Genomic DNA, 235570 nt, shown 5'->3' on the forward strand with positions numbered 1-235570 from the left:
GAGCACCCCTGCCAAGAGCTTATCTGAGGCTCTTTGTGAACAAAGTGAACCCTGGAAGGTGGCGAGGCTCAGTGACAGGGAGCGGGGATGCCAGCCAAGATCCCTGCCTCTGGCCACGGGAGAAATTTCCATCTTAGAGAGGAGCCACCCCACTCTGATAACCCCGCTGTTCCCAGCACTGGGAAGGGCCTCGGGGGAGCAGGGACCTCATTCCCTGGGAGCTGCCAGTGCCAGCTCACGGCTCTGACTGCACAGATGGAAACCTTGGCTAAAAGGCATCCCAAGGCAGGTGTCCATCCTCCGAGCTCTGCCTTTCTGCGGGCTGCTGCACCTTCTAAACTGGGACAGAAAAGAGCCCTTTTCCCAGCCTTTAACCCCTGCAGGGACACGGTGTCCAGCTCCCGCAGAAACCAGGAATCACCAGACAGATACAATGAGCTTTTCAGCCCTTAAAACCTCTGGAAAAAAAAACCCAAAAAAACGAACTTGAATGAGCTGTAGGTCTGATGAAAATGTGGGAAAATCTCTGAGCAGCCGGAATTTCACAGAGGCCCCGGCTCGAACTTTCTGCTTCCCAAATCCTCCCGAGATTGGGAATCGAGAGTGACTCCAACCGAGCACTCTTTCCATCCCAAGGCCCAGCCAGGGCTGATAAAAATCAGCTGGGGCCGAGCAGGGCCCATCTATAGCTCTGTGTTTATTTTTAATCGGGTGGCTCAGAACTGAGTTGGGCCCCAGCAGTTCCCGGAAATTCAATCCACAGATCCCTTCTCTGGAGCTACCGTGCAGCAACTCCGTGACCCCGGAGCCGGAGCCCTCTCTGTGCAGCTGGGACACGGCCTCGGGATTTACTGCAGTAAACCTGCTGCAGTCCACGGGCAAAAACTAAGGGAAACCCCCTGCCCTTGCCAGGGAAGGGCAGAAAAAACCACACACCCAGGGTAGAGATACTGGGAAAGGATCACTGGGATGGACTGGAGATGTGAGAGCTGCATCCCAGTGCTCCAGGTGAAGACACAGCCCTTCTGTGAGGTCCAGGTGAGCACTGAGATGCTCCCAACTCCATGGGAACTGGAACCCGCTGTCCCAGGGCGGCTTTTCCCTCTGGAATCAGTGCAGGAGACTCACGACTCGTGTTTGGTGCTGCCTGGGGCACAAGGGAAGGAACAGGTCTGTGTGTTCCTGGAGAGACTCCAACAGAGGGGAGCTGGAGTGAGAAGATCCCAATTAGTCCTGGCAGGCAGCACGAGCGAAACTTCCTCTTATCCTCATGCCCTGCCGTGGGCAGAGCTCTCCTGCTGATCCTCTGGAGTGGCAGCAGGGTTTAATCTCCATGGAGATGGATCAAATACCTGTCCATGATCCGTCCCAGGGGGTGGCTTGGCTATTTCTTACCCCTGCTGCTCTCCATCCCTGGATGCCAGGAAGTGCCAGGATGTCCAGTCAGGAAGTTCAAGTGCTCTCGGAGCCTTCAGCCCGTGGGGATGAGAGGGGCAGAAGCAAAGCCCTGGGCAGGTGGGGGTAACCCACAGCTCAGGATTTGGCCAGCTTGGAGATGCTCCCCAAATCTCACAGCAGCTCTTGGAGCAGTGCTTGGCTTTCTCAAAGGATTCGCCATTAGGGATGGATTTATCTTGGATTTTCCTTCCCTTCCTTTGCAAAACCCTGTTTGGACAAGGCACAGCAACATCCTCACTCAGCACAGACAGGGATTACAGCAGTAGATGCTTCTCTGCCTGCACTGGCCGGGGAAATGGCCCTGAAACCTGCACCAGATCCCTGCAAACTGCCGGTGTCCCTGGGAGCAGGGACAGGGCAGGGATTTGCCATTCCCAGCCCCACCACAGCTGGCTCCAGGACAGGGCCTGGGGACACGTGGCCGTACCGGTGCCAGGCCAAGCTTCTCAGAGTGGCAGAGGCCGTGTCCAACCCATTGTGGTCCAGCTCTCTCTGGCTGAGCCTCCTCAGGAAGCGCTGGTGGGATAATGGTTGTGTCTGAAGGCATTATCCAAATTACTCGCTGCACTCTCTGTTTTCCCGGAGCCCCGGCCAGACCCCGGGAATATTTATCCTATTTATCTTGGCTGGGGAGCTCCCGCCCCTCTCGGAGCAGCAGGAGCTCGAAACCGCAGAGATTTGTTAATAGAAACCAAAGCAGGAACCAGCACTGAGCTCGCAGGCAAAGGGCCCTGCCATCGGTGTCATCTGCGGGATCTCCGGACCTGCCGCTCCGAGGGCTCAGGGTCTCCGTCACCTCCAGCCCCGGCGCCGTTTCCCTGCTCCTGCCTTGCAGAAATGGGAGTGCAGCCAGCCCAGCACACGGAGATCTCCTCTGTGCCCACTCCTGCCCAGGCTCTCCATGCTCTGCTCTCATTTCACAGCAGGACGGTCCCAACAGAGCTCAAATCGCAGCATGCAAAGTGCCGAACACAACTCCCCACAGGGATTTCGCTCCTAAAAGTCAGCCCAGGCTGATTTTCAGCAGCTCAGACACTGATGTTCCCTTTTTCCTGTGAGGAGACTCTCGAGCCACGTCTCCATGACAGATTTTACACAGCTTTTCCTCATCCTCTTGGACTTCGACCCAGCTGAGACCATCTGGTGTCGATGGCTGCTGCACTGAGGTTCCCATTTCAGCTGAAACGAGATCTGAGCTTTGCTCAGCCCCTACCAAACATCGAGGCTGCAGCACATTGAACAACAAACCAAGGGCAGGACTGGGCTGCACTGTGGGCCTTGAATATGGGGTTTTATCCAGGAGAGTCTTGTGCTGGTCGTGGAGACCACAGGGAGCAAAGTTTGTGGTGGTTCTCTCCACTGAGGGTTGGGCTTTGTCACCTGGCCAAAATCAGGGGCTACTTCATGGAGCCCTGGACTGGTTTGGGTTGGAAGGGACCTTAAAGCCCATCTGGTTCCACTCAGTTATAGGCAGGGAGATCTTCCACTGTCCCAGGCTGCTCCAAGCCCCATCTAGCCTGGCCTTGGACACTTCCAGGGATCCAGGGGCAGCCACAGCTTCTCTGGGAATTCCATCCCAGGGCTTCCCCACCCTCACAGGGAGGAGTTCTATCCCAATATCCCATTTCTCCCCACCCTCTGGCAGTGGGAAGCCACTTCCCCTTGTCCAACGTCCTTTTCCTTAGCTCTGCATTCCCTCCCCAGCTCTTCTGCCCTTCTCCCTTACCCAGGAACCACTCGAATCCAACAGATCCACATCCCAGCAGGTTTCTGGAGCAAGCAGCAGCCCAGCTGTTACGTGAGCAGCCAGGTGAGCTGGAGTCAGAGCTTCCTGCAGATCTGTGCATCCAGGGATGATTTCCCAGCAGGGCGAGGATCCAACGTTCGTTCCCCAGGAGTGAAGGAGATCTGCCTTGAATTTAAGTGCAATAATCCCAGCCCGAGCCCATAAACCACAATTGGAGCTCTGCAGTGAAAGCCAGCGTGGTTTGAATAATGAATCCCTGAAGGTTTCCCAGTCCAGAACATTCCCAAGCCAGTGCAAAAGGCAGAGGGATCCATGAGAGGGAGGCACTGGGGAAGTGCTGGGACTGTTTCTCATTTAGAGCCAGGCTGGAATCCCTGCAGAGCAGGGCTGGAACGGGCTCCATCAAATGATCATTTCCCAGGACAGCAGCCGAGATCCTCAGCAGGTGGAGCCCATTGGAATCACGGAATCATTAAGGCTGGAAAAGCCCTCTGAGCTCATCAAGTCCAACCATTAACCCAGCACTGCCAAGGCCACCACTAACCCATTCCCCAAGTACCAAACTCACACTTCTTTTTAACACTTGCAGGGATGGTGACTCCAAAGCCTTTCCCTGAAGGAATTTTCCTGATATCCAATCTAACTGTCCAGGGAAATCCTCTTTGATTCCAGCCTGTTCCCAGAGCAGGGCTGTGCTGCTGTCCCTGAGGTCAGTATTTTTCCCATCAGCCAGGATGAATCTTTCCTCAAATCTCACGTCCTGAGACCTCATGCCTGGAGTGGAATGGAGGAATTGTGTTAGATTTTCAGGAGAAAGGCAACGGGAATGCACGAAGGGAAGCAGAGAGCTCTGCACAGGCAAGCTCAGAGACCCTGCAATGGTCAAACTCAGCTCAGCACCCAGGAAAACACCTCTGGGCTGGCTGAAAAACAGCTCTGTTGGCTTTGTTACCCTCTGAGTTACATTTTGGATTATATTATCCATGAAAATATATCCTCCTGCTGTGCTGGGGCTCTGTACAAAATGTTTTTCTCCCATGAACTGAACCACCAGAGCAATGTGAAAGTCTCTCAGTGTGCTGGAGGGGTCCCTGAGATGCTCAGTACCTCGTCCAGGGCATCCCCATTGTGATCCCTGCTGGAAAGTGGCATCCAGGACCTTTGGAGCTGCCTTCTCCCACATATTCCTCACTTCCCAGCAGGGATGGAAGCTGGTGCCTGTCACCCTGCAACTCTCACAAGTGAGGTCATTTTGTTTCCTGAGCAAGAGAGTGGCCAAAGCCACCCCCACCCCCACCCTGCAGCAGCTCACAAACACCAATTTAATTAAAATTGTTATTCAAAATGTAAGTCAGAGCTCATATCTGGCACAAAATACTCCAAAGAGAATGTGCAGATCCCAGCCCTGAGCAATGGAATAGGAGCTCATTTCCTTTTAGTCTCTACACACATGTTCACATACATATAAAATGTAAATAATACAGATGTAGTCACACATCTTCTTACACACAGAGAGCTTCTACAAACCTGCTCAGACTCCTCAGATGTCCAAAAGTCATCAGGACAGTGGGAATTCATGGGAAAAAAACCTCACTTCAGCAATTTTCAGAGCTTCAAGAAGCTCCAAAGGGAAGCCCCTGGTGTTTGCCAGCCCCTCTGGAGAGAAGGGGCGAGGACATCAATCCTCATCCCAATTAGTGCTGGAAAAAATGTCCCAACTGCATTAATGGTGGGGAGCAGCATCTCACAAGTTACGGGTTGTTTCCTCGGCCATAAATCTGTCAGCACCATCCAACGTATCTGGGATGCTTGGTTTTCCTGAGCCGTGCTTAACAGAGCTTTTTGTAAGGCCAGACTTGGTTAATCCAAACAGAGGCATTTTCACTTGCTGCAGACAGGGCTGGGAGCAGATTTCAGCTTCCTAAAGGGGCATAAGAAAGGAGAAAATCAGCACAGGGTGTAGAGGAGAGGAGGATTAACTCTGTAGAGGCACCACCAGGGTGCTGAGCCCCTTTCCTTCCCCCTGGTGGGCCAGGGATCGAGGGGTGCTGGAGCCAGGGCCTGGGAACACCTCGTGGGGACACGCTGGTGTCAGTGCCACCCTGCCCTCCCCAGTGCCTGCTCCACAAATCCTCTCCCACGCCAGGACAGGGCTGTTTCACACGGTGCAGGGAGCTGGGAGCACGCTCTGCCCCTCAGCTCATTAAGCACATGACATTTCTGGCTGGAAAAAAAAAAAAATTAAAAATAATAATTCAGGGCTTGTTCCTAACCTTGGGTGGCTTCACTTTCTGCTTTTGCCATTCTCCTCTTAACGACTCCCAGAGCTGGGATGGCAGGAGAAGGATTGATATCCAGACTGGTTCGTTCAGGGATATTGGGCTGATTTTTTTATTGGAGCCAGGAGTAAAGATTTCTATTTTTCCAAGACTAAGGAAAGCATGTTCAGGCTGATAAATATCTGTCAGCAAAAGCCATTAGCTGATGGAGTGAACTAGAAGGGGAAAATAAAAGACAACAAAGCCCTGCCATTCCCAGCGGAACAGCTCAATGGCCTTTTCTTCCATGCAGGATTTCTAATGGATTTCTTGCAGTGCTTGCTGCAGGTCTGCACACATGGTCTGTTAAAATATGGACATCAGAACTTCTTTTTAATGAACCTCATCCTTAGGAATCACAATTAAGGAGCTTCCCAGCAGCAGTTTCTCCTTTGCTAGCAGTCCTAGCACCAGGACTGGGATCTCCAGCATGAGGAACTGTCAGCATCCTGCCCAGCACAGGTAGTGGGGCAGTGCAGGGAGATCTTCTGGGCCAAACATCACAGAAATCCCAGAAATCCTCACTTCCAGCAGTAAGGAATGCACTTGGTGCCTCAGCTTCCTCCTCTGTAAAACAAAAACGATGATAACTCTGTCCCAAGCATCATCCAAGTGATGGAAGCTTTAGCTGCTACCCATGAATTTCAGGACCAACCTCAAAACCTCCACTCCAAAGTGATCACGCACCTCTCGGTGTCAGAGAAAAGCCTCCGAAACATCACCCCAAAATCCTAAGAACTTTAAAAAAAAAAACCCCGGTGGGAAAGGCTGTTTGTTATTTCCTCTTTAACCTGGTTGGCTTTCCAGGCAGTGGAGCAGTTTATGGCAGACCAGGGACAGGTGGTGGTTTATCACCCCAAAATAATTGGGGTCAGCAGCGCTGCCACGGGAAACACCAGCTCCGCCGTCTCTCCTCCCCGCCTGGTTGGCAGCAGTGAAAAACGTGATTTACTGCAGCAGCAGAGGTTTATATCTAATCCTTTCTGTAATCCCTTACTCCAGGAAACTTTGGGATACAGCAGCTGGGAAGCTGGCTCGACCTGAACCTCGGGACTTGCTCGAGAGCAACAGGTTCCAGCAGGATGGATCCTCCACGGGTGTGGATCAAGCTCATGCAGGATCACACCTGGACCTGGATTCTCTACAGGCACCAGGAAGAAGAAGGATGGATGCAAAGCCTGGCTCGGCACCTCCTGCTTCCCTCCCTCCTTCCCAGATGTGGCTGGAGAACCGGCACGGCCCCAGCCATGCCACGTTCCATGAGAAAAGCCAGGATGTCATAAAACCAAGAACTAATTGCCCCCAGATGGCTCATTAAGGCCACATGAAAATTCTTCCAGGGTCAGGAAAGCACTTGTGGAAAGCACCAGGAGGTCACGCTGCCAAGCCTGCCTGGGGGCCACAGCTTGGTGACACCTGAGCACAGAATGGATCCACGAATCCACGGCTCACCGGGAGGAGCCTGGAAGCAGGAGCAGCTTCCCAACGAGCAAAGCAGCAGCTCTATTTGCTTCCTAGCAGGAATCCATTTATTTTCACAGAAAATCACAGACCTTATGGATGGCTTGGGATATTCCTGCTGACTTGTGCATTGCTGGAAGCATGGCAGGTATTCCAGAGGTCCAGAACCCTGCTCCCACTGCCAGCATCTTTCCAACAGCTTAAAATCCCTGCTAATCCTGCTGTCACCAAATCCAGGCCTCTCAATATCCCCCACCCCATGACATTAGGCAGGTTTCACTCCCCCCAAATATTCCTGCTAAACCAGAGGCTGCTGTAACCCCACAGTGACCGATATCCCACAGGACAACGGCCCCAGATCCTGCCTGGGCGCAGGAAGCCTTGGAGTTGCTCCTGGAGGCTGCTCCATCTGCAACTCGTCCTGTGCCAGAACGGCAGCAGGAGATAAGGAGTCTCAAAGGTCTCATGGAAAACTCTGACAAGCAGGCTATTTTCAGCTGGCCTGGCTCGCTGCTCCTGCTGGACGCTTCCCTGCTCCTCGTGTGTGCAGGCAGGGGATGAGCCCGACTTGGTGTCTCTGGAGGACAGGAGAGGGGACAGAGCTGTCCCCTTTGAGAGGAGGAGAGTGAGGGCAGCAGCAGTGGGCTCTGATGTCCGTGGGAACATTTGCACCATGGAAAAGGATCCTGAGCCAGTGAGCGGCCGAGCACCACAGGCTGAGTGGAGCTCCAGGTTCCCACTGCAACAACCAGTGGGAAAGACTTCAAATGGTGCAGGGTCCTGGGCTCCATCTGCAGAATGATTTCAGTTCAGATGCTTTGCCTGGGGAAGGGGAGGAGGAGGACTGAGCCATGGGCAGGAAAAGTGCAGCGGTGAGGAAATTTCAGCTCAGGAAAATAAAACTCTGGGTGTTCCTCTCCGGAGGGCCTGAGCTCACCCTGCCCACGCTGTGCCTCAGGGGCAGAGCTGTTCTCACGCAGAGCGTGTGGCACCAGGCTCCACCATTTGCTCTGTCTCAACCCAAAGCATCCCACATCCTCATCCTACATCCTCATCCCACTTGTTTTCTGCTCACTGTTTCTGTCCACTTGCTCTCCAACTGCTTCAGTCCCCACTGGCTCATGAACATCAGCGCCACTTCTCTTGCTGGGGCATAAAATGTGACTTGAAAATTCAGTTCAATACAAACAGCTAAAAAAAAATAAATTATATTAAAAACCCCACCCTGGTCCAGGAGCTCCTGGAGGGGAACGGAGCTGGGATGCAGCCAGCACTTGCTCCTCACCACACCCCTGGCGAGATGGGAATCAGGGCATTTGTGCTTTAGGCCTATTTTGGGAAGAGCCGAAGGGAAACCATGACCAAGGCTGATATGGAGAAGTGGATCCAAAGCAAGCTGATGGCATTTACTCGGTACCAGGGAGATAAGCCCAGTGCCAGCACGTGCCAGCCAGCACCTCCACAGCTCCCAGAGCAGGTGGGAATGCTCTGAGCACTGGGATGACCGCACCAGGAATATCCTGGGAATTGTGCAGGTGACAGGGACCTTCCTCAAGGCTGTGCTGAGCTCGGGAGGCTCGTGAGAGAGGCTGACTCCAGGGAAAGGAATTTTGAAGGGATGAGAAAGAGAGAATTTGCGACTGAGGCACTGCAGTGTCTGGGAACAGGATTCCTGGGATATGGGAACTATGCAGCAGACAGCTGGGGACAGGGACTGTGATTCATCCTGGATACTCTGGAAGCAGGGAAAGGGCACAGGGAGCCAAGGCGGTTAAGTAGGGATATAAGAAGGAGAATAAGCAATGGGCCTAAGGCTTTATGAACTATAAACACTGCGATGGAGGAGCTTTGTATTCAAAATAAGCAAAGGCAAATTAAAGGAGGGAATTAGGGGAAGGGAAAGACAGAAGTGAGGAGAGAGAGAATGAGCAGAGATTTGTGCCCAGGGCCAGGTGAAGAGAAAGTCCTTCCCAGGTTTTTACTGGGAAGGAGAAGCCCGAGAAAGCGTGTGGAGAAATGAGAGAAGGAGGGCAGAGGTGGTGTCAGAAAAGAGGGGTCCCCAGGAGAGTCCTGGGTGCTCTTCAGAGCTCCCAAGCAGAAGGGGAAGAGCTGGTTTAAAGGAAAACTGGGACCAAGCAGCCAACCTGAGCAGCTGGATCTTCACTCCTGGCTGGAAAGCTGCCATGCCACACGGAGTTACTCGGTGTCCACATGCACCACAGAGCCGTCACCATGCTGATCCCAGCAGGCTTGGGGGAAGGATGGAAATCCCCTTCCCATGGCTGGCAGCCTCAGGAATCCAGGCAGAGCAAGGCAGGGAGCAGCCCTGCAAGGGAAGGACCCTCCAGGCCTCTCCTGCTCCTGAGGACGGGCCCATTTTTGTGTCAGTGCCTGTGCCATGAGTAAAATTCCCAAAACCACACCAATGGCAGTGGATGGTTCTGTGCCCAGCAGCGACACTTCCTCCGTGCCCCCAGGAAGACAACGAGGTTGCCTCCAAACCCGACCCCGAGCACATCCTCCCCTTCTGCCTACAAGGATCAGGAAGAAGAAGGATGCATCCAGGGAAAAGGTCACTCTGCTGGGATTGCTCCAGGTGCAGAAAAACCTGCTCCCACAAGACCTGTTTTCCACTCCCTTGGCACAGACACTCCAGTGGCTCAGACAAGTTTCCAAACTTTGCATCCTGATTTCCAGACCAAACAACAGTGGCCCATTCCCCTCTTTCCTCCAGCTCCATCCTGAGCCCTCAGACAGTGCCCAACATGTCCCACACATCCCTGTTCACCTCAGGGAGGGGGACAGCACCGAGCAGCTCCTTTGGGTGCAGGAGGCACCGGCGAGTCCTCGTGAAGCCTGGGAAAGTTTCATCCAGCCGAGATATTCATCGGCACCACGGCGAGGAGCTGAGTCAGGACAAGTGATGGATGTGCAGGAAGCCAAGTGTCAGATGCCTCCACATGTGCTTGACTTTCACCCAACCCAACAGGTTCCATGACCGCTGTGACACATTCCTGTGTCCCTGAGCTCCCATTCCAGGGCAGCCTCCTTCCCCCCAGGCCTGGCTCCATCCAATTACTCCTCCCTGCAAGCTCTCCGTGATGGATCTGTATTGATCCACCCCAGCTCCACGGTTTCTATCTCCATTTATCAGGCCTGCACTTCTCTTAATCCCATCTCAGCCCTCCCCAAAGTAATGAGATAAGAGGCAGGCTGGAAAGGCCGATAAAAAGGAACTGAACAAATCCATTAATGCTGTTTCTGTGCCAGGAATTACAAATCCCAGCCCTTGGTAATTAGGGCTCTGCCAGCTAGAGTCCCAGCACAGCAAAGCCAGAGAGGAAAGTCAGGCTCACTAAAATGTATCCTGAGAAAAAAGGCAATACCTGGAGCAGCAGGACATTTTGGATCATTTGCCAGGTGTGGCACTGAGGTGCTGTTTGGGGACAGGGGTGGGACAAAGTGCTCAAATCAATGCAGGTACAGCCTAAACCAGTGTGACCAGTGGCTAGCCCTGCCCTCTGGCAGTGGGAAGCCATTCCCTGTGTCCTGGCCCTCCAGCCCTTGCCCCCAGTCCCTCTCCAGCTCTCCTGGAGCCCCTTTAGGCCCTGCAAGGGGCTCTGAGCTCTCTCCAGAGCCTTCTCCTCTCCAGGTGAGTGCCCCCAGCTCTCCCAGCCTGGCTCCAGAGAGGCTTCAGCCCTGGAGCAGCTTCGGGGCCTCCTCTGGACTCTCTCCAGCAGCTCCACATCCTCCTGCAGAGGCAGCTCTGCAGGTGGGGTCTCACCTGAGTGGGCAGAATCCCCCCCTCCCCTCCTGCCCACGTTGTGGGATCGGCCCAGGACACCACTGGCTTCTCCAGATCTCTCATATAAAACCCCAAATCAACCCAGCAAACCCCAAATCACAAGAAAAAGTCAAATTCAGGACATTTTGTCGAGGTACTAAACCAGAGAGTGAGGAACAACTGACCAGGATAACTGGGACACGTTTTGATTGTGACCTCTGGAAAAAACTTCCCTTGTTTTGGGGGAGATTAATGGACATTTCAAAAGACAGTTGCTTTAGCTTAACCCCTCCCCTCCATGTTTTCCTTGGGATGGGACCTAAGGGATGCATCACCAATGTAAAAACTAACAAATACTAATAAAATAAATAAATCGAGACACTCATCCAACCAACACCCTCCCTGGAACAGATTCAGATTCTATTTCAATTGACATCTTCTAAAAAACAAAGCCTTTCTCAGGAAAAATAAACCATGGCCACTTTAGAGAAAAACACGGGAAGAATTGCCCAGGATCTCCCAGTTTCTGGGAGGTAGAGGCAGGAAAACAGGTCAGGAGCAGAGCACTGAGCAGAGTCAGTCAGTGAGTACCCAATTTCACCTAAATCCAGGGATTTTCTGCTTTTTGAGCAGACTTTTTGGACTCCTGATGTTTGTTGGGATTTTCCAACCCACTTTGGAGCCAGCCCCAGCCCTGGGCATGGGGCTGTTGGTCCTTCTCCCTCCTGGAAGTGATGACAAGGTGCTCGGTCTTCCTCACAACTCCCACTTGAGCTGTCCAAAGGCTCGTTAGGAAATGGCCCTAATTAAGTTTGATGGATGGGGGCTGGGGATTATTCCTAATCTCCCTGCAGCAGCCAGACCAGAAAGGATATTTCACACAAGAATTCAACTGCAACTGCACAGCACATGCATGGTCTGACTCCACAGACCCAGAACCTGTTCCCAGGGTTTCAAATCCCGAGGAAAAAGCCATGGAATGAGCAGAGTTTGGATTCTGATCCCATGGATAGCCCCTCCCTGGAGTCAGCCTTGCTATAAGGTGGTTTGTTGGATCAAAAGAATTGGGTTTATAAAGGTACAAAACAGGCCTCAATCACAAAACTGAGTCCAAAATTTAAACTCCAGTGAACGTTAAGGATTTTCCCCTTCAAAAAAATAAGATGAAGGATTTCTTTTCTATATTTCCTTCCCTCCTCCTCTGATGTGGGAGGGAATATTCCACACAGGAGGATACTTGACCATCCAAGCCCTTCCTTGAGCATTTTAGTCTTTGCACGTGGGCACGAAACTGCGAAATAATGGAAGAAATCAACAGAGAAAACACATAAGCCAGAAACAACTCCACGTCTCTCCATTCCCAGTCCGAGTTCAAGCTGAAATCAAACAATTTCTCCAAGTTTTCTGTACATGGATCTGCCTTGATGACCTGGAGATCACCCAGCAGGAGAAATCCGGGCTTTTGATGTCACAGCAAAGTACAAGAGAATAGCTGGGATAATTTACAGACAGGCTTGCTCAGACCCCAGGACACAACATGCTCAAGCAACACCTGGGAAAGAAATGTTCCTGACCTGGGAAAGGGGGTAAAAAACCAATTAGGATGAGCCAGAACAGCTCCTCAAACCGGTTTTCTGCAATCACAATCACAAAGAGTTGCATCAGTGCAAAAGGGAGAATGACACGGGGCAGTGGGGGCAGCTCCTGGGGAAAACACAGACACATCCAAGGAAAACGATTTTACCAGAATTTACCAAGGAAAACGAACCAGCCCAGAGAGGAGCGGGGATGTGCACAGCATTCCCTGCCCAGCTTGCAGCCAGGAAAATCCCTTCTGCTTTAGCTCTCCCACAGCGGCTCATCCGGGAGCAAAATCCCCGTGGGCTGAGCTCCTCCCTGCCCAGGTGAGATCCCGAACAGCAGCACCGATCACACCCGAGCCATCCCTGGGAAGGCGGGATGGAGCCGTGGCAGTGCCCGCAGCACCCCGAGCCACCCCGGCACCCAGTGCCCGCCTGCCGCGGGCTCATACCCCCCTCTCGTGGCAAGCACTCGGCTCCCTGACCCCACACGGGAAAGGCTTTTCCAGCGCTGCATCCCGCTCGGGCTTTGCAGAGCTCTTTCCAGAGGCTCTGCTGATGGAGCACATGAATATTGATGATCTGCAGAGATGCAGCAGCAGCAAAAGCAGCTGCGGGGAGAGGCTCTCCCGAGTTCAGCAAATGCTGCCGGGTGCAGGAACCGCCGGGGCAGGGAAAGGAGAGGGAACAGGGAGATTTTGTGGAGGAGAACAGGTCAAGCTGTTCAGTCATGCTCAGGAGAGCAGGATCCTAAATTGAAGCAGGAAAGGGCAATGCCATTCCTTAAATGAAAGCTTTGGAAAAGTCTTCACCTGTTCTTAGAACCGAATGGCTCAGTGGAGCAGCAGTTTTACAGCTGGACAGCCCTGCATGGCTCCACCATGGAATATTCTGAGTGGGAAAGGATCCACATGGATCAGAGTCCAGCTCCTGGCCCTGCACAGACACCTCAACAATCCCCCCCTGTGCCTGGGAGCGTTTTCCAAAGGCTCCTGGAGCCCTGGCAGGGTTGTGTTGCCGTCTTGCCTTGCAGGTGAAAACCAGCACAGGCAGCTCTGGCTGCCCTTCCCTGGCCCAGTTTAGGGTGCTTTTTGGGCACACGGGTCTGTTGGAGCGAGTCTAGAGGAGGATTAGAGGGATGGAGCAGCTGGGAGAGTTGGGATTGCTCAGCCTGGAGAAGAGAAGCTCTGGGGTGAGCTCATAGTGGCCTTCCAGGGCCTGAAAGGGCCGACAAGAAACATGGGGAGAGACTTTGGCCAAGGGCCTGGAGCGACAGGACAAGTTGGAATATGGGACCTGTCCTCTGCTCTGCTGGGAGCAGGAAAACCCCTACAGGAGGATGACCTACAGCTCCCACAACATCCTCACACACCACTAATCACAGCTCCTTCCCAAGAACCCCCTCAGTGGGGACGCAAATTTGGGTACTCAATCAAATCACCACCCCCACGGATTCTGGAGGAATTCAATGGGTTTGAGACATTTCCTCTCTGTCAAACGCTGCTGGAACGAGCTGGGACTCAGCTGCCGTGAGCAGGGGGAGGGAGCTCATGTACCCACACACAGAGATGTAATCTCATGTCAGAATTAAGCCAGCCTAGAGAGCAAGTGCATTAGTCCCTGCTGAGAAGGGATCCAGGGACAGAGGGGGAGAAACAACTGGGAAGAGACTTTTCCAGCTCAGGAAAGGGAGTGACAGAACTCACTGCAGCCTCCTCACTTCCCTCCAGGACAGAGAGTCCTGGTGGAGCTGCTCACGTCCAGGCTCCGAGGCCCAGCCAAAGCCTGTTTGCTTTCCCTGCACTTCCCACATCCCAGGCACAGCCAAGGTCTCCTGGAAAAAGCTGCTCCTTCACCCTCCAAGAGCCCCAGCAGGGCTGCCAGAGCTGTGTGAGTGCAGCAGAGCCAGAGGGGATGGTTTGTCCTGCATTAACACCCCAAAGATCCCACGGGAGCTTTATCAGGGCTGATAAACCCGAGCTGGGTCGCTCCCTCCCTTGTGCCAAGTGACATCTTTCCATCTCCACAGCAACATGATTTTCCAGGGACAACACCACCTGTTTCCTTGCCTCTTTTCCCACTTACTTGCATGGAACCATGTCCACAGGAGAGGGACAGCTGCCTTTTTGTGGCTGAGTTAGGCTCAAAGTGATGGATCCTGGCCAGGCTGATGCTGTGCAGTGTTGCTGAATGCAGGTCACTGCACAACACAATCCCCTGAGGCACCAGGAGCAGCCTGGAGTGGCACAGGACACAAATTAAACCACCTGGGTACAAATCCCTAAGGAAAAGGGATCAGCAAGGTCCCAGCCCCAGGAGTGTCTCTCACTCGAGGCAGGGAAGGGCAAATCCTCAAGATCCATTTTTAAGGCAAGGGTGAGTCTTCCAGAACAAAGACAGGATGGAAAACTGGCACAGCCTCATCCAGGGGAAAACTGGGGATGGTTCTCATTTTGCAAAGCCTCCTCAGCTGCTGCAGCACGGGCTGCTCCAAGTTTAGATGACATTGCATCAGTCCTCTCCACCTCTCAGTCAGGAGGAGGAAGAAAAAAGCCATCTACCCTTAGTCTGCAAAAATCCGGTGTTAGGGAGGGCTCTGGATAAAAATAGCGCTGAGGTTTTTTTTCCAGAGCTAAATTAAAATGTGGGGGTTTTTTTCTTCTTGTGATTCTGCCCTGCTCAGGTGAGACCCCACCTGCCTCCAGTTCTGGGGTTCCTCAACACAGGAGGGACGTGGAGCTGCTGGAGAGAGTCCAGAGGAGGCACCAGGATGCTCAGAGGGATGGAGCAGCTCTGTAGGGAAAGGCTGGGAGAGCTGGGATTGTTCAGCCTGGAGAGGAGAAGCTTTGGGGTGACCTCAGTGTGGCCTTGCAAGGCCTGAAGGAGCCGACAAAGAAGATGGAGAGAGATGATTTCCAAGGGCCTGGAGGGACAGGACACGGGGAATGGCTTCCCACTGCCACGGGGCAGGGATAGATGGGATATTGGGAAGGAATTCTTCCCTGTGAGGGCGGTGAGGCCCTGGAATTGAATTCCCAGAGAAGCTGTGGCTGCCCCTGGATCCCTGGAAGTGTCCAAGGCCAGGTTGGAGCAGCCTGGGATAGCAGAAGGTGTCCCTGCCCATGGCACCGAAAGGGTGGCGCCAAGGCTCCATCCACCATAAGACACCCCAGAAAACACCTGGAATGAACAGGAATGCAGGGCAGGGATCCAACTTATTCATCAATAACAGGAAAAGTCCCCAAAATAGCAGTTTTGGAAGGTTCCAAAGCTATTTGAGAAGCCAGGCCAGATTTGACAAATAGCTCCAGCCAAAATGGAGAAAATAATTAGAAAAACATTGAAACGTGTCATTTTTAGTTGTTGTTCTTTTTTTTTTTTTTTTTTAAACTGAAACATTTTACTTCGGAAATGATGAAACATTTTAGTCCCAGCAGGATCTTGGAGCCTTTGTCCCAGCGAAACAGGAATGTTTATTCGGTTTGTCACCGACTGACTGAGTTAAATGTCAGGAGGAAATTTCAGTGTTGCTTTTTCGTGTAAAAATAAAAATTAAAAATGCACACCAGATTTTATCTGGTGGCACACAGGGCATTAGAAGAGGCCAGATAAAGGGTTGAAGGCAAGCACCTTTCCTGTCCAGATCCTCAACTCCCCTAATTCCCAACAGGCTGAGCCACGGGGGATTAGCCAACCTGCACGGAAAGGGGACGGGGTGACCTCAGGTGACAGCAGAGGCCAGAAGAGAAGGTCCCTTTTGGAAGCCTCCCATGGAGCTGCCCCAGAACGACCTTGGGAACAGCAGGGCTGAGGGTGATGAAGGCTGAGAGGGACAAAGGCTGGTGAGAGATGCCCCCCAGAGCTCCCAGAATGGAGAATTGGGACTTTCCTCCCGCTCCCGTGCCCAGGGCGCTGGGAAAAGCCACATCCTGCCTCTTCCATCAGCACAGCAGCCTCTGCCAAGGAATCCGCCTCTCCCACCACTGGGGCCTTGGCTGCCTCTAATTTTAGGGTCTGATGAAAAGACTTGGGGTCTCCTCCAGGCTTTCCTGACAAAGGGCTGAGTGCCCCAGCCAAGAGCCCTGGGGTCCCACAGTGCTCCCAGCCCTCCCACGCCAGCCCAGCTGTCCCGTGCCTCCCCCTGCCCCCGCAGCAGCACGGCACCGCCGATCCAAGCACTCGTCACCGCGGATCTTCACCCCAGCCCCGCTCCCGCTGATCCGACATGCACAACAGACCCCGAGCTCCAGCACACAGAGAGCTCATCCCAAAGCCATAGGCCTTGCCCAGATAATGACCTTTAGCTCCTCCAAACGCTAAGTCAGCTCTTAAACCAGCCAGGAGGGACCTGCAGCAGGAGGAGCTTTCCAAACTCCATGACACAAAGCCTGGAAGGGCTGCTTCCGAGCTTTTGAGGTGCACACCCCAATCCCAAATTGTCCCAGCACATGTTTTCTTGGAGCAGACAGAGCTCGCAGGGGCCTGGTGTGAGACCCCAGCGTGTCCAGATGGAGGGGATGGAGCTGGTGATTACGGCAGGGAGGGAATTGGGAGCTGGGACATGAAACCAGAGAGGGGAAACGTTTAAAGCTTTAATCTTGGAAACAGCTTCCTGATAGGAGATTTATGAGCAATGGGAATAGTCTCCTTTGCAGAAGGCTGGAAGCTGTGCTGCTAAAACGAGACCGGATAAAAGAGGAGACAATGCATGAGGGATGGATTTGGTTTGAGCAGAAGACAGGACCCGGAGGTTCCCTCCCAGCTCCAGCCAGCTTCCCACACATCCAACCCCACACCTGGGACATTCACCCCTCTGGCACCAGGAACCAACACTCAGCACTGCTCCAGATGAGTGTGACCAGCCCAAACCTCTCTCCCCATGGCAGCTGCTCCTGAGGCTGCTACAGAGCCTCATTTTTTGGCTAATTCCTGGTGTGGTAGCCAGACCCCAGGGCTTGACACATCCGACTTTTGTGTGGGAGCCTGTGGAAGGGGCAGGTTCATTAATACGTGTTTAACTTGGACCTTGAAGGAGCTGAACTTTTCCTGACTTAGTTCTCCCTGTATCTATATCCCACTTTCCTGTAATCAACCTTTCCCTTTTTCCTGCCTTGGCCTTTCCCAGTGAGTTCGTGGGTATTGGTTTTCTCTAAAGCTGCTTTAGTGCTGCTGCAGGATGTGGGACTGACAGCTGTGGCCTTCCAAGCTCTGTATTCACCCTGCATTTATCCAGCTCCTCATTCCCCTGGCTCCTCTTCCAACCTCAGCATGACCTGAAGGGGTGAGAAGATGTAAGAGACAAGAGCAGCACCTCTCCATACCTAGCAGAGAGTCATGGAATGGTTTGGGTTGGAAGAGACCTCAAAGCTCACCCAATCCCACCCCTGAATGGCCAAGGACATCTTCCAGTAGACCAGGTTGCTCCAAGCCCTGTCCAACCTGGGAAAGGGTTTGTTGGGACGCTCATCCAGGGCTCAGCCTCATAAAGCTGCCGAGCCAGTGCCCGGAGCAGGGATTAGATGCTGAAGTCTGACCTCAGCCGGGTGCAGCCAGCCCAAAGCACTCTGACTTCGGGCTTATTGCCCCACAAAAACAGCAGTGAAATCACTTCATTAATCCCCAGGGCCTCGTTTCCTTCCTTCCTTCCTTCCCCCAGCCAAGCTGAAGCTTAAAATAGTATTTCGCATTCCTCATATTTCACTCCAGAACTAATTAACACCCAACCAGCCCAAAGCTCTTCCCACAGCAGCCTGACCCCATCGTGCAACCTGCCCACCCTTGGCAGCAGCAGGAGCACCCACCAGGCTCCCAGCTCCTCCCAAAAGCCATTTCTGACGGAGCATCTGGAAAGAACTGTGCTAAAACAGGAAAACACCAGAATTCAAGCCCCACATGCACTTTTACCTCCACTCCACGTGCACACACAAGCCTGCAGTGCCCATAAACAATCTCAGCGCCATGGTAATTCTGCAACACCACGAGCAGTCCCTCTTCCAGAGGTTCCAGCAGCTCCTAAATTAGGACAAAACCCACGAGTTACCCTCTGTCTCCTTGTAGGTACCTCCACAGAGCAGGGCTGACCCCATGTCCAGCCTCATGAACACAAAGAGGACAGTTCTTACCCGGCTAAAAAAGCGCCTTGGATTCAACAGAGGGTGAGGGACGCAAAAGACGGAGCCCAGGTCTTGCTTCACTTGGATTTCACAGCCTTTTCTCGCCCTCTCAGCAGCCCAGGCCAAGCATGAGTCAAACGGGGCCGTGGAGATGATGGAGCTGGAAAGGAAACGTCATCCAGGAGGGCTCCAAATACATCACCCGTGAGACACCGGCCCCCTCACTACAGCATCGCTCTTGCTCACACGCATCAGGCTCGGAGGATCACGGAGGGGTTGTGGACCAGGAGAGGGTGTAAAGAGTAGCACAAACGCAGGGAAGACGTGGCAGCTACAGGGGAGGGAGAAAAGGTCAAACACACCACGCTTGATGTGTTTATTTGGTTTTCAGCCCAAACTCCCACCCGCAGGCCAAAGGCAAGGGCAGCTTGAGCACTCCAGGCAGCTCATGAGCAAGAGCTGCTTCAACCATTCAGCACTGTGCAGCCAGTGCTTGTGTTTACTGCTTAAAAATAACACTAAAAATACAAAAAACTCGTACCAAGTATCCCACGTCTCTGTAGAGCTCCATCCTCCCCCCCGACAGCAGTGAGGACCTAGGAGAGCCAGACGCTCACCCCAAAATCAGGGAATTGTTTAAGGAAGGACAATGGGGCACTTTGTGTGTCTGGCTGACATGGTGCTGTCCAGTCGTAAGTTGAACTCAGTGATCTCAGGGGTGAAGAACCCCTGTCCTTCCAGCCGTGCCCACCCTCAGGGGCCAGCAGCTGTGACCCCTCACACCCAGCTGTCCCCAAAGAGAAGCCTTAAGGAGCTGCCACAACGGACGACACCTCTCCCTGGTACAAGGGCTCCACACCGCCCTTCTCTCCCTACATGGGCAGCCCTGACAACCATGAGGGGCTGTGGGCAGCCCCCTAAACCGGCCTCGGAGAGCGCCCGAACCCGTCACACGAAGCTCCCGCTCCGCAGCCGCGGCTCCCGCCGTTGTGAGGAGGCCGCGCCTCGGTCAGCCTTTATATACCGCCCGCCGCGCGCGCGCCTGGTCACGTGCCCCCGCCGCCCCGCCCCTGACGTCATCGCCGCGCGCGGCAGCATGGCAGCGGTGGCGGCGCCCGGCGTGGCGCCGGTTCGAGCCCGGTGAGTGCGGGATCGGCGCCTCCTTAACCCCCCCGGGACGTGCCTGACCCCTCCATAACCCCCCCAGAACGGGCTCGGCCCCTTGATAATCTTCTCCGGTACGTGCCCGCTCCCTTCATAACCCCCCCCCCCGGTACGTTCCTGATCTCTCCATATCCCACTCTCACGACATTCCCAACTCCTCCATCCCCCAGTACGTCCCTGGTCCCTCCATAATCCTCCCAGTACATTCCCGACCTCTCCATACCCCCTCTCAGTCCATGCCCAGCCCCTCCTGCCCTTGGTACAGTCCCTGTGCCCCCATAACCCCCGCTCCTGACCCCTTTTCCACGGACACCCGCAGGTTCCTCACCTCCAAGGAGCAGTTCCACGCCTACCTGCGGGCAGGGGGCGAGGAGGAGGAGGAGGAGGAAAAGGAGGAGAAGAAGGAAGAGGAGCGGGTCAGCAGCTCCCAGAGCGAACCCCCAGCCAAGCGGGTGAAGGCAGAGGAGCTGAGCCAGGATGGGGAAAGCCAAGGGAATGCTGGAGAGGAGGAGAAGGAGCGCCCGGAGAAGAAGAGAGCCCGGGGGCAGAACAAGAGCCGCCCCTGCATGAAACCCAACTGCTACGAGCAGAGCAGGCTGTGCCCCTCGGTGACACAGGTGGGACACCGGGCCCTGCTCCCGCTGGGTTAGGTGGGATATTGGGAAGGAATTCCTGGCTGTGAGGGTGGGCAGGCCCTGGCACAGGGTGCCCAGAGCAGCTGGGGCTGCCCCTGGATCCCTGGCAGTGCCCAAGGCCAGGCTGGACATTGGGGCTTGGAGCAGCCTGGGACAGTGGGAGGTGTCCCTGCCATGGCAGGGGTGGCACTGGATGGGCTTTAAGGTCCCTGCAACCCAAAGCAGTCTGGGACTCCATAAAAACCATCTGGGAGAGGGTGACGTGGGATGAGTGGGACAAGTGAAGCATCCCCTCCCCTGAGGTGTATCCACCCCTCCCCTCCTGCAGCACATCCCTGGGAGCATTCCCGACCTCACCGGGGGCTCTCAGGTGCTCAGGGCACTTCTGGGCTGTGCTGGTCCATCCCCAGCTTGCCCTGCTCCGCGTTGCCCGCAGGGCTGTGCCGGGCAGTGCCACTTCGGGCCGCGCTGCCGCTTCCTGCACGACGTGTCCGAGTACCTGGCGGGGAAGCCGGCGGACCTGGGCCAGCGCTGTGTCCTCTTCGACACCTTTGGCCGCTGTCCCTACGGTGTCACCTGCCGCTTCGGCCAGGCCCACCTCGGCGACGGCCACCAGAACCTGGTCAACGCCGCCCTGGCCCAGCAGTGGGAAGGGAAGCTGCTGGTGAGGAACAGCCTCTCCAAGGACCTCCAGCAGCAGCTGCGCAAGAGGAAGTTCAGCTTCCAGAAGGCCGAGGAGTTTCTCCGTGGGCTGCACGGTGGGAAGGGAGGCAAAGCCACGGGGGGCTGCACAGAGGTGTCCAACTGCACAGCATCCCAGGAGGGCCTGGGAGACAGCCCTGTGCTGCAGGAGCAGGGAGAGGATCCCAAACCAGAGGCCCTGCAGAGCTCCCGAGGGGCTGAGGATGCTCCCTCCACCCCAACCCTGGGCCCGCTGACGGATGAAGACGTCACGAAGCTGCGGCCGTGTGAGAAGAAAAAGGTGAGAGTCCCTTGTGTCCTGATCCCGTGGTGCAGACTGTGCGTGGAAAGATGGCAGAGAAACCCCTTGGAGAGCCTTTAGCTGGGGGAGGCAGGCAGAGCACTCCTTATATATGGAAGGAATTCCTCCCTGTGAAGGTGGGGAGGGGCTGGGATGGAACTCCCAGAGCAGCTGTGGCTGCCCCTGGATCCTTAGCAGTGCCCAAGGCCAGGCTGGACATTGGGGCTTGGAGCAGCCTGGGACAGTGGGAGGTGTCCCTGCCATGGCAGGGGGTGGGACTGGATGATCCTTAAGGTCCTTTCCACCCCAGACCATTCTGTGATTCCATAAAAGCCACTGCAGCTCTGCTAACCTGCTCCTCCATCCCTGTTTTCCAGCTGGAAATCCAAGGCAAGCTCTACCTGGCTCCACTGACCACGGTAGGTGGATAACTCCATCCTCTTGCCAAAACTTGGCGCTGACACGGTTGGAACAGGGCAGATCTGACCATCCCTGTCCCTGCTGTCCCTGCCAGTGTGGCAACCTCCCTTTCCGACGGATCTGCAAACGTTTTGGGGCAGATGTCACCTGTGGGGAGATGGCCGTGTGCACCAACCTGCTGCAGGGCCAGTCCTCAGAGTGGGCTCTGCTCAAACGCCACCACACCGAGGACATTTTCGGGGTGCAGGTCAGTGTTGTCACCCCATAGCCCACCAATAACTCACTTCCCAGGGGAAAAGCTGCCTCTGGAACTCAGGGAAGCTGTTCCCCTTTGGCAGCTGGAGGGAGCCTTTCCAGACACCATGACCAAGTGTGCAGAGCTCCTGAACAGGACAATTGACGTGGATTTTGTTGACATCAACGTCGGGTGTCCCATTGACCTGGTCTACAAGAAGGTGAGAAATTCTGTCTTTGAATCCTTGTTTTCTCCCTCATTCCCCGCTGCCTGATTGCTCCTTCCAGTCTGATCCAGAGCTCCCAGTTCATTTGTGGGCAGTAGATCCCAATGAGAAGGGGGTTAAGGTGCTCAGGGACCAGGGAATTGCTGTCTCTGCAGGCAGGATTTGGGAGGGAAAAGCACTTTGGGGTTTATTTTTGGTTGAACGATCCACTTTCTCCAAGCTTTGAGATGCTCCAAGCCTTACCTGAGCAGCTCCAAGGACTCTCCACTGTGTGAGGAAGAGGAAAGTCCTGACTGTGCCGTGTTTTGTCCCTCAGGGAGGAGGCTGTGCTTTGATGACTCGCTCCAACAAGTTCGAGCAGATCGTCCGCGGGATGAACTCGGTGAGTCGGAGCACCTGGAGCTGAGCTGGGGGAGCCCAGCCTGGCCTGGCCTCATTCCCCCACCTCTGCAGGTGCTGGATGTCCCACTGACGGTGAAGATCCGGACTGGGGTGCAGGAAAAGGTTAACGTGGCTCACAAAATCATCCCTAAGATCCGGGAGTGGGGAGCGTCCCTGGTCACGGTACGGAGACAGATGTGTGGGGTTGGTGGCTGAGGAATTCAGCCTGGGGACGGGGTGGGGGTGACCTTCCCCTGCCTTTCAGTGCCCTCTGCTAATAAAAGAGGGAAATTCAGGTGCAGAGGGTGTTTTCCTACCTGCTCCTGAGCCTTGGGTCCGTGATCGTGGAATCCCACGGAACGGTTTGGGGAGGGACCTTAAAGCTGATCCCGTTCCACTGTCCCAGGTTGCCCCAAGCCCTGTCCAACCTGTCAGTGCCCCTGGCTGTAAATTCAGAGGCAGATCCCAAGGGATCCCTTACTGAGCTCTGCTCACCCCGCTCTGTCGGCACCCATTGAGCCCGAGGTCGATCCCGAGGTCGATCCTGAGGCCGATCCCGAGGCTGATCCCAAGGTCGATCCCGAGGCTCCCTTTCCCCATCCCGCTGTCAGTGCCCCCCCTCCCTCCCTGCCTGTCCAGTGAGGTGTCCCTGGCTCTCTCCCACAGCTGCATGGCCGATCCCGAGGCCGATCCCGAGGTCGATCCCAAGGTCGATCCCGAGGCTGATCCCAAGGTCGATCCCGAGGCTGATCCCAAGGTCGATCCCGAGGCTCCCTTTCCCCATCCCGCTGTCAGTGCCCCCCATCCCTCCCTGCCTGTCCAGTGAGGTGTCCCTGGCTCTCTCCCACAGCTGCATGGCCGATCCCGAGGCCGATCCCGAGGCCAATCCCAAGGCTGATCCCAAGGCTGATCCCGAGGCTCCCTTTCCCCATCCCGCTGTCAGTGCCCCCCATCCCTCCCTGCCTGTCCAGTGAGGTGTCCCTGGCTCTCTCCCACAGCTGCACGGCCGATCCCGGGAGCAGAGGTACACCCGGAGCGCAGACTGGGAATACATCGCCGAGTGCGCCCGCATCGCCAGCCCCATGCCTCTCTTTGGTACGTGGGGCTTCCTTTGTCACTCCTTTCATTTCAAATTCCTTTAAAAGTGGGGAAAAAACCCAGCTTCCCGAGGATGCTTAGCACAGAGGAAAGGTTGGAGCATCCCTGGTGTTGCTGATGTGGTGCCAGAGGGAAGGGACAGGGAAAATGGACAGGGAAAATGGGCAGGGAAAAGGGACAGGTAGGACACGAATCACTTGGGTTTTTCCAGGTGTTTTCTTGCCCCTGTGGCACAGAATCCCTAAACCCTCAGGGAAAGGAGCTGGGAGTGAAGGAGGAGAGAGGTGACAGCTCTTTTTTCCCTTGTAAGGAAACATCCATCAGAAACATCCCTGGGAATCCAAACCAGGAGCCCCAGAGCCTCTTTGGAGCATCTGGACACTGTATCCATTTTGAATTTTATCCCATGCCTGGATTAGCTCACTTTGACTTGTCCTCACGGATCACTTTGACCTCTGGCTTCTCCCTCCTTTCTGGGCAGGAAACGGGGATATTTTGTCCTATGAAGATGCAAATCAAGCCATGCAGATGGGAGTTTCTGGAATCATGATTGCAAGGCAAGTGCCTGTGTTTCCCTTTGCTCCTGAGCTCTGGTGGTTCAAGAGTAAAAAAAAAAAAAAAAAAAAAAAAGGGGATTATTAAAAAAATCCCTAAACAAACCCAAATTGGTAAAATCCATTTGTATCGTTGGGAGCTTCTTGCTGGAATGGAAAAGGAGGTTTAAAGCAGAGTTGGCTGGGAAATCAGTGCTGGAAAGTGTCTCAAATCTTCAGGAGCATCAGTGATGGGAATAACAATCCCTTTTTTTTTTTTTATTTTTTTGCTGCAGAGGGGCACTCATCAAACCTTGGCTTTTCACGGAAATCAAGGAGCAGAGACACTGGGATATCTCCTCCAGCGAGAGATTTGACATCCTCAAGGACTTCACCAACTACGGCCTCGAGCACTGGGGGTCGGATACTCAGGGAGTGGAGAAAACCAGGAAATTCCTGCTGGAGTGGCTCTCCTTCCTGTGCAGGTAACTCTGCCCAGCCAGGAGGATCTTTAAAAAAGAACTCATTCAACCCCAGCACTCACTGCTGTTCCATTTCATTTCATTCCAGGTACATTCCTGTTGGATTATTGGAACATCTACCTCAGAGAATCAACGAGCGGCCGCCCTATTACCTGGGGAGGGACTACCTGGAGACACTCATGGCCAGCCAAAACGTGGATGATTGGATCAAAATAAGGTAATAAAGCATCGAATTTCATTTCAATTGCTAAAAAGCGACGTGGCAGAGCCCCTGTAGAGCCACAGGGTCGTGTGACAGCTGGGGACTGAGCACTGACCCCTCCTTGGGTTTGGTTTTGTTGTTGTCCTTGTGTCCTTCCTCCCTGTCCAAGGCCAGGCTGGACGGGGCTTGGGGCACCCTGGGACAGTGGGAGGTGTCCCTGCCCATGGCAGGGGTGGCACTGGATGAGCTTTAAGGTCTGGATTAATTCTGTAATTGCTTCTTTCTCCCAGTGAGCTGCTCCTGGGCCCCGTCCCACCCAGCTTCACCTTCCTGCCAAAACACAAGGCCAATTCCTACAGATAGGGCTGGCCAGGCCCTGTCCCACGTCAGGAGGCCTTTGGATGGGGTGTGAGGAGGAGCAGGGCTCCTCAGCTGTGCTGGGAGTTGGAATAAAGCTGATGTTTTTAGAAGCTGGTGAGTTTTTTGCCTTCCTGCCGCACATCAATCCTGGCAGACAAACACCCGTTAGTGAGGGGATCTTTGCCTCCAGGTCACAGCCAGAGCTGTCCCAGCTGCCCCACATCGCTGAGAAAGAGGCCTCAGTTCCCACCAGGATGTCCTTGGGAGTGATGAACTCCCAGGATGAGGAGCAGCAATGTCCCCCCAGCCCTTCTGCTGCCCCCACAACCAAGGGGACACAGAGTTGACGTTCAAGCTCCAAAGAGAAGCTTCTCAAAGAATTCTGAAGGCTCTGGGGACAGCCTGGAGGGTCTTAGCAGCTTCCCCACACCTAAAGGGACCCCAGTGGCACCATCAGAGTGGGAAGAGTGGTGGTCCCAGACCCCCCAGCGCTGTTGATGCCCATCACAGCCACCTCCGGGGGACATCCCCAGGCAGCAGCGGCCCCCCCCAGCTGCTCTGCTGCCCCAAAACCAAGGTGGCAGGGATAGCGCGGGGCTGTGGCACCGCGGGGACCCCCTGGACCATCCCCATCTCCCCCCACCACAAGCACCCGGACGAGCTGCTGCCTCGGTAGCTGTCATGGCGGCCTCCTGTGCCTCGGTAGGTGTCATGGCGGCCTCCTGTGCCTCGGTAGGTGTCATGGCGGCCTCCTGTGCCACAGTAGCTGTCATGGCGGCCCCCTGTGCCACAGTAGCTGTCATGGCCGAGCCAGGAAGCGGAAGCCGTTTTTGTCACGTGACACTCGCCCCGTTCCGCGTGCGGGCGGCGGTAACGCCCGGTAGTGGCGGGGGGGGGGCACGGGGGGCACCGGGAGGCACCGGGAACCGGGGTGGTGCCCAGGAAGGGGCGCTGGGCACCCAGCGGGGTAAGTGGAGGGGTACAGAGAGAACGGGGGTGGGTGGGGAGCACCCAGTGGGTGGGGCTGGGGGCACTGGGGGGCACTGGGGGGGTGTCAGAGGGGTCGAGGAGGGGGCGAGGGGGCACAGCAGGAGTAATGGGGGGACTGGGAGGTGCGGCGGAGGTAACTGGGACAACTGGGAGACGCAGAGGGGAGAACTGGGGGGCACAGGGGAACTGGGAGGGCACAGGAGCACTAACTGGGGGGAACTGGGAGGGCACAGGAGCACTAACTGGGGGAACTGGGGAACTGGGGGGGTACAGGAGCACTGACTGGGGGGAACTGGGGAACTGGGAGGGCACAGGAGCACTAACTGGGGGAACTGGGAGGGTACAGGAGCACTGACTGGGGGGAACTGGGGAACTGGGAGGGCACAGGAGCACTGACTGGGGGGAACTGGGAGGGCACAGGAGCACTGACTGGGGGGAACTGGGGAACTGGGAGGGCACAGGAGCACTGACTGGGGGGAACTGGGGAACTGGGAGGGCACAGGAGCACTGACTGGGGGGGTACAGGGGAACTGGGGGGTACAGGAGCACTGACTGGGGGGAACTGGGGAACTGGGGGGGTACAGGAGCACTGACTGGGGGGAACTGGGAGGGCACAGGAGCACTAACTGGGGGGAACTGGGGAACTGGGAGGGTACAGGAGCACTGACTGGGGGGAACTGGGGAACTGGGAGGGCACAGGAGCACTGACTGGGGGGGTACAGGGGAACTGGGGGGTACAGGAGCACTAACTGGGGGGAACTGGGGAACTGGGGGGGTACAGGAGCACTGACTGGGGGGAACTGGGAGGGCACAGGAGCACTGACTGGGGGGAACTGGGGAACTGGGAGGGCACAGGAGCACTGACTGGAGGGTACAGGAGCACTAACTGGGGGGCACAGAGGAACTGGGAGGGCACAGGAGCACTGACTGGGGGGAACTGGGAGGGCACAGGAGCACTGACTGGGGGGCACAGGGGAACTGGGAGGCACAGGGTGCCCAGGTGGGGGCACGCAGCAGCGACTGACCCCGCTGTGCCCACAGGGATGCTGCTGCGCTCCTGGAAGTCGCTGTTCACGGGGCGGCTGCTGCTCCTGACCAACACCCTGAGCTGCGGGGGCCTCCTGGCAGCCGGGGACTCCCTGCAGCAGGAATGGCACCGCCGCAAGCACCCGGAGAGCCAGCACCAACTGGGACGCACTGGTGAGGACTGGGATGGGCTGGTTAAATCCCACTGCCTCAGGGCAGGGAGAGGTGGACACCTCCCACTGTCCCAGGGTGCCCCAACCTGGCCTTGGGCCACTGCCAGGGATCCAGGGGCAGCCCCAGCTGCTCTGGGCACCCTGTGCCAGGGCCTGCCCACCCTCCCAGGGAACAATTCCTGCCCAATATCCCGTCCAGCCTTGCCCTCTCCATGGAAACCCTCCATCCCTGCCCCGGGATGTTCTTCCCAGGCCGGATGTTTGCCGTGGGCTGCAGCCTGGGGCCGCTGATGCACTACTGGTACCTCTGGCTGGACTCGGCGTTCCCGGCCCGGGGCGTGCGGAGCCTCAGGACGGTCCTGAAGAAAGTCCTGATTGACCAACTGGTGGCATCGCCCAGCATGGGAGCCTGGTACTTCATGGGTACGTGGGACCCCCCAGGGATCGCCCAGCCCACCCCCCCAGCCCCTGCACCAACACCCCAACAACCCCACCCTGTCCCAGAGCGGGGTCCCAGCACTCCTGGAGCTCTGGCAGGGTTGGGAATGTGCCCATTCATTCCCCGGGGAGCCTGGGCAGTGCCCAGCACCCTCTGGGGGAAGAACCTTTCCCTGATCTCCATCCCAAATCCCCTGGCACAGCTCCAGACGCTCCCTGGGCTCTGTCCCAGCTCTCCAAGACAGCTCCCTGCCTTCCCTTTCACTTTCCCTTCCACTCCCTGCCTCTGGCTGGTGCTGGCGCTGCCCTCCCCGCCCACACTGGGAGGGGTTTGGGGCATTTCCCGGCAATTCCCATCCCCACTGACCCCGCCTGTCCCCGCAGCCATCGGCACCCTGGAGGGCCAATCCCTCCAGGAGAGCTTGGACGAGCTGAAGGAGAAATTCTGGGAATTCTACAAGGTAACCCCCATCCCAGGCTCTCCCCTTTTCCCTCGTGGGTCCCGTGGGAAGCATCCAGCTGCTGCCTGCTCCTTTCCAGGCTGACTGGTGCGTGTGGCCGGCGGCGCAGATCCTGAACTTCCTCTTCGTGCCGCCCGCGTTCCGCGTGGTTTATGTCAACGTGGTGACGCTGGGCTGGGACACCTACCTGTCCTACCTCAAACACCGGGTGAGCCACACGCCTCGGCCCCCTCCCGGCCCTGGTAGTGCCCAGCTCATCCCGTTATCCCTGTTTTCCAGCCCTGGGAATGCCCAGTTCATCCCACTATCCCTGTTTTCCAGCCCCGGGAATGCCCAGCTCATCCCACTCTCCCTGTTTTCCAGTCCGGGAATGCCCAGCTCATCCCGTTATCCCTGTTTTCCAGCCCTGGGAATACCCAGCTCATCCCACTATCCCTGTTTTCCAGTCCAGCAATGCCCAGCTCATCCCGTTATCCCTGTTTTCCAGCCCCAGGAATGCCCAGCTCATCCCGTTATCCCTGTTTTCCAGCCCTGGGAGTTCCCAGCTCATCCCACTATCGCTGTTTTCCAGCCCTGGGAATGCCCAGCTCATCCCACTATCCCTGTTTTCCAGCCCTGGCAATGCCCAGCTCATCCCACTATCCCTGTTTTCCAGTCCGGGAATGCCCAGCTCATCCCACTCTCCCTGTTTTCCAACCCTGGGAATGCCCAGCTCATCCCACTATCCCTGTTTTCCAGTCCGGGAATGCCCAGCTCATCCCACTCTCCCTGTTTTCCAGCCCTGGGAATGCCCAGCTCATCCTGCTATCCCTGTTTTCCAGCCCTGGGAATGCCCAGCTCATCCCACTCTCCCTGTTTTCCAGCCCTGGGAATGCCCAGCTCATCCCACTCTCCCTGTTTTCCAGCCCTGGGAATGCCCAGCTCATCCTGCTATCCCTGTTTTCCAGCCCTGGGAATACCCAGCTCATCCCACTATCCCTGTTTTCCAGCCCTGGGAATACCCAGCTCATCCCACTATCCCTGTTTTCCAGTCCGGGAATGCCCAGCTCATCCCACTATCCCTGTTTTCCAGCTCTGGGAATGCCCAGCTCATCCCGTTATCCCTGTTTTCCAGTCCAGCAATGCCCAGCTCATCCCACTATCCCTGTTTTCCAGCCCTGGGAATACCCAGCTCATCCCACTATCCCTGTTTTCCAGTCCAGCAATGCCCAGCTCATCCCGTTATCCCTGTTTTCCAGCCCCAGGAATGCCCAGCTCATCCCGTTATCCCTGTTTTCCAGCCCTGGGAGTTCCCAGCTCATCCCACTATCGCTGTTTTCCAGCCCTGGGAATGCCCAGCTCATCCCACTATCCCTGTTTTCCAGCCCTGGCAATGCCCAGCTCATCCCACTATCCCTGTTTTCCAGTCCGGGAATGCCCAGCTCATCCCACTATCCCTGTTTTCCAGCCCTGGGAATGCCCAGCTCATCCCACTCTCCCTGTTTTCCAACCCTGGGAATGCCCAGCTCATCCCACTATCCCTGTTTTCCAGTCCGGGAATGCCCAGCTCATCCCACTATCCCTGTTTTCCAGTCTGGGAATGCCCAGCTCATCCCACTCTCCCTGTTTTCCAGCCCTGGCAATGCCCAGCTCATCCTGCTATCCCTGTTTTCCAGCCCTGGGAATGCCCAGCTCATCCCACTATCCCTGTTTTCCAGCCCCAGGAATGCCCAGCTCATCCCGTTATCCCTGTTTTCCAGCCCTGGGAATACCCAGCTCATCCCACTATCCCTGTTTTCCAGCCCTGGGAATACCCAGCTCATCCCACTATCCCTGTTTTCCAGTCCGGGAATGCCCAGCTCATCCCACTATCCCTGTTTTCCAGCTCTGGGAATGCCCAGCTCATCCCGTTATCCCTGTTTTCCAGTCCAGCAATGCCCAGCTCATCCCACTATCCCTGTTTTCCAGCCCTGGGAATGCCCAGCTCATCCCACTATCGCTGTTTTCCAGCCCTGGGAGTTCCCAGCTCATCCCACTATCGCTGTTTTCCAGCCCTGGGAATGCCCAGCTCATCCCACTATCCCTGTTTTCCAGTCTGGGAATGCCCAGCTCATCCCGTTATCCCTGTTTTCCAGCCCTGGGAATGCCCAGCTCATCCCACTATCCCTGTTTTCCAGCCCCAGGAATACCCAGCTCATCCCACTATCCCTGTTTTCCAGTCCAGCAATGCCCAGCTCATCCCACTATCCCTGTTTTCCAGCCCTGGGAATGCCCAGCTCATCCCGTTATCCCTGTTTTCCAGTCCTGGAATGCCCAGCTCATCCCGTTATCCCTGTTTTCCAGTCCAGCAATGCCCAGCTCATCCCGTTATCCCTGTTTTCCAGCCCTGGGAATGCCCAGCTCATCCCGTTATCCCTGTTTTCCAGTCCTGGAATGCCCAGCTCATCCCGTTATCCCTGTTTTCCAGTCCAGCAATGCCCAGCTCATCCCGTTATCCCTGTTTTCCAGCCCTGGGAATGCCCAGCTCATCCCGTTATCCCTGTTTTCCAGTCCAGCAATGCCCAGCTCATCCCACTATCCCTGTTTTCCAGCCCTGGGAGTTCCCAGCTCATCCCACTATCCCTGTTTTCCAGCCCTGGGAATGCCCAGCTCATCCCACTCTCCCTGTTTTCCAGCCCCGTGGTGCCCACCCCGCGGAGCCGCCGCGGCAGAGCCAGCGCAGCGCCGGGGCCTAGAGAGGGGCCAGGGCCTTTCCAGAGGCTCCCACCTGCCCCAGCCGGATCTCTGGGCGCTGCGGCAGCGCGGATGGAGGCGGCCGAGGGAGGGGATGGCCGGAGCCAGCCCCCCGCGTGCCTGCTGCTGATTAACTCCTCTGCTGGCTGGGGCCACGGGCTGGGCTTGTAACAATCTCTTGTTGCAGGATAATCTGTAAAGTGATTTCTTCTGGGCTTCGGCCACGGAGCCGGGGTGAGGAGGAGCTGCTGCAGCCCCTCCCGCTGCTCCAGGCTGGATCTGTTCCATCTCCAGAGCAAACCGGCCCCTCGCTCCTCCTCCAGCACCTTCCGGCCTCTTGGATCCCCGCTAATTAGATACTGGGAAGGAATTCTTCCCCGTGAGGGTGGGGAGGCCCTGGAATGGAATTCCCAGAGCGGCTGTGGCTGCCCCTGGATCCCTGGAAGTGTCCAAGGCCAAGTTGGAGCAGCCTGGGATCAGGGAAGGTGTCCCTGCCCATGGCAGGGGTGGCACTGGATGGGATTTAAGGTCATTCCAACCCAAAGGATTCGCTCCGGCTGCCCCCCTGCTCTCCTTGCAGCTCCTCACTCCTTCCCCTCCTGCTTTTTCTCTTCCAGCTCAAGGATAAAATCACTCCACTCCCCCCTTGCTGCCTCAGCTCCCATTTCCCCCCCCGGCTCCGGGCGGGGGCTGCAGCCACCTGGATCCTCTATAAATAGGGATGTGATTGCACCCAGCGGCTCTGCGGCGCTCGGGAGGCGGAGTGGTGGGGGGGGGGGGAGTGTTGGAGCCAAATTTTGGCAGAGTTTGGGCCATCACATCCCTCTGCTCCCAGCCCTGGGCGAGTTGGACACTCCCTGATAACCCAAGAACTGAATTATTTCCAGTGTCAATGAAAACTGCCTCAGTGGGATCTTTTTCTTTGTCCTGGTTTTTAAAGCTGTGCCTTAATGCTCTGCCCTGGTGCCTGCAGGACACGACCCCTTCCCTCTGCAGCAGCAGGAGCCATTTGGGGGATGATAATTTAAAAAAAAATCAGATTAATTTTGCTCCTCTCTGGCAACTCAGGGACACTGAGGTCATGGACACGGAGCAGAGGGACCACCCCGCTGTCCCCTCTGTGCCCACAAGGACCCCCGAGGAACTTCTGATCAGCATCGGTTTATTTCTTCACAACATTTCTTTTAATACAGTGATTTTTAGGAAATTGTACTCTTTTTGACACTTTTGACATTTGTACAGTACAGTGTAACTCTTCCATAAGTAAACTTCACAAAAAAGGGGAGGGCAGGGGGGGAAGGGGAGAGGGAAGGAGATGGAATCATGGTGGGGGGAGGGAAAATAGAGGGAAATCTGTAAAATGAAGACACAGCGCTCCAGGGGAAATAAATAAAGGGCAGCTCTGTCATGGCTACGGGAATATCCACTTATTCACAGTCTCCACAGAAGCACGGAACTACAGGAACACGAGATCCCAAATCCCTGGAGCAAACCAGCCACGCTCCCAGCCCTGCTCAACCCCCTCCACGAGCCCAACCCAGGCTCCCCCAAACCGGGGCCGATTCGCTCCAGGTGGCTCGGCCTCGCTGATGAATTAATTTTCTTTTTAAATCTTATTTAAATAATAAGAGTTTTGGTGGTGGGGGTTGGGTTTTTTTTTGTTGTTGTTGTTGTCATCGTTGGGTTTTTTTTTTTAAAAGTGATATTCACAAGCAAGGTTACCACACTGAGAGAGAGAGAGAGAGAGAGAAAAACAAAACAGAAGAAAAAAAAAATTCAGAATATATATATATATATATAAATGCACCACCACGGCCACAGCACAGCAGGTCACGCGCACAGCGTCACTTCCTACGCCTATTTACAAGGAATTTCTGTATGTACAAGGAAGAAGACGGCGGGAGCATAAATTAGCATCTATTTATACAAATAAACAAGAGTCAGGAAATATCCATCCAGCTGGAGGGGCAGGGAAGCCGGGCACAAAGAGCCCCCTCCACCAGGAGCTCTCGGGGTAAAGGGGGGCTGAGGGTGGGGGGGAGGAGAGGGGGGAATTGGGGGTCCTGTCACAGCACCCACACGCTGGGAAGGGGGTCCCAGGGTAGGGGGATCCCCAGGACAGGGGGTTCCAGAGCAGGGCAGGGGAATCCCCAGAGCAGGGGGTCCCAGAACAGGAAAAAGGGCAGGGGGTACCAGGGCAGGGGGGGGGGTCTCCAGGGTAGGGAGTGCCAGGACGAGGCGGGGGACACCAGGGAGGGATGGAGCTGGGGGTGATGGTTTCTTGACAGTGATTAAAAGCAGAATGGGGGGGGACTTTTCTACCAGCCCAGGCTTAAAAATAAATTAAGGGGTGGGGGGCACAGCCTAATGAATTGGGGGGGGGGGGGGGGGGGGGGCTCCTAGAGGGGCCGCAGCCCTTTCGGAGGTATCAGCAGCAAAAGCCCCCGTGGGACCCCCAAGAGGAGGAACTTGGGGGGGGGGGGATTGGGGTGCACTGACCGGTTTTTGGGGGGTTTTGGGGGGGGGGGGGGGCTGGCCCCTAGCAGGCACAGTCCTGGTGGGGAGGGGCCTGCTGGTCCGTGAGCTGGGGGCCCTGCTTGGCCCCGGTGACCGCGGGGTCGGCCGTGTCCAGCGACTCCGACATCTTCTCGCAGATGATGTCCACCAGCCGCTCGAAGGTCTGCTTCACGTTGATGTTGTCCTTGGCGCTGGCCTCGAAAAACTCAAACCCTGCGGTGGGGGGGACACCGTGGTGGGGGGCACAGAGGGACGAGGGACGCGCGCACGTCGAAGCGCCAGCCCCGCGTCCGACCTCGCGCAGCTGCTCCTCCTCTCGTTAAATATTTAAAGGGTTTGCAACCCGCCCCCACCATCCACAAAATCCCGTTTTTCCCACCCAAATCCTCCCCCCAGCGTCTCTCAGAGGGTTTGAGGTGTGTAATAAACCCCCCCCCCCACCCGTGGCTCGGTGACTCCGTGGTTTTTCACCGGGTGCCAAGTCACCGCCGGTGTTGGAGCGGAGCAATTACAGCGAGGGAATTGAGCCCTTAATTAAATTAATTGTGGGCTGGCAGCCGTGGCCGGGGGGTTCCCCCTCCCCAACTCACCCAGGTGCTCGGCGAGCTGGCGGCCCTTCTCCGAGGAGACCACACGCTCGTCCTCCATGTCACACTTGTTCCCCACCAGCAGCACCTGGGCGTTGTCCCAGGAGTAGGTCTTGATCTGGGTGGACCTTGGGGAAGGAAGAGAAGGATGAGAGGTGTGGGGAGGGGGTGGCTGGGGAGGTTTGGGGCGCCCAGAGCCCCTCCTGGCGCTCACCAGTCCTGCACGGCGTTGAAGGACTCCTCGTTGGTGATGTCGTACATGAGGATGAAGCCCATGGCCCCGCGGTAGTAGGCGGTGGTGATGGTGCGGTACCGCTCCTGCCCGGCCGTGTCCTGGGCGGGGACAGGGGACAGCAGAATGTCACCCCCGGCGATGCAGCGACACCCCTCCAGGGCCACCAGCTCCACGGAGGCAGATCTACCCCCACCCTGGCATCGCCCCGCTGGGGCAGCTCCACACTGACCATCGCCCAACCAAACACTGCCCCACACCAAAGTGACCATCACCCCCCACACCACCGACCCATCATCCCCACACCACCACCCCTCGCTGACCATCGCCCCACACCAGCCTTCACCCCACCAGCCATCTCCCCACACTGACCATCACCCCCTCACCAACCACCAGCTGCTCCGTCCATCTCCCCACACCAACCATCACCCCCTCAGCATCACCCCACCCCGGCACAGGGGTCTGGGGGCTCCCCAAGGGTCTCTCTCCTCACCCAGATCTGCAGCTTGATGCGTTTGTCGTTCCGGTAGATGGTCTTGACCTTGAAGTCGATGCCGACGGTGCTGACGAAGGCGGGCGTGAAGGAGTCGTCGGCGTACCGGAACAGGAAGGAGGTTTTCCCAACGCTGCTGTTGCCGATGATCAGGATCTTGAACATGTAATCGAAGTTCTGGTCCGAGGATTCCTTCTGCCCATAGCGGGAGTCGGTAGCGGACGCCATCTGCAAGGTGGGGGAGAGGCCGTGACGGGGCCGGTGGCCGCAGCCCCGGCAGTGCCAGGTCCCGGTTTGCAGCCGTTTCCCGGTGCCACGGGCACGGATCAGAAGTATTTTGGTTCAGGATGGGCGATGGTGTGGCCGTCAATGGGTCACTCAGCCCTGAGGGGCTAGGAGAGGCCACGAGCGCAGGGACCCTGCAGCGTGTCCACAGTACATGTGGGGCACGTGGCCCCCGGGGTTTGCCACAGCTCCAGAGATTTGCCGTGGCTCTCAGGATTTGCCGTGGCTCCCGGGATTTGCCGTGGCTCCCGGGATTTGCCGTGGCGTTGGGGATGCGGCCGGGGCGCCGCAGCCTCTCCCGCATCTTCCTGACAAAATGGCACCGGCGGTGGGGCCCCCGCATGCCATGGCCAGCGCGGTGACACGGAGCTGTGGGGTGTCACACGGACCCGTGGGGCGTCACACGGAGCTGTGGGGTGTCACACGGAGCCATGGGGTGTCACACAGACCCGTGGGGTGTCACACAGACCCGTGGGGAGGGAGGGTGATGCCAGGCAGGGGGGCACAGAGGTGGGTGCTCGCCCAGGCGGGAGGGTGGAGCAGGGGGATGCGGGATGGAGCACAGGGATGCTGGGCAGAGGGGGATGCGGGGGGCTCGTGGAGGGGGGCACAGGGCGCTGCAGGGAGGGGGCGCAGGGTGCTGATGGGGATTTCGAGGTGCTGATGGACGGGGGGTTCACAGGAGGGCTCATGAGGGGGTTGCAGGGCGCTGCAGGGAGGGGGGTGCAGGGTGCTGATGGGGGGCTCAGGGTGCTGCTGTTTGGGGGGGTGCAGAGTGTCGCAAGGAAGGGGTTCAGGGTGCTGATGGGGGGCTCAGGGTGCTGCTGTTTGGGGGGGTGCAGAGTGTCGCAAGGAAGGGGTTCAGGGTGCTGATGGGGGGTGCGCAAGGCGCTGACTGCGGGCTGGGGGGTGCAGATTGCTGCGAGGAGGGGGTCGCGGCGCTGATGGGGGGGTCAGGGCGCTGATGGGGGGTGCGCACGGTGCTGATGCGGAGGGGGTCACCCCCTACTCCTCCCCGCAGGCCCGACCCCGCTGCACCCACTCGGTCCCCGCCGCACCGAGACCCCCCCCCCCGGGCCCTGCGCAGCCCCCACCGCGCCGCATCCATCATCATCATCATCGCCCCCCCGCCTCCCGCCTCCTCCGCTGCAGCCGGCCCTCCCCTCCCGGGGCCGGGGGGGGGTAGAGAGGGGGTTCCGGGGGGGTCCCTGCGGGGGTGTCACTGTGGGGGGGTCCCGGTGGGGGTCCCGGTGGGGGGGGGGGGTCTCACCTCTGCCGCGCTCGCGCCGCCGCCTCCTCCCCGCAGCGACTGCAGCAGATGCGGAGCTCGGGTGACGTCGGCTGAGGGGCGGGGCCCGCTATGCAAATTAGGTTGTACGTCACGGGCGCGCCCCTGAGCGCAGCGCTGATTGGCTCGGCGGCGCGCTCTGATGGACAGCGGGCGGACTGGGGGGAGGAGAGCCCCCCTCCCGGCGCGGTGGTGGGCGCCGCCCCCTCCTCCGGCAACGCGCAGTGGTGCGGTCCGGCCGCGCTCCGCGGGGCGCGGGACGAACCACCCCCTGCTCCGGCGGGGGTGTAGACCGAACCATTCCCCCTCAACGGGGGTCGAGGTTTGACATCGCCTGTCGCGACATGGCGCCCTATTGCGACGCCTCCCTGAGGCCTGCAGTCGCGGGCAGCCTAATCCTTCCCGTGGCAGGGCGGCTGGCGCTGAGGCGGGGCTGCTGCGCAGGTGGGCGGCCATGTCCTCCCTCGCCCTGAGGCTCCAGCGAGGCTTAGGGCCGGCAACATATGGCGGCCTCAGGGCAGCGGCCCCGCCCTGCCCGGGCCTGCCCTGCCCTGCCCGGGACCCCGGGTGCCTCCCGGGCCCTGCCCTGCCCCGCTCGGGGGGCACAGGGGGGCTCCGTGGTTTCTGTCCCGGTGCAGCTCTTCGCTCCTGGCCAGGCTCATCCCACACCCACAGCCCTGGGAGGACGGAGGCGCACACGGTGGGCACGGGGTGGGCAGTGGGGAGATTGACCACAGCCCCCAGTGGCAGCGGGATGGCACGGACAGTCCAGCATGGGATGGACGCAGCCGTGGGGATGGACACAGGCTCAGGGATGGATGCAGGCTCAGGGATTGACCTGGCTGCTGTGGGCATTTTCCATCACCTTCCCCAGGCAACAGCCCCACCACCCTCCTCATGCTGCAGCCCCTGGGCCAGGAAAGGGGGGAAAAATGGGCTTTTCCCACCAGCTCCTGCCCCGCTCCAGCCCAGCAGAGTCTGGCATGGATCTGGGTTCAAGGAATTCTGAGAGCACAAAGCCTTGGCTGATCCTCTCCAAAAGGAAGAGACCAGGAGATAATCCAGCACCCACCAGGGATGGCACGGAGCCACCACCACCCTGTGCAGCACCCGGCACTCCCGGCCAAGCCCTGGAAAACCTCTGGGCTGGGCTGGGAAAGAACCATCGAGCTCCCGAGGCCCAGCAAGGGGAGCGCAGGGCGGGCAGGGGGCGAGGGCCCCACGTGCCAGGGCAGTGCCACGGGTGGGGACGTGTTTGTGGAGATAAATCAGCGCTGGGAGCAATGCGGAAGAGCCGGGAACGGGCTCCGCACCGCGCCAAGCCGGCGATTAAATATTTACCTTAGCAGGTCGTGTTTGCCAGTGATGGATCGGCGTTTCCAGGGAGGAGCTCGCTTTTGTTCCAGCACGGAGCCAGGCCCTGCCCGGTGCCCGGCGGGAGACGGGGCCACCAACCACGCCAGTCCCTGGGGACATTGGCTTCGGCTCCCGTGACACAAAGAGGAGCTTACAAGGCTCATGTTTAGGGTGGAACAAACCGGGTTTAATCTCTGGAAGGTGAAGGAAGAATCCCGAAGGACCCTGCCCCAGGCAGGACACCGGAGACGTGGGGGGGGTCCGAAATGTGCAATACAAATGGCATTTTGAGTGATCGCAGAGCAGAAATGCAACTTTCTTCCCCAAAAATGCGCCTTTCCGCCCCAAAAATGTGTGCGAGCCTCGGGGAGGCTCGTAGTAAAAAGTGAGCTACAAAAGGCTTTAAAAAGTGAACCTGTCCCCAAATAAATAAACCACTGAGTCGTGCCCGTGTCGTGCGCCGGTGCCTGGGGGTGCCACCAGCACCCTTCGCCCACCTCATCCCACCATGGGGCTGCTGTCCTGCAGAGGCACACCTGGAAAGGTGCTGGAATGCTCCTTCCTGGAGCCTTGCAGGGCGTGATGTCCCCAGGGCTGGGCTGGGGCCGGAGGTGTCCCCACACCCTGTCTGTAGGGGACAGGGACCTTTCCCAGCAGCTGGTGGGAGCAGGGAGAAGGCCGGCATGGTCCTCGTGCCTGTCAGGACCTGCCCAGCTCCCGAACGGGGACACAACCTGGGTGCCTCTGTGTCCCTCCAGTGACAGTGCCCAGTCCCACGTACCCTGGCAGCGAGGGGACCCACGGGCCGATGCCGCTACGTGCCCAGGGACAGGAATGTGACGTTGCCCTCTGTGTCCAGGCACAGCCCCTGGCTGCCCTCAGGCCCGGAGCACCCGCTGCCACCGTCCTTCGGCAGCGTCCCCTCCAGCGCCCGCCGGTTGTCCACGTCCCTGGGGCGGGGCACAGGCGAGTCCCGGTCCCCGGTGCCGGGGGACAGGCGCTTGGTGTCGGCCGACTCCGAGTCATCCGTGCCCGGCGTCTTGGAGCCGCTGTTGTCCTCGTCCAGGGGGCTCTCGGCGCCCTCCAGCTCCGTGTCCGACTCACCCTCCTCCTCCTCCTCCAGCGTCAGCTCGAACTGGAACTTGTCGGTGGTGGCGGGGGACACTGCGGCTCCCTCGGGCGGAGGGGAGGGGCTGCGCGGGATCATGCTCTGGTACCACTCCCGGTTGTCCTCCAGCGTGTCCAGCAGCTCCTGGGCGTCGGGGTGCACGAGGTCGGCCCACGTCTCCCACAGCGGGTGGGCGATGAAGTCGATGAATCCCACCTGGGGAGAGGCAGAGCTGAGCCCCCTGCCCAGCCCTGCGCCCCCCGCCCTGTCCCCAGGCTGCCGTCCCACCTGGGACTTCTCCACGGAGGCCGTGTGCTTGTCGCACATGGGGCTGATCTCCATGCCCTTCTCCCGCTCCCGGTCTCCTTGGTGGAAGAACTCCACCATGATGCGGTCGGTCCACTGCCGGTACAGCTCCAGCGGCTTCGTGGGGTTGCTGAGGTCGGCGCAGTGCACCATGTTCTGCAGCACCTGCAGGCACGGACACCGTGTCCTCTGTCCCCCAGGGCCACCCACACTGTGCCACGAACTCGCTTGGCCCCCCAGTTGGGGTTGGGAGAGTGGTGGCACCAAACGGGACATCCCGGCAGGCCAGAGCCAGGACGGACACCTGCAGTGCCGTGTCCCCACCTGGATCCGGTCGGAGTAGTTGTCCAGCAGCAGCACCCCCAGGCTGGTCACCTTCTTGGTCTCCACCATGGTCTTCAGATCCGCCAGCAGGTTCATGTGCTTGGACATGTCCGTGGCCAACACCTGGGCAGGGTGAGGTGGGAATGGGGCTCAGGCTGACCCCCCAGCCCAGACCCCCACCCTGGAGTGGTCCAGCTCCCCCGTACCATGTCGATGACCATTTTACGGAGCGTCTGCCTCTGCTTCCTGCTCAGGTTCTGGAAGATGTCGCAGTTCTCCTCCTGGAGGAGCTTGAAGCCCACGGCCAGGTGGTGATTCTCCAGCACCGAGGCATCGTTGTACATCAGGGCGAGCTCTGAGTCTGTGAGATGGCACTGGTCACCCCAGGGTCACTCCTGGGGTCCCCCATTATCCCCCAGCTCCATCCCTGTGCCCCAGCTCACTGGTGTTGATGAGGAACTGGTTGGAGACCCCGGGGTGGTCAACATCATGGATGGCGCTGGCAAAGATGGCAGCCATGATCTCCAGGTCCGTGAAGACAGCCTGGGAATGGTGGGAAAAGGCGTTGGGGACGCTTGACGGCCCCACCAGGCACACCTGGGTGGCCTTGGGCGAGCAGGAATCACCTCCAGCGCAGGCGTGGAGAGGAGGACGTGCGTGGACTGCGCCACGTCGGCGGCGTGCAGGTTGTTGTGGTAGGCCACGTCGGCGTGGTAGTGGTCCTCCAGCGTCAGCATGTAGGTGATGAAGGTGTTGACGGGGATGCGGAAGGTCTTCATCAGGTCACGCTCCTGCGGGAGACGGGAGGTGGCTCGTCCCCATCCGGGCACGGGGACAGGGACATCCCGGTGGGATGCTCACCTGGAAGATGCTGTACATGATGACGGTCAGCGGGCGGTTCCCCGAGTACTCGGCCACTTTGAACACGTTGAGCCCCCACTTGTTGGTGTCCTCCAGCTCCTGGGGACCAGAGGGACAGAGATCCATGGGGGGCTGGCGCTGGGGACCCCACGGTCGGGTGGGTCACCCCTGCCAGGGCCCACCTTGGCCAGCAGCGCCTCGTGGTCCGTGCGCACCCCGAAGCGGGGGATGCCGGCGGCGGCCAGGCTGGAGCTGTGCGTGAGCTTCCTGACGCCGCTGATCTGGGACATGGGGCGCTTCCTCCGCTCCTTCTCCTTGTCCTTGGCCAGTGCTGAGGGGATCTCCACCTCGTGCTGCTTGTCTAGGGTGACACGGGGGGCCGTGAGCAGGGCAGGAGCACAAATTCCTCTGCCAGCATCCCCCTGGGTCACGCTGAGGACAGGCACAGGTCGCACCGTGACAATTTGGGGGGCTGCAGCACTTTCCCTCACCCCCATCCACAGGCCTGGACACTCCTCCAGGGACACCAGAACGGCCCCAACAGCCCCAGTGCACCAGTATACACCAGTGTGCACCAGCACCCCCAGCCAGGACAAAAGCTGTGACACCTCTGAGGCAGCAAATCCCACTGGGACACCTGGGAAACCCCCCCTTGTTCCCCCCATTCCGTTCATCCACAAGAAACAAGTGGGACCCTCCACTTGCATCACTCCAGTGGACACCCCAAGACCCCGGGGACACAAAGCCCACCCTGCTGCCAGCAGAAAGGTGACCCCGGGGCAGGGGGGCTCCTCACCCAGGAAGGTGCTGGAGATGTACTCGGAGACCTGGTTCCCGGAGCGGCTGGTCTCCGAGAGGTGCGTCAGCTCCCGGTTCAGCATCCGCTTGAACTGTGGGTGGTTGGCAGGGTCAGCGGCGTGGGGGGCTGGCAGGACATGCTGGGGGGCTCTGGGGTCCCCATGCCCGCCAGGGTGACCGTGACAGGGACCCTTACCTTGTTAGAGGCCATCTCGCTGACCGAGTGCCTGGTCTGCAGCGTCTCCAGCTGGTCCAAGCACCAATCCAGCTCCTCCAGGGTCTCCCGCGAGAGCTTCTGGTGAGCATCTTCTGCTGGGGGCACCCGCCAGCTTGGCAAGGGACCTGCCAGCGGCGCGGCCACCCGGCACAGGGCGGCCGGTGCCACACCAAACCCGGGGGCTCGCGGGCACGGGGGGTCACACCAGCCCCCGAGGGGGGCGGCGGGGGGCACGGGGGGACGCGGGGGTCGGGGTCGAGCATCCCTGGGCAGCGGGGCTCAGCCCCGTCGCGCTGTCCCCATGGCGTGGCAGCCCCGGCACGCGGCGTGCCACGCTGTCCCGTGGGGTGACAGCCAGCCCCGGGGGCAGCCGGGCTCCCGCGGGGCCCCGCTCGCCGCCGGGCTTTTATTAATGGAAGGTTTGACGTCAACCGGAGCTTTTCCACCGCCGCGAAGGGCGGCCGGGCGGGAGGAGCTGCCGAAAACCAGACATGGATCCCAAAGGGCAAAGCCGCAGCTCTGCCTTGGCTTGGGGGGGGGGGGTTGCTGCACCCCCCCGGGGCACGGCGGGACACACCCTGGGGACACAGGGACAGCCAGCTCGCCCCAAAATGTCCCCACCACCGTCCCCCCGGCACTCACCGGAGAGGCTGGCCTTGCTCCCCGAGGGCAGGCTGCTGCTCGATCCTCTCCTGTGAAACACGGGGGGCTGAGTGGCCGGGACCCCCACAGCGGTGCCCCCCGCTTGCCATGGGTTGGTGTCCCCACTCAGGTGACATCCTCGCCCTCCCACCCCCCGGCCGACTCACTTGATGCCGGCGCGGTCCTGGAGGTGGGTCAGGTTGCTGCGGACGGTGCGGAGGCTGGCCAGGACCTGGGGGGCGAGAGGGGGCTGGGCTCGGGCGGACCCCCCCGGGACACCCAGCCCGGTGCTGGGTGCGGGCCGCGTCCCCTCCTGGGCAGGGCACAGCGGTGGCACCTACCTGGGCAAAGGGTGTGACGATCATGTCTTCTCCATGCCTGAGGGAGCAGAGGGAGCGTGAGGCTCGGGGAAGGGAGGGGGGTCCCAGGGGATGTGGGCTGGGGGACACTCACAGGTCGCTGGCGATGGAGGAGTTGCGGGACATGGCTTTTGGGGACAGGTCGTAGTCGCTGTCGGAGCGGTACAGGAAGGACTCGCGGCGCTGGCCGTGGGAGAAGGTGCCCTGCAGGACCAGCCCCGCGCCCGGGCTGGCCTGGGGGTCCAGCGCGCCCCGGCCGGGGGGGCCATTCTCCAGGTCAAAGCTGTGAGGGGAAAGGGGACAAGGCTGGCACGGGGTGGGTGGCACAGGGACCTCAGCCCAGGGGATGCTGCCAGGTTTGTCGGGTTCTCTGTGTCACCATCCCTGCACACTCTGGCTTGGTGACCCCTGTGGTGACTACTGGTGCCCAGTCTGGCCCTGCTGGCCTTTTCACCTGCTACTGAGAACGGGCACAGCTCGGTGCACATGGACCCTCTCAGCTCCCTGCTGGCACAGTGGGATCTGGGACTTGGGACACTGACTAGCAGAGCCGGGCTGTCCCATGTCAGCCAGGTGGGACAGGACCTGCTGCCCTGAAGTTCCTAGCTCCAGAGACCCCAGGAAGGGCTGGCTCCTGCCTGTCCCTCCCCCTACCTGTCACCAGCACCATGGTCCCAAGTCCTCCAAAGCCCCAAAGCCTCCATCAGCCCCGTCTCGAGGTGCCGTGTCCCATGGAGGGGACAATATCCCAGCCACGGCACAGAGCCAGGGGACATCGAAGGACAGAAACCGATGCAGAAGCCAAGCCCTGGCCCTTGGGGACATACTGGCAGCAGCCCAGGGGCACCCCAACCGGAGTCACCTGGCAGCCGTGTGCATCCACAGGGGGCACAGGGGACAGGGATGGTGACCCTCCAGTGTCCCCAAGCTGGCCGCGGCCTCCTCGGCCCCCCTCCTACTCTGCTGGCCCCGGGGTCATGGGAAAGACTGCACGCAACAGGGACTCAGCGAGGGCCATCCAGCGCCTGTCCCCTCCCGCCGCCGCCACCGCCGTGGGGACGGGGACAAGCCACCCCAGAGCACTGGGAAAGCGCGGATGCCACGGGGGCCACCGTGTCCCCTCGGGAGCCCAGCACCTACCCGATGCAGGAGTGCCTCCGGGACGGGCACCGGCTGCCCGGCAGCATCGTCCCGCTCCGGCGGCCTCGGTGGCTGTGGCGCGGCCGTCCCCGGCAGTGGCAGTGCCAGCCGGCACCGCGTCATGCCATCCCGCAGCCCCTTGTTTTCCTGCCTCGGCTTCCCATCCCCGATGGTACCGGCGACACAAAGCCGCATTGTCCGTCCGACGGCCCCGCGGGGTGATGCCCGCGTCTGTTCCCGGCCCCGTGCCACCACCCCTGACCCCGCTGCCACCGCAGGGGACAGCCCCGGGGGACACGAGCCCCTGCCACGGGGCTGGTGCCCAATTAACCCCCCTCGCTTCAGCGTTAATGACCTCCGAGCGGTGTCCGTGGCCGGCGGGGGGGGGGGCCGGGGCCGCTATAAATAGATGCTGTCGCTGCTGAGGACGGATGTGCTGAGCCCCACGGCGCCCCAAAAACAACCCCACAGAGCTCCGAGGTGGGGAGGGCAGGGAGGAGCCGCGGTGGGTGTGTTGGTGCCTTGATTTGGAGGGCAAAGCTCCCCTCCGTCCCCACCGGGCCAGCCCCCCCGCGGGTCTCTGCCCGGCCATGGCTGCGATGAGCGTGTCCGTGCTCAGCCCTGCTCGTCCGGCGGCTCCCCCCTGCCCGGCTCAGCCCCCGGCCATGTGGGGACGGACACCCACTGTCCCCTCCTCGTCCCCCGCGTCCCCGTGGGCCCACAGCCCTGAGGACGTGCCACAGCTCCGGGGGAGCCACTGCCGCCGTCCCGGCAGCACAGCCCCGGGGCCACCCCGCCCGCGGGGACCCGCCAGCGTCCCCCCCTTACCAGAGGGGATGCGCCACGGTGAAGCGCCGCTGCAGGCGGATGCTCTGGTTCATCAGGAGCTTCCTGAAGAGGACGGGGGAATTGCGGGGGGAACTGCGGGGGGACGCGGCCGGAGAAGCCCCCGGCGAGCAGTGCGTGGTGGGCAGCATGGCCCGGCTCAGGGACCCCCGGGCGGGCGGCGAGGCCCCGCTGCCCCCGGTGCGGAGCAGGAAGCGTGCGGCTGTCCCGGCCCCGGCAGCCCCGGGAAACTTTCCATCCCCCTCCCGCCCTGCGCCTGGGAAATTAAACAACTGTCTGGCTCCGGCAGCCGGCGCAGGGAGCGGGTCCCCCCCCGGTGTGCCTGGCGGCCCGGGCACGTGGCCCCTCGCTGGCCCGGTGCCACCGGCCACCCTGCTGTCCCCGAGGCGGCAGCTGCTCCTGAAAGGGCAGGGGTGCTCTGCCTGGACACGCAGAAAAATGCCCCACGGAGCCCCCGAGGGACCCAGACGCACGGAGCAGACGTGCCACGGTGCCACTGAGGGACACGGCTGAGCACGGAGCATCCCGGACAGGCAGTGTGGACATGCCACGGTGCCGCTGAGGGACACGGCTGAGCACGGAGCATCCCGGACAGGCAGTGTGGACATGCCACGGTGCCGCTGAGGGACACGGCTGAGCATGGAGCACCCCGGACAGGCAGTGTGGACATGCCACGGTGCCACTGAGGGACACGGCTGAGCATGGAGCATCCCGGACACCCAGTGTGGACATGCCACGGTGCCGCTGAGGGACACGGCTGAGCATGGAGCACCCCGGACACGCAGTGTGGACATGCCACGGTGTTGCTGAGGGACACGGCTGAGCATGGAGCACCCCGGACACACGGTGCGGCTGTGCCATGGTGCCACCGAGGGACACAGCTGAGCACGGAGCATCCCAGACACGTGGTGTGGACATGCCACGGTGCCACTGAGCGGCCTGTGAAAGCCAAACCCACCCCACGTGGTGCCCCAGCCCCTCCCTGGTGCTGTCCCCTCCTGGAGCCACTCCCGAATGGAGCAGGGAGCAGCAGGGTGAGGTCCAGCTGGTGGCAGTGACACTGTGGGCGACCCACCGGCCTGGCCATGGGAGCTGGCACCTGCCCAGGCTGATGTAGCAGGATGTGGATACCTGCTGTTCCTGATGGCCACAAAAATATCCAGCAGCCGGCAGGGAGCCAGGAGGGACGCAGCAACAGGCCCCCCCCGCCACGACAGCACCGGCGGGGACCCCAAAACCCACCGGATGGGGGTCCTGGGGGGCTGCAAGCACGACCGTGGGGACATCAGGGCAGAGGGATGCGGGGACAGAGGGACATCAGGGGATGTGGGAGAGAGGGAAGAGCCCCCTGCGCTGGCTGGCAGCCAGCAGCCTCGGACAGCAAGGGCTGGACTGGCCGCAGGACAGCCAGTCCCCGTCCCCAGGACGGCCAGTCCTTATCGGAGTGTCACTGTGCCCACGTGTCTGTGCAGGGGTGGATGACAAGTGACACCAGAGCCACGTCCCTCGGCTGTGCCAGCTCCTTGCTGTCCCCACAAGCCGGGCTGGGAGAGGCACAGGACAGGGGGAATGGCCCAAAAATAGCCCTGCAGCAGCACAGCCGGGGCCCGGCCACCGCGGGAGGGACCGAGGTCACCTCGGGCAGGGCGTGAAGAGGATGAGGAGAGGGAATGGGGATGGGTGGTGGGAACAAGGGGGGTGAGGACGGGGGTGACAGGGATGGGGGTGATGGGGACAGCGTGGTGGGGACAGTGGGGGACAGGAGTGTTGGGGGGTGACAGGGACAGACAGAGGGGTTTGTCCCCAGCCCACCGGGTGCTCTGCCCCGGTGCCGCTGTCCGGCCGCCGGTGCTGAACCCGGGAGCGTCCCCGCCAGCCGTGCCCTGCCCGGTGACCCGTTCCCGGTGCCACCGGGGCCGGCATCGCCACCCCGCTCCCCGACCCGCCCTTACCGGGGGGGCTCGGACTCATCGCCGCTGCTCGGGCCGCTCTCCTCGATGGTGAACACCACCCGGGCAGCCTCGGGCTCGGGGGCGCGGGCCGCCTCGGCCAACCGGCAGCCCAGCGGCGGCAGCAACGGGGTCCCGGAGAAACGCCGGCGTACGGCGCCCACCGCCGCTCCCGGGCCCGGGCCCGACGGGGCGGCCTCGGCGGGGTCGCGGCAGCGCTGCCGGGAAACAGAGCAGCGGTGAGGGGCGCGGGGAGCGGTCCCGGGGAGGTCCCGGTCCGGGGGTCCCGCCCGGGCAGCGCCCCCCGCCCGCCCCCGCCGGTACCGAGCGCCGGTAGCGCGCTGGCGCCCCCTGCCGGACACGGTGCGGCGCTGCACCCGGGGGTACCGGGGTGTTACCGAGGCGAGGGGGGCACGGGGGAAGGTACAGCCGGTGCACCGGGAGCGGCTCCGCCCGCAGCGCACGGAGCCGCCGGGAGTCCCCTCGTCCTCCTCCTCCTCCTTCTCGTCCCGCCGCCACCGGACGGGACCCCCCCGACTTCCCCCGGGACCCCGCCGGAAAAACCCCCGGAGCCGGCGCGCAATTACGCAGAGGTGAATAATAATTAACCGCCCATTAAGGGGATAATTAACTCCCGCTCAGCGCCGCCAGCCCGGTTATTGCTGCCTGGGGGCCCGGCGCTGGGACGCTCATACCGGGGACACCCCTGGACCCCGGGGACACCCCTTGACCCCCCCGGTGGCCCCCGGTGCCGGTCTCACCTCCGTGCCGAGGAAGGGCAGCGCTGTCCGGCTCCGTCTCATCGCCGTCCCTGCGGGGGGAACTCCGGCAGCCGCGGCCGGGGGGGCTCGCCGGCGGGGTCCCCCCTCCCGCAGCCGGGGACACCCCAGGGCCGGGACACGCCGGCTCCTCCCCCCGTTGCTTTATGGGCACCGGGACTCGGCCGGGCTCAGCCCCTACCTCGGGTTTCGGGGCCCCCCCCGCCCCACTCCCGGTGCTCCCGTGGGCTGGATGGGGACAGGGACGTGGATCTGAGGCCACGGGGATGGCCCCCAGCCCGCAGCACCCACCAAGTCCTGAACGCAACAGTGCCACGTTAACGATCCACCCCGGACACCGCTGCCCACCGTCCCCGAGAACCGGGGCACACCGGGTGCACGGCTACGCCCGCAGAGCCCCCCAGGACCGAGCCCCCCGGGGTTTGCCAGCACTGGGAGCGGCCTCATCCCAATCCCAGGAGCTGCCGATGCCCGGCACGGGGGTCCCCGCCGGCGCCAGCCCCCCGGCCTCGCCCGCAGCCCCTTACCGGTGCCCGGTCCTCGCGGAGAGCGCGGCCTCGGCCGAGTGCAGCGGAGCAGAAGGAAGGCGATGTGCGTGCCTGGCCGCTCGCTCCCTCCCATCCCACCTCGCCGGGGGGGCTGCGCGGCTCCCCCCACCCCGGGCACCATCGCCGCGCACCCCGCACCCACCCCGCCGGCCCGGGAACACCCCGGGGCCGCCAGCCCGAAGCAGGGGGACCCCGAAAGCGGTTGGGGCCTCCCCCGGGAGCGGGGGTTTTCCCCGGGCAGGCTGCAGAGCACATGGCAGACGGGAAACCAGAGCCAGGGCAGCAGCGCCTTTATTCAGCAGCGTGGGGAGCCCGGGGGGCTGCGGCGGGGGCGTCACCTGGGGGCGGGGGGAGTGACGGGGGACCCCTCCATCACTTTGCTCTGGGGAAGAAGAGAGAGAGAGAGCGGGGTGAGCGCCCGCACCCTGGACCCGCTGCCCCCCCAAAACCTCCTCCCTCACCACCCCCGGCCCCCCCACGCACCATGGGCACCTCATCCAGGTGCTGGAAGGGGAGGGTCCTGCGCTGGGACAGCCGCACCAGCAGCACGGCCACCCCCGCCAGCAGCAGGCAGACGGACAGGGAGATGATGACGACCACACCAGGGCTCAGCTCAGTGGGGTGCTGCTCTGTGGGGGCGAGACGGGCACCCCGTTATTCCCCCTGGCACTGCTGAGACTCGTGCCCAGCCTTCAAGCACCACGGAGAAAGATGAGGCTCCAGACCGGCTTCAGTCACCCCAGTGCCACCACCCCACCCACCAGAGACCTGGCACCCAGCTCCTGTGTCACCTCCACCCCTGGGGGACCAGCCCAGGGCCCTCCCTGGCAGAGGCAGAAAAGAGGAGCCCTCAACAGCCCCCCAAAGAGGAGGGAGCAGCCAGGGGGGCTCTGGCATCACCTTGGGACCTGCACCCTGAGCCCTGCTGTGGGTGCAGCCCCAAGTGAGGGGTCTAGGGGGGACCCGTGCTCAAACCCAGGTCCCCCATCTGCCCAGTGCCCCCCAGCATGGCTCTCACCGGAGTTACCAGCTGTGCTGCCAACAGCTGCTCTCGTTCTGGAGCTGGTGGTGACAGTGCTGGTGCTGTTGGGAGCCGGGCTCACGGTGGGTGTGGGGGAAGCAGGCCCAGAGGGCCTGGGTGAGGATGGGGCTGGTGTTGCTGTTGAGTTGGATGGATGCTCTGTGGATCTGGACACGCTCGTGTGGGATGGAGTTGGTGCTGTGGTGGCATTGGATGAGGGTGTCAAAGGTGTTGTTGATCCTGCTGTCCTGGCTGAAGATGGTGCCGTGGTGGTGCTGGATGAAGATGCTGGAGGTGCTGTTGATCCCGAAGACTTGGATGGAGTTGGTGCTGTGGTGGTGTTGGATGAAGATGCTGGAGGTGCTGTTGATCCCGAAGACTTGGATGGAGTTGGTGCTGTGGTGATGTTGGATGAAGATGCTGGAGGTGCTGTTGATCCCGAAGACTTGGATGGAGTTGGTGCCGTGGGTGGGTTGGATGGAGCTGCACTGACCCCTCCCGAGTCAGAGCTGGCTGGAGTCCCACTGTGAGTCCCCTGGCTGGTGGCTGCAGCTGAGCTGGGTGGAGATGGCGACACGGCTGTCCCTGAGCTGTTCCGAGACACTCTGGTGGCAGAATCAGGGCCACCAGGCTGGGGTGGACCTCCAGGTCCTGGCTCTGGACCTTGGAGGAGACAGCTGGTCAGCAAGCACATGGCAGGGTCCTGGCAGGGCAGCAGCACCTGCCCCAGCTCCCGGCCTCACAGGGATCATTTCCCAGATGGTTTTTATCACACACACAGAAAACTGGGATTTAGCCAATATCAGACCCCACAAATCCGGAGTCAGAAGCGCTTCCCAAGCTGTCATGGCATGGGCACAGCACTGCTGGGAACGAGCAGAGCAGCGTGGCAGCAGCGGGCAGTGCCATGGCACAGGAACACGTGTCAACCCAGCCCTTGTGGCACCCACTGGACATTCTCAGGGCCAGGCGTGGTGGGGACTCCGCGGTGGCCACGTGGAACAGAGCGGGTTTCCCAGGCAGTGCTGGCAGTGCCCCTTATCTGCCCAAATCCTGTGTACACAAGAGGAGGAGCAAGTCCAGCCTAGCCCCAGGGGGACACCAGAGAGAAACGTCCCATGGCAGAGCCAGCACCCTGGCGTGGCTGGGGGTCCCCACATCCGCCAGGCTCCCTGGGATGGGCTGTCCCCACCCAGCTGCCACCCTTTGCCAGGATGGCTTTGAACACAGGCCCAAGCACCCAGCGTGCCAGGACGGGTGAACCGAGGCCCCTCGGGGTGCAGGGAGGATGCGGGGGCCCACGCTGGAGACCGGGAGCCCGCATTGGCGCGGGTTACCAGGGAGCCCTTAGCACCGGGAGTGCCGAGACGGTGCCAGGGTTCCAGCACCAGCCGGTTTGGCAGCACCGCAGCCGCATCGTCTGGGAGGGGCAGGGTGCTCAGGTCCAGCTGGCACTCCCGGAGAGCAGGTGCAGCCCCCCCGCTGACCCCAGCCCCGGAAAGGACACGGGACCCCGGCAGTGCAGAGCGTGGGGCAACAGGTGGTCACCTCCCGGAACTTCCCCGGTGCCCCGCAGCAGCTGGACACCCCTCCCGGTACCCAGAACTGGGCGGGGGGAGGCCACAGACCCACCTGCCGGTGGCAGCGGGAAGCACCCAGCACCCCGGTGCTGCAGATCCCACGTGCCCCCGGGACCCCGCGGACCCCCCGGTGCTCGGTACCTGCAGCAGCGAGCAGGGCAGCGGCGCAGCAGAGCAGGGGGAGCGCGCCCCGGGCCATCCCGCCCGGTGCCGGTGCCGATCCCGCCGCCTTTATCCGCCCCTGGGGAGGCGGGGGCACCCCCGCCCGCGGCGCCCCCTGTCGGTACCGGGCGGCACCGCAGCGCCGGGACGCGGCGGGCGCCGGGAGGACCCCCTCCCTCCCCCCCAAAATTCCCCCAGCCCGGGGCCGTGAGATTTTCCCCCCCCCCGGCACCGGGAGCCAGCCCTGCCGGCAGCAGCCCGCGGTCTCCGGGGACACGTGGGGACACAAGGACCTGGGGACATCGGGCACAAAGGAATCGGGGAATGTGGGGACTTAAGGACAAAGGGATCTGGGGAAGCAGAGACGTCGGGATACAGGGACGTTGGACCGCGGGGATTTGGGGACAAAGGGACCTGGGGCCATCAAGATGCAGAGACAATGGGATCTGGGGACATGAGGATGCGGGGACTTGGGGACACAGGGATCTGGTGACACCGAGGCCACGGGGCCGGACAGGTGGCTGCCCCGTCCATCTTTTGTGCCCGGAGCGGCACATCCGGGGCGCAGCACAACCGCGCCGGGACGGCGCTTCCTCCGGCAAACCGCAGCCGGCTGGCCCCGCGTCCCCGGGGAGCCACCCACGGCAGGGCCCGGCGCCGAGCGTGGGGTCCCCGGGGAGCTACCCACGGCAGGGCTCCAAGGGACCCCACGCTCCCCCCACAGCCGGCTCCCCGCCAGCCCCCGGGAGCGCGGCGATCCCGCTGCTGCAACGGGCTGGAACTGCCGCCAGCAGCGGCCCCAAACGCTCCAGGGACACAGGGTCGGTCTCTCGGGTACTGCTCCCCGGGATGGAGCAGGGATGGGGCCCCGCAGGTGGCGGACACGGAGGAGGAGCCGTGGCGCTGCCGGGAAGCCCAAGGCTGTTGCCGAAGTCTGGGAGGAGCAGAGGAGGCCCGGCCTCGCTGGGTGCCTTGGGGCGACCCCGGGGAGGCCAGGACAGGGGGGTGCTGGTGAACCCCCCGACACGGAGAGGGTCTGGCAGAGCAGAGCCACAGCCAGGACCAGCAGTGGGGTCCCCTCACCCACCTCCTCCCACATAGGGACCCCTCAGCCCCAGGGGAGCCCAAACATACCCATATTGCCCCCAAGAGAGCCCAAATAACCCCAAAACCCCCTCAAAACCTCAACCTTTCACTACCCCCCCCTTCCCACAACATCCTCCATCCTTCCCAGCTACCCCAAAGCCCCCTCCCCCCATAACAACAACCCCATGGACCCCCTCGCCCTCCACCCTCTCCAGTGATTCCCAGAGCCCCTTTGCCAGCCCCGGGGGGGAACTCACTCCCCGCTCCCCGACCTCCATCGCCCCCTAAAACTCCCCAAACCCCCCCGGTCCCCGCTTCCCCCCCCCCCCGCCCCAAGATGGCACCCGGCCGCGCCGCTTCCTGCCCGCGCCGCCCCTTCCCTTCCCGTCCCGTCCCGTCCCTCCCCGGCGCAGCAAACAGCGAGAGGCCAATTCTCCGTGTCGCGGGGTTTTACTGGGACCTGACTGGAATGTGTGGGGCGCGGAGGGGCCGGGAGGGAAGGCCCCGGCCCCCCTCAGTCCGTGCGCGGGGAGCGGGGCGTGCTCAGTGCCCACCATCCGGAGCCGGTCCCGGTCCTCCCCTCAAACCCCTCAGTCCGTGTCCGGGGAGATGGGAGCGGGGGCGATCATCGCTCTTCTTCCTCCCCTCGGGACCCCCTCAGTCCGCGCCTGGGGCGGGCAGGACGCTACCCCCGCTCCCTTCAGTCCATGCCCGGGACCCCTCGGTTCGTTCCCGGGGCGGGGCGGGCGCTCCCCCCGTTCCCCTCGGTCCATGCCCGGGGCAGGGCGGGCGCTCCCCCAGCGCTTCCCTGGGTCCTTGCCCGGGCTCGGGCGCCCCCGGCCCGCCCGGGGTCAGTACGCCGGCACCTGGTGCTGGTGCTGGGGCAGGAGTTGGCAGCCGCTGTTGACGTGGCTGAGCACCTTCTGCTTGAGCTGGGCGACCTGCTCGCGGAGCAGGCTGGCGGTGGAGGCGAGCTCCGTGTTCTGGCTCTTGAGGCTCTTCACCTTCTCCTCCAGCCGGGAGATCCGCTCCAGCTTCCTCTTGCGGCACTTGGAGGCGGCGATGCGGTTCCTCAGCCGCTTCCGTTCCGCCTTGATGCGCTCCTGCGTGTCCATGTCGATGGGGGACAGCGGCGGGCTCTCCCCGAAGCTCGGCACCTCCGGCACGATCTGCGGCTCGTCCTTTAGCGGCGGCGGGGGCGGCGGCAGCCGCGGCGGCGGCGCCGCGAACGGGCCGGGGTCGGCGGCGTAGCTGACGGCCGGGTAGGTGCTGAGGTTGGCGTACACCGGCGGCTCCGGGGCCATCCCGGCGGCGGGCAGCTCGCCCGCGCCGCCGCTTCCTCCCCCACCGCCGCCGCCCGCGCCGCCGCCGCTGCCCGCCGCGCCGCCGCCCAGCTGGTTCTGCTTGTGCAAGTCCTCCAGCGCCTTCACGAAACCCTCGGCGAACTCCTGCTCCTCGGAGGCGGCCGCTTTAGGGTAGAGGAACTGGCCGCTGGTCGGGGTCGTGGTGACCAGCCCGTTGGACTGGATGATGAGCCGCTCCAGCTCCGGGGACGCCAGCTTGAGCAGCCCCAGGTCGGCCGAGCCCAGCAGCCCCGCCGCCTCGCCGCTGGCCGCGCCGGGGGCTTTCAGCGCCGCCGCCACCTGTTCCGGTAAGGCCATCCCGAGCGCGTCCTTCTTCATCATGCTGCCGCCGGGGAAAGGCAGGAGAAGCCCGCTGCTGCCGGAGGACGGGGCGAAGCCGCTGCCGAGGCCGCTCAACACATCATCATGGTAGAAGGGTGTTTCCATCCTCCTCCCCCGCCCGGCTGCGGGGGAAACGGCGCCGGGGCGGGGGGAGGACCGGGGCGAGCGCGGGGCGGGGGGAGGGCGGGGGGGAGGCGCCCGGTGCGCACCGGCCGCGGCCCCGCTCCTGCGCGCGCGCACACGCGTCTGCCGCCGCCGCGCGCCCCGCGCCGCGTTAAATAGGCGGCGCCGTCGCGGTGACCTCACCGCGTCGAGTCCTCATTGGCTGCAGATGACGTCCTCGCCCGCCCTCGTTTGCATACGGGGCGTGGCCTCCGCCCCGCGGAGGCGGCGCCCCGCCCCCTGCCGGCCACGCCCCGCCCCCGTCGCCGCGGCGACCGGCGGGTAAACGGGACAACAGCGCGCGGGGCCCTGGGATGACGTCAGCGCGGGGGAGGGGCGATCACGTGGCCCCGCGGCGCGCGCGCCCCGCCGGGGATGATGGGCACAAAGGGAGGGGCGGGAACCGGGCACGGGAACGGCACCGGGAACCGGGCACCGGGCACCGGGAACGGGAACTGGCCACTGGGAATCGGGAACCGGGCACGGGAACCAGACACCGGGAATGGGAACTGGCCATTGGGAATCGGGAACCGGGCACCGGGAACGGGAACCGGGCACCGGGAACGGGAACTGGCCACAGGGGATCGGGAACTGGGCACGGGAATCAGACACCGGGAATGGGGACCGGGCACGGGAATTGGCTACTGAGAATCGGGACTGGGAACCGGGATCGGGCACAGGGTACCGGTAACTGGCCACAGGGCACAGGAACCGGCCCCCTGGCACTGGACTCCGGGTACCGGCACCAGAACTGGCCCTGGCATGGGCACCGGGCACCAGCACTGGGCACTGGTAGTGGCATGGCCACTGGCCACCGGGCACTGACTCGGGCACTGGTAGCGGGCACTGGGCACTATCCCTGAGCCGGACCCCGGTTGTAAAAGGGTACGACAAAGAAATAAATAAACACACCGGGCCAGGCACCGCCACGGGGCCTCACGGGAACCTCTGGGGACAGCCAGGCCACCACCCGTGTGGGTCAGACCGGGACAGGCCACCGGCTCCACCGGCAGCGTGGCCGGACAGTGCCCGGGCACAGCAGGGTTTGTCCGGCCCGTGCCCTGCTGGGCCAGAGCCGCCGTTCCTGCATGTCCGCACACGTCCCTTGTCCCAGCCTGTCCCGTGTCACCGCCCCGACGTTTGTCCCCGGTGTGTCCGGTGTTTGCCCAGGGAACGGCCGCTCCCTCCGGCCACCCACGGTCCCCCGGCGGGGGGGGGGGGGTAGAGGAGGGTCACACCGTCACTGGACGGTCGCTCCGGCAGGACCCAGCAGCGTGGGTCAGGCGGGGGCACGATGAGCCCGGTTCAGGCGGCACCGGGGAAGGAGTTAACGGCGGTGGCGGTGGCGGTGGCGGTGGCAGACGTCACGGCCGGCCAAGCCCGCGGGCGGCTGAGGGGGCGGATCGGCGTCAGCGCTTGACGTCACCGGCGCGGGGGGAGGCAGCGCCGGTGGCCGCCGATAACCCCCCCCCCCCACCACCACGGGCAGGATGCGGCCCCCGCGCCGCCGAGACCCCGGGCACACGCGGGGCCCCGGGGACACCGGGGCGGGTGACGCTGAGCCGGCCCTAATTGCGGCCAGATGCTTCCCGGGCTGCGCTAACGAGGGCGATAAATCAGCGGTGTCAGCGCTGGGGGCTGACAGTGGGGGGACTCGGGGGACCCTGTGCCGGTGCCGTGCTGACCCCGCGGCCCCCGCGGCTCTCCCGGTGCGAGGAGCTCCTGCCCCGGCGTGTCCGTCCTGCCGGCTGCCCACAGACAGCGGGGACGGCGTGGGGCACGGTATGGGGTGTGGGGACAGCGTGGCGCAGGGCACAGCGCAGCCCTGGCTTCAGGGGACACGGATGACACCCAGGACAGGGCTGGGGCAGCGCTCGGGGCCGGCACACGCAGTGCTGGCACAGGGGAAACTGAGGCACGGGGAAACAACTGGGATCTACCCTCCCCCCACAGCTGCTGTTAATTAAATCCCCAATAAACGCAGTTTATTAAATCTCAGCTAAAGCAGAGCGGGCCCAGGCCTGTGTCCCCTGCTGTCCCCGGTGTCCTGACCCAGGGTGGGCGGCAGTGGCAGTGCCAGGACCGGTGTCCCCGGGGCCTTGGCTGGGGAGCAGCTCCCAGGTGAAGCCACCGTCCGAGTTTCCACTCCAAACCTGTCATTACGGGCGCGGCCGTGGCTGGACCGGCAGGTTCAGACTTTCCATCCTGACCAAACCCGGCCGGCGAGGGACAGGGACCAGGGCAGGGGGTAAAAAGGCTCCCCTTCCTCCTTCCCCCTGCCCCAACCCCGCTTGGGGACCCAAGCCGGGGACACACCTTGGGCACAGCCACCAGCGCCCCATGGGCACTGGGGTACCCACGCGTGCTCCCCCACCGAAATCGGGGCAAGCAGAACCAGCTTTGGCTGGAGGTGCTGTCGGCAGTTCCAGGGAGGAACCAGCCGGCCCTGGGGCCTCCCGGGAAGAGCAGCTGGCCAGTGGCCAGGGATGTGAGCCACAAGCTGCGCTCCGGCTGGGCCCCACCAGCACAGCCCCGCCACCCCTCCCTGCAAGGGTCACAGCACCCCCAGACTCGTCCTGCAGTGTCCCCCCCAACCTGCTCCCAGCCTGTCACCACTGCTGCTCATCCCGCATGTCCCTTGTCCCTAAACCAAGAACCCAATGCCCGCAGCGAGCCAGCAGCTTCATTTTCTTAATGAGCGTTTAATGAGGGGCATGAATCAGTGGCTCCTTCCGCCTCCCGCGAGGGCAGACCCGTGGGGAGGTCCCCGTGCAGGGAGCTGGTGGCAGTGCCACTGTCCCCACGGCGGGGTGGCTGGAGCTGCTATTCTCGGAGGCGTTGGAGCCCGGCTCGGCCCCACGAGCACCCACTGAGTCAGTGTCCTGCCACCTGCCAGCCGGGCTATATTTACCCCGGAGCAGGCGGCGAGGATTTGGGATGAGCCCACACCACCGCCAGACCTTGGCGAGGCACGATGAGCCTCGAGCAAGGCCACGGCCACCAGAGCATCCTCACGGCTCCTGCTGTCCCCACTTCCCTGGCTCCACCAGGACCATTCCCTTGTGTGCCCCACGACACTGGAGGTGCCTGACCCCGCTCCGGCCAGGAGCTGAGACAAAGCTCTGGACACTGAGAACGTGGGCTGGACACAAGGTGCCCATGAGATGCATCCACGTGCCAAGCCCCCCCTGGAAAAGGGAACAAGCAGGGTTTGCACCCCAGGATTTGCACGGCAGGGGAAGCTGCCTCTTAGTCATTGCCACAAGCAATGGGAGAGAGGAACCGAGCCGGGAAAACAAGAAGTCACAGCTGCCAGTGCCTGTCCCCAAACCTGCCCCTGTCCCCGAGGAACCCCCAGGGGCCTCCGACAATCAAAAACGAGAATTAAGGAAAAAAAAAAAAAAACAAGAAAAAAAAAAAACAGAAAGAAAGAGAAAGAAAACAGATTTTAAAAGGAAAAAAGGAGGAGGAGGAGGGTTTGACGTGTATTTTTAGTTGCTTAGCACAGCCCTGAAGTATTCTGGCAGCCACTCCCTCCGCGTCGCTGGTGTGTAACTATTCCTGTGCTGCCTCCTCGGCGAGGCTCAGGAGTTATGAGTCACCGTGGGGCGGCCAGAGAGACACAGCCCCGTGGCTGCCGGGGCTGCCACCAGCTCAAAGTGCCACCGAAATATCCCGGGAGGGCAGTGGGGAGGGTTTCCAGGGTGGCCTTTGCTGGGTCGTTCCGTGCGGGACGCGCTGGCCCTGCCACGCTCTGCACCCACCCACGCCGGCAGCCAGGCTCAGACCTTTTTTTTCCTCCTCTCTGGTTGTTGCTTTTATCTCACTCCTCCCTGTTTTGTTTAATTTTTTTTTTTTTTTTAAGTTTTTCAGCCTCCCTGCGCTGCCACGGGGCAGTGATGGCCCCAGACTCCCATTTTTGGGGTAGAAAAAGCCCAAAATGACAGCTGAGCGTTACATCGATGCCCTTCCACACAGCCATCTGCCACCCAGCTGCCCTTTGAGGGGGGACAAAAATATTCCTGCAGAGGTGGAAAAAGGAAGGGGGGAAGCAGGCAGGGAATGCTGCTAAAGCCCGTGGTGTAATTAAGCAAATGCAGAACTTAATGAGCTCCATCACCTGACCCCAGAGCTTGGCCAGGAGATAAGGAGCACTTGGAGGACTCTACCCTGAGCTGGAGCCAAAGGTCCCATTGTTGCAGGCAGGATTGATCCTGCCAGAACAGACCTTAAATCCCAGCAGTGTTTCCCTTTCCAGCAGGGAAGCTGCAGCACACGGAGCCTCTGAGGCTGCAGGGATCCGAAGGGAGGGAGCAGGTTGGGAAGGGAAAGTCTGACACAGCCTGGGCTTTGTTAAAATGCCACACGAGTTTTCCAGCAGGGAGGACACATCACCCCACTCCCTGGAACTGGTTCCCTGGGAGAAGCCTGGGATGAGCACGGAGTGCTGGTCGTGGCCTCAACAAGGAACAGCTCCACGGAGAACACGTGGCTGGTGCTGGAAACTGAATGTTTAGGGATTTATCCCTGATTCCAGGGCTCAGGGAAGGGTTCTGGGTTGGGCAGGGCCCGGCAGCATCACAGACACACAGAGGGAGGCGGCTGGAAGAGGCTGGAGATTTATTCCCACTCACCACTGTGCCCGGTTCTATAAACATTAAAAAAATAAGTCTATAAAAGCATGTTCTTCACTCCTTTTCAGTACAGTGGTGATGGCAGAGGCTCTGATCTGAGAACCAGTTGTATAAACCCAAAACCTGTTCAAAACGAGTCACAACATCCGTTTTCCCCCCCAAATTCAGCTGTTTCCTCCATCCAGGGGAGGTTGAGGCACACCCAGAGCTGTTTCTTCCCCCCGTGCAGGTGGCTGAATTCGGATCAGCCAGGATATTCTGAGGGTGTATTTTGCTTATGGGATGGAAGACTGGAGCCACCTGACCTGGGAATTCCCAGGAGTTTTCTGAACCTACAGGAGGGACACGTTCACACGCTGGCCTGTGTCCCCAAGGGAGGATAATTGGTGGCTGGGGAAGGAAGTGACAGGTACAGCCAGTGAGGTCAATCACCAGGTACTGGAAGAAATTAGGTTGAGAAATATTGTCAGAGTTCAGGACTTGGTGTCTCAGCAGAAGGGAGAGAGTTTTGAAAGCGGGGGCGGGAAATAAATCCATGTAAATCAACTCAAGTTACTTTTCAGAAGAAATTTTAAAAATCCCCCATGAGGAAAAAGGGGCACACCAGCCTCATGCAAAAAAAAAAAAAAAAAAAAAAACCAAACACACAGAAAAAAACCCTGTTCCTTTGAAGGAAACTTCTAATCTGAAGTCAAATTAGCAATGAACTAATTGGGAAATGCTCATTTGTCACAAAGCTCCCTTGGGAACAAGGCTTGAAGGCCAATGTCCATCCCAAGTTCTCCTTTAAGCCACTGGAGAAACAGAACCCACTGGCCAGGAGAAGAAAAGCAATAGCTTAAAAGTTTGTTGGTTTTAAAAAAACCCCAAACCTTTAGGATTATTCACGTACAGGAACAACATCCTCAAGTTCAGCATTTCTAAACCAAAACACATCTGTTACAAACAAAACAAGTTTCCCGAGTTTCAAGTATAAAAAAAAAAAAAAACCCACATCCAAACAATCCAGAAAGTGTTTGTTTGCCTTCCTTCTGGTACCTCTGAACAGGAAAATATTTTAAATTAAACCTGGTGAGCCTGAAAAGTTCACTCTCAGGAGAAAGCAGAACCTCGGTCCTTAACCATGAATGAATTTTTAAAAAATATTTCCAATGATTTCCTGACTACAATGAGTGAAAACTCCACCAGATCAAAGCATGAGGGCCTTCCAAAGGAACACGATTTGGGCTCTGACTCTGATGGAAGAGTGGGAAAGGGAATGTTTTTGGACACTTGGCAACCCTGAGGTGACAAAACCCAAACTGTCCCCGGCCCGGGTGCAGACATCTCACTGCTTGGCTGATTGCCTGCCTGGCTTTTTTTCCTGCTGGCCTCTTCCACTGCCTGGAATTCCTCGGCCACGGCCACCGAACACACCTGTGGAGCAGAAAGGAAGAGGTAACAGCATCCCTGTGAGCCAGCAATGACGCAGAGCTGCAGTTATTCGTGTTTTACCCCAAAACTTGCTTATTTTTGGGTCTTAGAAGCAGAAATGTGACTTTTTGACTGCTCCTTTTCCAGTGCATTATTTCAGAGGTGCATAAACTCACCCCCCCCAATCAGCAAGTTCAGCATTATCTCCCTGGTGTGTAAATCTCATGGGATATCGAAGTTTCTTCCCAAAAAATTGAACCAGCGAAGTGACAAATTTAAAATCCAGGTTGTAACGTGTCCCCTGAGAGCCGTGGGGGCAACTCAAAAGCTGGACAGAGCAATCCTTGGCTCTGGAGAGGGCACTGAGCACAGGACAGCAGGGATTTGGGAGGCTACGGTGAGCTGAGCATCCTCAGACCCTGCCACGGGAGCTGCTGAGCCCACCCCTCAGATTTATCCCCAAAAATCCATCCGAGGGATAAAGGGATGCAGATCCACACAAAAGGCAGAACCCAAAGGAGACCCAATCCAAGCACCGGGCCCAAGAGCTTCTCTAGAGGAGGAGGAGACGTGCCCCAACCAGAGGGAAAACAGAAATTATTCCCAACCCCGCAGTGCTTGGGATGCTCCGGCTGCTCCTGGGGCAAAGGCTGGCGACTTCTGAGTTTGGCAAGCAAGAAGTCAGAGGAGGAGGATTACCAGTGTCAGAAACAATAATCCTTTCAACTGTGAGCACAATTACAGCTTCCCTCCTGCCTGCTGGCCTCCCAACAAAATTGTCCTGCCTTTATTTCTTTTTTTTTTTTTTTTTCTTTTTTTCCTCTCCCTCCTCCCTTCGTGTCTCAGTAAGGAGAGCCAAACCTTTGAGCTAATTAGCAAATGCCGAAGCTTCCCTTGAAAATATTCCATCAGCAAATCGAGGCTGCCCATGGAAGCAGCAGGAGCTCCACCTCGGAGCCCAGCCCTGCTCCCTACAAGGTGGGTATGGCCAGAGCAGGGAAAACAGCGCTTTGTCCAAGTAACCCAACAAAACTGCTGTGCTGGACACGGTGAAGGCAAGGAGGGGAACAAAAATAAAGATTTGGAAAGGTCACTTCTGCGTGCTGGGAGCTCCCAGGGGCAGCAGGAACGGCGGGGATTTGGGGAAAAGGAATGGGAATCGCGGGGCGCCGCACGCCGATGGCCCCGGGTTCATCCCACCTGTCCTGCCAGGATTCCTGGCATAGCCAAAGCACAGGTAGCTCCTTAAGGAGCCTCCAGAGAGGCTTCACACGTCCCTGTCCCAGTCCCCAGGGCTCCTTCTAAAATGTAACTCGGGATTTTTAAGCTCCGACTGGGCCAAGAGCAGCCCTGGGGTTCTGACGTGACCACAAATCCCAAAGACGTGGCATTAGGGGTGAGCAGGAGAGCAGAGGAGCAGCTCCCAGGCTTCCAGCGGGATAATCTGGGGAAAAAGGAGCAGCATATCCCCCAGCTGAAGTGCCCTGGGATCACCTAACCCCGTGAAATGGGAAGGGCTGTTTTGGTGACCTATTTCTTCTGAAGTGGCAACCTCCCCTTTATCAGAAATATGAATTATTCATGCTGCAGGAGGAACTCAAACCCTCAGATAGTTGGGTTTTTTTTAATATAAATACATCAACAGGTCAGGAAATCCAAAGCCCCATTTTAATGGGGGTGAAGATGATTTTTTTCTCTCACTGCCATGGGCACAGCCCGGTCTGTTTGCACTATTTTCACCCAGAACAGCCATTTGTTTTCCCCCCCGCGCTTGCTAAGCTACAGTTCTGCAGGGCCACGCTCCCAAACGAGCCAGGAGGAGCCGAAACAGTCAAGTTCAGACTCTCTTAAGCTCCTGCCCAACCCCAGAAACGAGGGAGGCCCATCCCTGGCACGAATCCTCCCTGTTCCTTGGCAGGGGCTGCCTCATGCGCTCGCTCGACTGGATCCTGCACAGGAGCGGCTCCAGCTTCTCCCAGACACAGCCCTGGGTTTAAAACAGAGCAGCAGGAGCTGTTCCTTGCACAAGAGGGGAAATTTTAAAGGCAGGGATCCCACTCCCCCCTTTCCAAGCTGGGATAAAAAACCAGGATTTTTACCTCGTCCAGCTCCTCCAACCCCACGGCCCTTCTGCTGCTTCTGCTGCTGCATCCCACCGCGGCCTCTGCCCTTGGACACCACCTCCTCCTTCACCATGTCAATGATTTCATCGGGGATCCGCAGGTATTTGATGGTGCTGCCGCGGATGTAGCACTCTGGCATCCTCCAGAACTTGTCCCCGTCCTGTTGGGGAGCAACACGTGAGGCCACGAGCAAAACCTGGTGGTTTTGGGTCACGTTTAAGGCATCTGAGTGTTTCTGGAGAGGGCGAGAGCTCCAGCAGTCTCTGCTGGGAGCATTATCTGTAACCAGCTGTGGAAAAGGGGGTGTTTAACTCCCCAAAAACACCCAGCTCCACAGACAACTGAGGTTTCAATTTGTTCCACAGCTACCTCAAACACTGGCAGAAAATGTCAGAAGAAGAGGGTGAGGAAACGAGGCCCCTTCTTCTTCCCTTCTTCGTACGAGAAGGGAATTGAAAGTGGGACAGGAGACACGAGTTAAAATCGTGGTGAACAACCATTTCTGGTAAGAAAAACGCAGCTGTGGCTGGGATTCTTCTCTAGCTGGGAGTCACCCCACTGCTTCACTCCTCTGGGGGGTGTGGAGGGAGCAGCGAGGCAGCTCTGGAGCCAGCTGGCTGAGGGATGTGAGCCTCCAGAGCAGCTGAGGGAAATAAGGAGCTCACACATCATATATTTATTAAAAAAAAAAAAAAAAAAATCTTCAGGTGCCCAGTTTCGGAGCAGCCACCTCCCTGCGTTGCTTTAAGGCAGTTTCAGGGTTTTCCTGGGATGCCATGGGCTTCCCTAGGACTCAGCCCAGCAGGGTTTCAGCGAGTGGTTGTGGCAATGAGAACCCGGAGCCGAACAACAACTCTCTGGCCATGATGTAACTGGGAGGAGGGACTGGGACCCGCCTCGTCCCGGCTCCAGCAGGGCCTGGCTGCAGCTGGGATGGCTCCAGCCCAGCGATCCTCATGCAGCCGAGGCGCCTGCTGTGTCCCGGGAGAGGAGGTGAAACCAGCACGCCCCGTTCCTCCTCTCCCGGGATACAGCAGCCGCTTCCCCCCCACACCCCAGAGTTATTTGGGGCAGCTCTGCCTGCACGGGCAAGCCCAGGACGAGGCAGAGGAGCAACAATTCCCTTCCAACAGACGCCCGGCAAACCCCACCCTGCCTTGGATGTGCCTGGCTGCTCCTTGGCTCGGGATGCAGGAAGGGATGGAGCTCCAAACTCCGTCGCTTCCTCGTTCCGGCCTCCCCCGAGTAAACAAGCGGCTCCCGGCTCGTTGTCCCGTGCCATCTAGTGGCCAGTGCCACCAGTCCCACCAGTCCAGCCCAGCAGATCCACGTTCACCCGGGATTTGGGGCCGTTTGAAGGCAGCTGAGGCCGCTCTCCTGTGTGCCAGGTCGCAGAATCGTGGAATCGTGGAGGGGTTTGGGTTGGGAGGGACTAAAAGATGGTCCAATTCCACCCCTTCCACTATCCCAGGGTGCTCCAAGCCCTGTCCGACCTGGCCTGGGACACTTCCAGGGATCCAGGGGTAGACACAGCTTCTCTGGGAATTTCATCCCAAACCCTCGCCACCTTCACAGGGAGGAATTTCTGCCCAATATCCCATCTATCCCTACCCTCTCGGCCAGCTGGAAGCCATTCCCTGTGTCCTCTCACTCCATCCCTTGTCCAAAGTCTCTCCTCATGTTTCCTGTCGGCCCCTTCAGCCACTGGACGGCCACGATGAGGTGACCCCAAAACTTCTCCAGGCTGAGCAATCCCAACCCTCCCAGCCTTTTCCCACGGGAGAGCTGCTCCACTTCTCTGAGCATCTTGGGCTTGCTCCAACAGCTCCACGTCCTTCTGGATGACCATTGCAGATCACCCAGAGGGAACAAAACCTGAGCTGCTGCTCTTCCCAGGCAGAGCACAGAGCCTTTGGAGGCAAATTCCCAAGGAGAAGGGCAGCACCACCTGTGTCCTGGGTAAGGCTTTGCTGTCACCTCCTCTCACTTCCCCTCCTGCTAAATTCAACAGTGGTTCCTTGTCCCACCACGACCCAAGACGCAGCCACCGATCCCAAACCCCCCTGTTCCACCCCAAAATTCCCTCCCAAGCCTCACTCGGGGCATCTCCTCTGTCCCACTGATGTGCCCCAACATCACTCCAACCTCCTGTCGTGGAGACAACGGGAACTGGGGGTTTGCAGAGAGATTTTTGGAAGAACAAGGATCCTGCCAGCCTCTCCCGTGGAGCTCTGACATTCCAGGGCTGGGAAAGCACTCGATTTCCATCTGTCTGCGCTTCCCACAGGGACGAGACCAGACATTTATGATGGAGGTCAGAGCCCAAAACACAGATCCCAATCTCCTGGAGCACTGTTGGCCAAGGGCTAAAGTCCCAGACAGCCTCAGTGGGTGAACCTCGCTTGGATGTGGAGAGGGGAGACAGGCAAGGAATAAAAGGGATTGCGGTGTTTGAGGCCACCTGGGACAGGTGAAGGCTCTGATTTTTGGGAAACCTGGATCAGCATCACAGCACGTGGCCCCCAGCCCCTCACTCTGGGGGATGAGGGACCCCAGCCCTGATCCCGTGCTGTGCCAAAAGTCACCTGCACACACACACAAGGCTGCTCCTTCATTATGAACATTATCAATAATTAGATTAAATTTGCATTTCAGGCGGAGGTCGAGCGATGCGAGCTACAGCAGAGCCAGCCTGGCTGCAGCGACAGAGCTTGGGAACCCTTGGGTGACCCCTGTCCGGGCCTGGCTGTTCCCTGTGGACACAATGGGTGAGTGACCACTGCCCGGTGCCGGTTGTTCCCCGTGGACACTGCCGTGGGTGACCCCTGCCCGGTGCCCGGTGCCGGTGCTCCGGCCTTACCCGCGATGTGCAGATGACCTCCCGCAGGTTGATGTTCATCCAGTTGTCGCAGCTCACCAGGTGCCCGTTGTACGTCTCCCCGTTCTTCAGCTCCACCAGCTGCGAGAGAACAGGAGTCACGGGGCGCCGGCCCAGCGCCGGTACCGGGACGTGCCCGGTGTCACCCGCACGGCACCGGCGAGGGGAGCGGGGCTGGGCCGCGCAGCCGGTACTCACCATGGGGTGGTTCTGCGCCGTCTTCAGCAAGGACAGGGGCAGCTGCGAGGGGAAGAGAGGAGAGAGGCCTCAGGCACCGACCGACAACGGGACACCGGCCGGGGCACCGACCCGAGCACCAAGCGGGGCACCGGGCACGCCATCCCTGGCGTGGGGGGAGAGACGAGCTAGGCCCTCCCCACCGCTCCAGCCTCCCCCCGACCCCGTTCCCGGTTCCGGTGCCGCCGCTCACCATCGTGCCGGACCCGGAGCCGCCGCCGCGCCGGGCGCTGCCGCTCAAACCGCCCCCGGCTCCGCGCGGGGCCAATCAGAGCGCGGCGCGGTCCGCACGCAGCCAATCAGAGCGCGGCGCGGTCCCGCCGCAGCCAATCAGAGCGCGGATCACGGCCTGGCCGCACCGCGCCGCCCGGTCCGCGCCTTTGCGGTGGCACCGCCCGGGACGGGACGCGCCGGGACGGAACGAGACGCGCTCCGGACCTCCCGGTACCGCGGTCCCGGTTCGTGCTCCCCCACAGCCGGGCGGGGAACGCCCGGGAGGCTCAGGGTGAGCGTTTTGTTTAACCACCCCCGCCCCGGGTCCCGCGCTGAGGCGGGCGAGCGGCAGCCCCTCGGGCTGCGCCGCGCACGGAGGGCGCCGGTGAACGGGAACGGGTGAAGGGCTCCAGGCCGTCCCGCTGCGGGACTTCCGCCGCGGCGGCGGAAGCGGCGGGTCCGGGCGGCGCGGGGCGGGGCGGGCGGCGCGGGGCGGGGCCGCGCTCAGTGCGGGGCGGCGGCGGCAGCGGGACGGGACGGGACGGGACGGGACGGGACGGGACGGAGCCGCGATGGAGAAGCCGCGGCGGGCGGTGGTGGTGACGGGTACGGGGCGGCTTTGGGGGGGCGGTGAGAGGGGAAATGGGGGGGGACGAGACGGGGGACCCCGTGCCTGAGGGGGGATTGGAGAGGGGCTGTCTGAGGGACCCTTCCCTGAGGTGAGCGGGGGCTTCGAGGGGAGGGTAGATCTGGGGGGTGAAGGGGTCTGGGGGTGTAGGTGGGGGTCCCCTTCTCTGTCGTGGGGAGCTTGGTGGGAGAGCAGGTTTGGGGATGCTTTTCCTGCCCTAAAGGGGTCGGGGATAGGTGGAAGACCCCTCCCCGAGGTGATGGGGGGCTTGAAGGGGGTAGGTGGGGGACCCTTTCTCTCTTGGTGAGGGATCTGGGGGAGAGGGGTAATTTTGGGGATCCCTTCACCACAGGGCTTGGAGGGGGCAGTGGGGAACCCCTTCCCTCAGGTCGTGGGGGAATAAGTGGGGGACCCCTTCCCTGAGATGAGAGGGGGTCTGCTGTCCCATCAGAGTGTGGCTGAGGGAATGGAGAGCGGGGACTGTCCCCTTGGGGGGCTGTTTGGGGGGGCTGTCCCCTGTGTGGGGTGATAAATGGGGTGAAGCACAGCATCTGGGGGGCTTTGGGGCTGGTCTGCTGTGTGTCAGGGGTGTCAGGAGCCGGGGGGGGGGGGTACAGTGATGAGGGGCTTTGCTGCAGCTTTCCTAACACTTACCCAGCCAGTGGGCACTCAGATCCCCTTTTTCCATCCCTGACCCCATCCCAAAGGTTTGCTAGTCGCAGAAAGAAGGGAACCGAGCCTCCCAAGGAGCAGGCAACCCAATTTGGGGCACAGGGAGGGGGGAATTGCCCGCTGACCACCCCACCCTGAGCCGCCAAGGTGTGGGAGCCGCTCCCCAAAGCACCCCCTCGGCGCGGCAGCGGCGCCTCGGGGAAGAATGAGCGGAGGGAACGAGAGGCCCTGGCGTTGTCAGGCTCTTCCCGGGGTACAAAGGCCGCTCGGGGTGATTTGTGGGTGAGGCCGTTCTGTGACAAATGGGGAACTCGCCGAAACTATTCAGGTCTCCCCCAGCAGCTGAAGTTGAGGCCGCTTGAATAGCGGGGGCTCGGCGGCGACGCGCTGGAGCGGCCGTAATCGCGGGCAGAAGTGCCTTTTCCAGGGAGCAGTTGCGGGGAGCCAAGGAGCAGGTGGCAAATCCTGCCTTTCCCAACCCCAAATCCAGCGCGGAGCGGCCGCGCTCGGCAGTGACTAAACAGAAAACTTGCGTCAGGAAACGTTCTGCTGCTCGCGAGGCTCCTCCACGCTCTTTTTTTCCCTTTTTTTTTTTTTTTATCCCTCCCAGGGAAGTCTGGTTGCAAAATGCAGTGGTTGCCTTGTCAGCTCTGCCCCTGTTTGATAATGTCATCGATGTCACGCTGAATTTCGTTTAAAACCGGGGATGGTGTCGTGTTCCCATTGGGTTCCCAGCCTGTGCTGGCCGAGGATAAGCGTTATTTGTGCACAATTTCTTTTTTAGAACTCGTTAAGGAGATAATCCCATCACGATCCCTGCAGCTGGTTTACTGCTAATGAGCCTTGGAGGGCCCCGTGGTGGATGTGCTGCTCTCCGTGGGGTCGGGTGCTGCCGACAAAGTTCCTTATGTTCCCGGGAAGGGATAACACGAGGGATCTGGGCAGGAGATGAGTCAGAGCAGCGATAACCCCGGCTGTGTTTGTGCCAGTTTGCCTTGGGATTCAGAGCAAGGGAATCATGCCCTGTGCCTGGGCACCTGTAGAATTTCAGCCTTTCCGTGGCTGGGTTGTTAAAACGTGGATTTCAGTTCTTTTATAGGATTATCACGCTTTATTTAGGAATTAAACTTAGCAGGTTGGCTTCCAGAGAGCCGTGTGGGACTTGCAGAAGCGGCTGGAAAGGCATTAATTTGCCTCGTTCCCCTGTCATAGATTGTCTCACACCCCTGCAGTTCTGCTCGCAGGAAAACACCCCCAACATTTTGGGTTTTGTGGGAATATTTATTTTGGCGCGACGGCAGCGCTGGGTTGAGATCCACGGGCGTGGACGAGCCCACGCTTGGGAAATTCCTCCTGTGCAGCATCACCTCAGCCTGGCTGGGGAGGGCAAACACAACATTTCCATTAAGGTGTCATCTGATATTTGTGGTCCCTCTCGGATCCTTTCAGGGGCTGGGCAGAATTTATGTCTCCTAATTGCAGGAGGCTCGGAGGGCAACGCTGACATTTTAAATTAAAGCATATTGACGTTACGCCCAGATAAATTGCCCAACCTTTGTGTGCTTGCTCAGGAAAAAAAAAAAAAAAGATGTTATGGATTACCAGTTAACTCCCAAGTTATTCATTAGGGATTTAGAGGTGCTGGAGGAAGTATTTTTGATAAAACCTCGGTAGCCTTTGCTATGGTGTGGGGGGGTTGTCAACAGCTCTGTTTATTTCCTTGTGAGGTGTAATTAATGCTAACGAAGATCTTGGGGAAGACCCTGAGCGGAGAAGGAACTATTTGAGGCAGGCTTGTGGAAGCATCTGCTGAGGGCTAAAGCAATCAGGAATAGAAAATCCAATCATGGTTCTAATTCTGTGACATCGGGCAAGTTAGCTGTTAGTGACAAGTTTTTCTGACCTGGGCAGGAAGGAAAAAAAAATCTTCTCCCCCAGAAAAAAACAAGTTTCTTTTCAAGCAAATTATTGTTTTCCTTCATTGTAGTTAAAATATTCCAGTGCAGGTGCCTTGTTTGATACTCGGATGTCAAGAAATAAGGATTGAGTGGTAGAAGTGGGGCTTTTTTTTTCAGGAGAACTAAACCAGGAAAGCCCAAACCTCTTTGCAACTTGAAGTTGAGTCAAATCTGTGAATTTTTCTTCTCTTACAGGGTTTGGGCCGTTTGGAGAACACGCTGTGAACGCCAGCTGGATTGCAGTGCAGGTAACCCCTGAATTTTCCTCTTAGGAAGTCAAAATAGAGCACAAATCCCCACAAATTCGGGGTTTCAGCTCTTTTTTTTTAAAACTTACAACTTCTTCCCGAGTTTATTAACCGAGCTCACTGCAGATATCCAGATGGTCAGCTGGATAATGTTTGATTCCCTGCTCAGGAAACAATCCCTTAGCTGGTGGAGTTTAATGAGATTGAGTTAATGTAGCTGAGGCAAGCAAGGAGTTCCTAGCTTTGGATGATTTTAAGTGGGGCAGGGAGCTTGGAATCTTCCTCTGCCCTGGAGAATTCAAAATAAACAAACCAACCGACCAACCCAGAGGAATTTGGTTGTTTTTTTCTCTCAGTTCTAACTTGAAGCTGGGCCAGTTGCTTCACCTTTAAACTGAGTCTCATCCCCGAGAGGAGACTCCCAGCCAGTGGTTTTGTGGAGTTGCCTGAGTGTCAGGAATCTGATTCCAAGGCAGAGCTGCCTCTTTCCTCCCCCTGGATCAGCCCTCTCTGCTTGGCTGATGGGACAGGAGAGTTTCTGGGGAAATGCTTTTCCTGCAGGTCCTCCCTGCTCAAACAAATCCATGCCACTTGTAGCTCTGTGTCTGCCTGAGCACGTTCCTAAAATCCTGGAAAATCCTAAGGGACCCACAAGGATCATCCAGTCCAACTCCTGGCCCTGCACAGGACACCCCAAAAACCCCACCCTGTGCCCAGGAGTTCATCTGTGTGAGGCTGATACTCCACAAATGAGGCAAGAAGAAGGAATTAAGCTCTTTCCGATGGAATTAAGGGGGTTTTTTTCTGTAAAAACACTTTTTACGGGGATGGTGCTGCCACATTGTCCCACTTCTTCCTTCTTTGTCACTTCTGGATGGGGTTTGTGGCAAAGCTACTGGGAATTCCACAGTACCTTTTAGTACACTTGCCCAGGGAATTAAATCTATTTTTCTCCCCAACACGTCTCTCTCCCCTTCAGAGCTCTGAGATTAATATCTTCTTTCGAATGCTTTTAAATTAAATCACAAACTCTAATCAATTACAGCCAACTGATGTCCAGCTGTCTAATGTGTTGGCTGGTAGGAGAAGACAAAACCTTTGCCTCCCAGAGCTTTTTGGGAATGAATATGTTTAACTTTGGGTCACTTTGGAGGAATATGCAGGTCATGGATTGGGGGGGAGAGGAAAATACAGGACATTCCTAAAAATCAGAAGTGAGGCTCCTGTATTTGGTTTGTTCTTGCTGGTGTAGTGTCAGCTATTGTAAATAGCTGCTTTTATTTTAGAGGAGACAGACAAAAGGGTGTTTTTGCAGCAGGAGGAGTGGTGGGTGTTGTGATGTTGCTTAAAAAATAAAAACAAACCCAAAGAGAATCAGCTCCTTCAGCCCGACAGCTCGAGGCACTGGTGGCTGCTCAGCTGTGTGGCTGATGGATGAAGTCATCACCTCCATTTAAAATCCATTTTTAGGGGCTTGGGGGATGTTTTGAGTGGACAAAACTCAGAGTTGGGGGTGTTTTGAGTACAAACCCGAGCCGCGCTGGAGGCTCCGGGTCCTGCTCGGTGGCTGGCAGATTATTGTGACTGAAAACGTCAGCTCGGAGGCAGCGGGGAGGATTTGCCTTTCCTTCCCCTGTCTCAGCCCCCAGAGGCCCAGACAAAAAGGAACAGCATGTCTTTGAGCCCAGGCGAGGTGGGCATTGTGCAAGTTTCAGACGGGGACTTCATGGAGCGGAGTGGACACAAAGGCGTGTCTGAGTTCCCGAATCCCAGACGGTGTGATCTGCATTTTAATAGAAGAAAAATCAATTAAACAATCTTTGGAAATCCTTCCTAGCTCTAGGGCTAAGCTAGTTCTGGTTTATTGCATCTTTTATTATGCCGCATCCCGAGGATAAAATTCACTTCTTGGTGGTTTTTTTTTGTTTTCTCCCCCGGTTTTATTTGGGTTCTCCCGCAGAACACGGACACACGGAGTGAGTTTTCCCTGGAACTGCAGTGAATTTCTGTCTGGTTTTGCAAGCTGACTGATTTTTACACATGGGTACCTTAAATAGTGGCAGCAGCAATCTAATAATGCTGCTGAAATGAAACGTTTCCAAATTGCATCCAGAAAAACCCAGTGAAATGTTTGGGCTTTCACTCACGGGGGAGAGCTTTCCTATGAATTCAGAGGGAAGAATAACTCCTTTCTGCTTTATTTCAAGGCTCGCAGCAAAAATACTCCGTGTTGACGTGGGTTTGCAGTTTTGTGTTTTCAGTATTTCAGTTCAGGATTTCTTTTTTTTTTTTTTTTTACCAAAGATTTTTTGCTGGGGAGGGACTTCCAAGAAGAAATTACTCAAATGGGCTTTTCTCAGCGTGTTTTCTGCCCTCCCTGCTGTGACTTAGGTGTGGGCACAGGTGTGACCTGTGGACTGTGAAGCTGCTGGGCTCCTTCATCCCCCCAGAGTGCTTCTGGCTGAGGAGGAGGAGGAGGAGAGAGGTCAGAGTGCATTTTGACATTAGGAAGGACAATTGCTGTCAGGGTGTCTAGACAGACCTGATAAGGATATTAGAGGCTCACAAAGAGCAGCATTGTGGAGGGGTCAGGGAATCGGTCACACATGTTCAGTGGGCTGTGTTTGTCAGGTAGACAGGGCTGGGGGGGAGAAGTTGTGGGGCTGGGGGGGTGGTGGGTTACAAACATCTTCATTATGGAGCGCCAGGCTTGGTTAAGAGAAAGTTGTGGCTTGGTAAAGTTAAGGTTTAAGTGGCTGGAGGAGGTGGTTGTCACTGGGGAGGTTTCTCTTTTCATCCAGCAAAACTTCCTGCTGTCAAATCCATCTCTAGGAGCTGTTTCCTTCCTAATCCTTCATCTTCAGGAGCATCACTTCTCATTAGAGAAGCGGTGATGAATTCCAGCCAATTAACACTCCTAAAGAGTGTTTATCCTCCTCCTGAAGAGCCTGACTGCTGTTTGAATACTCTCATTTGTAAACTCCTTTGCTTTATTAGGGCTCCACGTAAAGCAGGGGAGGTTTTGAAGGCAGGTTTGTGTAAAGGAGCTGTGATGAACCATCCCTTGCATCCATCTCTGGTAATGAATGTCTGAGTGTGCCAGACACTAATCAATACAGCAAGGCTTTAATATCAGCCTTGCCCTGGGAGCCAGAGCCAGTGATTTATCATTGTTGCTCATATCTGCCGCTCTGGGAAAGTCTCACTCTTGCCTTTCTGGGTGTTTTAGTTCTCTTAAATCCTGTTACATGGCCGTGGTTTGGCCCTACAAGTGTAAAAGGTGTTTTTATCCTCAGTGGAAAACCACTCATGCTGATAAAAACACAGAAAAACGAAAGCAAGACGTTGCTCACGTTTGTGTGGGGGAGGCCTAAAACCTCAGCTTGTCTTCTCCTCTCAAGTGTCTTTAATTTTTAATTTTTAACCTGGGGGAATACAAGTTTTGAGAGTGGAAACAGCTGATCTGCACTGCTTGGCCTGAAGCTTGCAAGGAGGAAAATAAAGCCTGAGAATTGCTTCAAAGAGCAGCTCTGATCACCAAATCCAAACGTGGGACAGAGGTAACTTAGTTTTTTCTGGGGTGTTTGGAAATGTCCTTTGATAGTTTGATGGCTCTTGCCTGTTCCTACCTCAGATCCATAAGAACAGCTACTTTGGGCGTTTGGTGACAAGAGGAAAGCTTGATGCCACTTAGATGCCCCAGGAATTCCTTCAACATGATGGCCAAGGTCTCTTCTCCCACTGGAAAAACGCTTCCTGGTGTCACCTAGCTCCAAAGTTTGGGCTCAGCTGATGGTTTTGTTTAAAAACCCTTTTTTTTCAGAGGTTTCAGACTATCCTTGAGTTCCTGGAAGTTTTGGGTTGATGGCTCTGAGAGGTTTTACTGCTGAAGTACCAGATGAGCTAAAGCCTTACTGGTGGGACTGGAGAGACCAAAGCAGAGCCAGAACCATGGGCTGTGTGAAAGGGGGAGCTCCCAGTTTTGGGATCAAACAGTGCTTTCCAGTCAGGAATACTGGGGAGAAAAAAAACCCAAACAAACACTCTTTCCTCTTGTTTTAAAGTCTTTGCAAGGTGTTTAACTGGCACTTAGTGTTTGAAAAGGTTTGGAGGAAATTGGCTCCGTTTATTGCCAGGATATTTGGGATGTTTTCATGTCAGAGAGGGAGAAATAATTTACTGGGTTAGTTGAATCACCAGTGCTGTCACCCAGCCCTGAGAGCTCTTTATCTGGAAATAAATGTGAAATTACTCTCCAGGCCAGCAGTCCTGGATGATGGATAAAATCCTCCCAGTCCCACCTTCTCCACGCTGTCACTCCTTGGAAGAAGTAGGGACTGTGAGTCTCTCCCTCTATAAATAACAGAGCCAAGATTTCCTTGGGAGTGTGGGTGTTGCTGATAACTGTTGTCAGTTAAATGTGGATTTCTTTGTTACACACGCATCAGAGCCAGACAAACGGCTCTGTGAGTGAGACTGAGCACAGGTGGAGAGATGCCTTTGTTGTTCCCATTATGGGTTTGCTTTTTTCATGGTGGTTGCTGTAAACTCACTCCAGGTGCTGTTTACGAGGTTATACAACCTGGTGTAAACTGGTATTGAGTCCCTCACTCTGCCATTAAACCTTCCAGGAGTAAATCCTCTGCTCACCTCGTGTCTGACCATCTTGGCTTTGCTTTCCTGGTGTTTTTAGGAGCTGGAGAAGCTGGGGCTGCGGGATGACGTGGATCTGCACGTCTACGAGGTCCCTGTTGAGTACCAGACCGTGCAGAGACTCATTCCTGCCTTGTGGAAGAAGCACAGTCCCCAGGTGAGTGAGCAAAGGGAGGAGAAAAAACCACCCAGCAAAGGGTCGGAATCTGCAGTGGGCAGCATGTGAAGTCTCCCTTTTAATGATTCCTTCAGCCTGGTAGTCCCTGGCTGGATCTTTTCCTGTTTTGTGGTGAGAACATGTGAATTTGTAGGATTTTACAGCTCGGAGTGCTCCAGTTCACAGAGCAGTGGGTGTGAAGGGGCCACAGCAGAGGGCTGTCTAGACAGCTCGTGGTTTGTCTGTGCCACCTGGGCTCCTCCAGCAGCTGTGAAGGTGCCAACGTTCCTTTTTACCCTGATTAAATCACAATTTAGGTCAGGAGGGGGGGGAAATGAGAAGAATTGTGCTGTGCAGAACCCATGATAAAAATGCCTCGTTCCTCTGATACTCACGGGACAACCCCTGTAACACCTCCATGGTTCACTGGGAATGGAATCATGGAAGCCCAGAGTGGCTTGGGATGGAGAAGGACCTTCAAATCATCTCACAGAATCATTTAGGCTGGAAAATGATCCAAGAGCCTCGAGTCCAACCTTTGACCGATCACCATTGAGTGCCACGTCCAGTCCCTAAACACACAGGATTCCGTGGCAGAGTGGTGTTAAGGGGTCACCAGGCTTTCAGTGCCTGAAGGGAGCTGGGCTGGGAGTTTGGACAAGGGAACAGAGTGGCAGAGCAGGCACAGACCCCAGAGATAACACAGATATCCCGAGCTGCAAGGGTCCCACGCGGATCTCCCACGCTCTAACCCGTCCCTTTTCCCCGGCAGCTGGTGGTCCACGTGGGGGTTTCGGGCATGGCCACCACTGTCACCCTGGAGAAGTGTGGCCACAACGTGGGCTACAAGGGGCTGGACAACTGTCGCTTCTGCCCGGGCTCCCAGTGCTGCGTGGAGGGCGGCCCCGAGTGCATCGACTCCATCATCGACATGGACACCGTGTGCAGGAGGGTCTCGGCGCTGGGGCTGGATGTCACCGTCACCATCTCCAAGGACGCTGGCAGGTGATCCCTGGGCACGTGGGGTCAGGGAATCCTGGAATGGCTTGGGTTGGGAGGGACCTTAAAGGTCTGCCAGTTGTATGCCAGGGTGCTGCAAGCCCCATCCAACCCGGCCCTGGGCACTGCCAGGGATCCAGGGGCAGCCACAGCTGCTCTGGGAATTCCAGCCCAGCCCCTCCCCACCCTCCCAGCCAGGAATTGCTTCCCAATATCCAGTCCAGCCCTGCCCTCTGGCAGTGGGAAGCCATTCCCTGTGTCCTGTCCCTCCATCCCTTGTCCAAAGTCCGTCTCCAGCTCCCTTGGAGCCCCTTAGGGACTGGAAGCCTGGTGACATCTTAACAGCATCTTGTCACCCTGTTCATGGAATCAGGGAATCCCAGACTGGTTTGGGTTGGAAGGACCTTAAAGCCCATCCCATCCCACCCCCTGCCACGGGCAGAGACACCTCCCACTGTCCCAGGCTGCTCCAAGCCCCATCCAAGCTGTCCTTGGACACTGCCAGGGTTCCAGGGACAGCCACAGCGTGTTCCATGCCACACCCGCTCCCTTTGTGCTCGGCTCTTGAGGCCCCTGCACCCCGTACCCTTCCCATGGAATCACTGAGGTTGGAAAAGCCCTCTCAGATCATCGGGTCCAGCCATTCCCCAGCGCTGCCAAGGCCACCCCACGTCCCCGAGTGCCACATCCACGTGGCCTTTGAAGCCTCCCACACCTTTCACTTCTCAGGGCTGGCAGCACCACCTGGTTTTCAGTGGCCAGGAGAACAAAAAAAAAAAAGAAGAAAGACATCCACGGTTTTCATCCTAAATTTAATTAGAGCAACCCCAGACTCACAACTGCTGCCTTACATTCCGCATCGCTCCCCGAAATCCCAGCGCGACGCTGAGCGATGGGAGCCTACAGCTCGCTTTACCCTTTTTTTTGGGGTTTTTTTTGCTGAATAATCTCTGTTTTTGTGTTCCAGGTACCTCTGTGACTTCACCTACTACACCTCCTTGTACCAGAGCCGTGGGAGGTCGGCGTTCGTCCACGTGCCTCCTCTGGGAAAACCTTACTCTGCAGAACAGCTGGGCCGGGCCCTGCAGGCCATCATAGAGGAAATGCTGGATGTTTTGGAGCATTCTGAAGACAAAATCAATTGTCAACATGAACACTGAGCCTGGCCAGGAGCTCTCCTAGTATTGCACTTCCAAAATTTTCCCTGCTGCCGAAGTATTTGGGGGGGGAAAAAAAAAAAAACAACAAAAACAGAACAAAACAAAAAAAAGCGGTTCCGGACCCAGAATTGGAGACTTCAAGGGAAGAAAAAAAAAAAAAAACAAGAAAAAACAAAAGGAAAATTCCACTTCTAGAAATTAACTTTTTTTTTCTGTCGAATCTGTGAGTTTCAGCCCAAGCAACAAAGGATTCGAGGTCTCTTCTCTAAAACACCTGCAGCTCCTCATTCCCGAAGGGGGTGTGCTGGGAGCTTCCAGGGAATGAATGGATCCTCACCTGCTCGATCCCATGGGAAGTTTCTCACCTGGATTTGGCCTTCAGCTGCAGGACATTGCTCACCCAGTCCTCTCTCATGACTAATTCTTGAGTTGAAAGGTTTGCTTTCAGTTGGTTTTAGGTTTGTTTTCCCCCTGTCGACCCAAACTCAAGGTGATAATATGGAAGGACAACGGGAAGGAGTTGGGATGGTGTGAGATTCTCCTGGAAAGCAGAGTTTGGTGGGGATGAGGAGCCTGAAATTGCTTTGCTGAAATGGAAAATGGTTTTAGGCACTGATTCTTCACCCCATGTCCTCCAGACATCCATAGGATCTCTGTAGCTGGAGTAGAAGGGGTGTGTCTGGGGTTCCTTTTGGAACCCAAATCCAGCTGGAGTTTTTTTTTTCTTGGAGCCTGACTCCTAAATCTTTCCAAATGTCTTTTTCCTGCCTCTCCCTCCCTGAAGTTGACCGTGCACCTCCTGTACCAAACACCTCGGTTCAAGTGTGTCTAAAACCAATCATTAGTGGGTAAAGAGCTTTACTGAGGGCCACTTTCCCCACGGGAGATCTTTATCCTGGGCCCTTGGTGCTTGCTGTTGTTTTTAAGGTGAAGGTTGAGTAATTTATAACTCCCTTAGCTGCAAATTTTCCCTCTCGTTCCAGGTTAGGAGAGTAATGTTTAACTGAGATCCCAATTCCGCCTCGACTGAGTGGGGGCATAAAAATGCAGACAGAAAGACATCCTGCCAAATCAAATGTCAGCCCTTCGGCCCAACCCCACCGCCTGGAAGCCAGAGGCAGTGGTTTGAAATCAAGGAATTTTGCTTAGAGTGAGGATTCCGGGCTCTTTCCTTGGTGTCCCTCTCCCAGTGGGAGGGTGCAGAAGGGCTGCTGCTCCTGGGAGCTCCCCCAGGAGTTGTTCTGGGGAAGGGTGCACGCAGGGTCTCAGCAGGTGGGTGGTGCTGGTCGTGCGTGGAGATTCGCTGGCAAATTTTGAGATTCTGACAAAACCCAGCTGAAGCTGGGGCAGGAGCAGACACAAAACCGGTGGCTGAGGTCTCGTGGGGAGGCCGCTTGAATGAAGAAGTCTATGGTTGGAATGGATGCTTTTACAGATATATAGATATAAATGTATATGAAACCAACGTTCTGAAAGGTTTTTAAACCCCACGATTTGAATTTCTCTGGTGCTGACTGGCTCTGCTATTGTAACTCTCAGTGAGAGCTGCCCCGAGCTTGCCAGGAGAAGTCTGGTGGCAAAGGACAAAACCACTCCTGGCAACCCTTGAGACAGGACAAAGACTCTGCAGCTGCAAGGACTCTGCTGAGGGCACCTGAGCAGGAGGATTTTTTTTGATAGACCCAAGGAAATTCCTTCTCTGTTCACTATCCAGGCTTTCCTGCTCAGAGGAATTTGCCTTCGAGTGAAACATTGTTGTTCCCATCGAATCCGAGGTAGCACTTGTCAGATTTCCTGATTAGTAATTTATTCTATTTAATATTTTGTTGAAATCTTCGTGCTTTGACACAGGTTTGGGGTTTTCTTTGTGATTAGTTGAGCTCCTTATCCCATAGGGTTGTTCCTTTGTTGGTTGGAAGTTTCTGTCCTGCGTGTTTCGTAGCTGCTAAACTTGGGGAAGAGGAATATCCGCGTGTCCCGCGGGGTTTGGTGATGGAGCAATTCCCAGGAAAGCTGATTAATTCACCTGTAATGTAGCTGGGGATGAAATGGAAGTGGGAAATCAAGAGATTGGTGAGGCCACACCCAAAAAATTCCCAGTGTGGAATCTCAGCAGGGGTGGGAAGAGCTGGTGGGACCCACAGAGGGGTTGGAGCAGGACCCCGGTGGGCTCCGCGAGGGATCAGCGTCTCCAAGTGAGATATTCCCTGTCCATCCCTGTCTCTGCAGCCTCTGGAGCCTCAGAGATCCCCCTGGATGTGGCTGGTGGCTCCGGCTCCATCAGCAGGGAGCGCAGACAGCAGCAGTTCCGTGGGCAGAGCGTTTCCCACGCGGGTTTGTTCAGCCTGGGGAGTTATATCCTGTTCAGCACCTAAAAATATTCCTTGCCTGGGTGCTCTCTGCTGTTCCAGGGGAAAATCCGGAGCCAGTTTCCGTGCCTGCTGGAGTTTGAGGGCTGCAGTGCTTGGCCTTGGGTGTGTCAGCGTGAAAAATCCCATTTTTTTTGGGAATACTTTGGGCGTTGCTTCGAGCTGTGCTTTTCCTCCCAGTCTGCTTTTGGGAAGCTCCACGTGATCAGTTCCTTAGAAAACATAATTTATTTTATCCTCTTTTTTGGGGAAGGGGGGTTTTGGGGAAATTAGTCCTGAGGCTGTGTTTATAAAAGGTGTCTTGGTGGTAGAAAAATTTCCTGTAGCCCAGCTTGGGAAAAACGGCATTAAACTAATTTTATTTAATATGACCTAAATTAAATACTTTGGGGTCGGGTTGTTGGTTTTTTTTTTTAAAGCTTTTTGTTCAATTCACAAAGCTTTTCCTACAGATCCATATTTTTTGGGGGGACTAGGACACCAAACTGATGCGGAGCTTCAAAAAGCTGATGTTTTGCTAAATCCTATTCCCTTTCCACATCATCCATTAATAGAATTTGCTAATTTGCACTGACTGGGAGACCTGTTGCCCAAAACCTTTGTGCCAATGAGTACAAGTGTAGGAGGTTCAGGTGGAGTGTTCATTCCTGTGCCTGCAGTGTGGGAAAACGTAAAAAACCCGGGACATTTTAGGATGCCGTGACTGCAAAATTGTCTCTGGGGATAAAGGTTCAGGGGGAGACGGGGCTGAGGATTTTTGGTGTGGAAGAGAGGATTAGGGAGGTTGTGCTGGATCGGGTCTGGTGTCATTTATCTGCCTGGAGCGGGGTCTGGCCCACGTGTGGGGGAGTGTTTGGGATGACAGTTTAATTGTTCCAGTCCTAAAGTGCTGCAGAGGATTTTGAGGAGCTCCAGAGACTCATAAATGTCTTGATTTGGTGCTGCTGCTGTCGGGAGGTGAATTAAACTTGGGAATCTGCTTCATAACCCCAGGAAAAAGGAGCTGGGAGCTTGGAAGGCTCTTGACCTCAAGGATTCCTGTGGGATTTGATGATCCTGAGGGATCCCTCCCAACCTGAGGGATTCTGTGGTGGGGTTGAAGGGTGCTGTTCGGAATTTTTGGGGGGAGAACAGCAGAGTCTGTGGGCTCCTGCAGAGCAGTTCCCCTTACCTGGAGCATTCCCCAACCTCCCAAACAGTGGGAGAGGTGGGAAAGGACGGAAAGGTCGGGAAGAGGGTTCGAGGTGTGGAGTGTGGTTGTGACGTGAGACTGCAGCCGAGAGCTGCTGAGCTTCATTCCAGGAGGGGCCTGGCTGGGGCTGGCAGAGTTGGAGACATCATAAAAAACAAAAAAACAAACCCCAAAAAGTCGCTCTGCTTTGGGATAAATTTGGGATCGATGCTTCCTTGGAGCCACGGGGATGGTGATGCCCGTGGCAGGAAAGCATCCCTGGAGCCAGGGATGAGTTCGTTATCACCTCCACAGGGTTTGTGCTGTGGAAAATCCCGTAGGAAAAGGGATTTTGTGTCTGAACTCACCTGGGGCTGGGTGTAGCTGTAGCATCCAACCCCCTCCCATATGTCCCAAGCAGGCAAAATTGAACCTTTCAGTGCCTCAGCAGCTGGCAAAGGGGATTATTCCAGGAATTCCACTGGAATAAAAACCCAGGAGCTTCCAGGCCTGCTCGGACAGCACAGGCTCCCAGTGTTGGTGGTTTTGGGAAGGAAAAGTCTAAACAAAATTAAAAATCCACCGAAGTTTCTTCTGATGCTCAAATAATCCTGAGTTGAATTGGAACTGGGGGGTTCTTTAAGGTCCCTTCCAACCCCAGCCATCCTGGGATTCTCTGACTTGCTGCCCTGGCGGGTGGATTCTTTTAGGAATTTTTTTAGGAATTGCAGCAGCAGGAGGAGGAGGAGGAGCTTCTTCAAACCAAAAAGTGGGAAAACCCTGGAAAGGAGGGAATTTGGTGAATCCCTACTCCCACGGGAGCTGCAGCAGCGATGACAGTCTGGCCGTGGGGGGTTGTGGTTTTAATTCCTTGTGACTCCCGGATCTTTTTTAGCTTCTCCTGGATTTCTCCTGGATTTCTCACTCCAGCCAAGGCTCAGACACGGAGCTGCTGCAGGAGGGAGTGGTGGTGGCTGAAATCTGCCTGAAAATCAGGATCTTTAGGCATAAAAAGTATTTCGTGTGGGGCTTTTTCTTCGTTCTGATTTCCAGATTTCACCCCACAGCGCAGATGAAATTGTCAGCAAGGAATTTGTACAGATCCTTTCCCAAAGTAACTTCCCCCTTCTTGTCTCCTTTACTTTAATACTTTACCCAATGATATTTTAATGGCTTAATTTTATTTTAATGATAGGAACTTCAGAGTTGCAAAGGCTCTTTCTAACTTGATTGACTTGGAGGAAACCCCCCCCCCCTTGTTGATACCATACTCACCTTGATGTAGATGGATTTGTTATTTTTGCACCAGAATCCCTAACTTTTTGCAGTATAAAGTGCACTTTTTCATAAAAAAAGAAAAAAAACCAACAAAAAACCTTGTATTCCTGTCTGATGAGTGTCTTATGTGCTGAAAGGGATGTTCTGCCAAAGCTCCAGAGCTGAGGACGTCGTTAATTCCTCGAGGTGGTCACTGAAACCTGGGACCTGCTCAGTCTATTTTAAGACAAAGTAGGGAAGGAAATGCCTCCCCATGAATAGGAATTAAGAGATGGGAAATGAAACTTCTCACTGCCCTTTACAGAAAACTCCGTGGTACTTCAAAATCCACCTTCAGGTTTTCTATTGCACCAGCCTCTTAAATCACAAATGTTTACCTTGATGATCAGGGAGTGCCTTGTCCCGTGCTGGGCTCACGCTTGGGAAGCAGAATGGTGGGGATGGGGATGGATTTTGCCTGATGTGAGGGTGAAAAAGTTGGGCTGGAAACCCCTGAATTGGTGGGAATCCCCAATTTTATCCGTGGACGCTCCTCAGAGACTGCACTGAGTTCCCCAGGTTTGCTCACAGGCGCACACACGGACCTGCCAGAGGGAGCAAACAGAATTTGCTGCTTCATCCCCCACTTTTGGTCGGGTTGGCCCAATTCCGGAGGGTTTTGCTGTCTCCTCTTGGAGTGAGGTGTTTGTCCAGACCCTTTCCCGGCGTCACTCAGGCCCTCCGTGTGTCCCTCGTGAAGCCACCCCGTGTCTGCGTGGGCATCTCGGGTGCCGCTCTCGTGCTTGTCGGGACTCTTGGAGCACCAATCCCAACCCCTCGGGGCTTCTGTTCTCTCCGTGTTGTTCTTGCAGTGCCTTGTAAATCCCAACGATCCTGAGTGTCCCGGGAGGGCTGCGGTGTCAGGGGCCGGCGAGGCGCTCCCAGCTTGTGCTGCCGGCCTGGACTTTGTAACTGAGGATTTAAACCCCCGTTTCAAAGGAAATAAAAGAGTTTGACTCTGACTCCGCGTGTCCTGTCACCCTCGTTGCTTTTAAAGGTGGTGGGTGGTGCAAAGCCGTTCCCCCAGCACTGCCCTGTCCACCCTCGGTCGTGTCCCCAAGTGCCACATCCACGTGTCCTTTGCCCCCCTCCAGAGATGGAGACTCTGTGCTGGCGGCTTTGAGGCTTCTCTCTCCCTGCTCCTGCTGCTACTGGGACTGACTGGGAGCAAACTGGGCTGGCTGGGAGGGCTGGTGCCACCAGATGGTGCTGCCATCCAGGCGGGCTGTGCTCGGTGTCACCCCAGAGACGGCCGAGGTGCCACCCCTGCACAGCTCCAGCTTGACCCGGGACACGGGGAGGGTGCGACAGCTCCGGCGGCTCCAGGAAATGGGGAGGCTTTGACCCCTGCACAGATCCAGAGGGATGCAGGACATGGAGCAGGTGCAGCACCTGGACCGGCTCCACGTTGATCCAAGAGGGTGCAACACGGCAGAATTCCTGCTTGATCCAGGGCAGCCGGAGGCTACAACCCCTCCACAGCTCCAGCAAGGTCCTGGGGGCTTCTCCTGGTCCCCACTTTCCGGGTGTGGCGGAGGTGGCAGGACAGGGAGTGTCACCGGGAAGGGACAGCGGCACAACCCTGTGACGGCTGTTGGTGTCACCCGTCGGCAGCGGCTCCACGGGATCCAGGCGGAGCAGGATGGAGTTGGATTCATTACCCAAGGTAATTAAAACCCAAACCTAGGGTACCTCGTGGTTTGGGGCTCAGGGAGGTCGCGCCGTGGTCCATGTCCCTGCTCCAGGTGCTCTGTGTCTGGAGCAGGGATCAGAATGGAAAACCTCGCTGTTCCTCTGGAATCCCTGCTTTTCTTCCGTCTTCTTTATGCCCTAATTCTAAGAATGGTTTTGGGTTGTTTTTTTTCTTTTTTTTTTTTTCCCTGGGCTGCCATGGTGATCCTGCTGAGCTCTCCAGCCGTTTCTTGGAGATGGAGCTTTTATTCCACCCACCAACCAACACCCGGCACACGCCGGCACCGGGAGGTTGGGGTGTCCCTCGCAGGTGAGCCGGGATTTGAGCTCCTTGGAGCGGCCACTGAGCCAACCCTGATGATTTCACTCCCCTTTTAATTCCCTTTATAAGGTGAGAAGCTTTTCCCGCACGGTGTTCCCGGGGTGATGTCACACCTCGGGTAAGTCATGTGCTCGGTGAGGTCATTTTATAAACAGAACCCTCCGGAGGGACTGATCCAAGGTTTAGTCCATGTGAGGAGGCTCCTCATGGAGCATCCCGATGGATTCCTTGGTGGAGACGCGGAGATTCGTGGCGAAGATCCCTTTGGTGGCCTGACTCCTCGTAGATTTTAATCCTTTCTTCTTCTCCGCTCCCATTCTTTCCTCCTCCCCAGCTCCTTCCAGCCCCTTCCTGAACGAGGTGGGATTTTTGGGCAGCGTCCATCTGGCAGGCTGCTCCCTCTCCGTGTTTTCCCAGCTTGCAAATCAAAGCCGAGCTCCGGCAAAGGTGCTGCCCGAGGGCTCCCCAGAGCTTCCACCCAAACCTCGCAGCTGCGGCTCTGGGGCAGGGGAATGGCTGGAATTTCCTGCTCTGGCTGCCTTCGGTGAGGCGTGTGTGGACACGTCCCAGGGCATGTCCCAGGGCACATCCCAGGGCAGGATCCGCTGCCTCCCACCCCCTGGGATGGATGCCTGGGCATGGACACGCTCCCGGCGCGGCGCAGAACTCCCAGGATGAGCTTCCCGTGCCAGGGATGGTGCTCTGGCTGAGCGTTTCCCCATTCCACGGCTCCTCACGGTGCCTTTCCCTGCTGCCTGGCAGTGCCTGGGTCCGGGAGATGCAGATGGATATTCTCCAACAACCTCTGCTGCGGGACGGGATTTTCTTGGCCGGTTCCCAGCCGGCACCACGGCTCCAGCCTGGGGGAAGATCTCTCCGTGCTGCTTCTCTCCAGCTGCTTCCCGCTGCCGTGGATGCTCCGTGCGGGAGCGACGTGCCCTGTGTACACAGCCCTTTCCCGAGTCACGCTCCGGTGACTAATTCCCTCCTGATGGGCACGTGGAGCCTGATCCGTGTCCGGGTTCACAGATAAGTACATTTATTTCATCTGGAGGTCGGGCTGACAGCGACTTCCCCGATTTCTCCAGCAGCTTCCATCCTCATTCCTCCTCCAAAATTGCGCCTTGTGCTTCAAAAACCATCCGGGCGCTTAAAATCCTACATTTTTAAGGATGTTTTGGGGTTGGACTTCTCTTGTAGCATCTTCCTTGATAAAAGGGGTGCTGTTCTGGGATGTGCCAGGGTTGGATTTGGTTTATCTATTTCTCCCATCATTTAAAGCATCCACACTTAAAATCCTACAGTTTTAAGGAGCTTTCTGGGTCGTGCTTCCCTTTTATTATGTCCTGAGGCTTTCCCTGGTAAAAGAGATGCTGCTCTGGGATGTGCCCAGGTTGGGTTTGGTTCCCTCCATCCATTTTTTTCCCCCTGCTCAGTGCTGGAAAGCTTTCTGGAGGAAAGATTTAGAGCTCATCTGTCTCCCTTGTAGCCTTGGGCTTCATTGCTGTGCTCAGCACCACCATCCCAAGGGATCACAGGCCTGGGATTTCCTCCTGGATCTACACCAGAAATGGAGGGAAAGGGATGTTTTGGCACATTGGATGGGTGAGACTGGACAGGAAGATGCTCCCACTGTGGAAAAGCTGCTTTTGAACCATCACATCAATCCTGCCCAGGCTGAGCTTGTTCCCTGCTGATGATCCTGAATATCCTCATCCTGAGTATCCTGAGCTGGAAGGGACCCACAAGGGTCAGGAAGTCCAACTCCATGATGCTCTCAAGGGATTCTGTTTAATGTCTGCAAACTGAAAATCGCCCTCAGCCGAGCACAGACCCTCCCTGGAATTCCCTGTCCAGGGAGCCCATCCAGGAAAGATGCTCCCCTTGGGAAGCAGAGAACATCCTGGTGCTGAAAGCAGCAGCATCTCCGAGAGGAAGGTGATTGTGGGGTGAGTGAGGACTTCCCAAGCCAGATTTCCATTTTTGGTGGTTGGATCAGAGGCATTTCCTGCACTTCCCGGGCTGAGGGGGCTGGGAATCCGAGTTAATCGTTGACTGCGGGTGCAGCCGAGGCAGGAATGTCTTTGTCCAAGTGGAGCAGAAGTCTCATTTTTGGGAGATGCCGTAAACTCACAGCAAAGGGAGAAAAATGTGATTCCTGCTGTGATGGGGCACAAGCTGCTTTTTGCTCGCCTGACCCGTCCTGGTTGTCTTTGATTTAGAAACATCCAAAGGTCACCGCAGCGTCCACTCTGCCGATTCATCATGACAGCGGCCAGCGCTGGGAAAACACGGGATGCAGCTTCCCAAACATCCCACACTGGCAGCCGAGGGACAGCCCTGTCTCCCATCCCTCCGTGCCCCTTTCCAGACCTGAAAAGAGATGGGGTGGAGCAAACCCCACCTGCGGTTCTGCTTCACCAAGGGATTTCTCACCCCCAGTGATTCCTGGTCCAACTTCCCTCGAGGCCAAGCCCTAAGGGCTGCTTGGAGCTCCGTGTGGTGGCAGCAGCCGGGCTGCTCTTCCCTTCTTTGGTTGACAAAACGCCATGGGAAAGCACAAATTGCCATTTTTCCAGGGAATATCCTCCCTGCAGCATCCAACTTGCTCAGCCCGAGTGGTTTTGGGGAGCACTGAGGTCCTGTGGGATGTGGGAAGAACCTGATCCCTCTCTGCTGGCCCCAGGGTGATGCCACCAATTCCTAGGGGTCTCTGGGCACTTTTTTTGGGGATCCCTTGCTCAACAGCTGCGAGGAACTGATAGCCCCAAAATCTGGAAGGCAGCACTTCCCCTCTTGCCACTCGTGATAAGGAACTCTGCAAAAAACCCCGAACTTTCTGCCAGCTCGGGTTGCTGCGGGGAATTTCCTGCTTTTGGGTGAATTGAAGCCCTCTGGAGCCCCCTGCTCTGTGTCTTCACCATGCTCCTCACCAACCACCAGCATCTGGAGAAGGGAAAAATATCATTTATTTGGAATCACGGAATGGTTTTATTGGAAGGGACCTTAAAACCCATCCTGTTCCACCCCCTGCCATGGGCTGGGACACCTTCCACTGTCCCAGGTCGCTCCAAACCCCACCCAACCCGGCCTTGGACACTTCCACACCATTCCAGGCTCAGCCGTGCACAATCTGAGCTGTCCCAGAGTTGGATCCTCCTCACCCTCAGCCCATCCCAGCTGCTCTGAGGTCCCTGGGAACAGCAATCCCCTGGGCATCCCTGCTCTAGATCCCTGCCAGGAGAGCTGTGCCGAGATGAGGGATCCATGCGGGGTGTGTTAACTGGAGAGGAACCTTTGTCCTGCTGGGAAGAGGCACTGGATTAACCTGACCTTCCAATGAATGTGTCCAGGAAGAGCCGAGGAAACGTGGGATGCGGGGGCTGCGCAATCCCCTCTTGCAGGCTGGTGAGGACACGCTGGGACATTTCATCATCCTCGCTCAGGATTCAAACCACTGCTCCCAAAATCCCTCTTTTATGGCCCTTGCTGGACTGTAAATCTCTGGCTTCCACTGCTGGCGCCTTTCGGGGGAAAACATCCGGCTCCAGCAAACTTTGATGCTCTTGGAATGCGTCACTCCTGGATATGGGGCTCGCGCCCACGGGCAGAAAATCCATTGCAAAAGCAGAACTTTGGGATGCCGGGGTTTCTGCCGGGTGTTGCTCAATGTCACCGGAGAGGTCAGGGCCTCTTCCTGCACCCGGACATGCCGAGGGCTCCGGTTCAGCTCTGGATCAGCACATTTGGCACCGTGGGGATGGTGGAGGGGGCTGGTGGCTGGGCTGGTGCCCGCCGTGGGCACGGAGATGTCCAGAGGGGAGGGAATGGCGTGGTGGTTCTGCCCTTGTGTCCTCCTGGGGTGATGCTCCCTCTCCTTTTTTCCCTGGATTTGGGGGGCTGGAGGGCTGCAATCACCCCGGCTGATAAAATCCCTGGGAGAGGGATCACAGTGGGCTTGGGGCTCTGGGAATTCCTTGTGGGAAGGTGCTCCGGGAGGGGAGTTCATCCCTGCCCATCTGCTGGAGGGATGGGCGATGTCCCACTCATAGTGCCCAAATCCACATGGGATGAAGTTTCCCTGGGAGCCACACATGGGATTTCCCTCCAAGCTGGATGCTCTGGGAAGGGAAAAGCAGTGAAATGGGGAGGGGGTCTGGATGGGCTCCTGCTCCTCCTCACCCATCCTGCTGCAAGGACAGATCCGGAGCAGGGCAGCAGAGCCAGAGCCGGGGCAATCCCCTCAACGTGACCCTGCCATCCTGACAAACTTCTCCTTTCCCGTGTTTTAGGATGAAACCTAAAACCTAGACTCGGTCTGGGCTTTGCCTCAGGCAACCCCTTGTGAAACGGGGTGAGAGAAGCCGAGCGAGGCTGGAGCCGAGTCCCGCGGAGGAGCGGGGGATAAACAGCCGTGAATCACGGGATCACCGCACGTTCATCCCTGGCGGGAGCACGGCCAAACACCAGGCGCTTGGATCAACTTCAGCACATTTGGGAATGGCCTCGCCTGCCCCGGCCGGCACCGGGAGGACCTGCCCGTCTCCTCATCCCACCGGGAGCTGCTCATCCCTCTGCTCACGGTTTTTCGGTCCAAGCATCCCTGAGGAGGAGCTGGGAGAGGGGTGGTGCTGTGGTGGTCCCCGAGGCTTGTTCGCACTCTGCGTTTCCTCCTGCCCAGCCCCGCTCTGGCACGGCGCTGCCCGGCACACGTGGCCCCGCTGGATCGGTGCCACCCGGCGTGCCCGGCTCCGTCCCGACTGGCTCCGTTTGGGATGACGTAACCCCGGCCGCTGTTGCTTCAGAAGGATCCAGGCTCGGGATGAGCCCATCCCCCGGCCGCACCTGTCCGGTGGGACAAGGTCCGGTGCTGATCTTTTCCCGGCTCCGGCCACGCGCCCGGCACGAGCTGCAGCCTCCCTGCCCCATCCCCGCTCCGCTGGGATTTTGGGAAGGGGCGGATCAGCCCCGTGCGATAGCAGCGACCCGACCCGCGAGGTGGCGGCCAGGGGAGGTGGCTGAGGATGTGAGGATGGGAAATCCGCGCTTGGAATGCTGCCTGCAGCGCTCCTGCCTCGCACATCATCCCCTCTCCATCACCCCGCTCCGCCACCACCGGCTGCTGGAGGTGAGGGGGATTCCCCGAGCCGTGCGATCCGTAGGGAAAACGGGAGGTGGAAGGGAAGTGTTCGTGTCTGAGAAGGAATATTCCACAGTTTTTTATCTCCGCAGCTGTAAATCACCCGGCTCCAGCCCTGTCGGAGCTCCTGTTGGAAATCCCAGGAGGAGAGGAAAGATTCCTGCGGGGAGTTCGCTCCGGCGTCACCCTCCGGGAGGGGGGACAGAGGGCGGGCAAAGTTCGGCTCTATAAAGTCAGGTCCTGAGCTCTTCATTCATCCCCCTGGCAGCACCGCCGGCAGCAGCGCGTCCAGCCTTTGCAAGAGCCTTGGGAACAAATCCTGCCCTGGAGCCGCCGGTTTTCTGCAGGATGCTGAGGAGAGCGATGCCGAACGCGCTGCAGGGCGTCGGGGCCGCACTCACCTGCCTCCGGCTCCTGCTGCTCCTCTCCGCCGTGGATTCCCGGCCCCACACGTGGGACCAGGACAGGTTCCAGCTGGAAGCCGTCAAAAAGGAGATCCTGGAGCGGCTGGGAATGCCGGCTCCCCCCGTCATCCGGCGCCAGCTGGACCAGGAGAGCATCCAGAGAGCGCAGCGGCTCTACCAGCAGCAAGTGGCGGAGATGGCGCGGAACCGGAGCAGGGAGGAGGAGGAGGAGGAAGCCGCGTCCAGGACCCGGCGGCTGCACCGCCTGACCCCCACCTGTAAGTGGCCGTGGCTCCGTGTCATCCCACGACCCTCATCCCCCCGGGACACGCGTGTGTGCCAGCGTGTCCTGCACTCGGGACATGACCGGGCATGCAGCATGGTGGCCACGGTCATCCTTATCCCGCTGCTTCCTTTGCCCTGGAAGTGGGGAGGAGCCACCGCTGGAGCCGTTTTGCTTAAAAGCACAAAAAAATCAGGGGATTTGGGATGAAAACTTTGATCAGCGGCAGCTCGGGGGGCTCGGAGTGGCGCTCGAGGGGTTTGGGGGGTGAACGGAGGGGAAGAAGGGAGGTGCCATCCCTCGATCCCCAGCTTGAGCTCCAGTTTGGGGGTTTATCTGGATCTGGGGGGATTTAGGGAAATACTCCCCTCCTGCTGCTTGGGCTGGGAGGGGACAGTTGGGGCGTGGGGTGGGGATGTTCCAAAGAGTCCTGGCACACCTTCTCTGGCACCAGAGACCCTCCAGCCTGGGGGTCCCTGGAGATGGTGGCTCTGAGGACGAGCACAGCGAAGAATCTCCAGCATCCCTCAGGATGTGGGTGGTCCCTGAAGCAATAGCTCGGCTGCCTGGCAGGAGCTGGTCCCAAGCCTGGGCTGGTGGGGAATTGCTGGCTCTTACATCAGCTGTCCCCTCTGTCCCCTCAGTGCTGCGCTGGCCGGACATCCCCGAGGGCCATCAGGACTCCCAAGGACACCGGGACCCCCGCGGTCCCTACCGCTACCACCTCCTGCTGTCCCGCACCGAGGATTTCCACCGGCAGCTCCGGGTGGTGCAGGCGGAGCTGAAACTCTTCAGGCAGTCGCTGTCCCCGCCCGGCTCCTCGGTGCCAGCGCGGGTCACCATCTACACCCTGCGGGGGGCAGGCGGGACCCCCCAGCTCCTGCGCAGCCAAGAGCTGGACCGGGATTCCCGGAGCCTGGACCTGACAGGAGCCATCCAGCCCTGGGTGGCCGGGCCCGAGGCCACGCTGCGCCTGCAGCTGGACTTCACCGCCAACGTCTCAGCCGCCCTGGCCACCTCCGTCGGGGAAACGCTGGTGCTGGAGGTGGAAACCCAGGAGAACCCGGGTCGGGTGGCCAGGAGAGCCCGGGGGCTGGAGGAGGAGTGCGGGAAGAGCGATGGGAAGTGCTGCCTGAAGTCGCTGAAGGTCTCCTTCCAGGACATCGGCTGGTCGGACTGGGTCATCGCCCCCAACAGCTACTACATGAGGTTCTGCGAGGGCTCCTGTCCCCACAACTACAAACCGGCCAGCATGCACGCCCAGATCAAATCCCGAGTGCACTCCCTGTCCAAGGCCGCCCCCCCGCCCTGCTGCGTCCCCGCCGGCTACGACCCCATGGTGCTGATGCACTACAACAGCGAGGGCAGGCTGGTGTCCAGCCTCTTCGAGGACATGCTGGTCACCAGGTGCCACTGTGCCTGATGGCAGCGCTGGCAGTTCCAACCAGGATGTGTCACCATGCAGGTGGGGCAGAGCCACCCCGACTCCTGGCAGCTCCAGCGTCCCGAAATCCAGATCCTGTGGCACCAAATGACTCCGTGCCAACCCTGGATCCACCAATGAGCTCAGCCACGGGGTCTCCAGCATCGGCATCCCAAAATCCAGGTCCTGTGGCACCAAATGACTCCGTGCCAGACCTGGCTCTGCTGCCCAGTTCAGCCCCAGGGTCTCTTCCAGTTGTGAACTCTCCCCCACAACAACTTATTCCCCCATCTCTTCTCTTATTTAAATCCATATTTGATGGAGCAGGTGGATCCTTCCCACCCAAGAGACCCCAGATGGGCCATGGAGGGTCCGTGCCCGGGTGTCCACATCCCACTCCAAACCCTTTTCTCTGCTCAGAGACTTATTTATGCAACCCAGTTATTTATTTCTAACTTATTGTATTTTATAGCAAAATATCCTTTTTTGGAGGGGGAAAGAGGGAGTGGTTTTTTGAGTATTTCTGTTTTATATGTTTCTATAAAACCGGGAGGATGTAATAATAATGAATAAAGTGATTGGAACAGGGATTCTGGCTGCTCCTCCTGCACACCTGGGAGGGGGTCTCTGACTGGACCCCTGCTCCTCGGACACTCAGCTCCCCTGGGATCTGACTCCATATGGATTTGCTGGTAAATCCTCACGGCTTTCCAGAGCCAGTGTGTGAGTAATGCCTGGGCACTGCTCCCAGAGACCTTTGAGTTGTTTGTGTCCTTGGGAAGGGTGCTGGGCACAGCCCTGACCCCCCATGGGGGACAACCAGCTGGGATGTGGCCATTGCCCCACGTCCAGGTACCTCCAGCCCTGGGACTCCGTGGGCACCAAAGGGATGGGGGAACCCCCCAGGGAGGTTGGTGGCACACACCGTGTCCCAGGGGACTCCCCATGGCTCGATGGGGTGGCTCTGCTGGTCACAGCTCCTTTCTGTCCCCTCTCCCAGCGTGGTCTGGGGGTGTCCTGGGCTGCCTGGTCCCTCAGCAGCTCCTGGTGGGAACCTGGGCTTGGTGCACGTGGAATATGGGATCTCTGCTCTGGGGTGGAGCTTTGGGGACCAGGGATTGAGGGATGCAAGCTGCGGAGGTGACCTCTCTGGGGACAGGGACTTGAGGGACCTGGCTCTTGGTCCCTTGGGATCCCCACTTTGGGGACACAGGCTCTGGGGACCTGTCCCTGAGGGTCCTGGTCCCTTAGGACCCCCTGCTTTGGGAACCTGTCCTTGAGGGTGCTGGTCCCTTGAGACCCGTGCCCTGGGGACAAAGGTTTGGGGACATGTCCTTGAGGATCCTGGGCGCTTGGGACCCCCTGTTTTGGGGACACGTGCCCTGAAAACTCCAGGGACTTTCCCCAGGAAAAACTCCATGTCCTGCCCGGGACTCCCCACAGACCACAGCTATGCAGGTAATTAGAGATAATTAAACTATTTAATGGGGCACGGTGAAGCCTCCTAGGGGCTGGGGGGACACCCAGACAAGCCATGGTGTCCCCATGGTGCCCAACAGCTCGGGGTCTCACCAGGAGGATTAAAAGAAAGAGCTTTTTCTTTGTTCCCCGGAGTGGCGGATTCAGCAGGAAAAGAGGGCGCAGGTGGCACCGGATGTCCCCAACCGCCAGCACCCAGCTCTCCATCGGCCCCAAAAGGGGAAGAGGAACCCGAGGCCATGGCCAGCCCCAGCCCCAGCTCCTCCGGCCGGCCCCGGGGACTCCGTGCGGGTCCGGACTCCGGTGCCGGCTGCCGGCGGATGCGGCACGGGGCGTCCCTGAGGTCGGTGGCCGCAGCCCCGGGAGGAAATGTCAGCTCAGCCCTCGCCTCAGGGTGAGAACTGGGGCGAAGGAGGGGACCGGGGAAGGGGGTGTTAAAAAAATCCCCTGCAAAAGGCGTCCGCACAGGATGTGTCTGCGGGAACCACGCGTGGGCCCGGCTGTGGGGGAGGTCCGGCCCTGTCCCCTCCGGGCTGGGGGACAGCAGGGAAAGGGTGTCCAGTGGGGGACAGAGAGTGTCCCTCCGGCCCTCCCAGTGTCCCCCCGGCCCCTCACTGGTCAGGAATGATGTAGACGTCTTCGGTGGGGCCCGAGGTGTTGGCGTAGATGGGCTGGTCCCCAGGATCGGCCGTGCTCTCCAGGAAATAATCCTCATCCACCAGGACCTGAGGGCTGGGGGGCAGGAGGGGCTCAGTGAGGAGGGAATGCCATGGATGGGATGGGGTGGGGTGGGATGGGATGGAAAGGATGAACAGGATGGGGTGGCACAGCACAGGACGGGGATCAATGGGATGGCATGGGATGGACAGGATAGCACGGCATGGAAAGGGATGGATGGGATGGCAGGTGCAGGATGGAGAGGGATGAGGTGGGATGGGGCGGGACAACACATCAGGGCACAGCACAGCCGGGAGGGGATGGAACATTCCCGAATGTCCATTCCCGGTGCCGGAACCTCACCTGTAGCGCTGCTCCTGCCATCCCGGTGCCCATCCCTGCGCAGCAGCCGGAGCCGTGCCGGGGCTCACAAAGACGTTCTCGTAGTCGGGGGTGTCGGTGACATCGGCGGTGCCCGCGCCGCTGTCCCGGCTGATGTAGCGGGGCTGCCGGAGGTTTCCAGCGGGATCCGGCTTCCCCCATCCCACGCCGGCCACCGCGGCTCCCGCTCTCCTCCGCCGGTACCAAACCGCGGCAGCGCCCACGGCCACCAGCACGGCCACCGCGGCGGCCGCCACGGCCACCCCGGCCACCAGCCCCACGCTGAGCCCGCATTCCCGGCCGTGGAATTCCGTGACGTTGAAGGAAGCCCGGTGGGATGTGAAGCAGACGCACCGGATCCCCGCGCGGGCGCAGGGGGCCAGGACGGTGCCCAGAAGGTCGCAGCGGCAGGACACGGTCAGGGAGCTCAGGGTGGGCTGGAAGGCGGCGGGGGGCACGGCGGGGAGGGGGTTCCCCTCCAGGCGCAGGGTCCGCAGGGCCGTGGCGTTGGTGAAGAACCCATCGGGCAGCTCCCGCAGCCGGTTCTCCGCCAGGTCCAGCTCCTCCATGCCGGGCCCGAGGCGGGACCAGGGGCTCAGGGCCTCGATGCCGTTGTGTCTCAGCACCAGCCGGCGCTGCCGGTGGAACCGACTCCAGTCCAGCTCGGCACATCCACGGCTCCTGTTGGTCAGGTTCAGGTCTTCGGAAGTGTCCGGCAGCAAGGCCGAGCAGGGCGACACGGTGGACACGGGGGTCACGGTGGACACGGGGGTCACGGGGCGCAGCAGCAGCAGCAGCACGAGCGAGGCCGCGGGGAGCCCCATGGTCCCTCCACTGCACCGGGAGCCTGGTGGGAAACGGGAATCAGGACCCCCATTCCCACCGGATTCCCCCTCCCAGTGCAAACCAGTGAAGCCCAGTCTGGCCCCCGTCCCACTCCCGCTGTCCCAGGGCTGGGCAGCTCCTGGGGGTCCCAGCAGGGCATTTCCTGCCCCCCTTCCCCCCCCCCCCCCCCCCCCCAACCACAGCACCCTGACTCGCCTGCGCTCCGGCCGCTGCTGCCTGGTGTGGGGAAGAGGAACGGGCGGGTCTGGCTGTCCCGTGTCACCCTGTCAGGGCGTAGCCGGCCCCGGGGGGGGCAGGGGGGAAGCACCCCCAAATCAGCACCTCCTGACCCCTGACGGACCCCCTGGTCCTTTCCTGGGATGCTGAGCATCCGCCTGGCACTGGCTGAGTGTCCCGGTGACCCCGGTGCCGCAGGAGCAGCCGAGGGGTGGGGGACACACCGTGGGTACGCAGGGACCGCCGCACCTGCGGTGCTGCACGTTTGCACACGCGGGTGCTGGGGGTTCACACATCTCCCACGTGTGCTCACAGACCCACCCCGGCAGCACAGGAACCCCCCCCCCGAGTGTGAGGGGACCCCGGGGCTGGGGGGGGACGACGACTCTGCGTCTGTGTCCCCTGGCAGGGTGGGTGTCCCCCTCCCGGTGTGCCCCCCTCCGCGTCTGCAACTCGGTGTCCCACGTGCCCCGAGTGCATCATGTTCGTGTCCACTCCATGGCCCTCCATGTCCACCCCCCTGTGTCCCCCCCCCCGTGTCACACCGTGGCCGTGGCCGCCCCCTGGTGTCCGAGTCCCTCCGTGACCACCTGCTCACATCCCTGTCCGTGGGACCCCCTCGTGTCCGTGTCCATGTATGCCCAACCCCTTGCATGTGTCCATCCCCCCCGTTGTGTCCATGTCCCCGCTGTCACATCCGTGTCCCTCTGTTTCCCGTGTCTGTGTCCCTCGTGCCCCTCCATGTCCATCCTCTCAAATCCATGTCCCTCCATGACCATCCTGTCTCCATTCTCTCGTGTCACTGCCCCTTTAAGTCCACCCCCTCGCGTCCGTGTCCACCCTGTCACATCCGTGTTCCTCTGTGTCCCCCGTGTCCCCCTGTGTCCCCCCTCCCATGTCCACCCCTTCATGTCCGTGTCCACCCCTTCATGTCCGTGTCCACCCTTTCGTGTCCGTGTCCCTCCGTGCCCATCCCCTCGCGTCCGTGTCCACCCTGCCACATGTCCCCCCCCCTCGCATCCCCCATGTCCGTGTCCAGCCCCTCGTGTCCCTCCGTGACCACCGTGTCCGTGTCCCCTCGTGTCACTGCCCCTTTAATTCACCCCCTCGTGTCCACGATCCCCCGCGTGTCCCCGTCCCTGGATGCCCACCCCCCTGTGTCCTTGCCCCTCCGTGCCCACCCCCTCGCGCGCGTCCCCCGTGTCCGTGCCCACTCCTCGCCTCCGTGTCCCCGCGTCCCCCGCGTCCACCCTCTCGGATCCGCGTCCACCCTGTCACATCCACGTCCCTCTCAGCCCCCTGTGTCCACCCCGACCCTCCTCGCCCACTCCCCGCGTCCCCCCGTGTCCGCGTCCCCCTCTCCGCGACCACCGCCCCCCTCCCTCCTCAGCGCGGTCCCCACCGCCTCCCCCCGCCGCCATCGCCCCTTTAAGCGCGGCGCGCGGCGCGGGGGGGGTGGTGTCGGCGCTGCCGGAACAGCCGCGCGGGGGGGGCGCGGCGGTTTCAAGCTCCCCCTCGGGCGCGCGGCCGCAGCCGGCGGGGCCGGGCCGGGCCGGGCCGGGATGGCGGCGGGGGCGGCGGGGGCGGCGGGGGCCGCGCGGGGCCGGGCCCGGGGCCGCTGACAGCCGCCGCCGCGCCATGTACGCCAAGGGCAAGGGCTCCGGCGTGCCCTCGGACGGCCAGGCCCGCGAGAAGTGAGTGCGGCGCCGGGCGGCGGCGGGGGACGGCCGGGGCGCGGAAGTTTTTGCCGGGGCGGGCGCCGGGGGAGCGGGGACGGAGCGGGAAGGAAGGGGGGGGGGTGAAGATCGGGAAAAGGGGGGGGGGGGAGATCGGGGGGCGGGCGGACCCCCCGGCCCCGCCCCGCCGGGGAGCACCGGCAGCCGCGGGGCAGCGGGAGCTGGCGGGGGTCAGCCGGGCACCGGCAGCCGGGATGAGCCCCCCGGTTTGCGGCATCCCCCGGGGCACCGGGAGTCGGGATGATCCCCCTGGTCCGTGCTATCCCCCGGGGCACGGGGAGCTGCGGGGGCACCGGGAGCCGGATGGTTCCCCCCGATCTGTGCCATTCCCCGGCGTACCGGGAACCGGGATGATCCCCCCGGTCCGTGACATCTCGGGGTACCGGGACCCGGGATGATCCCCCCGGTCCGTGACATCCCCCGGGGCACGGGGAGCTGCGATGTGCCGGGGTCCGCGGCATCCCCCGGGGCACCGGGAGCCGCGATCACACCGGGACTAACGGGAGCCGGGGTGTGCCCCCCGGGCATTGCCACATCTCGGGGCACCGGGAGCTGCGGGAGCACCGGGAGCCGGGATGATCCCCCTGGTCTGCGGCATCCCTGGGGGCACCGGCGGCCGGGATGTCCCTTCCCCGGCCGTGCCATCCCCCAGGGTACCGGGACCCGGGATGATCCCCCCCGGTCCGTGCCATCCGCCGGGGTTCCGGGAACCGCGAGCGCGCCGTGATTACCGGGAACCGGGCTGTGCCTGCCTGTCTCTGCCATCCTCCGGGGCACCGGGAGCCGGGAGGATCCCCCCGGGCATTGCCATCCTCCGGGGCACCGTGACCCGCGATGGCACCGGGGCTACCGCGAGCCGGGATGTGCCCGGTCCGCAACATCCCTGAGGGCACCGGGAGCCCTCCGCGGCCGTGCCGTCCCCTGGGGCAGTGGGGACCGAAGCGGCACCGGGGCTCCTGATGCTCCCCGCTCCCTGCCACCCCCGGTCCCCGGGACCGTGCCGCGCCGTTCCCGGCTGTCCCTGTCCCGCCGTGTCCCAGTGCCCGAGGCCACCGCGCTCCCCGGGGCAGCTGCTGGGGCCGGGGGCTGCACCCACCGCGCTCCCCCCAGAGCAGGACCCCCGGGGGGGCCCCGCAGGTCCCGCTCTTGCTCCCGGGAGGGGATGTGGCACCCTGGGGTTCCCTGAGTGTCCTCCGCCAGGGGACACCCGTGGTGGCACTCGGCCCTGGGCCACATCCTGCGTGGGATGTGTCACCTGTCCTGGAGCCACCCCAGCGGTGGGAGGCGGTTGCCGTGGAGGGCGTGCGGTGTCACCGGTGGGAGTCACTCGGTGTCACCGGCGGGGTCCCTCGCAGGGAGGTGACATCGAGCCTCCTTTGTTAATTGTGCACTAATTGAACGCGGGACTCCGTCCTGGCCGTCCCCCGTGTCCCTCGGGGGCCGTTGGGTGGGGGTGTCACCGTGGGGGTGGCAGGTCGCTGACACCCCGTCCCCGTTCCCCTGCTGTCCCCCCAGGCTGGCGCTCTACGTCTACGAGTACCTGCTGCACGTGGGGGCCCAGAAATCCGCCCAGACCTTCCTGTCGGAGGTAAGGGGGGGGGCGGGCAGCGCCCCCAGACCCCCCCATCCCACCCGCCGGGGGTCCTGGAGCCCCATCCCTGGTGGGGGTTGCTGACCCCCCTCTCCCTTTGCCCCTCTCCACAGATCCGATGGGAGAAGAACATCACGCTGGGGGAGCCCCCCGGCTTCCTGCACTCCTGGTGGTGGTGAGTTGGGGTCCAGGGGGGGTTGGAAAGGGGGGAACCCCCCCATTCCCATGGCAGGGGGGCTGGGAGCTGCCCCCCCACCCCATTCTGCCAACACATCACCTCGTAGCCCATAAACCTGTCCCTCTGCTTTTCCCATCAGCGATTTGGGGGGCCCCCCCCTTTCCCTCCCATCCCGGCCCCCCGCCCAGCTCCTCCAGATGGATCCAATTTGGCACCAAACGTGGAGCTGGGGGGGGTTGGGGGCTCCCAGCCCCGGGGCTGGACCCCCGCACTGGGGGGGTGATGGGGAAGTGGGGGGCACCCCGCGGGTGGACATCACTTGGGGGGGGTCGGGGGGGCAGTGAGTGATCAGTTGGTGATTTGGGGGGGGGGACACAGACAGTGAGGGGGCATCGGTGCTTTCCCACTCCTAAACGGGGGGGTTAAGCTGGCACCCGGCCAGCACCCCCCAAACCTGGGGGGGCACCCAGAAACGGACCCGGCCCCTCTGCTGTCCCACGCCCAGGGCGGGGGGCTCGGGCAGGGGACCCCCCCCATCCCATCCCGCCCCGGGATGCTGCAGCCTGATGTAAAGTCCCAGGAATTTGGGCTCCGGCCGTAGCGACCGTTTCCAGGGAAAACAGGCGGCAGCGCCGGAGCCGGGAGGCCCCCGCCGAGGGGGGGACACGGCCGCGGCCCCCCCGCCCCATCGCTGACACGAGTGTGGCCGTGCTCAGCCGCGCCGTGGGGGTCGGTGGGGGATGGCCAGGGGTGCAGATTAGGGGGGGGTCCTCACCCGCTGTGTCCCCCCCCCCCCCTTTTCCCAGCGTCTTCTGGGATCTGTACTGCGCCGCCCCGGACCGCCGGGAGACCTGCGAGCATTCCAGCGAGGCCAAAGCCTTCCATGACTACGTGAGTGCCTCGGGATGGGGGGGTCCGTGCCCCCTGCTCCCCCCCCCCCACCGCCCACCCACCGCAGGACCCCCCCGCGGGGGTTCCCGTGCGCTGCCAGCCCCGGATCTGTGGGTGACCTATTTCACGGGGCGGCGGCGAGGGGGGGTTAATCCCTGGGGGCCTGGCTCAGTGCCCCCCCCCCACGGGGACCCCGGCGTGCCCTGGCGTGCCCATCCCCCACTGTCACCCCCCCCCAGGGCACAGGGACCCCCCCCATCCCCCCCCAGTCCCACACCATGGGCACAGTGACAGGCTCTCGCTGCCCAGCCAGGAGTGTCCCCCCCTCCCCACCCGGTGTCCTGGGGGTCACCGCGGGGCTCAGTGGGACCCCCCCCCCACTGAGGGGACCCCCCCAGAACAGCTCTGCTCCTTCCCAGCGCCAGCTCCGGCAAGTTAATCATTGGCACAGAGTCAACAGCCCCCGGTGTTCCCGGCATTCCCGGTGTTCCCGGCATGTCCCTGTGCCTGCTCCTGCCAGGACTGCGGGCACAGGGGGGCATGGGGGGGCCTGGGGTCCAGGGGGGGCTGCGGGGGGCACCGTGCTCTGGGGTGGAGAGTGGTCCCTGGGATGTAGGATGACGCAGGATGCTGTGGGATGCTGTGGGATGCTGTGGGATGCAGGATGATGCAGGGCCCATGGTCCCACAGGATGCAGGATGATGCAGGATGCCGTGGGATGCGGGAGGCTGTGGGATCCACGGTGCTGTGGGATGCGTGATGCTCTGGGATGTGGGATGCCACGGGATGCAGGAGGCCGTGGGATGGTGCAGGATGCTGTGGGATGGTGCAGGATGCTGTGGGATGGTGCAGGAGGCCGTGGGATAGTGCAGGGGGCCGTGGGATGGTGCAGGATGCTGTGGGATGGTGCAGGAGGCTGTGGGATGGTGCAGGATGCTGTGGGATGGTGCAGGGGGCCGTGGGATGGTGCAGGAGGCTGTGGGATGGTGCAGGGGGCCGTGGGATGGTGCAGGATGCTGTGGGATGGTGCAGGATGCTGCAGGGTCCACAGTGCCCCGGGATGTGGGATGCTGTGACGTGTAGGGTGGCAGGGTGGGATGCAGAGGGCCGCGGGATGCAGGACGCTGTGGGACACGCGGTGGCACGGGGGGGACGCCGTGGGCTGCCGGACAATCCGCGGCCCCGTGGATTCAGGACCCTGCGGGGCCCACGTGGAGCCGCTGCCCCCTGGGACACCCCTCACCCCCGTGGGGTCCCGTGGGGTCCCCTGGGGCCGCACCGGCGCCGCGGGGGCTGCAGCAGGACCCTCCCCCTCGCCGCCCCCGGCCCCCGGCGCTGCGCAGAGCTGATTTCCATGCTGGAATTAATGAGGCTGCCGGTGCGGTGACGGTGGCGCCGGGGACATGGCGCGGGTCAGGCCACGTTGCCATGGCACTGCTGCCTGGCAGAGCCGGGGAGCGCTGGGGGGGAGCCCCACGGCCCCCCCTGCGCCCACTGGGGTGCCCCACGCAGCCGTGGGCCCGTCCCCGTGCCCAGCTGGGCTGGACTGGGGGGCCCAGCATGGAGCCGGGGCCCCTCGCATTCCCATGGGTGCTGCTCCACCAGCCCCCCCTCCCCGGGCACATCGGGACCCCCCCCAGAGCATCCTGGTGACCCCATAAAATTGGGGGGTTCCAGGCTGTGCACAGCAGTTTTTGGGGGGTGTTGGCAGCAGCCGCCCCACAGCTGGGTCTGGGGTCCCCCCTGGGGTGAGCAGCCCCCAACCTGCCCCCCACGTGTCGCCCCCCCCCCCCCCCTCCAATTTTCTCTCTCCTGACCTTGAGCCCGCAGGAGGAGCCGCAGCTCCCCAACCTGTTGCCATGGCAACTCTGCTTTGCATCACCGAGTGATGGGGGGACGGGGGGGCCCCGTTTGGCCCCCCTTTGAGGGGGCAGCACTGTCACCCCCATGGGGCTGCACCAGCAGCGGCCCCGATCCGTCACTGCCGCTGTGTCGGGGGCAGGGGTGGGGGGGTCCCCTAGAGGGGACATGGCCTGGGGCCACCCCTGGGACCCCCACGGACCCCCGGTGCCCACCCCCATGGGGTACAGATCCCATCTGGGCTCCCCTGGGCTCCCGCTGTCACCAGCCCTGGGTGTCCCCCGTGTCCCAGCCGTGACCCGTGTGTCCCCACGGGGTGTCACCATCCCCACCCGTGTCCCCAGAGCTGCAGCAGCACCCTCCCGTCACCCGTCCGAGCACAGCGGGACCCCCGTCCCCGCAGGGCTGGCGGGGCTTTGGGGGGCGCGGGGCCCCCCGGGTGGAGGGGGCAGCGCGGGGTCCCCCCCCTTCTCCTCCTCCCCTCCAAATTGAAACCAGTTGTGGCGCAGAGGCCGAGCCGGAAAAGCGGCACATTCCTTCCCCTAACAGCTCCCCCCGGACGGGCCCGGCCGGCGAGTGGGGCCAGGGCCCCCTGCCCGCGCCCCCCCGGCCCCGGGGGTCCCCCCAGTTGGGCTGGGAGGGGAACGTGGGGCGAGCTGGGCCCCGGGCTCGGTGCTGCGGGGGGGACGCGGGGATGGGGAGGCCCTGAGGGTGGGGGGACAGTGGGGTCGGGGGGCGATGGGGACCCCCCCCAGCCCCGCCCTGAGCTCTCTCTCCCCGCAGAGCGCGGCGGCAGCGCCCAGCCCGGTGATGGGGAACCTGCCCCCCGGGGATGGCATGGCCGGGGGTCCCGTGCCCCCCGCCTTCTTCCAGGTACCGAGCCCCGCGTGTCCCCGGCGTGTGCCCACGCCTGAGCCTGGCGCTCCTGTGTCCCCAGCCAGTTTTGGATGGGGGGGGGGGTCACACCCTCACCATGGCACAGCCTCCCCTCGCCCAGGCCCTGTGCCCCCCACACCCTCACTGCCACCCCCCCCCCGACTGCCCCTGAGGTCACAGCCCCCCCCAGCCCCCTCCCAGGGGTCGCAGCCCCCTCAAAGCCCCCCGCCCGCCCATAACCCCCCCGTTGTGTTTCTCTCCAAGGCTCCTGCGGGTGCCCCCCTTTCCGCCCCCCACCCCCGGGGTGCCCCTGCTGGGCACAGCCCCCCCAGCCCCCCAGCACGGCCCCGGCCCCCCTCACGACCCCCCCAGGGTGACACCGATCCCCCCCCAGCCCTGGCTGACCCCCAGACCCCCCCTCTCTTGCAGCCCTTCATGTCCCCCCGCTACCCCGGCGGCCCCCGGCCCCCGCTCCGGATGCCCAACCAGGTGAGGCCGTCGCTGCCGGGACCCCCCCTCCCCAAAGAAAGGGGTGCAGCCCCCCCCTCCCCCCGCAGCACCCTGACCCTCTCCTGCCCCCCCTCTCCGCAGCCCCCCGTGGGTGTTCCCGGCTCCCAGCCGCTGCTGCCCAACGCCATGGACCCGGCTGCGCGCTCGCAGGGTGAGTCGGGGGTCCCTGTCCCCCCTCCCCGTGTCCCCCCCCAGACCCCGAGGTGGTTTTGGGGGGTGGGGGGGGCTGTGGGGGTCTCACACCTCCCCCTCCCCGATTTGTGCAGGGCATCCTGGCATGGGGGGCCCGATGCAGCGCATGAACCCCCCCCGAGGCATGGCCGGGATGGGGCCACAGGTACGGGATGGTGGCATACCGGGATAGTGGGATACCGGGATACCGGGATACCGGGATGGGGCAGGGACCCGGATGCAGGGTGGGAGCGGTTACAGGGCCATGGGGACATGGATTTGGGAATGGGGATGGGTACAAAGGGATAGAAGGATGCAGGGTTGGGATACAGGGATAAAGGGATGGGAATACAGGGATGGGGACAGTGCCAGGGATGTCCCAGCCCCACTGACCCCCCCTCTCCCGGCAGAGCTACGGCAGCGGGATGCGCCCCCCCCCCCAGCTCGCTGGCCGGCCCTGGAATGCCCACCATGAACATGTAAGACCCCCGTGCCCCCTCCCCGTGCCCCCCTCACTGTGGGGGTGGCCCCGGGACCGGCAGGACCCCCCCTCACTGTCCCCGTTGCCTTCCAGGGGTCCCGGTGGCCGCGGGCCCTGGCCCAACCCCAACGCCAACTCCGTAAGTTTTGGGGTTGGAGGGGGGGGGTAATACCTTTGGGGGGGGGGGGTCCTGTGGGGGTGCTGCCCCCGTGCCTACCCCTGTGCTGACCCCCCTTTGTCCCCCCCAGATCGCCTACTCCTCCTCATCCCCCGGCAATTACGTGGTGAGTACTGGGGTGCCCTGTTGGGGGTGGGGCTGCAGTGACCCCGTGACCCCCCCACAAACCACCCCCCCTTTTTCATTTTCCCTTCCAGGGCCCTCCTGGGGGCGGTGGCCCCCCCGGCACCCCCATCCTGCCCAGCCCCGGAGGTGAGTGAGGGCATGGGATGGGGCGTGAGTGGGATTTGAGGGGGCATGAGTGGGATTTGGGGGGGTATGAGTGGGATTTGAGGGGGTGTGAGTGGGATTTGGGGAGGTGTGAGTGGGATTTGAGGGGGTATGAGTGGGATTTGGGGGGGTGTGAGTGGGATTTGAGGGGGTGTGAGTGGGATTTGAGAGGGTATGAGTGGGATTTGGGGCGGTCTGAGTGGGATTTGGGGAGGTGTGAGTGGGATTTGAGGGGGTATGAGTGGGATTTGGGGGGGCTTGAGTGGGATTTGAGGGGGTATGAGTGGGATTTGAGGGGGTGTGAGTGGGATTTGGGGGGTATGAGTGGGATTTGGGGAGGTGTGAGTGGGATTTGGGGAGGTGTGAGTGGGATTTGAGAGGGTATGAGTGGGATTTGGGGGGTGTGAGTGGGATTTGAGGGGGTCTGAGTGGGATTTGAGAGGGTATGAGTGGGATTTGGGGGGGTGTGAGTGGGATTTGGGGCGGTCTGAGTGGGATTTGAGGGGGTGTGAGTGGGATTTGGGGGGGTGTGAGTGGGATTTGGGGGGGTGTGAGTGGGATTTGAGAGGGTATGAGTGGGATTTGGGGGGGTATGAGTGGGATTTGAGGGGGTCTGAGTGGGATTTGAGAGGATATGAGTGGGATTTGGGGGGGTGTGAGTGGGATTTGAGGGGGTATGAGTGGGATTTGGGGGGTGTGAGTGGGATTTGAGGGGGTCTGAGTGGGATTTGAGAGGGTATGAGTGGGATTTGGGGGGGTGTGAGTGGGATTTGGGGCGGTCTGAGTGGGATTTGAGGGGGTGTGAGTGGGATTTGGGGGGGTGTGAGTGGGATTTGGGGGGGTGTGAGTGGGATTTGAGAGGGTATGAGTGGGATTTGGGGGGGTATGAGTGGGATTTGAGGGGGTCTGAGTGGGATTTGAGAGGATATGAGTGGGATTTGGGGGGGTGTGAGTGGGATTTGAGGGGGTATGAGTGGGATTTGGGGGGGTGTGAGTGGGATTTGGGGAGGTCCACGCTCACCCCCCCCGTGTGCTGTCCCCCCCCAGACTCCACCAACTCCAGTGAGAACATGTACACCATGATGAACCCCATCGGACCCGCGGGGAACCGGCCCAACGTGAGTGACGGGATGGGGGACAGGGACTGGGGACAGGGACAGGGGACAGGGACTGGGATGAGGGGGGGAGTCCCCCCAACATTCCTCACCCCCCCCTTTCCCTTCCAGTTCCCGATGGGGCCCGGACCCGAGGGGCCCATGGGCGGGATGAGCGCGATGGAGCCGCACCACATGAACGGATCCTTAGGTGGGTGACACCCCCCTGGGGACAGGGGGGTCCGGTGTGTCCCCCCCCCCAGCACCCCCAAAATCCCAAATCCTGTGGGATATGAACTCCATCTGCGGCTGGAGGGGCTCGTGCAGCAGAGGGGGGACATGGATGGGAGGGGGGAATGGATTGAGGGGACAGACACGGATTTGGGGACACACGGATTGAAGGGACGTGGATGGACTGGGGGACACGTGGATTAGGGGCACACAAAGTTTGGGGGGACCCACGCATTGGGGGGGTCACTAACACCCCGCTGTCATCCTGGCAGGCTCCGGGGACATGGATGGGCTGCCAAAGGTGAGTTGGGGACCCTGGGACCCCCTTTTTTGGGACTCCCCCCCCATGCACTGGACCCTTCCCATAGACTGGGACCCCATTTATTGGGACCCCTCCCTCATTCACTGGGAGCCCCCACATATATTGGGATCGCATTTCTTGGGACCCCCCCATTTTCTGGGACCACGCCTCTTACTGGGACCCCATATATTGGGGCTCCCCCATTTCCAGGGACCACCCCACTTACTGGGACCCCATTTATTGGCACTCCTCCATTTCCAGGGACCACCCCACTTACTGGGACCCCATTTATTGGCACTCCCCCATTTCCAGGGACCACCCCACTTACTGGGACCCCATTTATTGGCACTCCTCCATTTCCAGGGACCACCCCACGTACTGGGACCCCATTTATTGGCACTCCCCCATTTCCAGGGACCACCCCACTTACTGGGACCCCATTTATTGGCACTCCTCCATTTCCAGGGACCACCCCACTTACTGGGACCCCATTTATTGGCACTCCTCCATTTCCAGGGACCACCCCACTTACTGGGACCCCATTTATTGGCACTCCTCCATTTCCAGGGACCACCCCACTTACTGGGACCCCATTTATTCCCCCCCCCCCCAGTACTGGCACTCTCCCACCCCAATGCACTGGGGACCCCCCCCATGAACCAAGACCCCCCCCCCATCTACTGGGACCCCATTTATTGCCCCAAACCCACCAGAACCTCCCCCCCATACCCCAAAACCCCCCCTGCTAACCCTTCTCTCCCCCTCCCCGCCTTTCCTCCAGAGCTCCCCCAGTAACTTGGGGGCCCTGAGCAACCCCCCCGGGACCCCTCGGGACGACGCCGAGCTGAGCAGCAATTTCCTAAATCCCTTCCAAAGCGACAGCGTAAGGGACCCGGCGGGGACCCCCGCGGACCCCCGGGGGGGCAGGCGGCGAGGGCGGGGGGCCCGGGGGGGGCGCGGCGGCCGGGGACGGGGGGGTTCAGCGAGCAAATCCCAGTGGCGACCCCCCGAAATTGTGTCACCACCACCGCCGCCACCGCCGCCACCGCCACCACCGCCACCACCGCCAGCGCCAGCGCCGGGGGGGTCACCTTGGCCGAGCGGCCGCGAGGCGTGAGGAGGGCGGCGCTGGGGGGGCTGCGGTGTGCGTGCCCCCCCCCGGACCCCCCCGCGGCCCCGCTAACGCTGTGGTGTCTCCGCTCTCTCTATAGTACTCGCCCAGCATGACAATGAGCGTGTGAGCCCCGCGCCGAGGCCAGCGACAGCCACAGACGCCCTCACCCACCACCACCACCACCACCACCACCACCACCGAAAAAAATTCATTAATTTTAATGATCAGACCCCCCCCCGCCCCGCCCCGTCACACCCCGCCCCACCCCCTCAGCGCCCCCCCCCCCCCTTCCAGCCCTGTCCCACTCCCACTCCCCACCCCCCTTTTTTTTTTTGTTCCAAACGAACACTAAAAACGAGCAGAGAAAGCGCGGGAGGAAAAACGGGAAAAAAAGAAGAAATAATAATGATGATTAGAAATAAGTCACGTGACTTATTTGCTGCCCCCCAACCCCCCCCCACCCCCTGTCCGCCCCCCTCCCCAGGACTGGGACCCCCCCTCCCGTTTTCCAGCCCTTCCCACTCTCCCTGAACTGGGACCCCACCCAGCACTGGGAGCCCCCCCCTCTGTACTGGGACCCCTCCCCCCCCTTCCCAACCACAGCCCCCCCTCCCCAGGACGGGGTCGGCGCTGGAAGGGGGGTCTGGCACTGTGGGGGTGCAGGGGGGGCTGTTTTGGGGTGTTTTGCCCCCCCTACATGGGGCGGTACCAACCCCAGGGAGGGGGATTTTTGGGGGGGGGGGGGGTCCATGGCATTGTGTCCCCCTCTCCCCCCCCCTCCATGGCAGGTGGTGCCAATCCCCCCCACCCCCCCAATTTGAGGGATCTGGGGGGCTTCACTGAGCTGTGCCCCCCCAGGCTGGGAGGGTGTGACCCCCCTCCCAATTCTCCCAGTGCCGCCCCCCCAAACCACACCCTGTGGGGGAGGGGGGTGGCAGAACCAGCACAGCCCCCCCAATGAGGGTGCAGATCCCCCCCCCCCTAAATCTGGGCTGTGCTGGGGGAGAGGGAAGGAGTGGGGGGGCTAAGCCATAACCCCCCCCATGGAGCCACCCCCCCTCCACCTCTCCGGGCTCTTTAGGGGGGTCCCAGTGCAGAGCAGCCCCCCCAGCCCCGGGGGGGTCCCAGCCCCCCCAGCCCCGTCTGTGTGCTCAGCCAGCACTGTGATCCCCGGCCCCCCCCGAGCGCCAGACCGGGGCCCCCCCCGACCCCCCCAGGGACCACTTTAATATGAAGGAATTTTTTTTTTTTTGGTGTGGTTTTGGGTTTTTTTGGGGTTTTTTGTTTTTTGGTGTTTTTTTTGTTTTGGTTTTTGGATTTTTTTTGGTTTTGCTGATTTTTTCCTCTTTTATAACAGAAAGGACCTCAAAGCCCCCCCTGACCTTCCCCCCCAAGAGCCCCCCCAAAATGCCGCCGCACACCCAGACCCCCCTTCCCCTGTACAGCCCCACACTGGGGGTCCCCCTCGTGCCCCCCCCAGGTGGGGGGCAGCCCCCAGCCCCCATAGGGGTGACCCCCCCCATAGGCGTAGTCGTTCTGTGTAGGGACCCCCCCTCATTTCTAAGCCTTTAGCCCCCCCCCCCCATTGCTTATCAAAACAAAATGGGAGAACCCCCCCCCCCAAAAAAAAAAGTACAAAAAGAAAAAAAAAAAGAAAAAATACAAAAAGAGCAAAAAAAAGAAAAAAAAGGCCTAAAATGACCAAAAAAAAAAAAAAAAAACCACCCCACGACCCCCCCAACACCCCCCCCCCCCGCATCAATAAATGTAATTTGATTTTTTTTCAGAAGGTGGCGATATTTGGGTCTCGTTGGGGGTGGGGGGACCCCAAAACCAGGTGAGGAAGACCTGAAGAGGAACGAGGTGAGGGGGACCCCAAAACCAGGTGAGGGTCTCAGGAACCATCTGGGGGACCCCAAAGACCAGATGAAGGCGACCCCAAGAACCAAGTGAGGGGACCCCAAAAGCCGTGGGGAGGGGTCACGCTGTGCTCCGGGTTTATTGGTGGGTACAAAGCTTCACAGTTTGGAGTCGCCATCAACATTTGGGGTGGGGGGGGGGGGGGGGAACAGTCCCCCCCCACCCAAACCCACCCTTCCCACCCCCCACCCCCCTAAAAAGCCGCTCCGGGCTGGCACGGGGCAGTCGGGGTTAGTCGGCGCCGTCGATGTGCAGGGGGGCTCGGGGCGGCCCCGGCCGGGGGGCACAGGGGTGCCCGTTGAGCTGGGCGGGCGCTGCCGGGCTCTTCTTGGGGACCAGGGGACAGGCGGCCCCCCCGGGACAGGCGCGCTTGGGGCTCGGCGCCGGCCGCTGCATCTTGTGCTCCAGCAGCATGTGGTTCTGGGGGGGCAGCCCCAGGCAGGCCCTGGGGGCACAGAGGGGGTCAGGGTGGGGCACCCCGGGGCTGGGGGAGGGTGGGGAGGTGGCACTGGGCACTCACGGGGTGGGGGACACGGAGTGTTGGGCACGGGGTGGGGAGTGGGATGGGTGTTCTGGGCATTGGGATGTGCTGGTGATGGGAACTGGGGGATACTGGAGTGGGGCACCTCCAGGTGTTAGGCACTGGGACCAGCTGGAATGGGGCACCCCAGGCACTGGGAACCCCAGGCTTTGGTTACCGGGACCCAATGGGAGCCACTGGTGCTGGGCACTGGGATCCGTCGTGTTGGGCACTGGGATCCATTTGTTTTGGGCTCCCCCTCTGGGCATCAGGGACTGGGACCCACTGGTGCAGGAGCCACGGGGCACTGGGTGCCAGGGTCTGTGTGTTGGGACACCCTGGGCATGGGGACCCTGCTCCCCTCGAGCACCCCAGGACTGAGAAACGGGGACCCATCCGTGCTGGGACCTTGGTCCTGGGCATCTCCAGGACCTCTGGGCACTGGCACCATCATTCACCAGGACATACCGGAACCCACTGGTGGCACTGGGACCCATCCCCAGCACTGGGCATCCCAGGCCTTGGCCTCCAGGACCCCCTGGATTTGGACACCCCACGATGGGCACTGGGCTATCCCACACTGGGACCTCCCACAAGCCTTTGGGTGCCACCACGGGCACTGGGGCGGTGGCACTTGGTGAACGGGGACCCCGGGTACCTCAGGATGTTCTCGATGCAGCTGCGCTGGCGGAAGAGCGCGTTGACCACGGGGGTGCCCTCGGGCACGAGCGGGGCCTTGCAGAGGAAGGCGAGGATGGAGAGGACGCTGTGGAAGCCCTGGAACTCGGGATCGGCCTCGGTGCAGAAGGTGATGCGCTGGCACAGCTCCGTCAGGATGGCCAGGTCCAGGATGATGGGGCTGGCCAGCAGCGAGTCCTGCGGGCAGCAAGGGGGTGAGGAGGTACCCAGGCACTGAGGGGACACCCTGGGGACACCCTGGGGACACCCTGGGGACACGCCGGTGGCCCCGCACGCACCTCGCAGGTGTTGTGGATGACGATGGTGTTGGTGCCACCCATCATGATCTCGGACGTGTACTCGTCCAGCGCCCGCTTGCTGTCCCCCACGTAGGGCACGTACTTGATCACCACCTGCCAAAGCCACGTCCCCGTCACCCCCATTGTCACCCCCCACGTGTGTGTGACCCCCCCCCCCCCCAGAGCCCCCCAACTCACGCAGTGGTCAGGCTTGTCCTGGGGGCCGTAGAGGATGGGGTTGGCCTGGACCGTGTCGTCCACCACGTTGCTCTTGGAGATCTCCTTGGAGCGGAACTGCTGCGGTGCCGAGAGGTTCTTGCCGTCGTTGTTCCCCAGGTGGTTGTAGCTCACGATGGACTTGGTCTGGCCAAGGGGGGCACGGGCAGGTCACCCCTTGTCCCCTGCAGCTGGGGACACCCCTCTGTCTGTCCCCACGTACCTTGAGCCCGGCGCCCACCAGGAAATCCACCAGCACCGACTTGAGCTTGGTCTGCCCCGACTTGAAGTCGTCGCCGCCGATGAAGACGCGGCGCTGGGCGGCCAATTCCACCGCCCCCGGCACGAACGTGTTCTGGGGGGACCCGTTGATGTAGGCGCAGCCCTCCAGGATGCTGGCCACGGCGAAGAGCGTGGACGGGGACACCTCCAGGCCTCGCTGCGGGGACACGGGGCAGCTCAGCGCCACCGCGGTGCTGCTGTCACCCTCCCGGCTCCCCTCGCCCGCCCCCTGACCTCGATGGCCCTCAGCAGGTTGTCGGCGGTGTCGTTGAGCCCCGGCACGATGTCACAGAACCTCTCCGTGTTGGCCGTCCACAGGACGATGACTTTGTCCACCCCGCTGCTCTCCTTGAAGTCTCGGATGTCCCTGCGGATCTGCTCCACCTGGGTCAGGGCCGGGACGCGTCAGAGCGGTGGCACTGCCCCCCATGGCCCTTGTCCCCTCCCCTGCCCCGCCCCGCCAGGACCTGCTCGGCCATGGAGCCCCGCAGGATGTTGTCCGCCCGCTCCTCCTGGTTGGCGGCGATGAATTCGGGGATGTAGATGGAAGGTCGGGGCTTCATCTTCTCCATGTGGGGCCAGAGCTGCTCCTGCAGCGGCCACTCCAGCACCTCCGCCCGCTTCATGGCCTCCGCCAGGTTCAGCGAGGAGATGTCCCAGCCTGGGGGACACGGGGTGACCCAAGCGCTCGGGGTGTCCCGTGCCGCTGTGGGGTCCCCCCCGTGTCCCACCTACCGTCGAAGACGATGTCGTTGGGGTGCACCATGGGCAGCAGGTCCCGGAAGGGCACGTAGACATCACCGGAGGGGCCGGTGCCCAGGCACACGGTGGAGGCTTGGAGCAGGGAGCCGTAGTAGTTGGCTTTCTGGGATGGCAAGGGCAAGGATGAGAGGATGGCAGGGAGAGGAGGGGTCCCAGCACCCCCAAATTGGGGGCTGGGGCTGCGGAGCCCCTCTGCAGGGGCAGGGAGGAGATCGGGGTGCAGGACACCGGTGCAGCCAAGCTTGGTGTCCCCATCCCTGTGGGATGACCCCGGGTCCCAGGGGTCATTCTGGGGACACTCACCCTGCTGGGATCCCACTGGGGTCCTTCTGGGGACACCCCGGGGACACGGCCCTTGCAGGGGTCACACTGAGGACACCCACTGCACTGAGGTCACACTGATGACACCCACCCCACTGAGGTCACTCCGGGGACACCCTCTTCACTGAGGTCACTCTGGGGACACACCTCTTGCAGGGACCCTGCTGGGGACACCCCCCTCGCTGGGATCTCACTGGGGACACCCACCTTGCAGGGGTCACACCGGGGGGGGGGGGAACCCCCTCACTGGGGTCACACTGGGGACACCTCCCCTTGCCGGGGACACCCACCTTGCGCCCCGTCTTGGTCATCCAGGACAGCCCCAGCTTGTTGGCCAGCACGGCCGCCGTCACCGTGGTGCCGTTGTTGCCCCCCCAGCCCACCAGCATCACCCCCAGGCGCGGCACCTGCCGGCCCGTGCGGAAGGTGAAGCGGGTGGAGCACGGCCGCACCTGGGGACAGAGAGAGGGGACAGCTGGGGACAGAGGGGACGAGCAGAGCCCCCCCGAGCCCCCCACCACCTGCCCACCTTGGTGACGCCGTTCTCCTTGCAGACGTGCACGGTGCTGTACGTGTACTTGGCCTCGATGAAGTCCTTGCTGTAGGTGACGTTGGGGCTCTCCACGAGGAACGGCTCTGCCATTGTTCCTGGAGCTGCAATAGGAGGAAATGGGTGTCAGCGCCGCTGGCCTGGCACGCCGGGCCACCCCCCCCCGGCCCTCCCCGGGCCCTCCGCCCTGCTGGGACGTGGCTGTGCCGCCCGTGGGGACCTTGGCTCCCTGCCCTCCCAGCCTGGTGGTGGCACTGGGACGCTCACTGCAGCCCCTTCCCACGCGTGTCCCGGGACAGGAGGGGGTTTGGGGGGGGACACCCTCACCCCAGGACCTCACGGAGGGCCCAGAGAGCCGAGGGGTGCGGGGCAGACAGGGACTGTCCCTGGTGTCCCCTCCCTGGGGGTGGCACAGGAAGGCGGGGGGGACTAGGGATGCTCCCAGGGGACATGGGGTGTCCCTGCACGCCGGGGGGCCGGGGGCTACAGGGGACGTGGGAACTGTGCCCTCGATCCCTGGGGGTGGCAGAAGGCACTTCCAGGTGACGTGGGGACAAACCCTGCACCCTGGGGTGGCACAGGGGACACGGGGACCAGGGGTGTCCCTGCTCCTGGGGATGTCAGAGCGTGCAGGGGACGTGGGGACAGAAGCTGTCGCTCCCAGGCATGCAGGGAATTCGGTGACAGGGGCTGTCCCTACACCCTGGGGTGACAGATGAGGCAGGGGACATGGGGACGAGGGCTGTTTCCACTCCCAGAGCTGTCCCAGGGGACATCGGAGCAAGACTGTCCCAGCAGCCCGGGGTGGCACAGGGGACATGGGAACAAGGGCTGCCCCTCTCCAGGGGAAAGGGGATTTGGGGACAGCGGGTGTCCCAGCACCCCGGGGTGGCGGGGGACACCGGGACGAGAGCTGACCCCGCCGAGGGCGCGGGGGGACACGGATCCGCAAACCCGAACCTCTCCGGGGGTCAGTCCCGCCCAGCCGCGGGCACTCACCGGGCCGGGCCGCGCCGGGCGCGCAGGAGCCGGAGCCGGTGTCTGTGTCTCTATCGGTGCCGGTGCCCGGTACCAGTGGTTGCGCCCGGTGCCCGTTGTCTGGTGGCGGTATCCTGTGCCCGGTGTGCGGTGCCCAGTGCCGGCAGCCGGTGTCCGGTGTTCAGTACCCGGTGTCCGGTGCCGCCCCGCGGGGACGATGCGATCGCGCTGCGGCCGCCCCGGCTCCCGCCGCTTAATCGGCTCCTCGGCCCCGCCCCGGCCCCGCCCCCGCCCGGCCGCGCCCCCCGCACGTGCCCAACGGCACCGGCAGCCCCGGACCCCCCGGACCCCCCCCGAGCCCCCGACCCCCGGTGCCGGGGCACGTGCGGGGCTCCCCGGACCACGCCGGCCGCTCGTACCGGGGGGAGCGGCGGGAGGTGACGGGCAGGAGGGGGAAGCGGCCGCTGACCCGGGAAGGGGAAGTGTCGCCGGAGCCGGTCCCGGGCCGGGACCGGGGGTCCCGCCGCCGCCTTCCGGCCATTGACAGCCCCGGGCCGGCGGCTTCCTGCGCCCGGGACTCGCGGGCGCCTTCCCACGGCGCCGCTCCCACAGGGCTGCCAGCCCCGCACCGGCACCGGCACCGCGCTGCCCCCGGCAGCCCCTGTTATCCTGCTGCTGCCCCCGGCGTGGGCACCCCAAAAGTCACGGCACCCCGGAGCCCCCGGCAGGGACACCCCGAAGGTCATGGCACCCCGCAGCCCCTGGCATGGACACCCCAGAGCCCCCCGGCGTGGGCACCCCGAAAGTCACGGCTCGCCGGAGCCCCCGCCGCCCCTCCAGCGCCCACCCCGGGTCCCCGCCGGCGCTGCCGGGGGGCACCGGCCCCCGTGTGAGGCCGCCCCCCCCCGTGTGGGCCCGGGGAGCGCGGGGGGTGCCCGGGGCCGGCGCAGAGAACGGGGCCGTGGCCGCCCCCCCGCTGGCGGCCCCCGGGGTCCCGCTGCCTTTCAATGGCCCGCCCCGCTTCAAAGGGGCCCCCGGAGCCGGAGCAACGCCCCGGGTCCCTCCCCACCCTCGCTCCCCGCAGACACGGCGAGGACAGCTCTGCCCTCCTCCGCCACCCACCCCGCTCCTCGGGGCTCGCTGCCATCGCCACCCACCCTCCGGCACGCAGCGGGACGGGACCCACCGGGACCGACCCCGGAGGGCACCTGCGGCCGGGCGGCCGCGGGGAGAGGCGGCGGTGAAGGGCACGGCGGTGCCGGGGGGCCGCGTCCGGCCCCTTGGCCATGGAGGAACAATGATCCCTTGGTGCCGGGCTGGAGGACAAAACGAGCCCCGCGCTGGAATGCCAGTGCCTCAGCAAATTATTGAAACAAAAATAACATTTCTTTGTACAATAATCCTGGGGCGGGGAGGGTCCGGGCAGCGCTGCCAGGGGCCCAGAACTGGTATTTTTCCACTGCTTTCCTCTTTTTTTTTTTTTTTTTCTTATTTTTTTACTTTTTTTTTTTTTCGCCCCCCTCCCATAACTCCCACCATTGTTCCTTCCCCCACTCCCTTCCCACTCCTCCCACGCTCGGCACCGCATGAGCGGGGCTCCCTTGTTCCCGCTCGCCCAACGCGTCCATGGGCCGGGAGCCCGGGCCGGCCGCCCAGTGCCTTCGCTCCCCAGCTGCCGGGGGCTGGCGGGGGGCCAGCGGAGCCGTAGCGGAGCCATAGCGACCGGCCCCGCTCCCCCAGCAATGGTGCCCACCCCCCGCTGCCAGCAGACCCCCCGCTCCAGCCCCGGGGTGGGTATCCAGGCCACGCAGCCCCCCCCCCGGGGGCTCCCAAACTCCGCAGAGCTTCATTATAAGCAGGTTCAGGGGCTGGTCCTGCAGCAGCCGGAGATGCTGGGAGTGCTGGGAAGGGCTCGGCTGGGGGGTTCCTGCTTCTGTCCCCCCCCACAACAGGTCGAGGCCAACCGCGCCAGCCCCAGATTTGTGCCTTGAAACAGCCTCAGCATTCCCTTGCCACGTTTTCCTTCCTCCACGGTTGGGTTTTTTCCCCTAGTGTAACATAATCCCAGGCTCTGGCCCTTCATTATCCATGCTGGCAGCTCCTCATCCTCCTCCCTCTCCCTGTGCCATCGCCCTCCGGGCGCTGCGTGCCCAAGGTCGGACCCATGCCTGGAAGGGAGGGAGCAGGGGGTGATTTTGGGGGTCGTGCCCGGCGCTGGAGGTGCAGCAGCTGCTCTGGGAGAGGGACCAGAGCCATCGGACCGTGGCAAGGACGAATTATTCTAATGAGCTTCCTCCTGTAAACGAGCCACGAGCAGAGAAGGGTGCCCAGGGGAAAAACCCACGAAGGAAAAATCCACAGGGGAAAAAAACCCATGTGGAAAAAACATCCACAGGGGAAAAAACGCCCACGATGCTGTCACCGTGTTTCCAGCATCCCTCAAACCTGGCCAGGGCCTTCCCACGCCTGCATGACCCCAAATTAGGGGCAGTTTGTGCAAGATGTGGTGCGAAGTGACTGTTCCCAGGTGTGACCCGAGTTATCAGTGAATTATCAGAGCCCAGGGCTCCTCCCGAGCCTGCACCCGGCTCGGTTTTGCCATCCGGGAGGACGCGGAGAGCGGGGATGCTCCCGGCGCGGCGGTCCCGGCTCCCGGCGGTGCCGATAAGGAGGCGGCGGCGGCAGGAGCCCGGCTGGCTCTGGCACAGCAAACGCAGCCAGTAAATTTCCACTGGGGCAGCTCCGAGTTAATGAGCTCAATGCGTGACCCCGGGCAGCGCCGGAGCTGCCAGCGGTTGGGAGGAATTCCCCAGGAAAGCTGGGAGGGGATGGGGACCCTTCCTGTGTGAGCGGCCCCGCGGGGCAGGAACCGGCCTTGGATCCGCTCAGCGCCCCGGGGGAAGCTCACAGAGGGTGAAGGGGGCCTGGGGTGCAGAGCTTGGCTCAGAAGCCACATCTGAAACTAAAACTGGAGGATTTGGGGATTTGCAAGAGCCTGGGCTCAGCTCTTGCTCCATGGCCGAGTCCCACCGGTGTCTCCTCGTGCGGGTGCTGGTGCTGCCGTGTCAGCTGCAAGGACAAGGACACCTTTAAAACAATAAACCAAGACTCCGTAAAACGTTATTTGATCCCTGGATTATTGTCACCTTCTCCATAGTCTGTTTTGGAGGGACAATCCCGAACCCAGCACTTAACCCAAGTGAACACGTTATGGACACAGGGAAGGCAGTGCCAGCACCTGTGGCCTCTGGCCCTTGAGTTGGTGCTGGTCACCCTCTGCTCCAGGAAGGGAGGCAGCAGGAAAGCAGCAGCGACTCCAAGGCTATTACACTCCTGAGTAGTTTTATCCTTGATTTTGTGTTGCTGCTCCATCCGGCCCCAGGGATGCAGCCGAAGGCAGGGCCAGAGCAATCCCTGGTGACAGCAAGAAAAGGGACAGTCCTGACACAGCCCAGCTTTCTGCAGGATGATTCAGCCGGGCGGGAGGGGGTGGGAGAGCTCCGGCAGGGTCCGTGCCAGGCTCATCCCCACCTCCTGCTCCAGCAGCATCCCCAGGACGAGACTCACTGCCCCAGCAGCCCCTCCGTGGATTCTGAGCATCCCAGAGCCTCCTGCTGCTCCGGGGCCACGGACCCTCCAGGCTGACACCAGCAGCATCCAGCGCCTCTTCCAAAGCAGCTTTTCCTCCAAAAACCCGGCCGGTGCTGCAGCGGGAAGCCCCCCCCAGCTCGTGCCAGTGCTGGAGGCCGATCCCAGCGCAGCGTTCCAAGGAGCTGGCCCGCTCCAAGCACCTCTTCCCTCTCCTCTTTCTTACCTACTCCCTGCTCTGACACTTCAGCTCACTCAAGTGACCCGGTTCCTTCCCGTTTCCTGCTTCCAAGCTCCACGCCAGCCATTTATCACCTTTCCCTTTTGAGTTTCCTTGCAGGGAGAAGCACTGAAAAGAAATCCACAACCTTATTGTCTGCTTGTTTTCCAATACAGTGAATTTATTATATGTTGCAAAATCAGCATTCAGCTTTTTTAGTGTACAAAAAAAGGACACTAGCTCTTAAGAAAAAAGATTAGGAAAGCTGAAGACTATGCTGCCTTGAAATTGTAACATTTTGGCAAAGTGAAAAGCTCTTTTGTAAACTCCAACTCCATGGCTCAATATAGTTTTTATCCACAGTACAATATTACAAAGTAAAACACAGTATCAATAAGTTAAGATCATACTTAATCACCTAGAACTGGTTTCTATTAACCCAAAAAGCACAAAATTTTGCCTAAGCTTCGTCGTCTCTAAAAAGAAAAAAAAAAAAAAAAGAAAAAAAAAAGAAAAAAAAAAAGGCAGATTCGACTACAATTCTTTAACACAGTCCAAAAGAAAAGTGAAGCAGGAAGTTGGTGGATGCTAATTGGGTCTCACAGTTTGGATAATTCATTAAATATTTTCAGGGTTTTTTTTTATATTCAAATTTTTTAGAAGTTCCAGAATATACATGTAAATGTACACAATACATCTTTGTATACAACTCTGTTTGCAAAAATATCTTATAGCAGATGTATAAAGATTGAGATCCATCTCTATCCCCCCTCCCTCCCAAGCAACAACAGAAAAAAAACCCCTCCTTTCAAAATATTAAGGATCAGGAGAAGTGTTTCCATGGAAGAATTTACTCATCCTGGGTTTGTAGCTGCTGCCTCTTCTGCCATCCCGAGTTCCGCCTCCGCCGCAGTCGGAACGAAGCCCCCACCAAGCCCCAGCACTGGGGAAATTCAGTTTTTCCACCCCAAAATCCCGGCATTGGGCAGGGCCGGCGATGCCGGGCTGTGCAGTGACAATCCCACAGCGGGGCTGGGGGTTTGTGACATCCCAGGTCCTCCTCATCCCCTCCCAGATCCCCACGGCTCCGGGCGCGCCCACCCCGCTGCCAGAATTCCCGGCTGGGATTCCCACGGCAAGGCCCCCCGGAGCAGGAGCACGAAATTTTCCAGACAAAAGCTCCTTGCCTCCAGAGCTCCCAGCGTTTTCCAGAAGCACCAGAGGCAGGTGGTGCTGCACCAACGCTCCCTGATTTGGTTTTGATTTGATCTGGGGAGGAAGGGACGGGAGCAAAGCAATCCTGACCCCCGAGATTCCCAGCAGGAACGCCCTGGGGGGGGTTCTGGGGTGCTCCCCCTGCGCTCCTTGGGCAGAGCATCTCTTCCCACCCTCCTTCTCCACAGGTTTGGGGCTGAGGACCAGTGGAAGACTGGTGGCATTCCAGTGGCATTCCAAGGGCCACGGCCACCGTGTCCCTCTGGCTGTCACCTTTCCCTTGGAGAAGGGGATGGCAAAGCCCTGCTGAGCGCTGGATGCACAGGGAGAGACCTCAGAATAAAGTGACAAAGCAAAAGCAGTGGCCCTGGCTGTGTGACAACAATGAAATAATAGTAATTATAATAATAATTAATAATTTTATCACCTATTTTTAATACAGCAGATGGACCCACGTTTTGTTTGGGGCAGGAAAAAACTCAAATAACTCCTTGTTGTAAGAAGTGTTTCCCTCCTTAACTCTGCCATTCCTCTCCTTCAAAGGGTGAAAGGCTCTTCAGTGCAACCTCCAAGGGAAGGAGACTCCACAGGGAAGGAATCCTTTACTTTGAGATAAACGGAAGCGGGAAGAAGTCAAATCCCACAGGCTGGCAGGATTAAAAAGGGGAGAGGGGAGAGAAAGAAAGGAACAGCAGAGTTAAAGGACACCTTTGTGCTTTTCGGAGTGTTTCTCACACCCTGGCCATACTCTAAAACGTTCCCTTCAATCCAAAGTAAAGAATTCAAAAAAAAAAAAAAAATCAGGAAGCAGGACTGCAGGGAGAAGCTGGCTGAGATAAAGCACACCAGTGGTGGAAGGGATCTGTGTGGGAAAACAGCACCTTACTGCTCCCACAAGGATTTGCTGCTGCCTTGGAAAGACACAAACACACAAAAAAAAATATCCCAGGAGAAAGCAGAGCACCCCCCCACCCCCTCCTCTCATGGATCAGAGAATAAAGTCACTCATCTGGGTGACTCTTGGGTAAGTTTTAGTAATACTGCATGGAAAGGGTCCCAAGCACTTGGCCTAAAAGGAAAAGGGAGGCACAGTTTTAGAAAAAAGATGCTTTTTTCTTTCCTCTTTTTTTTTTTTTTTTGATACAAAAATAGACCATAGTCTCATTAGCAATTAATAAAATTGGCTGCCTTGGTAGAAAATTAGAAAAGTCAAAGCCAGAGAGGTCTCCATCTTCCCAGCACTGGCAGCTGGAGGTGAACTGGGCAGACTGGGCAGAAGGTTTGCACCCAAACGCACAGAGCAGATTGAAAAAAAGGGGTTTTGGGAGGGGTTTTGTTTTTTTTGGGATCCACCTCTTCCCTGGCCAAGGTGCTGAGCCCCAGGGGAGCCCCTGTGCTGCCACAATTCCCTCCCCCCCGAGGATGACAAAGCAGGGACAGACAAGGAGAGCTCAGGGAACGTGGTGTATTTCCGCGGAGCCGGGAGCACACAGCTCTCATTCCGAACAGTCCTAGCAGCAATTCCAGTTCCTCACCATGTGCAGGACAATTTGTAACCCACGTGGAGCTGGGCCAGGGGGAATTACAACTTCATGCCAAACTTTTTACAGATTCTTAACCTCTGGGAGCTTCGGTCACTTTAGGCAAGTTTTCCCTTAAGTGTCAAACGCTGGCTTCAAATAAGCAGAATTTTTTTGTTTGGTTGGGTATTTTTTGTGATTTTTTTTTTTTTTTTTTTTTGTTATCCATTTGTTACATTCCAACATTCAGAGAGGCTTAAAAACTCGGGAGGAGCGTGCTGGACGTGGACATGACAGATCTGGCATCTTAAAGTCATCCCCAAGTTCTTCAACCGCGAGGAATTAATGCTCGTCTCTGAAAGGGATTTTGGGTGTATAAAAGGGAACGTAACGTCCAGGGTGACTGGATTTTGGTTTGCCCTACCCAGTCCAGGGGTGAGTGGCAGCTAAAACTGCTGCTGGTCATACTCTGCTATCAGTTTTTTGATGTGGGCCAGTTTGTTGTGGAGGTATTCGCAGCGGTTCTTCTCTTGGCTGTAGTTGGGGTTTGTCTGCAAAACAAACAAATGGAAATGCAGAGGTGGGAAAGGTTCTGGACAGATCAAAGCTGAGCCTCAGGTGGGCTCAACAGCACAGAGCAGATCATGGAATCAGGCATGGGATGGTTTGGGTTGGAGGGAAGGCAAAGATGATCTCATGCCATGGGCAGGGACACCTTCCACCATCCCAGGCTGCTCCAAGCCCCATCCAGCACTTCCAGGGATGGGGCAGCCACAGCTGCTCTGGGAATCCCATCCCAAACCCTCCCCACCTTTGCAGGGAGGAATTCCTCCCAGTATCCCATCCAGCCCTGCCCTCTGGCAGTGGGAAGCTGTTCCCTGTGTCCTGTCCCTCCAGCCCTTGTCCCAAGTTCCTCTGAGCTCTCCTGGAGCCCCTTTGGGCTCTGGAAGGAGCTTTAAGGTCTTCCCAGAACCCTCCTTTCTCCAGCCTGGCCATGGACACTGCCAGGGATGGGGCAGCCACAGCTTCCCTGGGAATTCCATTCCATTCCCTCCCTGCCCTCACAGGGAAGAATTTCCTCCTATCCCACCTAAACCTCCCCTCTTTCAGCTTAAAACCATGGATATGACCATGGAAAAAAGCTTTTTTAGACCCTTCTTTAAAACAGATCTGTTCTGATCAAACCCAGCCAAGAATAAAATCCCTTTTCAGATGATCCATCTCCGGGAGCCCCATCATAGGGAAGGAGCACACCTGAGTTAGGCTCAGCCTAACTGGGCTTTCAATCCCTACCTGCCCTCTGCCCCCACCTCACAGCCTCTGGAACAAAGATGAACTTCCAACATGCAGGGAAATCTCTTCAAAAAGCTCCTAAATCCCCCAGGATGACAGGGCTCAGCACCATATTCACTTATTTAAAGGAAAAACCCCCAATTCCCACTGGTGTGTGGATGCTTTGCAGAAAAATACTGAAATTTAAGGTATTTTATGTGCCCCAAACCCCAAATATCTGGGGACAGAGCTCCAGAGACTGATCCCAGCTCGGATCCCATGTCCCAGCAGCCCCCAGATCCCAGAGGATCCTGTTATCCCTCAGCCTGTGCATCTGAAACACGAACTGTTCCTTCCCTGGAGAGATAAAGGCCCTGGCTGAACACACCCATTGTGCCACGGCCACGGCTCAGCGATCCCTGGGATCCGTGGAGCACTCCCAGCTCCCCCCAAACCCTTTCTGATCTGCTTTTAGGGACAGGCTGGAGCTGAACAAAGATCTGCTGCAATTGCCTCAGAGCCTGGGTTTGCTCTTGGCAAGGGCCCATCTCTTTCAGTCACACCAGGGGCACCGCCCAAAAGCCTTCTGTGACCAAGGACATTCCCTTACCTTTTTAATTTTCCGATATTCCTGTAAAATTTGATCGTGGATGGTCTAAAAAAAAAAAAAAAGAGAGAGAAAAAAAAAAATAGGGCATGAATTTCAGTTCTGCAGCAGGTATTTACTGATGGCTCAATGTACACAATTCCTCCGAATTCCAACCAGAATCTGCTCCCTCCATGGCATCCCCGGGGAGACCCAATGGCTACAACCAGCTCTGATTCCATGGATATCCTGGAGCTGACACAGAAGGGTGAGGCCCCACTCCCCAGCCATGAGAACTACCTGTGACAAGCACCTGGATTCCAGGATAATTCACATTCCCAAAGCCCCAACTGATATTCTTTCCCCCCTCCCCAAAGATCTGAAAACAATCCAGTGAGGAATTCTGCAAGGAGAAGAAGGGCAGGAGGTTTGAGGGAGGAGAAGCTGTGCTGAGCACAATAGGTGCTCTGTAAAAATCTGTTTATTATCCTCGACGAGACTCACTTTTTCAAGCTAATGAATAGCTAAAACTCTTTAAAAATCACTCCGACAAGTCCAATAATGCTGCATTATTCAGATCAAAGGTTGCAGAGGAACAGATGACCCCGTGCTAACTCCCCTTCCAGCCCCGATACGCTCCCATATGTGCAAATATGAGTTTTTCTGGCTGGGATACACTAATAGCTTCCAGCAGCTTTTGGCTAAGGACACCAATTGTCTCACTGAGGCCTTTCCTTGTCAACAAGTCCCATGATGTGGCTCCAGCCTGAAAAAGGAGCAGCGCAGAGCTGGGCTAGGAGCGTTCCCCAAAGCTGTCAGCTGTGTGCACGTTCCCCAGCAGTTCTGAGGCTGGAATTTAAGACACCGACCCAGCCCCAAACAGAGCACATCAAAGAACCGCAGCTTTGCCACGTGCAGAACGAGCTTTTTCGGCTGTTTTGAGCTCTGTTTCTACCTTATATTCCTCAGAGCCCTGCAAAAGTTGCTTCAGCTTGGCGTCCAGCTGGGTGAACCGTCGGGTTATCCGCTCTATCCGGGCGTGCAAGTCCCTGTACTCGTTGTATTCCGCGTTGAAGTCGTTTTTGTAGCTCTGACGCTGCTCCGAGGAGGAAATGGCTGCGTATTTTCTGCAGGGAAAAAGGGTTTGGTGAATGGGTTTTTGAGGGGAATTGGTTTGGGGGGGGAATTCTCTCTGGGATGTGGCAGTGCTGAGCACGGTGGGGGGGGGGGGGATGAGCCTGCCAGGTGACTGGAAATAGAAGTTGTGGGTAATTCAGAATGATGGGATCATTTAGGGGGGGTATTGGGAAGGGATTCTTCACTGTGAAGGGTCTGGTATGGAATTCCCAGAGAAGCTGTGGTTGCCTCATCCCTGGAAGTGTTTGGAGCGACCTGGGACAGTGGAAGGTGTCCCTGCCCGTGGCAGGGGTGGCACTGGATGGGGCTTTAGCTCATTCCAGCCCAAACCATTCTGGGATTAAAGCTGGAAAAGCCCTCCAAGATCAAATCCCAGCACTGCCACATCCCAGCACTAACCCACATCTCCAGGTGCCACATCCACATGGCTTAAATCCCTCCAGGGACGGTGGTTCCCTGTCCCAGTGAAGAAATTCTCCCTAATATCCCATCCAAACCTCCCCTGGTGCAGCTTGAGGCCGTTTCCTCCCATCCTGACTTGCATTAAAGTAGCAAATTACGGAGGCAACCACCAGGGATTGTTGCCCTGACCTCCTGTAAAACAAACAATGCTTGCTCCCAAAACTTCCTATCTGTGCCAGATAGGGTGGAAGAGGCAGGTACAGCCAAGCCTGGGAGCAGCTGGGGGTGGAGGAGGACACTCAGATAGCTGCTACAGCTTCTCTAACTCCTGCTGGCCCGCAGAACATGGAGTTCTGCATCTGTGCCAGGCATTGGAACAGCAGGAATACGATGCTTCCAGTGTTAAGAGTCTTTAAAGGAACACAAAAAGCATTGAGCCATCGTTGCAAAACGCTCGCAGGGTGATTATGTGGCAAGAGCACGACAAGAAACCACGGTGAGGAGCTTTATTCAGTTGCTTTTTTTCCCCCACCAGCAACTCTATTTCCAGCACCTTCTAGAGACACTCGATGTGCCCTGAGCTCAGGTTGAACTGATGTGCCTTTGGGGGCCTTTTGGAAGTTATTCTGCTCAACAAAAAGCCATTAAAGTTGACATTTACAGCCCTCTCTGAAGGTAAAACTCATCTTTTGGTAGGTGATGGCTCTGATTTGCCTCCCTGCTCCGGCTGCAGCAGGGCCAGCTCGGTGCATGAACATGCAAAAGCTGATTTAGGCCTCAAATTCAAGGGGAACTTTCAGTGCTTTAACTTTTTAAGTGCTCTAAAACTTCTAGAACTGATTCCTTGCCAGGGGCTGGGCTAAAGAACCATCCACACAGGATAATGAAGCATCAAACAGCAGTGACAGCTCTTAGAATCTGAAGAGCTGGACACAAACCAGTCAGGTCACACCAGGTGAGAGCACAGAGCTCCCAGAGCTCAGAAACCTCCCCCAGTTCCTTTGCAGAGGGCCCAAGGAGCTGCAATATCCCTTTTTGGGAGGGATCAGCACATGGGTGAGAGAAAAAACACCTCCAGCCACCCAAATTCTTCGGAATGGCCCGAAAAATGTCACCTTGAAGGGGTTGCTTGTATGGCTGATCCAGCCCAGCAAAGCAGAAACCACACCAGCAGCCTTTATCTGTTCCAGAGCTTCCTCCTCCTCCTCCGTCCCTTCCCTCCCAGCAATCCCAGCACAGCCAAACCAGCTCTGATGGAAACAACCCCCAGGCTGGGACATGCACAGAGAATTCCCCCCCCTCCAGCTACAACTTTTTCCCCACCCCAAAGCTTTGTTTAGAACAGGTTTGGGTTTATGCAGATTTTGGGCTTCCTTCACAGGGATTTTTGGGCTTCAGTTGTTTAATTAACCCCAAGGGGATCTGATTAAAGAGTCGAGAGGTGAAACAACTCACATCCTAACCCAGGGGTTAGAGCCTCCCAGGAAAGAATATTTCACTGCTTTATGTAGATGATCTTGGCTCTGAAGAGGGGAAGAATTAGCAAACCACCCCAAATCCTTCCTTGCCCTGTCTTCCACAGCACAAAAGCAGATTATTCCCTCTCTGAGCTCCCAGCTGTTAACGTGGAGACATTTAAACCTTTCAAACCCCCCTAAGGTATGAAATGTTTCTCGAAGCACTTCAAGAATTTACAGGAGATCACCCTGAACTCCTTAAGGAGGTAAAAACCAGCTTTGATATCAAGTTTAGTCTCAACAACTGATCTGCAGAGCTGGGTTTGCTCTTTTTCTTACACCCACCTAATGAAGTTCTAGCAAATAACACAAAAAGTCCAACAAAAATCCCCAGCATGTTGTGATTTTTAGCTTGAAACATGATCCCAAAGTGATGAAGCAACCGATAAACATACTTACAATAAATAATCTGGCATTTCTGAAGTTGATGTTGGTACACTAGAATTATTGCATGTTCCATTTAAACCTGAAAAAATAAAGACTTGTTTATAGACGTTCTTAAACTTCAAAGCTCTTAGCAATTCAGCTTCAAACTCGTAAAACTCGCCTGCAATATACAGTTTATGGAATTCTAAAGGGTTTCTGTTTTGCTTGGAACTGACAGAGGCAGAGGAGTCACAATAAGGTGGTTGAAAGTTCAAGGCTCCTCCAGTATTTTGCCCGTCAGCAAAACACCACCAACATCAGCCAGTGCACCGAGCAGCAAAAAAAAATCTGCATTTAATTGGTGGATAAACAGTGCCTGGAGTGGGATAACATCAACAGCACCACTGGGAACGAGGAAAAACACAGCCCTGAGCCCAGAGAGCTGAGCTGGGCAAGGTGAACCTTCTGTTCTCCTGCTTCTACACCTGAGAGATTCCTCTGTGGGTACCCCAGGGGGAGATTCCTGAATGAATATCCCAGAGCCCTGCAGGGCACCACAGAGAGGTTTTTAGGGAATGCAGGTCCCCTCACACAGCTCCACCCACAAATCCAAGCAGAAGCTGCATTAGTGAAGGCTCAGCTAAGAATGTTCAGGAACTGAAGAACAGAATAAACCTAAGGCAGACTCATCCTCCACATCCCCCGAACACGGCAGGATAAATGTGGAGGAAGAAAGCAGTTGGATCCACATTTGGAAAGGGATATTTTCCACAAACTGTGTGCTACATTCCAAGCCCTCACCAGAATCAGCTGCACAACCTGAGTCAGCAGTACCCTGACTGCATCCTTAAGAAGATGGATTTTCCTCTGAATTTCCATAGAAAGGCTCTCCTGAGCAGGATGGGAGGATGGCACAAACCCAGCGTTTCTAAAACCATCCCAATCCCAAACTCCTGCTGCAGCTCCTCCCGATTTTCCTCCTTTCCTGACCACAGCGTGGAAGATGCAGGACAGGGTTTAAGGATGGTGGAAGGAAAGGGACACGGGGAAGTTTGTTTTGCCTGTGAGTGCCACCTACTGACTGAAAGGACCCCAAAGGTCCCTCCAGAGCCTCTGGAACAAAATTCCCGGGAGAAACTCCCACTTCTGGCAGAAGGTGTCCCTGCCCACGGCAGGGGGTGGAACCAGATGAGCTTTAAGGTCGTTCCAACCCAAACTTTTTGTGATTTTCTGCTTCCCTACAGCCCCAGGGGGAACTGGGGAAGGAGCAGGATGGGGCTGGTGCTACCCACAGCAAGGCACAGAAGGAAAACATCCCAGTTCTGGCTGTCCAGGATCCAAGCAGGACTGACCACATCCTGTTTGTGATTGCTCCCAGTCCAGCTTGGATTTGTCACCTCACTACAGCAGCAGGAAAAAAACCCAACTCCTATTAATTAACAAAAACCCAGGAATTAAACTGTAAAGTGAAGCAGAAAAGGTGGTGGAGGCTCAGCAGTTTCCCGAGAATTTGGGGTATTTGGGTATTTATAACACAAAAATATGTATTAAAGAGAGAACATGTGAGTGTGTCCCTCCAGAACCTCTGCAGGGGCTCACGGGGAACAGCAACAACATGGCAGAAACACAACATTCACAGAACAAACTGGGAGTGACACAAAAGTAGAAGAATTCTCACAGTTCTGCAGTGCCACATGACCATCAAACCCCACAGACTGTCCCCAGGAATCACTGCTGAGCCATCAAAGTGCATTTTGTCACTATTGCAAAGCCTGTGGGGAAGGGGAGGGCTGGGACCAGCTCAATCCTAATGCCCTGAGAAGCTCTCCCTTTCCAGGAATCCAACAGACGAGTCTCCATTTCAAGATATTGTCCTTTTGGAGCCAAAACTGGAGGGTTTTCATGCACCAAGCATGAAGGGGAATGTAGAAAACAGTAACAGGGTGAAGGAAAACACCAAGAGGAATTGAACAGATGTTCCCAGAGGCTGCAGAGAAAGTCCCAGCACCCTGGGGAGCTGTAACAAACAGCAGAAAATGTGGAAGCAGCAGGAAAAAGAATGGATGGGATCAGTCAGGAAATATTCTCTGCTCTGACTTATTCTAAGAGTGCATGGACTTGAATTTGAGAGTGGAAAATGTTTTCATCCCACCTCAATGGAGATTCACTGTTGTGTCAGTCCTTGAATAAATAAATTCCCAGCCCTAGTGGGATGGAAGGAAGCTTTTCCAGCCTGGAAGAGCTGGTTCTCCACTGCTTTAACAGCATTTATCACCAGGTTTATCTATCATTCCTTTTGTAGCCAATATTAAAAGCTTTTGTGAGTAACTTTTCATTAGAAATCCAAACAACAGTCATCACAACAGCCAACACAAGCGCTGCGCTGCTCTTCCCACTGCTCCCAGCCTTTCATCCCCATAGATTATCCCAGCTTTTAATTTAACCAGGAGAAACATGACACGCTCTGAGGCAGCTCCAAACAGCACGAAAGGTTAAACAGGAAAAACCTGATACCCTCTGTGGAGAGGAAGCACCTCTGGTGATTTGTAGGGAGGACAGCGCTGGCATTTGGGTCCCCACAGCGCCTGGGAGGGCCCAGGACGTGCTCATTCCTCCAGGCAATGCTGGGATCACGCCCAGCCAACACCAAAGCACCTCTCGGCCCCCACTCACCTGGGACCTGTTCCTGGGGAACACTAACTAAGTCAGCATTTTTTATTACTTCACAGTTCTGCTTCTCCTCTTTGCACTTCTCCTCGCTTTTCTTCTCCTTCCTCTCCTTCTCCTTGTCTTTGTGCTTTTTGGATTTTTTCTTGGATTTGACGTAGGAGCCGCAGTTGTGTTTGCTGCTCTGGGCACAGTCTGTGGGCAGGGGGTGACTCAGTCTGTCGGGAGGCTCCGTGCTCTCACAGTCTCTGCCGTTGTGAGTCAGGTCGTTGCTGACATCCGAGAGGGGATCGTGAGGCCTGGGCAGCTCCAGCGCCGGGAGGGTGGAGCTGGAGCTCACCGGCTCCGGCAGGGCCGGGGGCAGGGCAGGGGGGGCCGGGGTGTCCTTCCCGTTGGAGGAATTCAGCTTCCCGTTGAAAGTGGGTTGGGTTCTGTGAGCCAAATGCGAGATCCTGGGCTTTTTGTTGGCCAGGGGGTCGATGAACTCCAGAGGTTGGGATCGTTTCTGTTTAGAAGTGGGTGGGGGGGGGGGGAGAAAAAGGAGAAATAAATCGTGTTGAAGGTGCAGGAGTGGAGCTGGATGGTACCACTAGGTGGTGGTGCAATACAGGGGAGAAGGGAATATCCGCAGCTTCTCCATCCCAAGCTGCTTCCCAGAGCCCACAGTTTGGTGGGAGAGCTTAAAGAATCCCAGCACCCCATCAGCAATTCCTGACCTTCCTGATTATCCCCGCACAGGCCGTGCCACCCAGCCCGCTCTCACTGCAGCTTGTTTCAAACCCAGCCCTTTGGAACTCAAACCCTGCAGCCTCCCCCTGTCCCAGCCAATTAGAGAGTGGAAACATCCCTGCAAGTGTCCAAGGCCAGGCTGGACAGGGCTTGGAGCAACCTGGGACAGTGGAAGGTGTCCCTGGCCATGGCAGGGGGTGGAACAGGATGAGCTTTAAGGTCCCTCCCAGCCCAAACCATTCTGGGATTCTGTGATAAAAACATCTGTCCTGAGCACCCCAAAGTCCCTGCCAAGGAAAAATGTGCTCAGCCCTCTGGAGCACAGAGGGCTTCACCAGTTCTGCATTTTATTCCCAGCTCCGTGGCCAAGAGCTTCACCCCTTCCCTGTTCCTTCCTCTTCTCAAGAGCGAGGCATTGCCCGGAAGAGGGGAGGAAGTGACAACTGCTCAGTTCTCAGAATTTCAGGCAAAAGGGGACTTTTGCAGCACTTTTAAAAAGCCACGTCACAGGGGCCAACGTGACCTGAGCAACCCTTTTTTGAACAAGGGCAGAGAAGGAAGTGGCTCCCAGCTGTGCCCATACCTCGGAGACAGCTGCCTCCAGCCTGGAAAAGCTGCTCCATGGAAGGACCCATCCATCAGGCTCAGCCCAGCCCGTGCCAGCCACAACCACCTCAGCCAGCCCTCAGTGTGTGCCCACCTGGCAGCTCTGGGGCTGCAACAGCTCTGAGCCAAAGATTATTTAGTGCCCAGAGGAAAACAAGTGATAGCTCTGCATATTTCTTTTGGATAATCCATTATTTTCTTTCTGTCTCAGGCAGGACCGCGGCGTGTTTGCGAATGGAAACGTTGCTCCATCACTGAAATGCAGCTGGAAGATGGCTGGAGCAGCCCCTAATGCCCTCTTTTTCCCCTGGATTTTATATTTTATCTCTCTTTGCTAACTCAGGGGTCTTGAGGACACTGCTCAGTGCCAGGAATTCTTTCCACCTGTCAAGGTAATTAAGGAAGAGCTGCTGGTTCTGCCACTGAGCTCAAGGGGCAAGGACAGCACGTCCGACCGGCTTGGTGACATCGCTTCCCAGAACTCCCCGTGTCCATCTCCCCAAGGAGGGGCCATCTCCGACTGCAGCCTCTGAACAGGTGACAGAACTAAAAAACTGCCAGATTTTACAACCTCTTCTCTAAAACCGACAAATATCGGCTTCTCCAAACTCATCTTTCTGGTTTGGAGGCTTCCATACATCTGTTTTCTAGAATTACCAGACCAATCTTCTTTTTCACCTTCATTCCACAGCTGAGCTTTCCAAAAATATTCTGCATTCCATCCTACCAAATCCCAATCCTCTGCTGGCACTGCACCCATTAAAAACCATTTCTCTAAATAGAAACTGCAGCCAGAGAGTATTAAAAAAGTGACAGCTCACGATGCTGTGGTTTGCTGTCTGACACGACAGAATCACGCTGGAAACATTTATATTCTACATTGGATTGTCCCTGTTTCACCAGCCTTTCCTAAATCCAACCCAATCAACCAGCCAAAGTTTCAACTGGGTCATTCTGAGAGATCAAAACCTCACCCTAAAGACCTCTGAATCATTAAAATATGGACAGCCAGAGAAGCGAGACGACTTTTCAACCTTAAAAAAAAGACACTTTCCGAGCTAACTTGAAGGTGATCATTCTTCATCCACCAAGGAACATGCCCACAGCAGAGCAGGAGAGGATTTTGGAATCAGCTACCCGGCAAACAAGTTACACAGTCCTTGTTCTCAGCCAGAGAACTGCCTCCCTCTCAGCGCCAGAGAGCACATAATTTCTTTACCTGTTAATATTCTTTGCCACTAATCCCCGGTGCGTCTGTCCAGACAAGTAGGCATTACACATTCCATTGGCAGGAGAAGAATAAATACTCAACTTGTCTGGGCTGACCCACACTGCAAGAAGGGAAGGCAGCACACATTTCACAACGCCAGCAACGCCTGTGCTGGGAGATACTGGGAGAAGCGGGGACAAGGCTCTGCTTGACACGCGTCAAACGCGGCTCCTCCGTGGTTTATGGTCATGGAAAAAGCAGGCAAAATGTTCTTTTCACAGCTCTGTGCTCTGGCATCTCTGAGCCAGGAGCAGCCCAACCTGCCCCTGATCCGTCACAGCAATTAGGCTGCAAAAGGTCAAGGGTTTTAATAACTCAACCATGTTTGGGAGTTGCTTATTACAGCTTCGTTCCACTCAATTATTAGTAATGAGGAAAACACAAGCTTGTTCTCCCAGGAACTCCAGGAGGGATGGAGGCACTGCAAAAGGAATTTAGCCCTTAAAACTAAACCTGAGCCCCATTGTCAGAGATCCTCCCCACGTCCAAAGGAGAAACAGATGCTGAGGAAAAGCCAGAATTAGACTCCAACTTAATAAAACAGAAATAAAAACCCAAGGACCTCCTGACCCGGCAGCAGGTGATTACAGGGTGCAGACAGGCACAGCTCAGCCTGGACCCACGTCCAGCAGCCAAATCCATCAGGAGCACAAGGATCCTGGGCTGGAGCTGGGAGGGGGATCACCCACCTGAGGGGGAGAGCTGGAGTTGACGGTGTCCTTCGGAGGGCTCAGGGAAGGCGCTTCTCCCTGGAAACCGCCGCTGTTCTGGGGCTGGCAGAGCTTCCTGCAAAACACAACCGGGGGCTGCTGACATCCCGTGCCAAGGGGACAGCTGGCACTGCACACCTTGCAGCAAAGAGCCTTTCCAGGGCTCAAACTCTGCTTGAAGGTGCCACAAAGGAGCTCGTTCAGGCTCTGATCTCTGACAAAAGCTGGGAAGGAGAAACTCTTACAGGAAAATATCACTGACAAACCGGAATTCCTTATCTTTTTCTTGCTTTGTCATGATTTTTGTGGCTCTTTGGTAATGGAAGTCACGCCTTGGACCAACACGGCCAAGGCTGAGCTCTTGGGCACATGAAAGGATTCCCTGTTGAGGCTGGAACTTCTTTTTCAACAATTTTACCTTTTTTCCCCTTGAACTGCTGATGTAAGAATTAAAACAAATTAATTCCAGCCTCAGAAACATAATTCACACGGAGATGAGTAAAAGTGGCATTGAATTTCAAGGTGAAAAGGATATCATATATTATTCCTGCTGATTGAAATACAGCTCAAGAAGACATTAATTAAACAAATTTCTGCTGAGTTTTTGCTTTCTGAGACAACTTGGAAAGCAAAGCTCACTGAAGAGGGGCTGAAACTCAAGCTCAGATGTTGAGGAATAAGTTCTCCCACTCATTAGCATCATTAAAACAACATTTTATGGTAACAGCAGCCCTTTCAGCAGCGAGCTCCTCTGGGTCCAGGAAAAGCAGGATTATAACAGGAACTGCTGAGGTATTATTGGTCCACCAGGATTTACATTTCAGGCTTCCCAATAATACTTTTCAGTTGCATCACGTAAAACAGAGCTACTCTGGGCTGTATTTGTGGTATTGGACAAACAAAAAAAAAAAACCCTTTTGTAGCAACAAGAAGTACAATTAGAATCACTTGAGTGCCTGAATTCCCCTCCAGGCTGGGTCTCTGCTCCTCTCCAGATCTCAAGAGTATTTTCCCAGCCCACCAGCTTTGCCCAACAATTCTGACACCAGACTGCCCCTCCATTAATCACCCAGAAAAAAACCCACTCTTGCATCAGGTTGCAGCTGACAAACTGCAAAAAAAAAAAAAAAAATAGAATTCGGGGTTAAAGGTTTTAATAAAGTAGCTCTGCAGTCAGTTTGTCAGGAGCCTGGATAACCCACCTTGAAATTCCCCCACAAGAAACTGGAATCAGCATTGAAGCTCACTCATATCCTTTAAACATTGGGAAGATTATCTCAGAGATAACACCCATGACTTGACAAGATTTGGCTTTTAACCCCAGCTTGAACCTTGGGCTGTGTTGCAGCAACATTTAGACATCTGCAGTGTCACCACTGTCCTGACTTTGTTTAATTTTATTTCAAACAACCTCAGCAGCCACAGATCGACTCACGGAAAGGACTTGGGGATTGTGAAAACGGGAAGGAGACATTGATATTGCCTAAAAACCCCAGTGAAAGTGGTTTATGGGGGGCTGGTTGATCAGCCTGAGCAAGCTTATCACATCTAATTGTTACTTGTGGATTTTAAGGAGTCATGAAAGCACTGAGGTCAGCAGAGGAAAGACTGCAGAGAATCCTGGAATAGTTTGGGCTGGAAGGACCTTAAAGCTCATCCAGCTACAGGTTGGGACACCTTCCCCAGACCTCAGGGTCCCCAGCGAAGACAGAAAGATGGAAAACATAAAAAAGGAGGAAAACCGAGCTGGTTTAACCCTAACAGGAGGAAAACCGAGCTGGTTTAACCCCAGCACAGTTAGACCCAGCTTTAATATCTGCAGATGTGTTAATTACTGCAGCTGCTGAGGCACTGAGTGGCCACTGGCCCTGAAATGCAGGAGGACCTGGAACAATTGGTTGGCTCCAGGCAACGACGGCGCCCAGCGACGCAAACCCCAACGTCTGCTGCCTCCTGTGCCCTTTTTCTGGCACTGTTTTCCTCCTGTCTTCAACCCCACATGTTTTTTTTCCATTCTGGAGCCTCATTACCTGCACTGGCTGAGCAGGGCTTTGTTTGTACAGTTGAATACATCCTTTCCAAGGTCTATTTTTAGACCCTTGCCCAAGTGAATGCCACAATTCTAGAAAAAGCAGTAAACATGACTTTTCCACAGGGAGAAATTCACTTTGGGGGGTTTGGGTTTTTTTTTTTGAAAACCATAAAGATTGCATGGCAGGTGGATTTTTCCTTGTAATTTTAATTTTATAATTTTGCATCAAGGCCATTTAAACGAGTTCTAATTTTCTTTGAGCACACCAAAGCACTTGGAGTGCAAGTTTTCTGCTGGTTTAAAAAAGTCTCATCTCTAAGTCAATTGTGCTTTTGAATCGTGGGAAGTGCTCAAACAGAGCACGCTGTGCTTCAGCTTAACCAAAACTGCAATAAAATAAAGCACAAGTAAAAGCTCTGCCTGCATGACAAGACCTGTACCAAGGCACTGAAAAATATCAACACTCAGAGCAGAATTCGGGAGGAAACTGGGAGATTTGGTATCTTTCCCTGCCAGCCAGAAGCTTCCAAGCCTGGAGGCCTCACCTAAGGAAAGTATCTGTAGAGGGAACAAGTTTTCAGCAGCTAAGGATGAACTGAGTCTGTTAAGGGCTCTTTCAGGAGGGAACATGGGAACAGAGATCACACTCCAAGCAGGACAACCAGCACGAGTTTTAAGGGATTTATCCCACAAAACAGCCTCTTGCTTTTCCATGCATCCATGACTTCAATCAAATGTCAGATTCAGGGGTGAAACACTGCAACCTGCACAGGAAGATGTGGAAAAAAGGAAGGAGAGTTGAGCTGGACACATTAAATCCACTCATCTCCCAGGATTTCAGACCAGCAGTATTAACTCTACCGGCTCTGCTCCCATCCAGGTTTCCCCCCAAGTTTTGCCTTCATTGATTTGAAGACAGCCCAGGATGATGTGAGGAGTGGATCCACTTGGAAATATTCAAGTGTAGTCAACTCCTACAGGTCCCTGGGTGATGAACAGTTTCAAATGATGTCAAAATAAGTCACACACTCAGCTTATGGACCTTGGTCACCCTGATTTACAGTGCCTGCCCTGGCCCAGGATTCCCTGGATGATATCAGAGAGAAGATGATGGATAATTACCTAACGAGGATCCTCTTCAACAACTGCTGATCTCCTTCTGAGTAGCCAGGCCAGTCCTTCTGCACTTCTTTGTATACACAATCTTTCAGTGTGAAAGTGCTGTCCTTGGCACTCAGATTTGCCACCTGGAACAGAAGGAATTTGGAAAGCCATCGTTAAGGTTTAATTTTCTCACTTCCTCGACCAAACAAGAGCTAAGATGAAGGCAAAATCTGAGCAGACTTAGCAGCTGTTAGTAGTGTCAGAGAACAAGGAGAGACTTTAATATTTCATTTCCTTATTATTAAGATTATTTAATCAAACTGTGCCTTTCCTCTCGCCTTGTCACTGCAATAATTCATAATGAGTTTCTAAAGCACATCCAGTTGAGTGGGAAATAAGTCATATCTGAAACAGATCATTCAGCTTGGGGAGCCTGGACCAGTACACCACCACGTGATGTTAACACCTGGAAATAAAGCCTAATGGGAACAGGCAGGTCACTTATCACACTGGTCCCATAGCCAAAATGGGGCAGTTTATGGCCAAAGAGGAACTCTTGGGGCGATAACTTGGTTAACAATTGCCAGGAGATAATTTCTCACTAATGAGCCAACAAAAAAGGCCACAGAGAGCTGCTTTCTCAGGGAGCTCTGAGGAGAATGCCCTGGGATCACCTGGATTTTATGGAGAACTTTTCCAGGGCAAGAACAGAACCTGGGATTTCCAGCTTCAAGCCAGCAGAGCTCTGCAGGGAGCTCAGCACACTTGCACCAGCAGCCACCTGACATTTTATCCAACCCTGTCCCTGTGTAGTTTCCCCACAAAACCCTGCATGGAGAGGGAATGCTGCTGGAATGGGCAGAGCTGGATTAGAATGGAAACAACTTGTGAAAGAGTTATCCCACTTGGATCGGTCTTTCCACAGCCTGACTGAAAGTTTAACTTCTTGCTGCTGGTTAGACGCCTGAAAATCCAGAGCTGGCACAAAGCAAAGAGTCCCAGTGAGGCCTTCACTGATAATGAACCTCTCTTGGGTGATCCATAGTCATGGAATGGTTTGGTTCCATCTCATTCCATGGGCAGGGACACTTTCCACTATCCCAGGCTGCTCCAACCTGGCCTTGGACACACTCCCAGGGATGGGGCAGCTTCTCTGGGCAACCTCAGCTCGCAAAGCACTGCAAGTTTGAAATGAAAATAAAGCTTCCAATGTGTTTTTGAAGAGGGATGAGGAGGCCCAGGTGCCAAATGCTCTGCCCAGAGCCAGGCAAAGCCAGCAGCTGCATCCCAAATTCCCTGCTGGAGCCCCTCAGCTTGGAAACTGCTACCCTTGAGAGTGGAAAATGCTTTTATCCACTGCATGGAGATCTTGTGCATCTGTTTAGGGATTACTGTTCTCCATTGAGGATGTGGCTGTGTGCAGGGATTTCCATTATCCACGCAGCAGGAAAATGCCTCAAAAACAAGCAAAGGAGCGGGAAGTCTTGAATGAGCTGAAGATGCTGCTGATCCCTCTGCTTTTGCTTTAGGGAGGCTACAGCCTAATATTAAAAATATCAAAAATCTAGGAATTTCAGAGCAAAAAGCTGCACAACCAACACGGCAAACTGTCCTGATAAGCGAAAAATAGAAAGCCCAGTTATCGGTTTACATGACAAACACTTTGTTTTTCCTTTCAGTCCTGTCAGCTTTCCAAAATCCTGAGCCAAAATACAAGAAGAATTTGAGCCGTGTTTTACATCGAGGTATCCCTGTAAACACACCCAGGAGACAAAAGCGAATCCAGGTTCTCCTTTACCAAAAAAAAAACCAAACAAACAACCTCTCCCAGAATTTCTCTGCTCCCTGCCTGTTCCTGGAGCCCGGGAAGAACAACTCAGATTTTTCTCTGCACAGAGGCTGAGAGCTGCTACCTCCTTGTTTTGCTCGTGTGGGACTCTGCAAGCTCCACCCCAGCCCTCCCAAAAATAGAAACCTTGCAAAATGAGGCAAAAAGGCCGCCAGGAACACGGAGTCCTGCGAGAGATGCAAGAGCACAATGAAACCCACACCTAGACAGATTTAGATGTGTAGCTTTAACACAGCCTGTAATTTTTAGCTTATCTGTGTCTGCCTGTGCATGGGAGCCCTGGGAGGGCTGAGAGGGATTAACTTTACGAGCACCACGTTTACAGCCAAATCAGCATTTAGCCCAACGAGGGCGGCCCCGTGGGCAGCGCCGCACGCGCCGCTCGCCTGCCAGGGATGGGGCAGAGCATCCATCAAAAGAGAGTATCAGAAACACAGATTTCTACTCTGAAACTCAGTGACAGCGTTGAAAAAGTGCTCCAAGAAACTGCTGGGAAATTAAGGGCTCTGGGATTAAAATCTAAGGAAGGAACGAGTTGTGCCAGCTGTGACTCTGTTTTTAATACGACCTGCCCTGTGCCCTTGGGCAAACTGAACTCCTGTCTCACTCTTTATGGAAAGGAGTAAAAAAGAAAAAAAAAAAGAGTTTTTTCCAGAATATATTCCAGAACAGAAGAAGGCAGCTGCAGCATTTAAATAAATGGCCATGATGTGTTTAATAAAGCAGTGAAGGTGTTTACTGCGAGGCCTAAAATGGCACCTTTAATGTGACTCAAAGTGCTAGGAACTGATTCAGCTTGGAGACAGCTTTCACACTTGACACACAAATAATGTGCTTGGCAAGGAGCTGCATGATCTTCACACCTAACCAGTGGCACTTCCAAGCAGGAAAGGCTCTGAGGAGTACAAAAAAAAGTGGGGACATCTTTTCCTTCACATACAAAACTTGTGCCAATACAGAGCGTTGCTCCTTTACATCCATGAGAATAAAACAGGGATTTAGAGGTTATGACCAAATAACTTGTGGATCCTCTGTCAAGAGAATCCTCCCCATGACCAAGCAGAAGTGTCCCTGTAAAAGGGACTGATCTGGTGAGCCAAAATCATCTGGCTTGGTCGCACCCCCCTAACCTGAGGCGTAGCCACGGGAGGCTCCTGCTATCTCTGCACCAGCACGGGGAGCTGAGAACTGTGTCCCCCACAGCCTTTAGAGTCACATTCAGCTGCAGCCTGGAGATAACAGGTTCCACTGCCACGGGAGGGGGGGTCTGAGAAGACATTTCCCTTTACCTAAATCGTTGCCTTCATCAGAGTACAAACCTGTTGCAGAAGGTTATCCAGCAAATCCTTGTCCTGCTGAGAAAGTCCATCCTTCTGCAATCTGAGAATAAGTTCAGGTTTCTTATAAGGCTTTAGTGCCAGTAAGTGCACAACCCTATCTTTGAAGGGTCTCTGGGAAATCGCACTATTGCCTCTCTTTATTGCACTGGCAAGGTTGACTGGCGTTGGGCGCTTCCTGGAGGGAACAGCATCGGAAGCTCCTGGTGCAGGCTTACGCACCTGAACCTTTTTGCCTAAAATGAGATGAGAATAGTGAACTGCAGCAGTCACCTCGCAAAGGCCAGTGGGCTGTCAACACCAATACAGAGCTCGTCACATCCCTGTGAAGTGCCACGAGGCGACAAGGAAGGACAAACACCACCAGCACACCCCCTCCGTCCCGACGCGCCGTCGGAACGAGCATCCCGTGAGGTTTATGGTTCATGACAAGCTTGTAACAAGTAAACAGCAACACCAAGCTCTGGAAACCTGAGTATTATTGGCCACCAGCTTACATAAAGCTCCCTTTGTTTGCCAGCTTTTCATTTATCCCAAGTGCACGTATCCCCACGGTTAATCGAACTATTTCTGCCCTCCCTACGAGAAGAAAATTCTGCATTATTATGTAGAAGAGTGGAAATACGGAGTGGAAAGACCAGAACTGGTCAACGAGCGGCTCCCCGCTGCTGAGCTCAGCAAAAACGCTCCTCCAGCAGATGTTTCTGCTTTTAGAACAATAGGAACTTTATGGGGCTGGGTCCACCTCCCTTCCCCCTCCAAACACGGCCCCACGAATGGGGCTGACACTGGGTCATCAGCCTATTCATGAGGGTGCTGCCTGTGCTGATGGAATAACCCCTTCTCCACTGCGTTTGCAGATAAGTGACAACATAAAGCTGGCTCAGAAGTGCATCTCAGCTCCAGCCCCACTGTGGTTCTTGGTTGCTTGACAGCACGATCCAAGAATTCACTTTTCCCATTCCTATGGAAAAACAGAACCCTCACACCATCACTTAGTGGAGCCCAAATCAAGGGACTGGGACAATTTCGAATATAGGAGCAGGTCCCAGCTACCAAAGGCAAACCAAGCAAAGCTGAAAACAAAACGTGTAGGCTCCAAGGTCTAAAAACCTGGAGATCCAATCAATAATTACTTGGGTTGGAGAAAGTGACCTTCACTAGGACAAACAACATCCAAGCATTTACTGCAAGTGTTTGGGAGGTTTATTCCAGCAGGGCACTGCTCCATTGCTAGGAAGCGACGTTTTCAACTGAGTCATCTGAAGATACTGGGGATTGTCTGCACTGTTTGTTTTACTGAGCTGCACATTGCGTAACCCAGGCCCCATTTCCTGGCTTTTTATTATACACCACGGTGCTGGGAGAGGAAGCAGGACCCATCCTCGGCAGGGCTGAGGGGAGGTGAGAGGGGGAACGACACCAATTCGCACGTTAAACATCCCACAATCCAGAGGTCAACTGGATTTTGTTTCCAGAAATGGGACGAGAGAAGATTCGTCAGCTTTCTAGAGCTGCCTTAACTCTTGCCAGGTCATGAACAGTAAAAACATCACGTTGGGAGGTTTCCACTTAAGGGCTGGAGCCAAAATGTGCAGTGATAGGAAAAGAAAAAATGAAGTTAAGGCAGGACACAAAGGGTTTTCAAATATTTATACACGTGCACGTCTGTGGATGCATGCACACGTATTTAGTGTGGCTACAAGCACACATCCCCCTGCAGCTTTACCTGCAGCTATCTATTTACACATCTATTTATTCAAGTGTCAGCTCACATCTGTAAGTTCTGCTGCTCTCCAATTCCAACATTTCATATAATTTTTTCCACATCTGAGCTGCCTGGAACGACTCCACTGGCGCTGAAGTGCTGAGCTCTGTGTTCTCCTGGAAATGTGAGAGCCAGCCCTGTCCCTCCAGCCCAGCCTGCAGGGAATCAGCTGATGCTGCTGGCACACCAGGACCTGCAGATCCCACACGAGGACTGTCCTTCCACGCCCTTCCTTCTTGGACCAGAGCTCTCCTCCTCCAACACTGACATCTTATCTAGGAGCACTGGGAGCACACACTCTGCCCCTGCTGCTTTCACGTGGCTCTGCCTCCATTTCAGGGCAGTAAAAGGTTTTAGCAGGAGCATTTTTAATTTTAAAAAGTTTTGCTCCATCTTTCCGGGAAGCAAATTGCTTTGAGAATCTTCTCCCTCAGAAGCTTTAACTTCAGGCACTTACTGTAATGTTCTCAAAGAGGAGCTAAACAAAATAATCTTCTGGCCTACAGGAAATCAATGCATTTCCTTCCTGATTACTATCTTGCTTCTCAGCTTTGAGCACTTGGCTGCTGTGACAATGAGTCAGGGTCAGTTCTACATTTTGCAACTCAACCCTTCTCATCACAGATCCTCTGAGAAGAGACTGGCTGCAGATCACATGGGCTGCAGGAAAAGCAGTTGCCTCAGAAAAACAAAAAATAGCGAAACTCTGCATTCTGGTTACTGTTTGTGCCCTAAGTTTGTGAGCTGAGGTTAAGCAAGGTCCTGAGCCCAAGGCTGGCTGGCTGGCTGCAGGCTCCCTGTGTTATTTGCCATGGTTTTATTTCCTCTGCTAAGGCTTTCCTGCTGTTGTCACAGTGAGAAGGGCTGTTCAGGCTGCTTTGGTGTCTGTGTTTATTAACAGAGGGCACTGCTGACTGTGTCCCCTGCTGTGGTCTCGTGGGGCACAGCTGTGACACGGTGGTGGCAGTTTTAGCTGAGCTGGCCAGGAGCAGGGACACTGGGAGGGCTCAGCAGGGAGCCCCGGCACTGCCACGTGACAGACGTGACCTAATGCCAGAGCCACGTCCCTGCACACACACAACCCCACAGTGCTTTGGGACCTTAAAGATCACCCAGTGCCACCCCTTGCCACAGACAGGGACACCTTTGGGTTGCTCCAACCTGATCTTGGACACTTCCAGGGCTGGGGCAGCCACGGTTTCCTTGGGGTGACGATGGAAGTGAAGACAACACAACACAAGGAGAGCAGCCCCCCTAAATCAGACATCCATGAGGAACTACCAGGAACTTCTCACACTGCCACAATCAAGCCAACAACATCGGGATTTGCCTCCAGAACCTGCTGAGTCCCAAATGGAGTCCAGAGCCCCAAACTGAGTGGCTGCTTACCTACATATCTCCCCCCAGGTTTAATGACTATGGCGCTCCGGCTGCGAGTCTCCTCCTCTGCCTGTGCCATGCTCTGCCTCGCCTTCTGGTAGGAATCATCAGTAGCACACACGGTGATTTTATCCTGTATGCTTCCCAGGCAATCCAAATGGATATTGCCATTGCTGCAAGAGAAATGCAATGCAAAAGGTACTCCTGACACTGCAAAGGGACACCAGGCTGGCACTGGGGGACAGCTGGGGGGGGTGTTAGCTGAATAATAGTGGGGGACACACAGGGGAGCTGAGAGGGAATCAGATGCTTCCCAAAAAACCACATCAAAACAGATCAGAAAAACTCTAAAAAAGGAAGAAGGTGCATTAAGCTTTGTTAGGGAAAAGATGCTTCAGAAGAGAGGGTAAAAAAAAAAAAACACAAAAACCAAAAGGCTGGGTTTTCCTTGGATGTCCCACTCACCTGGATACATACTGCTGGATGCAGTCAAAGCTCCCCTGGGGACTGTCCTTGCCAATGTTGGAGAGATAAAACGTGAAGGTCCGCACTTCCGCCGGTCGATCGGGCCTCGGGATCGCGATGTGCTGCTCGGGACAGGAGGGGGAACATTGGTCACTTGGGCAACCCCAGGCCGAGGAGAGTTCAATTCTCCTGCAGCCAGGATGCTCTGAGGCACCTTACAACAAGGAAAGCACCTGGGTTACTGCACAGAGAGGCTGCAAGAAGAATTCAAGTTATCCCCCACTGTGTGCAGTGGGAAGGAAAGGAAACAGAGGGAAGAAAGAGCAGCTGAAGATGGATATGGCTGTGACAGAACAGAGCTGCCTCTCAGACAGAGCCCACAACCTCCTTGTTCTAGGAATCTGACCCAATTCCATCGATTCAGGCTCAAAACAGACTCGCTCCCACTGTTTAGATTCAATTTAAAACACTCGAGGCTCGTTTCCTCAGAATTAGTGATCCAGCACTAAACATAGCACACGCCAGGTCACTAGGTAGCATGCTTATTCTTTTTTAAGAAATTATAATTCCATAACAAGATTTCATGGCTCACAGTAGAGTGTGACGCTGCTTCTAAATTAAATATTTAATCGAGCATTGAGTGTGCTCCACAGACAACTCCTCAGCCATCCTGCATTGTTGTTCTCACCCCCCCCAGCCATTCATTTTTCAAAAGGGAAACTGTCTCCCCTCTGCATTCAGAATCCGACGTAAATGTCGCATCTGAGCTCTACTATCACATCAATATTTGATAATTAAGATGGCTTCCAGAAGATGAGACAGAAGGAACACCAGCTCCAGCTTATTTTAGGCCAGGTTTTCAGCACACGGATTTATATTTACCCAGATTGCCACATCTATGCAGAAAATACACACTCCCAGCAAGCCAGCCCGTGGCATCCACACATGACTGTGCTGGGACAGGAGGGGTTTTGGGTGGTTTCCTTCAGACCTCAGACGTCTCCAGCAGCCTGGAAAACCCAGGGATCTGTGTCCCTCTGCTAAACCACAGGGATGTTCTCAGAGGCAGCAAGAAGAGCCGAGCCCGTGTGTGGCGTTTCCCTGCCCTCAAACAGAGCTCCCTTCTTTCAAGCCCAGAAACCCAGACTTGAGCCTTGCTTCATACAGAAGGACAAGTCATCCCCAGGATCCGGGTCTGAAAACACTGGGAGCAGATTTTTTGGGTGCTGCTGGACCCTCCCTGAGCAGCCCCATTATCTCCCCTGCCAAACGTGCGCCACAGCCCTCGAGCCCTTTTAATCTTTCCTGGCATCCTCTGCCCCCACCCAGGCAGGGGGAAGACAATTCCCCTCTGCTTTACCAGAACAGGCACAAATGCATAGCTATATAAGCAGCAGACTGGGGGGATTTTGCAGCTGGAAATTTGATGGGAACAAGGAGAAAAGGAAAATCCAACAGGGCTGTTCCGCTTCCAGGGGGATCGAGCTGTGCTGCACCTGAGCCTGGAAAATAAAACCTGCAGGATGTCACCAAATCACATCTCCACACACTACAAGAACTTTCTCCTCGCTCCTGCTTTACCACTGGAAAAAAACAGCTGCTCCAAAAGCCCCAGTTTTGGATTTTTGCAGCGTTTCCAGAGGCTGTAAAATGAGGCAGAGTCACTTTAGTACTGAAAAGTGTCGCATGTGCAACCCGGCCGTTATCTAGGAATTATTTTTAGCTGAAAACAGAAGGTTTCTCAAGCCACCAAACCAGCATGGTGACTGCTTTGAGGGAGCCCTAATTTTGGTGCTGGGTATTGCACCAGTAACCAGAGACACTTAAAAATAGCTCGGTACAGATGTGACTTCTGTTTTCTTCTTTCAAGTAACATTCATCTGTGGACAGCTCGCTCCGAACAGAGATTTCGCCTCCCTCTATTAATACCAGAACTTCATCCCAAGAAATGGGGAAAACGTTGTATTTTCCAATCCCAAAGCGAGGAGGTTTTGCTCCCAACAGTCATATTAAAAATGCTGCAGAACACACGTGGGTTTGGCACCTGAAGGGTATTTTTCTCCACCCCCAGTTCAGTTCTGTCCCTGCTCTCACCACCCCACAAGCACCTGCAAATTTCACCCAGCTTCAGCTCTGATTGTGCATGTCTTTTTACCAGAAAAGGAGCATTTTCAGTATTTCTTGTACAGTTCTGCACACAATTTGTAATGCTGTGGTACTCCAGCTCTTCAATTCTAATTGATGTGCCCATTGAAACAAGCAAAATGCTCAAAACTCCATAAAAACTTGTAAAACTATCCAAGAAAATCCATGAGGAAAAGCTGACAGCCAGATGCTGCTCCTAAGGAATATCCATGGTCCCACTTTAGAAGAGCACTGATAAAAACAACCTGGTTATTACGACTGAAATTCTGATTATTACACAGAATAAAAGCCATTAACAAGAGCAGCACCACTACAGAGAAACACATCCCAAGGCAAAATCCCAGAAGTTTTTATCAGCTCCTGTGAGATTCGAGGCAGACCAGGATCCAGGCAGGAGGTTTTGTCCCTTGTCACTGGAACAGCTGTTTTATTTTGGGCTACAACCACTGACTTCCTCCTTTCTGCTGCTGGCCAGAGCTGCCACCTTGCTGACCTTGGGTTTTATTCCCAACAATTCCCTTCCCTGGTTAATTAGTGTCTCAAACATGGAAATTTCTTTTTCTGTGTATTAGAAACTGAAAGTATCCTTTGACAGCTTTCATTAGAGCAACACTGGAATAGGTGAAAACACAGGACACAGTCATTTAAAGGCTTCTAGAGAATTAAATTCAAGAAACAGCAGTTTGTTTAAATTCTTATTTTATGTCCTGCCTCCCTAAATCATCCAGTGAAGCATTTCCCTCTTGAGAGGGGGATATTTGCACAGAAAATTCCCACTGTTAAATCCTCACTGCTTTAAATCACACTGGCAGCTGTGCTGTGCACAAACTTCCCACCCTCAAAAGTTAATGGGATTCTCCATAGCTGCATTTTTGGGAAGCAAAATAGCAAGGCAGCAAATTGGGGAATGGAGGAAAAGTGGAAGAAATAATTAAAAAAAATAAAGCAGCTCAACAAATATGTTTTAATGTCATCATCTGGATGTGAGAGCCTGTTAAATTCCTGGAATTATCTCTCCAGTCCAACTGATGGAGGATCCCTCGAAAGCATTTAAAGCCTCAGCTCCTTAAAAAGCAGGAGAATCCTGACATGCACAGTCCTACCCTTAAAAGCAGATGGTTCCCCAGCTGCCAGCTCCTTGTCATACCCAGGAAAAATAATAATAAAGGGACAAAGAGCTCTTTCTGTGTGCTCCCATGGAGCTGCAGCTCTCTTCAAAGCTCTACCTTTGGCCTTTCCTCGTCAGTGCCATTAATTAACCAGTGAGGAGGAGCAGGCAGAGGTCAGCTCTGGCTGCCACATCCTCTCCCCAGCCCAGCCCTTCTGGCTCCTCTCCTTCTCCATGGAGTGACACTACAGGTGCCAGGCAGCTCTTCCACCAACGACTCATCCCTGGGAGTTCAGGGCTTAAATACAATGAACTCTTCTGGTTTTATTTTTTTAATTTCCAGAAGCAACTGCAGGATTTGAAAATATTCTTAATTACCCGCAGAAATTAGTATTTTTTGTTAATCCTCATCCATATCAGATCCAGGTGAAAGCCACCACAAGCAGAGAGCAGAGGCTCAGGGCAGAGGAACATTTTAAGCTGTTTTGATCCCTTTTGCTACCTTTCCTTCAAGGAAGAACATTCAGAGGAGGAATTTCCAAAACTTAAGCAGCTTCACAGGAAAAGTCAGGTGTGGGTGCTGCTTCCAGAAGGAAAGGAAAGCATTCCCAGTCTTTTCAGCTTCTTTATTCCATGCAAAGCTCATCCCATAAAGACAAATCACCACCCTTAAGTTTTCCTCCTCACTTCTGACTGTGCCCAACCTCAGTGGCAGATTTTGATCTCAACTTTCATGCTGAGCTTTCAGGGAAGTTTCAAGTCTAAACAAAGTAAAAAACCTGGAAATTGCTCCTTTCTTTATTTCCCAGGACAAGAAGGTTTGTATTTTTCTTCTTAACTTACAATAACAATCATGTCTTTCCTGCTACATTTTCTATGTACTGTTAGAGAGAATAATGTCACAAAGTAGGATGTGGGCAAGGACAATGTGCTGGGTTTAATGTCTACTCAATCCAAGCCTTTTTGAAAGCTTTAATGTGCCAGTGCATGAAAAACAATCAGAAGTTACAGCAGTGTTCAGATTCTTGGGAAAAAAAAATTTAAAAAATTTAATTCCCCTTCTTTATGCAGAGACTAAAGTTAAACACAGGCTTTTTTAGAAATAAAAGGTATCTAAATGACATTTTTCGAGTTCACTGAAGGGCTGCATTGCTTTACCAGAAACACCACCACGTAAATCTCAACGTTGTCAGCAACTGGCATGACAGACTGGTTCAAGGGGCTAAAAATACCCTGGAGTTCTGTCATCGGAACAGAACTTGGGGAAGTAAAACTCCTAAATCTAAAATAACTTCTGGTACTCACAGAACTGCAGTTATATTAAATAAACCTCCAGGACTCTCAGAGCAGCCTCCAAGCTCCGCTGCTGGAAGGAACTGGTACCCAAAAAGTCTTGGGCTCAGTTTAAGGCTTGGGATACAGGTGAGGTTTTCATGGATTTCTGCACCTTGTCCTTGTTTTACCCAACAGCACAGCCTTATAAATCTAAATTTCCCAAAGTTAGGAAATAAAGAGGAGGAAAAAAGGTTTTAAAGAGAGAGAATCCATGTGATCCATGGGCAAACACCTTCCTGGACCACACCTGAACCTCAATCCCTCACTTTCAGCAACCATAGCATCATTCCTTGAGCTGGAAGAGCCCAAATTCCTCACTCCCATTAAATGTATAACCCAGGAAAGAACTTTTCCAGGGACAAACTTACCCCTTGGCTTCCTTGAAACTGGATGACTGGTTTTGACGTCACAGCATCCTACAAAAACAAGTGGAAAAACAAAAATTACCTCAGAGAAATTCAAAGCTCCAACGTTCACTGCCAAACCACACTCAAGCTTAATTTTTCACCTGGATTTTTTTACTTTCCTTAATTCTTTTTTAAAGGGAAAAGGCTCAGGGAAATGTATATTTTAAATAAAAAACAAAAAAAAGTTCCTGAAACAGACATTTGTGTCCAGAAAAGGGATAAACTAAGGTCACCCTTAGTTCAGGAGAGGAGCAGCTCAGAGGTGACACATGGCTCCTCCCGACCCCTCCACCACATTTTGGGCACAGAACAGCTCAGCTTTGGTGCTTATGTAAGTTTTGAGTTAAAAAATGAAGACTTGAGAGGAAAATTTATTCCAGTTCTTGTCCTGAGAGGACGCAAAGGGAATTTTTTCCAAGAGAAAGCTGGCAATCCTTTGGAAAAGCAAACTTTTTGCAGCTCCGTTGCAAAATCGTGTTGTTACGTTGCCTGTTTCAACAATCGGCCTCTTCCTCCAGGCTCAGTTGCTTACATTTAAAAAAATCATATTCCTGGGACTCCAAAACTGCTCCAAAGTGCTCAATTGCAGCCTTTCTGCCTCGCTGTGATTTTACAGATCACAAAGACTTCCATTCCAAGCCTCACCTGAGGTTTCAACTCAAGAAAAAAATAACAGACCCAACCCAAGCCACGCAATTGGGGCCGTGGATGTTTTATTTCCTAAATCACACAAAGCATTCCATGATGGGAATTGAGCTCCATGAGGCCCGTGGGATCCCATTGCAAAGCTTTCCAAAGGGACAGAAGAATTTATAAATAGGTTGAAAGTGTCATTTATAAGTGAAAATGTTGCCATGTGTATGGGAGACACATTTCCATGGGAAAACCACCAGGAATTTGGGAGAGCAAGTAGAAAAGGGTGACTTGTATTGTCCTGTTTGTGTCACCCAGTTTCCAATGGATTACAGAAACAGATATTTACATTTTAGCAGCAAGAGAGTTAAACAGCTTGAAATTCATGAAGTTTATCATCTCTCCTAAAACTTTTCCAGCCCAGGAGTGAAGACACTCGGCCATGACATCAACAAAAAAATGGCTAAATTCACCAGCAAAAGAAAAAATCCTTTTAGCACAGATAAACCTAACAAAACTTGGCTGAACAGACCCAGCCCACAAGACAGAGTCTGAGGCTTTGCAGAGCCCACCCAACACAAATTCACAGATCTGCATCACACCCAGGATCATGATGGGACGTTTATGATGCTGAGGAAAGCAGGAACAGGCTCGGAACTGACAGCACTCCCTGAGCACTGGATAAGGAATTTTATAGACCCAGAACAACTTTTAGAAAGCACCAATAAACAACATCTTGCTCTTGGTACAGAGATCACTGAATTCCTCGAGTGCCACGACACTGCATTCCACAGGACACTGTTCATGGACAGCCTGGCCAGCTTTTTGTTCCCCGTGTCCAGAAATTCATAGGAACATACTTGAGCAAACAAGCATTTGAAACATGAAAAAAATCTGGATTTAAGGAAAAAAAAAAAAAAAACAACCAAAACCCGAAAAAAGCCAACCCATGTGGTTCTTGTACAGCAAATTACAGATTTGAGAAGTTCTGCTCTTGGGTCTGGAAAGTTGTTTAAGGGGAATAAAAAGGGGGTAAGGAGGATGGAATAAGGAGGCAGGAACAGAAGTCCTGATGCACAAATCAGACACAGTTTAATTACAGAACTTATAAATCCCACAGTCTACAAATAAACTGGTTTGAAGTTAAGTGGGTAATATCAGCTTTATGCAAGCTAAATGGCAAAGCTGAGATTTCTCTCCCAAAATTCAGCGTTTCTGTCTGTGCCTGTTTGTGATCCCCTCTGGAGGAACACTGGAGCTCCCTGCCACGCTCCACAGGAGGGATCACAGGGAAGAGACAGGTATGGGATGGACACTGCACCATCCCAGCTCCCTTTTTAGGCAGGGAAGGGGAAGGCTTTTGGCATCTCAGCAGCACCATCCCTCCACAGGCATCACTTCCCCGATGTCCAATTCCGTGGCAACAGGTCGTTCAGAACGTTCATGGAACAGGAGAACACACTGCACACCCTAAACTAATTAAGGATGTGACTCTAAGTACCTTTATTAGATGAAATTAAATGCCTGCATGGACACCTCCATTCAGAATAAAAGAGAACAGATGAATGACGTGAAACCAAATTAAACCCACGTTTCCATTTATATCTTCATTTGGATTAACTTCCTTGGATGTTCTCAGATGGACAACCCCAATTTTAAGGAGTTCTTGCTGCCCTTTCCAAAATCCCTCTGTCACTTTCTGAACAGTCATCTCAGAGTCACTTAATTCCTGTTCATTAGTGATGCCATGACTGAACTTCCTGTGTTGCAGTTCCTACAAGTGCCATTCCATCCCTTTTTAGTGGGAACAAGGTCTTTCCCTCTGTCTTTCCAATTAAACCAAGTCATCTCCTCAGCCCTGGGTGCAGTAAATCCTTGGCAAATCAAGGATGCTGATGAAACCTCACCTTTGTGTTCAGACAAGAAGAAAAACGAGATAGGTTTGTCCAAGCAAAGGGGCACAACCTCATCCAGTGAATTCCAGCTTTATCCCTCCAGGAGACTCTCTGTGTTTAAAAACAGCTCCTGGAAGCTGATTAAAGATAAAAAACTAAGGAAGAAAAGCACAGTTCAGGTACTTTGCAGCAGCCACCTGTCAGGTGAGCAGGTTTTATGCTGCTGCCAGCTAGCAGATGTTCATCCCTGCAGCTCATCCATGAGGGTGATAGCGCTGGAGAGGTCCAGAGGGAAGGAGCACCATTCCTGGGATCTGTGGGGAGCACCACACGAGAACCACCCGTTTCCAGAGGCAGCAAAGCCCCTTTAAACACACCTCAGACACAGGAATTCCACTCCTGGCCCGTGCTGTTGTTCCAGCTGAAGGCTTCCTGAGGCAGCTGGAAGGTTGGCAAAGCGTTCCCGCAGCTCCAGGGGCTGCCAGGTCCCACAAGGAGCTGCGTCAAACCTCCCCTGGAACGGCAGAGGAGCTGCTGGGCCAGAGCTGGGCCCATCCTGCAGGCCCAAAGCTCTGCAGGAGTAACTCCCAAAGGAGCATCCAAACCACAGCTGTGCCTCTGAGATCTACCCAAACTGGAATTACCAGCTTCACCCTCTCCACCTGACTGGAAAACAGACCCTCAGAAAGGGCCTGGATACACCTCGGTATTTATTCCATAAAATTTCATTTATTTGCCATCTGGAAAGAGAGCTTCCAACTTCCATGCCCCCCTGTTCCCTGCTTTTCACAGCTCCTGCTGTATTCCCTGGGAATGGTGGAGAAATAAAACCATTTAAAGCTCTGCTCTGGGATGCCAACATGAATAAAACCCCACAGACCCAAGTGCTTTTTGTCAGTCCTCCACATACCATAAGATTATTTCAGAAGTCATGAGATTAAACCAGAAAAACCCCAACACTCATCCCCCAAAGCTCCCACAGGATATTTAGCTTTTATTATCACTGGATTGTGCTCATCCTTTAGTTTCCCCAGGCTAGAAGAGAGCACAAAACCCTAAAGAGAGACTCTGAAAGCTCACAGAGGTGGTGGCAACACACAAACAGCTCCTCACACTTAAATATTCCAGCTCTGGCACACAGAAGCTGAGTAAAGAGTAAGAAGGAAGAACAAGAAAGTGTCAATAAAACACAGCAGAACTGAATGTAAAACTAATGAAGTGTTTTATCAGGGATGATTGAAGCTGGCAGAAGGTTTTTAACACCTTCAGCAGAAAAGCTGGATGGGATGTTCCTACCCAGGATCAGAAAGGACACTGGAAATCCTCAGGTCAAGTACCCAGCTGAAAGCCTCCCTGTTTCTTCAGGGAAATACAGATAATTAAAGAATATGTCGTTTTGGGAATTTCTGTCATGTATTTACTGGAATTTATACTGCAGCCTGGGTTCTATGGAAAATATTTGCCTGAACTTAGTATTGATGTGTTTGTCTGCTTTGTTCAATGTTCAGAGTCACCAATGCCCAGAGTGCAACTGAAAATTTACCCTTATTTGTGTTGGAACAAGGGGATTATTTTCAGAATTTAAAGCTTCTTACAAACAGTTAAAATTAGTAGCAAGAATTCCAATAAATATACAGAGAAGCTATAAAATCCTGCTAACCAAAGCTGGTATTAATGGGATGTTTTCAACCATCACACGCAATTCCAGGTAAAACCAGTGCTCAGGTAAAGCTGCTGCACCTCAGGAACCAGTTACAAAAATGGGAACAACCAGAAATCGCTTAAAAAGCACAAATTTCAGACTCTGTAATGCTCCAAACTCCAAGTTCCTCTTTAATTCTTTAGTTATGACTGGTTTATGTTTCTTTAGCCCACACAGAGAGGTCCAAATATAGGCAAGGCTCCCTCCCCTACTTCCTCTGGCTTCCCAGCACAACTGGGCAAAGGGTGGGATAAAAAGAGTCTGATCCCAATCCAGGAGGATCCTCAGTTTAAGCACACCTGGATATGTGGGAAAAGCTCCTGCAGAGCTACACAGATTTTACTTTCTGTTGATATTTTTGTTTTCAACCCCTCCCGGACCTTGCGAAGCAAACCAGAGCCCAAAAGCAAAGCAGATCCACCCCGTGCCTGGCTGTGACAGACTCCCAGGAGACAGCTCCGAGTCCCTGAGTTCATTAGCAGCAAGAAATACAAATCCCAAGGGACAGGAATACCCTGGAATAGACCCACAACTTCAAGTGGGTCTGTGTGAAGTTTGCTGGCAGTCAATTAGCCCAAGCTGGCCCAGGAGAGAGCTGCTGCATATTAGGGAGAGACAAAAGGCTGCTCCCAGGACATTCCACTATTCCAAGGCTTGTATTTACCTCCTCCCTGAAACACAGCAGCCAAAAAAGCCTCCTGAATATTCCCTTTTTCATGTCCCATCCATTACTTGCGGAATTAAAACACCATCTCCCTGCAACACAATTTCCATCTGCAATTTGGGGCCTCCCAAGGATCCCGTTTGAAGTTGAGAACAGATGGGATGGAGTCTACTGCGACTCGAAAATTACAGTTTTGCTATTCAAATCCAACATTCTCATGGAAAGAGCCTTGGAAATTCCACGTAAATCCACCACTACTGAGGCTTTCTACTCCAGAGAGGTGCCAGCTGCCCAGGTGAGCCACGGGGATGCTGCTGGAGGATTTAGGATTCACCCACATCCTTCCAGGGATGCAGATGGCATCTGCAAACCTCAGGGAGCAGGAGCAGAGCGGGGTGTGACAGGAGTTCCTCGGGCAGCAACCCCCAAATTATCCCATGGACACCTCTGCTCACTCCTCCTTCTCCAAGATAATCCCATTTATCACCTTGATAAGACAAGTGTTGTCACAGACCCCCCATTTTCCCCTCCCCAACATTTAAAAGAATTTTCTTTGGGCAGAAGCAAACACTCGAGCTTTTAACACAAATAATTTTTTAAAAGGTGCTTTTGATGAAGGTTTAAGAGCTGGACTCTCACCAATTACTCTGAACTGTAGTTTGTATTTATTATCATTTATCATTTGCCTAATAGGCATTAATGGCCACATTATCACCATAATATTAAAGCACCTACAAATCCTGCCCAGAAGTACAAGCAACAATAAAATGCTCAAAAGCTTTTATGTCAGCCAAAATGCTAAGCTGTACATTTGAAAGTTTTTAATTGCTAAACTGCTAAAGACACACTGGCTTCTTTGGTTATAATTGCATCATTTAAAGTGGGCTGTTGCAGCACAAATGTTGCTTCCTCAGTGGTTTAATTTTCCAGGGTTAAAAATTGACAGTGTTTCTGTAAGATAAAAAATAAAGGAGTTTAAAGTGTCAGCTCAAAAAAAACCCCTCAACTTGATTTGTTGAAACCTATGGTTATGTTAAAGAATTTTACCATTCCCAGCTCCTTAAAGTCACAGAATTTCATTCACCATTCCCAGCTCCAAAGTTACAGAATTTCACAATTCCCAGCTCCAAAGTTACAGAATTTCACCATTCCCAGTCCCTCAGAGTTACAGAATTTCACCATTCTAGTAAAATTACCAATTTTACCAGGAAGTATCATGAGCAGCCTTTGACATCACTACACATCTGAGCATCTCAGATATCATCCCACTTGAAATGCAGAAAAACTCTATTTTCGTGTAAAGTTTAGAGAGTAAGACACATGATTAAGTTAAAAACCAAACTGTAGCCTAATGGAAATGCTTTGTCCTGCCCTGTACAGCAGAAAGCCAGGCCCTAAATGGACAATAGCCTGTATCAGCAAAGCAGAGAGCAATTAAACTCCACTGTCATCAAGATGTCACCCCACAGGCACGAGAGCTGAGCCAGCCATGCAGCCGGTTCTCTCTCGCATGCCTGGAGCTTCTGATCTCAGCTAATCCAGGTTAAAAAGCTCCTCCTGAATAAAATGCAGTGTGTTTGTTGGGTCTCTGCTGCAGAATTTAGCTGGGGACTCAAACGGAGCCAACCGAGCTGTGCACGGGCGAGGCAACCCCATCCCTGCAGCTCCCTGCTCCAGCAGTGCCAGAGCCTCCTCCAGTCAGGAATTAAGGGAAGGAGATGGAGTGGGAGATAGGATACATGAACCCCATGGCTCCCCAAACACTCATCCCAAAAACTCAGGACAAGGGATGGAGGTGGAGGCTTGCCAGCCTCAGTGACGGGCTGTGGCACATGGTGATTTGTGCCAGATTCCCACTGTTTTTTTCATGGAATAATGGAATGGTTTGGGTGGGAAGGGACCTTAAAACCCATCCAGTTCCACCCCCAGCCATGGTCAGGGACACCTGCCGCTATCCCAGATTGCTCAAGCCCAGCAAAATCTTTTTGTTTCAATTTGGTAACTCCAATTAAAACTTTCCAGTGCTTCAAAGCAATCTTTGCTTCCCAGCACAGCATTAAGTGATGGTTTTTTCTGTATTTGCAAAGATAAAGCTTTGAACTCCCAAAGAACAGATGGCTCTGACACATTCTGCTACTCTGGTCATCCCCAGCACCAGAGCACAAACTTTGGGAAAGGTGGGTTTGGGAAGGGAGCTCCAGCTCCCTGCACACCCCTAAAAACCCCAGGATGAACCACTTTTGCTCCCAACCAAGCCAAGACGTTTGGACAGCACAATGTACAGTAGTTTTCCACTAGGAAGGAAAGCTGGGCACAGAGGCAATTTAGGCAATGCCTTTCAGGAAGAAAATTAAAAGGAGGCTCGAATCCTTGGAGAAATAATTAAAGTATTGTGAATTGGTATCGCGTTTACTCAGCCCGCTGTGGAGCAGGAGACTTTGTTTGGCTGGAGCAGAGCCTGGCTCTGGCAAACAGAGCAGCCCATCCACTGGGCTGAGCCCTTCCCAAGAGCAGGAACCACCAAATGACTTCCTGCAATCCCTGCTCCTACATTTCTATGGCAGTGCAGATACAAGAAGTGAGTAACCCTTTCATGAGCACGGACATGGATTTGCTCTGCAATAAATACCAACACACGCAGGGGCTGCCATGGCTGCAAGGAGGAAACGGTCTGTCTCCAAAGAAAATTCCAGCTTTGTTTATGCACAGCTGGCACTTCCAGAGGACACTGAAGAGTTAAATCCACCTGTCTGCAGGGAAAGGCTCCCCTGCCAGGGGATGGGGAGAGACACTGCAAGAGGACAAGAAGATAACAGGGTCATTTTAAGAGCTACAACATCTTTATTCCAAACAGCAGTTCCCTTTGGAATTGCCAGTCAATCACTGGATTAATTGCTGCTTCCTGAACACCCAACTTCACTGGTGGATGGGATCTGGGGGCTCTGCCTGGCTGAAGATGGAAAGCAGAGGAAATCCACCCCAAAACCAGAGGGGACTCCAAATCCAGCCCCAAAAACAAGAGGGCTCCAAACCCACCCCAAAACCCGAGTGGTCCAAGGTCAGGGGGGAACATGGACGGCAAGAAACAGGAAAAGATCAAAGTGGGTTTGTGGCACCATGGGCTCCCAATTAACTCAGCCACAGCTCCAGATCTCAGGAGCAGAGGCAGGAGTCAGCCTCCTCTGGGAATCCAAGTTTGGAGACTCCGGGCACGTTTCCCAATGGGACAGTGCTCCTTTTTTTAACTTAATGTTTTCTCTCTTCACTTTTCTGGGGAGTTAAGAGAGACCTGCTCATTAAGGCGAGCAATAATCATAAACTCTCATCACCGGGCTGCCACGAGGGCTGTAATGATGATTATCTGCAGTTTAATCATGACAAACTCCCACCAATTCCACTGTTAACAAGATGGGGCTGCTCAGGCAGGCTTTGTCAGAGGACCAGGAGCCAACTCCCACAACTTCCAAAGGCTTAGGGAGGAAAGGCTTTTGGAAGGAAAAAAGCTCCTTTGCATCCCTGTGCAGCTTCCAGTGTTTAGAACTGATCAAAGCAGTCACAATCAATTAAAAATGTCTATAATGGAAGAATTACTAAGTCACAGAACACAGTGCCCATTTTATAGTGTAATAACCCAGGAGTTTCCTTCCTCCAAGTAAAAAAAAAAAAAACCACCCAGTTTTGATACAATTACTGCATCTCCCTGAAAAGGAAGTTTCATTTTGTTTGAGTGGAATTTCTGTATCCGTTACTCACTCCAAAAGGGTGTTCCAGACCCTCCCTGACACCAAGAACCAGCAGCCCTCAGAGCTATTTTAATTTTATTAGTCAGTGTTGCATTCTTGAGTCCAAACTGTCCATTCAAACACCTGTACCTTTATTTCAGTCTTGTCCTGTTCTCCCCGAGGCAGAGGTTCAAGGATTCCTCTCCCTTTTCCACAAGCACACCAGAAATCAGCAAAATTCTGCACTAACTCTTCTTTTTATCACCTTTTGTCCTGAAGGGATTTTTCTCCTCTAACTCCAACTAAAAGCAATAAAAGGTAAAAGTGGGAAAACATAAAACAAGTTGCAACAACATTTCCCAAAGCTCTCCTACAAAGATAATGCTGTGCTGGCAAATTCATTGCAAAAAAAATTTAAAAATCAAGCACAAACCTAGAAATAAGTCCTATTGTTTTATGACTTGCAACTAATTTGGGGAAGAGCTAAATGAACAAATCCCAACGCTCACCCCCTTATTAAAAGTAGCAAATCTAGAATGGGTTGCTTATACAGGAGGAAAATAGTGGTTTAAATAAAATTAATTTTGAATTTAAGTCTGCTGCTATGGCCTGAGTCTGTCCCTCTCTTGCAGAGCAGCACTGCCTGGCTTTAGCAGTTACAGTAAATTAAAGACAGGGTAGAAAAAAGGAAGGTAAATATTGGTATTTCTAAAGTGCAGGCAAAGGAAAGCAAACCCTTAGATGTGTTTTTCAAACACGTGGATTTGCTTTGAAGCACAGTTTTCAACAAAAAAAACACTACTGCAGAATGAAGTTTCCTGTTCTGCCTCCCTATATTTGAAATACTAATAATATTAAATATAATATTAAATATTCCTCTAAGAGAAGTTCAGCAGTATCTGCAGCATCTGCACACATTTGCAACACAAGACAATTCAGAGAGACCTGAATCCCTTTAAGACATCCATGCCCAAAATTCCCTGGGTAATCATCTCTTGCATGCAACACTGCTTGTTTTTGCAGCAGCATTTTTATCGGAGTTATCAGATGATCCTGTTAAATTGGCAAAGGACTGAAGGGAAAAAAAAAAAACCACCATAACAACAAAACTGGCACAAGGAAATTGAATCATCCAAAATTCCCAACTCTGCTAAAGGTGACCAGCAGTGCTGGTTTTCCCTGAGGGATTCTCTCATTATGGGGGGTTAGATACTCTCAGATTAATATTTTAAGAGTCATTCCTGTTGAACAAGACACCTTGAATGAAGCCTTCTGTGCTTCCTCTGGCACAAGAGGGAAGTTTGTTCATGTCAAGGTGCTGGAGATGTGGCCACCTCTACAACAACTCCAAAACCTTGTGGAAATGACAAGGAAAACAAATTTCCATCGTGGAAATTGCTTGGCTCGCTGTTGTCCCTCTAGGAGAAGGCACTTTTCCCTGATTTTAGCCTTTCTGAAGCAATGCAGCAATACAGCTGTTTTGATAAGGAAATCAGCTCTGGGGAACATGAGGATGGGAGGCATTTGGGGTCTGACTGCCCAAAAAGAACCACGGCAGCTGCCCAGGGTTTCTATTCCTGACCATTCCCACCTCAACGGGTTCAGATTTGATACGTGGATGCAACTGAAAAATCATTATTTTTATAAATGTCACTGAAAAGATTGAGAATGCATTATTAAATCTCAGGAAGACCCAAGATTTCCTTTCCCTGGGGAATGGGAAGCAGAAATTGGCTGATGTGCACTGGCCTGGCCCAGATGCATCCAGACCCCCACAGAGAGGGGACCCAGCCCTGCAGGATGCAACCTCCCTGTTTCTGCTGCCCACAGCACAACATCCACCATGAGCACTCACCTGCTCTTCTGGCCAGTTATATTCTCTTTAAATCTCCTCTTGTCTCAAACTTCACACATTTCTCTGCTCTCCTGAACTGCTCTGTGGGTCAGAATTCAGGGAGATCTTGTACCACTGCACAAAACCACCTCCAGTTCTCATCTTGCTACAAAAACATAACACAAAGGTTTCCCAGCCAAGCATCTTTCAAGAAACAGAGTCATCAAATCATAATTCTTAGCCCAAGACAAGAGTTAATGTTTTTTTTTTCTGAACTGCTACCTTACAAAAGCTGCTTATGGACAATTCTTTCATGATTGTAAAGCACAAAAATTCTCACAGCGTTGGTCAGGCCCAAGATGTGGCTGAAAAACTCACCCTCATAGGGTAAAATAGTTAAAAGCTTTTCCAGGACCAGTTGTATCAAGTGTATCTACTACAAGTATTTTGCTTTTTGCACTGTACAAAACCCCCAACTGCCAGAAGAAAACGTTTCCCAAATTAATACAGAAAAGAGTGTCACGATAGCACATCTTAACTCCCCCTCATCCCCATCTTGTATAAATAAAGCTTCCAGAACTGATTAAAACACCCAAGCTCCTCCATCTGAAGCTGATGGCCACAAAAGTGATGGGAAGTGACAACAGAACCACATCTAGGGCTGAGATTTGTTCCACTGGCCCCTCCAGAAGTTTTCCTTAAATAAAGCATTTCACCTCTGGTTCCAACTCCTCCACCTGTCAAGCACAGCTCATGTTTCCCAGATGGAAAGCAAGAGCTGGATCACACTGGTACCTGCAAACCAGGGATCCTTAAATCCTAGAAAAGTCACAGAATCACTGAACATCCTGAGTTGGAAGGGATTCCTCACAAGGAACATCAAAGTCCAACTCCTGGCCCTGCACAGACACCCCAACAATCCCACCCTGTGCCTTGACTGAGATCCTTGGAAACAACCACAGAGCAGCAGGAGACACATGAAAGAAGAAAATTAAAGTGTATTAAGAATAGCTTACTAAACAACTTGGAAAACTTTTCAGAGACAACAGCTCAGGCAGAATTTTAAAACCACAACCTTTAAGTTAGACTGAAAAGTAAGGATTCATTTAAATCCCATTTATGCCAGAATGCCCAAGTATTCCAACACTGGCTGGCTCCAAGTCTGCCTAAGAGAAAGGAAGAAGGATACTCCTGAATTACACCAGGTGGATTACTGACCACTGAGGCACCTCAGCTCAGACTTCAAGCACCATTCCAAGAATAGTTTTATAAAAATGCTGAATGGGTCCAGTCAGCTACAACTCAGTTAAAAATCAATCTCTTAAATGCCTTCCAATATACCTGCATTGCTGTGTTCCTCACCAATCTGCGGGCTTCCAATTATTATTATTGTTTTTAAGCTATTTTTCTTTCACCCATCAGGTTAAAAAGCCACACAGGCACCAAGAGAAGCTGGCTAATTACAGCTCCAAAACTGCCAGCAAACGTACAGTTAAGAGAGAGCTGGTGGAAAAATCTGTCAGTTTGGCATCTCCAGCATTATATGTAACAAAAAAGATAATTCACCTTTTCAGCCCCAATCAAGGTAACACAGCTTTTACAGCCAAGATGTTATTTGGAGCAGTTTTACTGTGTCAGGCTGCTCCCGCAGAGCGAGCTGAGACATTTAATACGTGAAAATTAAAGCAAGCGATTAAACACAGCAACACTGGGTTACAACTTATAAAACAGGAATAGTGAAATATCAGAAGCTGACAGTTGTTTCTGACCTAGTTTTCACTGGGGAACAGTCAAAGAGCCGAAGAGACTGAGGCGAGGCTGAAGGTGCTGAAATTCCAGTAGTGCTGGGGAACAGGATTAGAGGAAAAGCCTTCAGACATTCAAAGGACTGAGGGAGCGTCACCAAGAACAGGGAGGTTCAAGAGCTTGGGTTCAATGGCAAGTGACATCCTGGGGAGGAGGAGGGACAGGAGGGTTTTAGCCAGGTGAGGATGAAGTCAGAGGTGTTGCAGGACCTCCTCAATGGGGCAGCAGGAAGCCAAGGTGAGGAGGAGAGAAAGCCTCAAGCACAGGAAGAAATCATTTTAAAGCCATCGTGCCTGGATTTCAGGAGGTATTTTCGTTGCTTTTCTTCTGAGAACACCAATGTGCTGTCAAACACCTGTGCTCATTTGAATAACAAGAGGAAAAATTAAACCCCTTTATGCAAGAGAACTGCAAGTACCCAGGGCTTCTGAGAGAAGCAGGGAGGGGGGGGCTGGTGCAAGGAAAGCCAGGTGATCCCATCCCAGTAAGCTGTTCACATGTCTCCCTCTATTCTGCAGCTCCAAATTTATTTCCACCAGGCAGCTCCACGCTGGTTTTAAGCCTCATTAAGAAGCAGTATGTTGCTGGGCTGACATGTCAGATTTTTAAATGACCTTTGTACCGACAACAGCGTTACCAAGCTGCTAAGAACATGAAGGGGGGAGAAAAAACCAAACAAGTGGCTTTCCATGATTAGGAGAGGTACATCGTGGCTGTTTGCATTTATTTGAGCTCCAAAAAAGCCCCCACCTGTCAGTAAAGCAAGCCATAAAAAAAAAAAAAGCAATTCTCTCTGAAGGGCAGCTGTGACGGCATCAGCACTGTTGGCCATTCTTAACATGGGACTTATCACACAAGGTAAACAGGAGTGACTATCAGTTAATGAACAACACAACCCCGAGGCTGAATTTTAAAGAGCGTTTTCTCCACTGCAATCTTTTAATGAAAATACAGCAGTTCAAACCCACCGAATTTGCTTACGAAAGTCTAATTTATTTTGGGACGTATTAAGACACCAGGGCTGATTCACTTGCCTATGTGCTCATAAGGTGGCTTAAATGAGCTGCTGAAACATCAGAACGATCCTTATCTTCCACAGGGCTTTACTCCTTTTCTTGCAAGAGAAAAATATAGAAAGACAATTGAGAGATCAGATTGACAAACTCGTTCAACCATCCCAGAGCAAATCTCACCTCACAGACACACTGCTGAGCCCAGGAAAACAAGCCTGGACCAGTTCTTTTTCCCTTGTGCCCAGCTATATCCTATTGACACTTGAAGGGAAAAGTAATTACTAGCCTGAGAAAGTTCTGCTGAAGATGATCTTCAGATGTTCCTGACGGAGTCACAGACAGCGCTGCTGGAAGAGGCTGTGATAAACCAAAATCTGAGCCTGGATCCTGAAAGAATCCCAGAGAAATCCGACCAGCAACACCTCACGAGCCAGACCAACCCCAAAAGCTAAAGCAAGATGCTCAGACAGATTCTTTTGGCCTCCAGGCAAGCAGAGGCTCTCCAGTGCCAACACAACCTGACAGACACTCAGAATTCAGCAGGGATGTCACCCAAATTTCCTACCATCTTCACAGGGGAGAAAGCAATAAAGTAGTCAAATACTCCATGGTTTTTTCTATCACTGAGGGAAGCTGCCTACGAAAAACCCACCTGAAAACACTGAGCAAGAGAACCTCTCTAATTTCTTACCATGATAGAACCTTGTGTTACATACCCTCTGCTAACAGCCTCCTCCAGCTTCCAGGGATGTATTCTCCAGGAGAAAAGCGAAGGCAGTTGCCCAAAGAAGTTAAATTAGGTGCTGCCTTTACTTCAGCAAGAAGCACAGAACCTGCACTGTTTCAGCTACTTCTCTATTTGCACTGCCAGGCTGGTTGGTAACAAACCTGCTCCAAAAATAAAGCGACAAACAGTAAAAGAAAGAACACACTCTTCTCAACTGGCAAAAATCTACCTAAAAAATAAGTCAGATGTTTCTTTGCTCTCCACAAGGACACCTGAGAAAGTTCAGGTTACAACGAATTCCAAAAATAAACATGAAAAATTTTCAGATAAGAAGAGGAAAAACATACCAGGGCTGCTGACTAAACAGAGAGCGACCACAGTGCTGTGAAAAGACTCCCCGGGTCTGAGCCCAAAAACCCCCAGAGAATTCAGACATTCAGACAGAGAATCTCTCTTGCCTGACAGAGGCAGCTCAGCCAATTCACACATGCAAAAGAAGTGGTGTGGCCACTGAGCCGGCACTTAATTGTCTGACCAGAATTTTTGGTCTAAATTTAACAATCAAGGCAAGTCGTAGTTAGCTGGAACGTTTTGCTCTCTTAGCCCATCTGAGTTAGGATAAATGTGCTTCTTCCTGCTGTCAACGTCAGTAAATTTAGGCTTAATGACAAGTAAAAGGCCTTTAGATGGAGTTAAATGGCTTTAATTGTATGAGAGAGCTCAAACTTATAGCCCAATGCAGGCAGCACCCACATTAGGTACAGCTCCAAGTGGTTGCAGGAAGGTTGTGGAAACATGCCTGGAACTATAACATCAAACCTTCCAGGTAGTAAATCTATTTCTTCTCCCCCTTCACATTAAGAAACACCAAAGTGTTCTAGATTTTAACGCATTAAGAACAAAGTCTGTAATTCATGACCAGAAAAACGTTTGCTGTTGGTTTTAATCACCACCACGATCCGCGTCAACCCGAGCGCCTGCTCCAAACAGATCCAAGATATCCCATTTACGTCCACAAAGGTTAAATATGTTTTACTTTATCCATTACTACCTCCCCCTTCCCATTTCCACATTTGCAAAGATTAAACACGAAGCCGCTTCCTTAGCGGAGCTGAGTGTTTTGGGACTCTCCACCAGCTCCAAGACTCCAGGCTGGGAGAACTGGTTTGTGACAGTGCACTCGCTCGGCTGCATCGTTCTCCTCTGGAAAACCACACTTTATTTCTGGAATAAAAACAAGGATGGGGAGCTGTCACATGTGTCAGGAACACAGGAGCTTTCAGACACTGTCCCTTAGCCGCCTCAATGGCGTTAGGGAATGGGGACCTCAACGAGGCAGGAAGCATTTGGGATTTGCAGCAGGAAAAGCACCAGCAGCTTCCCACAAATCCCACAGATAACCAAAGGTTCCCTTTAGTGCTGATTAAATGGGAAAGAAGGAAGCAGAGCTTGTGGCCAGGACCACCAGGCTCCCATCAAAACACAGCTGCCCTGCAAGGACACAGAGTGGGAACACGAGCAAGGTCACAGCCACAGGTGTCACTGAGAGCACTTTTCAAAAAGAAATTGGTCACAGAGCTCCTACGCACTTCTTAAGGGTCTATTTATGGGAGCAGAAGTTGTTCTTAATTCTGCGAGAAGCAAAAGCAGAGGTCACGATTGGGGCTCTGGCAGCTCTGAGGGCTGAACATCCCTGGATGTGGGAACAGGTGCCACCAGGCTTTTTAAAAATCTATTTTAATGCCACAGGAACTCTCGTTTCAGAGCAAAGTCCTGCTCAGCACTGCCTGCAGTCAGCAGGATCTGCCTCAGACACTGCTGAAGGAAATGAAGACACCCTGTGACAGAGGCTCCGACCTTCCCAGCTCCGTCATTTTACAGCAGTTTCACTCTGAATCACGAATTTCCGCCTCCGTTTGGGGCTGGGTGCTGGAGCCCCACAAGTCAGGGAGTTAATGAGCTGCTGCCACCTAATCAGGGCGGCCACACCGTCCCTCTGGCAAGTGTCAGACACACAGGGAACACTTCAAAGGCCCTGAAACTCTCCCTGGGAGCGAGGGCTGCTCCCTTCCCCAGCATCCTGGTGGAAAGGTGAGCCCAGCCAGAGCCGGCACGCTGGCCTTATATGGCTTCCAAGGCACAATTTCCACTTGCCCAAGCTCAGGCAGGGTGGAAAAATTTGCTTCCTTGCTACTCCGCCCAGGCCGGGCTCCGAAAAGCATCCACTGAATCCTGGATCGGAAAGGAACGGAAGAATTTACACTGCTCAGCTCCTTGGAAGAGGTGAAGCCACGGCTTTGGCAGCACCCTGGGTCACCTCAAACACCGGGGGAGCAGAGGGAGCCGACACGCAGGCAGGGCTGCAGAGAGAAGCTGGAACCACAGCTTTTATTCTTTCCGTTCCCTATGAAAATTTCAGATTTCTCTTGCTATTCAGCTGCACTTAAGCCTTTCACATTCGATGGCAGCAAGCTTTACAGGTTAATGACGAGTTGGGAACATTATTTCCTTTCACTGATTTAGCCATAATACACCTTATTATGTACCAGGAGCAGAGAAAACAGCCTTGGCTCAGGTTTCCACACTGTTTTCTGCACCAGGCAGTATTACTGTGAACAATTCTGAAGGCAGTTCTACCTCCGGGTCACAGTGAGGTCCATGTTATCCAGGTTTTGTGTCATTATCAACTCCTCTGAGCATCACAAACAGACCAGCCCTCCTATTCACTGAACTAACACAGCCACATCCATCATCCTCAATATCCACAAGTGCTGGCGAAAAATGAAGCCCAGTGCATGCAGGCAATTAAAAAGCTGCTTCACTTTCAATGAATGCTCTCCTTCTGTGGATTATAAAGTTGTTTCTTTACTAAAAATGTGTGCATAGTCACTTTTTTCCAGCCTTGCTGGCCTGTATCGAGATCATCCCTTTTTTCACAGCAGAGCTCTCTCAGTGCAAGAAGCAGGCAGAGATTTATCTCCAGCCATCAGTGGTTTCTCCTCGCTCTCACCTGCTGGTCACCAAATGGCAGAACCCGGCTCATCCACACACAGATTCCCTCAAAAGAGAGAAAAATGGTGGCAAAGGAGCTTATAAAACTAAGTTCTGCCCATTCCCTTGTTCCCTTCTTTTTTGGGGACTGGGAAAGGCAGAAACACAGCTCGTTTGATTTTCTCATAGAAACCAGGAGCCAAAACCAACTGAAATCAGTGCCGGAGCTGGAAAGGTACAACAAAACTCACACAAACATAAAGTCTAGACACTGAAATGTGGAAATATGATTCAAATAACCACAACTGGCACATAACGCACTGATTGCAGCCCATCGCAGAATGGGCCTCAGTGGGGAGGAATATAGAAGAAAGATTAAATTAGTTCTTCCACCTCAGTTGTAGAAAATATGGATCCTGTGGGCACAGTGATATGGATTGAGCTGGAGTTTCTTCCGTCCTGCTGGGATTTTTGTCAGGATTTTAAGTAACACACGTCTGCTCTTGCTAAGTAACAACAATCAGCTTAAAGTGTCATAGAATCACAAAATGGTTTGGGTTGGAAGGACTACAAAACTCAATTTATTCCACCCCATGCCATGGGCAGGGATACCTTCCACCATCCTGGGTTGCACCAACCTGGCCTTGGACACTTGCAGGGTTGGGGCAGCCCTAATTCCTTCAGGAAACCTGTTCCTGTCCTCTCATCATTGATCCCATATGAACCTGCCCTGGGTGTCACGTGGCTGCTCTTATCAAAGCATGGCTGAAGTCATATATACTCAAAATACAGGACTAAATAGCCAAGAGGATGTTTGTGCTGATGAAATCTAAATACCTACAAAGATTTAGGCAACTGTTGTTCTCAGGAAGTTTTGTGGTACCTGCTGAACTGCATCACGTGTGGACACGAACCTGAAGGACAAAGTCTGCGTCTACCATTAAACCCAACAGCACAGAATGGAGCCCAAACAGAAAAATACCTCAGTTTTCTACAAAAATTTGGGCTGACGCGCTCTCTCCTGCATAAAAGCCTGCACAGAGGGAGAGCAGAGGGTTAACCATGATCAGGCAGGACCAGACCAGGGAAGACTCCAGCTGGGTGGAGGTGGGCAGCTCAGTCAAGGCCTGCTCACCAGCAGTGACCTCTTTTTGAGTTAAACAAATGCTGGTTTCTTTAAATTAGAAAAAGGCACTAGTCCAATGTAAAGAAAGGAGAAACCAAGTGCACAGAGCAGTGTTTTTTCTAGACTGTAATGCAAAAAGGATTGGATTTTGGGAAGTCTGCTCTCCCAGTGCAGCAGGGATACACACACCACTCAGCAAACCAACTGCAACTCTCTTTAGTATATAAATGCTTGAAAAAAAAACCCCAAACCCACCAAAATCCCCAGTCAGAAAGCAGTACCGGGTTACCAGTGTGTGCAAAAGTTGCCTTATGTACATGGGATGTTTCTAAGCAACCCACGAGCTACTGTAGAAAACTCTTATCAGCAAATCCAAGCTCCTTTCCTGGATAATTCATCTAGGTCAAGCTAAGGCACGTTGAACGCCGAAGACCAGTTTTGGTGATGCCTCCTCTGTATCCACCCCAGATGAAATATTAGCACAGTTCAGGTTATTAGGCTGTGTTTTCACGGGCATTAAGTTCACTGCAGATAATGGTTCCTCCAGAAACAGCATTAACCTTAATTATTCAGAGGTAACTCGATCCCAACCTTCCTTATGTTATGACGCTAAGTGACGACCACTTTTCCTCCCCCCCTCGCTTCTCCTTCCCCAAAATCCAAACAAATCCAGGATATTACACAACTGTGATCCCAAACGAGGGTATCCAGCACAGGATCCCAGACACGGGGTATCCCTTCAAAGTCTACCTAAACCCGTGCAGCCACTCCATCCATTCAAACGCATTCTCTTGTGCATTAGCAGCAAAACCACTAAGTCAGCCAAAATGTATTCTTCTCCCATGGATTAGCTGGCACAAATTAGTACGGGAGTGACGCATGCAGTCTGTCCCTTCCCATTTTTCAACATGCACAAACACCAGGGATTTGGAGACGCTTCACAAGTTTCTGCTTACAAGTTACAGGCAGAGTTTAAATGTCTGAAATGTGCAAACTGTTCGGGAGATAACACGTCCATGTACCAACGAGACCTCAAATGCTCCCTCCAACAAAATCTCCCCTTCCTCGGCAGCAATCAAGGCGCTGCTGCTGTCCCAACGGAGCCGGCACGACGCAAGGGAACTGTTTCAACAGCCACCAGCCCTCTGCCAAGCTGCTCCATGACAAAATCCCACAGAACAGGACAGAGCACTTCAGACGGGTTCAGAAAAGCCCTGATGCTGGAGGATCACTCTGAGCTGACCAGCAGGAGCCACTCGAGGCAGGACACGGGTCCTTGGAGAGATGCACTGCTCTGAAGAGACTCTTCAGATCAGATATGCTTCAGACAGAAGTTAAAAAGATATTATAATAGCTTTCCCTTCTGCTGTTTAAGTGGAGTAAGAAATCAGAATATACTGAAAAAGAGCAAGGGTTTCATCTTGCTGGGTAATGAACACAACTGCCACATCCAGCTGCCATTGATGCAACTGATGAAATATCCCACTTAAATTAAAAAAAGAAAAACCTAGCCCCATATAAATAACATAAAGGGTTAATCTTCTAGCTTGCTTCCCCCAGTACTGTCAGAGAGCAAAAATTATTAATTCAAATTCAACCTCTCCAATTAATGCTGGGGTATGTTTTGCTGATAGAAAGCAGATCACGTTTGATCAAAAAAAAAAAAAAAAAAAGGCACCCTCAGTCACAAGGATTCTGTCACAAACTTTCTATTTTCCCTTGGCACGTCACCAATTAGACCTAGTTCTTTAGTCTGCTACCACCAGTATAAAAAAAAAGCATAATGGGTTTATAATTTGCCACCGAATCCCATAGCAACTGTACGTCACTTTAGATGTAAATTACAGACAATTCCTTCCAATGCCGTTTGAAAACTATAGAGATGAATCTATAATTTGAGCAGATCCAAATGGTATACGGTCGAGAGAAAAAGCTTCCCTAAATAATTGAAAAGAAACTGCCACGGGCCAAAACATTCCCCGTGCACAATGTTCAGTGTCTCTTTGTCCCCTTCCTTCCAATGGGAGGTGCCACATTCAGGTCAACGTGAAGAACATTGAGCAGGAGTTGAGCAGTTCAGGGTGTTCTGCAGATCCTGTCCCATTTTTGCTGATGAGCCGTACGTGTGCAATGAGCTTCCTCTCCAGCCTCCTCTGATTCATTCAGTCATGTCACCGACTCATGTTCCCGATGTCGTAAGAGCCTCAATTTTGACGGACTACAGCATCAGTGAATTAATAGGACAGGAAAAAACAGGTTACAGGGAAGGAGGAATGATGCAAAAAGCTTTGAGATAATTCAATGAATTTTGATTCGAAAGCCGGATTGTTCTTCTCCTCCTGACACCTGCAAGCAGCTTTCAATTCTCAAGTCAGCATGAATACGCATTACCCTAAAGACCCTGTAATGACAGCACAGCCTTCATTTTGTGTTTCGTGCTTTGAACACAGCAAGATGAAGGAATCTCCACAACCTGCTCCAAAAACCAGGGCTGGAAAGTTATTTCAATAAACAGCAAATCCAAGGGGTCGGGTTAACCCTCATTTTCAAGGGATTGTTTCTCTCACGGTTTTAGAGCAGCATGGGGAAGATGATTTGGGAAGCCACATCTATCAGAGCACAGTTCCAAAATTCACAGGGACAACGTGCTTTGGTTATCTCAGCTCAGTCCCCAATAAATATTTGTGCATCTGCCAAAGTTCACCAGTGAATCAACCGGTGGCTTCAGTTCAAAACACTCCAGGGTAGCAGGGGCAGAGAGGGACAACGGGAGCAGGAGGTGCTGCTCAGCTGCATCGCCAAGGGATGCTACAACCTTCTTTATATCCTTCTAAAACCACCAGGCAAGGCAGGACCGGGCTGGGAGCAGAGTTGAGCCTGGCCTCCATCGTTAGGTCAACACATAAGGTGATAGGGAAAGGTGTGCAACTGCATCGTGTTGCTCATTCTCAAACAACCACCCCTCAACCACCCCAGCCACAGAGAGGTTTTAAAGAAATACGTGGAAGTTGGGAAATTCCCAGGTAAGGGTTCCAGGAACAGCCCTAACACTGTTTATGTGCTGTCAGCACCTTCACCGCAAGGGAGACGGAGCGACTGCCAAGGGACACTCGGGTCTGCCGTGTGGCATTCGAATTGTGCAGGAGGATGGTGGCTTACCCAGGATGCTGCTAAAAAAACAGGTGTGAAAAATAAAGGATGAGTAATTAGGGGATTAGGTGAGGATGGATAAAATATCGCCTCACCAAGGACAGGAATTAAAGAGTAAGGCACGGGTGTGAGGAGTTCCCTTGTACCTTGACAGGGGCAGCAAGAAAGTTGGAGGCAGAAAAGAAGTAACAGGGAAAAGTCATGGAATCATCTAATCCTAGAATGGTTTGGGTTGGAGAGACCTTGAAGACCATCCAGTTCCACCCTCCTGCCATGGGCAGGAGCACCTTCTACCAGATCAGGTTGCTCCAAGCCCCATCCAACCTGGCTTTGGCCATGCCCCACTTTTATTTTGGGGGGAGTGGGAATGCCTAACCATGTGCACACCCCCAAAAGGAAGGCAGCAAACTGCAGGCTGCTCCAGAATTACACTCCCTGAAGAACCCAGAGTTGTTTTAGGTGAACACACCAGACTGGCTCCATTTCATCTGTGGACAAACCAACTTGGGACACACTTCCCACTGCTCAGCCCTCAGTAGCCAGAGCTCTCGGTTTCACAACTGTGGGGAAACAGTTTCAGGGGCAGCAAGTTTCACAAGGAGCAGCTGGGTGACATCTCACAGCGTCCCCTGTGAAGCCAGTACTAATTCTCTTTTTAAGCCTCCTATTTCTTTCAGGTGAGCTACTGAAGAAACCGTTCCCAGGATCAGGAGGAGCCTGTGAGCTGGAGCTCCTCAGCAGCAGCTCCACGTCCTCTGTACATGATATAGGAACGGCTTGCTGGAACACAAGAGTTGGGGATCAACACCACAGGATCACAGAATGGTTTGGGCTGAGAGAGACCTTAAAGCTCAAGCTGTTTCAAATCCCTTTCATGAGCAGGGACACCTTCCACTAAACCGCATTGCTCCAAACCCCATCCAGAATGTGATCCGTGACCATTTTGTTCCCCAGGATGTAGGCAATTCAGCAGAAAACCAAGAGCACAGCTCAGCAGAGATCCAAGAAGACAAATCTCTGTTCCTCCACAGCCCTGCTGCCTGATCCACACATGGTGCAGCTCCACACCAAGCCTGCAACTGCTCTGGCACCAGGGACACTCCAAACAAATGGCAGCTCGCCCGGCTGGGTGATCATTTTTGGATTATGTAATCCCAATACATTATTATTAGACCAAGAACAAACTCAAGCAAGGAACTGAAGACATTTCCCTGCCCGTTCTGGCAGAGGGACAGAGCCTTGTCGCAGGAATCGCACGGACGTGCTACCCCGGTGCCTGAAACAGGTCAGACTGCACATGTTGGACGCCAGGTAACACAAACAGCAGGATTGGATTCCAGGCCATTATCCATATTACACAACGCTGCCGTCAGTTCCACCACATTTCAAACCAAACCGAACAGAGGGAGCCTGAGCAAATTTTTTCCATTTAACTGCTGCAGCCCAAAATTAAAGCGGAGCTGGACTGGACAAACACACACTGCAAAGGTGTGTTGGAGGCGGCTCCTGGCAGGGCCGGGGCCGAGCGCTTCCGAGGAAGCCGAGACGTTCAACGAGCTGGGGAAACTGTTTATAGAACCGATGCAGAATGAGCATATGTGTTTAATAGCCCACTAATTGTTGCGTTATTCACTACACAAACAAGCAGCTCTTCTGCCCTTATCCCTTCCTGCCCAGTTAATCACCAGGAGCCTCCGACTATTTCTCTTTTGGGTGGCGGTGAAGGAAGCAAAGTTCATTAGTGGCCGTTGGCCACCAAACAATCCTGAGCCCAGACTTCATTTAGAAAATAAACACCACTATTCATGTGTGACATGGACTCGGAATAGCTTCCCAAAATATTTAACGCAGCTGCCTGTAGTCTTCCTACTCTCCCTCCCCCAAAATAAAAGGCTTTCCCAATATATAGGAAAGAATTATTTGGATTATTTGTTTCATTTTTCAGAGGAAAAAACAAAAAGCTAATAATTCAGTCTACCCAAGTCACTTATTCCTCCTGACTTCTCATAATGCTGATAAACACTCATTAAAATATAAGTTGATAAACCCTGGTACAGTCATTACCTTCGTCCTCATACAGAGATTGCCCAATTCAGTGATGTGATGTAACCAACACCCTAAATTAAAAATAGTGTTGTGACAACATATGGTTTATCCTACAGAAGCTGGCAGGCAGGACGCTCCTAATGACAAACGGGTTTAGGCTCCCAGCTTCCCCCAGCAAGGTGAGGAGACAGAAATGCTTGTCGCAGGATCAGAGGCAGCAAGAAAAAATGAAATAAAAATAAAATTACACTAAAAATGACAGTTTTGAACCCCTCTCCAGTCCATCCCAACACCAGCTGCCGAGCATGGCCATTATTCTCTATTTACATGACTAATAAGCTCTCTGGATGCATTTCAAGGAAACGGCACGGAAAAGACAATCTGGAAATTTCAAAATACAGCCTGAACGTGCCTCCCCCCCACCCCCGGGAGGGGAGCACCGGGTCGGGCGGGGGATGAACAACCGGGTGTCCCGGGGAGGGGACAGCGATGGAGAGACCCCCATCCCCCCCAGTCCGGGATGGCAGCACCGGGGATGGACCCGCCGCCCCCCCCCCCCCCGGCTTTGGAAACCCACGTCACGTTCACCGGGGAAACGGAGGGGGGGGAGGCACCGACGTCCCTTCGCCCCCCTCCCCGGACACTTACGGGGACTGACGGCAGCTTCCCGTCACCTCCCGGGGGGGCACCGAGCGCCCACACCCGCACCGAGACCGCGGGGCCCCTGTCACCCACCCGGGGGAGGGCACACGGGGGGTCCCCGCTCACCCACCGGGGTGGTGGCGTATGGGGGTCCTCCCCGCGATTACCGGAGCGCGGGAGGAAACACCGACACCTCCCGGAGCCCTCGGGCACTTCCCGGAGGATCACGACCCCTCCCCGGTCACCCACGGTGGGGGGGGGGGGGGGGGGGGTGGGGGGGGAGAGGGATCCCTCAAGCACTACCGGAGACGGGGAACACACCAGGGTGCTCCGGGGCGTTACCGGAGGGGCACGGCAAGTCCCCTCCGGCGTCCCTCAGGCACCTGGCACCCGGATCGCCACCCCCCATTGCCGGTTCACCGGCCACTCACTGAGGGGGGGGGGGGGGGCCGGGAGCCTCCGCACCCCCTCAACCCCTCACCAGGGAGTCCCCCCGCCCCAGGCCCGCCCCGAGCCGCACACCCACTTCACGAGGAGCTCCCCCCGCTCACCTCCCCTTACATCCCCACCGGTGCCGCCCGCAGGGCTCCGTCCGGGGGCCTCGTGGCGGCCGGCCGACCGCCCTCGGCGGGGCCGTGCCCCCCGCCCCACGCCCGCCAGCCCCGTACCTTACAGGCCTGGTAGCTCTCGAAGGCGCGCAGGGCGCTCTCCGTGAGCTTGACGTGGAAGACGGAGACGCGGGTGCCGCGGCCGAGGCGACCGCAGGACAGCCCGTACCCGCGCTCCGCCTGCAGCGCCGCCATCTTGGGACCGTCTCCCCCTCCGCGCCTGGGCCGCCGGGGCCGCCCGCCGCCGGCACGCCCCCCCTTATGAATTATTCATGATGCGCGGCCCCGCCGGCCACGCCCACGCGGGGCGCCTGTTGCTGGGGCGAGGAGGTGGGCAGCGGCCGCGCCGATTGGCTGGGTGATGCCGGGCGCCGCGCCGGATTGGTCCGTGGGGAGGGGAGGCGGGGATATGCAAATAGGGGCGCGGGGCATGCTGGGGAGGGTGGTCTGGTGCAGCCGGGGAGCGCTGCGGGAGCGCGGGGAGGGGGCGGCGAGCGGGGGAACCCCACGGACCCCCGGGATGGATCCCCGCGATGGATCCCCGCGATGGACCCCCGCGAATGAACCCCCTGACCCGCCCCGGCCATTCAGCCCTCCGGGTGTGAACCCCCTGGAATCCCTGGGCATCAAATCCGCGCGCATGAACGCCCCCCGGACATGAACCCCTTGTACGCCCCTGGGTGTCAGTCCCCCGAGCATGAATCCCCCCCCAACCCCGCAGACCTCCCCAGTCATGAGATCCCCAGCATGAACCCCCTGATCCCCAGGTAGTGCCTGAGCGTTCCGGGCTTCCCCCAGGACGTATTTTGGGGTCCCAGGCTTCCCCCTGGGCATTGCCCCCGTAGACTCCATGTGACCCCACGTGTGGCAATGAAAGAGGCCCGAATGTGAAGGAATTGTCCTTTATTTGGGAAGTTCACAGTCAGTTTGGGGTGCGAGGACAGTGCTACAACCCCCCCACGAGCAGAGCTGAGGCTGGGCAGCGGTGGGCACTGGGGGGGCTGCAGGGCAGGGAGGGACCCCTGACGTTTTGGACCCGCAGGAAGACAGCCTGGACAGGGGGTCTCCAGCACTCCCCTCCTCCATCCTTCCCACCGCGGGTTTCTTTGGCTTCCTTTGGACATTGCACACTGCAGGGATGTGCAGAGGAGGGCAGCGGATGCGTCCGGGAGGGCTGAGCCGCCGGCAGCCCCCCAGGAATCAGGGAATGTCGCTGCATCTGCCCCTGGGATCCACATCCACATCGCTTCCCTTCCCTCAGCTTCATTCCATGTACCTCCCCCTGCCCGTCCCGTCCCGGCGGCCGGACCGCAACACCCGGGATGGGCACGGCCAGGACGTACCGGTGTGAGGGACCTCCCGCTGCCCCCGACACACTCGGGGCTGGGGGCTGAGCCCCTGATTGCCGGGAGGCTGCCCGGGGGTCCCTGCTCTGCCGGCGGCTCCCTCCCCACAGCCGCACCCGCCCGTGCCAGGAGGGATATGGGGAACGCTGGGAGAGAGATCCGGCACCTCCGGCAGAGGAAGCATCCGTGTTCCTGGAGCTGCGAGTCCGCGGGAAGGGGTGGCAGAGCCTCGGGGGAGCCCCTCGGCAGAGAGAGGCCAGGACCCGGCGCTGGTCCTGTGCCGAGGGGCCACCCCGGTGCCAACCTCAGTTCCTGGCCGCGATGACCACGGACAAGGCCACGCCACCGAGCGCGATGGCCGTCGCGCCAAAGAGCCACTTCCAGGGGATGGACTGCGGAGCAGAGCACGGGGGCATGAGGGGCTGTGCCCATGGCAGGGGACACGTGCCATCCTGCCTGCCCTGCCTCCTGGACAGGGCATCCCAAAAAGGCAGTGCTGGGTCAGTTCTGCCCGGCACGTGGCCGGCGCGGCCGCGGGGACAGCGTGTGCTGCCGGCTGCCCAGCTGACAGCGCTTCCCAACGGGCAGCTGGGAGCAAAGTCCGGACCCTCCAGCTGGCATGGCTGGGATCCGGCGGACACAGCCAGGAGCACAGGCTGTTATCGGTGTTTTCCGGGCACGGCTCCCAGAGCACGGCCCCCTGCTCCCAGTGGGATCGCTGTCCTGACACAGCCCACCCACATCCTGCTTGGGAGCAGGGCTGTGTCCCTCCTGCAGGACCTGAGGGGACACTGGCAATCCCCTGTGGATCCCCAATCCATGGGTGACCCCCACCTGCTCTGCCACCCGCGGGAGCTCAGGCCCAGCCCTTACCCAGGGCAGTTTGTCTTTGCACTTCCTGGGGGTGCTGGTGGCACTGGGATTCCCGAGCATTTTCCTGTACATCTCCGTCTCCACGTTCCTCTGGTCCGCGTGCTTCTTCACCAGCTTGGAGAGCTCAGCGTGGATGGTCTGGGGAGGACAGCGTGGTGTTATCAGCCCTGTGCCATCCCTACCTGCCAGGGAGGGGACGTGTGACCAACAGCAGCTTCCACCACCCCTGGGATGTGCAGGAACATCATGGAAGAGCTTAGAAACAGCTGAGGGGATGATCAAGCCTCATCCTGCCCCACTTCCCAACGCCACTGGGCTGCACCAGGCTGGCATTGAACACCCAGGCTGGCATGGGGATGCCCTGTGGGTCCAATGCCCCTCTGTCCTTTTTGGCTGCTCAAGCCACTCCCTGCCTGGCAGCAGGGAGCAGAAACCAGGGCTGATGCCAGACATCAGGAAAGGGATTTTATCCTTTAATCGCGACAGGAAAGTGTCTGCCTCGAGGACAGACATGCCCCAGCTCTCCTACTTTTCGTCTGGAAGCAGGCTGGGAAATCAGGCTTCAAACTCAGCCTGGTGTGAAGCGGGATTGCAGCAAGACCTGCAGCGTGTCCACACCTGCCCTGCTGGGGCAGGAAAAGGCTCTGAGTCCTGCGTGGGGCCCAGAGGCTCCCCAAAAGCAGCAGGAAGCACCAGGAAGCCGAGCAGGGTAAGGGGGCAGAAAGACATAGTGGTGGCCCTGGTGGCACGGCCGTGCTGTGCCCTCTGCTGGGGGACACATCCCGGGAACACCGCCTCTGCCAGCCTGTGCCACGCTGGGAAAAGCTGCCTCCAACACCAAAATGTGGATGTCTGGAGGACGGAACGCTCCTGCTTGGAGCTCACCGGGGCTGTCCCATCAGCACAGGACAACCATCAGCATCCCACGCTGCTTCCAGAACATTTCCAAGGGGTCAGGAGAAGGGATGGCTGTGACGGCCCCATGGGAGGCAGGTGGAGCCCAGCGTTTCTGGAGTGTTTTCAGCACCGGTAGCCGTGGCCCCTGAGTCACCCACGCCGCGACTGGAGCGGCACCGCCACTTCCCCGGGAGCCCTGGCAGCAGCCGGGGAGGGCAGTAATTTGCTGTCCTTGTGGTTTCACTGGACACGTCACTGCCGGGCACTTGGATTTTCCAGCCCTCTCCAATTAAAAGCTCCATCGGAACTGGGGAGCAGCCGCCCTGCCCAGGGACGTGCCGGGGGAATGGTTCCCAGTGCTGCTCCCTCTCCACCCTAACCTTGCTGGGAAGGGAAGGGTTTGGGGTCCTGCTCACCCTTCCAAGTGTGCTCGGACCGCCCCTGAGGGTGCTGCGGGGCCACCAAGCACCTGCTTGTGCCACGTCCCACCTGTGACCTTCAGGGACTGGGTCATGACACAAATCCTAATGGTCTGGTGAAATCCCCAGGAAAGAAATGGATACAACAACAGATCCAGACAAGGATTAAAACCCATCTGGAGAACCAAGACCCCCCCGGCTTGACCCTGTGCAGGCAACACCTCCCTGCCTCCTCCCAGGCTCGCTCCTGCTGGGGTCATTTCCTGGCACTGGTTTTTGATTTCTCCCGAGGCTCCAGTCCTGCAGCTGATCATTAACTGACAGGAAATTCCTGACCCAGAGCTCGCCCTGCCCGGGCGCTGGACCGAGGTCTGGCTGCTCCCACCACCCAGTGATTCACTCTCGGGGCTGCTCAGCGAGTTTGTGGGGACTCAGCTCTGCTCCACTTCCCTCAACCGCAGCACGAACTGCCCGAGCCACCCGGGGAACCCGGAGCAGCCTGGACCATCCCCATGGGATGGCTGGAGCACGGATGGGCTGGCAGGGAGTCCTGCCACTGCCAGGACCAAAGGTCAACGAGGGAACCTCGCAACGTGGAGATAAGGGACCCACCAGCCCAGCTATGCTCCACGTGCTGCGTCATCCCCCAGGCTCTGGGGGCTATTCCCAGCCTCCCTTCAGCCTTCCAGGGGGGACACTGAGGTTTGTAGGGACACGGACAAGAGAGGAGCAAACCGGAGACCCCCAGTTCAGCGGGACCACGGGCAGCACACATCTCCAGCCTACCTTGTTTGAAGGCTCCAGCTTCAACGCTGCCTTCAGGATGGGAATGGCCTCTCTGTATTCTCCCTGCTGAGCCAGCACCTGGAGGGTGACACACGGGTGGAGCAGGACGCTGAGGCCTGTCCCTCGGTCCCCTGCCACGCCGTGGAGAAGAGACCCCTCCTCACCTTTCCCTTTCGGAAGAGAGCCTTGATGTTCCCCGGCTGGTGCTCCAGCACGAGGTTACAGGACTTGAGAGCTGCCTTGAAATGGTCCAACTTCAGCTGCGAGGCCGCCAGGTTGTTGAGACACTTCACCTTCACATCCAGCAGCTCGGCTTCCTCATCTGGGCTGAAATCCACTGCACAGACCCCAGGGCCAGGTTACAGCAGGGCCGGGAGCCCAGGTGGGCCTCTCTGGGAGGGGGGACAGGTACCTTTGGAGCTGGAGCCCACGATCCTGAGGGCAATGTCGTAGGAGTTGATGGCCAGCACGTAATCTGCCTGCTGGTAGAAGAAGTTGCCGCGCTCCCGCTTGCGGTTGGCCAGCTGGATCTTCTCCTTCCCGCTGAGCAGCTCCAGGTCCGGCGCGTCCCGAGCCGCCAGCAGCTCCACCTCCAGCGTGAGGGACGCGTTGGGGGGGATGTCAGGGCTCCTGCACAAAGCCACGGGACTTTGTCACCTCTCAGATGCTGGGCCACGTGGATTTAGCACCGTGGTTCAGAAATCCGAGCCAGGGAAGCTTCCCGGGGCAGGGGAAGATGTGGATCTTTCCACCCCAGGCAGGACACACTGCACATGGCGAGGGAGGAAGCAAAGGTTTCCCAGCAGGGGACAGCTTCCCCAGCCCTGTTTGGGACCACCCTGCTCCACCTGACACCCTCCCAGCTCACCTGCCCTGAGCTCCGTAGCAGTACTTGGCTTCTGACACGATCAAAGCCGTCTCCCCCATCTCCAGGAGCTGCACACACAGGTCCAGAGCCTGCAGGGAACAACATGGAATCACAGAAGGGACTGTAAAGGTTATCCAGTTCCAACCTCCTGCCATGGGCAAGGACGCTTTCCACTAGACCAGGTTGCTCCAAGCCCCGTCCAACCTGGACCCACAGACGGGATGTCACCAACCCCAACCCTCCCTGTGGCCCCTCAGGTGAGGTCCTGCTCCCCAGGGCAGTGATGAAGCTGGGTGAGCTTTGTCCCCGTGTTCACCTGCAGGACATCGCAGTCCCCCAGCGTGAAGGTGAGGGCAGGGTTCTCCTCCACCACGGTGCCATCCTCCAGCGTGGCCTTCAGGCGGATTGTCACGTCCTGGCCCTTTTGGGGACGGCTGTCCACACCCTGGCCCGGCACCAGCGTCTTTTTCTTGAGCAAACCATTCCCTGGGCACGGAGAAACCGGGGATGCGTCGGGGCACGGTGGGGAGGAAAAAGCCCGACTCCTTCCACCCTGCCCTGCCTCCTGCCCGGCCTTCGGAGCCCCGGGGAAGCCCGTGAGGCCCCAGAACTGAGCGTCCCTCCTGCCCGGGGCTCTCACCCAGAACATCGAGCCACTCCTGGGGGTCCCCGGCCGCGTCCCCCGCGCCCTGCTCCGGGAGCTGCGCGTCCTCCCGCGGCGGGGCCGGCGGCCGGCCCACGTCCTCCAGCGGGGGCAGCTCGCTCAGGTCATCCTCATCCTCCTCCTCTTCCTCCTCCAGGACCTCGAAATCCTCCGCCGTGTCCAGCTGAGCCGCGTCGGCCGCCGCCGCCGGCTCGGTGCCGGTGCCCGCCCGGCCCGGGGAGCCGCTCCTCGGTTCCTCCCCGCTGGACGCCATGGCGGCGGAGCAACCTGGAGTGGGGAGAGAGGACAGGGATCAGGCCTGCTCTTACCGGGAGAGACGCTCCGCCGGCCCGGGGAGCGCCGGGACCCTCCAGGGGCGGGGGATGCGCAACGGGACAGCGGAGACTCCGGAGCGCCGGGGACGGATCGGGCCCGGCAGGGGCGGGGGCTCGGGCCCGGTGGGATTGGGGGGAGGGGGGGTCGGTCTGTCCCGGTGGGATCGGGGGGGTCGCGGCCCCGGCCCGGTACCGAGGGGGGGGGGGCGGCCCCGCGCCCCCCGCCCGCCCCACGTGACCGCCGCGCGCCCCCCGCCGCTCCCACCTAGCTCGCGAACGCGCGGGCGCAGGCCCCGCCCCCTCGCTCCTATTGGTCCGGTCCCGCCCACCGCGCGACGCCATTGGGCGGGGAGGACGCTCGTCAGCGACGCGCCCGCGGCGCCCCCGACGCCTTAAAGGGGCCGCCACCAGCGGGGCCGCCCCGGCGCTGAGGGCAGCGGCGCGGGGGGCTCGGCACCGGTACCGGAGAGGCTCCGTGATGCCCGCGGGGGTCGCGGCCTTGTCCTCCGGCCGGTCTCCGGCACTTCCGGCTCGGCGCGGTGACGCCGCGGGGTCGCGCCCCACGTGACGCCGCACCCGGAAGCGGCGCGGAGCGGCCGCCGGTGCCGCCCCCGGTACCGCTCCCGCTCCCGTCATGTGAAGCGGCGGGACGGGCTCCCGCAGGTGCGCGGGCATTGCTGGTGGGAGGCTCCGGGAACACTGGGGTGGGCCCAGGTCCGCGTGTCCCCGAGGGAACCGGGGGCTGCCGGCGCTGGCGGGACCGGGGAGGCGGCGGGCGGCCAGGGGACCCCCGTTACCGGCGTGTGGGGCCGCCCCGGGAGCGGGCACGGCGGCGGGGTACCCGGTACCGGTTGCATGGCAGGGAGGAGGGGGCCCCGCTATCACGGAGGGGGTGGCGGTGTCTCCGTTACCGGCGCGGGGGCTCCCGGTGCCCCGGCTGAGCCGTCCCCGCGGTCCCGCAGGCCACGATGGAGCCCACGGCCTCGCAGGTGTTCTGCGGGAGGGTGCTGGGCATGGTCAACGCCGAGGACGTCAACGCCATCATCCTGGCCCAGAAAAACATGTGAGTCCTGGGGGAAGCGGCCCGTGGGAAGCCCGGTACCGGCACCGGGAGCCTCCCGGGATCTTTGGCGAGCTCCGTCTGCCTCCCCCGCGCAGGTTGGATCGGTTTGAGAAGACCAACGAGATGCTGCTCAACTTCAACAACCTGTCGAGCGTCCGCATGCAGCAGATGAACGAGCGCTTCCTGCACCACACCAGGACCCTGGTGGAGATGAAGAAGGACCTGGACAGCATCTTCCGGAGGATCCGGTGGGAAACGGGGCGGGAACGGGCACGGAGGTGGCACGGGGAGGCGGGGTGGGGCGTGGCGGTGTTAAAGCGGGACATGAGTGGGAGTTTGGGGGGAATATGAGGAGGAAAATGTGTTGGGGAAGGGAGAATATGTGGTCAGCAACACGTGGAGGGAGTGGAGGCTGGAGCTTTGGGTTTGCGTGATCCTGCTCTGGCTGGGATGGGCTGTGCTGCCTTGGGAGCTGCTCGGGGTGGTCACAAAAGGTGGGATTCAGCAGCACCCCCCGTGCTGGGAAGGGTGGGATGGGGTGTTCAGGGGGGTTGGGAAGGGAATCCCTCGGCCCAGGGGGCTTCCCTTGGGATTTGTTTGCGTTGTCCACGACTGCCGGAGGCCAAGGGAGCTGTTGGGCAGCTCAGCTCGGGATCCCTCAGCTCCCCACGGACTCAGATCATTCTCTCCTCCCCAGGACACTCAAAGGGAAGTTGGCAAAGCAGTACCCGGAGGCTTTCAGCAGTGAGTGATTCCTGACGCGCGGATTCACGGAGCCATGGGATGGTTTGGGTTGGAAGGGACCTCAAAGCCCATCCAGTGCCAGCCCTGCCATGGCAGGGACACCTCCCACTGTCCCAGGCTGCTCCCAGCCCCAATGTCCAGCCTGGCCTTGGACCCTGCCAGGGATCCAGGGGCAGCCCCAGCTGCTCTGGGCACCCTGTGCCAGGGCCTGCCCACCCTCACAGGGAGCAATTCCTTCCCAATATCCCATCCATCCCTGCCCTCTGGCACTGGGAAGCCGTTCCCCCTTGTCCTGGCACTCCATGCTCGGTTTTCCTCCTGCGGGAAGAGTCAGAAACCAGGAGAAGTCAATGTGCTGACCCGTGGCTGCTTCCCTAAAAGTCAGGAAAACTCCTTAATCCCCTTAAGTGCAGTTGCAGAAAGTTACACCCAACCTCTAATTTCCGTGCTGCTGATTTGGGGATTTTTTTTGTTTGTTTTTAATCCCCGCTACAAGCAGAACTAGAAACCAGGGAATTGCTCTCCTGGCGTCCCACCGCAAACCTAACCCCTCCCTCTTCCCTCCCAGACATCCACGAATCCCCCATCCTGGAAGACGACGACGACTTCGACCCCGTCCCCAAGAGCACCACGACCACCATCGCTACCTCTGAGCAGAGCACGGAGTCCTGCGACAGCAGCCCCGACGTCATCTCCCCCACCACCAGCCAGGATTTCGAGGATTTATCCCAGGGCCAGTACGACGGCCCGGCCGTGAACGGACAGAGCCTCACAGACGAGGACAGGGCCGAGGGCCTGGACTAGGAGTCACCTCCCACCCCTGGAGAACTTTCTATCCTGTATTTATATTTGTGTGCCGCTTGATTTTTCTTTTTTTTTTTTTTTTTTTCCCTTCCTCGGGAAGAGGGGAAGCGAAGGCTGGGAGAAGCCGAGGCAGGAAGGTGCTGCCCTTCTGCCTCCAAAGTGCCGCTGAGGTGTAAAACCCCACAGCTCGCTTCAGGGGGGAATCAGTAAATCCTGGCTTGGAAATGCCTCTTGTGCTCCTCCCTCCTTCCTGCGCTCAGGAGAGCGCCCAAACCCCACGCTCCACGTTGACTTTTTTTGGCGCAGAAAAGCTGCTTTTGGGGCACAGGTGTTTATATTTCGTAAGGAGTGTTGTCCCTGAGGCTCTGCGTGCCCACCAGCTCTGCCAGGGGTCTGTCCCTGCTGCTGCTGGACTTGTGCCTGCTGCCTTTTCCACCGCTGGGATGAGCCAGAGCCGTGTTTCCCTTTGGTTCTCACACTCAGCCCCTCACATGGTGCTGCGGGTCGCTCCACAGGCGGCAGGAGCTGTCCAGATCCTTCTTTTCCATCAGCATTGTGGTGGGATGGAGCAACTGCTTGGGTCTGGGGTCCTGATGGCCTGGGAGGGGATGAGGGGAGAGTGGGGGGCTGGAGGACAGGGGTTTGGGGCTGGTCCTGCAACTGCAGCTGTGGGACCCGCCATGGGGTTGTTGGGTCAGCGTGGGGCTGGTCCTGGGGCTGTGGGGCTGGTCTGGGGTCCATGGGGTCAGTGTGGGGCTGGTCCTGGGGCTGTGGGGCCGGTCTGGGGTCCATGGGGTCAGTGTGGGGCTGGTCCTGGGGCTGTGGGGCCGGTGTGGGGTCCATGGGGTCAGCGTGGGGCTGGTCCCGGGGCTGTGGGGCCGGTCTGGGGTCCATGGGGTCAGCGTGGGGCTGGTCCCGGGGCTGTGGGGCCGGTCTGGGGTCCATGGGGTCAGCGTGGGGCTGGTCCCGGGGCTGTGGGGCCGGTCTGGGGTCCATGGGGTCAGCGTGGGGCTGGTCCTGGGGCTGTGGGGCCGGTCTGGGGTCCATGGGGTCAGCGTGGGGCTGGTCCTGGGGCTGTGGGGCCGGTGTGGGGTCCATGGGGTCAGTGTGGGGCTGGTCCTGGGGCTGTGGGGCCGGTGTGGGGTCCATGGGGTCAGCGTGGGGCTGGTCCTGGGGCTGTGGGGCTGGTGTGGGGTCAGTGTGGGGCTGGTCCCTGGGCTGTGGGGCTGGTCTGGGGTCCATGGAGTCAGTGTGGGGCTGGTCCTGGGGCTGTGGGGTCCATGGAGTCAGTGTGGGGCTGGTCCTGGGGCTGTGGGGCTGGTGTGGGGTCAGCGTGGGGCTGGTCCCGGGGCTGTGGGGCCGGTGTGGGGTCCATGGGGTCAGTGTGGGGCTGGTCCGGCACTGTAGGGCTGGTTTGGGGCCGGTGTGGGGTCCGTTTGGGGCCAGTCTTGGGGCAGGCCTGTGGCCGCGGGGTCAGTGTGGGGCCGATCCTAAGGCCCTGCGGTCAGTGTTGGGTTCACGGGGCCAGTCCGGGGGCTGTGGTCGGGATTGGTGTGGTCTCGGGTCCGTGCAGACCCTCCCGTGCCCCTTCCCGCGGTACCGGGCCGGGCCGGTGTCACCCCGGTAGTGACGGAGCCGGGCCGGGCCGGTGTCACGCCGGTAGTGACGGAGCCGCGCCGGTGTCCCCGCCGGAAGTGACGGAAGTACCGCGGGGCCGGGCCGGTGTCCCCGCCGGACGTGACGTAGCGCGGGCCCGGGCCCGCCTCCCTTTCCCTCAGCAGCGAGGCCGCGGGTGCGCGCGGTGCGGGACCGGAGCGGGCCCGGGGCCTGGGGTGGCGGCCCTGAATCGAGGGAGGGGGCCGTGGATCCCGGGATGGGGACGGGAATCCGGGAGAGGGGGCTGGGACCCGGGGAGGAGGGCCTGGATCTCGGGGTGGGGGCTGGAACCCCGGGAGGGGCCCTGGGTCCCCGGGGACGGGACTAGATCCCACGGGACGGCCCCGAATCCTGGGATGGGAGGTGGATCGTGGGAGAGCGGGGTTGGATCCCGGGGGGGATGCTCGGGAACGGGGGTTTGAGAGGCTTTGAGGGGTCGCGTCGCGGCCGGGGAGCGGCGGGGCCCTGTCGGGGGTGGGACACGGCGGCACCGGGGCCGGCCCGGGGTGACGCGGCCGCCGCTCCCGCAGGTGAGAAGGTGCCAAGATGCAGATCTTCGTGAAGACCCTGACGGGCAAAACCATCACCCTCGAGGTGGAGCCCAATGACACCATCGAGAACGTGAAAGCCAAAATCCAGGACAAAGAAGGTACTGGCGGGGCCCGGAGTAACGGGGTGGCCCCGTGGGGTACCCCGGTGTCCCCAGCACGGTGATTCCGTCCCGCAGGGATCCCCCCCGACCAGCAGCGCCTGATCTTCGCGGGGAAGCAGCTGGAGGACGGCCGCACCCTCGCAGACTACAACATCCAGAAAGGTGCTCCCCGGACCCCGGAGGTTTTTGGGGGGGCGTTCTTGGGGTGCCAGGTGCTCCTTGCCCGCGGTGTGACACCCATCTCGCCTTGCAGAGTCCACGCTGCACCTGGTGCTGCGCCTGCGAGGGGGAATCATCGAGCCCTCCCTGCGCCAGCTCGCCCAGAAATACAACTGCGACAAGATGATCTGCCGCAAGTGCGTCCCCGTGTCCCCTGCCCGTGTCCCCTCACCCCCTTCCCTCCCCCAGAGCCCCTCCCCAGGGACACGGGGCTCTGCTGACCTGTCCCCCCCAGGTGCTACGCCCGCCTGCACCCCCGCGCCGTCAACTGCCGCAAGAAGAAGTGTGGGCACACCAACAACCTGCGCCCCAAGAAGAAGGTCAAGTAGAGCCTCCAGCCCTGCCTGCACTGGCCAATAAAGTATTGCAACTCTCAGCCCTGTTTTCTGGTGGTTTTTACCCAAATTGGTGCAGTTTTCAATAAATGGGGGCTGTGCTGGAGCAGCGTAGGAGGGTGGGGAGATGAGGGACAGGGGAGGGATGGAGGTGGTGCTGTTGGTGGGCAGTGCCTGCTGCCATGTGTGCAAGGACTGGGCCAGCACCGGGACCCCCCTGCCCGCCCGCGGGGCCCCCCGGCCACGTGCACACAGGAGATGGTCACCGGGACCTGGCCACGGACTGGACCAGCACCAGGACCACACACAAACCCCCCTGCTCATGCACTGGGACCCCTCTGGTCACTACTGCACCAGGACCACACACAAACCCCCCTGCTCATGCACTGGGACCCCTCTGGTCACTACTGCACCACGACCACACACAAACCCCCCTGCTCATGCACTGGGACCCCTCTGGTCACTACTGCAGGCTCTGCACGGACACCAGGACCCCCCTGCTCACCCACCGGGACCCCCAGCCGTGCTCACAGAGCACAGACAGGCACCGGGACCCCCCTGGCCGTGCAGGCAAGGGCTGATTCTGTCCCGGGATCTCCCTCTTCCGCTGCAAATGCACCGGGAGCCCCGGCCACGTGTCCAGGGACCGGCACCGGGACCCCACTGCATCCCCCTGCCCGCCCACCCACCGGGACCCCTGGCCGTGCGCTCACTGCAGACGGGCAGCGGGACCCCGGCGCACGGACCGGACCGGGGACGGGGCCCCGGGGCTGGCGGCGCTGCCGGTCGGTGCCTGCAGGTGGCGGCGGAACCGCGCTCCGCCCCGCGGGGCCCGGGCCTGCGCCGAGCGGCCGGGCCGGGCCATGGTGAGCGGCACCGGGAGCGGGACGGGAACGGGAACGGCCCCCGGGGGACGGGAGGGGGGTCCGGGGACCGAGCGGGTCCGTGCGCGCGTGGTCACGGAGGGTCCCGGTGCCCCTCTGTTTTGAGCCGGGGGGCTCCCGGTGCGTTTGCAGCGGGGTGGGGACATCCCGCGGCCGGTCCGGTCCGTGCGCACGTGGACGGGAAGGTTCCGGTGCCCGTCTGGGTTGTGTGAGCATGGCCGGGGGTCCCGGTGCCGGTCTGGGCAGACGTAGAGAGGGGTCCCGGTGCGCGGGCAGGAGGGTGGGTGGGGGTCCCGGGACCGAGCCCGTCCGTGCACGCGTGGATGGGATGGGGGTCCCGGTGCCCATCGGTACCGCGGGTACGTGTCCGGGAGGTCCCGGTGTCAGTCCGGTTCGTGCACGAGTGGCCTGGGGGGCCCGGTGGGTGAGCAGGGGGATGTGAGGGGTCCCGGTGCCCGTCTGTGTTGTGTGCGCAAGGCCGGGGGGCTCCCGGTGCGCGGGTAGCGGGATAGGGAGGTCCCGGTGCCGGTGCTGGACTCAGCTTAAACACCGCGCCCGGAATCCACCTGGGACCCCCAGAACCGGAGATGAGCGAGGACGCGTTGCCGCAGCACCGGGGTGATCCCCCGGGCGGTGCCGGCTCTGCCCGGAGCCCGTTACCGGGTCACCGGTGCCACCGCGTCCCCCAGCGCCGCCGTCCCCTTGTGTCCCGCAGACGGGCGAGGCCGTGCGGGCGCTGCTGCAGCGGCTGCGGGAGCTGCAGGGCGAGCGGGTCGAGACGTACCGGCTCTTCGAGGAGTGAGTACCGGCACCGGCACCGGCACCGCCGCGGGGACGGGCCCCCGGGGGGGCGGCACCCACCGGGGCGGGCAGGGGCACCTCCAGCAGGGAACCGGATCCCCCATCCCGATTATTTTGCATCCTGTTGGGCCCGGGCCGTGGGGGTGGCTGATGAGCTCCAGCTGGCAACGGGACTCTGCGCTGGACACCTGAATCCTATTTTAGCATCCAGCCGATGAGGGACTTCCCGGGATGCAGGGTTGAGAGTGTAGAGGATGAAAAAACCCAAACCACCAACTTTTCCCCCAAAAAAAGCAGTTTCCAACACTGTCCTGTGTGAGGCATGAGGCTGCCAGGTCATGCTGCCAAATCCAGGCAGGAAAAGGCAGGAAAACCCTCCTGGTGCTGCCTGTGGCAGGGGGGCAAAGCGGGCTCAGCTCCGCGATGGGCACCCCAGGTGAGGTGACAGTGGCTTCTCCCCCCTGATCTGTCCGCAGGGGCCACCGGGCGTACCTGAGCAGTGCCCCCCACTATGACTTCCCGCGGTACCGGCAGCTGGTGCACGAGGTCACCGTGGCCTTCAGTGGCATCTCCCGGGAGGTGCTGGACATCGCTGGGCGCCTGCGGGACGAGCTCGGCCGCCCCGACCTGGCCCAGCACCTGGCCCGGCTGCAGGAGCGGGAGCAGGAGAAGCTGCAGCTGGTGGGTGCTGGGCTGGGGGGGGTCCCTGGGGCAGCGCTGGGGCTGGTTTGGGGGGGGTCTCAGCTCCCAAGGTGTCCCCCCACAGACGGCGCAGCTGCAGCTGGCCCAGCAGCAGGCACAGGACCAGCCCGAGGTGGACGCCCATCAGCAGGAGGTGCGGGAGCTCAAGCACAAGTAGGTGGTGGCCCCGCTGCTGTCCCCACTCATTTTGGGAAGGCAGCATCCCCCTAGCCCAGGACCCCCACTGCCATCCCCTTCTCCCCCTATTTTGGGATGGCACCCCCTCCCCAGCCCGTAGAATCCTGGAGTCTCCTGAGCTGGAAGGGACCCACAGGGGATCATGGAGTCCAGGCCAGGAGCCCCTTCCCTGTGTTTCCCCTCCCTCCCTCCGGCCCAGGGGGGCCCAGATGGTGCCTTCGGGGTCTGGCGGCGCTGCGTGGCCGCGTCCCCTCGGCCTCCCCGGGCTGAGTGTTTCATAAACAGCGCGGGGAAGGCGAGGCGGCCCACATAATACGCTCCATATGGGCTTTATTTATAGTTTCCATCCGCTCTCGTAGGCTAATTAAAACCATTGAGGCAATCAGCGAAATTCTCCAGGACCTTAAGTACGATTCGGAAGAAGTTGAGTGATGGGTGTCCCCGTGGGAACGGCTGGAGGGGCCGGGCTGGTGGAACGGGGGCCCCGCTCGCCCCCCACCCGCTCCCGGCGCACCTCGGCAAGGTGGGCATTGTCCTCTCGGCCCCTTCTCTGGAGCACAGGCTGGAACGGGTGGAGAAGCCCCTCCTGGGACAAGTGGGGTCCCCCTAAATCCTGAGTATCCCTCAGCAGAGGGGTCCGGTGTGGGGCTGGTTACCCTCCCCGGCTGTGCCGGGGCTGTGCCGAACACAAACCACAGTCTGCGGTGCCAAGGGGCTGCCATGCTTCGGCCCCCGTCAAGGTGGGCACTGTCCTTGCTGCCAGCTGGAGTCCCACGGGCAGCAGCCCCCCCAAAACCACATCTTGGAGACCGGCTGTGCCCCCAGCCCCACAGCAGCTCTGGCGCTCCACAAGCGCTTTTGCTATGGTCACCCCAAATAAACCTGTCCCCGTGGAGCTGGCCTGAGTGGTGTGATCTCAAGGGTTCGTGTGGCCCCCCCCTGCCCCAGTGCCACCCCCTCCACCTTGGCTCGATCCCCTGGGAGCCCCGGGATGGGGTGACAAGGGCCACGGGCCCCATTTGGCTGCCCGCTGCATCCCCGTCCCCGCGCAGCGCTGCCGCTCCGCTGACGCAGACCCCGGTGGGGTTTCAGAGGTTTATTGGCATTAAGCTTAAATCTGTTCCTAATTGACTGAAATGGAACCAAAATAAGGCTGGTTTGAATCAAAACTGGAGCAGGCACTGGGCAAACCCCAGCAGCCTCCAATCAGCCCGCGTGGCTCCCCGGGGACGGACCCCCCCCCGTGCACTCGCACGTGGGACCCCAGGGAGAAAACGGCCAAAATCGCTTCCCGGGGGGGCAACTGCGGCGAGGGTGGGGTCACCCGGGAAGCCCTCGCCGCCCCTTTCATCCCAGAGGCTGCTCCGGCTGGCGGAGCAAAGCCCCGGCGCCCCCCCCGGCCGGGCAAGGCTGGGGGGTCCCCTCGTTGCCGCGGGGCCGCGGCCCCACAGAGCCCCCGGGGCTGGGCCAGCCCGGCCCCCCAACCTCACCCCACCCCATCCCCCAGGGCTGCGGGGCCGCGCTGCGCCCCGGCCGCCTCCCAACTCCCCCGCGGCGGGGCCGGGGCGGGCGCGGGCGGTCCCGGGTGGGCGCCGGGCGCCCCGTCCCATCCTGCCGGCGCTCGGTCCCCCGCGGGCTACAGCTTATCGCCGGGAAGAACCTGCGGAGAGGAGCAGAGCCCCGCGTCGCCCCGGGGTCGGCGTCACCCCCCAGCATCCCTGGGGTGGGGGTCACCCCGCGTCCCCCCCCCGTCCCCACCCAGCCGGGGAGAAGAAGTGCGAAAGGCTCCTTACCTACCTGGTTGCGTGTTTTGTGCGATTTCTGCAGCCACACGCGCCACTGGTCGTAGAGTTTGATGCCGAGGTTGGAGCAGCCGTAGGCGTGTTTCTTCACCCACCCGAAAAACTGCTTCAGCTCCCGCCGCAGCGTCGTGTTCTGCTCCCCCCCTTTGGGGTCGCAGCCCCCCGCCACTCGCTCTGCGGGGACGGAGGGGTCGGTGTCACATGGGGGGGCCGCTTCTCAACCCCCCCATCGCCGCCGTGCCGTGAATAACGAGGGCCCAGAGGAACACGAGCAGGTTTTGGCTCCCAGCTGGGAAAGCCAAGCTCCGAGTTGGCTCCTTTGCAAGAAATCCAGGTGCCGGGCATGGACTGGGGAAGGGCCCCCCGCACATCCCGCGGCACCGGCGGCACCCCCGAGCGGTGCTGGCTGCACTCACCGCTGCGTGGGGTGGAGGCGGCCGTGGGGTTGCTCCAGTCGCTCCAGATTCCGGCTTTCTTGGAGCCGTAGATGCTGAAGGGGTTACAGCGCACCTGGACGAAGTAGACGGTGCCGGGGCGCAGGCCGGCCAGGCGACACGAGGTCTGGTTGCCCACATCATCCACCACCTGCAGAGGGACGAGACGGGAGCACCCGGACCCTCGGCCACCCCGCGCCCTCCCCCGGCACCGGCGGTGCCCACCCACCTTCCACTCGGAGCTGTCCTCCACCCGGTATTGGATCTGGTACTTGGCTTGGAAGAGGAAATCCTTGAGGGCCGGCGGGGAGCTCCAGCGCACGCTCAGCTGGTCCTCCAGGTCGCCCACCCTGCTGACGTGCACGTCCGACGGCGGGTCTGTGGTGACTGCGGGGACAGGGCAGGGCTGGCGGGGACAGCGGGGCAGCGCCGCGGGGCCGCGAGGGTTAAGGAGCCGCGGATGTAAAAACGACTCGGAGCAAACAGCCTAATTCGATTAGGAGCAATTCTGCTCACATATCGCCCATTTCCTGCTGCCCCCGCCCCAGCCCAGCGCTGCCCCTCCCCGCGAGGTCACCGGCGCGGCGGTGACACCGCAGCAGTGGCGTGGCTCACCCACGTCGAGGATGTCCAGCATGACCACGTCGGACACGGCCACCCCCAGGCGGTTGGACGCCTCCACCCAGATCTCGTAGGGCGTGAAGAGGGCCAGGTCCTTGGGGATGTGGCAGGAGTAGGTCCCGGCCGTGTGGTATTCCTGGCAGGTGTTGTCCTGGCCGTACCACCTGCGGGCAGGTGATGGATGAGGTACCGGCACTGCTCCTCCGTCGCCGGGATGCTCCCATGGGTTGTTTTTGGCCATTCCACACGGCCGGAATTGGGGGACTGGCCCCGTGGTTCACCCAGTGATTCTCGACTCAACCAGGCCCACAGCGGCTTCTCCTCGCCCTCCCCAGCTCCACGAGGAAACTCATCACACCAGCACCGTCCCCAAGCAGGGGCCAGCCGGGAGACATCGAGCTGCCCGTTCCCTGTTTCCCATTAAATCCCACTCCAACGTTTTTAACAATAACGGGAACGGAGGTGAGCACCCACCTGCGCTTGTACTTGAGGGTGTAGTTGGTGTGCAGGAAGGTCTCCCCTTCTGTCCCCGGCGCCCACTTGCAGGTCAGGTCCTTCATGTTTTTGGACCAGCAAGTGATGTTGACTGGTTTTTCTGGGGGTACTGGGAGAGACAAAAACCAAAAAACAAGAGGTTCCAGAGCTGTTTTTTTCCAGGCAGAGAGACCCAAACCCCAAATCCAAGCTGCATTCCCAGCCGAGCCTCTGTATTCCCGGGACGTAGCGACCCAAAAAAACAAACCCAAGCTACATTCCCCGTTACGATTCTGTATTCCTGGGATTCCGTATTCCTGGGACGTAGCACCCGTCCTTAAAATAGCCTGAGATAAAATCTTACGATTATTGATTCGGACAAGCGCGTTTTAACCAAGGCTTTGCCGAAACAGCCTCTCAGCTGCACCCAGCTCGGGCTTCCACCAGAGCAGCTCCTGGCATGCTCCGGTGAGAACCAGGGCGCTGATCCCTCCGTGGGGATCCCCAGCTTCTGTCCCGTGGGAGAGGCACATCCTGGCACTGGCTGGACCCTGGCACGGAATGGCCAAACCCTGGTACAGAACAGCCGGACCTTGGCACCGGCTGGACCCTGGCACAGAGCGGCTGGACCTTGGCTCTGGCTGGACCACAGCACAGAGTGGCTGGATCCTGGCACAGAGTGACCGGACCCCGGCACAGAGTGACCAGACCCTGGCACCAGCTAGACCCTGGCATGGAGGGCTGGACCCCGGCACAGAGTGACCAGACTCCAACACAGAGTGACCAGACCCCAGGACAGAGTGACCAGACCCCAGGACAGAGTGACCAGACCCCGGCACAGAGTGGCTGGACCCTGGCACAGAGTGACCAGACCCTGGCACAGAGTGACCCAACCCTGGCACAGAGTGACCCGACCCCAGGACAGAGTGACCAGACCCCGGCACAGAGTGACTGGACCCCGGCACAGAGTGACCGGACCCCAACACAGAGTGACCAGACCCCAGGACAGAGTGACCAGACCCCGGCACAGAGTGGCTGGACCCCGGCACAGAGTGACTGGACCCCAACACAGAGTGACCGGACCCCAACATAGAGTGACCAGACCCCAGCACAGAGTGACCCGACCCCAGGACAGAGTGACCAGACCCCGGCACAGAGTGACCACACCCCAACACAGAGTGACCACACCCCAACACAGAGCAGCTGGACCCCGGCCCGTGCGGCGGCACCGACGTACGTCCAACGTAAAGGCAGGAGCCGGCCAAGATGCCGCCGTCTCTGCTGTGACACACCAGGTTGTCCCCCGACTGCTGCCTGGAGCCGTTGAGGTGGGCGAGGGCCACGCTGAGCGTGGAGGGGCCCAGGGCGGCGTAGGAGGCGGCCGGGAGGCGCCGCCCGTTCAGCGTCCAGTACAGGTCCTCGGCTTTCAGCGGAAAGTCCGGGCTGACCGTGCACGTGGCGACCAGCGAGGAGCCGATCAGCAGGGTGGGGTCTTGGGGGGAAATCACGGCGGGGTCTGCAGCCGGAGAGACAGAGAGCGGGGGGGGGGAAAAATGAATTATGGAGGGTTTGATATTGAGCTAACTATGTTAGAGCTGTTTAAATATGTCTTATGTCTATTTAAACACGTTTTAGATCTGGTTTACATTGATTTGAGCACCTTTATGGCTCTTCTGTGTTCATTTAAATATGTTTTATATCTATTTAATACATTGTTTAGCTGTTTTGCATTGATTTCAATCATCGCGTCTGTATCAATTTCAATCGTCATATGTGTTTTATATTAATTTAAATATATTGTTCAGCTATTTTACATTGATTTAAATCATCACAAGCCTATACTGATTTAAATCACATCTCTATTTCATATATATACTTCAATCATCACATATCTATTTCATATCAATTTAAATACACTGGTTTCTATTTTACAGTGATTTAAATGCATTTCATATCTATTCTTTACTTATGCACATTTTGTATCCATTTTATATCTAAACATATTTTATATCTTTTATATCTATTCAAATAGTTTTTATATCTAGTCCATATCTAAACACACACCTATTTTTTATCTATTTAAATACACTTTTTACCTACTTTTATCTCTAAATACACTTTATATCGAAACACTTCTAAGATCTATTTTTATATCTACATCTATTTTAGAGCTGTTAAAATACTTTTTATATCCACTTTTAATCTTTTTTTTCCCAGGGCTGGGGCGGGGCTGGGTTGAGGCTTCGGAAGTTTTTCCGCGACAAAAGGACTTCAAAAAGGAAAATTCGAGGAGATTTTTTTCTCTCCCCCCCCCTCCTTTTCCAACTCTGCCAAGGTCCGGCATTTCCCCCTGGATCGCCGAGGGGTGGGAAGCGCTTTCCCACCGAGCTCCCGCCTCATCCCCACCATGTGCTGCCAAATCCCATCGCTCGGCCCTCGACATCCCGAGGGTGCTGCAGGCTGGGAGAGCCCCTCCGCCAGGGGAAATTCCCACCCCGGTTTATTCCGGGAAGCCTCGGCCGCGAGGCTTCCAAGCCGCGGCTGCCCCGGCCCCGCTCCGGGGTGTTCCGTGTCCGTCAGCCCTTATCGGCTCCATCCGCACGCGCCGGGCTAATATCCCAAATTACCTCCCGGAAAGTGCCGCGACCTCCCCGCCCCTCCGACCTCCCGGCCCCGATCGGCTTTCAGCGCCCGCCGCCCGCCCCGGCTCCCGCCCGGCGTTCCCAAAATCCCCGTCACGCCGGAGAGATCCTAATGAGGGGTCCCCGCTGCCCGCTCCGCCTCCCACCCTCCGCAATTAGTGCTCCGAAATCCTCGTTACGCCGGGGAGACTTAATTAGGAATTGCCGCCGTGCTTGGGGGATGCTGGAGGGAAAAGCACCCTGGGGTACCCCAAATATCCATGGATTGGTGCCAGATACCCCAAGGTACTCCGAGCACCCACGGGTTGGTGCCAGGTACCCCGGGGTACCCCGAGCACCCGTGGATTGGTACCAGGTACCCCAAACATCCATGGGATGGTGCTGGGCACTCCGGGATACCCCGAGCATCCACGCACGACGACGGATCCATCCCACCCCCAAAACAAACCCTTCCTAAGGCCAACGAGGCCTCTGGAAATTTCATCCCCCCTCTCTGCCCACCCCGCTCCGAGCCCGCCACGAGCCGAGCCCGGAGCTGCTGCGGCTCTGCGATAACAGACCCAGCACTCCGAGCCCTGATTCTCCTAAATCTTAATCTAAACAGCCCCAGAAACTCACACGAACTCCGTAAAACAGACACATTTCCCATCCTCCGAGCAGGACCCTTTGGAGAGGGCAATTTTCTCTCTCTGTATTTTTTTTCCCCTGGATTTTGGTTTTTTCCCCTCTTCCAAGCAGGACCCTCTGGAGGGGCCAATTATATACATATATATATTACATTTTTTTTCCTCCCTGGATTTATTTTCCCCCCTCAGCGCGGCCACAGCACCGAACATGTGTTTTAAAAGGGAAAAGTGTGAAGTTTTCCGATCGGAGAGGAAAGGGCCGGAGAGACGCAGGCAGGCTGTGGAATGTGCAAGTTGCAACGAAAATACCTGCTCGGGGGTTTTATGGCTTCTCTACTGCAAAAAAAAAAATGCTGATCAGGTGCTAAGTAATGCTATAAAGTAAAACCACATTTCCAAGGTGTCGGGAACGTTTATGCTTTTCTTCCGAAGGGCCGGATTTCATTTTAGTTTTATATCGGAGTTTTAAGGGGTTGGGAAAGAAAAGGGGGAGGAAAAAAAAAAAAAAAAAGCTCCGATAAGTGTCAGAGATCACGCAGTTAAAAAAGATTTATTGAGCTGTGCAGGGGGGTTAAAGGAAAATAGAAATAATTGCCCTCAAGAACAAAGGGGAATTTGGGAAGCTCTGAATTCCACAGGAAAAATAAAATTAAATAGATATGTAGAGTCAGAGCTCTTCTAAAGCTCGAGCAGCGAGGTTTGCGGGCAGACACGGCACCCAAAAATGCTTCATCCCTCTTTTCCACTCTGCTCTCCACTCTTTTTTTTTTTTTCCCCTTTCTCATCCCCGACTGGCATTTCTCGTGCCCATCCCTGGGCTCGAGGAGGGATTTATAAAAAGCCCAGGCATTCCAGCGCGGCCGAGCTGCACCGAGGGGAAACTTTCGCTCTCTAAAAGGAGATTTGGCTTCGCCTTCGCCAGCGCCGCACGTCGAGGGGCCGCGGGCCCAGCGCTGCCCTGGACCCCCGTGGGGAGGGGGAAAATGGGGGTCCGGGGGGGGAATCCGGCTGGTTGGGAGGAGGACGGTGCGGGGTCAGCCCCACCAAGGGTCCGGCTGTGGCCTCGTGTTGTTCCCAGTGGGATCAACCCCTCCAGGCACTGGGGTGGGCACTGCGGTGGGCACCGAAAGCCACCGGGATTGGCCGCTCTCGCTGACGGCCCCTAAAGGGATTTTTGGAGCGTTCCTTCTCCCCACCCCACTGCTCCAGCAATTCCTGCCCCAATTAACGCCCTTAAGACTCCCCCGTTAAGGACACGTTTGGGTCCGGGGTCTGTCGCGGTGGCCGGGACCCCGCGGGGTCGCCGGGGAGGGGACTCGGGAGCTGCCGGGCGAGCGGCGGCGTTGGTGGCGGGTCCCGTTCGCGCGTCGGAGCGGAGAACATCCATCGCCTTGAGAAATTCCCATCATAGGGAGGAAGCCGAACTTCCTGCTGCGGGGAGCGGGATCTCGCCCTCCCCTGGCTCGGGCCGCAGGGGGGGCAGCGGGGCGGCGGCCGGGCCGGGCCGGGCCGGGCCGGGACGGGACGGGACGGGGGGTCCGTCGGGTTCAGGGCTCTGTGGGGACGGGGGGACCTCTCCCCCGTGTGTCCCCCCATGGGCGGGGGGGACCCCGATCCCCGCGGGGCTGAGGCCGCTCCACAGCTCAGCCCACAGGTGGCACCTCCCGGACCTGCCACCGCCGGGTGGGGCCACCAAATTGGGCATCACTGCGGAGCCCCCCAGGGGGATTTTTTTTGGGGGGGGTCGTTGTTCTCTGTGGGGCAGGGAGGGAGTTCCCTATTGTTCTGGGTGGGAAAAGGGGATTCATTGTTCTCTGGGATGGGGGGGGCGGCTCTCCGGGGGGAAGGGGGGACCCAGTTGCTCTCTGCAGGGGGAGGGGGGGTCTCAGAGGCTTTGGGGGGGACAGAGGGGGGCGATGGCTCCCGGGGGTGCGAGGGGGTCGCGTGGGGAAGGGGTTCGCTATTGTTCTCCGGGCGGAGGCCGGGGGTTTCCATTGTCCTGGGTGGGGAATGGAGCCGCATTGTTCTGCGGGAGGGGGAGCTGGACGGCGGGGAGAGGGGACAAGGGGGGTCCTGCCCTTCTCGGGGTCCCTCTTCTCCGTGGGGAGACGGAGCATTCGCTGCTCCTGGGGAGGGGGGGGGGGTCTCCTCGCTACTCTCGGGGACGGAGGGGAGCACAAAAAAGGTTCCTCTATTGTTCTCTGCGGGGAAGGGGCGGGGGGGGTCCTGGCTGGGCTGCGGGGACGAGGAGGGGGGGTCCCAGATGCCTGTCGGGAGGCGATGGGGGGTCCCGGCTGCCCTCCGCGGGGGGGTCCCCGTCCCCCTCCGCAGCAGGCGAAGCTCAGCCCCGAGGTGCGCCCGGCGGTGCCCCCGCCGCGCCCGGGACCGCTCCGCATCCCGGGGCCGGGGGGGGACGCGACTCACGGAGAGGAACGGGACAGCCCCGGGGGGCTCCGCATCCCGGCAGCGGTGGGGGGGACGGGACACGCGGAAAGGAGCGGGAGAACCCCGGGGGGCTCCGCATGCCGGGGCCGGGGCCGGACGGGAAAGCCCCGGGGGGCTCCGCGCAGCGCTCGCGTGGCCCCGACGGGACCCCCGCCCGCCCCGCGCCCACCTTGCGGGAGCCGCCCGGTGCTCCCGGTACTCACAGGAGAGCGGGTCGGCGCGGGGCAGGCGCGGGCAGAGCAGGAGCAGCAGCGGCAGCATCGGGAGCAGCGGCGGCGGCGGCATGGCCGGCTCCGGTGCCCGTCGGTGCCCGGGGCGGCGGAGCGCACCGGCACGTCCGGGGAAGTCCCGAGCAAGTCTGAGCAACCCCCGGTTACCAAAGCCCCAACTGCCGCCCTGGCCCCGCCCCGGGACCGCCCCCGGGGGGGCAGAAAGCCACCGGCCCCGCCGCCCCCCCGTCCCACTCCGGTACCGGCCCCGGCACCGACCCCGGTATCGGCCCCGGGACTGGCCCCCGCCCGGTGCCCGCTGCCGCCGCGGGATGCTGCACCCCCCCCAGCCCTCCCCGGGGCCGGTGTCCCGCTCCCCCCGACCCCCCCGGTAGGTGAGTAAGAGCCGCCCCGGGGCCGCCGGCCCACGGGTGACTCACGCGCGGCCGCCGCGGACCCTCCCGCGCCCCCGGGGCCGCTCTCGCCGCCGAACGGGGCCCCCCCGCAGCGGCTTCCCCATGCTCCAAGCGCCTTTAAGACCTAAACCCCTGTTATTACTTACTTTTGGGTTGAAAACAGGAATATCATCCCATAAATCCCGATGTTTTCTGTCGAATCCATCATCTCTGGGCTTCCCTCCTCGAAACCCCAAAAAAGTGGGAAAAGCACCCCAAATGGCTCAAGGTCCCCCCAGACTGGGGCTGCGTTTGTCCCCGGGATGGTGGCACGTCTGGCTGTGCCACCAGTATTGGGGCAAAGCCACCCACTTGGGCATCCCCCAGTGTCCCCCCCCATGCCCTCGGCCGGGGTGTCGGTGGCACTGAGAGCTCTGCAGACCCCCAGACAGGTCACAGACCCCCGGGACAGCAGGTCCTGGTCATGGCAAGGCCACTGTCCCCACGTGTGGCGTGTCCTCAGCTGTGAGGAGAGGGGACACCATTCCCTGCCGGGAAGGTGGAGGGTGGCAGGGGACACCTGGGTGGCCGGGGGTGTCCCAGGGACTCGGGGTGGGGGGAGCCGGGGGGTGACACTGGGTAGGGCTCCGAGGTGTTGGGCACCAGCAGGGATCGCAGGGATTAGAGAACACAATAAGAAGCGAGAGGCGGAGGGAGCCCAAACAATGCCTTTTCCCATCGTCCTGTTTTTTGGAAGCTTCTGAACTGTTTCTGTTGAAATTTCCCAAAAATGTCAGGCTCCGGGAGCCACCCAGCCTGAGAAACTTCAGCCCCAGCGGCCGCAGTCTGGCCGAGTGAATCACGGCTGCCCCGGGGGCTGGCGGCCGCCCGCGATCCCGACCCACCGCCCGCGTCCCCCCGGGAAGCCACCCTGGGACCGCAGCCAGCGGTGGGTGCTGCGGGAAAAGGAGAAATTCCCCCTCTGGAGCTGGAGCCGGGAGCTGCGGCCACCCCGCCTGCCCACCTGCACTGCCCAGACCCTTCCCCCATCTGTTTTCTCCATCCCTGGCCAGGCTCCTCAGCTCGCACCCGGAATGTGGGATTTAGCGGAGCCAGGGATGGGGGGGTTCCCGGGGAGGGGGTGACTCCACCCTGGTGCTGGCAGAGAGGAGGTGGGTGACCTGAGGAATCATCAGAAGGTGGCTTGAGGCTGTGCTTGGGGTACAGGGGGAAGATGGGGGGACAGCGGTGTCGGGAGGAGAGCGTCGGTCCCCACCTGGCACATCGTGGGGTGTCACTCCAGGTGGCACAGGGACATTTGACCTCCCAGCTCACAGCAGCACCTGTGGGATGGGGACAGGCTGCGGGACAGAGCGAGCCCTGAGCGGTCCCCAGCCCCGGGCAGTGCCAGGGTGGCTTCAGGACCCGTCTGGGAGCAGCCGGAGGTGACTGAGCCGCTCTCCCGCGCTCTGAGTCAGCAGCGGCCGGTCAGCGGCAGCTGTGGTCAGCGCTGCCCTTTGACAGTGACCTTTAAAGCTGCTCCCTCCGGCCCACGAGCCGCTGCACTCACAGGCACCGGCCGGAGGCAGGATCCAGCCCGGACCCCCCCTCTGACCCCCGGCCTGGGCTGTCGGCGTCAGCACGGGGGTCCCCCGAGGCCGGCGGGTCCGGCTGCCCCCCCGGCGTGGCTCCGTTCCCAGGGCCTCTCTGCCCCGCTGCGGTGCAGGATCTGGCCATGGGGCCCAGCTCCCTGCCACAAACTCTCTGCTCTGCCCAGGCGGGACGTGACTCCCCCCAGATGGACCCGGCTGACCTTGGTGACATCCCCAGACCCGCTCTGAGCATCCTCGGTCCAGCTTCCCACCAGCCGTCACCTTCCCGCCACCCTCCGTCATGTGTCACCAGGGCCCTGAATTAATCTAATTACTTGATTTCCCAGCCAGAGCTCACTCCATAAAATCCTTGGACGCAGACAGCATCTGGCTCAAGGGCCAGGGTGTAAAAAACAAACAAGAAAAAAAGCCCAAAACCCCGGGAAAAGCGGGAGGAGAGGCGCAGTGGAGCTGCCTCGACTGCCTGCATCCTTTTAAAGTGACCTGGGGGAAAAATAAAGAGGCAAGAAATGCAAAGAATCCAGCAGGCAGAGTTTGCTTTCTATTCCTCTCAGTCACATTTCCACATCCATGGGTAATTTATAACCCTCTTAACCCCTTCCCTGCCGCCCCCCCAGCCTTTCCCTCCGGAGCATCCTCAGGGTGGCCGCACCTTCCCGCCTCTGTTTGCTTTGGGAAGCACAAAGAGTCCCGTGACGGAATCTGAGGAGCTCTGGAGGAGGGAAAAGAATGTCAAGAGGGTGCTTGAGCACGAGGGATGGGCTCTGCAGGGTTGGGACATCGAGTGAAGGGTCCTCTGCCCATGGAGGGGACCGTGGGGACACCCCAGCCAGTGTGGGGGGAGCCTGAAGCCTCCCGAAAGGCTCCGGGGGAAAAAAATGTAGGTCAGTAGTGATAAACGCGAAAGGCATCGAGTGTTTCTGGAGAGGGGAGGAGGGAGGACAGCAAATATTTGCCAACTTGGATGGTTTTGCCTGGGAAAGGCTTTTTTTTCCGTGGAAAGGTGAGCGCATGGAGCGCGGGCAGGTGCAGCGGGAGCGATGCCCACCGGCCATCCCATCCGGAGCATCCCGGTGCCCCCGGGGGTCCGGGGCTCTGTCCCTGCCGCCGGTGGGAGCCCCACCTGCGGCGCGGTGCTGTGATTTACGGTGACAGCGCCCAATCTATCCCATTTTCTCGGCCATTCGTCACCGGTGCCGGACCCGGGGCCGGGGCTGGCGGGGCTCCAGGAGGGGGAAGGGGAGCGCAGCGCCCTGGCAGCCCCGCCGGCCCGGCCGCAGCTCATTTTCTGCCGGCCCTGCTTTGATTAATAAGATGAATAAGCTGGCGGGGCGAGGAGAGGCCCCGCTCCCTGCTCCCGGGGGGGGCACGGGCTGCGCTGCCCCAGCACCCCCGAGCCCTCTCTGCCTGATCCAGGGCATGGAGCACCCCTCAATCCTCAGCTGGGACAGGGAGACCCCCCCTTCCCCGCGCTGGGGTCTTGCCATGTGTTCCCCATTAGAGCCGGAGGTTAGCGAAGCCCCCAGCCCTCCTCCTCCTCCTCCTCCTCCCCCCGGGCCTACTTTGGGGTGCTGCCGTAAATAAGGGGCACGGGTGAGGGGGGGCACGGAGGGAGCGGGGCCCAGGCGGTGCCTTTGATGTCCTTTAAACCCTGGGAGATCACGGCTGTAAATTTGGGGTGTCAGGGAGAGCCCAGCTCCGGCCGGGGGGGCCCTGCAGAGCGAGGGTGAGGACAGGAGGCATGCAGGTGACTTGGGGAGTCCTCGAGGACACAGAGGGTGGCACAGTGGGGTCTAACACTGGCTGGGGACCCTGGGGACAAGGGGCTGATCCCCTCCTGAGGGGATGGTCCATGTGGGTGACACCAGTGCCAGTGTGACCCCGGTCCCCAGCCATCCCCTCAGTCCCCCTGCCCTCCCCAGCCCCTCTGTGCTGCGGGTGTCAGGGTGGCCCCCAGTCCTGTTATGTCCCTGCACATCCCCCGGTCCCCCTGAACCTTCCTGCATCCCCCAGTGCCCCCCTTATTCTGTGGTCCCCCTCCACCCTCTGGTCCCTGGGAATCTCCTGGTTCCCATGTCCCCTTTGTCCTCCTGCATCCCCTGGTGTCCATGCATTCCCCAATTTCCGTGCATCTCTGGTCCTTGGACCCCCTTCCCCCTTCTCCTGCATCCCGGGGTATCCCTCATCCCCCAATGCCCGAGCATCCCCCAAATCTCCTGCATCCCGGGGTATCCCTAATCCCCCAATGCCCGAGCATCCCCCATCCTCCCGCACCCCTCGCTCATCCTCCCCTCCCGGTGCCGGTGCCGGTGCCGGTGCCGGTGGATCTGCGGCAGGCTGCGGCGGCTCCCCCCGCCCCCGGCTCCCCCCGCCCGGCGCACGGCGCGTCACGGCGGGGCCGGCGGCGGCGGCGGCGGCGGCGGCGGCGGTGGGTGCGCTCGGCTCCTCTCCGTTCCGCTCCGCTCCGCGCCCGCCATGGCCGCCTCGGCCCGTCGGCCCCGGGCCCTGCTCGCCCTCGGCCTGACCCTTCTCGCCGTCGCTGCCGCCGCCGTCGCCGCCACCGACCCCTTCTCGCCGCAGCTGGGAGACACCGGCGGGTGCCGCGGGCAGTGCGGCCGCAGCCTGCAGCGCCGGGCCGCCGCCGTGAGTCTGGAGCACCGGGGCACCGGGGCTCGGGGCGGGCACCGGGGGCATGGGGAGCGTCAATAACATCGGGGGCACCAGCAGCATCGGGGGCACTGGGAGCACTGAGGGTACTGGGAGGCAGCAGGGGCATGGGGAGCATCAGGAGCATCGGGGTCAGTGGGGGTACTGGGAGCATGGGGAGCATCACGGCACCCTGGGAGCACCAGGAACATCGGGGGCACCGTGGGGGACACCAGGGGCACCGTGGGGGACACCAGGGGTACCGGGAGTATTGGAGGGGACCGGGAGGAGCGGGGGCAACAGGGCCACCAGGAGCAGCGGGGACACCTGTGACAGGCATCTCTGCCATGCAGCCCCACACTGGGCCACCCCCTCGTGGGAGCAACATGGGGGGCACCGGGGGAGGCGCCGGTGATCTCCTGCAGCACCTTTGGGGTGCCCCCAGTGAGGGCATCCCCACTGCTTCGGGGTGCCCGCAGTGTCACCCGTTTGCCCTGAGCCCGCACATTCCTGGTGACCCCCGTGTGGGCTCTGTGTGCCCCCCACACCCCCTCAGTGTGTTCGCAGCCCCCCAAATCTGTACCCCCCTCCCAGGGCATTGCACCCCCACCTCCTGCCAGCCCATGCCAGGGCCTGGCTGGTGCCAGCAGAGATGGGGGAACCCTGCACGCCCTCCACAAGGACTTGGCCATGTGCAAACCCTCCATGGGGAGCACCCGGGGGCCGCGGGGCAGCTCCCCCTCCTCTGGGAACTCCAAATTTGGGGTGCCAGCCCTGAGCAGGGTCCTGGGCGGGGGCGGCGCTGCCCGGTGCCCCCCAGCTGGGTGCGAGGGGCCGCGTGAGGGGGGGTCCGGCGCAGCCACCGGGCTGAGCCCGGTGCCAGCTCCACGCTCTCCTCCTCCTCGCCGCAGGATGCTGTTCTCAATGCCTGTTACCGGGGCTGCCGGCTGTTCTCCATCTGTCACTTCGTGGATGCGAGCGCCGAGCTCAACACGACCAGAGCCGAGTGCGAAGCAGGTGAGAGGAGCCGGTGGCCGAGCGGCCCCTGCGCCCCAAACGCCGTCCCCGGGGGGATCCCCACATCCCACCGGGAGCAGCGCGACCCCCGAGAGCCTCCGGAGCGTCCCTCGTCCGCAGCGAGCGGGTGCAGAGTGACACGTCCTGGGTGTCAGTGGGGAGGGGGATGGGGGTCCCGGGGACTGAGCACCCCCTAACCCTGAGCTGTCCTCTCTCCCAGCATGTGCTGAAGCCTACGGCAACGCAGAGGAGCAGTTCGGGTGCGTGACCGGGTGCCACAAGCAGCTGCCCGAGGTGGAGGAAAGCAGGAAGGAGAAGGTGAGGGGAGATGGGGAAACTCTTCCTCCCACAGGAGCTCAGCATAGTCCCTCCTCTTCCTCAGGATGGGGGACACCCCTCATGTGCAGCCCATTCATCCATCCATCCATCCATCCATCCATCCATCCATCCATCCATCCATCCATCCCTCCGTCCATCCCTACATCCCTCCATCCATGTAGATGGGAGCTCCAGATGTACCAGCTGCTTTGTTCCAAGTATAAAAAGCAAGTTAACTGGGCTGGACTGGGCTGAACTGGGTTGGACTTGGCTTGGGCCAGGCAGGGCGACCACAGGGAATTCCCAGGGTGAGAGGATCTGACCAGGGATCGTGGCAGATTCCCCCAGTTTTGATTTGTTATCCTTCCCAGCAATTAGCAACGCTTTCCCCTCCTACATTTGATTAATTCAGCTTTTGCCCAATTAATTAAATCAGACTTTGGCCCAAGGAAGAGGCTTTTGGCTTTGTGCACGTGCAGGCAAAGATGAGCCCGCGCCGTAAAAAGAGTGAAAAGCTCTTTTGAACAACCACTTTGCAGCCTGGTTTTAAGACCTTCCCGCTGTCTGATCCCATTTCCCAGCCCCTCTCCACGGTCAGGGATGAGCATCTGGGAGTGACCAGGGGTGACAGGGAGGGCCCTCACCCCCTCCACCCACCCAGAGCATTTTTCCTCGGGTTCCCAGACGAGCAGGCAAAGCAGATTTAGCATAATAATTAGATACAGAATCTGACCTATTTATTTCCTGTTTGCTGGTTTGACCGTGCAAGGGGCTGTCGGAAAATGTTCGGAGCCAGTGGCAGGGAGCAGCCAAGCGGATTCCAGCAGGGATGCTTTAAAAATAACAAACTGCCGCGACGGCCAAGAATCCAGGGCACCGAGAGGCTGCCAGGAGAGGAACGCCCTCGGCATCGCGGCTGCTCTGCTCCCATTGTCTCTGGCAGAGGAGGGTGATCCCACCCCGGAGGGACGGTCCTGGGGCTCGGTGATGGCCCCACAGCTGGCTGGTCACTCCAGGGAACACAGTCCTCACTTGGTGACCCTCCTGGGGCTGGACCATGGTGCTGGCACATCCCTTTCCACCCCTGGGAGAAGCAGGCTGAGCCCAGACCTGAGCACCCAGCTCAACCCAGCCATGACCTCGGGGTGCGACGTTGCCCGCCGGGGTGGGTGACGAGGGGACAGCGGTGACGTGATGTCCCTGCTCCTTTGCAGACCCTGGAGCTGAAAGCACCGTCATTTTCCATGTTGGATTTGGTCTCCACCTTCTGCAACGACATCGTCAGCTCTGCCCAGAGCTTCATCTCCTCCACCTGGACCTTCTACCTGCAGGCGGACGATGGCAAAGTCGTGGTGTTTCAGGTGGGGGTGTCCCCAGGACCCTCTCTGGGGGGTGCCTAGAGGGGTGGGGACCCCCTTCCTCACTGCCTTCTCCCTCTTTCCCTGCTGACCCAGTCCCAGCCTGAGATGGAGTATCCAGCACCCGAGGCACTGGAGATGCAGCCAGCACAGCCGGGATCGGGATCGGGATCCAGCCCTCGCGTCCCCCAGCCCCACACAGGTGCGGGGGGGTCCGGGCTGCTGGGAGAGGGTTGGGAGCATCCGAGCCCTCCTGGCTCCCATCCACGTTCTCCAGAGCTGAACAAATTTCCCTCTTCTCGGGTCTGATCAGCTTCCCACACCCCCACCCACGCCGGGGGGGCTCTCGATGGGGCCCTGCTCCATGAAGGTGCTGGGATCCTTTGTGCCCCCTCAGCGGGACCCCCACCACGTGCTGGCAAGGGGATGGCGACCATGGTGGGTGTGCCCACGTGGGTGCCCAGGTTCAGCATCGCCTCTCCCCTCCCAGGCCCGCGGGCAAAGGGGGACAAGCCCCCCGTGAAGGAGCCGCGGGGCAAAGCCAAGGCGCACCCCCCGGAGCCCCCGCAGCAGGAGCACGACTTCCTCGGCTGCATGTCCAAGTAGGTGGTCTGGGACCTGCTGGACGTGGCAGAGCAGATCCCCCCCAACCCCATTTCCCACCCCGTGCCCTGCCATAAACCCGTCCCTTCTCTTTGGCGGGGGGTGGTGGGGTGCTACAGGCGCTCGGGCCTTCCTCGCTGGATCCTGGCCGCCTGCCTCTTCCTCTCCATCATGGTGATGCTGTGGCTCAGCTGTGCCAGCCTGGTGACCGCCCCTGAGCAGCACGTCAAGACCCAGGTATGGGGTGAGCACAACCCCTGGGGTGTCGGGGACACCTGTCAATGGGGGACATTGCCGTGTTTGTGGTCCCCAGTCACCGTGCGGGGTGTGAGGTGCATCCACAGCCAGCGCCCTGGTGTTCCCTGGGGGGGGGTGAGGGGGTCCTGCCCCCTGTTCCGGGGCTGCACGGTTGTCTCTGCCTCTCTTCCAGCCTCTGAGCATCAACGGGGACAAGGAGTACCTGGAGGACCTGGATGGCCCCGGCACCTTCCCCCTGCCGCCCGTCATCGCTGTCACCCTGTGCCCTGCACACGGCGGGGAGGACGCGGGGCCACTGCCCCTCAAAGTCGACCTGGACAAGACCATCCTGTAGCGCTCCCACCCCTTCCCACCACCTCCACCTCCCTGTCACCATCCCCACGGCATCGTCCCGACCCCGCTCCGCTGCCCCTCCGGCTGTCCCACGTCCCCAGCTCCCAGAGGGGCACCCCTGCGTCCGGCTGGGTCCCGCTCTCCTCCCCAGGCACGGCCGCTGTGGAGGAGGCTCCAGGAGCCGGGCAGCGGCTCTGCCTCCTCCAGGGATGTTCTGTTAGCTGGGATCCTGGCTTCCAGAGCCAAGAGGGGAGCTGCCAGAGCGGGGAGGCCGGAGGGAGCCCGTCCCCGGAGCGGGACTCTCTGTCTCCTCCCGCCCGGAGCCGCCGGGGCCCCGCAGCCCTCCGGGCATGGGTCCAGCGCTGGGCAGGAGGGAGCCGGCTGCGGTGGGGGATGGAGAGTGTCTGCAGCCTTCTGAGCTTTGGCTCGGCACATCCCCGGCCTCCCACCTTGGGCTGAGCCTCCGAGGCGCCGGCCCCGGCCCTGGGAACTCCCTTCCGCCGGCCGGAGCCGATTGCCTCGGGGAGCCGAAACGTGGCGAATGGATTTGGCGTTGGCAGCCGGAGACAGGAGCGGATCCCGCCTCCTCCGTGCCCACGCGAGCACCCAGCCGGCTCCTTCCCGGAGCTGTGGAGGGGCCCTGGGATGGCTCCTTCCCCTCCCTGCTCTGTGATGCCCTTGGGGAGATGGCCCCGGTGCCAACAAGTCGCTGGTGGGACCAAGCAGGGGATGAGGCGGCGTTGTCCTGGCTTCAAGCTCGGACAGGAGGTGGGAGCTGCTGGGACGGCTCCATCCTGGGCTCGGCATCCCTGCCCCATGCTGGGAGCAGCCCGCGGGGCTATAGCTGATGGCAGGACCCGGTCTCTGTGTCCCTGGGCTCACAGTGCTGCCCTGGAAGCGGGCGGTGGGACCAAGAACGGCCCCCCTTAGCTCACCCTGGCACAGCCCCTGGGCATGGAGGGGTCCCCTCCCTCCCCATCTGCCCCCCATTCCCCACCACTCGATTTCATGCATCGTTCCGTGGTTTGATTTGCACCGGCATGTGGCTCCTCGGCCCCCGGCGCCCCAAGGGGACCCCCCTGTGCCGGGAGGGTGTCGGTCCCACCACCCCCGTGTCACCTAACACGTCTGTACAGATTAACTTATTACCCCCGACTCCCTCCCCTGCGTTTTTGGGCTCTCTCCGTGTGCCGGTGGCTCCCAGGGGGCCATGGTGTGGTGGGACAGGGGGCTCTGGTCCCCGTCCCCACCGGTTTTGTGCTGCTCCGTATCACTTTCACCCATCCAACATATCCGGGTTTGGGGAACCGGGTTGGGGGGGAGGGGGGCGTGGGGGGGGTCTCGTGTCCGTTTTTGGGGTCCACTTTTCGTTGTTGCTTTTCGGCCGCGTGTGAAGCTCGGTGCAGTCTGTGATGTTCCGGCCACGGCAGCTCTCCCGATCCCCGTGACGGAGCTCCAGGGAAAGGACGGCCATGGAGCCCTCCCGGCCTCGCCTCCAAAGGGCAAAGCCAGCCCTGAGCTGGGAGGGGGAACAGAATAAAAGGTTTGTACCAGAGCTGGGCGAGTTGGTGGCTTCATGGGGTGCTCATCCCTGGATGGGAGCAGGTTTGATCCCCCCACACGGGGCCGGCAGGAGGGCACGGGGCTGTTCCCGTTCTGGAAACTGAGCCGGGATGAAAACTCTGGCAAAGTGGAGAGAAATCCCTGCTGGGCTGCTTGGCATGGACGTGGAGCAAAGCTCCTCTCTGCTGCTGGGTTGGGAGATTCAGCATCAAGTGTGGGAGGAGATGCTGTGGGAGCTGCCAGCAGCACCCGTGGGTGGGTGGGCCTGGTGGGTGCTGAGGGTGGGCAGGGGGTCAAGCACCCCAAAACATCCCCCTGCGAGCTGCAAGGAGGGGAAAGCTGGGACGCAGCAGCAGGGAGGGCTCCATGCACATGGAAGGGTTGTGAAAAGAGAGCTTTTCCCACTGAAAACCACCCGGGGACACCATTTCGAGGAGGGAAAGTGTCAGTCGTGTCACACACCAGTGTCACTCACCAGTGTCACACACCAGTGTCACACACCAGTGTCACTCACCAGTGTCACACACCAGTGTCACACACCGGTGTCACACATCAGTGTCACACACCAGTGTCACACACCGGTGTCACACACCAGTGTCACACATCGGTGTCACACACCAGTGTCACACACCGGTGTCACACACCAGTGTCACACACCAGTGTCACACACCAGTGTCACACATCGGTGTCACTCACCAGTGTCACACACCGGTGTCACACATCGGTGTCACACATCGGTGTCACACACTGGTGTCACACATCGGTGTCACTCACCAGTGTCACACATCGGTGTCACACACCAGTGTCACACATCGGTGTCACTCACCAGTGTCACACACCAGTGTCACACATTGGTGTCACACATTGGTGTCACACACCGGTGTCACACACCAGTGTCACACACCAGTGTCACACACCAGTGTCACACATCGGTGTCACTCACCAGTGTCACTCACCAGTGTCACTCACCAGTGTCACTCACCAGTGTCACACACCAGTGTCACACATCGGTGTCACACATCGGTGTCACACACCAGTGTCACTCACCAGTGTCACTCACCAGTGTCACTCACCAGTGTCACACACCGGTGTCACACACCAGTGTCACACACCAGTGTCACACATCACTGTCACACATCGGTGTCACTCACCAGTGTCACACACCAGTGTCACTCACCAGTGTCACACACCAGTGTCACACACCAGTGTCACACATCGGTGTCACACATCGGTGTCACACACCAGTGTCACACACCGGTGTCACACACCAGTGTCACACACCAGTGTCACACATCGGTGTCACACATCGGTGTCACACATCGGTGTCACACACCAGTGTCACACATCACTGTCACACACCAGTGTCACACATCACTGTCACACACCAGTGTCACACACCAGCGCACACACAGGGCCCGGGGGCTGGCATGTCCCACCTTTCTCCCCCGGCGCGTGTTTGTCCTGGCACGGTGCCCGTGTCCTCGCCACAGCCGAGCTCTCCCGTGCCAGGCACGGCAGCACAGCTCACGCGAGGGGCTGGAGCCTGGCTCACAGCGCTTCAGTAGCCCAGCAGGGTCCCGGTCTCGGAGCCAGGGCCGAGCGCGGGGCCCCCGAGGAGCCGTGGCTGGCGCTGCCTCCGCCGCTGCTTTCCCCGGGATGCGGAGCCAGGGATGCCGAGGTGCTGGGGATGGATGCCGGGGTGCTTGGCAGGAGTCACGGCCAAAGAAGGATCTCCAAAGGCCTGCTCTGCTCCCTGCCAGCAGGCTCGGCTGCCGGAGCACGTCCCCTGCCTGTCCCTCCGTGGGGGTGCGATGTCACCCCCTCACGGGTGCTGGAGGGGAGGGGACCGTGGCACAGGGCTCGGCACGATGGGGACAGGAGGGGGTTTTCCCTAAATGGAGTGGAGAGGGGTGGTGTTCCCGGCTCGCTGCCTGTGCGGGAGGATGCTGCGGGCAGCCTTGGCCGGAGTGGGAGGCAGAGTGGGTGCCCTGGCTGCATTTCCCAGCCCACAGTGCGATTTGGGGGCTTGCACAGTGTCCTCAGAGATGCCACAGGGTGGGCAGAGGGGCGGCAGGGCAGGATGAGAGGCAAGGGCTGAGAGATGGAGCCCAGCTCCGAGCAGCTTTTGAGGTGGGCACAATCTGATGACTTGGGGGCAAGAACCCCTGGGCCAGGCCCAGGCCACCCGGTGCCCCTCAGAGGGCAGGGACACTCCTCAGGGGGTGTCTTTCTGTCACAGTCTGTGTCCCCCACCACGGGCTGGTGCCGGGGGAGGTGGGAAGGCCCTAGATCCGTGCAGACAGCTGGCAAACCCTGCCCGCCGCGGGCAGCGGCTCCGAGCGCGTCCCCTCCTGGGATGGGAGCCGGGCTGCAGACCGTGGACAAGCTCCTCGCCTTTAAACTGGAGTCAGATTCCTCGCTGCTGGCTCGGGGTGCAGGAAACTGTGCCCAGGAGCAGGTGAGGAGGGACCCCACTCTAACGAGAAGGAGACGCATGAAATCCGCTGGTTCCACTCCCCCCAGCAGGCAGCCGGGGGCTTTTCCACCCGACGCCTTTTCCTTCTCACTCCCTCTTTTACTTTTTCACAGGGGAAGCAAAATTCGTGCTGTGTGGCCCCATCGGCCACGGGCAAGCCAGGCTGTGGTGGAATCACACCCTCCAGCCCACGGCGGTGGTGAGGGCATGGGGGCACCCTGAGCCCGTGGTGGGTCACGTCCTTGGGGTGAGCATTTGTGTGCCCACACTCACATCCGTGTGTCCATCCTCATGGCCTCGTGTCCATCCTCATGTCCTTCTGTCCACACTCATGTCCTTGTGCACACACTCACCTTTACATGTCCGCATGTCCACACTCACATCTTTGTGTCCACACTCACCTCCATTTGTCCCCATGTCCAGCCACAGCTCCACAACCAGTCCCAGATGGGCTGCTGGCAGCTGTTGGCCATGCTGTGGCAAGAAGTAGCCTCAAAAAGTGGGAAAAATCCAGCAAATTTCCCCCCACACCTCCACCACACACCCCCACCACACACCCCTGTGGCATCTCCCTCCTTGGCTCTGGCTCGGTCTCCGTGCCAGCAGCGGGTGCTGAGGGTTGTGGGGGTCTTGCCAGCTGCATTTGGGGTTGACAACGCCCTGGCTGCTCTTGCTGGCTGCACTGGGCTGCTGTTGTCCCCTCCAGAAAATCTCAGCTGCCGGGAGCTGGCCTGGCTCCACCGGGCTCACACACTGCAGCGGAGGAGCTGGGCCAGGCATGGATTTCCCTCCCCTCCTGCCATCTGCTCCCGACGGTGCTGTTTGTCCCTATTTCTCACCCCATTCCCTTGTGCCTCAGGAGCACTGGCAGCTCCTTGTCCTGGAGCCCTGGGCCATGTCCCTCTGGGATGTCTCTGCTCGGGAAGGGCACTGGGGTTCTTGGGATGCCTCAGAGGGCAGAAATCCCAGGACTGGGTCAGCAGGAGGAAAGGACTCCGAGATGTCCATGTGCCAATCTCCCTTTTCATGATTTGGGACCAATCATCCCCTTCCCACTCGCATTCCAGGGAGATGCTGCAGGACACAAAGAGGTCAGGGAGAGGTTTCTTATTCTTCTCTTGCAGGAGGAAGAAGGGTCTTCCATGAGAATCCCCAATCTGGGTGGAGCAGTGGGTTTGGACCTGTAGGGTTCTTGGAGGTGATGGAAGCAGAGCCTGGGCTCCTGTCTCAGCTGGGAAAGGATATTTTCCAGCAGCTCCAGCTGCCCCTCCCTGCTCCTGGCCCAGCTCCTGCCAGCACAAGGCTGTGATCCTGAATTCCCGACCAACACACAGAGCTGTAAATTCAGTTTTAACCTCAATGGAGATAAATCCCCATGCAGCGATGGAGCGAGGATGAGGAGGTGGGATGGGGAACTGGACAGGAGCAGGGATTCTAATTCTCCATAGAATCATGCCTGGAGCCACCACAAAGCCCACCTGGCCTTCAAAGATGGAAACCTCATGGTGCTGCCGGAATCAGGCAGGGAAGCACCGTGCCAGGGATGGGAAAACACATCCATGGGCTTCCTCTTCCTCTCCTTCCTATGACCTACCCCAACAAGCTGGAGCCGTGGGTGATTCAACAACAACAAAACCAAACGAAAAACAATCTCCTCGTGCTAATGGGATTGGTTCTGTCCCTACCACGCACATTCCAGCCCGGCTCGAGGGACCGCTCGGGGGGCGGGGGGGAAGGGGAGGATAATGAAGCCAAATTATTCCTCCGTCTTCAAATGTCAGAGTTGAGTGCAGTGCCGCTGGCCGGGCCTGGCACAGCTGCTGGGCCCTGGCGCTGCCGCGGGGAAGCGGAGCACCCTCGGAGCACAGCCAGGGACAGGCATTTTCCATTCCCTGGCCCTCATTACTTCTCGGAACGCGGGCCCCGCTGGCCGGGCCGCGAGGGGCTTCGCTTCCCTGCGTGTTTATTCGCGCGGCCGTGTGTTCTCCTGCCAGGTGAGGAGCGCAGCCAAGCTGGTCGGGGGAAGCTGGGATGTGTGGCTGTGGTTTGGCTGGGCGGATGGCAACCAGGATCCCCAGTGTGCCAGGGTGGTGGCGCAGCACTTGCTCCCCCCTGGAGCTGTCCCTGGTTCCAGGGGGTGACAGGTGCTGGACACGGATGGGACCTGGTGGATTGTGGCCTCGCTGCGGTGCCAGACGGTGCTGGGAATGGCCAGTGCTGCCAGCTGAGTGGGAGCCAGCTCCTGCGGGAATCAGGTCTCCATGTGGGAGTGGAAGGAGCCCAAGATTCCTGCAAGAAGGTGTTGGTCCTTCCCCGAGGCCGGACCCCACGTGGCTCCACGCTCCGTGTCCCGCTCATCCCTGCTCCTCCCGCTCGCTCGCCAGCACAGGGCACAGCATTCCCACGCTCCGTGTTTGATCTGTGCTGGATAACGCTGCTCCACAGGGTGGGTGACACTGCCTGGGGCTGGAATCCATCCTGCTGCTCTCCCAGTGTGTTGTGCCAGAGATGAGCTCGTTGTGTTGGGTTGGCTTTGAATTGGGAAACTGGGATCCTGCAGGGCTTGGCTGCATCCCGGGATGGTGGGAGCCTACAGAGCTCATCCTGAGGGACTCGGGTATCCCACATCCCTGGGAGTCCCACATCCCTGGGAGTCCCACATCCCTGGGGGTCCCACATCCCTGGGGGTCCCACATCCCTGGGGCTGGCGGCCGTTCTCCACCATGGAATTCTCTGCAATCCTGGCAGTGCTGGTGCTCCAGGGGAAAGGAGAGGATGATCCACCTCCATCAGCCTCCAGGAGATAAAACATCTCCATGGGGAAATGTGACCAAAGGGGCAGGATAAAAGGGAGGGAGAAAGGCTGGTGCATCTTGCTGGCACAGCAGACACACCCCAGCCTGCATTCCCAACCTTCCCCAGGCTCACACTCTCGCCAGGATTACACAGGGATTAGCAGGGAGCAGTGGAGCAGAAATCCAGAGGGAATAAAACCAGGGAGAAGCACTGGCACTGAGAAACCCCAGAGGAGATGGAGCTGGGATTTCACCAAGGAAGAGCGAGGGAGGTCATCGCAGCCTCCTCCACAACAAGGGAAAATAAAGCAGCCAAAAATCTAACAAGAACTGGGAAAAAAACCCCTGGATGCTGGTGCTGGGAGCTGTGAGGAATTCCTGCTCCTGAGAAGGATGAAATGAGGAGGTTGGAGGGAAAGGCAGCGCTGCCAGCTCATGATTTTGTCATTACTCTCCCAGTGTTGGCCGTGGATTTTAAAGCCCAGCTGTGGGAGCCGTGGGATACACAAGAGCTTGGCTTGCAGCAAAAGGTACATGGAGAGACCTCATGTTTTGCAAGGGGAAAAGCAAACAAAAAAAAAAAAAGGTGAAAATATGACTCAAATACATCCCGAAGGCTTGAAATCAAGATCAGAAAGAAGAAGAATGTAAATAGTTTGGAGTTTATTCATTTTCTTTTTTTTTTTTAACCCAGTCCAGTTAGAGTTGTGATTTTCCAGGCAGACCACTGCTCTCCACAGTAGGAATTCCAGGCTTTTCCAGGCCTGCCTGGATATACTGTGTGCATGGGATAAATATATTACAGTTGTGTGAGTCGCTCAGATTGCTGTGCTAACACTGGTCATAAAATTCACCTTAGATATAAGGCAGGCTGCTCGGGGAAGGGGGCTAAGTGCACTCAACAAATAATGAAGAGAAATAAAAATAAATATCAAATGGCCCATAAAATCAAACAATAATGGTAACTAAAAAGTTCCTGGATTTGCTGCCAGAGGTAAAATCCCATCAGCGATATGAAATAACAAGAAATGCCCCCCCCCTTAGTTCCTTCTCCACATGACACAAGTCAGAACGCCTGGTCACCAGAGTAGTTATGGAATACATCTTCCTTCCAGGGTCTTATAAATGCATTTTTCCTGCTTTGAGAGAACCTTCTGGGGTTCAGTTTAACTGGGATCTGGGGAACACGTGAAAGGCATTTACGGCATCCAGCCCAGCCCCGCTTTTCCTGCAGGAGGAGCAGAGGTGTGACATTCACAGCTCCCACCTGGGATGGAGAGGGCCACAGCCCTTTGTGGGACAGAAATAGCTGCACTTAAAATATCAGGGTGGACCTAAAAATAATAAAGGGAAAGCGTTTGTTTCAAGGCTTTTACAGATCAGGGTGTGCTGATCAGGTGAGGAGCAGCTGAGGGAGCTGGGAAAGGGGCTCAGAGGGAGGAAAGGAGGCTCAGGGGGGACCTTGTGGCTCTGCACAACTCCCTGACAGGAGGGGGCAGCCGGGGGGGTCCCAGGGGACAACAGGACAAGAGGGAATGGCCTTGAGTTGCACCAGGGGAGGTTCAGGGTGGATATTGGGAAAATTCCTTCATGGAAAGGGTGGTCAGGCCTTGGCAGGGGCTGCCCAGGGAGGTTTGGAGTGCCCATCCCTGGAGGTGTCCAAGGAACTCCTGGACGTGGCACTCGGTGCTCTGGGCTGGGGACAAGGTGGGGATCAGTCACAGCTTGGACTCAGCGGTCTTGGAGGTCTTTTCCAACCTAAATAACTCCATGATTCCATAAAGTGACCCCTGGAGAATGGGGGAGGTGTCAAGTGAAGCCAAGCTGGACGTGGGACAACCATGAGATGTTTGGAACACCAGAACAACGAAAAGAGCACCCCTGGAGCAGGGGGGAGAGCTGGGTGGGAGCTCCTGCAGCTCCACATTCCAGCAGGGACAGGGGATGGAACACCAGGAGGGTCCATCCATGGCCTCTTCCCGTGCTGACATCTCCTCCTCTGTGCAGGTCGTGTCTAAAATAACAAGGCCCCGAGGTCCTGGCCGGGGTCTCCGTGTGCTGCAGCAACACAAATAGCAAATTAATAAGTACTGCTTCCCTTGCTCCCCAAGGTTTTGCGAGGCTTAATTAATGAATGTCTGTAAAACGCATTTGGAGCTGGGAATGAAATGTGCTGTGGAAATGCCAAATATTTTTAATGCTCCAGCAGATTTAGGAGGTTTAAATAAGAAAAATACACAGCTTTTCCTCTCCGAAACAGATTGCTCTCCTTGAAGCAAAGAGCTCCAGAACATGAAGTTTTCATCAGGCTGACTTGAAAGGGAGTTTTCACGGCTTTCCAAGCGCGTTCGTTCTCATGTACGAATTCCCCCCTTTCCCTTCTACAGATGTGGACCCCGAGCATGGGAAATCAAAGAAATCTACCCCCGGCCGTTGGCAGGGCCAGCGCTATGAATAATTTCCTGATTCCCACTGATGACTGGAATGCCCCCTCGACCAGATGCGCGCCGGCTTTAGGAATTACACGGACCCCGCGTGGCCTCGGTGGCTTTGGGGAGAGCTGGGAGGGCTCTGATGCCGACCATGTGTGGGGACGGAGGCGGTTTTGGCACCGGGACGCGCAGGGATCTCCAGCGACAGGACTGCACCCTCTGGAGGGTACTGCTGCTCCTGCACGAGGAGGTTTTGGCCAAAAATCCCCCTCCAGAATGGCCCAGGTGGCCTGGCAGGAGGTTTTGTCCCCACCAGGGCTGTCCTGGGCGCCGCAGGTGACATTTAGTGATCCGCAGGTGGAATCCCGAGGGAAATACTGGGATTTCCAGGGCAGGCTGCCGTCTGATAACGCTCGGATGGAAGGAACTGGTGGCCTGTGGGGTGGTGACAGACCTGTGGGACCCCGCAGCTGTGGGGCAGTGGCTGTCACCGGGACAGCCGAGGGATGGGCACAGACCCCCAAGTCCTCTCAGCCATGAGGCAGTGACAGACCCCCAAACTCCTCAGGCTGGTGGGGGTGACAGAGCCCCGATCCCCTCAGGCTGGGGGGGTCACAGAGCCCCGATCCCCTCAGGCTGGGGGGGTCACAGAGCCCCGATCCCCTCAGGCTGGTGGGGGTGACAGATCCACGGTCCACTCAGGCATGGGGAGGGGACAGTCCCCAGTCCCCCAGCCCTGGGGGAGGTGACAGCCCCCGGCCCCCCAATCCCGGGGCGGAGGTGACAGCCCCCGGCCCCCCAGCCCCAGGGGGAGGTGACAGCCCCCGGTCCCCCAATCCCGGGGCGGAGGTGACAGCCCCCGGTCCCCCAGCCCCGGGGGAGGTGACAGCCCCCGGTCCCCCAGCCCCGGGGGAGGTGACAGCCCCCGGCCCCCCAATCCCAGGGGGAGGGGACAGTCCCCGGCCCCCCAATCCCAGGGGGAGGTGACAGCCCCCGGTCCCCCAATCCCAGGGCGGAGATGACAGCCCCCGGCCCCCCAATCCCAGGGGGAGGTGACAGCCCCCGGTCCCCCAGCCCCGGGGAAGGTGACAGCCCCCGGTCCCCCAGCCCCGGGGGAGGTGACAGCCCCCGGTCCCCCAATCCCGGGGGGAGGTGACAGCCCCCGGCCCCCCAATCCCAGGGCGGAGATGACAGCCCCCGGCCCCCCAATCCCAGGGGGAGGTGACAGCCCCCGGTCCCCCAGCCCCGGGGGAGGTGACAGCCCCCGGTCCCCCAATCCCGGGGGAAGGTGACAGCCCCCGGCCCCCCAATCCCAGGGGGAGGTGACAGCCCCCGGTCCCCCAGCCCCGGGGGAGGTGACAGCCCCCGGTCCCCCAGCCCCGGGGGAGGTGACAGCCCCCGGCCCCCCAATCCCAGGGGGAGGTGACAGCCCCCGGTCCCCCAATCCCGGGGGGAGGTGACAGCCCCCGGTCCCCCAGCCCCGGGGAAGGTGACAGCCCCCGGTCCCCCAGCCCCGGGGGAGGTGACAGCCCCCGGTCCCCCAGCCCCGGGGGAGGTGACAGCCCCCGGCCCCCCAATCCCAGGGGGAGGTGACAGCCCCCGGTCCCCCAATCCCGGGGGGAGGTGACAGCCCCCGGTCCCCCAATCCCGGGGGGAGGTGACAGCCCCCGGTCCCCCAATCCCGGGGCGGAGGTGACAGCCCCCGGCCCCCCAGCCCCGGGGGAGGTGACAGCCCCGCACTCCCGCGGGGCGGTGACACGGCGGTGGCGGCGGGGCGGCGCCAGGCCCGGCGGGCGCGGAGCGGAGCCCGCGGCTCCCGGTCCCCGCCGCTCCTGCGCCTTTAACGCGGCGGCCCCGCCGCCTCCCCCGCGGCACCGGCGGCGGCGGCGGCGCTCGGCGATGGCGGAGTCCGGCGGGGCCGAGTTCGGCGCGGAGCGGCCGAGCAGGTGAGCGGGGCCGGCGCGGCCTAGGCCGGGCAGCGGGGCCGGGCCCCATCGGCCCGCGGGGCTCCGCCGCCTTCCCCCGGGCCCGGGGTCACGGAGCGCCGGCCTGGCCGAGGAGCCGCTGCCCGGGTGGCGCTGGCGGGCGGCAGCACGGCCCGGTGCCCGGTGCTCGGTGCCTCAGGCGCCGGGGATTGTCCTGAGCGGGGCCCGCGGGAAGGGAGCGATCGTGATGAGCAGCGACGCTGCTGCTCGTGGGGTGCGTGAGGAGGGAGGCTGAGGTTTGGGCCAGGCTCTAAAGCAGAAAATAGTGTGAATGCTGTAGTGAATCCTACAGTGAATGCCACCCGGTGAAACCGCCCCAGGGAATCCCACCCTGGGTCAGGTCTGTGAAGCCACCAGCTCTGCGGGTTTGTAGAGACACCAGGTGCAGCAGTTCCAGAGACTTCCAATTTTTGGTGTTTCAGGCCCATTCTGCTGCCCCCCATCCCCTCTGCTGTGCCCCCAGCCTGCAGATCCAACCCAGTCCCTGATTTTGAGGGGGTCCCTCAGGCTTTGGAGGCAGTGCAGAGCAGGTGGTACCTGTCGGGGTGATGTGGTACCTGTCGGGGTGATGTGGTACCTGTCAGGGTGATGTGGTACCTGTCGGGGTGATGCTCTGGGTGCTGCAGGTGGTACCTGCTCACAGAGGAGTTTCTGTTCCCGGGGTTTTCCTGTCTGTCACCATCCCGAGCTCGTGTTGGACAGTGTTCAGGGAGTTGTGGTGTCTGGCTCGGGGATGTTACGCTGTCGCTGTCAGCCCGGGCTGTCACTTTGCTTCAAAGCATCGTTTATCCTCAGCTTTGCTCAGCATTGCCTCCTGAAATAACCACCCGTGTGTGTCACGCCGTGGAGGGGAAGCCCTCCCAGGCATTGTTCAGTGCTGGAGAAGCCTCTCTGAATCCTCACCTATAGATTTATCCTACTTTTTTCCACCTCAATGACCACCTGTGCTCCTTGAAGCTCCATGCTGTGTCACCTGTGGCGTCTCATTTCATCCCTCTGCACCTCCTTTTCCTTTCTCAGGCAGGAATTCCAGCACTTCTTACTCCAGGTGTTGGTAGCACTGCTCCCCTGGCACTTGGGAGTTCCCTGGGCGTGCAGCAGTGAGAAATGGAAGTAATTTGTTTCAGGGCTGTGATAAATCACCCAGGCTGGAGCTGCAGCAGTTTTATTCCCCCGAGCTGCAGCTCCGTCATGTTCGCTATCGCTGAGTGTTTATTTTCTTTGTTAATTTTAAAGCAAAGCTCGTTGAAGTTTGGATCCTGCTTCTTGTTGCTTGGGAGTTTAGAGGATTTTTACTTGTTTAAAGGTGGATTTATTGGGGAATATGAGGAGAAATCTGATGGGGGACTTTGGATGTGCTGTAGAGCATGAGGAGGATTCCAAGGGCATTCCTTGGCGGCGGTGATTCCTTGTTAGGTTCTTCCACTTGTGACTTTTTTGCACTTCTTATTGACTCTCCAAGGCAGGAGGACAGAGGCTCTGGTGCTGTTTCACACATGCCATTTGGATGGTGCACTGCAGCTCCAACACCACGGGCAGAATTTCCATCTTTGGAATTGCTACCGCTTGCCCGGGAGCTGTGGCTGCCCTGGAGCAGGAAAATTCACTTCTCTGCTGGGATCCTGCTCTTTCCTTCAACACAGAACAGGCTGGGCAAGACCATGGGGACAAAAGGCCCTGGACACGCTGATGGCATGAGATAAAGCCACTCCTGGGCATTGAAAAGCAAATGGCCCCAATCTTCTATTTTGAAATAAACTTGCGGTTTGTTTTTTTTTTTCTTTTCTTCCTCCTTGGGTAGAATTTCATGACTTACAAATGGGTTTCATATTTTACTCCCAGCCTTCTTTTATCACGTAGAGGGAGAGTTTCAGGCTGCAGAATTCACTCTGTAGCACTAGGGATGTGCTTTGGGGTCAGGGAGAGGAAACCTGGAACCCTTCGGGATCCCCGGCAGGAGAAGTTTCTGCGCTCGAGCCATCGAGGCATCGTTGTTGCAGCGTTGGTGAGGTGGGGTTGTGCAAAGCAGGGCCACAAAAATCTGGGAAAAACACCATCCCAGATGCTGGAGAGAGTGTTCCCATGCAGGCCTTTCCATGGGAATTGATTGAGGTGTCCAGAAAAGCTGTCGAGGAATTAATTGGGAATAATCCCTTGAAGGACGTGCTGACGGGTTTGCCGTGAAAACCAGGATGAACAGGCAAGGTCTTATCTCAAACGTCTGGGTTCCCATCAAGGGGATGCTGACCTGAGCTTCCCAAACTTTATTCCTTCTGAGAAAGTGGTGGGAAGGAGAAGAATGTCCGGGGGGATGGAGTAAAACCACAAAGGGGGAAGATAAGGGCCGTGAGCCTGCCTTGCTCTGGAGTTCCTGTCATCTCCTACAGCTTCACCCTTCAATCACACTTGGTATTTTTTCCCTTTTGGAGCCAAAGTGGAGTTTTTGTGGGGTTTCTATGATCCATCCTCTGCCACATGGCAAGTTTCAGACAGATTTAGTTGTTAGATCTGGTAGACGTGGTGTAAATGTTTATGCTCTAACTGAATCACTGTAAAAATAACTGCTGCCTGCTCTTGCAGTGTTGGGAGAGTCCCGAGCTGGGGGTTTTATTTAGACCAAAAGTAAACTTGGGGGATGCTTTAAAGGCTCCTGTCCTGCCTCCAAGTGTTGTGTGGCTTTGTAAGGAAGGGCCTCACAGGGTGGGATGATGGCTAAAGTGTCTTTCCCAGTTTCTCATTTATTAAGAAATGCTAGAGTTGCACAGAAATTTGGGATCTTTAAGAAAAGCTGTTCTGGTGGCCTTGGGTGGCTCTGTTCAGGGCAGGGTGGCACACAGCCTGTGCAGGACAGAGCTGCCCACAGAGCTGGGAAACAAAATGATGTTATGATGGGCACAAACCCGAGTGCAGAGGGTTCAGGTGAGCAGAGGAAGACAGATCTGAGCTGGAATTTGGTGCCACGATGCCGAGTGCCGGGGCAGCTGCTGGGAAACACCAATTCCCTCATTTCCATGGAAGGAATGATGGTTTTGCTGCTGCTCTCTGCTGTTTCATCACCTTGTGCTGTTTTAGCCTGAGCTCCCTGGCTGCTCCCAGGCTCTGATCTGGAGGGTGGAGGTGCAGCTACTCTGCACGTAGCTACTCCTGTTGTGCTATTGCCACACTGCCCAGGCTGTGCAATCCATGCTGCAGAAACAGCCTGGCACAAGCACCGCTCCTGGACCTCTGGAAAAGCTGGAAGTTTCCCCGAGTTCTTCCCAGCTGTGGAGCAGAGGGCCAGGGATAGCTGTGTGGGGCAAGGTGGGGAGTGATTTCCTTGCTGTGGGGACCTTTCTGCCCCGCCAGAGCTGCTGGCAGAGCTGGTACGGGCTGTCCCCACAGGGAAGGTGACCCAGAGGTTGCTGAGCTGTGCAGAGCCCAGGCAGGTCCTGACGGATTTTTGGATGGACGTGCCCAGAGCGCCGCGGATCGGCTCCCAGAGGTGACAGGGTGACGCTGGAGCGGGCGCAGGGGAGGAGGCCGGTGTCCAGCAGTGCCTGTGTGCGGGCCAGGGGACACTTTTGGGGTGGCCTTGGTGGCTCTGCTGTGCTTCCCGACACCACTAGGTGCCTCCCAGCCTTTGCACTGCTGGGAGAGGCTCGGGAGCACCCGCTGCTCCCTCGGGCTGCTCCAGCAGCCCTGGCTTGGGGCACGGCTCTGATTTTTGGGTTATTTTGGACGTGGCACCGCTGTAGCTTCGCTTTTCACACAGAAGGGTTTGTCCCTAAGCTGGGGAACGTGGAGCTGTTTAAGGCAGAGCTGTCGGGGAGTATTGAGGGTGCAACGAGCCTGAACTTGGGGCTGTACATGGATTTTATGGGATGTGAACCCTACAGTCTGAGGGGCCCCGTGTGCCTGACTCTGTCACTGCTGTCACACTGCCACAGCAATGGACATGCTCCGAGTGATTTTTGTGTTTGCTCTGTTTGTTCCTGGCTCAGAGGGATTAGGTTTGGGGTTGACAAAAAATAATCACCATCAGGGTTATGGGGTGGGGGAGCACCTTCCCATTCTCAGTCGCTGTGACAAGTGCAGGTCGAGGTGGTGGCAGGGCAGGGCGGTGGCAGTGATGGGTGATGAGTGTCACCTCTCCAGCTGTCATCTCTCTGCTGGGACCAGAGGAAAATCCCAGTGCAGGACAAGACTCTAAATATGGATAGAAGAAGGAGAAATAGTAAATCCTTGTAAATAATCTCACTGTGACATTTCTGCCCCTCCAACCCCTGATATCCAAACCTGGGCTCTTGGAATCCTCACCTGAGAGTCCCTCTGGTCCTTTGGCTGCTGAATAACCAGCACCAAGCTGCTTTTCCCACTGCACCAGCACAAAGATGCCTCTGGCTTTGTGACAGAAACATTTGAGAAATCTGATTCTGGGGGTTCTTTGTTGCTGTTTTTCTTCCCTCCCCCCAATTTGTGCTGGGTACAGCACGTCCTGCCCGGGGCCTCACGTTGAAACTCCGGGCGGTGGCACAGAGTTGAACGTGTTCACATCTTTCACCCTCCACTTTTTTGCTGCTCTGTTTTACCAGGCCAGCCAGCTTTTTGACAGCCATCCAGTTTTATTAGTGCAGAAACCAAAATCCCACCTCCTTTGGCTTGCAAACAACCTCCTGATTGATGCCTGGGAGCAGAGTAAATTCATGTGTGTCTGCTGGGCCCTGTGCGAGCCCAGCTCAGAAGAAAAGAAAAACAGAGATTTTGGAAATGTCTGGGACTTCTAAGGACATTAAAAAAATAGTATTTCAAAAATAAATAAATTGAAAAGCTTCTTGCTGCTTTACCTTTGGGCTACAGGGTGTCCTTGGTTCCAGCTTGGGGGAAATGGGATGCAGATAAGTAAATCAAAGGATCAGCAGGACCTGAGACAGAAAGCACTGGAAAATGAACCAGGTGCCTCCTGGCTTCTGTAAAATCCAGCTTTAATTGCTGTTTTCACCAAGTTGCAGGACTGAATCTGGCCTGGGTTGGCTGGTAGTGGTCAGTGTGGGAGCACAGCAGCACCCAGTCCCATCCCAGTGCCGGCCAGTCCGGCTGCTGGGAGAGGGACCAGCCTTTGAGGCCCTGAAACAGAACTAAAAAAAGTTTAACTAAAAAAAGTCTGCTGGGTTTTGTCCTTTTTCTTTCTTAAATCGTGAAAGTTCTTTGCTCTCCCTTTGCCAAACCTTAAATTCACTTAAATTTCGAGGCTGGAGACTTTTCCAACTTTCCTGTTGCACTTGAGGCATTTTCCAGAGGACCATTATTTTCACACAAAGTGTCGCTCCTTCTGAAACTCAGCCCCATTTATAATCTCTTCATTTGAGCCCTGCAAATTGCCAGTCACTTTTAAATAGCGATATTAGTCTCAGGCTTTCTCCTTTTATTTATTGCTTTGATGAAAGAGATGGTGTCAGGAGTGGAAAATGAGTGGAGGCAGAGGAGGGAAACGGGAGAAATTAAGGGAAGGAGTTGGAAAAGGGAACAAAGAAATCGATTAAATGCTTTTTTTTTTTGCTCCCATATCTTGAGGATGATTATGTTTCGCTGGAAAACATCTCCTTCATTCAGAGTGTTAATATTTAATTAGTTGCTGATCATTAAGTGCTTATTGTGGTTGCTAATTTGGCCAGGAAACGCTGTAAATGCTGCTGGGAACAGAAGTAGGTTAACAGGGCAGGTATTTTTGTGCTTCGGTGCCTCATCTTCCTTGCCCCCAAACTTCCAAGGAAACTTCTTGCTGTGTCTTCTTAGAGGGATGCAAAGACCACGGGAACATCATCCCAAAATCCTAAATGAGAGTCTGGGAAGCAGCAAATCCGCAGTGAAGGGCTCAGCCTTTCTGCCCAAACGTAGCATTTCTGAGTGTGGAGTGCTGAAAACTCATTTTCATCATTTGGGCATGTGATATAAAGCCTCAGGATCTGAAATATTACAGTCACCATGGCTACCAGTGACTTATCTGAGGGAGTTTGACTTTTGTTTTGATTTTAAGTGTCTTAATTGTAGTTTAAAAATCAGAATCTAAATGTGTTTTTTTACTTAGGCATGAAACTAAAGGCATTAAATGATTTGCATTATTAAAATATCTATAATGCTGCCTGTCAAAGGTTCCTAAAGAAGGTCCTTAATATTCATCCCTTATGTTCTAAATAAAGTTACTCTCCAGCTTTATGGGAGTTCTGCTTCTCTCACCACAAAAAATGTCTTGCAGGTGCCTCGCTGGCTATTTGGCAACCCCAAACCTTTTGTTTAGCCTTGGAAAAGCTGTGCCACTCCATACCTGGTGCTTTCTCACACATTCTGCTGCTTTTCCTCCTTCCCCTCCTGTCCCCCAGCCGTTCCCCGCGGGGTCCCACCTCTGGAGCTGGTGTTTATGGAAGAGTTTGGCTGCTGGAAGTTTGCCCTGCTCAGGAATCCTGCCAAACCCCCTCGAGTTTCTCCTGGATGAAAAATTACTGAGCACCACCTGCCCGAAAAGTGGGAAAACGTGGGGATGCTGAGCTGGGATGGAGAGCACCAAACTGCCCCTCCTTCCGTGGTGTAAAAGAAGAGGAAGAACACGACAGGCAGTGGTGCAGCCGAAGATTTTTCTCCCTTAATTCAATCACTGAAATGTTACAATCTGTCCTGCTCTAATTCTCTCCACTTGTACTTGTGCAGCGGTTGCAAACATGCTGAAATATGAACTCATGCTTGGTAAGCCTTTAATTCCAGCTTTGATGTTTTTAATCATCAGTACAGATTTGGTAAAAATGATTCATTAGCTTGAAACGCGTCTTGGATTCCACGTGACGCTGTGGGGAACGGAGGAGGCAGCGCCAGGGGCCGCTTGTTCTTGGGATGTTCTTTGTGCCTGAGCTGATTCTTGAAGTGTGGCCTTCAACATCTCAGCTTTAGAGGCCTCTTGGGTGTCCAGATGCCTCCTCTCTGCATCTGGTTTCGGTCAAAACCCGAGCGCTCCTTGCTCAGAAATGTGTGAGCAGAGCCCGTGGTCGGTGCGCTGGGGCGAGGGCTCCTCTCTGGGTGCCGCAGCAGGAGGATTCCTGGCCTCGTTTGCCTTCCCTGCCTTCCCTGCCCGCTGTCTGCCTGGAACCACTCCCTTAACCCTTGCTGGGACATCTCCACACCCTCTGAGCACCAGGGTTCGGGCTGGGGTTGGTTTCCCCCACGCTGAGCTCTAGCCCGCAGTGACCGGAGAGGATTGAAAGCAATCTGGCTTCAGAGCAGCGGCTCGGAGACAAATCCTCAATCCCATTACTTGTTCCCTGGCAGTCCCTGGTTGGATCTGGGGTACCAGGGATGTTATCAGAGCCTCTGAGGCTGCTGCCCAAAAGGCATCGCCCTCCTGGCTCAGCGTGGCTGTCGGATTCCAGCTGCCCCCGCCGTGCGTGCCATTGGATATAAAGATCCCTTTCATGGCTGTTTCCATATGGAAAGTGGCATTTCTGTTCCTGTAAAGCCACCTTTGTGCCAGTATATCCACGTGAGGGGCCCTGGTGGTGGGAGGATGTTGGGATCCCCGCCGTGGGATCTTGGTGGGGGTGTGATTTCTGTGTCCTGCGTTCTTCCGATGCAGCCACAGGCCTGACCCTGCCCCAAGCTGAGGTATTGAAGGGCTCTCTGACCACAGAAACCCCACAGAACTCCAGCTTTTTGAGGACAAAGACGAGCATCCCGAGGAAAATTCCAGAAGCTCTCCAGCCCTGCCTCCCTTGGAAAGGGAAGGAGCGGAATAAACACTTTCTCCCTGTTGTGCTGAAAGGCTTTTATCTCCCGGGCACGTTCTGAGCTTCGAGGAGGAGCAGCAACTCTTCCCAGGTTTTGTCTTCCAGGCTGTTCCTGCTGTAACAAATTGTTAAGCAACAAGTACACGGCATTTGGAGATCTGGGATGAGATAGGGACAGCCTCACAAAGGCGCTCTCAGATGTTCAAGGCTTCCTTTTGTGCTCAGGGGTTTTATATATTTATTTTTTACTCTCTGGCATCCAACTGCTGCTCCTCTTCTCCCTCCGTTCGCGGTGCTGGAGTGGGAGCCAAGGCCATGGATTCAGGTGTGCTCCCGTGTCCAGCCAAGCCTGCTCTTATCACAAATCCCTTTTTTCTCCCCGCAGAGCAAACACTGCTTGGTGCTGTTCTCTCACCTCTCCTCCTCTCCCTTTGTTTTCCGTAAATCCCTTACTTGATTTCTCATGCTTTGTGTGGATTTTGTTTTGTTTCCAGCTTCTTTTTTTCTCCTTAAAATCTTCTGGACATTAGCGATGCTTTTCTTTTGTTTTGCCTTTTTTTCCCCCCTCCTCAGGGTATTGTGTAATCAGTAGATCCTTTTATTCTACCCCTGTAAATAGACAAAGGAACCAGAACAGGGAGTTTTTCCTGGAGCAGCTGTTCCATTACCTGTTGAAATGAGTCCCACATCCCAACACCTTTATTCCACACAGATGGACCCACCCACCCTGAGCTAATCCTGTAAAAGTGAATTGAGGAAGAAGAAAAAAGAGGAATATTCATGCAGGTGACGCTTGTTGTCTGAACCTGCACTGCGAGGGGCTGTGGATCCAGGGACAGCGTTCCAACAGGGATGAACACCGAGGCTGGGAAGAGGAATGTTTGAAATCAATCTAAAAAAAAAACCACAGAAGAAAATTCCCATGAGGAGACTCCTGCAGGAGATCGAGTGTGGCGAAGTCACAACAAATCGGGAATTGCGGCTCCCGCCGGCTCTGTCCCTGTGGATTTTACCTGCCCAGCCCGGAGCAGAGCGGCTTTGCTGGGTGACTGATGCTGTGTCCAGAGGGAGCATCGCTTCCGTGCTGCTGCTGGACGTTTCCTCCTTCCTCCCCCAGCAAATGCAAGTTCCAGAGAGGAGAGGGAAAGGGGTTTGACATGGTGAGAATCCACGCCTCGCTGCCCCAATCCCTTCCCTCTTTTTCCTCGGGAAGAGCTGGAGTGGACAGACATCTCTTGGCTTGCAGAGTGTGGATAAAGGTCCTGTCAGCAGCTGCCTTTTTGCTAATCCTTCTTATTCCAGCAAGGAACACTCCACGCTCTGCTCTGAGGCTCTTTAGAATACTTTGATTTTAGGGTGGGGATTTCAGACCACCCTCACCCAGCTGAGCACCACCAGCCATCCCAGTAGGAGCTCCGATGGATTTTTTGAGGCATTCCCAAGCCTGAGGAGCTCGAACCAGCCTGCCAAGGTTTGCTCTGTGCGTCCCAGCGAGCTCCAGAGCCGCCCTCCCAGTGCTCTGATGGACATCCCAGATTTCCCCTCGCTCCCTCTCCCTAAAGCTTGCCGGAAATTGCAACCCGATAGGAGCGAGCCCTGTCCATTGTTCCTCATTGTTTGAGGATTGTTTACATCCACTTTTTTGTTATCCCATCTCCCTGACTCTTCCCTGACCTCTTGCCGGCTCGTTTGGTCCATTGTGTGTGGCTGTTGTTGTTCCAGGGAGTTCTAAGGGAGGAGGGTTGGAGCAAACCCTGGGATTACTCAGCCCCAGCCTACTCCTCTTTGGCTTCATTGCTTTATTCCACCTAAATAATAATAACAATAAAGATGATAATTCCCTCTAAGTGCAGGCCTTAAGCGCACTCTCCCGCTGTGCATTTGGGAGCAACTCACGCAGCTTCCCAGACTCGGGATAATCTCCTTGGGATTTTTTAGTGTCACGTTTCCATAAAACATTCCTCAAGGACGCGGAGACCCAGCAGCAGGATGCTCCTGGAAACATCAGCCCCATCCCGAGTATTGATCCCTGTGTTTTCTCCCCAGGATCTTTATCCTGAAAAGTCGGGCAGAGCTGGATTACATTTGCAAACCAATTTGGGATTTCCCACGAGCGAGAGGGCTCAGGGCATCTTGCAGTTGGTTCTGGAGTTCCTTCCAGAGCATCCCGCAGCCCCTTCCCCTGGAGCAGGGCTCCTGCTGCCTTCGAACGCAGCGTTCCCACTGACAAGTGCATCTGAGGCCAGGCAGATCCCGGGATGATGCTGGGGAACACGTGTGAGAGGCACTGGGAGAAGCAAGGAAATGTTTACGCTGGGAGGGGACTGTTGACAGTGCAGTTCAAACAGCTGACGTTATTCAGGGCAGCCAGTGCCGTGCAATATTTTGCTTTTTTGCTCCTCTCCTGGGGGTCAGGCAGAAGGGAAGGATCAAATGGGGCTGGCAGGGCTGTCCTTGGCCGGAGCAGGGAATCCAGCAGCTGCAGGCAAGGAAGGTGGTGAGGAGAAGCAGCAACTGTGGCTCGGTGTAGTGGTTGAAGTCGAGGTCAGGGTGGATTCTGGGGCAGCTCAGCGTGGGGACACCGACATTCCCTGGAGATTTGCGGCCCCAGGAGATGTTTGGGTGGTGTCTGGAGCCCCGTGTGTGCTGCAGGGTTGTCAGTGCCAGAGGATAACTGAGAAATGTGGAAGTGTTTTGTGCTGGGAGAAGGGAACACGAGGTGCTGATGTGCTGGGTGGCTGTTGAGCTGGGAATTGAATTTGCCTTCCAACTGGTCCCAGTTCCCGTGCGTCCCCATCTCGCTGGGTGGGTTTCTGACATTCTGTGTTCGTTTCAAACCAGCCTGTCTCTCTTGTTCTGTTTTTAGCATGGCTGACAAGAACAGCACCCTGAAATGCACGTTCTCTGCTCCTGGCCACAGCACCACGCTGCTGCAGGGACTGGCCTCGCTCCGAGCTCAGGCTCAGCTGCTTGATGTCATCCTCACTATAAATAATGAAGTGTTTCAGGTTCATAAAGTTGTCTTGGCTGCCTGCAGTGACTATTTCAGGTGAGAATCCCATAGGGAAGCAGGCATTTTTACCTTTCCCGTGGGTTTGCTGTCTCCCCATCCTCCCCCACCCCAACCTCCCCACCGCACCCCAAAAGTCCCATCCCACAGAAATCTTTGGAGGTTTGGTTTGCTCCATGGATGTCCTGCAGGCAGGTTGAGGTTCAGGATCAGTCCCTCTGCACTCAGGTTTGTTCAGCTACAGCTGCTGGGCCAAGACAGGAGCCCAAGCCCAGGTTTTGAACCCACCTGGGCAGGTGTTGGTGCTGCTTTTGCTCTGGAACCACTTGAGCTGATTTGGAGGTGGCAGTGAGGCCTCCAGAATGAGGCATCCCATCCTCCTGCTCTCTTTAACCACCACTGATGTGTCTGTAGTGCTCCCTGCCCATGGGCTGAGAGCACCAAGGTCCTGAGAGCGCTCCCCAGATCCCAGAAGATCCGGGAGAGCTGTCCCAGCTGGCGTGGGTTGAAAACCGAAGCACCACGAGGAGTTTCTGCAGCCAAATTAATGCAGAGGGAGCCAATTGCAGGGCAAGGAATTCAGTCCTGAGTGAAAACAGGTGTTTTATCCATCTTGCCTGGGTCACAGGATCACAGAATTGTGGTTGAGGTTGGAAAAGGTCTCCAAGGTCATCAAGTTCAACCTTGTCACCCAGCCCAGAGCACTGGGTGTCACATCCAGGCCTTCCTTGGATACCTCCAGGGATGGGCACTCCAAACCTCCCTGGGCAGCCCCTGCCAAAGTGTAATCACCCTTTCCAAGAAGAAATTCCTCCTGATGTCCACCCTGAGCCTCTCCTGGCACAGCTTGAGGCCATTCCCTCTTGTCCTGTTGTCCCCTGTTCCCAGAGCCCAACTTCCCCCCGGCTGCCCCCTCCTGTCAGGGAGTTGTGCAGAGCCACAAGGTCCCCCCTGAGCCTCCTTTGCTCCAGGCTGAGCCCCTTTCCAGCTCCCTCAGCTGCTCCTCAGGACTGACTCTCTCTGTCCAACTCCTTTGGAATGGCTCTGACTGGGAATGGCTTTGAGTCCGGGATCTTTCTGGGGCAGCACCAGTGGCAGCGTGAAGTGAGGGACGTGCTGGAGACACCGAGTGCAGGGAAGGCTCACACTCACGGAGAGCTCGAGCTGGGAGTTGTTCCAGACTCTGGGAGGGCTGGAAAAGGGGCTGTTGATGGGATTTGCAGTCCCTTGATGTGTAGGTCCCTCCCAGCAGGTAAACAAGACCAAAGGGCTTCACCTGGCATCTCTCTGGCATCCCTGTGCCCGTTCTTCAGCTGCTCTGTGTTCACACACATTTTCCAGGCTCTTCCCTCCCCTCTCCCTGTGGTAACACAAACCTTCCAGGCTTATCACTCTCCTGAGAAGGCACACAGTTAATCCTGGAGCTGCTCTCCCCCCAGATGCTGATGGCACTGTTTTATTCCTCACTGCTGGGTGCAGGGCCACTGCCAGGGTGGTTTCACTGTCGAAATCTAATTGCTGAGTAGGTTCCTTGTTAGAACTTCAGTGGTGCTGAAGAACGTCGTCCTGGGGAACAATGGCAGAATAATCCAGCTTTTCGAAAACACTCTGGGTTTTTTTTCTGCAGGAAGGGGGAGGGAAAAGAGTGAAATTGAGGCATTTATATAATCAGCATTTTAGAACCGTAACACTTTTCGAAGGGAATTGCATTCTAGTGGATGATTTGTCTTCAGCATGGCAACAATAAACGCTTTCCTCTCCCTGTTCAGCTGGTGCAGGAGCACACACGTGGCCGGGTGTCCTCTGGGGCGAGGGATCAGGGCTGGGATTTGAGCAGAATGCTCTCATCTGCTGCACGGACAAATAATTGGGAACAGCGTTCCTGGTCACTCGGTTACAGTGGGCTGATTTCACATGCAGATATTTCCTTATTTAGGTCATTTAGGATTTCTTGGGTTTATGCTGGACGGCAGCAGGTTTTCTAGCCTGGTTTGGACAGGAAACTTGGAACTCCTGTCTTTTGACAGCGTTCCCAAGATATTCCTTTATTCCTGTGTCGGTGCAGGGTCTGTTCAGCATTTTTTCGGGCTGACTCGCACCTTGGAGTCGGCACAAGCAGCTCTGGTGACACCACGAATTTACCTTTCCCATGGAAAAGAGCAGGTTACCCAGGGTGGAAAAAACAGCCCAAAATGTGCAGTTTTAAGATCTTTTGTGTGACAGTTCATGGCCTCGCAGGGACCTGTGTCTGCAGTGGCAGGGAGTGGTGACACTCCACGTCGCCCCATGTCACTCTGTGTCACCTGCTCTGACTTTGCCTGACCCACAACTGCTCTTCTGCTGCTTCTTGAACACCAAGGGGTGCAAACCTTTGCCCTGAGCCCCCCCTGGCTAACAAAACCCTCTGGAACGGGCTGTAAATGGCCCAAACCCCACAAGTGCAGCCCCGTCCCCATCCCCACCCCGCCCCTGGCGGCACTGGGAGCTGCGGCCCCACAGCCCTCGGCGTGGAATGTGCTTCCTGTGGAATTTAGGAGCCTCCCAAGGAGGTGATCCAGGGCCTAAGCTCTGCGTGGCCTGGGCAAGTGATGTGCTCGCAGCTGTGCTGTAACTGAGCCTTTTTCCCCCGAATTTTGTTTAATTGCCTGTCAGCCCCCTGCCGTCGGCGTTGCTGGAGGGGCTGCGGCTCCCATTTTTTAAGGCGTTGGGAAGGAGCCTTGGAGGGGAGGCTGTGCTGGAAGACCAAAGCTGTTCACGGGATGTGTTGCACCTGCAATTTTTAAGCCATTTCTTAGTTCCCTACGAGGTAACGGGATCACAGGGCCTGAAGGCTGTGCTGCCAGGAATCACTGAGCTCCTACCAGAGGTGTATTCCTTCCTTGTGCTCCCAAATCCTAAACCTAAACCTAAACCCCTTCAGGGTACAGCTCCCAATCTCTGCTGGAGCAGATCCCGTGGGATTCTTTTTTGTTGAGTATCACAGATTCATTGGTGTCCAGAATTCTCCACTCCCTACTCTGGCAGCTCTGCCTCTTCCTGGAGCTTGGTCCTGTGGTCTGCTCTTATTCCTGCTGCCAGTGGGATTGAAAAACTTCTCCAGTTGCTGAATATTCCTCCTCAGTGCACTGTTTATGCAAGCCTTATGTAAGTCGTTGCACACTCTCATTTCTCCTGGCTCGTAGAGATTTAGCCTTGATTTATTCCCCCCCTTCCCCATCCTAAGAGAATCAGAGCGTTCAATAAAATCCAATTCCGAGGTGCTGCATCTTTTGCTTAAACAGGGGGGATTTTTTTGTTTGTGTTCCTGACCTGCAGGGCGATGTTCACGGGCGGGATGAGAGAAGCCAGCCAGGATGTGATCGAGCTCAAAGGTGTGTCTGCCAAGGGCCTGAAGCACATCATCGACTTCGCCTACAGCGCCGAGGTGACTCTGGACCTCGACTGCATCCAGGACGTGCTGGGAGCCGCCGTCTTCCTGCAGATGGTGCCGGTGGTGGAGCTGTGCGAGGAGTTCCTCAAGTCTGCCATGAGCGTGGAGACGTGCCTCAACATCGGGCAGATGGCCACCACCTTCAGCCTCGCCTCCCTCAAGGAATCCGTGGACGCCTTCACCTTCAGGCACTTCCTGCAGATCTCCGAGGAGGAGGATTTCCTCCACCTGCCCCTGGAGCGCCTGGTGTTCTTCCTGCAGAGCAACAAGCTCAAGAGCTGCAGCGAGATCGAGCTGTTCCGCGCCGCCGTGCGCTGGCTGCAGTTCGACCCCGGGCGCCGCGCCAGCGCCAGCCAGGTGCTCTGCCACATCCGCTTCCCGCTCATGAAATCCTCGGAGCTGGTGGACAGCGTCCAGACCTTGGACATCATGGTGGAAGACGTGCTGTGCCGCCAGTACCTGCTGGAGGCCTTCAACTACCAGATCCTGCCCTTCCGGCAGCACGAGATGCAGTCGCCGCGCACGGCCATCCGCTCGGACGTGCTGTCCCTCATCACCTTCGGCGGCACCCCCTACACCGACAACGACCGCACCGTCAGCGCCAAGGTCTTCTGCCTGCCCGACGCCGGCGGCCGTCAGTTCCGCGAGCTGACCGAGATGGAGGTGGGCAGCAGCCACTCGTGCGTGGCCGTGCTGGACAACTTCGTGTACCTGGTGGGAGGGCAGCAGCTGCAGTACCGCAGCGGGGAGGGCGCCGTGGACGTCTCCTACCGCTACGACCCCCACCTCAACCAGTGGCTGCGCATCCAGGCCATGCAGGAGAGCAGGATCCAGTTCCAGCTCAACGTCCTGCGCGGGATGGTTTACGCCACGGGCGGCCGCAACCGCTCGGGCAGCCTGGCCTCGGTGGAGAAGTACTGCCCCAAGGACAACGAGTGGACCTACGTGTGCTCCCTGAAGCGCAGGACGTGGGGCCACGCCGGGGCCACGGTGGGGGACAAGCTGTACATCTCGGGGGGGTACGGGATCTCCGTGGAGGACAAGAAGGCCCTGCACTGTTACGACCCCGCCGCGGATCAGTGGGAGTTTAAGACCCCCATGAACGAGCCCAGGGTGCTGCACGCCATGGTCAGTGCCAACAGCAGGATTTACGCCCTGGGAGGCCGCATGGACCACGTGGATCGGTGCTTCGATGTCCTGGCCGTGGAATATTACGTCCCCGAGACGGACCAGTGGACCACGGTGAGCCCGATGCGCGCGGGGCAGTCGGAGGCCGGCTGCTGCTTGCTGGAGAAAAAGATTTACATCGTAGGGGGCTACAACTGGCACCTGAACAACGTGACCAGCATCGTGCAGGTCTACAACACAGAGACTGACGAGTGGGAGAGGGACTTGCACTTCCCAGAGTCTTTCGCTGGCATTGCCTGTGCCCCGGTCATCCTCCCGCAGGTGACGAGCCAGAGGTGACTCTGGGCTGCTCTGGGGTTGTGGGAGAGGGAAGGACAGCAAACAGCTCCGGTTCTCTGCTCCAGAATGTCCCTCCTCCTGCTGGGGAGTCCTGGCAAGCGAGTTCCATCAGCAGCACTTGTCAGCCAGGCAGACTGAACAGATGTTACAGCTGGGAAAAGCTTTTCTCTCCGCTCTCTCTCTCTCTTTTTTTGTGGGGGGTGAATTTTGCCAACTTTTCGTATTTTTAACGGCGTTACACGCTGCAAACTCTGGCAGCTCAGGAGTCACTCAGCACTGGGGTCTTGTTTCCAAGAGACCAGGTGGGGTTTTTTTTATCAATAGCTCCAAAAATACAAATCATTGTGCGTCGCTTTGTTGTTTTTTTAGCAAACAAACAAAAAAATACCAAAACCTGTGTAACACACTGACCTCCAGAAGCAATAAAGGGACACTGGGAGCTACAAGAGCTCAGGTGCTTGGATTGTGAAACCAGATCCCTGTTTTTCAAAAGGTGACTTTTCCTTTTTTTCTCCTTGCTGGAAAAGGGAATATTTGTCCCTGCGCACCTCTGGTCCTCATTGCTTGGATCACGCTGCAATTCCTGGCCCCCTCCAGCTCCTCTAGTGCAGAAGTTCTCCCTTAATTGGGGCGTGCAGAATTTGCAGCACTAAAGCCATGGTGAAAGCTTGATTATATATAAACAGGCATGATTATTTGGGTTTAGAAGTGCCAAAAAATTTGGCTGCCCTGGCAATAAGAGCTCTGCAGTCGTCCATCAGTGAAGCCAAGAGCTCCTGCAGTTTCTGGGTCAGGATTTTCACCTTTCCCAACACCTTCATCCCAACTCTTCCTCCACTAAAGGAGGTGGGTGCTACTCCTTCAGCAGCTGGAAGGATTTCTTCCTTGCCATGGGAATCAGCTGCTTGGCATCCCAAAATGATGGGAGTCCCAGTGGAATGTGGTTTCGTTGTTGTGGTGGTATTTTAAATTAAGAGGTTGGTTTAAGGTGGCTCTGTGATTTTTGTAAAATCTTCACTGAACACTTCCTGAACTTTCCTCCCCTCCAGGCCATTTTCCTTATTTAATTTGATGAATGAATTGCAAAAATCTCTGCTTTTATCAGGAATTCTGTTTCCAAGGGCTTTGTTTTGTATCTGTGTCGGCTTGATTTGGATGCACACGGTCTCCTTTTGTAGAGAAGCTGTTGCATTCTGCTGTGAAATAAATCCTGGGCTGCAACCTTTAGTGACAACTCGTAATGTCTGGTGTGCTGATGAATCCTTGGGAGCTCTGTGCAAGGCATGAACTCCACACCTCAGAGATTTTTCTGGAATTCATGCAATCAGAGCACCTTTGGGTACGATGCAGGGCAGGCGTTCTGAATTTCAGATGAAAGTGATGCAGAATTTTGTCTGTTCCTCTCCATTTGCTGGTTTGCCAGTAATAAACTGATGGAGAGGACGTGTTGCTGTATGGAATGCTGCAGTTGGAGGCCTCTCAGGCACTTAATTGACTCCTTTTCTCTGCTCCTTTGGCCTGGCCTGGCTGCCAGAAACGCCCAGGATGGGCTTGGCAGGGACAGGAGATGCTGAGAGGATGAACTGGAACTCGGTTCAAGCTTCACAGTTACAAAAGAATGGATTTTCCTTGTTAAATGCTTCCACGTGTTTATAAAAATGGTATTTCTCAGGTTGGTAACAAATGGAGGAGTTCCTCCCTTTCCCATTTGCAGGATCTGCTTAATCCTCTTCCGAGGGTGTCAATTCTTCATCCAAAGTGACAGAGGAGAGTTTAGGAGGGATATTCAGGATAAATCCTTCTCTGTGAGGTTTTCCAGAGCAGCTGTGGCTGCCCCTGGATCCTTGGAAGTGCCCAAGGCCAGGTTGGAGCAGCCTGGGACAGTGGGAGGTGTCCCCATGGCAGGGGTGCCACTGGATGGGCTTTAGGGTCCCTCCCAACCCAAACCAGTCTGGGATTCCAAGCTTCTACAGCACTTAAATATTCTTCCCTGCTTTATTTCAATTTTCCCCGATTCCTGTGGCAGCAGGGGATGGTTTGGGTGTTCTCTAATCCCTGAGGTTTCCTGGATGTGCAGCCATGGTTCCCATCCCACACACGCCTGGAGATCCCTGCGAAGACCATCCCTGGAATCTCTTCCTGGGAAAACCAAGCTTTACTTTTCCCTTCAGGCTTCTCAGGTGAGTGTGTGTGTGTTGGGGGCAAAGGGGGAAAAGAGGAAAAATCCTTGGAAAACGTGGAAAAACGTCATGGGTCTCATCTTTAAGTCAACCTTGCCAAAATAAATGTAACCTGGGTATTCATTCCTGTTGGAAGTGTGGCTTTGCAGGCAGGAGGATGCACAAAGCCCTTCTGGGATTGTATTTATTAAACAACTGCCTGCCCCAAAGCAAAACTAACCTGGGATTCCCATTCCCACTCCCTGCCACTGCGCAGCAGCAGCTGGGAAAGAATCTGGAAGTCTCTGGACCGGAGCACCGCAGCTCTTTGTTGCTGGAATGTTCTTTTTATAGCAACGTAAATAATTATTTCTCATCGAGCGAGCTGGAAATATTCTGGCCACTCTAAATTTAGCAGAGACTCAAGTATTTGTGGACCATAAATATTTTGGATCATAAATCTGACCCCTGTGCAGGGATGGAGTTGTGGCTCTGGGCTGTGCTGGGCATGACCTCTGTTTTAATTCTGACAATAAATGGGTTTGGTTCTTTTGGTGGGTTCAAAAATTGATGGTTCAGGAGGGTTTTTCCATAAATATGGATGGGATTGTGTGAAAACACTTCCCAGGATGCCCCACATGGAAAGGAGGTGGACTGAGTTCCTCTTTTCCTCAGGAATGAGCAAAGCCAGATAAATGTTTGATTGCACACGGAGCAATAAAAATTCTGATCTGGTCTCGGAGCAGCAATAAAAATTCTGGGGGTGAATTGGGTAAATTTGGAAATGCCCCTGCGCAGATGGGGGAGCAGGAGGAGCTGGAGCATCATTAGCACAGAGCCCGTGTGTCCCTCCAGAGGCTCCTGTCAGGGCTGGGATAATAATTCCTGTCTCCTCTGATGTTTTATGGGCCTGAAATTGTGCTTAAAACTATAAAGGCAGCCCAGGGAGTCTTGGCAGGGTGGAGAGCAGCGAGAGATTGGGAATGTCTGCATCCTATTAATGGTGTCACTGACCCTTTTCCAGAGGGTCTGCCTGCTCCCAATCCCACTGTCACTTCTCCCTATCCCAGAACCTGGATAATTCACACAGACGTGGCTGCAGCCCTGGAAGTTTTTAGCAGCAGTGGAAAATTTTCAGTTTCTTTGATTCAGACAGAACGAAGACGCTCCCAGCAGCTCCCAGTTAGCCTGGTGCCGGTTTCCAGTGCTGCTGTGGAAGCCACATCAAACCCAGGCAGACATTCCCATTTCCATGGCTGTGATAAGGGCTGGAGCTGCTGAAACTCCGCAAACTTTCGGGACATTTATCACGGCAGGATTATTGGAGCCAGACTACTGTCAGGATAAATAAAACATGTTCCCCAGTGCAGCTCTAATTATGATTTTTAGCCAGTTGTGTAATGTGCAGAACTTTATTGACAATAAATCTTCCAGTTGCTCGCACAAATGAATGGGATTTCATCACTCGTGACTGCAGGACCAGGAGAAGTGGATGTGGCTGGAGAAATTCACAGTCTGGGGGTGTTGGCACGTCGGGAGAGGAAGGGAGCAGAGCTGGCTGGTCTGGCCTTCCAAGGAGGGCTCAGCTCTCCTGGATTCCACCTGGGAGCACATAAATATCCCACAGACATCTCCCCCCGAGGAGTTCTGTGCAGAGACAGCTCCGATTCCACTCTGCATGTTAATGGTGAGTGGGCACAGCAGCATCCCACAGCCTCCAGAACTTTTGTTTCTCGTTCCCAGCTCCTCTCTGAGCTCCAGGAACAGGCGTTTGGCACTTCTCCGTTTAACATCTCAGCTCGAGGGAGAAGTTTCAGCCTTTGTTTGTGGGGCAGGTACGATTCTGACTGCTCCAACACTGAGGGTTCCAGAAAATGAACACAAAATGGGCTTTTCTGCTGGGAAACAGCTGCTGGCTGAGCTGTGCCACCCCAAATCAGCCTCAGATTGTCAGGAAAAGGGTGAGGAAAAGAGGAGGGCGACAGTTCCCATCCCTGGCAGTGTCCAAGGCCAGGTTGGAGGGGGCTTGGAGCAACCTGGGATAGTGGAAGGTGTCCCCCTGGATGATCTTTATCCAACCTAAACCATTCTGGAATCCTCTGAAAGCAGAAAAGCTGCCGGGGCAAAAGTTTTCAGAAGGTTTTAGAAGTTGGAGAGAGAAATCAAAGGTTTTGGCTGGGTCCCTGAGGCTTTGCAGTTGCTGTTTCACACCCAGACCCCTGCAATTAGCTAGAACTGGTTTATAGGGCTTCTTAAGAAATGAAAATCTCTTTTTTTGGGGGGGTTGTTTGTGCAGGCCACCAGCCCAGCCTGCTGCTGGCTGCCCCTCAGCCCAGCTGAAGCGAGGCCTTTGAAGTCCCTGGGGTTGCACCACATCAGGAGCACCTAAAGCAGAATGGATCCTTTAACATATTTAATATTTTCGATGTCTATCATCCGGGTCCTGGGCGCTTTGAAAACGGCCCTAAAAAGTCTTTTCCATGTGGTTAAGCGAAGTTTGTAATCAGGCTGCTCACCTGGGCCGGCTGACAGAGCTGGCAATTATTTAGCTTTAAATGCAAAGTGCTTTTTTTCCCCTCCTGCCTGGCCTGGGGTCGTGTTTGAACGTGTGTGATCCTCCTCAGGATGCAGAGTGACTCCCCGGCAGGATCAATGCCGGCATTCAGCGTCAGCGCCTTCAGGACAGGGGTTTACAGCTGGATTTAGCAGGAATGTTTGAATTTCACGGAGGTTTGGAAAGGAGAGGTTTTGCCCCGGGGTGCAGGGAGCGTGTCTGGACTGTTCGTTTTGCAGGATTTGGGGTTTGCACGTGAAGGGAGGCTGCCAAAAGCTTGGGATCCGTGTTCCTTAGGGAGAAAATCAGGAGTTTTCCCCATGGAAAAGGGGCAGGATTAACCCCTGGATGGGCGGAGGTGCCCTCCGTGTGTCAGCCCTGGGTGCTGCAGCTCCCGGGGTACTCACAGGAAGTTCAGGTGGGATTTTGGGAAGAAATCCCTCTCTGTGGGGGTGAGGAGGCCCTGGAATGGAATGCCCAGAGAAGCTGTGGCTGCCCCATCCCTGGAAGTGTCCAAAGGTCGGGCGGGGCTTGGAGCAGCCCGGGATGGGGGAAGGTGTTCCTGGGCAAAGGGAGCAGCTCCTGGGAGCCACAAACCTTGGAATTCTGTGGTGGCTGCTCAGTCTCCTGCTGAAAAATCGACATTACTGATGCTCCCTCTTCACTGAAATGACAGAAATTCAGGAGGTCCCAACTTTGTCGATCAGGATTTCATGCAAAAATCACCTGTAATTGCAGAGAAACCACCCTGACTTCTCCTGCACACCTCGATTTATTTCTTTTTAATACCTTCAGCAGGAAAATTGGGCTTTGGACTCGTAAGTGGCCGTCTGTCCTGAGGGATGGAAACAGCAGAGCTTGGAATTGCACTGGGATGTGAACCAGGGGAGGGTCACAGGACCGTGGAATGGTTTGGGATGGAAGGGGGACCTTAAAGCTCATCCTGCCATGGGCAGGGACACCTTCCATGATCCCAGGCAGCTCCAAGCCTGGTCCAGCCTGGCCTTGGGCACTGCCAGGGATCCAGGGGCAGCCACAGCTGCTCTGGGCACCCTGTGCCAGGGCCTGCCCACCCTCCCAGCCAGGAATTCCATCCCAATCTCCCATCCAGCCCTGCCCTCTGGCAGTGGGAAGCCATTCCCTGTGTCCTGTCCCTCCAGGCCCTTGGAAATTGTCTCTTTCCATCCTTCCTGTGGCTCCTTCTCTTGCTGGAGTGCCAGGTACATCCTCACTGATGCCTCACCGTGACTCTGGCAATTCTCACATGGAATTCTCTGCCTCCCATCCCTTTGGGAAGGCACGGAGTGGCCGCTGCTTTCCCGGCTCCCCACATCACCTCAGCATCCCGGGAATGCTCCCTGCATTCCGTGTGGCGCCGAGCCGAGCCCCGATTCTGGGAAAAGGGACTGGTAACAGAACCCTCGGCCTGGCTGCCAAAGCCTCTCGGAGCAGCAAAAAGACCCGAGGTGTGGAAATGAGAATTAATTTCTCCCAGCAGTCGCTGTTTGCTTGGCTTTCCGTAATTTTAGAATTTACAGGGAATGGTAAAGGAGCGAAACTGGAAGGGTGACAAGGGAATATTGGTACAGGGAGCCGAGCCAACCTTCTGTGTGAGTGGATTTGTTGGAGGGGAGAGTGGTTCAGGTGCTTTCATTTGCCCTCTGGAAACAAGGACATCTTAAATTAAAGAAATTTTCACCAGCTCCAAGTGAAACAAGAGAATGTTTTCCTACTCCAAGCACGGTTTGGAGCCCGGTTCAAAATAACTGGGGACTCTGAGGATATTCTTCTCCGAGGATAATGGGAATGTCAACAGGAACATTAAGTAGGAAGTGTGAAAGATCAAAATCTTTGTGTCTGCAGGCAAAAAAAAAAAGAAAAAAAAAAAAAAAGATGTCAGCTCATTTGTGGATCACAGCACAACCTCGTGTGCTGCCCTGGCGTTGTGTTCGAGTCCCTCAGCCTCACACCTTCCTGGGAAAGCTCTGAGGGAGAGCGTGGAAGGAGCTGGATTTTGTCTGCCAGAGCGATTGCGAAGGATAAAACCCAGCGAAAAGCAAACAGCAGCTCCTCCCTGCAGCGCATCTGCTCCGAGGCCGCAGGTTGCTCGGGGAGGAGGGTTTTTTTGGCAGCTGTGGCCACAGCAGCCCCGGCCCCCGGTGGTTCTTTGTTTGCTCCGGAGTCTCAGTTACCAGAATCTCTTCCCAAACACGCCTGGAGGAGCCGGAGCCGCCGCCTCGGGGGAGCCCAGCGGGGCTTTCTGCTGCGATGGAGCCGCTCTCCAGTGGCCCCAGATGTGCTCGAGGTGAGGCAGGAGGCAGAAAGAACGCTCGGGGCAGGAGCTCATCGCTCTGCCCAAGGCATGGCACAATTCCCTGGGGGAGAGGAGGAAGCCGGGCACACACCGAAGCCTCTCCCTGCCCTCAGCATCGTCTCCCAGACTCACCCCAAAACCTGGAGCTCTGAGTGCCTGAGACATCCCAGCACGAATGTGGTGTTGGGGAGAAGTTTGTGCTGCAAAGCCGGGTAAAACGGGGGGATTTCGGGAAGAGGGGTCCAGGTTCACACTGGAATTCGATCTGATAAAGCTGCACCGGGAAACAATAAGAATTAGGGGAGGTTTTTCAAGGGAGGAAGCTGCAGCCCCCTCCCCTTGCCTCCCTGGCCATCTGCATTCCTTCCCTGCGAACCAAGAGTGGAGATTTCACTGTCTCCCATCTCAGGAGATCCAAAAGGGGAGAATTTATCAAGTTCCATCTCAGGCACTTCATCTCGTGGTGCTGTAGGAGAGGCAGAGTGGCAGCTGGGGCTGGAGATGTTTGATATCACCACCTACGGGATGAAATCCAGGACAACTCCACCAATTATTTATCATTGTCTCGCTCCTCGAGCAAAAACAATGTGGATAATCAGTATCTCCCTGTTAAATCTTTATGATTTATGTGCTTTTAGCATGGCAGGCCAATTTTGCAGGTCATGTGCTGTTCGTGTACACAGCCAGAGGGGATTTTAGGGAAAATGGTGTTTATTCCTGGTGGAAAAGGCAAGAAGGGGTTGGAGAAACATCTGCCAGGACTGAGGGAGGAAGGGCTGATCCTGCCAGGGCCTGGATGAGCCTTGCTGAGATGGTATCTCAGCCCATGCTGTAAACTTTAAGTGCAAGCTGGCAGCCAGCATTTAGGGTAGGACGTGACTTTGTGGCTAAAGCTGAGCCTGGAATGAGGGTTTATCCGTCCATCAGTGGGATAATTGTGACGGGGGAGGGACGTGCTGAGAAAGGAGGGATGAAGTGACCGGGCTGGGGCCTGCTCGGTGGGGTGACACTGGGCACCCCACTGGGGACAGTTTAGGCGGAGTTTATTCTGCACAGGCTGCAGGACAGGAGATCCCCACACATCGAGCCCGAGGAGTTTCAAACGCTCACACTACAAAGCAACTCCAGCAAACAAAGAAACCGCAGCTCCTTGGCTACAGGTTACCTGATTCTTTATCAATTAATGTTCTCCCTCCCCCTGGTTCATCGATTCTCTCTCTTCTCATGTTAATTAGTCCTCAGGCTCAACCTTTCTCTTCACCTGGGTGGGTTTCTCGAGTCGTGACGCCCCTCTGCCAGAGGCTGTGAATTGGCACCAACAAAGGATGACAAAGGGCACAGGGACCCGTGTGGC

General features: G+C 57.3%; 20 protein-coding genes and 1 long non-coding RNA gene across 36 annotated transcripts; 10 read left to right on the top strand and 11 right to left on the bottom strand.

The window, feature by feature from the left end:
• Window positions 1-15358: 15358 nt before the first annotated feature.
• On the bottom strand, window positions 15359-19220 carry LOC138099685 (uncharacterized). Of its 3 annotated transcripts, none has more exons than XR_011146757.1 (5): window positions 19079-19220; window positions 18708-18792; window positions 18471-18621; window positions 18253-18360; window positions 15359-17331 (listed from the first exon to the last, which is right to left on the bottom strand). It is a non-coding gene; the product is annotated as an uncharacterized lncRNA (long non-coding RNA). The 3 variants fall into 3 exon arrangements; XR_011146754.1 differs by having other exon boundaries at window positions 15359-17621; XR_011146755.1 differs by lacking the exon at window positions 18708-18792 and having other exon boundaries at window positions 15359-17621.
• A 310-nt stretch (window positions 19221-19530) lies between these two features.
• On the top strand, window positions 19531-25289 carry DUS3L (dihydrouridine synthase 3 like). 3 transcript variants are annotated; one of them, XM_068996987.1, is made up of 13 exons: window positions 19531-19601; window positions 19945-20242; window positions 20697-21242; window positions 21620-21661; window positions 21757-21909; window positions 22001-22117; window positions 22440-22505; window positions 22577-22687; window positions 23503-23599; window positions 24084-24159; window positions 24432-24620; window positions 24706-24834; window positions 25110-25289. In XM_068996987.1, exons 1-13 carry the CDS (start codon window positions 19558-19560, stop codon window positions 25180-25182), a joined length of 1941 nt encoding a protein of 646 aa, XP_068853088.1. In that variant the 5' UTR covers window positions 19531-19557; the 3' UTR covers window positions 25183-25289. The 3 variants fall into 3 exon arrangements, with proteins under 3 accessions (XP_068853088.1, XP_068853086.1, XP_068853087.1); XM_068996985.1 differs by having other exon boundaries at window positions 19553-19601; window positions 22604-22687; XM_068996986.1 differs by lacking the exons at window positions 24084-24159; window positions 24432-24620; window positions 24706-24834; window positions 25110-25289 and adding an exon at window positions 23913-24072 and having other exon boundaries at window positions 19553-19601.
• Window positions 25290-26092: 803 nt separating this feature from the next.
• MPV17L2 (MPV17 mitochondrial inner membrane protein like 2) lies at window positions 26093-32191 on the top strand. 2 transcript variants are annotated; one of them, XM_068997216.1, is made up of 6 exons: window positions 26093-26146; window positions 27211-27369; window positions 27621-27791; window positions 28191-28267; window positions 28347-28475; window positions 30922-32191. In XM_068997216.1, the coding sequence occupies exons 2-6, from the start codon at window positions 27213-27215 to the stop codon at window positions 30979-30981; spliced, it is 594 nt and encodes a 197-aa protein (XP_068853317.1). In that variant the 5' UTR covers window positions 26093-26146; window positions 27211-27212; the 3' UTR covers window positions 30982-32191. The 2 variants fall into 2 exon arrangements, with proteins under 2 accessions (XP_068853317.1, XP_068853318.1); XM_068997217.1 differs by lacking the exon at window positions 26093-26146 and having other exon boundaries at window positions 27232-27369; window positions 27568-27791.
• Window positions 32192-33471: 1280 nt separating this feature from the next.
• On the bottom strand, window positions 33472-36438 carry RAB3A (RAB3A, member RAS oncogene family). Its single transcript, XM_068997004.1, has 5 exons — window positions 36364-36438; window positions 34809-35036; window positions 34298-34416; window positions 34087-34211; window positions 33472-33709 (listed from the first exon to the last, which is right to left on the bottom strand). Exons 2-5 carry the CDS (start codon window positions 35034-35036, stop codon window positions 33519-33521), a joined length of 663 nt encoding a protein of 220 aa, XP_068853105.1. The 5' UTR covers window positions 36364-36438; the 3' UTR covers window positions 33472-33518.
• Window positions 36439-37902: 1464 nt separating this feature from the next.
• Window positions 37903-46409, bottom strand: PDE4C (phosphodiesterase 4C). Of its 2 annotated transcripts, none has more exons than XM_068997003.1 (15): window positions 46291-46409; window positions 42447-42635; window positions 42335-42371; window positions 42161-42225; window positions 41994-42043; window positions 41331-41443; window positions 41133-41226; window positions 40519-40697; window positions 40337-40435; window positions 40102-40266; window positions 39919-40018; window positions 39682-39836; window positions 39476-39598; window positions 39134-39316; window positions 37903-39061 (listed from the first exon to the last, which is right to left on the bottom strand). In XM_068997003.1, exons 2-15 carry the CDS (start codon window positions 42476-42478, stop codon window positions 38552-38554), a joined length of 1905 nt encoding a protein of 634 aa, XP_068853104.1. In that variant the 5' UTR covers window positions 42479-42635; window positions 46291-46409; the 3' UTR covers window positions 37903-38551. The 2 variants fall into 2 exon arrangements, with proteins under 2 accessions (XP_068853104.1, XP_068853103.1); XM_068997002.1 differs by lacking the exon at window positions 46291-46409 and adding an exon at window positions 43493-43822.
• A 1506-nt stretch (window positions 46410-47915) lies between these two features.
• On the bottom strand, window positions 47916-50417 carry LOC138099746 (uncharacterized). Its single transcript, XM_068997218.1, has 4 exons — window positions 50357-50417; window positions 48633-49298; window positions 48098-48243; window positions 47916-47996 (listed from the first exon to the last, which is right to left on the bottom strand). Exons 1-4 carry the CDS (start codon window positions 50412-50414, stop codon window positions 47949-47951), a joined length of 918 nt encoding a protein of 305 aa, XP_068853319.1. The 5' UTR covers window positions 50415-50417; the 3' UTR covers window positions 47916-47948.
• Window positions 50418-51894: 1477 nt separating this feature from the next.
• On the bottom strand, window positions 51895-53324 carry JUND (JunD proto-oncogene, AP-1 transcription factor subunit). The gene has a single exon (XM_068997237.1). It carries the CDS (start codon window positions 53251-53253, stop codon window positions 52315-52317), a length of 939 nt encoding a protein of 312 aa, XP_068853338.1. The 5' UTR covers window positions 53254-53324; the 3' UTR covers window positions 51895-52314.
• A 4589-nt stretch (window positions 53325-57913) lies between these two features.
• LSM4 (LSM4 homolog, U6 small nuclear RNA and mRNA degradation associated) lies at window positions 57914-64877 on the bottom strand. The gene is made up of 5 exons (XM_068997368.1): window positions 64789-64877; window positions 64557-64598; window positions 64341-64439; window positions 61457-61640; window positions 57914-59360 (listed from the first exon to the last, which is right to left on the bottom strand). Exons 1-5 carry the CDS (start codon window positions 64789-64791, stop codon window positions 59272-59274), a joined length of 417 nt encoding a protein of 138 aa, XP_068853469.1. The 5' UTR covers window positions 64792-64877; the 3' UTR covers window positions 57914-59271.
• PGPEP1 (pyroglutamyl-peptidase I) lies at window positions 64867-81102 on the top strand. 2 transcript variants are annotated; one of them, XM_068997367.1, is made up of 5 exons: window positions 64867-65100; window positions 68262-68314; window positions 73008-73124; window positions 73897-74129; window positions 75091-81102. In XM_068997367.1, exons 4-5 carry the CDS (start codon window positions 73924-73926, stop codon window positions 75281-75283), a joined length of 399 nt encoding a protein of 132 aa, XP_068853468.1. In that variant the 5' UTR covers window positions 64867-65100; window positions 68262-68314; window positions 73008-73124; window positions 73897-73923; the 3' UTR covers window positions 75284-81102. The 2 variants fall into 2 exon arrangements, with proteins under 2 accessions (XP_068853468.1, XP_068853467.1); XM_068997366.1 differs by lacking the exon at window positions 64867-65100 and adding an exon at window positions 65347-65414.
• Window positions 81103-85166: 4064 nt separating this feature from the next.
• On the top strand, window positions 85167-90841 carry GDF15 (growth differentiation factor 15). 2 transcript variants are annotated; one of them, XM_068997290.1, is made up of 4 exons: window positions 85167-85837; window positions 86447-87282; window positions 87563-87976; window positions 88626-90841. In XM_068997290.1, the coding sequence occupies exons 2-4, from the start codon at window positions 87207-87209 to the stop codon at window positions 89402-89404; spliced, it is 1269 nt and encodes a 422-aa protein (XP_068853391.1). In that variant the 5' UTR covers window positions 85167-85837; window positions 86447-87206; the 3' UTR covers window positions 89405-90841. The 2 variants fall into 2 exon arrangements, with proteins under 2 accessions (XP_068853391.1, XP_068853392.1); XM_068997291.1 differs by having other exon boundaries at window positions 85167-87282; window positions 87387-87976; window positions 88626-90839.
• Window positions 90842-90876: 35 nt separating this feature from the next.
• On the bottom strand, window positions 90877-93410 carry LOC138099785 (leucine-rich repeat-containing protein 25-like). The gene is made up of 3 exons (XM_068997292.1): window positions 92963-93410; window positions 91904-92768; window positions 90877-91615 (listed from the first exon to the last, which is right to left on the bottom strand). The coding sequence occupies exons 1-3, from the start codon at window positions 93135-93137 to the stop codon at window positions 91495-91497; spliced, it is 1161 nt and encodes a 386-aa protein (XP_068853393.1). The 5' UTR covers window positions 93138-93410; the 3' UTR covers window positions 90877-91494.
• A 1159-nt stretch (window positions 93411-94569) lies between these two features.
• SSBP4 (single stranded DNA binding protein 4) lies at window positions 94570-104661 on the top strand. Its single transcript, XM_068996879.1, is given in 18 exon segments — window positions 94570-94677; window positions 96235-96307; window positions 96424-96485; window positions 97295-97379; window positions 100023-100112; window positions 100545-100604; window positions 100707-100776; window positions 100892-100962; window positions 101207-101227; window positions 101229-101275; window positions 101371-101416; window positions 101526-101561; window positions 101653-101707; window positions 102773-102843; window positions 102952-103030; window positions 103323-103351; window positions 104133-104234; window positions 104563-104661. Coding segments are annotated over 18 exon segments (1083 nt in total). The 5' UTR covers window positions 94570-94621; the 3' UTR covers window positions 104593-104661.
• A 1754-nt stretch (window positions 104662-106415) lies between these two features.
• On the bottom strand, window positions 106416-111232 carry ISYNA1 (inositol-3-phosphate synthase 1). The gene is made up of 11 exons (XM_068997109.1): window positions 111013-111232; window positions 109993-110117; window positions 109754-109915; window positions 109116-109245; window positions 108848-109041; window positions 108615-108764; window positions 108322-108537; window positions 108081-108245; window positions 107883-107996; window positions 107564-107781; window positions 106416-106830 (listed from the first exon to the last, which is right to left on the bottom strand). The coding sequence occupies exons 2-11, from the start codon at window positions 110104-110106 to the stop codon at window positions 106617-106619; spliced, it is 1677 nt and encodes a 558-aa protein (XP_068853210.1). The 5' UTR covers window positions 110107-110117; window positions 111013-111232; the 3' UTR covers window positions 106416-106616.
• Window positions 111233-114959: 3727 nt separating this feature from the next.
• ELL (elongation factor for RNA polymerase II) lies at window positions 114960-168526 on the bottom strand. Its single transcript, XM_068996900.1, has 12 exons — window positions 168346-168526; window positions 143688-143735; window positions 138732-138853; window positions 138276-138439; window positions 135101-135354; window positions 131951-132075; window positions 128776-128872; window positions 125488-125986; window positions 122848-122914; window positions 120348-120519; window positions 119417-119461; window positions 114960-118085 (listed from the first exon to the last, which is right to left on the bottom strand). Exons 1-12 carry the CDS (start codon window positions 168478-168480, stop codon window positions 117981-117983), a joined length of 1833 nt encoding a protein of 610 aa, XP_068853001.1. The 5' UTR covers window positions 168481-168526; the 3' UTR covers window positions 114960-117980.
• Window positions 168527-169173: 647 nt separating this feature from the next.
• Window positions 169174-174997, bottom strand: FKBP8 (FKBP prolyl isomerase 8). 3 transcript variants are annotated; one of them, XM_068996849.1, is made up of 9 exons: window positions 174916-174997; window positions 174115-174405; window positions 173791-173960; window positions 173475-173563; window positions 173019-173236; window positions 172771-172943; window positions 172607-172684; window positions 170505-170642; window positions 169174-170023 (listed from the first exon to the last, which is right to left on the bottom strand). In XM_068996849.1, the coding sequence occupies exons 2-9, from the start codon at window positions 174389-174391 to the stop codon at window positions 169937-169939; spliced, it is 1230 nt and encodes a 409-aa protein (XP_068852950.1). In that variant the 5' UTR covers window positions 174392-174405; window positions 174916-174997; the 3' UTR covers window positions 169174-169936. The 3 variants fall into 3 exon arrangements, with proteins under 3 accessions (XP_068852950.1, XP_068852949.1, XP_068852951.1); XM_068996848.1 differs by lacking the exon at window positions 174916-174997 and adding an exon at window positions 174718-174774; XM_068996850.1 differs by lacking the exons at window positions 169174-170023; window positions 174916-174997 and having other exon boundaries at window positions 170600-170686; window positions 174115-174604.
• A 21-nt stretch (window positions 174998-175018) lies between these two features.
• On the top strand, window positions 175019-177288 carry KXD1 (KxDL motif containing 1). The gene is made up of 5 exons (XM_068996852.1): window positions 175019-175115; window positions 175415-175515; window positions 175611-175763; window positions 176213-176259; window positions 176828-177288. Exons 2-5 carry the CDS (start codon window positions 175421-175423, stop codon window positions 177061-177063), a joined length of 531 nt encoding a protein of 176 aa, XP_068852953.1. The 5' UTR covers window positions 175019-175115; window positions 175415-175420; the 3' UTR covers window positions 177064-177288.
• Window positions 177289-178760: 1472 nt separating this feature from the next.
• Window positions 178761-179966, top strand: UBA52 (ubiquitin A-52 residue ribosomal protein fusion product 1). Of its 2 annotated transcripts, none has more exons than XM_068996853.1 (5): window positions 178761-178855; window positions 179250-179368; window positions 179447-179533; window positions 179625-179727; window positions 179826-179966. In XM_068996853.1, the coding sequence occupies exons 2-5, from the start codon at window positions 179266-179268 to the stop codon at window positions 179917-179919; spliced, it is 387 nt and encodes a 128-aa protein (XP_068852954.1). In that variant the 5' UTR covers window positions 178761-178855; window positions 179250-179265; the 3' UTR covers window positions 179920-179966. The 2 variants fall into 2 exon arrangements, with proteins under 2 accessions (XP_068852954.1, XP_068852955.1); XM_068996854.1 differs by having other exon boundaries at window positions 178766-178864.
• A 776-nt stretch (window positions 179967-180742) lies between these two features.
• REX1BD (required for excision 1-B domain containing) lies at window positions 180743-183384 on the top strand. Its single transcript, XM_068997048.1, has 5 exons — window positions 180743-180791; window positions 181525-181607; window positions 182087-182291; window positions 182377-182465; window positions 182849-183384. Exons 1-5 carry the CDS (start codon window positions 180789-180791, stop codon window positions 182919-182921), a joined length of 453 nt encoding a protein of 150 aa, XP_068853149.1. The 5' UTR covers window positions 180743-180788; the 3' UTR covers window positions 182922-183384.
• A 124-nt stretch (window positions 183385-183508) lies between these two features.
• On the bottom strand, window positions 183509-191876 carry CRLF1 (cytokine receptor like factor 1). Of its 3 annotated transcripts, none has more exons than XM_068997044.1 (8): window positions 191737-191876; window positions 187058-187336; window positions 185821-185950; window positions 185341-185510; window positions 184955-185112; window positions 184708-184876; window positions 184276-184465; window positions 183509-184149 (listed from the first exon to the last, which is right to left on the bottom strand). In XM_068997044.1, the coding sequence occupies exons 1-8, from the start codon at window positions 191816-191818 to the stop codon at window positions 183837-183839; spliced, it is 1491 nt and encodes a 496-aa protein (XP_068853145.1). In that variant the 5' UTR covers window positions 191819-191876; the 3' UTR covers window positions 183509-183836. The 3 variants fall into 3 exon arrangements, with proteins under 3 accessions (XP_068853145.1, XP_068853143.1, XP_068853144.1); XM_068997042.1 differs by having other exon boundaries at window positions 184033-184149; window positions 184287-184465; XM_068997043.1 differs by having other exon boundaries at window positions 184048-184149; window positions 184283-184465.
• A 4307-nt stretch (window positions 191877-196183) lies between these two features.
• On the top strand, window positions 196184-201574 carry TMEM59L (transmembrane protein 59 like). Its single transcript, XM_068997162.1, has 8 exons — window positions 196184-196393; window positions 197308-197413; window positions 197634-197731; window positions 198946-199092; window positions 199186-199291; window positions 199580-199691; window positions 199812-199929; window positions 200123-201574. The coding sequence occupies exons 1-8, from the start codon at window positions 196226-196228 to the stop codon at window positions 200282-200284; spliced, it is 1017 nt and encodes a 338-aa protein (XP_068853263.1). The 5' UTR covers window positions 196184-196225; the 3' UTR covers window positions 200285-201574.
• Window positions 201575-211335: 9761 nt separating this feature from the next.
• KLHL26 (kelch like family member 26) lies at window positions 211336-228430 on the top strand. Of its 3 annotated transcripts, none has more exons than XM_068997393.1 (3): window positions 211336-211495; window positions 222149-222331; window positions 225608-228430. In XM_068997393.1, the coding sequence occupies exons 1-3, from the start codon at window positions 211449-211451 to the stop codon at window positions 227187-227189; spliced, it is 1812 nt and encodes a 603-aa protein (XP_068853494.1). In that variant the 5' UTR covers window positions 211336-211448; the 3' UTR covers window positions 227190-228430. The 3 variants fall into 3 exon arrangements, with proteins under 3 accessions (XP_068853494.1, XP_068853496.1, XP_068853495.1); XM_068997394.1 differs by lacking the exon at window positions 211336-211495 and adding an exon at window positions 220316-220753; XM_068997395.1 differs by lacking the exon at window positions 222149-222331.
• The last annotated feature ends 7140 nt before the right edge of the window (window positions 228431-235570 follow it).

The sequence above is a fragment of the Aphelocoma coerulescens genome, chromosome 28 (assembly GCF_041296385.1).
Source record: "Aphelocoma coerulescens isolate FSJ_1873_10779 chromosome 28, UR_Acoe_1.0, whole genome shotgun sequence".
NCBI classification, from domain to species: Eukaryota; Metazoa; Chordata; class Aves; order Passeriformes; family Corvidae; genus Aphelocoma; species Aphelocoma coerulescens.

Bases quoted from the DNA above. Each gene is read 5' to 3' on its own strand.
- DUS3L (XM_068996987.1), top strand. From the start codon at position 19,558: ATGGCAGCGGTGGCGGCGCCCGGCGTGGCGCCGGTTCGAGCCCG. The intron at 19,602-19,944 runs GTGAGTGCGGGA...GGACACCCGCAG, and splicing joins GTGGCGCCGGTTCGAGCCCG to GTTCCTCACCTCCAAGGAGC. The intron at 24,160-24,431 runs GCAAGTGCCTGT...TTTTTGCTGCAG, and splicing joins TCTGGAATCATGATTGCAAG to AGGGGCACTCATCAAACCTT.
- MPV17L2 (XM_068997216.1), top strand. From the start codon at position 27,213: ATGCTGCTGCGCTCCTGGAAGTCGCTGTTCACGGGGCGGCTGCTGCTC. The intron at 27,792-28,190 runs GTACGTGGGACC...CTGTCCCCGCAG, and splicing joins GGGAGCCTGGTACTTCATGG to CCATCGGCACCCTGGAGGGC. The intron at 28,268-28,346 runs GTAACCCCCATC...GCTCCTTTCCAG, and splicing joins AATTCTGGGAATTCTACAAG to GCTGACTGGTGCGTGTGGCC.
- RAB3A (XM_068997004.1), bottom strand. From the start codon at position 35,036: ATGGCGTCCGCTACCGACTCCCGCTATGGGCAGAAGGAATCCTCGGAC. The intron at 34,212-34,297 runs GTGAGCGCCAGG...TCCTTCCCCAAG, and splicing joins TTCAACGCCGTGCAGGACTG to GTCCACCCAGATCAAGACCT. The intron at 33,710-34,086 runs GTGAGTTGGGGA...CCCCCACCGCAG, and splicing joins CCAGCTCGCCGAGCACCTGG to GGTTTGAGTTTTTCGAGGCC.
- PDE4C (XM_068997002.1), bottom strand. From the start codon at position 43,539: ATGCTGCCGGGCAGCCGGTGCCCGTCCCGGAGGCACTCCTGCATCGG. The intron at 42,636-43,492 runs GTAGGTGCTGGG...TTCCCCTCACAG, and splicing joins CGGAGGCACTCCTGCATCGG to CTTTGACCTGGAGAATGGCC. The intron at 40,019-40,101 runs GTGATTCCTGCT...CACCATTCCCAG, and splicing joins TCTCCACGCCTGCGCTGGAG to GCTGTCTTCACGGACCTGGA.
- LOC138099746 (XM_068997218.1), bottom strand. From the start codon at position 50,414: ATGGCCCGGGGCGCGCTCCCCCTGCTCTGCTGCGCCGCTGCCCTGCTC. The intron at 49,299-50,356 runs GTACCGAGCACC...GTCTCCTCCAAG, and splicing joins TGCCCTGCTCGCTGCTGCAG to GTCCAGAGCCAGGACCTGGA. The intron at 47,997-48,097 runs GTGCGTGGGGGG...CTTCTTCCCCAG, and splicing joins ACCTGGATGAGGTGCCCATG to AGCAAAGTGATGGAGGGGTC.
- JUND (XM_068997237.1), bottom strand. From the start codon at position 53,253: ATGGAAACACCCTTCTACCATGATGATGTGTTGAGCGGCCTCGGCAGC.
- LSM4 (XM_068997368.1), bottom strand. The intron at 64,440-64,556 runs GTGAGTACCGGC...GTTCTCTCGCAG, and splicing joins CGGCGCAGAACCACCCCATG to CTGGTGGAGCTGAAGAACGG. The intron at 61,641-64,340 runs GTAAGGCCGGAG...GCTCCCCAACAG, and splicing joins AGGTCATCTGCACATCGCGG to GACGGGGACAAGTTCTGGAG.
- PGPEP1 (XM_068997366.1), top strand. From the start codon at position 65,381: ATGGAGAAGCCGCGGCGGGCGGTGGTGGTGACGG. The intron at 65,415-68,261 runs GTACGGGGCGGC...CTTCTCTTACAG, and splicing joins GCGGGCGGTGGTGGTGACGG to GGTTTGGGCCGTTTGGAGAA. The intron at 74,130-75,090 runs GTGATCCCTGGG...TTTGTGTTCCAG, and splicing joins ATCTCCAAGGACGCTGGCAG to GTACCTCTGTGACTTCACCT.
- GDF15 (XM_068997290.1), top strand. From the start codon at position 87,207: ATGCTGCCTGCAGCGCTCCTGCCTCGCACATCATCCCCTCTCCATCAC. The intron at 87,283-87,562 runs GTGAGGGGGATT...TCCCCCTGGCAG, and splicing joins GCCACCACCGGCTGCTGGAG to CACCGCCGGCAGCAGCGCGT. The intron at 87,977-88,625 runs GTAAGTGGCCGT...CTGTCCCCTCAG, and splicing joins GCACCGCCTGACCCCCACCT to TGCTGCGCTGGCCGGACATC.
- LOC138099785 (XM_068997292.1), bottom strand. From the start codon at position 93,137: ATGCTCAGCATCCCAGGAAAGGACCAGGGGGTCCGTCAGGGGTCAGGA. The intron at 92,769-92,962 runs GCGAGTCAGGGT...GTTTCCCACCAG, and splicing joins CAGCAGCGGCCGGAGCGCAG to GCTCCCGGTGCAGTGGAGGG. The intron at 91,616-91,903 runs GTGAGGTTCCGG...CCTGCCCCCCAG, and splicing joins TGGCAGGAGCAGCGCTACAG to CCCTCAGGTCCTGGTGGATG.
- ISYNA1 (XM_068997109.1), bottom strand. From the start codon at position 110,106: ATGGCAGAGCCGTTCCTCGTGGAGAGCCCCAACGTCACCTACAGCAAG. The intron at 109,916-109,992 runs GTGGGCAGGTGG...CTCTGTCCCCAG, and splicing joins AGGAGAACGGCGTCACCAAG to GTGCGGCCGTGCTCCACCCG. The intron at 108,246-108,321 runs GTACGTGGGGAC...CCCCTTGGCCAG, and splicing joins TGGTGGGCGCCGGGCTCAAG to ACCAAGTCCATCGTGAGCTA.
- ELL (XM_068996900.1), bottom strand. From the start codon at position 168,480: ATGGCGGCGCTGCAGGCGGAGCGCGGGTACGGGCTGTCCTGCGGTCGC. The intron at 132,076-135,100 runs GTTTGTACTCTG...CTTCTGTTCCAG, and splicing joins TGGATAACCTTCTGCAACAG to GTGGCAAATCTGAGTGCCAA. The intron at 128,873-131,950 runs GTAATTATCCAT...TGTGTTTTGCAG, and splicing joins TTGAAGAGGATCCTCGTTAG to GAAGCTCTGCCAGCCCCAGA.
- FKBP8 (XM_068996849.1), bottom strand. From the start codon at position 174,391: ATGGCGTCCAGCGGGGAGGAACCGAGGAGCGGCTCCCCGGGCCGGGCG. The intron at 173,237-173,474 runs GTGAGCTGGGAG...GGCTTTGTGCAG, and splicing joins TGCTACGGAGCTCAGGGCAG to GAGCCCTGACATCCCCCCCA. The intron at 170,643-172,606 runs GTAGGCTGGAGA...TGTCCTCCCCAG, and splicing joins AGCTGGAGCCTTCAAACAAG to ACCATCCACGCTGAGCTCTC.
- KXD1 (XM_068996852.1), top strand. From the start codon at position 175,421: ATGGAGCCCACGGCCTCGCAGGTGTTCTGCGGGAGGGTGCTGGGCATG. The intron at 175,516-175,610 runs GTGAGTCCTGGG...TCCCCCGCGCAG, and splicing joins ATCCTGGCCCAGAAAAACAT to GTTGGATCGGTTTGAGAAGA. The intron at 176,260-176,827 runs GTGAGTGATTCC...CTTCCCTCCCAG, and splicing joins GTACCCGGAGGCTTTCAGCA to ACATCCACGAATCCCCCATC.
- UBA52 (XM_068996853.1), top strand. From the start codon at position 179,266: ATGCAGATCTTCGTGAAGACCCTGACGGGCAAAACCATCACCCTCGAG. The intron at 179,369-179,446 runs GTACTGGCGGGG...TCCGTCCCGCAG, and splicing joins CAAAATCCAGGACAAAGAAG to GGATCCCCCCCGACCAGCAG. The intron at 179,534-179,624 runs GTGCTCCCCGGA...CTCGCCTTGCAG, and splicing joins AGACTACAACATCCAGAAAG to AGTCCACGCTGCACCTGGTG.
- REX1BD (XM_068997048.1), top strand. The intron at 181,608-182,086 runs GTGAGTACCGGC...ATCTGTCCGCAG, and splicing joins ACGTACCGGCTCTTCGAGGA to GGGCCACCGGGCGTACCTGA. The intron at 182,292-182,376 runs GTGGGTGCTGGG...GTCCCCCCACAG, and splicing joins AGCAGGAGAAGCTGCAGCTG to ACGGCGCAGCTGCAGCTGGC.
- CRLF1 (XM_068997044.1), bottom strand. From the start codon at position 191,818: ATGCCGCCGCCGCCGCTGCTCCCGATGCTGCCGCTGCTGCTCCTGCTC. The intron at 185,113-185,340 runs GTGAGCCACGCC...CTGTCCCCGCAG, and splicing joins GCTGGACATCCTCGACGTGG to TCACCACAGACCCGCCGTCG. The intron at 184,150-184,275 runs GCCTTTCGCACT...TCCTCTCCGCAG, and splicing joins CGCAACCAGGTAGGTAAGGA to GTTCTTCCCGGCGATAAGCT.
- TMEM59L (XM_068997162.1), top strand. From the start codon at position 196,226: ATGGCCGCCTCGGCCCGTCGGCCCCGGGCCCTGCTCGCCCTCGGCCTG. The intron at 199,093-199,185 runs GTGGGGGTGTCC...CTGCTGACCCAG, and splicing joins GCAAAGTCGTGGTGTTTCAG to TCCCAGCCTGAGATGGAGTA. The intron at 199,692-199,811 runs GTAGGTGGTCTG...GGGGTGCTACAG, and splicing joins TTCCTCGGCTGCATGTCCAA to GCGCTCGGGCCTTCCTCGCT.
- KLHL26 (XM_068997393.1), top strand. From the start codon at position 211,449: ATGGCGGAGTCCGGCGGGGCCGAGTTCGGCGCGGAGCGGCCGAGCAG. The intron at 211,496-222,148 runs GTGAGCGGGGCC...TTCTGTTTTTAG, and splicing joins GGCGCGGAGCGGCCGAGCAG to CATGGCTGACAAGAACAGCA. The intron at 222,332-225,607 runs GTGAGAATCCCA...CCTGACCTGCAG, and splicing joins GCCTGCAGTGACTATTTCAG to GGCGATGTTCACGGGCGGGA.